This window comes from Rhipicephalus microplus, chromosome 2 (assembly GCF_043290135.1).
Source record: "Rhipicephalus microplus isolate Deutch F79 chromosome 2, USDA_Rmic, whole genome shotgun sequence".
NCBI classification, from domain to species: Eukaryota; Metazoa; Arthropoda; class Arachnida; order Ixodida; family Ixodidae; genus Rhipicephalus; species Rhipicephalus microplus.
The window spans coordinates 198233488-198521845 of record NC_134701.1 but is presented as its reverse complement, the minus strand read 5'-3'; the positions used below and the strand labels follow the sequence as shown (position 1 = coordinate 198521845).

General features: G+C 46.0%; 6 protein-coding genes across 11 annotated transcripts; 4 read left to right on the top strand and 2 right to left on the bottom strand.

Annotated features, from left to right (window-relative positions):
* The first annotated feature begins 26181 nt into the window (after positions 1 to 26181).
* Positions 26182 to 33082, top strand: LOC142796482 (zinc finger MYM-type protein 1-like). Its single transcript, XM_075887230.1, has one exon. The coding sequence runs from the start codon at positions 30324 to 30326 to the stop codon at positions 32994 to 32996; it is 2673 nt and encodes an 890-aa protein (XP_075743345.1). The 5' UTR covers positions 26182 to 30323; the 3' UTR covers positions 32997 to 33082.
* Positions 33083 to 40929: 7847 nt separating this feature from the next.
* On the top strand, positions 40930 to 41910 carry LOC142793265 (uncharacterized). Its single transcript, XM_075885769.1, has one exon. It carries the CDS (start codon positions 40930 to 40932, stop codon positions 41908 to 41910), a length of 981 nt encoding a protein of 326 aa, XP_075741884.1.
* A 14041-nt stretch (positions 41911 to 55951) lies between these two features.
* Positions 55952 to 74083, bottom strand: Pss (phosphatidylserine synthase 1 homolog l(3)77CDf). The gene is made up of 13 exons (XM_075887229.1): positions 73741 to 74083; positions 70726 to 70817; positions 69469 to 69513; positions 68956 to 69077; positions 68572 to 68730; positions 66424 to 66575; positions 65891 to 65950; positions 65038 to 65119; positions 64800 to 64912; positions 63955 to 64020; positions 59994 to 60093; positions 57509 to 57568; positions 55952 to 56581 (listed from the first exon to the last, which is right to left on the bottom strand). Exons 1-13 carry the CDS (start codon positions 73908 to 73910, stop codon positions 56411 to 56413), a joined length of 1392 nt encoding a protein of 463 aa, XP_075743344.1. The 5' UTR covers positions 73911 to 74083; the 3' UTR covers positions 55952 to 56410.
* Positions 74084 to 74377: 294 nt separating this feature from the next.
* On the top strand, positions 74378 to 87773 carry mTerf3 (mitochondrial transcription termination factor 3). The gene is made up of 5 exons (XM_037421691.2): positions 74378 to 74647; positions 75412 to 75940; positions 78597 to 78830; positions 82782 to 82872; positions 87382 to 87773. The coding sequence occupies exons 1-5, from the start codon at positions 74520 to 74522 to the stop codon at positions 87657 to 87659; spliced, it is 1260 nt and encodes a 419-aa protein (XP_037277588.2). The 5' UTR covers positions 74378 to 74519; the 3' UTR covers positions 87660 to 87773.
* A 2101-nt stretch (positions 87774 to 89874) lies between these two features.
* RpL7 (ribosomal protein L7) lies at positions 89875 to 96866 on the bottom strand. 2 transcript variants are annotated; one of them, XM_037421699.2, is made up of 6 exons: positions 96735 to 96866; positions 96381 to 96501; positions 96146 to 96312; positions 95799 to 95936; positions 91111 to 91220; positions 89875 to 90129 (listed from the first exon to the last, which is right to left on the bottom strand). In XM_037421699.2, the coding sequence occupies exons 1-6, from the start codon at positions 96743 to 96745 to the stop codon at positions 89921 to 89923; spliced, it is 756 nt and encodes a 251-aa protein (XP_037277596.1). In that variant the 5' UTR covers positions 96746 to 96866; the 3' UTR covers positions 89875 to 89920. The 2 variants fall into 2 exon arrangements, with proteins under 2 accessions (XP_037277596.1, XP_037277595.1); XM_037421698.2 differs by lacking the exon at positions 96735 to 96866 and adding an exon at positions 96659 to 96687.
* A 197-nt stretch (positions 96867 to 97063) lies between these two features.
* LOC119170503 (nuclear receptor coactivator 7-like) lies at positions 97064 to 275527 on the top strand. Of its 5 annotated transcripts, none has more exons than XM_037421692.2 (15): positions 97064 to 97622; positions 218938 to 219295; positions 241766 to 241873; positions 244766 to 244852; positions 245437 to 245607; positions 248315 to 248538; positions 250390 to 252005; positions 254078 to 254104; positions 256170 to 256326; positions 261499 to 261823; positions 263049 to 263165; positions 267538 to 267690; positions 267798 to 267893; positions 268685 to 268758; positions 272897 to 275527. In XM_037421692.2, exons 1-15 carry the CDS (start codon positions 97552 to 97554, stop codon positions 273030 to 273032), a joined length of 3720 nt encoding a protein of 1239 aa, XP_037277589.2. In that variant the 5' UTR covers positions 97064 to 97551; the 3' UTR covers positions 273033 to 275527. The 5 variants fall into 5 exon arrangements, with proteins under 5 accessions (XP_037277589.2, XP_075743339.1, XP_075743340.1 ...); XM_075887224.1 differs by lacking the exon at positions 97064 to 97622 and adding an exon at positions 171391 to 171826; XM_075887225.1 differs by lacking the exon at positions 97064 to 97622 and adding an exon at positions 192516 to 193334.
* The last annotated feature ends 12831 nt before the right edge of the window (positions 275528 to 288358 follow it).

Genomic DNA, 288358 nt, shown 5'->3' with positions numbered 1-288358 from the left:
AACGAGAGATATGGGTTAGGTTTCAGATTCAGTAAAGAAGAATCAGCAGTCATGTTTTTAATGATAATGAAGGTTGTGAGCTTAGGATACATGAAGACACGCTAGAGATAACAGATAAATACAATTATCTGGGCGTATGGATAAGCAATGTAATCGAGTACCTAAGCGAACAGAAAATATGCGTGAACACTAAAGGTAACAGAAATGCAGCAGTGATGAAAAATGGGGCACTGTGGAATTACAATATGTATGATCTTGTGAGAGGAATATGGAAAGGGGTCATGGTTACTGGTCTAACGTTCGGCAATGCGGTCTTGTGCATGAGATCAGAAGTTCAAGCAAGATTAGAAATTAAGCAATGTGGAATAGGTAGGCTTGCTTTAGGAGCTCACGGGAATACACCAAAGCAGAGAGTACAAGGTCATATGGGATGGAACTCATTTGAGGGCAGGAAAGCTAGCAGCAAGATAAAATTTGAGAAGCGATTGAGAGAAATGGGGGAGGAACGTTGGGCTAGGAAGGTTTTCAGCTACTTATACATGGAGAATGTCGATACAAAATGGAGGACGCGAACAAGGAAATTGACTGGTAAATACTTATAAAACAGCAGGTGGCCGAACCAAACAGAACTATCGGTTAAGAAGAAAGTGAAGAAAATAGAGACTGGCATGTAGAGAGTTGGCATGAATAAGCAGGAAATTGCCAAGGAAAGAATCTATGATAATCACTCGGGGTAGTTCTCTACTGTTTGAGGCCAGGACAGGAGTATTGCGAACCAAGACATATCGGGCCAAATACAAAGGGGTAGACACGGTATGCAGTGCATGTGGAGAGGAAGGAGAAACTGCCGAACACTTGATAATGTTCTGTAAAGGGCTTCACCCTATAGTTCAGGATGATGGCGCAGGGTTTTTCAAAGCACTGGGGTTTAGGGACGGGGAGGGCAAAATAGACTTTAAGTGGGTAGACTTAACTAGAAGGAGGTTATCTGATTGGTGGCTAAAGTCAAGGCACGAGTGAAAATAAACCCTTCACTGCAAAGTACGAATGCTCAACCTCACTATTTAAAGGAAAAAAAGAGATAAATCTAATGGTTAGTTCACTATGTATTACGGCTAGGTGGCGTTGGCCGCCGCCCGATCTAAAGGTTAGAGCCACATCCATCCATCCATCGGTTTCGCCAAATGGTAGTGTATAGCACGGAGGAGTGTAGGCACGGAGGAGTGTATAGGTGTTCTGTGCGTCGGCTGCGAAAGGCAAACAGTGCAAGATGGTAGTTGCCTGCGATGTGTGTTGGTGGTGAAAACTCCGGCAAAATCGTGGCCTGGGCCTAGGCTGCCCCCAAGGAGGACCGGAGACCCTGTGTCGTCGCTGCTTCATGTGATTGCTGGATGCCCAGTTAAACCTAGAGGTTGGAGCTAGCGCAGCCGTCCACCGCGCCGCAGCAATCCAATCTGAGTGTGTGCGCCATAAAGTTTCTCAATATGAAGTACGGACGTTCTGCATTTTCTTGATTGCAATGCCAAGCGTGGTGTTGTCAAAGGTGAAAGTGTCCTTGCTGCCGAGTTTTGCTTGTCGCGAAGGGCAGGTCGACGATGAAATAAATGATTTTGCACAGTTCTCGTGTGACTGACCGGACGCACGTGCATGAAACCACAGTGCGTCTGCGAAGTGTTCTTACGATAGATGGAAACAACTTTATTGTAGAGTTCTTACGAAGCTTGTGGTATTCGAAGGTCAAAACTACTGCATTGCCGGCTGTTTTGTTAAGTGCGAACACGTACGGCCGTTTTCATCCATTGCTACGTAAATGCTCCCGTGTTGTCACAACACGCACGGCCTTTGACAACACGGGAGCTGCCATTTGGTTTAGAGCAATTAACAAGCCGGTTTTGTATTGTTGTCACGCTGGACCTAACTAACATCGTTTTTTTTTACTTTCACGTTTAAAAATACTTTTATTGCTTCTATCGTTACGTCTAGACGCACCGCTAAACACTCCGACTATTCAAACAAAGCGCCTAACCAAAAAAAATTGCATGACGTCACTTCCGTGTGGCGCAGCAGCCGTTTCTGTGTGGGGGCACTTTAGTGGGGGTGGCTCGTGCGCCGCGCGACGCAGCAAAAATTCAATATACCTGGAACTGATGTTATTTTTATCAGTGGTTGCACACTCACTCATGTGTACTATCATGATCCTTTAATACTTTTTTCTGGTCATGAAACTCCCGCGTCGCTTAATGGGTGAGCTTCATACGCCGCCCACATGTTCCACGGCGCTGGCGTAGATAGAGGGGCGAGGAAGCCGGCTTCTGTGGCCACTCGGCCCGCTGCTGTATGTTACAGTGGCTAGAATTCTAGCCACTGTATGTAGGAGCTCTGTGGCTGGCCGCCATCAGCGGAGTTGTGGTGGTCGTGAGGATCGCCCTCATTTTTTTGTGTTTTTTGGTGTCGAATCGTGCTGACAGTGATGCCCAACACCTGCTGCGTGTCGGGTTGTCGCTCCAGATACAAGGGCACCGTCGAAAAAGTTTCTCTGTTCTGTTTCCCAGCCAACGCAAAACAACGCGACAGGTGGAAACGTGCGATCCCGCGACAAGAGACTGCCGGATTTTCGTTTGACTCACAGAACGCTCGCGTGTGTGAAAAACATTTCGACGCCATGACATTGTACGTGCGGACGTGTGCACAGTGAACGGAGTTATCGTTTCGCTGCCCCGAGAACGACCGAGACTGGTGCAAGGCGCCGTACCAAGGATTTTCGAAGGTTTGCCTTCTTACCTCTCCTAACTGAAACAGCGTTCATGTGCAACGAAGCGGCCACCTCTAAAAAGGCCGCGAGATGATGATGATGAAAAACATTTATTATAAAGGAGAGAGGTACGGGGCCAAAGCATGACCCCGCTACATGGTCGGCGTCCTTAGTCCGGGACACCGCATGACGAGGCCCCTACTCGCGCCCGTCTCACCAGAGCCCGTTGAGACTCTAGTGATGAGCAGTTGAGGAGGGCAGTCTCCCATGCATCTCGGGAAGGGGTAGGGGAAGGGGGTAGGTGGGGAGTTTTCGGACATGCCCATACCATGTGGAAGATATCACACGTCTCCCCACAGTGTGGGCACCGCCCATCTGTGTTCGCATCGAAATGTTTTAGGATTGCAGGACAGAGTAGAGTACCTGTCTGCAGGCGCCTTAGAGTTCGCTCTTCCGCCTTACTCAGCCCCTTTGCAGGAGCCGGGTAAAGGCGGTGAGTGTCGCGATGATAGGTCAGAATTTCTTTGAACCGCAGCAGCGGTGTATTGGCCTCCGAGTCATAAGAGCCAAGGTGAGGAGCCCGGTGGGTAAGCACTCGGGCGGCCGCGTCAGCGGCCTCATTACCTCGTAAGCCCTGATGGCCAGGAGCCCATACGATGCGTTTCAGTGCTGGATCAGCGAGAGCCCGTTTTAGAATTTGGCTGGCTAGGGGGGATATCTCTCCTACCAAGTAATGAGCACATGTTTTCCGGGAGTTCGTGATGATAACTTTCGAGTTGGGGTCCGCAGCAGCAAGCGCTATCGCGACTTCCTCAGCGCGCTCTGGATTTTGTGCTCGGAACGAGAGCCCATTGACATGCTTTTCCCGGTGAACTACAGAGGCCGTGTAAAATCCCGTGGGCGAAGGCCCTGCTATATTTACGTAGAATACACCAGGTCGGGAGCCGTGTTGCCTCTCAAGCGTCCGAGCCCGCACCTGTCTTCTGCTTTCGTGCGTGTGCTTATCCATGTTACTGGGGAGTGGAGCGACCGAGAACATATGCCGCCACAGTTCCGGAATACGCTCCGTCTCCTCTGCAGTGCAAGTGTGCTGTATATGTAAGCGGTTTAGCAGGCGGCGCCCGGGAGCCGTCTGCACGAGCCACGTATATTGATTCATAAGGTGGGCCTCCCGCAACTCCTGGTAGGAGTTGAGCACACCTAACGCCTTCAGTTTGGCGTTGGAAGTGGCCACCGGGAGATCCAGAGCTCGTTTAGTAGCCTTACGAATGATGGCATTTATTCTTTCGTCTTCTTGCTTGTTAGTGCGAAGGTATGGGACAGCGTAGAGGATCCGGCTAGTCACGAAGGCATGGGCGAGCCGAAGCGCGTCCCTGCCCCGCAGACCACCCCGCTTGTTGGAAACGCGGTGGATCATGCGCCCTACCTGTTCGCCTATTCTCTTGAGTTTCGCTATAGTGGAGTCCGGTCTGAGTCTGTGGTGAATGAACAGGCCCAGAATCCGGAGCTCCTCCACCTCTCTGATGGGAACCCCAGACAGGGAGATGTGTATGGCTGACTTATCTCTTGGCTTCGCTCTAACGTGCAGAAGCTCTGATTTGTTTGGAGCACATTGGAGTCCACAATCGTTGGCATACGCCTCGACTATGGATGCGGCCTGCTGAAGGCGTTCCTGCATTTCACCAAGGCTCCCTTCAGTGGTCCAGATTGTAATATCGTCGGCATATACTGCGTGTTGTGTGCCTTCCACCCTGGGCAATTCGCTTGGAAGGCGCATCATAGCAATGTTGAAAAGGAGCGGTGATAACACTGCTCCCTGTGGGGTACCCCGTGTTCCCATAATGTACGGGCCATATTCCTCGTCCTCGATCCGAAGAAGTGCGTGGCGTTTAGAGAGAAAATCTCTGACATATGCAAAGGCCTTAGCCCCGCAATCGGTGGAGCTCAAGTTAGCCAGGATGCTGCTGTGTTTAACATTGTCGAAAGCCCTCTTCAGATCAAGGGCGAGGATGGCTTTATCATTGTGTTGCATACTTATGGGCTGTATGACGGCCATATGGAGCTGGAGAAGGACGTCCTGTGCAGACATATGTGGGCGAAACCCAAACATGGTGTCTGCAAAGAAGCCCTTGCCCTCAAGGTATAGGGAGAGGCGATCCCGTATTATCGTCTCCATGAGCTTGCCCGCGCACGAAGTCAGTGATAAGGGCCTCAGATTTTCCGTATTCACGGCCTTGCCTGCTTTGGGGATAAAAGTCACAAGTGACGTTTTTCATTCGGAAGGGAGCGCACGGCCGTCCCAGATCTCGTTCATGTATTCCAATAAATGGAGGTAGGCTGTGTCAGAGAGGTTTGCCAACAGCTTTACTGTTATGCGGTCCAGCCCCGGAGCCGTACCCCTGCGCATTTTAGCTAAAGCCGCTTTAAGGTCATGCAACTCAAAACGGGCATCAAGTTGGTGGTTAGGCTTACCAGAGTACGTGTACGCCGGCCCAGGCGGGTCCTCCGTACGACAGAGATACCTATTGCACAGAGCATCCGTAAGCTGTGCCGGAGTGCCTTGGTACCCTTGCAGAGCTCGCCGGAGCTGCTTCTGCGCCTCCCCTCTCGTTCGAGAGGGGTCTATGAGACTGCGAAAGAGACGCCATGTCCCCTTCGAGCTCATCTGACGAGCTGCGGCGTCGCAGCGGGCTATCCAATTTGAATCTGAGAGTTGGGCAGCATACGCTGCAGCCTGTTCCGTGAGTTGGGCTATGCGGATACGTAATTTGCGATTAGTCTTCTGCCTTTTCCAACGTTATGTTAAGCTTCGGCACGCCTCCCACAAGTGTAGGAGGTGAGTGTCAACTGCGGGGATTTCTTCGTTGGTTTGGAGGGTAGTAGTAAGTCTTTTCTGAATGTTGTTTACGTGTTGAGCCCATTCTGCATAGCCTCCAGAAAATAGTACGGGAGGGATAGTCTGATTGCGAAATTGGGTCCAATCGGTCAACTTGGCTTGACCGCATTTTTTATGAGCTGACTTTTCCAGGAGTGTGACCCGGAGAAGGCAGTGATCACTGCCTAGAGAATCGCCCAAGTTCTCCCAGATAGCATCCTTAGCATTTTTTACGAGAGAGAGGTCCGGACACGTGTCACGGGTTACCGAGTTCCCCACTCGAGTGGGGTACGCCGGATCCGTGAGCAGCGTGAGGCGAAGGGTGGAGATAAGCTCCGCCAGCTTACGTCCTCTGGCCTTCTCGTAGTGATAGCCCCAGTGAAGGCTGGGAGCATTGAAGTCTCCCACGATCACTAAGGGGTCCTTGTCTGCCAACTTGATCGCCCGGAGGAAGATTTCGCTAAAAGTTACGCGGGGCTTATGCGGGGGGCTGTATATATTTAGGATGTGTATTAACTGGTCGCAACGTCTGAGAGGCAGTACTCTGACCATTGTGTATTCTTGTTCAGTACTTAAGTTTAAGTCGACCTGAATCGCGGTATATGCCTTGTTCACCAGGATGCATGACGAGGACCCCCCCTGGAAAGTGCTATAGCCAGAGAATTTAACGTCCAAACCGGGCACCTGCAAAGCAAGCAAGGCGGGCATGTTTCCGAGGGACTGCAAGAAGAGCTGGAGGTTGCGACCATTTTTTCCAGGCTCTAAAACTCCATCAGTTCCATTGTATAATCTCAAATTTTTGTAGATATTTAGCTTGTTTATTAGATCGGCTAGCCATCTTTTAGTATTTATTTACGGTGCAGAGGACCGGTCCGGACCTGGAGCCAGCCCCGAAAAGCCTTCTTCTGCTGCCTGACGGGAGGCCGGCTTGCGTTTAACCTGCGGGGAGTCGCTCTGAGTGGTGTTTTTAATTTGGGCGATAACGTAGGGCTGCACGGCTTTAAGGACTGAGTTAGAGACCTGCGCCACAATTTCGGGAAGTGCTTGCGTTAAGGCTGCCGTAAACATGTCCTGAAAGGACTCGCGGACTGCCGACATGATTTGAGTGGGGAGGGCTGCCACGCTCGCCTCTAATTGCTCGGTTTTATGCTCTGGGGACTCGATGCGACCGATGGATCCGGTAATGGAAGCTGGTCCAACTACCGTGTCCGCGTCCTGCCGCGAGACGCTAGTGAGGCGGGATGTGACGGAAGAGCCGTCATCCCCGTACTCTGCCTCGGCTTCCTGCACTGGCTCGGATGACCCAGCCTGCTTCGCTTCTAATTCCTGAATTTTGCGCGCAAGAATTTGGTTCTGGCACCTGAGCTCCCCTATCTGCTGCTGTAGGGCGGTTTCGGTAGGGGAGGGAGAAGAGGAAGGTCCAGAGACTGCCCCACCCCAACAGCTCACCTGTGCTTGGACGGGTGTCAAGGGTGGGAAGTCCTTGACCAAGGCAGGAGGCTCCGACGGGGTCCCAGGCTTTACATTGGTGGAGTGCCCGGTGTTGGTCTTCTTGGGTTCTGGCTTATTCGACTTGGCGGCTGGTGCTTTCTTGGGGCCAGTCTTGGGAGTCGGAGCCTGTTTGTTCCCCCCCTTCCCCCCCGTTGTCCTCGGCTTGGATCCGCGTGGAGATCCCGACTTGACCAGCTGCCGGAACCGTCCAGCACAACCGGGAGCTCCAGTCTTGTGGCCACCGCCGCAGAGGAGGCAGCTCGGAATGCACTGGTGTTCCGTGGGTCCGTCAGGAGTAGCAGCAGGTACCTGAACGCCGCAGCTTGTGCAGCGGCCGGGCTGCGGGTGCGGGCAAGTATCTGCTCGATGGCCCACTGTGCCACAAAGTGGGCATGCAGGCACTGTCTTCTTATACAAGCGAACAGGGAGCCGCTCCCAGTTGTATAACACCGTCCGTGGCACCTTGGTCCCCGCGAAGGTGATCACCGCAACCGGGGTGTCCCCAAGCTTGCACACGGACACTATATTTGGCTCAGCACTGAGCTTGCTTTTCACAGTTTCGGACGTTTCGTCTTGAGAGACATGCACGACGCCCCGACAGAACTCACCGGAGAGTTTGGGATGTCCCCGGAATGTTAGCTGGCGGCCCCCGACTGGCAGCTTAATGTCCCGGAGGAGTCTCTCGGCGGCGTCCACTGATTTGAGCGTTAACACAAGTACATTTTGATCCCAGAGGGGCCACACCGCAAGTCCCACACTTGCGTCGGCTCCGAGCATGCTGCGGACTGCAGCGCCGGCTTGTCCAGGACCAAACGTGGCCTTGAGGTCGAGCGTCTCACGCGGTTTCAGCACCACTATGATGTCGTCTTCTTCGATGCGCGGTGTGTTCTTCGGCCGCCACTGGAGTTGCTTGGCGCGCTGCGAGGCGACGCTCGGCGCGTTCTTGCCCTGTGCTTGCTGAGGGCGAGACGCTGCTTGTTGTTTGGCTGCAGGAGCCCTGGCGTCTATCGACGCCACTGCTGTGTTCTTCCTTCCGCGCCAGACGCGGACCATATCCTTGAGGTACTCTTCCTCGGTTGCTAGAGGTGTCTCGGTTTGAGCGGTATCCATCTGTATTATCTGTAGGGACTCCGGATCGTAGCCAGTGACTTGATTTGGAGACGCCATTACCGGGGAAACCCCGGGCAGGGCCAGCGCGGCCCTTACTGCGGTTAGGCTTAACTCCGCGGTGGTTTGGCGAAAGCTTCAAGTGACCAAAAAAGGGTCAGAAGACGGCCCACCTTGACAAGACGTGATGTCTTCGGTTGCGGCTGACGTTCTTGGAGACGGTGGTAGAGGCTTGCAGGAGAACGACTTGATGTGACGCAAATAATTGCGATATTTCACAGAGCCGACGTGGTATGCGACCGCTCCCGTGGATCGACGCCAGCGCCCAAAGGCCGTGAGAGCTTCCGCCGGGTTGTAATGTGACAGTTTATAAAATTCAGGTTTGAATAAACTATGTGCCTGTGCTCATGGCAGTTTGAAATTTCCGACGAGTGCCAGTAATTTCAGCAAAAAAAAAAAGAAAACGCGGACATGTTTGCTTACAATTCGCTTGCAAGGCATAGCGTAGTTGCCAAATTCTAAGTGTTACCTACTGCTAGGTAAGGGGTGTACAGATTTGTTTTTGTTAGGCAGAAATGTCTCGCGCATAAAAAGCTGAAGATGGATTGAAAAAGATATCTAAGTGCATAAAGAACATTTCTAGAAATATTCAAAAAGAGTAATGTAGTTTCTGTACAACTGATTTGTTTAAACTGAACAACTGGGTTTAAGGAAGATCCTGGTTGACTTCTGTGTGTGCGTAGGAGGAACAGAATGGCTAATTAGTACGCAGATTTAAAAGTCGTGGTCATTGGGAGAGTACGTGGGAATAGATAAAAAAGAACAGAAATAAAAGCAGCATATGTCAAAACTCTGCTGCATTATGAAATCTGCATGCGTAAAATCAAACGTTTTTGTTTCAAAATAGCTCTTAGTGCCTATATCTAGCAGCTGACAACAATTTCATCTGATTTTTTAATCTTGAAAATCAAGGGCGCAAATTATGACACCACATTAAAAAAAAAGAACACAACTTGAGCATCTCTCTCCGTCTTGCGGTGTCTCATTCTGAGCTTTTAATTTTCCGACTTTATCAGTAATGATATCCCTCAAGAGGTACTTCAAGGCTATTAATGCCAAGTGACACTGGTATACAGATTTCTTTATTGGCATGCGAACTTCTATTGGCTGCTTCGTGATGCCTTGTAGAATAAGGGTCAACTATTCCGAAAATGAACGTTACATACAGCCAGAGCACGGCTGCTCCGCAATCTCTAGTGCCTTAACACGACTATGCAGGAATTGAGAAATTTAGGAACGTTACGAATGCGCGTCACTTGACAGGCGAACTTTCTAGTAATCAAGGACTTACGCAATTTGTCAACGTGCATCATGGGCCACTTTGACAATACTAATAGCTGCTATAATTTGTTAGCTAGAACACTGAGAACGAAAATATTTGAAGAAATGTATTTGATGGGAAATGCTTCCGCGAATGCGCTACAGCCCTGCCAATCGTGGCCGATCGATGACCTCCTGCTTACGGTGGCGCCTATGGTGGCCACTTTTCTCCCCATATAAAAATTTCGTGGGAGTGTTATGAGCAGAAAAAAAGTATTTAAGGACTATGGTACTGTCATACTCATTCCAGAGGCATGATTGTGCACGAATCAGGTGGTAGAAACTGAAGCCTGGATGGATGGAGTCCTGAAGGATTCCTAGAAAAAAAAAAGTGTGCGAGCTATTACTTTGCATTGCCATCCTGTGATTTTAGTTAAAGAAATTGTGAAAACAGCTTTCATCTTTTTCGCAGGTATTTGGTAGAAATCTACTCAGGTTTGACTGTGCTGCTCCCTATATTTGTGTTCGTGGATTGCTTTGTTGTGACTGAGCCCTTCTGTATAAGCTATGAGTTGGCACTTTGTTAGTGTGTGAATGATTATATTATTAAAGATGTGTGGACGGTTCATTATCTACTGAGGGGGAGGGGGTCAAAAGTTCCCTGTCCACGCTGCCATAGGAATGCGTGGGATGGTGGCCTGGGAACTATTTACCCCTGCCTCTACTGTGAGACAGTTGGAACACCTAATTTTAGAGTGTACCACATTCGTTATGCAGAAAGCACTGCTCATCAAGAAATGTAGACTTATTATTCCTAAGTGCGTGACCCTTAAAGATTGTGTGCACTTAAGAGTTCGAACTGCTCGACGTGGCCACGCACATCAAGCCCTGCTAACTTTCTTCAACAAAGCCGATTCAGCCTCACGTTAGTAGCCATTTTTTTATGTGAATACTTATTTGGCATGTACTCATCTATGCAATCCTTTTTTTTCTTCCCTCCTGTCTTTCTTTTCCTGTATGTCTCCCCTTCCCAAAGGATCAGGTAGGTGTGGTGCCTCTATAGGTAGCAGCTGTTAGCCTGTTCCCTCCCTATTTCCTTTGTATATTCGTGGTTCTTGTGTAGCCAAACCAAGTAATAGTACTAATGTTACAAGCCAACACTTCCTATGTTATTATGTTTAAAAGTCATTTGAGTTTTCTGCACCGTTTTCTGTTTATAGATTCACAAGTTCCTTTCTACGGTGACAGTGTGATCACTGTGCACAAGGCAGCTTCCCCACAGCGCAGTGAAAAGCATGACGCCCAAACACAGTGTTTCGTGCAAGTATCCTCTAAAGACAACCAGACTTCAGCCACGGGTACGATGCAAAACCTTGGTGTCCAAACAGTAGAAACGAGAGCTGAATTTGGTATGTGTGTTCATAATTCATTCTTTGTCATGAGACAGCTGTTAGATTTGATTTACGCTGTCACCAAACTCCCTACTGACTCTTGCAGCATAAAAATGTTGTTCACAGTATGGTGAATCAATTCAAGTATAAACACGTCCACAGAGCTCACTTGGCTAGTGTTTCATGTCTCAGCGTGCAGTTTACAAAGGCTCTGATTCAACAACGCTCTCGGCATTTGATCAAGCTGCTACTAAAGAAGACTTCCAGCAAATATCATTATATGTTGGGATTAATCTGCATGTTGCTATTTTACAAGCTAAACGAAATGATGGGCCTAGATTTTCATCTCAGTGTACCTTTACACCCTACGAAAAGGGAGCTGTGGCTTCCGCAAAACAGAAAAATGTGCCATCTGCCGGCTTTAGCATCGGCACCACCGTGAATGGCAGGTATGGTGTTCGTATTAACAATTGCTGATATTTTGACCTTGAATGTTAGAAAAAGTAAGTCAATATGAAACCAAAGCAAAGGATAATGTGTAAGCTCTTCAAGGTCACACTTGCAGAAGATGAAGTATAATAATTTCACGGAAGTATGTTGCACAATTTGCTGAGCTTGGCAATGTGTAGAATCTTAGCACAATACTATGTGCCATTTTAAGTGACATTAAAACATGCTAAAAAAAGGGGGTGACAATAAATGCAGATATTAATTACGATTTCAATTTTCCTTTTTTTGGCAATGTGTAGAATCTTAGCACAACACTATGTGCCATTTTAAGTGACATTAAAACATGCTAAAAAAAGGGGGTGACAGTAAATGCAGATATTAATTACGATTTCAATTTTCCTTTTTTTTTAAACCCAAGGAAACCTTCTGGCAATTAGATTTCAGCATATCGTGGAATTTTCACTTTTTCTTGGTTCACTGAGCTGCACTTTTTTGTAGGCGTTTCTCAGACTGTGGTATTTCATAGTGTGCCAAATTCAAAGAATCTTAAACTTCCCAAGGCAACGTCAGTATTTTAAAGCTTGCAATCATCAGTACCCACCGCCAGGAATAATATTACAATTTTTCACATCACTATTTGTACATGTGAACATGTAGAATTTCTTTGTCTTTTATTTTTGCCATTGAAACTTCTGTGACATTGTTGCAGTATGTGAGAACAAAATGTGATAGAAAACGATAAGGAGTATTGCTAATGCCTTTTTTATCATGTTTATTGTGCCACGGCCTTGTCGTGTGTTACCAATTCATTGATGGTTGGGCGCTTGGTATTTCAAAGTATATCCTGAGATAAAAAGTATGCTTGCGGAGCATTTCACTTCCGAGTTATAATTCCATTGAAGTGCCCCGTCTTTTTATTGCCTGTTTATGTGCTACAATATTCCTTAGTAAACAGCTCAGATGTGCCACTTTTAACTCCGCATTGAATAAGTTCTAGGCAGGAAATCTCACTGAAGGCTGCTGCATTTTTTCACCCACGATATGCTGGCTCTGTTACAGTGGTAGTGCACTCAGACCTTGATATAATAACTTGTATATAATGAAATATTGGTTATATTGAAGTGAATAAGGGTCTCACAATAGATACAGTGTTGGGAAGATATTCTTATAATGGCTTTTTTAATATAACGAACTTATTTTCCTGTTAGATGCTAGCTTGTTATAATAAGGTTTGACAGTATTTGATTTCATTGACATTTCATTGACATTTCATTGGCTCAGTTCGGCAGCGGTGCTTCGAAGGACGCACACGTTAGGGAAATTCACTTTGTCTTACAGATATCGCAAGACGACTGGTGTGGTTTCCGCAGCATCTTGCAGCGGGAGGTGGGCTTCGTGTGGCCATTGCCGGACATCAAGGACGGTACCAGCCCAAGCGACTAGCGAACCTGCGTGACGGATCTGCGCAGACCCAACGGACACAAACGCCACCAGGGAACCGTCTGTGATATATACCTGCAGCAACTCGTCTATCGCTCAGTTCGGCAGCGGTGCTTCGAAGGACGCACACGTTAGGGAAATTCACTTTGTCTTACAGATATCGCAAGACGACTGGTGTGGTTTCCGCAGCATCTTGCAGCGGGAGGTGGGCTTCGTGTGGCCATTGCCGGACATCAAGGACGGTACCAGCCCAAGCGACTAGCGAACCTGCGTGACGGATCTGCGCAGACCCAACGGACACAAACGCCACCAGGGAACCGTCTGTGATATATACCTGCAGCAACTCGTCTATCGCTCAGTTCGGCAGCGGTGCTTCGAAGGACGCACACGTTAGGGAAATTCACTTTGTCTTACAGATATCGCAAGACGACTGGTGTGGTTTCCGCAGCATCTTGCAGCGGGAGGTGGGCTTCGTGTGGCCATTGCCGGACATCAAGGACGGTACCAGCCCAAGCGACTAGCGAACCTGCGTGACGGATCTGCGCAGACCCAACGGACACAAACGCCACCAGGGAACCGTCTGTGATATATACCTGCAGCAACTCGTCTATCGCTCAGTTCGGCAGCGGTGCTTCGAAGGACGCACACGTTAGGGAAATTCACTTTGTCTTACAGGTGAGACCTTTTGTATCACGGAGTTTTTTTTTTAGTGTTAGTTTTTTAGCACTGCTGCCGAACTCAGCGCAAAGTGTTTGTGATGCCAAAGGGGGCTGCAAAAGACACTGGTGGTGATGCTGATAAGGATATGTTGGATAGTAAAGACCTTCGGGAATTAATTAGAGCGTTCGACACTTTCAAGCGAGACTACCGATCGGACATGAGGGAACTAAAGGACAGCGTGTCGTTCTGTACGGACATTTGTAATGACGTAAAGGGAATAGCAGAAAACATAAAACAGCTCAGACAGGAAATGCATGGCATTGTAAACGAGAACAAAGCACTCAAAGCAGAAAATGAAAGGCTTGCGCAGAAGTGTGAAGAATTAGAGCAATACCAGCGCCTCAATAATGTAGAAATAAAGGGAGTGCCAGCTGAAGATGATCCAGTACTTACAATACAAAAAATTGGGAAAAGCGTGGGTGAGGCTGTAGAAGCAGCTGATCTCGACACGTGTCACTGGGTACGTAGCTCAAAGCAGAATGCGCAAAGCATTATCGCTCGTTTTGTGCGACGAAGCAAACGAAATGCGTTTCTGTCAAAATGCAGAAAACAAAAGATAGACAGTTCAGTGCTTGGAAGTGAGGCGAAGACGCCTATCTACGTAAACGAGAATCTCACACAGGCTAATAAAGCACTGCTTTCAGCCGCAATTCAAAAAAAGAAAGCTGCCAACTGGAAATTCGTCTGGACGAACAGCGGAAAAATTTTGGCCAGAAAGGATGAAGGCTCATCTGTAGTTCGTATCGCCACACAGGCCGATCTTATTCAGATATGCGCTGATACTGCTTTGAATGCCTAGTGACATACTTCCTAGCGCAACATCTTTTTTAACATCTTTGCCCTCATTTCACCATGCCTGAGCTAGAACATGGTACAAACTATTACACGACTGATGCCTTCAATTCTGAATTCTCACTTCCTGCAAAACGTTTTTCGCTTCTACATATCAATAGCAGAAGCCTTAAGAACAAAGTTGACGCAATTACCAATTTTCTTCACTCTTGTACCGTATCATTTGACGTGATAATGTTCTCAGAAACTTGGATTCACGGAAATGAAGTGCCCTATATATCTGGGTACCATTCTGAGCACCTGTGCCGCAGCGCTAAGAAGGGAGGGGGCGTTGCTATATACTTCAAAGACACGCTTACTTGTGAAAAGTTGCCTCACCTTTCCGTCATAAATGATGACGTCGAGTGCTTAGCTCTACGCATTGGCAAGGTGCTCGCAGTGGTTGTGTATAGGCCACCTCTTGGAAAGGAAGTAAACTTTCTTCATTTCTTCGAGGCGCTACTGTGTGATAATTCTTTCACTTTGGGTTCATTTGTTATTATGGGTGACATAAACATTGATCTGAAATCATCACACACGTACTCTAGGGAATTCACTACCATGTTGGACACGTATGCCTGTAAAAATTACGTAGATATACCCACTAGAATCACAACACACAGTGCCACGTTACTGGACGTCTGCATTACAAACCTTTGCACAGACTACATAAAAACGGGCGTTTTCTCTTCCGATATTAGTGACCACCTGCCGGTATTTTTACTGACCACCTTATATGAAAATAAGCCTCAAGAGCAAATGTGTTCTCGACGTAACCTAAATGACATCTCGCGCGAAGTATTTAGAAACTTAGTCCAAGGACTTGACTGGAGCATTATATTAGACCAGGCAGACGCCAACACTGCCTATGACATGTTTTTCGAGATGATCCATAAATGTTTTGACAATGCATTTCCGCTCAAGAAAATCATGGTGCAGCGAAACAAAAAATATAGGAAACCATGGATAAACAAAGGTCTATATCAACGCATAAAGGCTAAGAATAAATTATACCACGAATTCATTAGTTGTCGGGACCCTGAAGTGTTTTGTAGATACAAAAAAATTCGAAATACTCTGAATGCTGATTTAAGAAAATCCAAGAAAAATTACTACACAGCAAAGTTTGAGAGCATTTACGATAACCCAAAGAAGGTATGGCAAATGGTAAATGCTCTAACTAATAGAATGGAACAGTGCAGTGATATAAAAGAAATGACTATAAACGGTACAACTATATATGCTGAAGATTTGGCTAACTCAATAAATGCACATTTCATAAATGCCGGTTGTTATGAAGAGCCAAATGACATTGACCGTGATACTAATATCCCGGATACACCTATGATAGAACACACAATATTCTTACAACCAACATCTCCTGCTGAAGTGGAGGCATCAATAAGGCTACTGAAAAGTAATGTCGCACCAGGCATTGATGAGATTGGTGCGAAAGAATTAAAACAAGTATCCCACCTTATTTCGGAGGCAGTTGCTCATATTGTTAATCTCATGTTGTCAACTGGTGTTTTTCCACAAAAACTCAAAGTAGCACGGGTGACAGCTATATTTAAAGGTGGCCTTAGAAATAATTTATCAAATTACCGACCGATATCGGTCCTCCCCATTATGTCGAAAATATTTGAAAGTGTGATTAACCAAAGACTGGTTTCTTTCTTTGACAAACACAAAATTCTTTCTAATAGCCAATATGGTTTTCGGAAAAACAGATCAACTGAAAAAGCATTGTGCTACATCAAAGATAGTATACTTACGAACATAGATAGCAAAAATTTCACACTTGGTTTATTTCTAGATTTGAAGAAAGCTTTCGATTCCATAAAATATAATATTTTATACGACAAACTATCTAGGTATGGGGTGCGGGGAGTAGCATTAGAGCTCATTAAAAACTATCTGAGTCACCGTTCTCAAATTGTGCAAATACAAAACGCAAAATCATCGAAACTAAAGCTAACACAAGGAGTTCCTCAGGGGTCCATACTGGGGCCATTTTTATTTCTTGTTTATATTAACGATATTGTAACTATAGCAAACTCTCCTGAAATTATTATGTATGCCGATGACACTAATGTTTTTTTTAAATCCACAGACTTAACTGATTTGGAAACTAAGGCCAACGAGTACCTTGCGTTGCTCTCGACTTGGCTAGGCCAAAATAGACTGCAGCTTAATATAGCAAAGACAAACTATGTCATATTTCGTGCTCTGAACAAACAACTTAGCCGGGAAATAGTTCTAACTTTCCAAGGGCATGAGTTAACCAGGGTTAAAGAGCAAAAGTTTCTTGGTGTCTGGTTCCAAGAGCATCTTTCGTGGAACGTTCATGTTAATAATTTAGTCGTTGAACTCTCCCGAGCTGTTGGCTGCTTGTATAAAATTGCACCCTTGATACCTATCTGGTTGAAGCAAAACCTATATAATTCATTGTTCTACTCTAGACTATGCTACGGAATACTGGTCTGGGGTACCACTACAAAAACCAACTACAATAGGATTATTCGTCTACAAAAAATGATACTGCGCATTTATGAAAGTTATCAGGGGCCATGGTACCAATTAAGCACGTCACCGTTATTTTTAAAATATCAAATGCTTCAAGCAAACAAAGTTTATGACTTCAAACTACTGCAGTATATACATTCCAATGCACTATATCTAGACGACAGCAGCAGTAATGAAGTCCCATACGACATGAGACTGAAGAGAAGACGAACATTAAAAACCAGGACTAACTATGGTACACAAACAACCAGCCACCAAGTACTAATGATCCTGAATAAGCTAGAAGGTCATATTGAATTCTTCACGACTAGAAATGCATTTAAAAATAAGGTGAAGGAACTGTTACTTGCACAGGCTTTGAGAGAATGACTATTGCAACACATGTGTGTGTGGGTATATGTGTGTGTATGTGTGTATATATGTGTATGTGTATATATGTGTATGTATATGTGTGTATGTATATGTGTGTATGTATATGTGTGTATATATGTGTATGTAGGTGTATATATGTGTGTATATATGTGTGTGTATGTGTGTGTGTATGTATATATATGTGTGTATGTATATATGTGTGTATGTGTATATATATGTGTATGTATATATGTATGTATATATATATATGTATATATATATGGATGTATGTGTATGTATCTATGTATACTATTGCATTCCATGCGTTTGATTGAGCTTGATTGTGTGCTGATATCAATACTCCTTTTGTTATCTTATGCCTCTGTCTATTAAAAAAAAAAAAAAAAAAATAGCACAGTAACTATGTGGACGTACGAATGCGAAAGACTTTGTATTCCTAACGCATTGTATATCAAATGTGTAACGATTTTTTTATATTTTTGTTTACTGCCAATGAACTACTATTATGCCATGTAATATGATGTTGTAACATGTTACGGGTACCGGGGCCCCTGTCAGGCGTTGTTCGCCTTTAGCTCCTGTACCTTTCTTGAAGTTGTCAAGATCAAATAAATCTTATTCTTATTCTTATTCTTATTTCAGGCTGCCAAACTGACGTTACACTAGCAGACCTTGAGCTCCTGGAGGACACATATAAAAGAGTGTCCACACCAGTCTCGATCAGCACCTCTGAAAAATAATCGGCTCTTTCTAAAGATGACCCTGCAGTCCAAACGTATGCACCTTCTTGGATACCTTCTTTAATGTAAGCAGAATATAACTACCGTATTTACTCGCATAATAGGCACACTTTTTTTTCATAAAGTTTGGCTCTAAGTTAGGGTTGTGCATTATACGCGGGGTAAAATTTTCGAAAATTTTTTACTCGGTTCTTGAGCTTTAAATCTGCACATTTGTCAAGTAAAAGGCGACTTTCTCGTTTATCAATTGATTCAACATATCTTTTAATAAATAAGCGAGAGCCATCAAATAAACACACACACGTGTAAAATTTATTTACACAAAAGTCGTAGGTGTCCCTCCTTTTCCCTATTTGAAGTCCGAGTCGGAGAGCACACATTCATCCTCGCCAAGCGGGGATTCGTTTTGAATCATCCGCACCCTACAACATGTCATCCTCACTCGCATCCCGTGCATTCGAGATACCAGTCTTCTTGAAGCTTTTCCTGCCGACTTCGTTGGAGATCACCTGCCACGCTTCCATGATCCAAGCGCATAGCATTTCCACAGGCGGCCTCTTAATCTTATCACCTGGAGTCAGCTGATGTTGTCCTCCAGCCATCCAGGTGGCGCACAGCCTTTGAACATTGTCCTTGAAAGGCTTATTCAAGGACACGTCCAAAGGCTGCAGTATCGATGTGAAGCCGCCCAGAATCACTGTCATATCTGTGCGCAGCTCTTTTAGCTCATCTCGTACGTGGTCTACTAGGTGCCCACGAAAACTTTCCAGGACAAGCATGGATGGGAACAACAGACCACCCGGCCGCCGTCCCCAGACAGTTTTCACCCAGTCCACTATGAGTTCTGCGCTCATCCAGCCTTTTTCCTGGACTCTGACGTAAATGCCTTGAGGGAAATTTGCCTTTTGGAGCGTCTTACATTTAAAAATAACGTAAGTTGGTAGCTTGCACCCATCTCCTGTCACCACCAGCATTGCAGTGCATCGTTGTTTATCAGCGCCAGACGTTCTAACGGTGACGCTCCATGTATCTTTCTCCTCCACTGTTGTGTTCTGCGGCATACCAAAGCAAAGGGGGGTCTGATCAGCATTGCCGATCTGGGACAAAATGAAGTCTTTTTGCTGTCCGAGCTTTATAACGAAACTGTGGAAGTCCACCACTTTGTTCTCATATTCTGCGGGCAAGCGCTAGCACAAGGTTGTCCGCCTTCGGAGTGCAAGGCCATGGCGCCGCATGAAACGAGTTGTTCATCTGAAGTTGGGTTAGAAATCGTTTGCTTCGATGCGCTGCGTTTGGGCTATTCTGTGCGCCTCAGCCTGCGCAATATCTATCGACACAGCACAGCCGTCTTGTCGTAGCTCCTGTATATGCCGGACCAGTTGCTCTTCGACGTTCAGATACCTGCCGGTCTTGGCACCGCGGAAAGCCCATCGTGTCTTCGACGCTTTAGGTTTTTCTTCTTGATCCCTTCAGTGCCGAATACTGGTTTCTCCAACGCTGAAATGCCTACTTGCAGCCCGGTTGCTGTGCTCCAGTGCGTACTGCACTGCCTTCAATTTAAGCTTGCATACTTCCCCATAGTGGAACCAAGCCCCGCCGCAGTGGTCTAGTGGCTAAGGTACTCGGCTGCTGACCCGCAGGTCGCGGGTTCGAATCCCTGCTGTGGCGGCTGCATTTCCGATGGAGGCGGCAATGTTGTAGGCCCGTGTGCTCAGATTTGGGTGCACGTTAAAGAACCCCAGGTGGTCGAAATTTCCAGAGCCCTCCACTACGGCATCTCTCATAATCATATGGTGGTTTTGGGACGTTAAACCCCACAAATCAATCAATCAAATCAATAGTGGAACCAAAGTTGAATACATGACCATAAAATACGCACACCACTTGCAAAATGGCAAGTGGTTTCTTTTTTTTTCTTTGATGGTGGCGATGGCCCCCGGCGTTGTACACATTACTATAGTGTACTAGAATATGGCCCCATATTCTAGTACACTATAACATTACCTCTAAGGAGCACGGCGATTTCGAGGTATCAGTAATTGATGGAACAGCCGTTTTTTTTCCACTCATTACTCATTCTACAAACACGTTCGTTAGGCCGTTGCACTTCGATTTTTTTTTATTTGCTCGTTGATTTGCCTTCTTTTTTTCTTCGTGGTACGGGGACCGCATTCCAAAAATCGAATTTTCCGCAACCAAACTAGGGGTGCACCGATTATGCGAGTAAATACGGTACGTGTCTTTAATTTTTATTTCAATGCCAGCTCGAAGAGCGGCGAGGCTACATGGTGCGCATGAAGGCTCAGCTAATATTAGCGATTTACTATAGATGCCATGTGGGACTGGGCGGGATGGCTTGTGCTAAATAAAGCGCTAAAAATCTATGTTTTGATAGGTGAGAAAGAAACAGCAATAGCTGGTTCAAATACAGCATGGAGGTTTGTCATTTACGAGGGAAATATACTGAGACTGATGAAAATCTGCAGAACATGTAGCCTTGCTGTGGTCAACTGCTTGATTGATGACACTCACATTGATGAACTCTCTAACCTTCCCTTGACTACCCTTAATTTTCCTGCCTTTTTTTTCTGTGTACAGATGCTTATGACAATGTGCGCAGCATCTTATCTAGCAAGTGTCATTTCGACGATGTCAGAAAGATGTCGCCTACCTTTTAAACCTATGGCGTCGAATCACACCATGCCATTATGAACAGATTTTCTTCCAAGTGCTATGCATTCTTCTACTATGGCATCCTGGCCAGGTATGTGCAAGGATTTTGAGAATGTGGCAAACATATTACAAACCATAGTTTCATTCACACATTCAGCTAGTGACGAAAATGCATGAATGCTTTTGTGTAGTGTGTTGATTTTTCTTGATAACCTTTTCAGTTGCAGTAATAATTTATTGGAATTAATTATTGGATGGTAGGAATCACCTCACATCACCATGAAAGAGTATTGTCTGTGATGTTTTCGTGAAATGACCCTTACACCCATGTATCTCTGCTTGCCAGTGGTAGGTTGCTTGAAGAGAATTTTGCGATTTCACTTCCCTTGTTGCTGCTATGTCATTTTGCCAGCCACCGAAAACTATTTTTACATTTCAGGGGCTTACAGCATGCATATAAACCAGCATTGCAAAAAATATTTTTCAGGATTTTATGTGCTGGAACCACTAAGTTATTATGAAACACATTGGGCAGTGGAGAGCTCAGGATTAGAGCCAGATAGGGTACCCCAATGTGCATGATAACACAATTATGCAAAGGTTCTTGCTTTTCACCTCAATTCAAACTTTTCTGCCATAATTTGATCTTGTATTTATTCTACCAAGCCACAGCGGCAGGTGCACACCATGGTAGCAGAATGACATTACTGCTGGTCCTAATGCATATGATTTACGAGACATGTTTCTAATTATTTGACCTTTCGCCTAATTGGAAAGTCAGTCTACTCCCAGCCAACGCTTTCATAAACCATTCAAGATTGAGTATGCATTACGCCTGTAGTGCTACTTTATGTCATCACTGTTTTTAATGAGAGCCAGTAATTGAAGTTCGGCTTGTATTTTGGTAAATTGATGACACTATTTACTTAGTAAATGCCTTTTCTCTTGTAATGCTTGTGTGTGCATGGCAAGTTATGCCATCAGAATGGCATGTGACAAATACAATGCATGTATCTTCACCTCTTATTAGGTTCCTAGCTGTGCGGTTGAACAATATGGTATTTTCGTAATGTGAAGATGTTTCATAATGTAAAGATGGCTTCAGCTGATTGCTTGAAGTTCGAATGTACTGAATATTCAGTTGCACAATAAATTTCAGTAAGCTGCTTCTGCATATTTAGAGTTTTCCTCTCTGACAGCATACTTTCATTGTTAGAATATTCAGAATCAGGAAAATAAGGTTGTTTAAGAAAAAAAACACAGTTATGCCATAGATTGTTAGTTAGGAGGTTGTTGTAGTATAGTTTATTTGTACATTTTACTTTCTAGGGCTTCTTTGTACGTTTTACCTTGAAGGAAGCTTCACGAAAGAGTAAAAGAAGCAGTGTGTGAAGAAGTGCTGACAAACAACTGAGTGTGGTTCATTGCAGCAGACAGTTTATTAAAAGATTAAAAGGCGAAGAAAGAATAGGCATTTCTCATTGACAGCGCAACAATTGCAGACTGCAATATCACACCTGGCTCGCATCAAAATACATAGTGTCAGCTAGCACGACAAGTGCACAGACCCCCTTTTCAAGAAGTGATATCAAGGTTTTACTAATGCATGTGTTTGTATTATAGTTAATTGCAAGAGCTTCGTAAATGTCACTGTTAAAAGTCATGGTGTCTTAACAGAACCCCACCGTTTGTGAAGATTGGCGCACAATTGCAGAAAGAGCAATGCACCGACGCGCTGTTTGTCAAGAACCTGACATTACATGTGTGTTTTCTTGGACAGTTGGATACGAAAAAAAATATGAAAAAAAACTGAGCCGTCTGTGCAAGTGTAGTGATGCTTAGGATCCGGAGCACACTTTTGTTGAGTGAGAAGCACGTGACCTGTTATGTTGACAATATCGACAATAGTGTTGTTGATCTATTTTATTGTTATGTAGATGCTTTTAGACAGGACAGGATGGGGTGTTGTCTGGATGACCATACGAGGGAGCACACTTGTAAGGTCATGTTATCGATGACGAGTGCATTATAAGCACGTTGCTCTTTCAGCGGCTGTGCACCATTCTTCACATGCTGTGCAGTTCTTGCGAGGTATCTTCCTGGTGACGGCATGAAATTTCCGAAGTCTCCGCAACAAACAAGAAGGGAAACACTTGCGTCAATGCACCACTGACATCATATCTCGAAAGCATAACTGTTCACTTGTGCTAGTTTATGCTGTTTTCTTTCAAGATGAGGCAGATCTCGTGCCGCAGTCCTAACTTGTTGGTGTGCTGTGAATGAGTCACATCTATTCAATTTTCTGTCTTTTGTTTTATATATTTGGCCACCACAATTAACCGCACTCGGTCGTTCATTAATGCTGAATGCTGGTGTTTTAGAAGACCTTTTTGTTGGGCGAGTTAATGCATAACTATGATGGGAATCGTTGCGCATTCGATCAGACCAACACAGGGAAATGGACAGAGTTTCCGTTTTCTCTGTTCTTTTTCTCTGGCCGTCTGATCGAATGCGCAATGGTTCCCATCACAGTTATGCTGTTGTTGTCTAATAATTCATTTTATTTGTCTACGTTAATGGATGAATTGTCAGTCATACTTCTGTTTGCATTTTCCTTTATTCATCAATGCTGAATTTGTGTGTTTGAGGGCTGCACATTTAGTGCTGCTGCGCTGCTCCAAATTCCAAGTTGTTGCGATGTTCTACAGCTGCTTTTGTCGTAGATTGCTATGTCATATTGCGCCAGTGCCAAGGGTTATATTTGACTAATGTATTTAATCTTTGGAACGTGCATCTGGGCTTGCTGTGCAACAGTTTCAGTCAAGTGATACAGGCATGCCAATAATGGTGCAAATCATTTTCTGAAGGTGTCAGTTGACTCCTGTGCACTGTAATGAAGATGTGGACAGAATGCAGGTACAGACTCGCAGTCGCGAGCTACAGTGGCAGATCAAGCATCCTAAGGTGAGGAAAGGAAATGTTGTTGCTTGTGTCATCAAAGAACCACGTTCTTATGATATGTACACAACATTACTACAGTGCATCAAACACAACCATTTTCACACCAGAAGCTTATGCGATATTGGTGGCTGTGATACGTAACGCAGTATCAGTAATATGCCCACGGCAGTTGTACAGTCGAACTCCGCTGCAACGAACGCCGCTACAACGAAAAATTCACGATTTCAGGTCAGCAGTTCATAGAAGTCAATGCATAAATATTGTCGCGACAACGAACACTTCTTCTTCTGACGTCCCACTTCAACGAAATTTTACAATGCGTTAGCACCACCAGAAGCTGTCGTTGTTCAGCAAGCATGGGCGCCGTCATCGCTCGATAGCGATGGCAATGAGACTGCCCTGCTTTTGCCACTGGCTTGCTTTTGAGCTGCAGATGGTGCGAAGCTGAAGCTCAGTTCATGTATAGTGTACTAGAATATGGGGTATTGTGTTCAGGGAGGAGTCGTGGCTGATGCAGTTGGTATCCACAGCCGCGAGATGGGGCCACCTTAGACTGGGCTGTCACATCACGCTTTGCCTTTTATGCACTTCTGTGCTTTGAGTATTAGTAATAGCAGGGGTTTAACGTCCCAAAACCACCATACGATTCTGAGAGACGCTGTAGAGGAGTGCTCCGGAAATACGACCACCTTGGGTGCTTAACGTGGACCAGTGGCGTAACTAGGGGGGGGCAAGGGGGTACAAGTGCCCCGGGCGCCACTAGGGAGGGGGCGCCAAGCCGAGTCCTCGGGTTGGCGCCCCCTGGAAAGGTTGTCAATGTTTTTTTCCGTAAAACCGCCTGGAAGGGGGGAGGGGCGAGGTTGTAATGTACGACTGGAAGTGGGGATGGTGGTGAAGGAAAGGGTTGCCGCAATGGCTTTTGCATCGGGAAAAGGATCCTCTATTTTCATTTTGCTGCGCTACCTCCGTGCCTTCCCATGACCCTCGGCTAAGCTTTGTTTTGTGCTCCGCAGCACTGGGTTAGATGAGTTTCAGCGAACCCCACCAGCCTCCCAAACCACTTACTGAAAGCTTCCCTGAAACCAACCACGTACGTAAACAAAATAAAATAAAAAAGTTCGAATGCACCTTTTTTGAGTAAGAACAGAAAACTCCAACGAAATAGCCGATCGTCCAACGACTAATCGTCCACGCAGCGGCGGAAGGAAGGGCGAATATAATCCGTGACCTCGGCACCAAAGGCTAAACAAAGGCGTTTATTCGCAGAGTTCTCTGGAGGAAAGACGGAGAAAGCGTGACACGACGGCGACGTTTGTTGATTCCCTGCATCGCGGGCGCCAGCAAAGCAATAGAAGGGCGGGGGTCAACGTTTCCCACATGCCATCCACCGCCATGGGCAGGTTCATCCTTTGGCCCAAAGAACACGCACCTGCGAAAAAAGCGCAGAGCGTAGTGTACCCGACAGCATGTGCCGACTGCCCCGCTTCGTACGTTGGAGAAACCAAGAACTTCCCTGAAAGAATGCGGCCGCACAAGGATGACCTCCATCAATGGAACAGCGAACGGAGCGAAACGGCAGAACACTCCGACCAGTTTAACCCCCATACCAGACCCGAGGGCGCGGTGTCTAGCTGGTTGCTTTGTTTTGTACTCACCCTGCATTCCTTGGGATGCACAAATAGCGCGAAAGCTTAGGTACGAGAAACTTGGGCCTGGGAAGCGCCCGTGCCGTCAAGATTTTTGCAGTGTGGACTGGAAGAGAACAATGACGGGTAAGGGACTTCCGGAAGTTTGAATAAAAAAAGAAAAATACTATACAAAAACGCGGGCGTAGCTCATCGAAATCAGAACTGGTGGCCCTTGGCCTCCGAAATGGCCCGCCGCGCGCCAGTAGGCAATCACGGAAGCCTACATTAGCGCTTTTAATGGGGGGGGGGGGGGATTTTGCACGTTTGTAACACCAGATGTTCCTTGGTCCACACCTGTCGTCCCGTGTTGGCCACCAAAAATCATGGCGCGTGCCTCACCGACGCCAGCGTGCATGGGCAGACTATCTACGCGGAAAAGGCCCATTCTAACAGCGTGCTTCTTCTAGCAAAGTAGATGCGCAAATTGTGTAGTAGTAGTAAATTAATCAGCCTTGCTCGCTCAGGAGCGTGAAGGCCGCCCACAACGCTACATATAAAATTTTTGAAAATATTTTTTTTTTACTTTTTGACCTTCGCACAAATAGTTTTCACCACCATGAGGAACTCAATAACCAGAAACGCAGCTGCCGTTGCATAGAGAAAGAAGCAAAATTTGTTTTCAAGACAGAGTTGATGGGTCTTATCAACTTTGTAGCAACTGTTATGTAGCAACTATCATAAAATGTCGCATAGTGAGACATTTTGCGAAAGTACTTTGCTTCATTTTACAAGTTTCATAGAATGTTACTTTATTGTTATTCAGTAAATTTCTACATACACGAAATTCATGCTCGAAATTTCTTCTTTGTAACGGTAATATTTGTCTGTTACATCTTCATGAACATTCGAGAACGACGAGTTGTGAAACTAGTCCCTCCGTGTTGAATATGTTCTATATTTTTTGCCTCCTAAAGTTATATAGGCGCTTAAAAAGAAAACAAGGTTCCTTTTCGGGCTGCTTGGTGAGATGGGCATAAAATATAAAATATTCAATCAAATCGAAAATACTAATTTTCAGATCCGTGTCGATCTCTCATGGAATCACCCGTCTACGATAACAATGGTTAGGAGACAAACTGCGGACATGTCTGCCGTGTAGCTAGCATACCTGTAACCGTGGTTAGCCGTAGTGCTCGTGTGACAGAGGTATTAGTGGGCTTTAGTTGAAACTGGGGTATGCCAATCAAAGTACCAAGTAAAAAAACTTTTTTTGCGCTACAAGAAAAATTCGAAGTTTTGCATCTCGCATTCTCTTTAAGGCCCTTCTTCCTGCCATGTACTCGCACCTAATGTTGGATCGCGAGTCTGCGAAATTCCGCTGAGGCAGACTGTCGATCGGCAGCGCACCTGTAGGCCGGTTGAAGTTACCGGCTGTCTCCTCGATGGGCCAGGATTCCACAAAAAGCTGCTTATAGTAATCGACCTCTAAGTAGACCACGCGGGAATTGTCAAATTCGATGCGGTTGTCGTTCACCACGCTGTGCTCAGGCAGCTCAGCGAGTGTATTCCTTTTTCACTGAAACTTGCACATGTCGTTTTTATGTTGCCTCAGACTCTCGGGGAAGTTCCCCAGCTGCATCGCCCGCGAAGGGAGCGTAACTATGAGCACGTGCATACCTGCGAAGTTCAAGTATTCTGAAAAAGGTGGGGGGGAGGGATTGCGCCGATTTATCTCCCCCCCCTCTTTTTGCGCCCAAAAGAAAACTGCGGGATCAATTAAATGCAATCTTGCTTTCGTGGCGAGATGTCGCTTTAAGGTATAAAGTCTGCAACCCCCTCCATCGCGGCAATAGCTAAAGCCGCGGCGAAGCAGCGGCCATTTGCACGTGTGGTGAAGTATATGATGCCGCTTTCTAACTCGCCGAGAGCAATCACATGAATGTGTGATTAGAAAGAAAAGGAAAAGGCACGTAATTTCTGCAGCCCTATAGGGAGCACGGCGCAGTGCCCTTCGTGACGACACCGCTTCAACACCGACAGAGTAAGGGCGCGAGAAATTGACCATTTGCAGAAATCTGCAAGGCGGCTTTCCTGCAAGGTTGTTTTCTAACCAAAAAGGAAAAAAAAAGAAAACTATCGTGCCCAGTCTGCTTTTCTCGCCCACTGTGCTTTTACCACTCCTATTCTAGTGAAGGCACGCGAGTGCGACAAAACGACTTTTTCCCCCAACAATTACTGTGTGGTTGTCCCACCTCTAACGAACCCTCACATCGCATGGAGGGCGAGGCACCTGTCGTTCGTAAAGAAGGGAGTGGGGGAAGGCAAAAGCACAATGAGTGAGAAAAGCAGTTTGCGAACGAGACCTTTTGGTTGGAAAACAACTTTGCAGGAAAGCCAGCTTGCTGATTTCCGCAAATGGTCAATTGTGTCTGCTTTTGTTTTGATGAATACCGGAGAGTTCATAAGTCAGAGTGGATCACGTGATTGTGAACAAACATTTGGTTATCGTTGATGCAGCCAATCAGTTGCCCTGTGTGTGTTACTTAGTAGGCCCTCTCACAGGGTGCCGCCATAGTCCTCTTTTCGCTTCCGTGCAACAGCCCAGGAAGGAGGGATTCCTATTGGTACATGCCCTTGGAGGCGTGGTCTTGGTGTTATAAAACTACAATGTTAGGGGTTATGGGTCGATCCAGAGAAGCGAGAAACGAGGGTCAGTCAACCGAACGAGAGTGGTCAATGAGACGTACATTCGCGAGTTAAATTGTTTAGCTACCCCAGAAGCTCCACAGGCATTGAATATTGAGTCTCCGGACCGAACAAGATATCCTAGAGGCAGGCCACAACCAGTCGCTACATGACTCCATTCCTGCAAACCCCGAGTTGAAATCCCAGCTCACTTCTCCAGAGTTTGTCACCACGACGAGGGACGTCTTCGCAATAGAACTTCTGCCTAGGTGTGAGTATTTTTTACCTATGTTATTCTTTTGCACATGGATTATTACCACTACGTTGACACAAACTGCTGAGAGTATAAAGGTGTTATTCTCGGGAAAATATACAGGTTGTCCCAACTATCATAAAACCCGATTAAAAAAATGAGTAACTCCGTTACGCGAAGCAAACCTAGTGTACATTGTTCCTAGTAATTTGGAGCAACCACTTATAATTCATTCATGCATGAGAATAAATTAATGAGTAATCAAAGTATTTATAATTCCGCAAGTACTCACCTGATTATATTCATTGGAGGGCATGTTTAGTTCAATTACTGTACAGCTTGAAGCTTAGAATATACTTACACATTTAGTTTCTCATATATGTATGCATAAAGTGTTATATATGTAGCCATTGATGAGGCTATTCATGTACGATAGTTTGTATGTATGTTCCCCTATGGAACGCCGGTGTCTCCACTACTATTGCTCTTTTTTATTGTAAATGTGCTTGCAATGATTCGTATGCTATAAACACATTTTCAAATTAATTTTTTAATTTTTTTTTGTAGAAGCCATCGCCTAGTTCTTCGTAATGTTATGTTCTTGCATTTCTTATTCCAATGCAGTTGCGTTGTGTGACGAATGTACTGTGTGGTGCTAGAGGCCTAGTAAGGTGACTTATAACGTCGCCTTTAGTATCCTGCGCCACGACAATCATCTACTGTCAAACAAACGAATAAATAAATAAAGTAATTGAATGTTGAAATTACATCTAACTGCGCTATTTTCAACAACGTATTGCATCCACATTTTTTTTTTCCTGTTGATAAAGAAAGCCCACCAAATATGAAAAGTGACGCGTAACCAGACTGCTGCGTACATCAGGAAGCAGTACCCTCAAACAGGCTCAATGGGAGGTAGCCAGCGTCAAGAAATAGATGCAGAAAGAAAAAAAAAAAATGTGCATGGCCCTTTGTGCCAATCCCCGGTCAAAGAAACACGCCGCTTTGAACTTACAGAGTCAGGCCGTAATCAGAACAGTGCTCCGGTCGCGTTATCAGTGGAACGGTTGACCGCTAGATATGAATAATTATAGTGACATACAGTTGAGCGAAAGGAATTCCTGCAAACTTGCAACGCATGTTGGCGCGCCCTGAACACCCTTGTCAAAATGCGGAACGCTGCTGTTTTCAGCGGACAAGAGGCAAAGCGGTTGCTTGCTGCTCTTTTTTTTCTTCCTCAGGGGGGCGCGCAGTCATATGTTATTTTCTGATTTCGCAGGCTTTTTTTATTGGCCGCAAAAATGAGAGCGCAATCAATGCGTTGTTGAAAATGGCGCAGTTGGATGTCGTTCGAACTTGCTTACTTATGTCTAATTGTTATTTTGATAATTACGCGAGTACTTGTCGAGTTATGAATTGAATTGTGACAACTTACTTAAACTACTTGACGAAGAAATAGTGGTGCGTACTATAGTGCACTGTCCACTGGGAATAATATGTGCGAGGTTAGCTTTGCGTACTACCATTTCTCCTTTTTAAAATCATGCTTCATGATAGTTGAGGTTTTTCTACTTGAACAACGTTTTGAGCAGTTGGGTTAACCGCGAGTTAACATACATTTATGGATAGAAAACGGAGCTGTGAAATTGTAAATCCACCTTAATATCAGCAACAATTCTTATAACCAAGGCCGATGATGCCACCGCAGTGGATCATTTGCCGTCACCAACCTTAATCTGAGAATGTACGTATATTGCCGCGAACTATGCCTTCTCGTTTGTGAGACCAGCGTTATCTGTGTGAACGATGTTGGTGGAGAGGATACGGCAAGGTATAAGAACGCTTCCACTAAAAGCGCAGGGACATTCGTTTTCCGCCGTCGTCGACCGGTGGGCTGTTTCTTCACCACCTGTGTTCCTTATCATTTTTTTGCACTTTTGCCGAGCACAAGTTCGCTCTAATAGAACTAGCTTTCCGAAAAACTCTGAATCGTTCCTGGCTACATGACAATACACATACATTGTGTCTTCGGTGACAGCAAGTGTTCAGGCGACTGGCCGCATAGCTGCATTGCTTGATGGCTAAAAAGGCATCTGAATGTATAGTGAATGAACGGCTCAAGGATTTTTTATTTTTTTCAGCCAAGCAAAGCCATGGACCGGGTGACAAAAACAAAAAGAAAAGAGAGCGGAGCTGAAGGACGCAAGAGGAGAAGGCTACAGGCGCAGGAAGCTGAGAAGTCAAAAAAGTTTTTCGCGCCATTTTTTGAAAAACCTGGGGCAAGTACTTCATCATGTCCTTTGGAAGTAGCTCCATCTCCTGCCACTTCATTAATGTCCGTACAACTTGACGAAGGAGTCGTTCACGAAACTTCTAAACACAGTATGCTATGCGCAGACAATCCCGGGGATATTGCAGTAGAGGAGGAGGACAACGGAACCGACATTGGACTTCGGCTGGTTGAGCCTGTTGCTCTGAAGCTAAGCAAACTGGATTCCACGAAGCACCCTCAACCTATCATCTCAGAACTCGTTCAGAAGCATGACCTAGGTCTCTTAAAATTTGACACTGGTACTGGAAAAGCCGTTGTGTCTGACGCTGTACGAACGGAAATTGTTAAACTCGGGGCCATGTATTTCCAAAATCGGGAAGGACCTTTCTTGCCAACAAACAACCGATCAATGACTAAGAGTTGGTTTAAGAAGAAATTAGGTGATGGTCGTGGTGAAGAAGTCACCCGTTCGTGGCTGGCCTACTCTCCTGCCAAAAAGGCAGCATTTTGCATTTGTTGCCTCCTTTTTTCCCGCTCAGATCACCTATCATCTTTGGAACAAGAGGGGGGATTCACCAAATGGAAGGCACCCGAGAAGATCACCCTTCACGAGAATGCAAAGAATCACCGAATGTGTTTCTCACAGTGGAAAGAAATGGAAAGAAATTTGATGCATACTACGGGAATAATTGACGCTGACCTTCAGTCACAGATGGAGAAAGAAAAGCACAAGTGGCGTGAAATTTTGACGAGAGTCCTCCACTGCATAAAATTTCTTGCTACACAGAACTTGGCATTACGAGGGCATCGAGAGAGTTTTCAAACCAGCCGCGAGAACAATGTCGGAAATTTTCTTGGTCTTTTGAAGTTAATTGCCGTTTTTGACCCCGTTATGAAGCAACACCTCACATACGTTGAAAGTCATCCAGGGTCCACTTCGTACCTATCGCCTTCTGTACAGAATGAATTCATTCACATGATGGCTGTCACAGTTCGCGAGTCCTTGCTGCGAAAAATCCGTAAAGCCAAATATTATGGCATTATGTTTGACACCACTCCCGACCAGGCACACCGTGAGCAAATGTCAGAAGTTGTGCGATATGTGGAAGTTGACTTTGATAAAAAATCTGTTTATGTTCAGGAGTCCTTCCTCGGCTTTATCCATGTAAAGAACAAAGACGCCGAGAGCTTCGTTGACGTGATACTTGGCAAGCTGGAAGAGGACAGAATGAACTTACAGGACTGTCGGTCACAATGCTACGACAACGCTGCCGTGATGGCTGGACAAAAAAGTGGTGTCAGTCAAAGAATCGCGGAAAAAAACAAACTGGCAATCTTTGTAAACTGCGACAACCACTCACTGAACTTGGTTGGTGTACATGCTGCTAAGGAAGAAGCCATGATGATGACTTTTTTTGGGACCATCGAAGCACTTTACGTGTTTTTTTCTCGCTCAACGTACCGTTGGGAGAAATTAAAAAATGCAGTGCCTGTTGTTGTGAAATCAGAGTCTGAGACCAGATGGAGTGCAAGGGTCGAAGCAGTGAAGCCGGTCGGTAGATACCTTGAGAAGATACTTGAAGTTGTTCAGGAAATGTCAAATAATGACCAAGAAACGAGCGAGACGAAAAGTGATGCTGCACTACTGCAGAAGCGGATATTAAGTTATGATTTTTTGATTTTGCTGGGCTTTTGGAACAAGGTACTTGTTCGCATAGACCGTGTTCAAAAAAGACTGCAAGATCCTAAAATGAACTTTCACGATGCTGCCTTAGACATGAAAGCTCTCAGAGATCACTTTCATGAAGAAAGGGAAACTCTGGTAAGTGAGTCACTTGGTGAAGGGCTTCGTCTCTGTGAGACGTATGATGTCGACGTTGAAAGGCGTGCACGACGAAAAAAACAGATGCCTGGTGAAAAGTCGAAAGGAGAGGCGTTGACGGCTAAACAGGAAACAGAAAGGGTTATGAAATGCACACTCGATCGTCTTCATTCGGAAATCGACCAGAGGTTTACTCGCCTGCAGGACACCGACCTCAAGTTTGGCTTTCTGCTCGACATCAACAAGCTGTGCTACAGCGAAGACAAAAACGAACTAAAAACAAATTGCAACACATTTGGCAATTTCTACAGTTCCGACGTTAACGCGCAAGACCTCTATGAAGAGATTTTAGATTGTAGGCTGCTGCTTTCACGGCGTATTGACCAGACAGTATCAAGACCGGAGGAACTTCTTAAATTTATTGTGGAGTATGGTGATGATGGCGTATTCCCCAACCTTCGCGTCGCCCTTCAGATGATGTTAACCATTGGAGTTTCCATCGCTGGCTGTGAGAGGTCCTTCAGCAAGCTGAAGCTAATACTCTCCTATTTGCGTGCCACAATGGGCCAAGACAGACTTACTGACCTTGCGCTACTGAGTGTGGAAAGAGAAGAAACTGAAAAAACGAACTTTGACGTCATTATAGAACAGTTTGCTTCATCGAAAGCAAGGAAAGTGCAGCTCTAGTTTTTACGGAGTGTTCCAGTGTATAGTGCATTTTATATTTGTCTTAATATCCAAATGATGTAAATAAAGTGTTTTAAATAAAAAAACGGGTTTTTCTTGACAACAATTATTCACGATCAGCGTTACAGCACTGACGTCATAAAAGGCAACAATATGCGATAACAGGGAGACAACAGGGTTTGCCGGAACGAGTTTTTTAACGCATCATTAGCACTGATGAAAAAATGCAGGCATCATATGCAGATTTGGCGTACGCAATAATTAATTTTGAATGATACATTTCACGGTAATGTAGCGAGAAATGGTATGGACTATTTACATATGCCTAGTTCGTGATTCTATTTTCTGTGCTTATATGGATTTCATGAATTTCGCATATTTTAAGTAAAGCGAGATGACAAGAAGTGACCACCAAGGTCCATTTTTTGTTAAACTTTTTTTGCTACCATTGTGGACTTCTGGTGTGTTGTGTGATGCATGGACGTACAAGGCGGCTATAGTACACTGTAGTACAACAGCAAGAATAATAATAATAATAATAATAATAATAATAATAATAATAATAATAATAATAATAATAACAAACATTATCACGGGCATAATGAGGGGCGCGGAAATATATTTGCCCTGGGCGCCGTCCTATCTAGTTACGCCACTGACGTGGACCTAAATTTAGGTACACGCACCTCAGTATTTGCGCCTCCGCCAAACAAGCAGCCGCGGTGGCCGGCATTCGATCCCGTGATATGCGCTTGCATACGTCGCGCTTATAGTCTTGTGTTTAATTGCTGACACGTCCGCAAAAAGCCTTCTAATGGGTTTGTTCGTGCTTCATTAAAGAAAAACGAAATGTCAAAACTGCAACACACGGTCCAAATGCAAATATTAACAAACGACGGCGAAGCAGCCATCCCTAGGGAAACTGCCTGCAGTTTTTAAAGCTCGGTAGGGGAAAATAAAAAAAAAATTAAGAAAATTGAGGTATCGAAGGAGATTCTATGAACCCTAAAGTTTCTTGATATATTACTGCTATATCGAGTTGTAGTCTGCACACTGCGACAGCTTCGGCTTCCTTATTCGTTACGCATGCGGCACCGTTTTTGTCGATAGTTGCATCATGCAATTTTAATTATGTTGCTAAGGTGACAAAACTGCCGTTTGATTGAGAGGCACGTCGTACCTGAAGACTTGGGAATAATTTTGACAATATTGGGTCTTTAAACGATTACGCGTTCGCCGAAATACTGCTGCTATGGCCGGGATATTGCACTGTATTATCAAAAGGAAACATCACTTGGCACCACTGTCAGACTGTAAGAAGAAACCCTTTATTTACGAGCGCACATACTGCAGTGAGCAGTAACACCGATTAAATTCGTTGCCATTCCGTGGAATTATCATTTCACGATCACTTCATCACGGTGGCACCCTTGAACACCGACCAATTTTCGCGTGCAGCTTTTTTTTTTTTCGCTTTGCTTCTCGAGACTGGTTGATACCCTTCACGAAAAAATGAAATCGTGACAGCACGTAAATTACCGCTCACTATGACACGAGATCCGGTGCGATCGAGCTCATATGAATTCAAGGTGAACAAAGCCTGAGTTAGCATTCTAGCGAAGCTGCAGTCCCTGTAATGTTCGCCACCTCGGGTTCGTAGTCAGCAGGAAGGTCCATCGATGAACCTGAATCAGTGACCTCACCGTCAACACAGGGTGCTGCAGTTTTCTTGGAGATTGTAGATTCGACCGCAGAGTTCTTCCGCTTTCTCGGAGGTCTTGGATGTGGCACTTTCTTCGATAAGTAGCTTGGAGCGTTAGGCAGTAACATCGGCCGGCGTTAGCTCTGGTCTCCTACGGGGTACGCGAACTTCTTTGCCGTTTATAACGTACACGTAGTCTCTAAGAACACATGAAGACTCGAAGTGTAGCTCACACACAGGGCAACTTTCGTTCAAGGTCCCATTCTTTCGATGTAAATTCTGTTCCAGAACCTTCCTCCGTGCTTCGTCTTGGGTGCAGCGAAAAGCGACGGTTGCTCACCTTTTTTCCAAAACGTATACTCTGTGTCACACCTAGGTGCAAAGTCATTGCCGCTGATGACTCGGCATCACTTCACTGTCGCGTGGCCAGCAAAAACATTGCCAGAAAAACTTTCGTTAAGTGGGCCCGAACACAAGCAACGGGTCACTGAACAGCACCCGAGAAGGCAGAGCTGGCAGGGCGGCGCGGAGCTGACAATCCTGCCAGCCCATACTACGGCAGCGCCGCCTTGAGAACCAGCTTTTTGTCCACGTGCACCGCTTCACGCGATGCATGGCGAGAGAGGGTGCTTGAGCACACTACCCCATATTCTAATACCCTGTAGTTCTCGGTTCCCCTCAGAACACCTATGTTTCCTTCACGCAGCTTCTGGGTACAACCGCGGAACGATGCCTTTTCCGATTTTGATGTTTATGCTTATATGTTCGCGCTTGGCTAGTGTGGTAACTAATCAGGGCGGCTGCTCGTCCACATTAACAAAATCAGCTAGTTGAAAGTGATGAATGATACAAACGGCACAGAATAAGGCAAAAGTCACCGCTCCACGATACACAGCCTCCATGTCGGCGTTGTCGGATACACTTAGACAGCTGCTAGTAATGACTCCGTTTGGTTCGTTCACGAAGGTGGTTTTAGGCGTTGTTTCAGCGTGCTTTTCACCATGGCCTCTCTATGCATGGGTGAGAATTACGTCGTGACACTGCTGGAAAAGAATAGGAAGCAGCGGACACTTTTTGAATTTTGAGAGTAAGCATTCACTTGTTTTGCTTGCTCAGATCAGCTATATTTTTTTCGATTTCACTACAACCAGTGGTGGAAGTGCTGCGCCATTCGTGCCAAGCTGCGCCTAAACGGCAATTTGCGTGTGTAACGCTGAATTTAGTCGAGTCTTATCATCGAGCGAGCTACACGCGTTGGGTACACAAAGGACACAATCACGTTCATAACAAATTGGTTCGCTCACGTCGTATTTCGGTTCATGCATGAATCTTGTTAGGTTGACATTTGTGTGCATACCTAGTTTTGCAACTCTGTATATGTTTTAACAGCGAAGCTGTTAGCGGAACCATATAAACTGAAAAAAATAAAAATAAAAATCAGTTTCACCAGTGAAGCGATTACTGCAAGAGCACTTGCCGCACACCCTCCTTTACTTCTGTTTTTGTTATCTCACCATTACCCAAGTAAACTGCCTTTGCGCGAACCGCACTCGAATGGCTGAGAACAATCTAGATAGTCTTAAAACCTTCCAATGAGATTACACGCACAACGCGTATATTAGAGTTTGTCCTGCAACTTACTCAGCCGCTAGCGATAACGCTGGGAACTTCGATTGCACATGCATTATTGTCTAATTGTTAACACATTTTGCTGCTTCGCAGACTGTCCACGGCCGACGCTCTATGTTTGCTTCTGTCATCCTACAGCGTGTATTGCTTGTATAGTGACGTTTTGTTTTCCGGACACAACTTCGCCCAAATAAGTTCAGTCATGAAAACAGCAGCTGCTGCCTTTGTCAACATCACGACCTCGCGATAGTACGAAGGCTGCAGCTGACAGCTAACTCTTTTGGATATGACATTGCAAAACTCTTCGAAACGCTGGTGTAAAATAAGAAGTACGGCCGCTCCAGGGAGAAATGCTCTTATCGCACAATCTCTTCTTGTCGAAAGTGCACCACATAGAACGGTTTACGAGCCGTACGCTGATGCTTGCCAATAGCACGTGCACCGCTGCTGCTCGAGCGACCCCCCTCCTTTCCCCCGCATCTTTTCATGCTCGTTCAAGATGGACGGCATCTTTCCTCTCTGCTTGAGCATTTGACGGCAGGTCTATAACACACGGTGGGATGCTATCGCGTGCGCCCTCCGAGCGACTGATATCGGCCGCCTCGTTTAATCTCTGCTTGAGCAGTGCTCATCACCCTAGCTTGCGCAATTTTGCGCGCGGAGAATGTTGCTAACTTGTAGTTTATGTGGAATATGGCGGCGATGGCAAAAAGTCATTGAGTGTTCATGTAGTTCCTGTCATAATAAAGAAAATTTCACTTAATTGTTTAGCAGTAGCGCAGTGAGCCGATATTAATTTTTTGCGATTCTTTCTTTTTTGTTTTTTGCGATTTTCATGTTGGCTGTGGCTCTTCAATGACCAGAACACAGAACATAAGAGCAAAGAGAGTAAAGAGGAATGGAGCAACCTCATTCTCACATTCACCAGTAACATGCCAAATGTTAACAAGATCCTAAAAAAACATTTCCATGTCATAGAACAAAACAACCGCCTAAAAAGCTCTTCACTATTTTGCCATGGGTGGTATACAAGCGCCCGGAATATGTTAGGGACTACATCGTACACTCTAAGACGAACAGAATAGAACAAGTCAGTTGCCATACCTGCAGGAAAAGCAGATTTCAGGTGCGCAACCTCGTGCAAACAACCACGACGGCTGCAAGTACGCATAAGTAATTTTACACACATCATACATGGTGACCTTTACTGCGACTCCCCAAACATTGCCTACCTAGGAATGTATTGAAAACAATGCACTGGACAAACTGATGCCCCTTTTCGAATCAGATTCAACAACTACCCCTGGCATGTGAAGACAGAACCGAACCTTCCCATTTCCAAAGATACCAAGTCAAAAGGGCACAGCTTTGATTCCATTAAAACAACACTAATTCAAAGAAATTTTCGCTCGCAGAGAGAATGCGAACAGCGTAAATCATACCTAATATACAAGTTCAACACCGTTGAACATGGAATAAACGAACATCCGGGTGCTGTTCCTGTTTTATGAGCCTTGAAGCGCAAATAAACGACCCTAACATCAAGCCGGCAATACACGCAGCAAAGATGCATGTGCGAGCCTGTGTTTTTGGGTGATCGTATACCTACAGTGTTTTTCACCCTTTCTTGTGTGCTACCTTTTGCATTCCACTCACTGTGTTGTAGTATTGTTTTGCTGACTCTTGGGGAAAGTTGTTTCTAAGTGGATGCCGCTTCCCCCCACCACTCCCTTCCTTTTTTATGCAGCTCCCCTTAGTGACTTCTTGACCGGAAGTCGTTAATGCCACTCAATGCATGCTTTCTCGCTTTAGAAGTGGGCGTTTTGTATGAGACAAATGAGCACGATTAGCAAGTGAGGCAGTAGAAACAGTTCACTTTCCGCATTCGCCAAAAGGACAATACGCCTCGGCAACAGATCTCACCGACACCCACTTTCTTATGCTGCGTCGGCAGCTGCATCCGCTTTAACCCCTCTGTAGGGTTGAAGCTCCACCTGTCTGTCCATGCATATCTTCTTGTGACCGGTTCATAACCATAGTTGTATGACTCACTCAGCAGGTGACACTAGTGTGAGTGACAGATGGGTGGACCTTATTGCCAATGACTGCACCGTGCAGCACATGCTTCTCTAAAACGCACTAAGATGTGTCCATACGCAACCTACCACGATCCAAGGGATGTGCACAGACTTAGTGTTTGCGAACTTCCTACTGCAGCCAGTACAAGAACCTCTCTCGCTTCAGTTCACGGATTATAAAGACGTAATAATGAAGGAACCTTGCAATTCAGCTGTCATAACAATGAAGAAATGAAAACAACAAACGAAGAAACAAAGCAACAAACAAACAAGAACAAAATAAAAGTTGATTTGTATAATATATGCACAGTCTTACGTCATTCTAATGAATGTAATTAATTGCCCAACTTTTCACGGGACAGTTACGGTTTACCGATAATCTCCCCCTCTCGAGCTTTGCCCACTTATCATCATTCATTCCGTGGATATGGCGTGATTTTTTTCCAATCAGCCAGGCTAAATCGCCCAGTCCGCAACGGCTGATTTTCACTTTCGTTGGACCTTCGTACAGCCTTCCCTGGCGGAATACCATAGCGACGACGTTTAACAAGGTATTACTCGGATAATAGGCGCACTTTAAAACAAAAAATCAAGCTTGAAATAGACCTCTACCAAGGTACGTCACAGCGTGACATCACCGGTGCACATGCAAGGTGGCGGTTGGCAAAATGCTCCCGCCAGTGGCTGATAGGAGCGCAGTCGCTCGGTGCTTGGGGCAAATTTTTTTTATTTTTGAAAGCTTAATCTTCATCTCAAAGTGGCAACATTAACTGTGGTATGTGTCAGAGAACATCTAGGTGTGCAGTAAAGTGCGTGATGAAATATTTGCCACCCTGGCTGGCTCTTTATCTTGGAGAAGTGAACACACGCGATGGCCTGTGCGAGGAACAGCGGCATCGTCTTCAAAAATGTGCAGTGGTGACTGTGGCGTGTAGTGTGCGTTGAAAGGCATCGAGAATATTGATTCACCTTTATGGGCGGTGAAACTGGGAATATTGTGCGTAGTGTGTGCAGTGTCAATAACGTGATGCGTCCTGTTTGCGAAAACACTGGTATTCATCGTGGGCCGGTCGCAGTAACCGTTTGTCGATGGAACTTTACGATCTGACATTTTAGTCAAGGTAAAAATACATTTGACATGATCATCTGCGAGTGGGTACATGTCAGTGTATGCGCAGCGTGCAGAAAAATAGAAGTGCATGATCTCTGCGTAATATGTACGACTACGAATGAGCTGTAAGCATGTTGTAGCATTGGCGAATCTGCATATACGCTTCACCACGGCTATAACTCATATTATCGGATACCTGATATGTGTTATTGAAAACAGCACAGATTTTCTTTTCTTATCTACTTTGTACTTTAGGCTCGATCCTTAAGTGATTGCGCATTAGAATTTTGTGTATCAGGCCTAAAGAAGCAATATAGGTACGAAAACACGTTATACGTGTCAAATGAAGCAAGGTAACTGTGCCAGACAATATTCTATATTATTAAGTTGTCGGGTTTTACATCACATAAATTTTCACTGGGTTATTGAGAAATGCAGCGGCAGAATTTCACTTTAATTTTCACGAGGATATGTTAACCCCTCAGCCTAACGCACGACAAGAAGTGTTTTTTTTTTTCATTCATCTTCGATCAGACTTTTGCGCAATGAGTGAGAATCTTATCGGTGACGTCGCGCACAGCAGCTCAAAACCATGCTGCCGGCAATGCTGCTTCTCGTTTAAAACTGCATCGCACATGCCGCGATGGAAATTGAATAAGTTTACATCCATGCCATGCAAATATTTCTCAAAGTGCCAGTCACCGTGTACATTCAAAACATTCGCTTTTGAAAAATATCAGATTTTTTTATGGCTGCCATCTACGTGGGGAAAGCCCACTGCGTGCTATTCGCGTGTCTTAGTACTCTAAATGAAGTTTCTCCATCCATCCAACTACGACGAGCAAATTTCCACACTATGAGCAGTGACCCTTCCGCGACCCCCTTCTTTCATAAGCTGTGGCTTTAGAACATAGCAATTTAGAAATTTATGTCGAAGGAATGCAGGCACACAGCTCTACTACGCAGAAAGATGCCGCTGGCGGAACTTTCTTGCCGACCAGCTGTTAAAAACAGTGGACATAGGGTGCAGGAGAAAAAGAGAAGGACGAAGGATGGCGCGTGGCACGTAAGGTGATTCTTGGATCTGCGCTACAATAAACGGACGTCGAGATGCTCTGCTCTTCATCTCCAGGCGTATTAGTCCTTTGAAGCCGGTTTTCTACGAAATAAGCCTTCGGATTTTACATTGGTGCCGAAACCCGACCCGGTTTCAAGGAGGACCATGGAACGCCTGCGAAACACGAGAGCAGCCAGACGGCAGCACAGCTTCAGGATAATCAATGCCATTGATCTAGCCTCCAATGAATTCGACTTGCAGTGGGGTTCTGCAGCATTCTTCAGTGCCTAGAGAAAAGCACCGATGAGCTCACCAAGGCTAACGAAGCACTGCACGCCCACATGACGAATGACTAGATGCTGGTGGACATGGACTCGGTGCTAGAGTACGAGGACCGAACTGCAGGGAGCGTTGGCCTTCTTAAACATCACATACAGGAGCTGGCTCTCCGAACATTACGGCCAGCCAGGTACAACAGTGAGTTGCCAACTGACCCTTCTCTGCCACGTCAAGCAGCCTCGTCAGATATTTCCGCCGGCACAGGAGCAAGGCTTCCTAAGCTAGACCTAGTGAGATTCGATGGGCCCCCCACGAAATGGCTATCATTTTGGGACCTCTTTCGACACACCGTACACGAAAACCCGCGTCTCAATAACATCGATCGGTTTCACTACCTCCAATCTCTTCTCGACGGCCCTGCAGCAAAGGCTATTGTAGGCATACTCACAACCGACAACAGTTATGAGGACGCCGTTTCTATACTTAAGGAGCGGTTCGGAGACGTGTGCATGGTTGAGCAGAAGCATCTCGAAAATCTTTGCACTCTACGTTCCGTCACTACGTCGGCGAATGCTAGTGCCCTGAGAAGCCTTTACTACTATGTTCAAGTCAGCATAAGAGGGCTCAAAGGCCTCGGCGTCTCGGAATCCTGCTACTTTGCCATGTGCGAGGTACTAATGAAAGCGATTCCACAAGACATAATGGTGCAATATCACCGACGATGGCAACTTGCAGGGTCAAGTGCGAACGACCCGCCGAGCTCGGAAGAACTTCAACAGTTGCTCAAGTACCTACGCATCGAGGTCCAGTGCAGAAAGCTCACCAGCTACCAGCGACGAGTTACTTGTACCAGTGATCAGCAGACTTCCGGCAGCCATGAGAACCAGACGACAGCATCAGCTGCAGTCCTCTATAACAGTGCTGTTACGAAAGAGGAGGCTTGCCTTTTCTGCCAGAAGCCACACTCAATGCTGGACTGCGACGCATCGCTTCCTGACTCAGAAAAAAAGCGTCTTCTGTCGACGACTGGCTGCTGCTTCAGATGTACTACAAAATGACATCGAGCAAAAGACTGTCGACGGAAGGTGAGCTGCTCACATTGTCATGGAACACATGCTTCTTTGATGTTCTCTAGGCAGGCTAGTAAAGCTGTTCAAATAATGACGCCAGGTCAACACGCTACGAGCGGTACCTCCATGTACGCTGTGTCAGATAGCAATAGGAGCCTCGATACAATACTATTGTAAATATTCAGAGGATGGTTAAATGGCGCAAAGGGTTCCTGCTACATGAGAGGCATTCTGGATAACGGTAGCCAGCGCTCTTTTATCAGAGAAGACGTTTCCAGAAAATTGAACCTAAAGGTGCTGGGAGAAATCGACATTACCGTCGACGTGTTTGGCACCAAACATGGTGGTCGATGTACGCGTCGAAGACCAGTTCAAGTAACTTTGTAAAGCCAGTACGATGATGTTCAGCATGTCATTGAAGCCATTGAAATGGGACACATCTGTGAAGCTATTGTTGAGGTGCCCCAAAGTCATGAATTCATCAAACGGTTTCAGAATCGTGGTCAACGAGTGGCTGATGCACTTTGCTTTTCACACATAGCTCGAGAACAATGCATCAGCCTATTGATTGGCCCAGACCAAGTGTGGAAAGTCCTTGGAAGAGACGTGAGTTGGCATGGCGAGCAGAAAGGTCTCCTTTCCATTGAAACAGCCCTGGGTTGGCCATTCCAAGGACCATTAAGCGATGAAACCATCCATCCATGCACAAATCCAAACGTTTGTGTACTTTGGACGAATTGCCGTATGAAGGATAAACAGATGCAGGAACGTGCAGGCTCTAATCTGAGAAAGTTTTGGCAGCTAGGAAGCTTAGAGATCACTAATGCAGATGTACCATCCTCTCACAATGAAACGGTTTGCAATGCTTTCAATGGAACCATTGAGTTGCGTGATCAAAAATGCAAAGTGTGCACACCTTTAAAGGTTCTACCAACAGACCTGCACGATTATCGTACGGAAGCGTTCAAACAGCTATATGATTGGAAGGAAAACGCCGCAGGCATAGTTTTTCGAGACACGCCAATAAAGTCGCTTGCAGACAGGGAGAATTGGTGGCAAATACCAGTTTGGTTGGCAAAAGGCTAAGCATAGTTCAAACCCTTCACCCCCAATCCAAGGAATGTTAAAGGCGATGCCAAAGAAAATGCGGAAGTAGACATCGTTACCCGAAAACAACGATTCTGCCTTGAATTGGCAGCCCTCCAGGTTGGCCGAGGTCTACCTAAAGCGTCGACAATTCGGGATTTGCACCCATTTCTTGCGAAAGAGGATGTATTGCTGAGAAATCAAACAAGGCTTCGGAATGTCAAGTATTACGAGGGCATCAAACACTCGATTCTGCCTTTCAGTGACCACATCGCCACTGAACTCATCGCCACCGCCGCAGGAGTTGGAACAACCATCGTGGAACTCCGAGAGCGCTTCTGGGTGACGAAGGCGAAGTAGTGTGTGAAAATAGTGATCGGGTGGTGTACCTGGTGCACGCGATTAAGGGTGAAGCCTGTGACAGCTCCTATAGCAGCGCTACCTGCTGATTGAGTGAATGTGTCCAAACCGTTTGACGTTACTGGTGTAAATTTTATTGGACCAGTGTACTTGAAAAGTGAGCCAACACAGAAATCATACATCGTGCTATTCACTTGCGCGGTAATAGACGCTGTTCTTCTAGAGCTTGTTTTACGCTCCACAGCAGACAGTTTCTTGGAACCCTTTTGGCGTTACACTGCACGTCGTCGATTCCCTTCAGTGATCTACTCTGACAATGCTTTGTGCTTTAAACGTGCTTCTCGAGAAATTCGTGCTGTGTATGACACTACTAGGAGAAGTGAAGTCGGCAATTATCTTTCTGCTCATAGCATCACGTGGAAATTTTCTGCTCACCGTGCTCCTTGGTGGGGCGGATTTTGGGAACGTATGGTGAGGTCAGTGAAAGACAACTTAAGAAAAGCTCTAGAAAGGTCTCTTCTAGATTATGATCAAATGAGCACGGTCTTAGTAGAAACTGAAGCGATCATAAATTACAGACCGCTGACGTACTTGTATTCTGCACTAGAGGAACAAGAAGTCTTAACACGTGCCCATTTCTTACATGGCAAGCGATTGACGGCGCTCCCCGACTTGCAAACTGCAGACGTGGTGCCCAGCTCCCATACAGAGCGTCTTAAAACTTGGATACAGCGACAAAAGCTACAAAAAGACTTGTGGAATTGCTGGTATACAGAATATTTAATACTGCTTAGAAGCGCTCATAATAGGCCAGTGGTGGACATTACTAGTATGGCGGAAGTCAATATAGTGATAGTGCTCGACGATGCTCTGCCCAAGTTGTGTTGGAAACTCACACGTGTTCTGAAGAACATTACTGGCCACGACGGCATTGTTCGTGCATGTCGCCTAAAGCTAGCAGACGGCAAAATTGTAGCGCGGCCTATTCAACATTTGTGTTTCCTAGAAATGCGCCCGCAGCAATTTGTGGGCCGGGAGTGTTAAAAACAGTGGACATAGGGTGCAGGAGAGGAAGAGGAGGTCGAAATATGGCACGTGGGGTGGTTCTTGGAGCTACGCCGTAATAAACGGATATCGAGACGCTCTGCTCTTTATCTCCAGGCGTATTAGTCCTTTGAAGCCGGTTTTCTACGAAAGAAGTCTGGATTTTACACCAGCACATGCTCAGAGAGAGGGTATGGTGGGCGGTGTGCCCGCAGTGACGTCACACTGTTTACAAACAGGGAGAAGTCTATTCTGGTGCGCCTATTACGCCGGGTAAACAAATTTTATCTCCCGCTTTTATTTTAGACCGCAGATAATGTATATGTCAAGCATTGGACAACCCACTCGTTACGCTGTTCGCATTGTGTGACGCCTGTTGTCCTTTTGCTGTTATAAAATGCTTTATTACTCATATTAACGCAATTTCTTTGCCGACATCAAGCCTGCCTTAAGCAAGTTTGTGAAGAAGTCCCAAGCACTAGCGTTGCTTCAGTGGTATAATACCGGGCTGGCATGCAGCGGACCCGGGTTCGAGCCTCTGTGTTTATGGTACTAGTTTTTTTTCTTATTTCGTGCAATAGCGGTTACGGACACCGGCAGCGACGGACAACTATGGTGCCGCGTGTGGCCTGAGTTGTGATCTCATAACAGCTTTCGCTGTAAAAAACTACGAAAAAAAGCATCATCGCAGTAATTGTGGCTTCACGCGCTAATCCAAGAGCAGCGCGCGTGTTACAATGTTTAGGTTCGCAACCAGCAAATTGACGGCGACAAAAGTCTGCGAGCTTGTGCCCGCAGATTTCACGGCACTGTAACTACGACGAGGATTTGACAATTGAGAATAGCTTTCCACGTTGTCAGTGTAACTACCCTTTCTAATGCACTACTGTCGTCCATTTCTATCTCTCTTACTACCGATCAATGGTTGTAGGCCTGATATGTTGAAGAGCCACCACATACACAACTCGGAGCCCCCGAACGCGGATTCGCTGAAGAAAATAGAACGCCCATTCCCGTCTTTTGGTGACACTGCCTGGTACCTCTTCAAAGTGAGACAGCTCCTTAAGAAATTTTCTCTTCCGCGCCACCTCGCTGTGGCCTCGGGACGCCGTCTCATGCGGTAGAAGAAAGACGCCATCCGCCAGTATCACCACAGTCCAGGCCATCGATGCCATCTACAAAGGACTTCCACAATACAAGAGCCCTTGCCTTAGCTGGCCACCGTCTACACTAAAGGGACTGCCACACAAATTCGCTGAAATTAGTGCTTTTAAGAAAATCAGCACTCATGACGCCACTTGCATAGCATAGTAGTGACCTATGAAATATTTATCTTTTTTCCTCTGTTTTTTTTTTGTATTTGCCATTCTTTATTTCTCATATTTTTGGCGCAATATATTATAAATGTGAGGGCGAACAGCATGTACTCTCATTCCCGACTCTGACTGAAACTGCCGAAATAAATGCTTCCGTTGTTACTGTTCTCACGGAGGATCTACTTGACTATATATATATATATATATATATATATATATATATATATATATATATATATATATATATATATATATATATATATATATATATATATATATAGAAAGGCATGGTGGTTGAGTGGTTGTAGCGTTGTAAGTAAAGTAGATCCTCCGTGAGCAGTCACAACGTGGTTTATTTCGACGTTTCAGCCAGAGTCTGGCTGAAACATCGAAATAAACCACGTTGTGAGTGCTCACGGAGGATCTACTTGACTATATATATATATATATATATATATATATATATATATATATATATATATATATATATATATATATATATATATATATATATATATATAAGGGAAAGAAGTGTATACCTAAGGGCTCGTTTTTCCGTGTTTTAACACAATATTAATGAGATCTAACAGACAGTAATGCCAAGGAATGTACAGGGGTAACAGCTGGTTCATGGCTGGTTATTTTTTCATCCACTTTTCTTTCTTCTTATTTACATTCAATTGGTTCTAATAACTTCCCCTGTACATTCCTTGGCATTACTGTCTGTTAGATCTCATATATATATATATATATATATATATATATAAGGGATTATAGGAAGTATCACGCAGGCTCTGATAGTATAGAAAAAGGAGTAATTCACACACAACGAACGTTTCAGCACAGTTTAGTCCGACGTTTCGACCGTGGGACCGGCCTTCGTCTGGGAATACAGGGCATAAAAATCGCGCGCTTATATATGTCAATATATAAGCGCGCGCTTATATATTGACATATATAAGCGCGCGATTTTTATGCCCTGTATTCCCAGACGAAGGCCGGTCCCACGGTCGAAACGTCGGACTAAACTGTGCTGAAACGTTCGTTGTGTGTGAATTACTCCTTTTTCTATATATATATATATATATATATATATAGTATACAGTATATATATATATATATATAGTATACAGTATATATATATATATATATATATATATATATATATATATATATATATATATATATATATATATATAGGTATGGGATATGGCACAACGGGAGCGTTGTCAACAAGGATAAATATATTTATTTCCCAACAGTTTCGGGAGGGGCATGAATTTCCAAACTTCGTTGCTGCCGCGTTCCTCTCGCCTTGAAACATGTTTGCGAGAGTGAGAGGGAACTGAGAAAAAAGGGGGGGAGAGAAAAAAAAGAAAAAGAAAGAAAAGAAAGAAAGTAAAAAAGAGGAAGAACCACTGTCAACACTGAGAACGAAACCAACTGTCCGTGTACGTCCACCTACGTTTCTTATCACGTGCTGTTCAGTTCTCGACGTGTGTCGGGCCACCCAAGATTGTCGCCAAGATATATATATATATATATATATATATATATATATATATATATATATATATATATATATATATATATATAAATTCTAATTCATTTCTTTGAATAGGGACTGAGTTTGAGCTGAGCGGAGTGCATTGAACCCTTACAGGACCATTACCGTGAGGTGAGGTTACTTTGCGACATATGCTCGGGTTTTTGCATTTTAAATCTCATGGCATGACCAGGCTATGGTGGCTAGATGGGGAGGTGTGCGAAACGGCGCGCCGTGGAGAGAGCGGACCTTCAGGATGCTGCGGCGGCGCTGCTGTCGGCACGGAGATGCGATGGAGATGCAAAAGACACTCGACCGGTTGCCTCCGCTGCGAAACAGCGGACTTCGCACGCTCTATAATCGAGCTATCTGCCAGAAATTTGCAAGATTAATGGCAACGCGTATGTCGTACAGTTCATCTTCCACTAAATACACTTTCACGTCGACATCATGCGAGGTAAAAAACATACGGTCACCTCCTTTTCCGTGTGTTAGACAACGGCGGAACCAGGGTGGTTTGAAGCCTGCCGTAACTTTCAATTTTGCGTGAGTATATATACACGCACGGATCAGTGGTGTAGCCCACCGGGCCCGTGCCCCCCCCCCCCCCCCCCCGAATTTTTTTTCTGCATGGGATACGTAGCACAAAATGACGCTCGACCACATCTGCCTGCCCGGTACCCACATAAATCAAGGAGGTGCCCCCACCCCCCCTGGCACGGACATTCATTAAGGGCGCTTGAACACCCCTCCCCCCCCACCCCCCACCCCGGGAAAAGTGGCTAACACCAGTGGCTACGCCACTGGTGTTAGACAAGCTGGTTCTGTACACTAAGGCTGTTTCTTGAAAATATTGTTATAACAGGGCGAGAACGCCTTTTAGGCATTTAAGTGGTGAGTGCATGCAACAGGGCCGCAACTAATGGGGGGTTGAGGGGGTTCTGACACCCCCCGAAATTTTTTTATGCTCTAACTTTTCGGGTGATACTAGAATACTTGCACGCCTTCACAGCGACCACCGGTTTGCCAAAGTTAGCCGTTCTACACAGAAACACCCCCCGAAAAAAATTCCTGGGTACGGCCGTGGTTTATGAGAATTGCATGCCACATGCAATTCCCATAAACTTAAGTTTTGGCAAGGATTGGCTTCCTTGCCTTTCAAAGTAGACAACGAGCAACATGTTCACTTGGAAGAGCCCAGGACAGGGCCATGCTTAAAATGAACATTTATTCAAAAATCTATCAATCTTGAGCAAAGTACAAGTACATAACACGAAAAAAAATATTTACAAATTCACATAATGCACAAAATTGTAACTGATACAAATGGACCAATGTAGCAAAACATCACATGTATGAGGTAAGACTTCACAATCACAGTAAGGAATGTTGAATGCTTCTGAGCAGCAGAACTTCTTAATTATCAACTCTTCGAGTTCACATAAAATAAGGCAAAATGGAACTTCATATTTACACGAACATTGAAATGTTCACAAGATAAATGCATTCCATTATGTTGTTCGCCTCATCTTAAGGTGCTTCATCTTGTCTCTTTTAGCCTGTCTTGATGCATTCTCACCTGCCACTAGAAAATGAAGCCTAGTTATCGCATAAAATCTGATCACTTCATTTGTGACCTGTACATTGTGCTGTGTGCAGCCAACCGTGTTAAGCTTGTTAATAGAGAGGCAGGAGATGAGATCTCTTATGCTGTTGCTCTTCAGCTTGTTAAAGCTAAAGCAGTGTGTAAATGCATCTTCCATTTTCAAGACCAGCTCTGTCAGTGCTTGTGAAGGGTACATCAGTCCTCCTCTATCCATGTGATTTGTTAAACTCGACTCTTTTGGACGCGGGCCCTCGCTGTCCCCTCGTAGCAACAACTCTGCACAGTCACCACATTTGGTTTTCTTTAGCATTCTTCGAGCTACATACCCACAAACATAGTATGTTACACGGGAGTCACTTTTTGCCCCAACCAAATCACGGTGGTCTGGAAGGGCATCACATGCACTTAACATCTCATGGACCTCATTGAGCTGCCCTACATCTAAAAGATCATCAAGCTTATTTTGCACAAATTTTAGGTCGCAACTGTTGCTCGGATCCAAAAGGCTATTTAACAGGCCCTCTGAAACATTGCCACGAGAGGGAGACCGTGCCAAGCTCTGAAAACTGAGGCAATTAGTGGAGATGAGGAATTGTGTCGGTGTTGGATGGTCATTACATCCCGACATCTGTCTCAAGACACCGAACAAGTTTTCAATGGGATCTTGGCTCAAGCGCGCTGTCAGCAGGTACTTGAAGCCCAAAGTCCCTGTAACATACTCTAGAAGTGACAGGGTACTCTCAAGTGTTACACGCAAGCCTTGGGCTGTAGACGCACTCAGGAATCCCAGTTTGACTCCAGAGGATTCCCAGCCATCCAGAAATTCTCTAAACTTCATTATGTGCTTCACTTGCTCACTATCTGGCCTCAAACCCTCTCGGCAGTGCCTTGAGGTCATTGCAGCAATAAGGTCTCTTATCATTACAACAAAATCAGAAGTGGCTGCTGTGCTGCCAGAGCCATACTGCCTCTCTACTTCTTCCTTATAGAGATATAGCCCTCTCAGGACTTCATCACTGAAGAACCTGAAAGCTAGATTCACGCGCTGTTTCTCAAATCCGTTCGGGCAACAAACAGCCATTGACACATGAGGCATTGCTTTTAAAGTGACAGTGCTTCGGCTGTCACAGCGGAATGCCTCTTTCACAAACTCACTACCAACCCGCCCACCGGGTGTAAGGAGTCCTGTAGATGTGACAGCATTGCGAACACATTTGACAAGATGGGGAAAGTCGGAAATAAAATGTAAATAGCGACTTGAGTCTACTGGATGTTGCACTTTACACACTGTGTTTGACAGTTTTCCAGTGATGCCAAAGATTGTCCACATACTTCTGTTCCATGTGGCCCCATCGCATGTTATGAAGTCAACAAATAGCCCACAGTTTTCTGCACAAATCACTGCGTCCAGAATAATTTTTGACAACACGTCAGCTTTCACATTGCCCCGAGAACCGAACACTCCAAGAATCTGTTGCCACTTCCCAGTTAATGGCTGAAAAAGAAGCACAAGGCCATGATCACAAACGACTCCTTCTTGGTCCGCAGAAGTGTAGGATCCGAGGTCAACAAAACCATCAATTTGACCATTCTTGCTGACCGCCAAGCTTTCCGACAGCTTCAATTCATCTACAAGGATACCACCATGTCGGTGGCAAGGTTCAATGTCTTTGGCCTTCTCAGCAAGAGCAGCAAGCAGATTTTCATTAAACCCAAAGCCGCCTTTGTATTTTCTCACGTACTTCTGCAAGCACGAAGGACTCGGCACTACCATCAGTTTGTGTGCGCGAATGTGCTCGTAGAGCCGTGGACTCTTCATGTGCATGATAATGCATTCGAGAATCCAGCCCTTTTCAAATTTCATCCCGTTTGTTGCTTTTCTTTTGGAGGCTTCAAAACATGCGCGAACTTGCATTTGCTGCTTAGCCGTGAGGCTTTTCAGCTTTTCCTCAAACTGTACGGCACTCATGACTTCATTGTCATGTTTCATCTGTTGTAGCTTTTCCTCAAGTCTTATGATACTGCGCTTGTGCCGTCGAACTTGAGCATTCTTCGCAGCCAATTTACGTGACTTGACCACGACAACATTTCTAGCTCTTGTACGCTTGTAAGAAGCTTGGTTTAAGAGCAGCTTGCGGGCGTACTTGCATTGCACACATCGACTATTGTTCTGACAGGTACCGAAGCAGTTCTTACTGTATAGCTTGCTTCCGTGAACCTTGTGGTTCCTCGTGGTTAGCAGTTTGTCGTCGCTGATACCCATCCCAAGCCCCTCGCACGGTGTCATCGAATTCATATCAAACAAAATACCCTTTACAGCATCTGAGCTATTAACATTCACAGCTTTGATCACTGATCCCTGTACGTAAACAGTGCAGTGAACGCCAGTTTCGGACAATGTACATAAGAGTAGCTTCTGAAAGCAGAGTGAACTACCGTTCACCTCGCAAACTGAAAATGCCATGACATCGGGAGCATTGGGTACCAAATGCTTACACCAATACTTGCTAGGAAGGTCCTCGTCTCTGATGCTCTCGAGCCACTTTTCAACGGCAGAATGCGGCGTTGCCTCAGCGGTGGAGCACTCCGAGTCCACTCCTCCATCGGTAACACAAATTTCACCGACTTCAGTGACATCACATACGGAGTCATCTTTCCTACGCTTTCGCGGCACGCCACCATTCGACGCTGCTGTTTTCCTTTTCGGTGGGAGCTTCTTCGTAAGGTACGACGGAACATTCGGGAAAACAGTCGGTATGGCGTCGGGAGTCAGGCAGGGACGGTCTCGGGGAATTTCGACGGTTTCACCATTGATTACATGCTTGTACGTCCGAACGATAAATCGTTCATCAAAATGCGCTTCGCAAATGACACAGTTTTTCTCCAGTGGCTTGTCTGCACGCGGGATCAAGCGCTCCCAAGCCTTGCGTCGTTCGTCGTCCTCAGGAGCGGTGAAAAGGGACGCCTTTTTACCTTGCTTTCTGGCGGAAACATACCCAGCAGTGCATCCTGGAGCAAAGCAGTGTCTCTGTCTCTTTTCATTCACCATAGCTGTCGCGAGCACGGCGGCATTGCATAAAGAAATCACTGAAAGCAGCGGCAGCACGACAGCACTTCGCTAAAACACACGTGTTCCCCGATGCACCACGAGCAAGAAGGCATCTCCGTGGCGACAAGCGCGCCACCTAGCAGCGTCATGGAGCACTGGCGCGCCTCCTCTCGCAGCGCAGGCTGCCCGATGCTGACACCTCCCCATCTAGCCACCATAACCAGGCGCCGCTATAAGCCACCCATGAAGCTCGCTTGACATGCCAAGCCAGCTAGCGGAAGCCGGCTGAAGTTGCCATGCTCGGGAGCCACTTTAGATGCAGACATGTTGAATGGTGTTTTCGCGCATATTCTTGACACCGTAAACATTGTAAACACTGCTCGACCTGTCCCCACGAGATAAACCACGAAGACTTGATTGTTATTATGTAGGCTAAAATAAACTGTAGTATAAATTTCATGAAGTCATGCCTGTTTAAGGTTAAAGAAAGGAAAGTGAAATGTTGATACTTCGTGGGGTAACTTTATGACATGATGTAGAAGCGAGCAAGACTGGAAAATCGACAATCAGACAGAAGGGCAGCTCTTCCAGTATGAGAGCTAGACGACCTAGAAATAGGTCTCCTCTTTTGGACAGCAGTGCAGAAGAAAGCAGCAACAGCAAATCGTCTTCATATGGTCAGCACTGTGACAACAAAAGGTGGCCGGAAGGAGATACAAGTGATTCCGGAAGTCTTAGCAACCTATCCGAAATGGACACTCGTACCCCTTCCATGACACCAAATACTAGCAACGTCCTTAGTATCTGTGGTATAGGTTCCGGAGAACAAACTTTCAAGAAGGATGACTTCATCATAGTAAACTTCAGACAACTTTACCCGAGGAGAGTGATGGCAATCAGACATGAGGGGTACATACGAAAGAATTGGAAGTGGCCTTACCGCGAAGATGCAATTTTGTACACGAAGAAGATATTCTGTAAACAATTGAATCCCCTAGGCCAATAGGCACATGGCACATCTTTGAGGTAAAAGACGTTGATTGAGGAGGTACATGTGTGAATAAGTTTTCATACAATTGTAACATTTCCAGAGCATAAACCCATTGTAGATAACTCAAATAAACTTCTAGTCAGGTTAACTTTGTGCTAGCCTTTTCTTCCCAATCATTTTCAGGTGAAAACAACGTTGTCACAAACTTACCCCACACGATGGGGCAACATTGTGACAGCTGTTAACCTGAATATAGCCGTTTGCATTAAAAATACAGATTTGTGGAACATCGTGTGAGGGAAAGTTTTAGCAACCATACGCCAGTATTCAATCGCCTTTATGTTGATAATTCTTCAGCGAGGGAAGGAAAACATGCGAAATCTGTCAGAAAGTAACCCCATTTTATGGTACCTTTTTTATTTTAGTGCAAACGTGGAGCACCAGAACATCAAACATGGCATCCCATTATTGTGCATATTGAATCGGTAATTGTCCCAAACTTGCAGTGAGCTCCAATGATAATAACACACTCAACATCAGATAAATAACTTTTATTTGTTCTTTAAAAAGAAAGCATCTGCATCATTTTTCAATCTTGAACATATCAATGAAAAAAAAAAAACAAGGAAAAAAAAAGAACAAAACAACTAGTGATGAAAGCATGAACAGCTGTCAGATTCCTTGAGAACTCCACATAACTTCCAGAGAGCAGCACTGCTGTTCAGCTTTCTAAAATATGAAAGACACTACTACCACTGACCAGACATAAATAATCCAGCAGAACTTGAGAAAGTAAAGGTTTGATGACGAGTATGTCGCAAGTGACAGTGTGCACACGGGTTCACCAGCAAGATGTTATCATGGCCAGAACAGCTCTGTTGAGACATCAAGTGGTAATGATGTAAACATGACAAAGGCATTCTAGAAGGCCGTTGGTACTACATCGGGAGTCGAGAGTACCCGCAGTGCTTCATATTTGGGCAAATAAAGTTTACCCCATCTGACAATGCATTTAGTCACTGGTACAAAAGGTAATGAATTTTAAAATTGACATACCACCCCAGACATGATGTAGCATGGGAGGCAAAATATTCACCAAACGAGCTGCGCAAAAATCTAAATGAACAAATGGTGTCTGCTCACATGTCTGCGCTCAAAGGCAGAGGTTTTACATAAGAGGCATAAACAGAAAGGAAGCACAGGCCAAGCGACGATGAATTGTTATTTCTCACTTTTCTTCGATGTAGGCTGAAATGTGTGTACGAAAAATTGTCGAAGTTCAAATGGGACTGCTGCTCTGCCAAACTACTTTATGATCAGCTAGTCACCGACCACAGTGGTGGAACAGTCATATAAAAAACAAGGCAGGAACTCAAACACATTTCTTAATTCTTCTCAGGTTGGATGTTAAAGCTCCTGTGGACATCGGGGACCAGTGGTAATCATGCTTAATTTAGTAAAGGAGGCCTACAAGCCATTTCGGGCACGGAACTTCCCTTTTAGAACACGTTTCATGTTCCCATCATAATCAATACATCTAATGATTCAAGAATGGCACTTTTTTTTTCATTTTCTTTATCTGCAAATGCATCTGCACTCCAAAGACAGACAGTTACGAAGCAACAGCAGCCATGGACGAGCCACATCATGCAAAATTGTGTGTAAATCATTACTCACAGCGGTCTTGAAACGATATTCATGAGACAATATCAAAAGCAGCATGACGACACACCAACCTATCTTCCGACTTGTTTTTTTACATGGTACGCTTAAATCATTATTTGTATGCCCTACTTTGCCAACACACTTTTAAATAAGCTTTAGCATGTGGTTCAACTTAGCGTTCAGCATTTACTTACAGTGAGGCACACATTTTATTACCGTTTCTTACATAGCAGCATGAGGAAGCTGCAAATATCGGCTTGAAATCTTACATTTCAGAAAGAAAATAGTTAAATTACTTGATTACTATTGCTGATGCTTACTAATCACAGCCGTCCCAAATGTATGCCTACTTGTTAAGCTCTATATTTCAGGTAACATGTAATTAAAAGAAATACCTAAGCTTTGGCACAGGCCCTTGGGGACTTGGGCATGCTCGTGCTATAAAATGTCCCAAAATCACAGATTTGCCATCTTTCGGCAAGACGTATAGTGAACCATTTCCTGAGCAACATCATCATAGTGCTTCAATGAACATGGAGTCCTACCCCAGTGCCAGTTGTTTCAACCAAGCTTTTTTTTTGTACGTTTTCTGAAATCACTTTTTCTAGAAATGAAGATTTGTTGTTAGGTTTTCATGATGCAGAAACCAGGTTTGACTTCAAAGCAGCAAAGCACTAGCTGGATATTCTAGTATTATTTTTGTTGGGTGTGTGCAATTTAATTAGTGCACCTAAGCTAATCGACAATCCTTTACTATAGTGTAACATTTCATGAATGAAAGCAGACAGCTAAAATCCCATTCAAGTTAACTGCAGTCAATCAAGGACAGCTTTCTTTAGCAAGAAAGTCGAAGCCCCAGGGGGCTTAACGAAGACTACCCCATCATAGCACATGCAAGGTGTTGATGTATTCAGTGAATGGTTCATCTGAGTGAGCAGTTTACACCAGAAAATTCATCACGTCCAAACATAAGCTGGTCTCAACTGCTGAAGAAGTTTATGTGGCTCCCATGGCTACCCTCTTCTTTCCACCCCATATGCAACTGATATCCTCAATGGAATGTTACCATTTCTGGATGTTTCCTTTCTTCTTCAAGGCACCCCCCCCCCCCCCCCCAGACAGAATGTGATATGCGCTCTACTACATCACAAGCAGAAAACACATTTTGACAATTACACTAATCCCATCGCACAACAATACAACACACAAGAACACAGATTTTCTACACTGCCGATCTCAACCACTTTGTGGCGACTGACGAATGCAAAGCAGTTCAAGCTGTACATGGAGAGCCAAGTTAGTTGTTCACTCTCCTGCGTGTAACAACAGCAAAGCTGCAACAATAACAAAAAAGGACAGACTATACTACATCGGCAAAACTTTTATAGCTTGACCCATCACGCTATATTACAGGGCTGCCATACATGTTTTGCTTAGCTAAAGTGTGATAAGAACATTTTCATGCTTTCTGGCCCTTCAGCCCTCTCACAAAAGGCTTAGGCTCCTTTTCTCTTTTGTCTGAAGTGGGCATAGCCACGTCTAGCACTCACACACCAGTCCACCGCAGTCCTTGCGCCCTTAACTGCATACTCGCATACGGTCACCTCCCACTCTCAGTGTAAGCACGCCTGTCTCAACAGAAAAAAGTAAAGCCTATAACTGTCACAGTTCTCAAGCAAGTGTCCGAGGTTGAGTTGAGCAGTTCAAACAAATGTAGCTGATCAGCTGTCTCGGCAACGTGCGTTGTATGCACATTCTCTTTGGTTATGAAACGACAGAAGCCATAAAAGGCAACGTCAGGCTGGCCATTCAGAGGCCACTGGTTTCACAGGGATCCATTCACGTGCTTTTGCCTGCGCCGTTGCACGGTGTGGTCATTGGGCAATGCTGGTTTCAACACGCCATCGCCGGCATCGGGCGTGGCTGCATCAGTGGAACTGCTGTCGCACGGCTGTGTGAAAGTGTCCATTGCCGCAACCTCTTCACCGTCGTGGTACTAAATAAACATGGTAAAAGCCACAACTAATTAATAAAGCACACAAATGGGCTGTACACCACTGATTCAAGTGACCATGATTAAGTGCCACAGCGCCTTGGCAATGCTTATAGAACCTGATAATCTGCCGTTATTAAAACAGAAATATAAAATGTGCTAGTGAACACCTGTATACCACACAATGAACGACTAGAGCAGAACAACACCATTACAAAAGTTAAGAGACTGTCAAGCTGTCGGAAGCGGCAGTCCGTAACAGTAGCCTACAATACTAGTCTCTAACTGTCAATAATGCCTGTTAAAATCTTTAATAATGACCTTACAATGTTATGTACGGCTTCATGGGCCAAAAACATTTGGCACAACCTATGCAACCATTTAGTAATATAAAAAAACTGCTGTTCAAGCATTCGCACTGTCACAAAAGAGAGAGAGGAAGAAGTTTTCTACACATAGTATACCGCAAGCGGTGAATGCATCAGTGAAGCAGTGTATCATTACAGTGCGAAGTCACGGCCTACTTTTGTTAGCAGCAATGTCTATACGCTTTGAATTCAACTTAAAAACAAAAAGCAAAAACAAAGTAATGTTTTCAAGTTAATCACATAAGAAAGCCGTGCTGACATGTCTTGATCCACTATTTCGACGGTGCCCAGACCATTGATTCTATCTACCTTAGCATGGATGTTGAAGAGCACCGCTTCCTGTGATGAGTCACTAGCCACTAACTTAGGCAATCCAGCACACTTTTCTTGGTCCCAAAGATGCAGACAGCATAACCCTATATGCCAAAGCCAATTAATTTCTCTGCAATTTCTTATTCCGCACGAGAGACCTTCATATGCCCATCTAAACATAATTTAAAAAAGCTGAAAGTTTTCATGAGTATATTGTCACATAAAAAGTAAATTATAACTTTTGGCTTACCTTTCCTCGATAGTTTGCATAAAGAACACATCCGTACACACAAGCGACACTCATAACAAACTGAAAAGAAAAAGAATAGAAAGCATTGCACACTCGCAAAGTCACTTCTGAGCTTATTATGCTTACTGTGTGGTTTCTGAAAGCTAGATGCATCCACAATTTATTTACACTCAGTGTTATGAACTACTGCCACTGTGCCAACCGAATTTTACGGTTCGCCTTTCCAATACAGAGATACCTTTATTAATATTTTTTCTACCCGCCAAAAATGGAACGGTAGTTTTAGAGAAAAGTTTTTGACATGAAAAAATTGCACTTGGTTTATCTGAAACATCACTTTGGCCAAGCTGCTCTTGCACTCGGAGGCTGCAAGCAGACTTGACTGCATGCAAGGTCACAGTGTAACAAAGCCAACCCTTTCCTGAGCAAAGAAGTTCAAAAACTGTGACAGAAAACAGTAGCCTAATACATGTCTACAACTCTAAAATGGGGTGTAACTTGCAAATTGTTTTTTTAGACCCATTTAGTTTCAATGCCCTACTTACATGAACAAAGATGTGACTGAAATATTGTGCATAGTTTTGACACAATGACAAAACCGATGTGTCAATAAAAATTTAATAATAATTACTAGAACCAGAACCTTTCAATCGTGCCCTTTACATATCTTGTGTTTCTCGAGTACGCAACTCCTGTACTTCATGTGTGACTTCAATAACTACAAGAAATTTTCGCTAACACTGTCACTCGACATGTTCAACTGAGCAAATCACTGGCAGCAGTGAATGCGGGTGCAATAAACGCAGTTTTACTGTGGTTGAGTGAGAAACCTCTACAAGGTTATTTGCATCGAGTAGCAGCATAGTGTCAATGTTCACATGTACACCCAACATCAAAAGTTGAGGGAATGCTGGCTCAACAACAAATACGACTTTCTGATCTATCAGTGCATAATAAAGTGCTTATTTGGGCTGGCTAGTACATTTTCAACGAAGCGAAAAACAGCGCGAAACACGGGACAGTGAAAGAGACTGACGAAGCATTGAGTTACAACCAAGGTTTTATTCCACGCAACATGAAAAGAGGTAGAGAAGAACAGTGACGTGGAACTTTTGTTAATGAAATCTTTGTATGTGTTTGAAAAAACTATGAACAAGCATTTATCCAATTAACAAATACACTTTCACTATTCCATGTTTCACACTGTTTTTCGCTTCGTTGATCAGTGCATAATGCTTTGAATCTAGCTGGCGCTTTGTATAGGTTGCAATACCAACTATAAACAGGCTGGAACGTATATTTTGAGGTCACGTTCCCAGAGAAAGTGAGAACACATGTCTCGCGAATTTTCTTTGTTAGGTGCACCTTTTGGGGCTTGCTCAAATTATGTTGGTGGTGACAAGAGCGAATTTCACAAATTTGTAACTTGGCATGTTTGAACACTGCATTACAAAACATGATAACATGGGCGAACATCCTTGTATTTCTGCCAATTTATAGCACCACTTTCTCAGTGTTATTTGGCGTTGCGATTAAAAAACAAAAAATCCTGACGCCTTGCTGCCCACTTAAAGCAATTCAACTGTCTAGTAAAGTCACTTTGTGTTCTATGTTCAACAAACTATATACTCACGCATGTCAGTACTTCAGTTGGCTTAAGAGTATACAAATGAAACCCAGTTTGGCAAATTGCAATAAAAAAAAGCATGCACAGGCTCAGAGCAGAAATAACGGTGCAATGAGCGCCATAAAACACCATGCTGCACCTACACAATTTAGATGTGCTACTTTTTTGGTTTCTGGGCTTTGAGAACTGAAGTAGGCAGTCTCTCATTAAACAGAACCTGAAGGGACCGGAAAAATGTGTTCCATTTAACAGAAGTTCCGTTTACTGAGAGGCGAGCTGGGTTGCAGCATTCAAGTATGAAACTAATATCAGATGCAGTTACAGCGCTAATAAATTAACACAAAAGGGGTGGAAGAAACAGCGGGCACAGCATGAAAATTCATGCTGTATTCCATGTCCTAACATACATTTCATATTTCATTGTGCAAATCGTAAATGAGCAACACTGTTCAAGTGACAACAGGATCATCGCTGGAACACTACAGCACAGTAAAAATGTCTCAATCAGCCAATATTCCACAGGCACTTAAATGAAAGCATGTACGTATTTCCAACCAGACTACAAGCACTTGTGAGAATACACCATATGGCACACCACATACTATATGGAACACTATAGCAAACGCACTTTGCAGGGCTGCATCTAGGGAAGAATCCCCATCAGAGCAACCATTTAAATTCCTGAACAGCGAATAATAGATGTGAGTGAATGCACCATTACTTTCAATCATCCCATGCCAAAATCCCAAACATTCACAGTTTCTCACACAAAAATAGTGAAAACCACAACCAAGCAATCCTGTCTACAAGGTGTAATGCTGGTGACATTCCAAGTATAGCAACAACCAATAAGCTCACCTGAAGAAACACCCAGAGGAGTATGTTCACTATCTGTGTTTGAGCAAAAAGCTCCAGACCAAACTTTATGCAGATTATGGCCTCCGTTAGCATGATTGCGCTGAAAAGATTGACAGATTACCAGAATTAACAGTGCAGCAGTGCCATTGTTTATCTCCAAATAAATAGCTAGGCATAAAATTCAATTCCATCTTAAATATGCAGTGCATAACATCCATGCAATCTTGGATACCAGCTAGCTCTGCTATATACTGTAAAATGGGCCCCTACACGAGAAGCGCCCCCTCCCCTCTGGCCACTTTTTTTTTCAAGATGAGCATCGCTAGCGTAAAAAGTACCAGAAGAAAGAGCACACCGACTGTGTACCTAATGCTTTTAATGAAATGCTTTATAAATAACGCATTTTGTCAGAAACATGGTTGGGTATTTTTTTTTAACAGCTCTCTCACCAACACCTTGAATTTAGGCCTAGGATCGAGCAAGCGCCCCCCTCCAAAATCTGGTAGGATCATACTTCACCGTAGGGGGGGGCTTGTTCGGCACTTTAATATAGTATTAAGAATGCCTTGACATATATGCCATCGCTAACTGTTTCATACAGGGTGTCAAGCAATACAAATTTTTCCTTAAAAAAAAAAAAACTATAGTAAGTAGGCACTTGTCATCACAGCCAATTGCTAGGCCAAGGTGGAATGATTTCGCCACTATTTAGATCACTCAGGAATGATAATTCAACAAAAATAATTGAATTAGCCTTTTTGTTATCAATTTTAGGGTGGCCGTTCATATGGCAAAGTTATTCTACATCACAAATTATGGTGATCCTAGTTTTTAAAAATTGAAAATATCACATGTTGTTTCAGAGGTTCACCATTGAATTTCAAGTTCGCGGTGCTAGAGAAACCAAAACTAACGCACTGAGTGCGCCAGAAGGGTAGTCCCTGTGCTACATCACGCATGATTTTCCCATTACGTAATTCCAATGACGGCGAGTCGCGCAAGAGGCTTTGTGTCATGCTACTAAAAGCATGTCGAAAAATGGTCCTTCACGCATGGTGTGTGGTGGTTCTCCGATTTTTTTGTCATTTTAACTTCGGAAAGGAGCAAGACTCGCATATTGAGGTGAAAGCCTTTGATGTTATATACTTGCGATGGCCGGTGTTCGGTCCCCTGGCACAGTACCAGCCGTGGCGCTTCCCCTTCACACAGGAGGATAAATGAGCTTTATGAGCGCTGGAACGCAGAGGGCATCTGCACAATGTGCAAAGTATGAGAATACGAACGCACACAAAACCGGGGCAGATTAGTCTTGCGCCTCGCTGCCATTACGTAAAGGGAAGTTCACATATGATGGAGCACATGGACCACCCTTCCGGCGCACTCGGTGCATTAGTTTCGATTTATCCGGCAGCGAGGTCTGGAAATTCGATGATGAACCTCTGAAACAACGCGAGATATTTTAAATTTTTAATAACTAGGGTCGCCATAATCTGAGATGCAGAATAACTTCGCCATATAAACAACCACGTTAAAATTGATTTAGGAAAGTCAATTCAATTATTTTTCTTAATTCCTGAGCAATTATTTGTGGCAAAATCTTCCTGCCTCGGCCTAGAAATTGGCTGCGAAGAAGACAAAGGCCTACCTGTTTTCTAAAAAAAAATACGTATCGCATTAAAAAAACTGTGTATATGAGCTAACCACACATAAACTGTACAATGTCTGCTAGTCAAGTATGGGGCACCAACAAGTTTTAGACAGTGAAAGTAACCCGAGAATCTTTCTAACAACAAAATACTACAGTCGACTCCTCTTAAACGGAACTCAAAGGGGTTCCATAAAACTGCTCCATTTATCAGAAGTTTCATTTAAGCAAAGTACACTTACTTAGTGAACCAAGACCTTTATTCAAATCGCACAAATCTCACCGTACTCATGAGGATCAGTAGGACAAAAAAAGGAGTGAAGAGGAAGAGTGGTTCATTTGGCAAGCTTGAGTTGTTTTTTCACAAGGTACGCACCCATGCCTGACAAACTAGCTAGAAATTATGGACAAGCCTCATGCTCAAAATAGTGCTGCAAAAGTTCAACAGCCTCTTTAGCTGATCGGTCTGGTGGCACCACTGCACTGGCAGTATTTTCATCACATTCATCGCTGGAAGGTTGAGCCTCATCTTGCACTTTGGCAATCATTTCCTCGTCAGTCTCTTTACAACAGCTACGAACATTTTCATCAATTGATTCATACTCCTGCAGTGCGAAAGGGGCAGAGGGCACGACCTGACTGAATACTGTCTCAATGTCGGGATCAGCAGGGCTTTCTTCTTCATCAGGTACAGCTTTCTTGCACCTGAAAGCCAGCATGGTGAAAGCATCTGTGTATTGTTGTTGCCTTCACTTACTCCCAGGCACAAGCCAAAATGTGGATGGCTGCCAATAAATCTATGCTGTAGCATTTCCCGCTGCCTGCTCTAGGCAGCATTTGATGAAGCAATTGTCTGTGGTAATGAACTTTAATGTTCTGAATAACACCTTGATCCATTGGCTGGATCGCTGCTGTTGCATTGGCTGGCAAGAACTCTAGAGTGATGGCTTGGAGTCCTTGAACATGACCGTGAGCTGGGCAATTATCCACGATGAAGACAACCTTCCTGCCTTGCCTCGTAAATCCTGCATCTTCCTCCCGAAGCCAGTTTTCGAAAATGGCCATGCTCATTTACGCTCTTCCGTTCCCATGATACGCAACGAGAAGGCGTCGAACGCCTTTTAAACAACGTGGGTGCCTTTATTTTTCTATTACCAACAGCTTCAATTTCTCATCTCCTGCCAAGTTTGCACCCACCAGCACAGTGATGCGATCTTTACTGTATTTTCCTCCACTACAGGCTTCGCCTTTAAATGTGAGAGTCCTTGATTGAAGTGCCTTATAAAAAAGACCCATCTCGTCGACGGTGAAGACGTCTCGTGGTTCAAAGCTTATCAAAATTTCCTTAAGCTGCCCCTGTTGCCAGTAGGTGCAAATAACCCTGTTGACTGCACCACTCTCACCTGCGACTGCATTGAAGACTAGGCCATGGTGTGTTTTGAAGCGGCTGAGCCATCCGTCACTTAGGACAAAGTTCTTACACCCATTTGCATGGCGATCTCGCAAGCTTTCTGCTCGAGAATTAGTCCGCTTATGGGCAAATTGGAACTCCGTGCACGCTTGAACCATAGAAAAGGAACTTTTTTTAGGTGTTTATAAGGCATCGTCCACATCCATTTAGATGTAAATGTCCCGTTCTTAACAGTGCCTTCAATCTTTTCTCTGTCTTTTCAGATTCGCGACAGCGTCGATTTTGGGATGTATTTTTTTTCGCCACCTCCGTCTTGGGCAAGCCATTTCAATCGAGCTCCTGAAGAATTTGCAGCTTTTTTTCAAGCAAGAGTGCATGGTGCGGCCGCTCCCTTTTTATCGGACTGAAATAACACCGTGATCCACCGCACTTAGCCGCACGAATAGGGCTAACGCACAATTGACTCGCCGACTCGGTTCCTACAGCTGCCCACAGCCACAAGCGAGAATGGCTACTGGATTGGCTTGTCTCGATCTCGAGATGTTGCCATGGTTATGAGACTACCTTTGGCATGAACGAGTCTATGCTGTGTTTAGAGTTTGTGCCATTTAACCGTAGGTGACCAATAAGCACTGTTTCGTTTAACTGATGAATTTTACTGTGCAACACATAGAAATCCAGCCATATGAGCCCGTTTAGTTCCGTTAATAAGACATTTTTGTTTAAGCGAGTTTCGTTTATTGGGAATCTACTGTAAAAAGAAAGGCACATGGTTCACGTATTACCAAAGTGTGCAGCCAATATTTAAGCACCAGAGCGCTATGATATCACCTATGTGCACTGAAGCTATGCACACAGGTCGCAAGTAGTTGACAAATGCCATTGCAAGTATAACAACTACTCACCCAAATACCCAGCATTGTGTTCCCACTCGTCGGCACCTTGTGTCCGTCACATAGCTGTAGTACTGCCTGAAAGCACATCAAGCATTCAAGTTTAGAAAAGCACTGGTTTGTGGACTCATATGAAGAATGCACAACTTTACACCGCAATGCCTCGTGTGAAATGAAAGTAACGTAGACGACATAAAAACAGTGTTATGCACGAATACTGGTGAACCCAACACATATATCACTATGTTTGCATTAATGTTAATATACTGCAAATAAAATTTCTGAGAACTCGATTTTCCACACCAAGCTAATGCCCCTATCAAACTATCACGTATGAGCAGATGAGATTTCAAATGCTGTAGGGTCCCTTGCTCAAATTATCAGGTACCACTGATATGGCAATACTGCTGACAAGTTTTAATCGCTAAGGTTACTTTGTATATCCTTGTTTTTCGTGCCGCTTCAAATTAGCTGCTGTCAAAATAGAAAAACGTTTGAGATAAATATTTCTGAGCAAATATTTGAAATGGCAAACACTGATGAACTCTACAATGTCATTCACGCTTATGCACATTAAAAGCGAATAAGGCTCCCCCCCAAGCTGACAGAGCCACATTGCACATTCAGAGAGAACCACAAGTGATCACTGCAATGCGTTCGAAGGTGATCAACCACAGTTTATAGCCTATAACGACCACTCAAGACTGCAGTGGCTAAAATGACGTGCCACATTTATGTTCGATCGAAATGACAAATTCTCGGCTGATAAATTGGGCATGTTCAAGAGCATGAAATTGTACACTATAAAAATATGTAAAAATGATTCATGCAAAGAAAAATATAAATCAGGTACAGACCTCAGTGTCGGAGCCACAATGATGCCGATGAGCATTAACCTTGCAACACTGAGTGGGTGGTCTGGGGGCACCTCAAAAATGTGCTTTAAGAAGAATGTGTTCAACTCTGTTACCTGCAGTCATGAATTACAATTAGATATCTTAGTTCCCATTGCTGACATCATAAACACAAGTAGCGCAGACACGAGATGGGCACAAACACATCTTTCAGTAAACAATGAAAAAAGAAGGGACACACCTGCCAGAAAATGACTAGCTCTGTGACGGCCAAGAACCGCATATAGGTGCAGGCAGGGTCCATCCAGCGCACGTGTGTCCAGCTGCGCGATTATTTAGAAACATGAGAGAGTGCTCAATGCAACATACTACGACAGTAACAGCCTGTTATTAAAAATAAAAATTGGACTATTCAAACTCTTCTTCTGGTCCCATCAAGAGTATGCATCATCTAATGGCATTAAACTCTCGTTAATACTAATGTTGTTTCCATGCAACAGTTATTTCATAAGGTGCTCAAAAAACATCTGGCGTCGAAAGTGTGCAATGAAAAAGAGGAAAAGTGGCGCTAGCTGTTAGTGAAAACCAAGTAGCAGTGTAGCTTCGCACTGTAGTGGGATGTGCAATTGTACAAGAATGCTAGATATCAAGAATGCTAGATATTTACATAGCAATAATACACATAGTAAGCTGTACAAGGATCTGTTCCAGCAGTTGATGATCTTTACGTAGCACTACAGGCAAGTGGTACATAACAAAGCGAGTATAATAATATTGTGTGGGGTTTAACATCCTAAAAACATAATACGATTATGAGGGGCCCTAATGAAGGGCTCCTGAAATTTTAACCATCTACTATTACGCCTCCATCGAAACGCGGCCGAGGCCGAACGCACGACCTTGGGTGAGCAGCCGAGCACCCAACCAATTGCCATACATTTTATTTACAAAAGTGCAGAATAGGAAAGTTTCTTAATGAAAGAAGGACGTGTAACTGAGAGCAACAGTCCAATTCTTTCAAAAGTCACTATTTTTCGTATGAGCATATGCATAATAGGAATACCTATACAGTAATTATTCAGCTAGAAACAAACCTTGCAGGAGTAAACTGCAGCAGTGCTCTTCGAATCTTTCCTGTTGTCGTTTGTATGTCCCTGTAATGAGAAATAACACACATTAGTGCTAGGCATAACGTTGCACATGTCGAACAACATCATTTAATAAATGCAGAGATAGAGCAGGCTAGCAAAAGGAAAACTATAAATTGATGGACAGAGGAACTAGAATACCACCTACATTGGCAGCAGATTATAGGTCACACGCACAAATGGATCACATAAAAATAAAGTTCTATGGTTACATAAAATTAAGACGAGTATGCTCATTTTTCTACTTGTACAACACTGCTCACAAGTCAGATAAAAAGCTTCTAGCCGATTTGACTTTGATATTTTTCAATTGCAAACATCAATTAAATTTAACATTATCGTGACTGGTCACATTAAATTAGCACAAATCTTGAACACAGAAGGGTCGCATCCTGATGTTTTTGCTATGAAAAAGTTAGCTTATTATACAAGGTAAAACGCACACACACAGCAAGAAATCGCTGCACTCAAGAACTCACTTAATGCTTTCCCACTTGTAGCTGCGCATCTCAAGCTTTTCACAGATGCGCATGCCGAACCAGATGCCCAAACCATTGCACAAAAGCACATCCAGCACAATGGCATCCCACCAGCACTCCTTGAAGTTGGGGAGCAGGTGCGCAAAAGCCATCTGTCAACCAAAAGAACAAAAACAATGGTTTCGTTCGCGTATCCTTACTGTGAGGCGTATGAAAGAAGGTGACAGACAATCGGCATGCATGCACAGTTAAACTTCTTACCCTCGTCTCCACTTAAGTTTCAACAATAAATTCACATTGCCAACATGTGGTGTTTTCTGTGTAAAGCTACACATAGAGCATGCCCCCGCAGTACAAAGTACCTGTTTGCAATGAATTTTGTTGAAAAGGCACTAAAGTGCCAAGAAATTGACACCTTAAATTCTAAATCAAATGCCAAACAGTAAAGCTAAAGTCAAACTAAAAAAAAAAAAAAAACTCAAGTACTTTTCTATTCGGGCATGTTCTATCGTGTCACATTTTTTAATGCTAAAGCTTTCAGAAAGCGTCTGTTTATTTTCATACATACGTTGAAGACATAAAACTGTTCTAAACTTCCTTTGAAAATGAAACAATTGCTGCATTACAAGAAAGTTAGCCTTTCACTTTGTCATGGGGTAGACCTGCTACACTTTGACCCCATCATTAGAAAATCAAATGTTCGGGGTCATCGAGGAGGTCCATAATTTACAGTGACTCGATATCGGCGGTCCGAGCATTTGCCAAGGAAACAATATTGGAACCAGCTTTGCGAATTCTTCGGAACAAAGACATCGAGCCACACACTCGTTTGGTTCCCAGCTCATATGGGACGCGTTGAGGGAGCCCCACCCAACCTCAACAAGTCAGCCCACATAGCTGCGCGAGGACTAGTAAACCGTGTAGCTATCGGGGGGCACGGCGCTGATGTCTTGGAAAACCGTGACCCTCCCATTTTGTATAATGAGCTGGCAACAGGAATAATTTTCAGACCACCTGCATCGTTATTTTTGGCTCACAAGTAACCTTTTTGCAAAGCTTTTTCTTCTCCTTCTACGCAGCAATACTAGTGGGGACACACTCCAGAGAAGCAAACTGACAAATGCGGCATTTAAGCCAGACATGAAAAGCAACTGACATGGTTTAGTGCCTGTGAATTATCGAAATGTTCCTATTGCTAAGTGTCAATTGGCAGTATTGAACTACTTCCATAAGTACTCTGTGACATATAACTAGAATGTCCATAAAGTATTGCTAGTATCTCACAGTGGTGCTCATGCATTACAAACATGTGTCAGAACTTTCCACCTAAAGTTATGATGCTACATTTAAAGCCAAACAATGTTCACCTCTTAAAATCCACATAAAGTGCTCACCTGAAGGCAACACGAGATTTCAGCATTGATCCAGCTGTTTCACCTTCGCACTCCTTCGACACATTTAGTACTGAAGGTATTCAGTTAAAAAGCTTGTGCTTTTAAAGGGGCCCTGCAACACTTTTTGAGCATGGTCAGAAAACGCTGTTAATCGATAGTAGAAGCTCCCGACAACATGCGAGCCAAATACTACAGCGGAGCACGAGGCCTGGAATTCACAATAAATTATCAAAGTCAGTTAAAAATTGCTTTTTTTTTTCTCTTGACAAATTACGGAATAAGGCCAAAAATCACTCATAGTAAGCCCATTTATTAGCCATTGGCTGATTTGAACATGGCACGCTCGGTCGTTACAGAGATTACCGCAAAAGGCCGTGACTTGTCCACTCGTACGCGCGCGATCACACTGAAAAAGTAATGCATTCAAAGAAAAAAAGAAAGGAAAAAGTGCTCAAGGTCATGAGGCGCGCGTGACGTTCTTCTTCGCACTGACATTCCTCCTTGCCTAGCTTCCAGCGCTTTTGTCGGGACGAGAGAAGAGAGAATGCAATTGCAGCATGCAACGAATCTTTGTAACTCCACTCGCACTGGATGGATTTTGAAAATTTTTGCGTCGTTTAATTCATGAGGCAGTAAGCTCTTCCAGAGCGCTCATTCCATGGTTACTTAAAAAAGTGTTTCAGGGCCCCTTTAAGAATTAATTAAAAGTAAGAATATGTAGGCAAGAAAGCGTCGGAGCCGCCGGAGCTCTTACCTCAGTGATCTCCCAAGTGACGCTTATCGTCCAGCAAATGCCGTAATGCCTAACCAGCATAGCTTTCATAGCCCACCCAAAGAAGTGTCCAAAGGCAAACACATCCATGTGGGCCCACAACTTCTCCAGGGTAATGTCTGAGCAGTTGACACCATACTCCTGTACACGCAGCACAACACACAAAAACGAATGAGGCCACTGCTGCCTGACAGAATGAGAGTGTTTATGTTTCAGAGCCGAACATTTGCCATGAACACAACAAATTAGTTTTGACTATTCAGACCAATGCCATGCAAGTTTTCCGACAAAGTGGTGCCCAAACACTGCCACATTTGGGTACCGAGTATTGCAAATACACATACAAGAGTGGTATTACAATCCCACCTTTTCCAAGTCTATGGAGAAGTTTTGTAGCTTTGGGTAGAACCAGTACATGACATTCTTGATTGTGGTGTAGTTTTGGAAAAGCAGAAATAGGAGACCCATAAGGTAGAGCACACTTAGGCCTGAAAAATATGAAGAGGGCTCACGTTATTAATTCAAACAATTTCGGTTGCTGCAAATCTGCCGAGTCAGCACGCAAACAAGCCTAGCCCTAGAAGCTTTTCTATGCTTGCAGACATCAAGCCTACATTTTATTTCAATGCAGATGGGGAGGCCATTTTTGACACTCGTCCCCTTGCCTATTTGCATGCATGAGTATACTGCATGAAACTGTAAATGTTTCAGAGACGTGGGGTTGAACTTTTCTCCTCAGTTTCCCTGCCGCTTTCTACTCCCCTTTTGTTACCTTTACAAGTGACTGGTTATTAGTTCAGTGCTCACATGACCTGCCCAGTCTAATGAAATGAGTACTAACAGAAAAGAAAACAGAGGATAATATTAAAAGTGTCTTACCAAAGACTATCCTCCACACAGCTGGGTGTGGTCGAGTGAAGGGACCTGAAAGAAAAAGCAAGGACATCTTATAAATAACATTGTGCACATTCTTTTTAAAGGAATGAACTCACAGCGTATATTTTACAAGCTGGGAATACGAGAAACACAAACTAAATGCAGAAAAAAATCAATTTTGTTTTTAACGTCCAACAACAGCACTTCTCATATGGAAAAGAAGCAACCTTGTACTTAGCCCTGTCACACCACTTTTTTCATTTCACGAATGTGACATCGTCATATAAAACAATTTATTAAAAGCTCTCCATCTTTCTTTGTACATAGGATTTGTTTGTTCTTCACTCAGTACTGAACTTCATGCAACTAAACTCCACTCTTGTCATGCTCTACATGTAAGATGACCTTCCGCTAACTCAAGGAAACCAGGAGATGTGGCTATGTAAAGCCAGAGCTTGCAAAAATGTAGCAAACCATCGTGTGGCAAGGGCCGGAGGTTCAATTATTGCAGCTTTCTGTTTGCACAGCACTTGATTCAGCCATTTTTTTTACTCTCGGTTCTGATCCCTATGCTATCACTGTTCAAGCTGGAAGTGATTTTTAAAGCTTTACAATGTGTTCGCGGCACCCGTCATAATCAAGCGCTGTTTCTTGCATACTGCATCAAGAGTTGCACGTTTAGCAATGACGACTAACATTTATGAAAAAAATGTCAGTTCTGCGTGGAACACACAGCACAGCCATAATGAAAGTTGGAAGAGCAGCCTTTCTAGAGACTATTGTAAACTTTCTTCTTGGGGGACAACTACTACAAAAACACTAGCGAGGTACCAACTGCACCACCTCATCATAATTGTCATGAACCCGTTTCATGAACCAAGAGCAAGGTACCCGTTGCTCACCCGCATTATGTGCACTTCGTTGATGCTGTGGCTTATAACGAATAATTATGGCTGAGCTTCTTGTAATGCATAGGAAGATTAAAACAACCCATTTGTTATGCACTTCACATTGTGTGACACCTGGTTGTTATTTCACACTTATCCCACACTGTGTTGCATATGTTAATGCGATTCCCTGCCCAACATGATGCCTGTATAGGGTAATTTTGTGAAGGATTTATGTGGCAGCAAGCAGCTGCAACTGCAAAATCCTTCTTTTTTTCATTTTACGTTCCCACTGTAAAACTATAAATGATCAACAATTCCCATTCAGGTAGCTCCAAAAGCTTTCTAGAGTATATTGGCCATCCTTCCTTACCATTTGGGAAGGCGAGGACGCTGATAATGAGAAAGAAAAATGCAACGCAGCAGATGCCGCTCCACATATTCTGTTCGAGATTCGCATCATCTCTGCAAAGCATAAAAAAAAAAGAGAACAAAGGCAAGTAAAGTGTTTCAATTTCGCATCTCTTTGCGACAACACCATGAGAGAGGAAAAAAAGAAGGGTAGGCCACGTAACATACAACCACATCTTAACAGGAGAGTTGCTTTTATATAGGCACACTGTTTCCCTTGCAAAGAACAATGTCTGCAAGAAAATTTATATGGTTCTCACTAAATACTTGTTCTGTCTGTATGTTTGAAATGCAGAAAAGTGCCGAAAAAGTACATTGGAAACTGCTTCGATACAACTGCATGCTAAAATGCATTATGTATAAAATGCCTACTTCACCGATGCTTCTCAATTATGCATCACTGACAATCATTGCCACCACCATACTGTTTAAAATGAGCTGGCGACTAATAGCCACCTGTTTTAATTCACTGTGGTCTGGCCTTCTGGCTACCCCTTTCCAGTTATTTTGCTTCCTTCATAACCTATTTTTGTAACGGAATGTTACCTACACCTGCCACAACTCCGGCTCTATCACTCTCTCCCACCCCACCCCCCTCTTTTCCACATAAGTACTCTCTTGCTTATCTTGACCACTCAACGCTTTCCATCAGCTTTGAACGCCTTTCACAGCTCTTGCTTGGTATTCGGGATTTCCCTTCAATGCAGCAAAAACATACCTTATCCTATTAGAGATATTTTCAGTGGCACGTTTTTGTCCTCAGGCAGCCAGCTAAATCTTCAAACAGCAAATTGCAGCAACCCTTGTACTTATTTTGTTACTTCATTTTTTTGGCACACTTGTGTAAAACTTTTTTTTTTTTCACTTCCATCCTCCGCATATCCACATTTTGCCATTTCTGTTTCTCAAACTTTCCTGTTTATGAAACCTCACTCTCTATTTAGTCTCAATGACTGTTCTTAGCAGCCAACTTCCTTGCTTTTTTTCCTCAATTCTGTGTCCACACCCTTTAGGCATGGGCATTTCCATATTCTGGTAGTTATGTCTTTTCGTTCATATTTACAAGTTTTCCTACAAACTCAATTTTTGGTTTGTACTTCTCTCAGTTCAAATGAAGCCTAACATCTATGCCCTTGCACTGCCTTCTAATTTGTGACTTTTCTGTGGGCCCCCAATGCCCATCAGCCAACTGGCTTTTGGTTAAGTTCGAACCAAAACCTTAGAATTCAATTGCAGAATTGCATTCACAAATGTTAACACTATTATCATTGTTCCATTCTGCTGCCTCATATTTATCATGTTCGCTCCTGCTACACTTCACACTGTTTTTATTCTTACATTATCTTGGTGGATGCTAACAAATATATCTTGAATAACACCTGGGTACTTTCTTGCTTGACATTGAAAATGACCTCCTGTTGGATTGGTATTACAATAGTACTTGCAGAGCTACATATCCCTCTTTGCTAAAATTGAGGTCTACATATTTCTGATGTGGTGCTATGAAAACTTTGGTCAAATGGGCTTTCTGTCCCTAGGTGTTTGACACAGCATGAAACTGTACATGCGCAGAAATTACATAGATCCATGGTGTATCTGTGGCTTTCAGCTGTGTTGCTGTGTAGAGCTCAAGTTTCTTGCACAGTAAGTGCTGTCATGTTCTCCACATTTTATGATGGAAGTACACTGCTTCACAGCACATTTTAATACTGATAGGCGAGGTCCAAGAGCAAGCAAATTGAATTAATTTTTTAACTAAATGAATGAACAGTCACACCCGATGAATGCAGTCGATAAACTACTGGGGATAATAATGCACAATACAAATGCAGTTGTTTAGGAAGATCAAGCAGCCTAAAAACGGTACAGTACTCCCAGTCTATGATGCTCAACAGAGAGAAGTCAAACATTTGAAACAAAATGTTAGTAGAGCTCGGATAAAAGAACAATGTGCCGGCGGCCCACACATGTGAATACAACGAATAATTGTCAAGTGATTGAAATGATCAAAAACTGCATGCAGTCAGGGAAAAGGAATAGAGTGATGACACACTACTGTTATTTGTTGTTAAGGCTGTTGCGAACCAGACTTGCAGGGCAACATATATTTCTGTTCCGTGTTAGAACATGCAAGCGTCCCAATTCTGTTCTGTTAGGCCCCGTGTAAATAAATTGTGTCGAGCATGCCGCGGTGCTGCCGATGCTGGCTACTAAATCTGCTTGACTAGTAATTCGGTGCTTCGCAAGAAGAATCTGCGCATTGTTTAGCTTTCGAAGAAACTCGGGATCAATTTCAAGAACGAATGCCTGACCTTTGGCTTTGGCGGCGTTCGTACGGAGAGGGCTACACGCAGTAGCCCTCTCCGTACGAACGCCGCCAAAGCCGCTAATTACTTTAATTTCTTTTTTGCTCTCTCTCTCCTCACACGGATGGACCTTGGGCTCTATTCAATCAGAGTACGTGAGAGGTACCGTGATATCAGCAACTGACATCACTGGGGGGTGTATAGGAAAGCGAGGTATCGGACGATCAAATGGTCCGCGTAAGCGCAGCTAATAGACACAGCGCGCCTTCGATTTATATATATATATATATACGCAGTACGCTCTGTCAATAGAACGTTTCCAAGCGAATTCAAGGCCAACATTTACAGTTGATCATTTTTTTTTCCAAGTCTGTAGCTTTTTTATTCGCTTCCGTGCCACCACGGATAGCAAGTTTATGCGCACTAGTTTTTTTTTTGTTTTTTTTTTCAATGGAAATACATGTTAGCGCCGTTCATGAAGTCGCAACCCTCAGCTGCCTTGAAGAGCACCGCCTAACAACAGAGCCAGATGCTAAACGATACGCTTTTGGCAGCATCTGTAAGAGCTCACAGTCGCCGCAAAAGAAGCACATTTGCGATCGCGTTGCTCGCCGACTTAAAAAGGGACGCAACACGCTTCTCTCCGAGAAAGATGGTAAGAAAGAACTCACCGTGTGAAGGCGAAGTACAACAGCACAACGATAGACACGGTTAGCAGCGTAATTGTGTGAGGTTTGTAGAAGAAATCCAAGGAAATATCGTCCACCGTTCTCTCGTTGATAGAGCCGAAGGAGTCGGGCTTCTGACTAGGCTTTGCGACACCACCTTTCGATGTGGTCATCGCGAATGTTCATCCCAAAGGTAGTACGTCTCCGAGATGAGCTTAACCGGTAGCAGGCTCAACATTGACTACGCAGGTGTACAACCGAACACGCCATGATGCAAGATAAACAGAAAGAAAAAAAGGAACCTTCAGCAAGTGATCAGACCGAACTGGTGAACGCTGAATCGACTCACGCCATGCCTGAGACTGGAGAAGAGAGAGGAGAGACGGGCAGCATGCTCCTCTCGGCGTACGCAGCAGAGACAAGGCTGAAGTTCGAAAATGAAGCACGGTGATTTTGAAATACAAGCAACCAAAGTGCTTCTCAGCAAGCTTAAAAAAGGCATCGGCACTGTGTGTAATTGTGCAGGCAGTTTTGGGCGTTAAGCTTTGCGCAATCCATGAATCTGCGCCAAAACGCCAGCGCTACGGCGCGTTCGCTATGTATAACCGACCTAATTTATTTTTTTTAGCGTGTTTTTAAACATGGCGGCGCCCAGCGTAAGCGTGGTTTTTCTTTGGCACACTTAACTGCGCCAGGGTCACTGATCTTGCCCCGACTGTGGTGTTATAACGCGTCTGAAGTCGGTCTGACGTGTTCGAGGAATTTTATTTATCAAGTAACCGATGGCGTCTGGGGCCTTCCGCACGTGGCTCGCATCTGCGGGATGCCTGCGCTGTAGCCGAGTCGTAGCGAAACGGGCGCATCTTTTCGCTTTTGGAACGCCCGAAGGAGCTCTGAAGTTTTGCTCTACGTATGTAGACTTCTCTATTGATGTTCGCGTGTTATTTATACCCAGGTGGTCGAATCACTGACATAAAAGTTAGGTGATAGTAGGGGATTTTCGAATAGGGGCCCCAAAAGTTTGGGGGGCTTTGGGACCCCAAAGCCCCTTACGTATGCACGCAGGAGCGAAGAGTTTTCGAATAGTGTCTGCGGCGCTTTGGATACTCTCCCAATTCTTGGCCATGCCACCGAATTGGTCATGTCACTTCGGTGAATGCCGTCACGCTTGCCTGACGCAAAGCTTTGGGGGCAGGATTTGGAGCTCCCGCTGAATTCGAGAAGTAGCGTCCACAACGCAAACGCGGTTTCGGTTTTGCGCATGCGTAGTGGCTTTGACGCTATTTCTTTGGGGCCCCTACCGAAACCTCCCTAGTAATCAACTTGGACACCGTGACTCGTTTTCAAAAAAATCTACAGACGCCCGTAAAAGCTGTAAAATCACTTTATGTGAACTCTATATGCCAGGAACGTCGCAATTGATGATAGCATTGAGTTTTGTCGTGTTGCCTTGTAGCATTTATTGACTAGCGCATCCATTGTCCAATGTGTCAAGCTTTACTGCAGAAAGTAGCCTTTATTCGACTATCGTCGTTCAGAACTTCTTTAAATTAGATACATCTTGTCTAATTTTTCCCATTGAAGCATCATGTTAATTCAAAAGCGGATGTTTCGTTATGGGTCCGGTTGGTACTTAACCATGCAAAATGACTGTGTTCATCTCTTTCGTTTCAGTCCCATCTTCAAAAAAGATGCAGCAGTTCCAAAAGAATCAGCGCACAGTATTGGCGGGCCCCAATACTTCAAGTCGCTTTACTATTCATCACACGAAACAACGGAACACCAAACAGAATCTCTAGTGGCACCTGCTTCGGAGGGGAACTCAGAAGCTGCTGTCTTTCAGTTACCCAACATTGCTGGACTGGAGAGCGATGACCTTAGCACCTTGCAAAATGAGCTTGCCTGTGAAGTCAAGTTAGATGCTCTGTCTGAAGACGTGGACGCCGAGTTTCTTGACGGCATGGGGCCCGCTCTTCCGAAGGCTTTCAACCTAGCCGCGTATGCCAACAAGTCTATCACAGTGCAGCGATTTGTGCAACTCGGTGTCGACTTGTCAGTGTTGGAGAAGAAAGGACTTGGCCAAGAGATTATCACACTTGACTTTGAGAAGGAGGTTGAGCCAGTGATTCGGTTTCTGACGTCACAAGGTGTGCCAGCCGAGCGGCTTGGATGGTGGTTCACGAAAAACCCGCACCTGTTCAGGGTAATGTCTGCACTCTCGTTAAGTTCAACCTTCTATAGTTTGGTACAACTTCAGGATTCTGCGGCACTGCCTCCTCAAATCAAAGGCGGATGTATACAAGCATGCTCCAATCGGCGTGAACTCCGGACGGACGTCATGAGCTGGGCGGCCAGTAAACTCGCCTTTGGAGAACATTGCCGAGCGCATGATTTGGACTGCTTCTTTAGTTGCAAAGGCAATTGGCTGGCGTGCATTGGTCATCTGGGCAAGGCCTCTCCGGAATCTTTTAAGTTGTATCCTACCCTAGAAAACTGCATGCCCCAAGTTGACGAAGTAAATAAGCGCTTTGCTTGGTAAGACAGCTCTAGCAGGATGGCACATGTTAATATTTTCTGGAAACCTATTTTGCACTGCATACCTATGGTCAAGCTTTGCTTGTTTTGAATTGTCTCACAGGACCTAAGGGTGGTTTTATCAACGTATTATACAAATTTGGAGTATACAGAATATTTTGAAAAGACAACTTGCCACTGAATTTTATATGGGCCTTGGACTTCCCTTGGATTCCTCAGAAATATATGTCTGTGTTTTAACTTTTAAGCAGTGTGTGAAAAATTAGAGCCCAGTTTGGGGCCAGTTCACTTTGTTTTGGACTAGTTCTATTCCAGTTTGGAGAAATAAAAATCTATTACAATTTGCTGACTAGTTCACAACTCTGAACTGTAATTGGAGCAGTAAACTTTATTTTCAGCTCATTGCAAAGTACTATTCGCTTAAATGCGATAATCTGAAATGCTCAAAGCAGCACTGCTTTATTGTACTTGCAAGTGCGCCTGGACCTTATGTGGCAGGTATCAGTTCGATTTCCTTGTCGTTTTTATCACAATCATGTCATGTGCTAAGTGCGTGGCACATTCACAAGATTTGGAGATAAGAGAAATTAGCCATTTGGAAACACAAATTGAAAATTATAAAGTTTTAGTGAAAATATTAAGAATTAGTCAAAATAGCTATAGCTAGCTTGCTCATAATGAGGGACATCATTGTAGTATTGCATGGCAAGTATGTGGGTCTATTTGACGTGTCAGGCCTGAGCTCTCTCTTTGTTTCTACTACTAATCACATTGAGTATTAATCGTATTCTGCTATATTCACCTGTCATAAAAACATTCCCACACAAGAAAATGTTTTTTAAGTAAACCTATTTTGACATATAAAGTTCCTCTATGGAGGGTCGCTGATCTTCCATTATCGGCACCATGGGGCTCAGGGTAGGCTTAAAAGGCAGTGCCAGCTTCTTTCACTTCTGCTTTGTTTCCTTTTCGAAGCTATATCCATCGCATTGAGAGCGCTGACGGAGATGTGCAGGGAAGAACATTTGCAGAATTGTGCATAGCCTTGAAAGGGCCCGTCAGCAGGCTCCAACTTTTTTATACACCCAATAAGGAAGCTCAGTAATTAAAAGAGTAGACGGCGATCACGTTTTCTGAATATTCCATTACTGTGCGCAGCGCAGAACCTCCATTTTGAAAAGCGATTCCCGTGCTCCTTTTCTACGCCTGACCAATCCTCCTTTCACATGCAGTGACGCAAAGTTGCTGATCGAGTACTTGACAGAGCACGTAGCTTGTCGATTGGTCTGAAACATTCACGATGATGGGCTACGCCTTCCCCTCCCTGTGAAAGAGAAGAGCGGCAAGGCCACGCAAGAATTTGAAACCAGCTGAAACCGGTGTTCTAACCCCTGTAACTTCGTTAAACCTATTCGCAAAATTCTTGTGTCAGCATGTTTACAAAAGCAAAAGTGCACATATTTCCTTTTATAGCAATTTTTGGACCCTGGGGTTGTTTACTGGCCCTTTAACCATCATTTTTAACAGTGAAGCCGTTTAAGTTCGAGGGTCGGCACTGGATTGTTTGCAGAAGTTGCGCCTAGCTCTGATATTACCACCGACCACTTGGCAAGGTTCTGCCTGGCTTCGCTGAATGCGTCACCTAGCTAATTGGAGAAACAAAAGGAGGGGGAAAAGAGAAGAGGAAAGAATCAGGGTAGTAGGAAGGATGAAGCGCAACATTTTAATAAAACAAAGTAATATTTTATGGCAAGGCGGGGTTCAAACTTAGGTATTCATGGTCTGAAAGCAAGCATCGTAACTGGCTATCAACGAGCATTTAAACTGGCTATAAACAAGCATTTATGGGAACCATATGATCCCGTTGCTGTGGGTAAAATCATGAGAAAAATATAGAGACAAAGAAAAATAAAAACACTAGTAGAAACACTGGGAGAGAAAGAAAACGAAGAAAGTAAGCTTTGTTCAGTGCAGTGAGCCAATGGCACAGTCGTTCAAAATGGGCAGTGCCCTCGTCCAAGGTGCCATCTTAAAAGAGAGAAAGAAACAGTGAGAAAGTATAGCATAGCCATATGGAGTATAGTATAGCAATGAGGTTGGGAAGGGAAATGAGAAAAGGAAGTAGGGAAAGGAGGAGGGGAGAGAGTAAAGCATAGCATAGGCATGTATACTACAAAATAGCAAGGAGAAGTGAGGGTGAAAAGGAGGGAATGGGGAGGTGGTGGTAACGCTACCAGCTTCGCTGTTTCTGTAGTTTTCGCTCCAGTAGTGCATAGCTGCCCTAATATTTTATCTTATTCTTGCTTCTTGTTGTTGATTCCTAGGAACCTCTGGAGAACCTCCAGGTGAGAGTCGATTACCTGCTGTCAAAACGCTTCTCACCGGAGGCCGTGACAAGGATTCTGAGCAATGCACCACTGTTTCTGGCCTACCGTGTGAACAGCATGGATTATCGCCTGGGCTTTCTGCAACGCGTTCTCTCCCTGTCTGGTGCTGAAGTGCGCCATATTGTTACACGTTATCCCAAGCTGCCAACGGGCAAGTTACATTCTATTGAGGTAAGAATACACCGTATCTACGCGACTGTAGGTAGACCCATTTAATCTAAATTTAAAATCTGAATTTTCAATTTTGACTAACATTTGAAAGAGAAACTGGTAAGGCCAGTTTCGGCAGAACGTATGAGAAAACAGGTGCATTTTGCCATGGTTACGGCATTGCATTTGCATTCCAGCTTTGTCTGTAATGTATACAATATTTTATTGTGTGTAGCCCGCACTCTGAGTCATGGCTTGTGGATAATTTTCCAGCAATGATCCCAGTCTATTGCCACGAAGCCAGCTTCTTTGCTGAGATCTGAAGCACTGCCATGAAGTCACATTTGCTCATTGGAATTCGAGTTTTTTTTTTTTTGTCTTTAAGGCTACCAAACATGCTGCGGGTTAATTGGTGATACAGTCTTAAAAATATTCAAACACTATCTACAAGAGCTTAATTTGGGCCAGTTGGTTCATCGTGGTTGTATTGTGTAACAGCACCCACAGGTGGCCGGATCGAATCCCGGCTGTGGCGGCTGCATTTCCGATGAAGGCGGAAATGTTGTAGGCCCGTGTGCTCAGATTTGGGTGCACGTTAAAAAACCCCAGGTGGTCGAAATTTCCAGAGTCCTCCACTACGGCGTCTCTCATAATCATATGGTGGTTTTGGGACATTAAACTCCACAAATCAATCAATTAACCATGTAGTAACGGCACGCCAACTGTAGGAAGAGACAAAGTGAACAGGAAGACAGCACTCTTTCCTGTTCATTTTGTCTCTTCCTACAGTTGTCACACTGTTACTACAATACAATCAAACACTATATTTTGCGAGGACAGAAACGAGGAGTGAGCATCAGGACAAGCGCTACTCCAACTATAGAGTCAGCTTGTAGTCATTACGGTAACTATGCGAACAAATTTGCTTTGCGAAATGCATTCATGCGTTCCCCTCCCTCCCCATAGCCATGCTTTTCAAGGGTTGCAGGGAGTAAACCTAGATTTGAGTCGGCTCTCACTTGTGTGTGTATGATATATATTTTTTTAAAGGTAGAGAATAAGATTTGGCTTCATCAATTTAATTACACACCAAATATTGCTTTCTTGAAGTGGTCAAGAAATAAATTGAAGTGAGAAGTAGTGAGTTGCGAATGGCTTGCAAAACCATTGTTTCAAATTGAATATCATAGGATGCTGTGTAGTTACTGAATTTATTTGTCACTTCTTGAAAGCAGTTATGGAAAACAGTTCCCAAGCCATGCTGCATGCCAATTCAGTAGGGTTGAGAGCTGGGCTAGTTGGTGAGATATCATTTTAACTGGTGAAATAGCGCAAATTTGACGGGGACACAGAGGACAAGAAGCGAGTGTCGTGTTTCTTCTTGTCCTCTGTGTCCCCGTCGAATTTGCGCTACTACACCAGTTAAAATTGCATGCTAATACTGCCCAGTTAGAAGCTTCACCTCAGTGCTCACCATCCGTTCTGCTGACACATTCATGTCCTAACGAATTGCTCATTAATGCTGCCAATGCACTGATGCTAAATACCAGCAGAATAAAGTGAAAGCATCTTGTGCTTTTCTACTTAACGGATTGAATGGCAGGCAATAGTATCTTTGTCTTGCACAAAATATGACCATGCTTCAAATATCTTTGGAGCATGTATCAAATATGCAAATTCGTTACATCAATGTACTGTTTTCTTGCGCATAAAATATGAGAGGCGCAGATTGTGAAGCTGCCTCTCCTCTGTGTAACCAAACTTTTGTACTGTGCTGCAGCTCTAGCTGCAGCACAATACATTTATGCTTTTTTTTATGCTTGTATGATATGTCCACTGCTATATACATGTTCGGAAAATTTTACAGCATGGTATCTGTTGAACTTTTATTTGTGACAACAAGTCTTCTTTAGGGCTAGGGGCAACATATTGAAGCCAAAGAAAGCATTGAAGATGTTATTCGTAGTCTTTGAAGTGACACAAAAGTCAACTATTAAGTCGATGTTGATTGTTGAAATAGCAGTCCAGAAACCTCGTAGTGTTACTTTTGTGCGAAGTGCTTATTTTGAAATAAAATCACATTTTAGTGGTCCGCATCGGGTTCGTACACTACAAATTACCCACCTCAAGCAGAATGTCTCACGTCTTTGTTGCCATACACAACATTGCCCGGCTTTATTGCGCAGCCGCCCACACTATAGCAGCAGAACGAAACCACGAGGAGCCATAGCAACAACAATGGCCATTGAATAATTTCCTGCCATTGGCTCCGAAATGGCAGACGTGCTTGGCTCAGCTGGGCTTTGCTATGGCACTACTTGTCCAGTTTAACTTGGCTAAAATTGAAATTTGTAACCACTCGCGCCATTACCCATGGTAACATCCGATTGTTCTTTTTTTTTTTTTTTCATGATTCACACAGAAACAAACAAGCAGCATTTTATTACGTCTCTTGATGCATGAAAGGCTTTTTATATAGGGCAGCTAGGGCAATTACTAGTGATTGATTGTAGGCTGTAACTCTGACGTCATTGGGATCATTTCGCGAATGTGCTATTGCAGTACATATGTTCTCGTGCATTTACCTTAACTTCTCGGTATGTAGGGCACTGCTGTTGATACTAGTATTGTCGTTTTAGACGTTGTCATACATTGAGCTTTCACTCTCACTTAAATTGTTATTTGACTTTAGTTTCCCTTTAACTGTAGTCGAGTAAATAGGTACAGCATAACAAAAGAACAACTTGCCATCAATGTGAACTGAACCCATGACTTTCAAATTCGAAAGTTGTAAATTCAGTCCTCATCGGCGTCAAGTTGTTTCTTTGTCAACTTTAATTCATTTTCATTTATGTTATAATTACTACAATGCAGGTAATTATTACAAATGATACCCCATATATTTTCTTTGGCATCATTGTCTGTTGGCTTCATTAGGTTTGACATTTGATCATTCAATAACGTTAACAGAACACATAAGGGGCTAGTTGATGATACATTCTTACTTAAAATATAGTAGCGCTACATTTGACTAGGACAAGATGGAGACGTCCTGTTATATAGCGTTGCAATATTTTAAGTAAGAACCAAGAGAGTTGTATCAGGCAATTATTAGGTTTGCGTAGCCAAGAAACTAGCCTCTCAAGCCATCCCAGCTGCGCTGGTCTAGTGGCTAAAGTACTCGGCTCCTGACATGCAGGTTGCGGGATCGAATCCCGGCTGCGGCGGCTGCATTTTTGGTGGAGGCGAAAATGTTGTAGGCTCATGTGCACAGATTTGGGCACTCGTTAAAGAACGCAGGACAAAGGCATCTCTCATGTTCCGCCAGTTAACCCGGTCCTGTGCTTGCTGCTGCCAATTTATACCCGCAAACTTCCTAATCTCATCTGCCCACCTAACCTTCTGTCCCCCCCTAGCTAACCCACTTGCTTTCTCTGGGAATCCAGTTAGTTACCCTCAATGACCAGCGGTTATCCTGTCTACGCGCTACATGCCCGGCCCATGTCCATTTCCTCTTCTTTATTTCAACTATGATATCCTTAACCCCCGTTTGTTCCCTAATTCACTCTGCTCTCTTCTTGTCATGGGAGAGGCCTTTGTCCTGCAGTGGACGTAGCCAGGTTGATAATGATGATGATAAAGGAACGCCAGGAGGTCAAAATTTCCGGAGCCATCCACTACGGCGTCTCTCATAATCATACGATGGTTTTGGAATGTTAAACCCCACATATCAATCAATCAAGCCTCTCAAGCCACTTCTTGTTTTATTAGAAATATTTAGTGCCAGGGACCCCCAGCTGCTTGCGTGCGCATGCTCTTGCGTTCCTTTGTAATCTCAGCTGCACCTGTGAAGAATGCAAGTGAATGCAACAGTGTGTGCACGCAGGCAACTTGGAGTACCCAGCACTAAAACTCTCTATTCTTTCATTAGTGTTATGTATTACTTTTGTTCTCTTTTTATATGTCTGGCAGTGCAATGCCTTTTCAATAAAAGAGGAGATGGGCTTCAGCGTGGATGAAATGAAGCAGCTGATCATGGTTTGCCCGAAGCTCCTCATATCCAGTAAGTTGCCGTAATAGTTCAGTGAATTCTTATGTTGAGTGATGCAGAAAAAGAAAAAAAAAACGAGGATTGATTCGACAAAGAAGAAAAGACAGTGGTTGGAGAGACGCTCAGCATGCACTAACTATAACATGCTGCACAGTTTATGCGATGTACTTCTCGAGTGCTGTTTTGCAATATTATTGTTAGCTGTGGATAAGTGTATGGACTGGGCAAACAGGCCACTATCTCTACGACAGGTTATGGAAACATAATCATCCTTGTAGGCTTTAAAGGGACACTAAAAGCAACCGTTAAGTCAATGTTGATTGTTGAAATTGCAGTCCAGAAACCTCATAGTGTTACTTTTGTGCCAAGGAAGTGCTTATTCTGAAATAAAATCACGTTTTAGTGGCCCGCGTCGGGTTAGCCCACTTCAAATTACCCACCTCAATCGGAACGTGCCAAGTCACTGTTGCCGTGCACAATGTTGCCCGGCCTCGCACCTCCGCCTGACACACGAACCCTACAGCATTTTTGTGGGCGCCGCCACGTTGGCTGACGAAATCACACAAGAACCAATGAGTCCGCAGTTTTCAAGCAGGGGCGTAGCCAGGAGGTGGCACACAAGCACGTACCCCCCCCCCCCCCCCCCACAAATAATATCTGGCTACGCACCTGCTTCCAAGAGCCTCGTAAGGGCACCTGGCACAGTGCACTGTGTGTGTGTGCGGGGGGGGGGGGGGGGGGTCTATTTCATTGAACAATTTTCTGCCATTGAACAATTTTCTGCCATGGCCTGCGAGATGGCAGCTGTGCTTGGTTCAACTGGGCCCTGCTAGATGGCATGACCTGTCCAGTGCAACCAGGTGAAAATTAAACTTTTGAACCACTCGCATTATTCCCCCATAGTAACGTCCAGCGGTTCTTTTTTCTGTGAATCAAACAGAAACAAACAAGCAGTATTTTGTTATGTATCTTGATGCACGTAAGGTTCTTTGTTTAGTGCAGGTAGTTTGATTACTAGTGATTAATTGTAGGCGGTACCATTTACGATATCGGGATCACTTTGCGAATATCCTACGCGTAGTGCTCGTGTTCTCTTGCGTTTACCTTAATTTCTCAGTAAATAAGACACTGTTGTTAATAATATTGTCATTTTAGACGTCATGCATGGAGCTTTCGCTATGACGAAAATCGTTATTTGGCTTTAGTGTCCCTTTAAATGCTGAGCTAAATTTTTGCCCCCAAGGTTTTCAGTCAAATTGAAAGATTGCGTGCTGAAATCGATAGACACAACCTTTATTCCAGGCAGATACTATTAGAAAAAAACAAAAAACAAATTTAATTCATTTTTTACAGACCGCCGCATTTAGCGGCTGTGCCTTAAACTAGAGGACGTGGCGTTACAAGACGCCGTATGCGGGCATGCCAATAATTCCAGCTGTCAGTCGCATCTCTCCATTTGCTCGGCTCCCACTAAGGTCCCCAGAACCACTACGACAGCACTGGCTACAAACAATGCGCCCTGCTGGGGTAAAGCACAAGCACTTTTGTGGGAGAGGAAGAGCGAGATGAAAAGAGAGGAATTGCGGGATGAAAGGAGAGGGAGAGAAAGAAAAGAGGGGTAATTACATGTGCACTCTGCATGTGTCAAGGAAAATGCGACGTTGTGGCTCACACGTGGCCAGCGCACGCTGACGTGCCACCAAAAATACAGCCAACTATTCAGAAATGTCTGAAATACATTCTATTGATCGAAACAGTGTTGTATCGTGATAGAATTTAGATGTTTTCGTCAGCTTTTCCAGTTTTTGTTCGGCATTGCTTTTAAGTACATAATGGCATAGACCTTGAATCAAACTTCAGGGATTGTGTCTGCTCTGCACTTTTTGGAGACTTTGAGGTAACCAGTAGACAGAAGCATGTGGCGAAGGGAAATTCTTAAGGCTGGTTGATGGGGACATTTGCCGAACCATGTTTTCAGTGCATCTGAATAGAGAAAAGTTAGCACTTAACTCAAGCCATGCTCCTGTCCACAACTTTTTTTTTTATTTAAAGCCATCCACTGTTGTTGCCATTTACAAACGTAGCTGTTATGAAAATACTATTGCCCTTGTTCGGTTAGCTTTTACATGACTCTCTCATCTTGTTTTATCCTACAATTGTTGGCAATAAATCTAATCGAACACAGCACACATGGTGAAAGAAATACGCCCATGGGAATGTTCTACTTCAGTAAAGGTTACCTTTATAAACCAGTAAAGGTTGGCTGCAAAAACATGTCTTTCCTGTCCACGTCATTTCTTCTTTCCAATCCAGTTCAGAATTTATATTCCATTAGGGTCACAACAACTAGCCTGGCACTTATAGTTGGCAAAATAGTTGTTTAGCATTTGTATAGGATGTTCTGGGATCTTTGGCTTGTGTTACACAATATAATTTTCACAAAGGCCTGCTTGTTTTCTTTTGCATATCAATGAAGGGCCTACTAGGTGTCCACAGGCAATATGCTGTGGGTTCTCGATGTGAAGAGGAGCGCCACGATCTTGCAGTAAATGGACACAGCAGACGCGGTTAAAGCGAACCAAACAACACACATTTAATTAACTGCTTTTAGAACGACAATATTGTCAGTCGAATTAATATGACATCAGTCGTGTGATCAACACTCTAAAACAACCTTACACAAAATCACGTAACACTCAACAACATGACAAGCACAAGGACACACACAAGGCGACTTCGCCAATCCCTGACTCACCACTAGGGCCCCCGGCAGGCGGCCTGCGGTGCCGTCCACCGAGGACTGCCACAAGAGCCAACCGTTCGGGCCAACAGCCACCCGCCAAAGAGACCCGCTCATCTCTCGTGCGCCGCCACCTAGGCTCGCAGCTAGGCGTCACCGCCGGCGCTACCTATCTAACCATGATGATGATGGTGGTGATAAACGCTCGCGAGCACGTCACCTTCCACTGGATAGTTGCGACCCGAGCATGCGACTGCGAGACACTTTGCGCCACGAGGCGCAACCAACTTTACAAGCGTGTTAGCACTTCCACAATGCGAATTCTACGTAGCTATTCACGTTGTTGATGGTTCTGCTGCTGACGATAATTGAATATGTCTCTGTGCTTTGTAATGGGTGGGTCTTTAAAACACCCACTTGCCCAATTGAACGAACTTTTATGCAAATTATTTTTTTTTCATACTGGTAGAGAGCAGAATCAATGGTCTTGTGATCAAGTGCGCTGCTATAACGAAGAGTAGTTTTTCTTTTCAAAGCTGTAACGCCCCTGCTTGCATGACTTCAGGCAAAGCAGGGCATTTCTGTATAAAGAAAAAAGAATGCACATGTTTTGATGCCTGGCGCGATTCCATGCTTCTGCCGCACAATGTATGATGTGCTAAGGTGACTCCTTAACCTACATGACATTCATAAACTGTTTTTTGCCAAAGCAGTTTCAACAAATCTCATGGATCCGTGGTAGAACACTTGCTTACCACACTGAGGGCGTGCGTTCGATTCTCACACAGATCCGGGAATTTATATGATTTTGTTTGCGTCTTTCTCGATTTTTCTATCACAGAGAAGATGATCATTTTTTGCTCACAACAAATGACACCCACACCGAAATTTCTGTGAAACGAGCTTCTGAGTGCTATTGCATCAAGACACAGGGCAATGCAAGCACATGGCGTAACTACAGAACGCCACTGCATGCTAACATCCAGCAACCTAGCCTCCAAATTGCTCATAAATAGCGAATGAAGGTTGCCTTGTATTCCTTTGTAGCCAGGAAGGAAATTGCTTCACAGCACTGTTTTGAGCACGATGCTTGTGTTTTAATTAAGAGGTGCTAAATGGACCACGAAACTAGGATGTTACTATCCTGTTGAACTAGTAGCACAAGTTTGTATCATTCACAAACATACTGAAGTAATATGCACAAAGAAGAAAGGCAAAATAGGAAATTTTTCGATTTGTATGTGACACACAAATGTTATTGTTTTCATCAACACCTTTACATTTAATCTAACATCTCAACGTGCACAATTTCCCACACATTGCTTGGAGGAGTTTATTTCATTTCTTGTATGCCGTCACTTTTGAGTCAGATTTACATAGAAGCTCGGAAGGTTTATTCAGTCTAACACAGGGTAGTTGACAAAAGCCAGTATTCAAGAGAGAAATTGGCCTCCTAATAGGCTTGTTCGTGTTATGAAAAATATTTTTTCACAGCTGTCATGCTCCAATACTTTATAGTACAAAGTCATTCAAAATGTTCATTCTCATAACATTTATAAATACAATGCAAACACATGCTTACAGAGTACTAAAATATACTTGCAAGCTACATTCTCCCCCCCTTTTAGCTGTAGCATCTACGAATACATTCTTGTTTTTTTTTTTAAATCTTATTGAATCAATTCATCTGCACATTAACTGGTCAGGAGTAAGCTGTACTCACTTGCAAGAAAACTGAATAATGATGCTGAATTTATTGAAATGTTGTCATGTTCTCCCAGGCCGTGACAATATCGTCAAAGCTTTCACCTACCTTCACAAGGAAGCTGGCCTGAGCCATGCGCAGCTGATGCAATTTCCCGCCATATTGCGTACACGCGAATGCATCTACAAGCCTCGTCACCAATTTCTCGTCAAGCTGGGTCGGGCACAATATGACCCAAAGGAGCCCAACTACGTTTCTCCAAAAGCATTGGTAACTGGTGTTGATGCTGTTTTCTGCGAAAATGTTGCCAAGACTTCCGTGGACAAGTACAATGAGTTTCTAAGGACCCTGTGATGTGTGCAGCTTTGAAAATTGTACAGAAAAATAAATAGCGGCTCGAGATGTAGCCGAGTACAATGAGGATGAGCTCTTCAAGTCTTCTGCTTTAAATAAATGCTTTTAAATCAACTTTGATATTTCAAGGACATATATTTTTTTATTCTTCTGGGCTTTTGCAATTATTACACCGATAGAAAAATTAAGGTCTTTCTATATGCTTGCAGCTACATGAAGAAGATGCATTCTTTGATCTGGTATAACCCAATGGTACACTTAGACGTTCATTTTAGTGTGCTACTGCAGATAACTTCAAGGAGTGCTGATGCAACAATTTTACATATTGTTTTTTCCTGTGCTGTGGGTAGCTAACAAACCACTTATCACGGGTGGTATGCCTGTTTGTTTGAGCGTGTGATGTTTGATTATTTAAGGGCGCTTTCGTTTACAGAGCACCAAGTCAGGTTGGACACAGGGTAGTTTTAATGTCAACACATCTAACCACATGACTGCACAAAACTGCGTGCACATCGCCTCGTTGCTAAATCTTTTTATTGAAGGCTTCCCAGCTGCTGCTATAATCTCCTGTGGGATGTTGCAAATATGCAAGGCCGCCCAAAACCAGCACTGCGGAGGCAAGGACGACAGCCTTGGTACTGCCATGTAAGTCCACGAAAGAGGTACCTCCTCTTTTCATTGCTAAAGTCTGCTAGGAATGTTCGCAGAGATTACAGCAGCGGACACAATTTGTGATGCAGGTGTCTGGTGGTTTACGTTAAAACAGTTAATGTAGATGTCACGAATTTGGTTGTTTCACATACAGTTGCGCAACAGGTTAGAATTGATCTTACCTTGTTCTAAGCTATATTAGCCGTTAAAATTTCGTAAGTCCACGTGTGTCCTCACAAATATATCCCACAGGTTACCCGACGTTAGAAATTCTGAGCCAGTGAATTAGTGTTAACTGTGGCTTATTACCGTCATTTGGTCCTTTCAGACTTTCAGCTAAGTTTGTTTAAAAAAGTTTTAGAGAACGACGACGCAGGACTGATAGTTGAGAGTCGGTGCTTGTTTGCGTCTCTTCTTTTTGTCCCGTGAGTTAGTGCGCTGTTACTGCCCATAAAGAACAATGTTTTTATCTTAAACTTTTCCATTCACCTTGGACTAGTGCATGGCTAGTAGAGCCAAAAACACAAGCCAACATTCGAAAACAAAAAAATGAAAAGATCCTTGGGCGAGCAAGTTGCTGAACCTTTCATATGTTTTCTCGTGCTTCATGTAAAGTCAAGCATATTACAGAAGCTTCTTTTAAGTTACTGCTTCTTCGAAGGCAGGTAAAGCAACAAATAATACCCATGCCACACGGGCAGAGAAAATGGCATTTACCTCCGAATGCCTTCAGATTGAAGGTGATTCGCGCGGTGCCACACGAATGAATGAAGTGGCATTCGCCCAAATGCCATTCGTCACCTAATGCCATCGCCAGTAAGCCATACTGAGCACCTTGAGAGAACCACCGCCATCATCTTTTGCAAACGTCAAAAAAAAAAAAAAAATCCTTTATAGAGAAATGAAGAGTGAGAGTGTGGCGATGAACGTTGTAATGAACTCGTGCCTATTCAAAAATGAATTTGTTGGCATGCTATAAAGAAAACGTTTAGGTTCACGTGGACAAACCTGCACAATTTTCAACAAAATGAATTCATCACATTGAGATATAAGAGCTTTCTTTCATTTGGCAATGTTAAGTATGCACGTGCAGCTTTGGAGGTGCAGTTCACATGAAGGTTGCCTTGCATGCCTTTGTAGTCGGGAAGGAAATTGCTTCACAGCACTGTTTTGATCAGGATGCTGGTGTTTTAATTGAGGTGCTAAATGGACCACGAAACTAGGATGTTACTATCCTGTTGAACTAGTAGCACAAGTTTGTATCATTCACAAACATACTGAAGTAATATGCACAAAGTGATTAATTGTAAGCTTTGAAGTATGTACATGTGCCCCTACTTATTGCAGCACCCTGCCATTCAAACTTTGTGTGGTCACAAACTGTTCAAGAATAAAGATCATTGAATTGGTTGGGATGTAAATTTATTAAACAGCCATGTTTAATAAATTTACATCCCAACCAATTCTATTCACTCGTTTAAGGGGCGAGGCCACTGGCTCCGTTTATTCCAGTCTTCACACCATTAGTAATGGCCCGAATTATTTTGCTCAAGAAGTGCACACATTTTGTGGAGTCCTCTCTCTTTTATTACACCAACCACTAGCAAGCTTTAGATCATCCTACGGAGAAGCCGGTTGACGAGGTCCTCTCGGTTTCCAAAGTCGCCACCCTCGCTGTAGTGGTTAGTCTTCTTGCGCCATCCACCGCGGGGTGTGTTCAGCTTGAAGTGCCACAGGAAGTTGTTGGCTTTTTTGAAGTTGGGACCTACTGTGTAGATCTCGTGGATGAGGTCCTCAATACAGATGATGCCCAGCTTGCCTGCATGAACAAGATAATAAGTTAGCTCCACACTTCTGATAAATTGATATGTGGGATTTAACATCCCACTCCACACTTCTGGTGGTTCTTATTAGTATCACACAATGGGTGAGCTTTGGAGACAACGTGCAAGTATTAGGCCATTATGGGGTTACCATTTCAGTACTCTGCCAAATGGCGTACGATTGATACCTGCTGCCCTCCGGCCCAGTTTTACACAGGAAGGTTCGAAATTAGGCATAATATGCCAAATCAGACTGATAGAAATGTCCAGCCATGTGCAAGTTTTCCTCTAGTTCATGAGTGAGGAACGAGGAAAATGCTCAGGCGCCGATTTAGTTTGTGCACATTTTTCTGACCAAGCCAGCTTCTTTTAGCTACTGACTGGTTAAGGGACATACTGTGCACTGATATGCAATAGAGGCCACACATTGTTGCAAAAGGCAACAAAATACACAGCATGCTGCAGCAGCAGTGACATTCACATTCAAAGGCCAACTTTGAAAGTTTGAACACCCTACAACACCTTCAAAGGCATACATAACAGTACTACACAGTTTCACTTGTGAGTGCATATTAAAAAAGGAATAACTTTGAAAACTTCACCAAACTGACCACTCTGCACAGTCATCCCCTTAGCTGTCTCAACATTGCAACGTCACCATAGTAACTGTAGAAAGTGAAGCATTACGTGCCCTAACAACATGTGCTGTAAAGCTTTCTACCCTGTCATGCATCCCCATCCCACTGTCACAGTAGATTCATAATCACGAACTGTCTCAACAGAAAAAGCAACCTATTTTGAGATTTGCTACCGTTCCCAGTAAGTCACGTAAAAAGTTGTTCCATATATCTAAGCTGTTTCGATCATGTCACTAGGTAGGGTATCATAAAATGTGGACTCTGGGTGGTGAAATATAAAACAAATACTTAAAAAATTAAAGCAGGGGCAAGACTTGGAATTTGAAGATCTCGACTGACCAAGGCGCTTCTCGATGACAGAGTTGTCAGACAGGGCCACCCTGCGGTCATCCAAGCGGCCAAACCCTCGCTTGTAAATCATTTCACGAACGGTCTTGAGATTGGGATAGCTGCAAAGATGATGTACACAAATGTCACATATGACACAACAGTTGTGTTTCAACAAGAATTGCAAAATTCCATACACATAACCAGCTGATGTTATGAAAATAAGTTAATATATTTTTTTCCTACCTAGGAATGCCACCACTTCTAGAAAGACATAACTAAGTTATTTCATACAGTATTACACGGGATACTTTGATTTCAATCCGGCCAATTTCACCCTATCTAGAGGTCCCAGTCAGTGCCCCACACACTTCCCGTGGGGGGGGGGGGGGGGGAATTTTTATCACAGTAAAACCTCTGCGATACAACTATTAACTCTTGCAAATTTTGGAGTGGTAAGATTTTTTGGCCGGGTATGGTTTCCGCCAAAGCCCTCTGGCTATCAATATAATGGAGAACAGTTGTTGCCAACAAATTTCCACCATGCAACATTTATTACAAACGTATGTTACCATGCAGGTACAAACTGCCTATGCTTTTGCAGAAGACATGAAGCCCTAGTTGACAGATGGCGTTCACATGCACTGGCGTGTTCTGCTATCGCACCGTTTTTCAAGTGCCTGTCGCATCAACGCAAACCATGTCCTTGCAATGCAACATTCTATGAAAGGTGGACAATGACCGAAAGGGGAAGCGGACAGTCTTGGCAAGGGAGCTAGGCCTCGCAATGTCAACACGCACACCTGCCACTCTCCTGCTTGCACAGGAGACTGAAATTTTAGGCAAACCTCCCGAGTGTGCGGGATGGCCATTAATCTCCGGGAAAATATCCCCAATATCACCACACCATGGAATTAGTAACAAAGGACAGCAGTTATAAATTTTCTGCCCTTAATCTATCGTGTGCAAGGCCACTTTTGCCGCAATATTATGGTGTTATGTGGAAACTCATAACAAGATTAGAAAGGTGCTGCAAGCTGTCAGGGCTTGCAACACACCTGGCTTATCAATTTCACATGCACTGTTTGTTTACAAGGACAAATATGATTGTCGACGCCTAAAAATTTGAATATTTATGCGCCCCAGAGAGACATAAAAAGTGTATGCTAGCTTTCTTTTGTCACATATGAATTATCCATGTCTTCTGGTGAGGCAAATTTCGGATGACGCAAATACTTTTTTCGAGACCCCGCGTGATTTGCATCACCAAGGCTGTACTGTACTTCAATTTTGAAACTAGCCTTCGGTCAATAATTTAACTTTGCTAATTATATTACACTCATTCTAACCCAATGGTAACAGCAGTATAAAATAAGCACCAGACTTTCGCAGTATTCGGGAAACAGTGAATGTGCCAAACATGCGGCACAGCTGAGGTGTCTGCCGCAAAGCAATGCCAGGCTATCACTGAAAAAACTGTTACTTAGGCTCGATTATGACATTGCATTCCACTCTCAAAGGAGAAGCTCAAGCGCACTCCAAATTTGTTTTCCTTACCTCTTGTTTAAATTAGTTGAACATTTATAAATTAACTAATGGCCACTTTAGTATCAAACAAGATTTGGCTGTACCTAAGTAGGAACAATTTATACCACAGTTAAACCCTTTTATAAGACACACCAGAGAACAGTTCATGGTCCTTATATGCAGGGTATCATTTTCTGATCAACCCGTTTCAATGCAGTCACACTGGTGTCTCATACCCATTTGTCTCATATTCAGATGAAGGGGTTTAACTGTATTACATTTAGAAATGGTTATAGCAACCAACTTAGTGAGAAGTGTCTGGCAATGCGCGACTTTCCCCCAAGTCCATGGAAGGGGAACGGGGGAGTTCTCGTGCGCCAACATGATTTATGCACATTTTTCTGACCAAGCCAGTTTTCTGTTAATCACAGGCTGGTTAAGGGACAGTGCATCTCGAATGCAAACAGCAGTGTCAAGTACACGTGTCACGCATGCAGTCATACGCTCCACCTGAAGCCACACCATAACTCCTCCTATTAGAGTGTACCAAACTTTTGAGAAGCGATTGTTTGCCCTGGCATCAGTAAGATTTTAGGGGCTTTTACCTCAAGAGCAATTACAAACGCAAATGTGCTGGTGAAAGGAATTACACGAAACCATTTCTGAATGAAGATCCATCACTAAGGTATATTAAAGGAAATGTGTATACGTGTTCCCACTGCACGTGTTCTGTGGACACGAAGCACGGAAAATTAGACTGCAATGTCAAGTAGTAGGCGTGACAAACATTTTGGCAGTACGCACGCAGTTATAAATGAAAATTCCTTCAACTACATGCCATGCAACTCTTCAAATGAGCTACCAGCAGCATTCCTGGAACAGACGACGTCCGCCTATGAATCTGCCACAATTCCGCGCCACTGATTGGACTAGATGCCACAAGCCTTGGCTGAGACCACATTTAGTTGTTAAACGGACTTACAACAGAAGTTGTGATGGCACCAAACATAGCATCGTAAGTTACTTAGGTCGCATGCACAACCGCTGTTTATTCAACTGAACAATTCCAGGTTCGCGATTGTGACACTGGTGGCCCAGAGAACAAGATGCACATGCTTTGACGCGCCGGCGTGGCTGTTCACAACTCGGCTACAGTGGCGCTCCCACACGGCAACTGGTGAAAGCGGTGATGTGGTGATAGAACGAAAACTTACTTTGCGACAACATGCGAACCGTGCCACGTTATCGTCGTGTCCCACAACTTCTTGCGCGTGCGGAAACTGAAGTTCGATAAATTTTGTTGGTTCAAGGCTGTGCAATTTTTCTGCTTCAATAATGGCCGAATAAAAAAGAAATCGCGTGTACTGCGGGCTGTAATGCTCAAACTTCACTGTGAAAATCGTAATTAGCGTGCTTGGTTTTCTTTTAGACTGGCAACGAAAAAAGCAACGGGCTATCAAACTGCACACCGTGAAACTTTTCAAAATTGTTCTTACCAGCATTAATTCGAAATCGACTAATTCCTGATACGAAAATGTATTTCTTGTATATTTACTAAAACCACGACATGAGGAGACACGCTGTACGAGGACCTTGGGATTCATGTTCACCACTTGGGGTTCCTTAAAGTGCTCATCAATTTAAGCCATGGTTGTTTCTTTGCATTCAGCCCTATCGAAATTCTGCCGCAGTGGCCGGCAATCTAGCCCACCGATCTCAGCAGCACGGCACTTAGCGTACTGTGCTACCCACGGTGAGTAATGCCGAGTTAAACACACCCGCCACAGGGGTCCAATGGCAGAGGCACTCGGCTGCAGATCTGTATGTCGTGGAATCGAAGTCCGGCCGCATTTTCGATGGAGGTGAAAATGCTTGAGGCAATGTGTGTTAAGATTTAGGTGCACATTAAGGAACTCCAGGTAGTCGAAATTTCCGGAGTCCTCTGCTACGGGGTCTCTAATAATGATATGGTGGCTCTGGGATGTTGAACCCTAACTGTCAATATTAATCATGAGAAACAGTCGAGTGCTCTTATTTTTTGTTTGGTCTACAATAATTAACGCGGTTAATACAACTACGCTTTTGTGAGCGAAAAAGACGACAATCTCGTCGCAATCGACACATGCTAGCAGCAGCTGGGCAGACGTTACTGCCGTTCGGGATCGAGTGCAAGCATGTCTAGGCCACTCAAATTTTAGCAACATGATTGATTTTTGTAGTGTTATGCCAGCGTCCACATACGCAAGGAGCTTTCTGTACAACATTGATACGAAGAGCGAAGATGGAAGCAATTTAGTAAACCGGTTGGGCAAAATGGCCTGCAGTGCCACATGGTTACCTGCGAAATGCCCTAGCATTGTGGTTCCCAATCTCGCTGTTTTGAATATGTGGCACATGGGAGCACGGCTTATTTAATTAGAAACTTTGCACGGTGAAACAATTTTACCCGATCTTTTTCATGCCAGCAATAACGCCACTACCGCTAAATGCCTTGGCATTCTCAGTCAAAATGATCGAAGTGGTAAAGAAACAACCGACAGCACAGGCGGTTCCACGTTACCTGTCTGGAGTGCTGGTTACCGTTGTGGATATATTCGGCCGCATAATAGCCGGACCGAGCGGACGACAAATATATGCAGTTTGACGCACGCTGGATGCCCGATCCAGTGGCTCAGTACGACGAAACATCACCAAATCGGCTCCTGCGCCAGCGCGTCATACGTCGAATACGGCGCAAGATCATACCGCATGTCCCGCACTTTATGCACTTAATCATGAGCTGCTTCATTCAGGGGAATTCCAGTGCCATGGAAAATTATCCTAGCTGCAAGTGGCGGCGACGGTGCAGTGACATCTGTGACGAACGCTCTGGGCCATTTTGATTTTCTACAACAGCCATTTTGATTTTCTTGAGGCGCCCCGTATAGTCACTGAATGTTGCGAATGGCCGGTGATAGACGCTCCTAAATCTGACTTTGGCAATATTTTTCAATGTTATCAGCATGGTGCAGTACACCTGATTTGGCGCAGGAGTGAAATCACTGAGTAGGGCTCTTCGACATTACTGAGCATGGCTTTGGAAACTCGTCTCCCTTTATGGTGATGACGAATCGAGCAGGAGCTGGGATTAAACAAGGAACAAGTACGAGAAAGAAAATGTCGTGCACGCTCACCCCCAGGTGATGTAGGGCTCGGCAATCCTCAGCATGTTGATGGTGGCCTTGTTGAGCTTGACGAAAGTGGCATTGTTGATCTGTCGCAAGCGCAGCAACTGCAGCACTTTCCTCGGCTTGGGGCTCACACCGTTCACACTGCACAGACATGGGGCAATGTAGTGGCGAGTCTAGTAGCCGCCCACGTAGTCTCTTAAAGATCACAGGTGCCACAGGCCAGTCTACTAAACACCTACTCCGAGTTATGCCACTACACGGGTATGGGGTGTTGAAATTACGCCCACTTAAGTAAACACCGGAAATTCTAAACAGGCAACCGCATATAATGACAAATAGGATGTGCTTACCCCCTAATACGGATGACGACCGCAAGCTTGGGCTCCGCAGGAACGTAGAAATTTCCCTTGTTCCTGGCCACACGCTTCAGACGAATCGTGTCACGCTCCTGTCTTCTGTATTCCTTGACATACTGCTCGGCCCTCTTAAAGATCTCGAGGCGCTTGGCACGCTTGGCCTGCACGAGAGAACAGGGAAGAGGATGTCAAAACCACGGCAGGGCACACACGACGCGGCCTCTCTCACCTTCCTCTGCTTAATAGCATTCTCTAGCTGTTTAACTTTAGAGATGGCACGCTGCTTGCGGCGCTTAAGGAGGGTCTCGGGAACCTCCGGAAGCTTCTGTTTTTCGGGCTTGGCTGCTGTCCTGTGCAGAGAAAAAGAACACTCGTAGCAACTATCACTCAATGCGTGCCCGACGACACTGAAGCGGTTGTGTTTTTTTTTTTTTCAAGAACGTTTTATACAAACGCGGCAACAAATAATTACGGCAACTGACTCAGTAGTTATTTACGTTCACGTACTGTGCGGATGACATTTCGAGAGCAAGTTTAGAGCACGATGTAGATGGATTTTTCTAATACAAGCGACGGCACTTACGTCGGCGCCATGGCTCCCTTGGGAAAGAACACATACGGGGATCAATGGCGCCCACCGGAAATTGGGTGTCCTAGTGGCCGCAGAGAGAAGTAACGTTAAGCGAAAACTGCAAATGTACGGCTTCCGAGATTTTCAACGTAATTTTTTTTCTTTGAGAAACGTTTGAACAAATGCTCAGAGGCAATGTTTGTGCTGAAGCTATTGCAACTAAACGTGGAGAGATGGCGTCGTCGTCAAAGACGTCGCGGATATGGCGATTTCGATGGCGGTTGCGAGCGCTGTTGCTGGAGGTGTGCAACCCGTGCGATTGTAAACATTCGGAGTAGCACAGCAGTAGCGTTGACTGCTCTCTAGCGCCTCCGTTCCGCCACATCTCCATCGTCAGTTCGCGCAGTGCGGACTTCAGTGCCGGTGCGTTGCGCACACCTGAGCGTTCGCTCACGTAAAAAAAGAAAAGAAACAAGCGCATCGGCAGTATTTCGGCGTGCATCGAGCGCCTTGCCTCGGAGAGCGTCGTCGGCGCGGCGCCGCTAGAGCTCCTCGCCCGCCGCTCTCCATGCTGCGTGCGCCGACGCGACCTTGACGGCTTCGCCCCCGAATCGGAGAGACAGCGAAGAGGTACCTGGCTGAGTGCGTGCGCTTGATCGCCGACGTAGCGAAAAGTCAACGATATATTATGGTGGTAACTGTGGCTCCCGCAGACAAAACTATGGTGCTGCAGCGGCTGATCTCTGTGCGTCGTCGTGAGCGGCTCGAGGGATAGACATCCCGGAAAAGAAACATTGTCTCGCGGATCTGCGACGGAGTTTCGACAACCATGTCTTCGTCGGGACCGACCCGTCAGAGGTCGTTCCGAGACCGGTTGCACGGCATCGGTCTCTCCTGGCAGTAAGTACGACTACGCTGTTACACTTTCGCTCCGGCGGCACTGTTCCTATGCGCGGGTCGGCGTCGCCGTAAGCCTAATGAGCTAGGTGGGTCCTGCGCGGGCACCCGGGCAATGTCGGCGCGTAATTTTACGACAGGACGTTGACGCCAGTTGCCGTCGCGTGACTGAATCGAGCATTCTCGCGCTCTCTCCCTCGCTCGTGTCCAATCGCTGCGTTGACGTTTACGGACATCGCGTCAGTGGAGAATTCCCGTGTCGGGACACCCGAGAGCGTCGCGAAGCCTGGGAGGCGGCGAAAACGAAACTTGGGGGGGAAAAGGCTGCGAAGTGTCATTCCAAAGTGTCGCGAGCCATCTTGCCCATTTTTTGGTGGCGTCGTGCCTTAGCTGGTGCTGCGACATGGAAGCGATGAACATGACGCCACACCGTCGCTGCACCGCTGGGCCTGGGCCTATGTGTTTCTGTTTCATCAGGGACGGTGTCTTCCCCTGCTGATCGGTGAGCGTTGCGGCGAAGCTTTCTGCAGGGGCGAGGTAGTACGCACCTTGCTCAGCAAGCGTGGTTTTGTGGGCGTTCTTGTGGCGGGAACTTTGGCTTTCCGTGACCGTGTTTATTTTCTTCCCGTGAATATATGTCGGTAATAAAAATATACCATTCTGTCTTTATTTTATTTATTTAATCTAGATGTGGGCGTGCACTTTCTGATTTACACACTTACACTCAAGTTTTGTTCTTAACTTTTAACGACACATATCTGTTGGACATATGGTACATGCGCAGAAACGCGAATCTCTTATCAGTCTTGCCCACGTGTTAATTGCTTGTGACCAGCAACAGCTGTGTAACGAACACCAAGTCAATATCTGGGCATCATTCGTGCTGCGCATGCATATATTCTGAACTTGCGCAGCTTATGTATATTTGTGCGTGGAGGACCCTTTCGTAACAAATGATTTCCTTGCGGCACAATATCCAGTAACTAGAAGTAAACAAATGAATACTCGGTGGTCTCGGTGATATACACGGTGGTCTCGTCTATTAAGGCTAAATCAGTCGCTCGTAGTAATTTCCAGTTATAAGAACATCGGTTGGCGGTGACAAGCGTGTGCTGACATAACATTGGCGTGAATCTAAATTATTCGTTCAAACGATGGGTATAATATCAACACCCGCCACGGTGGTCTAGTGGCTAAGGTACTCGGCTGCTGACCCGCAGGTCGCGGGATCAAATCCCGGCTGTGGCGGCTGCATTTCCGATGGAGGCGGAAATGTTGTAGGCCCGTGTACTCAGATTTGGGTGCACGTTAAAGAACCCCAGGTGGTCAAAATTTCCGGAGCCCTCCACTACGGCGTCTCTCATAATCATATGGTGGTCTTGGGACGTTAATCCCCACAAATCAATCAATAATATCAACACAAAGCACGACAGTTTTTCTCAAAATACTTTCACGCTAAAAAACATCCAGCCATATCTGCAGCGCCCACCAATAAGGCTTTGGTTTCTGCGTTCATACTTGTGCGTAGTATCGAGTAAAAAGCGAATGTTGCGCATACCTCGGGCAAAACATCAACACGTCAATGTACGGTGGCGTGTTTCTTTATACTATAAAATTCACACATGAACAATTGTAAGGAACGTAGCATTTATTACACTAAGCTGACAATGCAACGCTAAGCACGAAAAGGCGGGTGTTTTTTTGGCACTTAAACGCAGCGCCCCCAGAATCCAATTCACCGATTTTATCGCGCAGAACATCAAATAAATTCACTCTCTCCAGACGGAAGACTGATATGTGGGGTTTAACGTCCCAAAACCACCATACGATTATGATAGATGTCGTAGTTGAGGGCTCCGGAAATTTCGACCACCTGGGGTTCTTTAACGCGCACCCAAATCTGACCACACGGGCCTACTACAGCATTGTCGCCTCCATTGAAAATGGAGCAGCCGCAGCAGAGATTCGATCCCGTGACCTGCGGGTCAGCAGCCGAGTGCCTTAGACCGCCGCGGCGGGGCAGACAGACGGAATACTATCGTCATTCGACGTTTGCAGTAATTCATATACGGGGCCAATATTTTTAAAAGGTGCACCGTCTCACATTACTCAAGTATTCGATTAATATGCGTGTCGCATTGAATTTTCTGTTCGGTTCGTTAAATTAACGCCGTGCGCACGCACCTTTTTGCCAGTTAAACATATTCACTGCGGACACTTTGTTGATTGATTGATTGATTTGTGGGGTTTAACGTCCCAAAACCACCATATGATTATGAGAGACGCCGTAGTGGAGGACTCCGGAAATTTCGACCACCTGGGGTTGTTTAACGTGCACCCAAATCTGAGCACACGGGCCTACGACATTTCCGCCTCCATCGGAAATGCAGCCGCCGCAGCCGGGATTTGAACCCGCGACCTGCGGGTCAGCAGCCGAGTACCTTAGCCACTAGACCACCGCGGCGGGGCCGCGGACACTTTGTCGGGTGCTTTTTAACTCAATATATGGAATGCAATGCATCGTCGCTTTATTTTATTTTTTAATTTGCCAGTTTTTTGTCATTTTCGTGTTGCTACGTCGTTCTAAAGGGAGCATGCTGTTTGGCTCATGTAGGAGTTCTTTTGGTCTCTGCAAACCGAAGGGAGGCACAAACTATGGAAACGACAACAAATAAGTTGATTTTTTTTTTTTGATAGCGGTAGCGTCTTTCATAACCATATCGCAGTTTTAGGACGTAAAACCACAGATATAATTATTGATAGCGGTATTGGCCCCGCTCTCATGTCATCAGCTGTTTTAATCAAGAGCTGAATGATGGATTAGGCAACAATGCTTAGCACGTTTCCTGGCGCTCAGCGACCTGACCTGTAGTCCGCGTATAGACCAAAGCTTTTAGGTAGTCGATGCTGTTGTTTTGTTACGTGCTCAGATTATTCGCGGAAAGCGACATCCGCCATCATCATTATACCTGTGTGCGTGTTCTTACACTGTGTGTGCGTATAGGAGTGGCCATGTCTGGTGTAGCCAACGTGTCGGCGGTGAAATCTATGCCACGGCGCTATAGCTTATTTCGGATAGGGGGTGGGGGGGGGGGTCCTCGCCAATATTTACTTATGGTCTTGAGCTCGCCTCTTACACGTAATGACACGTACGAAACTCTGCTCAATCGATTAAAATAGAAGTCTAAATTGGGAACTTTATTTTGTGTTGCATCGAATGTAAACATTCACTGATATATCTTGATGCGCGTCCTATTGACCGTTCATCCTGAACACTGAGGATGACCGTACAATCAACTTTCCGAATCGAATAATAGCCTTCAGTTGTAGAGTATAATACTGGGTGTTTCACTTTCAACCCCGTTGAGATAAAAAAAAAGTTTGTGTCTACGCATTCGTATTATTTTATACGGCTTATTTACAAGTACTCAAAATAGATAGATAGATATGTGGGGCTTGACGTCCCAAAACCACCATATGATTATGAGAGACGCCGTAGTGGAGGGCTCCGAAAATTTCGACCACCTGGGGTTCTTTACCGTGCTCCCAAATCTGAGCACACGGGCCTACGACATTTCCGCCTCCATCGGAAATGCAGCCGCCGCAGCCGGGATTTGAACCCGCGACCTGTGAGTCAGCAGCCGAGTACCTTAGCCACTAGACCACCGCGGCGGGGGCAAGTACTCAAAATTCGTGCAGTGCCGTTCGAGAAAGTACGTCCAGTCGTACTGAAGAACTTGTAAACATGTAGCCATTGATTTCAGTTGTCTAGTCTGCATCAACCGTTACATTCACAATAACGAAAAAAAATAAGGAAAAAAAAACGCAACGTTACGTTGGTGTAGATGGTCGTGGGGTGTTGAGTTCGGTGGGCGAAGAACGTGCGATGCGGCAAAGTAAAACCGTGTGGTAGAAGGTACGCTGAAATGATTGAGGATGACGTTTGACTGGTTTTGCTCTAATTCAGCAAGACATTTAAACGGTTCCGTGTTCATGTAACACCCACTGGCGCATACCCAAAGAGGCACTGATGTAGCGGGAGGATGGGGGGTGGTGGTCAGATTTTTCACGAAAATCGTCAATTTTGCATGTGTACATTATATAAACAGGCACGCATCGAATCGCGATCGCACCGACACACACAAAGTATGGTCGAACCTCCCACCCTCTACTAAAATGTCTGGCTACCCGACTGCTGAGAGGATCCATCTTGCTAGGAAGCGCAGCCACTATTACAAAGAACACACAACACAAGCGCTTAGAGAGAAGTTCGGAATGGTAAGCCCCCCCTACCCGCCCGCACCCCCCCCCCCCCCCAAATTTTCGCGGAAATAAATTGCTGCACCCCCTGCTAACAGCCATTACTCCCGTTTCGTGACGTCAAAACGTAGGAGGCTGTCACGTGGGAACTGGACAAAGCGACGTTTATTGCTCACTCCGGCTCGCTCGGCACAGTCTGTAAGCAGATGACCGAGCTGATCTAAGCTATAGTGCTGGACCGTCGCGGTGTTCCTTTACAATGCGACCGTCGTGAGCGTCATGACGTCATGAAGGGTATCACACCCATGAAACGAAAACTGAAAAGGGGTTCGTGGATGCATGCTTCTGAACTTGGTAGTGTATATTTATATTTCCTGGATATCCAACGTACGGAACCGTTATTTATTTATTTGTTTATTTCTTTATAATACCCAGAGCGCCCGTGTGGGATATTAGTGTAGGGAGGAGGGGAAAAACGAATACATAATAGGGTGTTTTTGAATAGGGGCCCCAAATACCTTTGTGTATGCACGCTTTGGGTCAAGCAGGAGCGATGTGTTTTCGAATAGGGTCTGCGGCGCTTTGGATACTCTCCCGATTTTTGGTCACGTCACTTCAGTGGGTGCCATCACGTTTGTCTAACGCAAAGCTTTTGGGGCAGGCTTTGGAGCTCCCGCTAAATTCGAGAAGTAGCGTCCCCAACGCGAAATCCTAACGCGGTTTAGGTTTCGCGCATGCGCGGTAGCCTCGACGCTATTTCCTTAGGGCTCAAAACTTTTGGGGCCCCTATTCGAAAACTCCCTGTTAGCGTCGACGTCTCACAAGCAGCACTTTTTAAAGAAAGAAAAAAAAATTAAGCATGTTTGAAATTGCTACGTGCGTTCGGAACTATTCTTCACACAGATTCCAACGCGCGCCCTCCATCTGCGGAATTTTCGCGGAGTAACTCGGGTGGTGGCAGCTCGCGTCGCAACAGCGAGCTGTCTTCGCGCCAGTGTCGATGAAGCCAGGCCGTTTCGACACCGCCTGCTGCAAAATGGTTGCACGCCTTGGCCGCCGAAGTGGCTCAATGAAGTGGGGAGACCGCCGAGGGTCGTCGTACGGGGCGACGTGTAGTGGTTTTCGCTTTTATTTTGTCGACGAGGAAGAAAGGGCGCTCGTGTCAAGGCTGACTCGGAGCCCTGAGAAGCGTGCCGGCTAATGGGAGCGGGGCTACCGTGCCTTCCGCTGCTGCTGCGGCTGAGTGTGCACTGGTTGGCGGCCGACGGTGCGTGGCGGCCATGATGTCCGACGTTCACAAAGTCGTTGGGCGGGGCCATTGAGGGGTCTTCTAATGTTTGAATAAATCAATCGATCATTCAATGATAACCTGCCCAGAAATGAATCATCGCACAAAGTGATCACTACTACTACTACTACTACTACTACTACTACTACTACTACTACTACTACTACTACTACTACTACTACTACTACTACTGCTACTACTACTAATACTCTGTGGCGTACCAACTCTTTCGCGAGTGGCGAAGCAAACACCACTCACTCGTCCGCCGGAATATATATATAATATAGGCAGGCATGGTGGTTGAGTGGCCGTAGCGTTGCATATAGTCCAGTAGATCCTCCGTGACCTAGAGTCTGGCCTTCATCAGGATCTGGCCTTCATCATCCTGATGAAGGCCAGACTCTAGGCCGAAACGTCGAAATAAACCACGTTGTGACCACTCACGGAGGATCTAGATCACTGGACAAATATATATATATATATATGTGTGTGTGTGTGTGTGTGTGTGTGTTGTGACAGTGCCTCTTAAAACTTTCATTCTTTCGTAAGAACATAATTGAGTGACTACTGTTAAGGCGGAAAACTTCACACTTGTTGGTTTTCTCAGCGTGCAGCCGAGTGACCACTGTCGAACCCCCCTCACCTTCCCAACTTTTCTCAGTAGGGGGGGGGGGGGGCTCGCGCCTTCCTGTTGATACGCATATGCTGCTACTACTACTACTACTCTTACTACCACTACTACCACTACTACTCCTGCTACTGAGAATAATAATAATAACGCGAAGGGAGCAGAACACGGTAACTACTGCTTTCCGATTGTAACATACGAAGCACAAAAAAAAAAAAGTTATTCTGACAATTGAGCCGCCTCCGTCTTTTAGATGCATATGACTTGGATACACATGACATGCAATCACGTCACTGAAACCGCCCCGTTGAAGCACCAGCATGAGAAGACGCAAATTTGTCATTTCACATTAATGTTATCAATATTTTATATCTGGGGTTTAACGTCCCAAAACCACCAAATGATTATGAGAGACGCTGTAGTGGAGGACTCCGGAAATTCTGACCACCTGGGATTCTTTAATATTAATGTTATCAAAACATCCTATGCGGGTTCTTCCGCTACACACGCATGCAGGCGTTCTGGACACGTCCTTTTCACACTGACGCCACTCGTTATCAGAGCCACCATCGTGGAGTGCCGCATTTCAGAAGCGGCGTCGATGACTTCACGTGCAACCTATCTATATAGTGATTTTCAGGCCCATTGCCTTTCGGTGATCTGTCCTGAAATTACCGGCCGTGCGTGAAAAGGTGCGAACTTTTTGAAACGCGTAAGAAAGGTCCATCGCACCAACAAAAAAAAAGTTGACAATATTATTTCACTTTCCTTCGTGTTTCACTAGCTACGTAGGTGTTTCTAATCCCGGCGAAATTTTTCGGAAGATCTGTAAATGCAATGGTTGTCTTCTCTCTCTCAGATACATACATATGCATGCATGCATGCATGCATGCATGCATATGTACATTCATTCATTCATACATACATACATACATACATACATACATACATACATACATACATACATACATACATACATACATACATACATACATACATACATGTACATGTTGTATGTATACTGTACACACTGGCGCATATGGTGCGCATACACCGAAATTTAGTCCACCCAAAACTTTACTGAAGGCTTGCACCGGATAACACAATACAAGCGTCTGCCTACATGCGAGGAGGAACGTAGCCAGAATTTTTTTTCTAGGGGGCCCCATACTTTATGTATGTTCGTGCGTGTGTTTATACCCATGCAAAATTGAAATATTTAAGGGGGGGGGGCAAGCAAACGGAAAAAAATTCACTCCCTTAATTCTCCGGGCTACTCGCGTGCTTGCGAAGTCAAAATGCTTTCAAGTGTATATGGAGGTGGATACACACGCGCGAAGAACGCATCCTCGACGAGAAGCGCTTGCCGCTGTAGGTCGATGTTGCTATAAATGAGGCCCGCGCTTGGAAGACGAATTCGCGCGGGGTTCGCCGCGTATACGCGGATATTTTGCGCAGCTGCGCTCGGCCGTGCCGGTTTTCTGCTTGGTCGATGCTTATTAGCATCGACGCATCCGTGCATGATAGAACAGTCACGTAGGTGCCGGTCGCGTTGTTATCAGTGTGCCTTTGTATTACACGCACGATCGAATTTGGGAGAACGCCGATCGAAGAATCTGCTGCGACCGCGGCGCCATATCTGTTGTTTACATCCAGGAAGAAGCGTATACAGCTTGATTGTCACTGTTTGTCCGTAACGCTCGCTGTAATTTCTTCGTCGCCGCATCTCGTCACTACCATTTAATTTCTCTTTTTAATTCGCGTTAATATCTCTCTTCCAACCCGTCGCACACGTCCCACGCACAGTTTTATTGATTGTGTTTTTGGGCACCTGTAGCACACATAATTTTAGGCCCTTATGCGGCCATTTCGCATTATCGTGGATCAAACCCAAGCTTTGTCGTGACTTGGCGCGTTGTTCATCACTGTCCGTTGTTGCCATTGTTGTCGTCGCAAAAATTTATTTTCTCTTAAACATCTCAATGCAATAAATGGCGGTCACTACTGCGTAAAACTTGAATAATTTTGGGCGTTGTACTTTTGGTAAGAGTCGCTTTTCATTTGCACTACGATTTGTATGGTCTGTGTGGTGTAGTTTCGTTTAAAGCTGCCAGATGCATTGTCTTGATTTCGCGGCAGTGTAGTGCTTGTGTCTTTGAACAATGTGTGAAGAGTATTTCAGTACGCCACCCTGTTTCAGCCATTTGCTAACAGTATAAATAAATAAATAAATAAATAAATAAATAAATAAATAAATAAATAAATAAATAAATAAATAAATAAATAAATAAAGGTCGGGAGCAGTGTAATGATACATTCGACTGGTGGTGTTTGAGAGCTCTGGAGGCTCTGAAGTTTTTATGTAAAATGGGAAGCAAACATGACTACTAAAATGTGAGGGCCAATACGTGAGTATAGGATGGAGGAAAACGACTTTCATACGCGCTTGGTCTCGTCTTAGAGCTTTGAAGCTGTTGAATTGACCACTTTTTAAGGCATTCGGAGTGGTCTCCAACGACCACCCGGGTGTGCCGTAAAATATTGCCCTGCCGCAATACGCGAGTGACCTATACGGGTGAGTAACGTACAAAAGAAGAGCACTGTAACGATAGAACACTGCCGAATATGCTTGATCATGGGCGTCAGCTGCAGGGTACGAAAGGGGCACTCACCAGCACTTGCCCTCAGCCAAGCTACGCCGGTGCTTTCCCTCTCTCCCAGCCGCGATGGAACTCTGGTTTGCATCCCCCACTAAAAAAAAAAATTCCTGCCGACGACCATGTGCTTGATTGTGTTGACATGCTGCTACATATACTGCTTTCTCGAAGGCTAATTGATTGATATGTGGGGTTTAACGTCCCAAAACCACCATATGATTATGAGAGACGCCGTAGTGGAGAGCTCCGGAAATTTCGACCACCTGGGGTTCTCTAACGTGCACCCAAATCTGAGCACACGGGCCGACAGCATTTCCGCCTCCATCGAAAATGCAGCCGCCGCAGCCGGGATTCGATCCCGCGACGTGCGGGTCAGCAGCCGAGTACCTTAGTCACTAGACCACCACGGCGGGGCTGCTCGAAAGCTAGCAGCGCGTGTTGTATACGTTGAGCGCATCTGTCTTTGCGCGACTGTTCTTCCTTTTCAATTCTCTGTCTCCCTTCTCTCTCTTCCATTACGTATAACCTGTTGACGCTATTCCGACAAGTTTCCATTATGTGCGAGCACTCGTTCGCGTGGTCGTGTATTGTAGTATACCCGTATGCTGTGACTGTATACGCGACACTACGGCTTTCCGGGGCATTGACTTGCCTTCGTGCGTGCGTGAGTTAATAGAGCGCCTCCCAGTGGCAAGAGCTTGCGCTCCAGCCCGCTGCATTGTGCTCTGGGTGCAGCTCAGCCTTCCGGTCACCCAGTTGTCGCAGCTGCGGCGCAGTGCATAACTCTACGGGCCTCTTCATCAGGGCGGGGGACAAGGCAGCGCGTGGCCACACAATGGGCCGAGCGCGCGGTTTAGTCCGTTTTTTTTTTTTTTTTTGCTGCCGCCGGGCTGTTATACATCGCTGTTGGCGGCTGTGCGAGCTTCGTTTGCACGCTAAACCCTGATATCCAGTTTTTGTACGACCCTCAGTCTGAGGTTACACACCTGTGTCATCATGCTGCGGCGGCCGATCGTTATCATATTTGCATGTTAATTGATGTCGTCGGATCGTTGTCATTGTTATCATTTCGTTGCTATTGGAGAACCGAGAGTACCGCACAAAAGCTTCTTTGATTTTCTTTTTTTTGGCGGTAGTGGTGCTTGTGACTTGTATATTTATGCCACGATGCACGAAGTCGCGCTAGGGATGCCGTATCGTCTGCGTATTAATTTTTACCGTGCGAGGCTCTTTGGCGCCCACCCAAAGCTCGATCGCGACCGTTTCGAGTGGAATCCGCGACACTCCGAGCAGCACAACGCCGCAGCCACTGAGCCATCGTGGCGGGCCACTGCCGAATGTCGCGCACTTTCTTCTTATCAATCTGTTAATGGCTATAACTGGCGCAGAAAGCGTGAATGCACACACTTGGAAAGTGTAAAATTTAAGAACTCGCTTTCTTTGTTAGAGACAATAATAATAAGAACAAACAGACAACAATGCCAGGAAAAAAATTAGAAACTGCGCTACGCGCTAAGCGCGTCCTGCAGGACTGAAATAAAGTTTCATTGAAGTAATTGAAATTCCATTGAAGTAATTGTAGTGTAAATGTGAAGAACTATAATGAGATGTGAAGACATGTGTGAAAAAGTTGCTTAGCGTTACATTATATAGTCTGTGAGCAACCCTGCGCACCCGCAGATTTGGGACCTAGGCAGGGCGCTTTCGTATGCAGGCGCTTAAACGTCCGCTGTGAGCAGAACTATAGTACTGTATCGGTGATGTCAAGTTCCATGCACTGATTAACTCCTCCGCACGTTCCCGCGCTCTGCAGTGAAGTCTACTAATTGCATCCTCAACCACTGTAGCTATGCGAGTTCAGACTGAAATGTGTCAGTGAAGGCTATAGGTCCCATTGTTCGCTGCTAACTCATCCGTTCAATGGGAAATGCGTCATTCGTGGCAGGAATTGGCGGCCAACAATGGAGCGAAACGCGCAGCTGTTTCTCGCGTTGCTATAGCAGGTCGGCCGGCAGCTTCATCCCCATTAGACGCAATGCAACACGAATGGACGCCTGTATACCTGTCCGACAGGTAAAGGAGTCCATTCATATTGTATTACTTGCGTTATTGAATGGAACAGCTAGTGCATAAACGCGCGTGGTCAGTGCAATAGTGGGCTTATATAGCCTATACGGCCCAAGTTTTACAATTGACCGCGCGCGTTTATATACAGATGTACCATAGCGCTACCATGACTTACAGGTTCTTAGACGTAACACGTCGTCTGCATTGCATTGTATAGTCGTCATAGGACGCGCGCCACGGTGCACAAGACGATGTATGTTTTCAAGCCTATGTATAGAGACTCTATTATTGAAAATTGTCTGTCAAAACCATGATGTATTAAGAGAAACGACGTGCTTTCATTCTGTCCACCTTGGGGTATTTAATGCTCTCCCGAATTTAAGTACACGTGTGCTTTGCGTGTCGCGTTCATCTATAAATCAAAGTCTGTTTCGATCAAGCTATGTCTCTTTGGGCTGCAACGCACTCGGTGAGGTGGCGCGGTCTTTTATTCCCATGAGGCACGCTATACATACACATGATTCGCTTTTGCCTGCCCTTAGTACAGTATTGTGGGGCTATTATAGGACAGATAATTAACTGAAGAGAACACGTATAGTTCATCATGTTCAACGATGTGCATTTTAGGGGCGAAGCTTTTTAGGGTGTGGTTAAGTCCCGCGGCGTCGTCCATCGTAGCCACCCCTAGTACTCGGAGTGTTCACTGAGTGACGCTGCGGCGCTCGCTCCACTAGTACTAGAATTGCTCATTAGATGGCGCTGGGGGCGCTCGCTCCACACGGATGCGTTTGAGGCTGCGGCGCTTAGACAGACAGGCAGACAGACGGACGGACAGACAGACAAACGGATGGATTCATGGTTTACCGATTATTCACTCCGTGGATATGCTGTGACTTTTTTAAATGAGCGAGTTTTTTTTTTCATGAACTGGACAATGAACGCTTCTTCTGCGCGTGTCTTTGTGCGCACAACCGAGGAATTTATCCGTTCCTCTTTGTCTATCGGTTCCCCTTTCTGCATGTGCAGGGTGGCCATCTTGCTCGGCCTGGATAACTTCGCTGTTTTTCCCTTGCATGCACTTTCTCTTGCGCACTTCATTCAGAAAGGAAAAAAAAATTCGATATTCGAACGTCATTATTCATTCATGTTTGCTTTCGCATATAGTGATTTCTCCCGCTCTTGTGAATCAAATATCTTCGAAATAAAGATTAAAAAATACGTACACTCCCCGAGTATTAGTGAAATGAATTAACTGCTCGGAAATAGATGGTGAGGAGGATGCAATTTATCTTTACGACAAGAGGAATACCGCGGAGAGAACTTCCGCTGCACTTTCCCGAATCGAAAGTTCGCCGTTTCGTCAAAGCGGACTTTGCGCGAGCGTGTTTGCGCGCAAGTATTAAGTGCACAGTCGAAATTAAGCGCAGAGCAGAGAGAGTCCGGTGCACCGACCGTTTCGCTTTTCGTTCTTGTTTGCTTGCGGCGAAAGCTTTGCACGAGAGAATAGTCCCGCGTTGTTGGCGCTGCAGAGCAGCTTCAACGACAAAGAAGAATCGATCGGTCAGAGCGCAGATATCGCTCGCATCAGAAAAAAAAAAAAAAGAGCGCGCTCCACCAGCCGAGCTTTGGGCTTTGCTCGCCGGGAGCAACGACTCTTCGATTCGCCCCCGCCTTGTAGAGGTTCCGCGTCGCTATACGGGGGTATACACCCCTTTGTGAACGGGACAGCTATACTTGACTCCCGTTTTTGTTGCGATTGGCGGGAGGTGCATTGTGACCCAATTGCACCTTCGAATGACTTATTCGCCCGCGGATTGCCGTGCGTATATGCTCATTAGGCGTAAAACGGTTGTTATATACCTCTCGGGGTAACATTTCAACATTTATTTTATATGTAGTGTGATAAGTATTTAAGCCTGCCAAGCTATGCGTTTGTAGAACACATATGCTTGCTTCTTTAACCTCTACACAGTTTTGGTTGTCGTGCCCAAACGCAAAAAGATGGGTAAGTAAAGTAATAGTTCATGATGAGACAAGCGCAAAAAATACACACACTCAGAGAGGACACAGACAAGCGCTTTGTGTGTGACACAGACACAGACAAAGACAAGCGCTTTGTGGACACAGACAAGCGCTTTGTGGACACAGACAAGCGCTCTATCGCGGGCGATGCCTCTTTGGTTGGTTTTGTCTGCGCCGAGTGTGCGCAGTACGTGTAGAGCTCTGCAGGCTTCGACTATGTCAGCAGCGTGACAGCAGGCAGCACAGTCCACAGTGACGATGACAAGGCAACAGACAGTAAGCCACCGAGTGCATCCGAATATATATCTATATATATATATATATATATATATATATATATATATATATATATATATATATATATATATATATATATATATATATATATATATATATATATATATATATATATATATATATATATATATATATATATATATATATATATATATATATATACACTATCTAACAGACAATTATGACAAGGAGTGTACAGGGGAAGTTATTAGAACCAATGTAATATGTAAATAAGAAGAAAGAAAAGTGGGTGAAAAATAACTTGCCGTGGGCAGGAATCGAACCTACGACCTTCGAATAACGCGTTATATATATATACTTGAAGAATTAAGTTATTTTCTGCGACCTTTGCCTTTGCGAGAGCACGGTTGGATCGGTGCCGTTCGGTGGATTGGATTGGATTCCTTCGCGGAAAGAGGACGAGGAGTATGGCACGTGCAGACAAAGTGTGGAGCTTTCTTGTGCTTCCTGCAAGCGAATCAGAAGTGGTCATACTTACCGATTCTCTGTCAGTATGCACTGCACTATCTACAGCAAAAAATTTGACATTATTGAGTATGATTAGCAGTTTATTACCAGAAAACCTGAAAAAATTTCACTTGCTATTGATACCCGGCCACTGCGGGATTTATCCAAATGAGATGGCAGACTCGTTAGCCAAAGCATCGTTAAGCGGACCACTCTTACCTATGTTACCTGATTTCGCCTACGTAACAGCACTCAGATATAGAAAGGCTTGTTTGCACAAAGAAATAGAAAAATTATCATTGGATAAAGTCAGAGACTTCGTACATCTAAGATATTGCTGGAACAGACAGTGGTGTGTATCTCGGCAGTTAGAAATTACAATAACCAGATTACGATGCAGAATTCCGCATCTGAATTACTACCTACATAAAGCTGGACTAACAGCATCTCCGTTGCGTCTCTTTTGCAAGGAATCGGAATCAATAGATCATTTCTTTTTATCCTGTCAACGTTATGCTTATCAAAGGAAAAGATACCTGGTCGAACCAATTGAGAAGCTAGGTTTAAAAATAAACGTGGAACTAATTTTATCCTTCGGAGGGATTACATTAGGTTATAGCCACAGGGAGGTTTTCTCTGCTGTGTGCGAGTACGTAAGGGCAACAAAGAGATTACCCTGTTAGCCTATTGTCATTAGCTACGGCTACGAGACTACCTGAATGCCTGACTTAGCACACTTGATGATCCTGCCGCCCGGTTCTTGGCCGATCCCCCTTTGTGGGCGAGTGCCAGCAAAGCTGAAGGTTCATCATCATCATCATCATCATCTTGTGCTAGCCTGCGGTCGTTAAATGTGTTCCTGGCCCATTCTTCGCGCCTTTCCGTCTCGTCGCGGTTGCATCCAGGAAGAAGGGAAGGGGAATTCCCCTTCCCTTCAAACACAAAGGCGCGGATCGTGCCCTGCGGAAGCTCGTCTCCTTCATCGTCGCTCCGTTTGTTCACCGGTGGTCTGTGTGTACCGAGTCCTTTCATGAGGGTGAGGTGCGCGAGCACTCATTCTGCGCTGCGTGACCACACGAGACGTTGGCGGCGACACGTTGTGCCTTTTGTGTACTTTTGTGACTGCGCGGGACGACGTGGCGCTTTCTAGGCGGCTGCTTCCGTGACAGAAATAGTGCGTGCATCCGGTTGCGCACGGCGTTGTCTCTGTGCGAGTACACACCCCTAGCGTTGTAGTGTAACGAGTCCGAGGTATATAATACATTACATTCTGACTCGGGCGTTATTGCGTCACACAAAATGGGGCCGGCGACTGGTGCGAATTTTCGCGACGAAGCCACTTGTGGACGTGTTGGTGAAACGTTGAGAGGAACACCGTGCAATGTAAGACAAGGAAGGGAGACGCGCGCTGAGCGCTGACCAGCAGCACTAAGTGTTGAACGCTAACGCTGTGTGTGCGTTCGCCCTTCGTTGTCTCTATCTTGTAGTGTTGCGCTGTGCTCATTGAATTCGAGAATACACGATTGATACATAACTTACATAACGGTACTTAATGATACGAAGGATGTCTTATGTGATTCTTAAAGGGAAAGGAAGAGAAAAGTGATCCCCGTAACTGTCTGCACCAGAGTGCGACACCTCAACAGTAGCTCACAAGGGATGGGGGTAAGGAGGGATTAAAAGGATAGGATTTCAAGGTATATATAGATAAGGGAAGGAGAGAGCGAGGCGCAGGGACAGCGAGCGTTGGAATCAAAGAGAAGATAGGAAAGATGGACACAGTCGCAGGAGTGCGAGGACGGGGCACCACTCGGCGAGAGCTCTTGTCGGCGTCAGGAGATGTCGTAAGGGGAGTCCAGTCGGCCAGAGCTGCGCCGTCGTTGGAGATCGCGGGGCACAACCGGTCGGCACGAAATCCAGCGATGATACATACATGTTCATTCTCTGTGGCATTCCAGAAGCTGTTGGGCGTCCCTGAGATATGTACAGAGTCTTCGCATTCTCTATGGTCTCCATTTCGAGGGGAGATGACCTGCATGAGGTATGGCCGAGCAACAGGCTTGTAGACGTCTCTACCCATCCGAAAAAAAAACGGGTTGCTTCCTTGGCCGCAAGTGAAAGAAAGGCAAGAAAAGAAAACCATCAACAAAGCAACACAGAAACACACTTCCAGCTTCGTTGTGTCATTTGTTGTGCTGCAAGTGTATATAACCGTTATCGGTGCTTCTGCTCCGTGTACACAAAAGAGGCCGTGAATTCTCAGAGCCGTGACGACGTGATGACGTTGCGTTGATGCTTCTTCCCCCGGCCGTGCGCTCTTTCATACAGCGGCTGTGCTTCTTCCACTGCGGCGCGGTGAGGAAAGCGTAGTGCGTGGGCGCGCTGAGCGTTTCGTCCCTCGTTGCCGCTGCAGCCGTTCGAATGCATGGCTTGTCAGCTCGCTGCGGCGGCACGTCACGGTCGCGAGATTTCGCTGGCATTTTACGATAAGCCGCAGAGCGCGACATTACCGAGTGGGCAACGGTGCGTTAGCCACATTAAATAAATGCAAGATAACCTTTATACTGCTCGACTACTATACATGAATACCGAATGTGTATTTATTTGTGGGCGAGTTTTTTTCCTTTCCGAATGGGTTTTAGCAGAGCGGTGAATGTATTTGTGCAAGTCGAATGTACATACGTGCACGCTGTAGAAACTCCGATTAGGACCTACAGGGGGCGCCTTCAAAGCCGCGCGGAGCGCCACTTGTGGTGCGGCGCTCCACAAGTGGCAGACAGCAGCGCCTCATTGTTTCGATAGTTATGGTGGCACAAGCGCCCGTGGCCGGCGGTTTCCGCGCTTCGAGCAGGATTTAAAGGTTTCGTATAGGGAGACATTCTTCTGCAATGTCACCGTAAATAAATGGGAAATAATACACGAAAGCGGCCACGTTTTCTGCGTGATAGTGAGCGCCTTACTGTCTTTTGTCAATACTGACGGCTAAATGCGTGCGTGATGCTGGATGCTTACTTCATAACTGTCGCGGTATGCTGCCATTTTTCACACGTGGAATATTATTGGCGCGTGCCCACTACCGCGTACTTTTGAAATACTCAGAGCATTTAGAAATATCGATGGCTCCACGGCCATTGCACTCGCCGTGGAAATCATGGTGAGTGGCTGGACAGCGCTCTTGTTTGTAGCGCAGCTTCGTGCTACGGTCAGCCACCGAGTCTCGCGAAGTGCTTTTTGCTTGAAATTGTCGCGGCATCGTCGTCGTTCATCATGATCCTTACCCCTCCACTGGCGCAGCTTATGATGCCAAGAGCTTGAGGCGTTACCGAGAAAGGGAGCGCGCTACGACTTCAGAGGACGCTGCAGTCCCGTTTCGTCTTCCGCTTCGCCTTCTATGAAACGGCTGTGTTTGGCGCTCTTTGGCCGGAGTTGCCCTTGCGCCACTAAAATCTACCACCACCACCAACATCATCATCATCATCATCATCATCATCATCATCTAAAGTGGCGACGACGACAACAGCACGCTCACTTCGGCCACCGTCACGTCTCTCTCTTGCGTCTGTTAATGTTGGTTTCCGAAACAAACTCTGACATGCATGCACATACATCGCTACAGCACTCGCAAGGCTTCATTTTTACCCTGCACAGCCCTGCCACTCTATACGTCCTGCATCATTTCTTCCTAATATGAAGATTGTTTACCTATCAAAAAAAAAATTCCTGGACAAACCACTGCGATGGATGAGGTTCAATATATATATATATTTCCGGTGGTTATTCTTTCCTTTGGGGCTACAACACTGGGTTTTATCCACAGGAGCGTTTCCGATGGCGTACGTGGTTTACTTCGTCAGGCGAAACGAATTCAAGGCTAAGGTTATCTAAATCAAGCATATTCTTCAACAGCATCAGTTTTTTTTCTTGAATTAGGCTAATTAGTCATTTCTAAAACAATCTCTTGCTAAACGATGTGAAATTATAAACAAATTCATTTGTTTAGTACGGTGGCAGAACGCGAGACGGCAGAGAGAGCGGGAACCAAACAATTTTTACGTCGAACAGCCGTGATCCACTTATTTCTTCGCCAAGAAGAACGAGTCGGAAACTAAAACGTCGCTCTCGCAGGACACGATGTGTACCTGTTAGTTCAATCGACTACGCAAAAGTTCATGATTTCCGTAAACTACGTGCTATAGCGGGCGTTTGGTCTTGCTCGAGCTCTCAGCGACTGTCTGCTCTGACGGCCGCGACGCGGCACGCCAGTCGCAGCGCATGAAGGTTCCTGTAGATGAAACTAGTTGTTTCATATAGGGACCTTAAATGCATGGAGTGTATAGGGTGGCCCGCGCCACTTCGATTACAAATACGAAACTCGGATCAACAGTTCGCAGGCCGCCCCTCCAGGCATTAGAGCGGTATAAAAACTTCCGACCGCCCCTGCATTTTATCCCCGCAGGCATTGGCGGTATATACGTCGTCTATGCAGTTTAGCCCTTCATCTTCTAATTCGTTTCTTCATACTTTACATCATCAATAACTGGTCGTTGTTTCTGTACGCATGGTTGATTGAGGGGGGGGGGGGTACCCAAAACCACCATATGATTATGAGAGACGCCCTATAGTGGAGGGCTCCGGAAATGTTGACCACCTGCAGGGTTCTTTAACGTGCACCCAAATCTGAGCACACGGGCCTACAGCAGTTTCGCCTCCATCGAAAATGCAGCCACCGCAGCCGGGATTTGATCCCGCGACTTGCGGGTCAGCAGCCGAGTACCTTAGCCACTAGACCACTGCGGCGGGGCGCTGTATGCATGATGGTTTAGCGTATACGATCACTGTTGCAGATATGCTAGTTGCCGGACATGCAGTGAAGCCTGATAGGCATTGAAAACAATAATGTCGCCTTTGGAGATCCTGATTGCATAGAATTCAATGTGTCCCAAGTTAAAGTGTGTAATTTTCCTATCCCATATGCTGAAATAATTGACGCAGCAGATAGCATACAATTGAATGCGGCAGAGTATGTAGATAAGACCGATAACACGTAACAGACGGAGAAAAGTGCCAGCGCGATAACGACCGGATTGGCAGAACATGCATATCGTGCTGATTGTGCGTGCCCTATATGCAAATGCTGGCGCGTGCGATTTTTGGTTAGGCTATTAACGCAGTAACGAAAGAATTAAAATAGAAAAAGCTCTTATTGTGTTTTCATAAGGCCCCGCGTGAATGTGCGTCCAGACGCGTCTAATACCTATCGGATATTTTTTTTTAACGCAGGACGTTATTTGTGCTTCTATTAAAGCCCACGCAAAAACAATGTTTTACTGACTTAAGGGGACACTGCATTTACCGATCGGAGCTTCCTCGCCGAATCTCAAGAGTTTACGTGATGATGCCACGAGCTCCTCGTTCGGCGACGTTGACGCACATGCACAGACGCATCGGTTACGTAAATCGTGACGATTTAGGATCGGAGGCAGCTCTAGGTTGGAGTGTAAATAACCATGTTCTGATGTAACACAGGCGATATATATACTGACATGACATGTCGATACGTGCTTCGGAATTCGCAGTGTTGGTGTACAGCAGAACGTGCATAACTTGGTGTTAGGGTTTTCGTTTTGCGCAACCGACAGTTGTAGTCGTCATCATCATGGGCTTGCGTCCACTGCTGGGTGGAGGCTAGCTTCTACTAATGATTTGCGAGTGTTATACCGCTGTATCACATCAGTTGACTCCATCTAATGCCCTGAAACCTTACAATCTTTTATCACATCACCTGTTCAATCCTGTTTGCCGGCACCTCTTTGGTTTGACACACTTACACAACTCTATTTAAAACATTTGACCGACCTTATATACATTTCAACCCGTCTTGATCGTAGTGTTTCAACGACTTTCGATAACCTCATTCGCGCCTTCATTCCGGCTTCTATCTCTCTTGATATAATGCATAAATATTTATTTCTCATTCTGATCAAGTCCAGGTTTCATCGCTATCTTTTTTCAGCCGTATATTATATATGAGAGCACACAGTATCGATAGCAATTGAGGAGTGTGTGTCTGTGCGTGTAGGAGAGAGAGAAATAAAAGAAAACCTTATTGAGAATGATCACGCGAAGCCAGAAATGTCGCTTAAGGACGGAGTTAATTACAACTCAAGCATGAGAGGAAACTCTGATTCGTGCATCTCTAACACTCTTGACGATATTTTAACGCGATGTGGCTTAAAGGGGCCCCCCATATTTGGATCGGGGGTTGTGTAGACTGAAGTACACACAGACTAATGCGGCAATAACGGCAGTCATAGCGGCGCGCAGTCCGAAGTTATTTCACTTGGAAAATTCAAAATACAAGAAGAAAAGTGCTTGCCCTCAACTCGATTTTCGCGGGGTCACTTGATCACATTTCATGCGCCCATGACGTCGGAAGGCTGTCTTAATGAAATAAGCTGAAAGCGTCTACCTAGGGGATGCTCGCACCCCCATTGTTGCTTGTTTTTAATTTTTGTGAGAAGGGACAAAAGTTAATCCCCTCTTCCCCACCTCACCCGGTAAAACTGCCGGAGTTTAAATAAAGTTAATTAATTAATTCATTTAAAGTCAAATTGACCTTGTTGCCACAGTGACAAGCGTAATGCCTGACATCTGGCTTGCCAGAACGTGAGCGGGAGCTAATGTGTCGATGGTAGGTATTTTCTGCTATTTATTTACAACATTCCGAGTCAACCCCTCCTCTTATTCTGAGAAAGAAACTTGTGGAAGTACCAGGACAGTGAAGTGTTGTTGACCCTTCACGCGTTGTTCGGTGAGCCGCACAACGAACAACAATGGTGCACTGCACCCCTTTAACAGCGCACGTGCGGAAAGAGGCAGCTCGCTATTTCCCAAAAGCAAGAAGAGGGAAGGAAAAAAAAAAAAGAGAGGTGTTTCGTACGGACATCCGACCCGCGCAAGCTGAAAACCCACTGGGGAAATGGCAGCCAGCGCCCTCTGTCGTGATCTGTAGTCGCAGTGATCTTTTCTTGTTGTGGCCGCGTCTGTTCAGGGTTCGATGAAAAAGCACAGAGAAGAAAAATGAAACAGATTAGTAACCTCAGTTTCGATCCTACACCATGCGCGATCCCTTCTAACGTTACAATTATTCAATGATATGGCGGCCATCTTCCGGCGTCATTTCCGCCTGCAAAGTTCTGGCGAGCGCCACTACGTGGTAATGTGGTCGGCAGCGATGTAGTGGTTTCGTTGCGTGATTTAAATACTAAATCATTTGATATCGGCGCGTAGACACACGCTAAAATTATCTCCAGCTATCGGTCTACGCAAACCATCTGCAGATGAAAAATAGGTGCTTCAATAGTGCTCAAGGGCCCCTTTAAGACCTCGTTTTGCTTAAATCCCGGCATGATGTCGCCATCGTTGGCTGTGGGCGAAAAAATCGAGAAGTAAGCAAATTGAATAAATGATAAAAATGTTCGTGAGAATTGAATCCATGCAGGTATCCTACCGGATAGCTACGCGATTGTTTGAAACTATTTGGGGAAAACACTATTAATGTCACTTGGATGGTGGGATGGTGATGATGATGATGATTGTGATGATGTGTGGGAGGATTCATTTCCATAACGCGTGTAATATTTCGGGGCAGAAGCGTAAATAATGGCGTTGTAGGCGTCCGTATATGCAAAGTGCCCACCAAGTAGATGTTTTAAAGGTCCACCCATGACAAATCGCTCACCCATATTTAATTATCAGCCGCAGCGCAAGCGAGCGGCTGCGTATAGTTTCGCGTGTTGACGAACGCGTATATATGAATTGGGCACTTCGCCGATTCACAAGAGCAATTATGCATGGCGTAGTGGGCACTGTGCAACTGTACTTGCAGTAGGAATTCCAGGATCGTTTGGAAAGTGTATAGACGTTCGTTGTTTTTGGTTGAGGCCTGCACCGAAAAACCCAAGGGAGGCTATAGTAGTTCAGAAAACGATGCTCGTGGTGTCCGATTACGCTATCGCGTTCTAATCTTGAAGGCGTAGGTAGCTTAAGGGTGCTCTAAGTTTACTCAATATTTTTTTTTTCGTTTCGCTCAGTTCATTTGCATGTATAAATATGTACATTACCTGGACAGACTCGTTGTTATCGAAATAGTTGAAACATGCTTGGCGGCGCGTTTTAACAGTGCGTGTCTATACGTTGCTTTCTTTTCTGTATCTGCCTCTCTTTTTAACGGTCATCGTCCTTGTTATACAGCGCAGTTCAAACCATTGCAAAAAGCCACATCAACCAACTATAGCTCAACGTGGTTGTCTTCTGCAACTGTCCATCTGTTTCTGAAGACGTTGAACCACGGTATACGACTAGTGAACGGCGATTCGTTTGCTATTCATGCAAGTCGCTCATTATACACTGCGACTGCGCTTCGGGCCGCGGATGTGTCCCGTGAGAAGGGTCGTACGATCGAGTGCGCGTAACGGAGACCCGTGCTATACGTGCACGCTTTTCTCGTTCTCTTGGCTCATCGAGAGGTTTACTCGCTTGGATGCTGGCCAGCTGTGTAGATAAGGTGCGAACGCTATACTGTCATGGCTGCTGCAGGGGCTCCTCTTCACATGGAGTGCCCCTGTTGTAGTCCCTATTGTTGTAGCATGCTCGACGTCGAAACTCCCGCCTTCGTTCGGTCGGCTTATCGACGGATTTAGAGGCACGCAACACGCCGCGCACAGCTGACTTGCGCAACTGCTATATGCATATACACGCAGCTGAAGCTGACGTATGTGTATACATCTATACATTCACGTGGATATATATGTATACGAGTTGGGGCTGGAATCTATATTATGCGTGGATGACGTTGTTTCAAACCGGGATGTAGATTTATACTCTAACTGGTTGCAATATATGATATGCGAATGATATGCTCACGTCTCGTCCGTCAGGGCTACACGGACGTTTTCAGCCATGGACTCTTCATTTCAGGGCACACGGAGGCATGCGGGGAAAAGAAGAAGAACGAAACAGTACAAAACAAATATAAAGACAACCCGAATCATGAAAAGGGGTGATGACAGCTGCTATACAAATGTGGCATCAAGGTTACGAAATGGTGGTGAGTTTATACATAAACGTTTCCTTTAAAACGGAACGATGGTGCCGCGCCACTATAAAAAAAAAAAGCTCTTTCTTAAAAAAAAAACCCTTCTCGTGCATCGCTGGGCGGGCAATTGGCCATCTGGCAACGGATTTTCGTAGAAAGATGTTCACCGAGCTTTATAGCTCTAATAACCCGCATGCAGCCGACAGTTATCGTTGCGGTGACCGCGCTTGACGTCAGTATCGGTTTTTATGGGTTATACAGCCCGCAATGCCGCTCGCGTGGCCAAGGTTAGAACGAAATGCCAAGGTGTTCCCCATGGTGTGCGCGCATGAAACGGTTTCTTTTTTTCGCGTATATACATCGGCACGATGCGAGCCCGGCGCCTGGGAAATGAACGAGGCAATACGTGTGCGCTTCGTGCGCTTCGAGGATATAAGCAAGGGAGAAACGATTGGCGCTTCCATCAAGCTTCGCCCTATAATATAAGCGCTCGCGCGTAAATGACCGCTGTGACGATTGGCGTCGGTGGCGGATATTTGAGGCCATTTCGCACGACGGCCGAGAATCGCAGCTGCATGCTTCCATCCATATCCTTCCTCCGTGTGTATCTATTGGTCAGCGATGATGCGCTATCTAGCCCTGATACACACACACACACACAAACGCACCGATGACATGTGGCCGCGTCGAAGGTTGGAGGAGGAGGAGAAAAACTTTATTCATCCCAAGAGGGAAAGGTGCGGTGGTGGAGTGTCAGAGGAGCCTGCCCAGCGTAGGTCTCCGCCACCCTCTTCGCCCAATCCAAGATCTGGTCCTGCACCTCGGGCGCCGAGCTGCACATAGCAGCCTCCCACTGCTCCTTACTATTAATGTGTAGAGAATTGGGAGGTGGGTTTCGAGTACACCCCCACATGATATGGTCTAGGTTAGCTCTTTGTTGACAGAAAATGCACAAAGGGGAGGGGTATATCGCAGGGTGTATAAGATGGCGAAATGATGGGGTAGGAAACGTATACAGGTCTGTAACTGGCGCCATAGTATTTCATGGTAGCGCGAAGCTTGGTTGGATGCGTCGTTGTGTCTGTGCGTGCGAGACCTGAAAGAACACGCATGCACGCCCATATCTCAGTGCGCTCGTGAGAGGAGCCACCGACTGACCAATTTTCTCTCGTGTGATGTTGTGTGCGCAGTCAGCCGGCCGAGCAATGGGCGCGGCATGCGAGCCGTGGGGCGTGAAGTCGTTGGCGCTTGTTCAATTAGGAGCTGCACGCTTCGTTGGTTTTCGATCATTAAATCGCTTCGCTGCATCGTTCTGCCGCTCGTTCCATTCATTTACCGTGCCCAAGAAATCTCAATAGTTGCGTGTTTTTCTCTTTCTGCCAGCTATTTATGAATGGTAAAACTTGCTTGCGAAGAGAGATGTAGGGACGCCGTTTCTTGCGCTGCGCGCTACACGATAAACAAAGTGAAAGTTCATTTATTCACCTTGTTAAGGAACTATTGTTATGAAACGAAGCAAGAAGATAGACGGGGAAGGGACTGGTGCTCGAATATGTTTATCAATCATATTGGCTTTTCTCTACACACCGTTAATACATCACGTACTTTTGACATGTGTGCATGTAGTAATGTTAAAGATGCGCAATAATTAAATTTAGTCAACGTAGGTCGTGTTTCAAGTTTTCCGTTTACATTGACTGAGCTGACCCGCAGGTCGTGCGATCGATTCCCGGCCGCAGCGGCTGCATTTTCGACGGATGCGGAAATGCGTAAATGCCATGCGCTTAGATTTAGGTGCATGTTAGAAAACAGAGAGTCGAAATTTCCTGATCGTATTGTGGTTGCGAGGCGTCTAACCTTCAACAATTATTATGGACTTCAGTAGTCAGACAGCACCCGTACTGTGTCCTTGTGTCTCCGTCGTGTTCGCGCTTTCCGAGACCCTTCGAAGCCTGTTGAAGCGAGGATCGACATCGGGCTGTTGGCTACTGCGCACGAGGAGAGAGTTACAGATGTTCGAGAAAGCTTGATTAATGTCGTCTACACATGTCGACGACACACGTGAACTTCATGTAGATCTTCATGCCACGCGCAGGCGGAAGATTGCTCGAATGATAACGCCCAGTGGTGAACTACAGCGTCCATCTGTGGAATACTATATGCATACACCCAAAAGGTGACACACATTCTCGTGTATTCTTCTTTGTTTGCTTACTGCTGCATGCCCTCTCTTTCTCAACCGAGCCTTAGTATCAGTGTTCGCTGTTGGCACTTCGTAATGCGTGAAAGCGATAATTCGGCTTATAGTAAGTGGCGTTCATGAAGTCAGAGGGGCAGTCAGCTGAAGGAATGGATGTAAATCAAAGGACTGTGGGACGCCTTGCGTTGGCGCTCACGAGAAGACGACGAATGAGGCTGTAAAGGGGGTTATGGGATGGACAGGCTTTCAAGTAAGGGAAGCTCAGAGCAAAATGAGATTTGAAGAGAGGCTTAGGAAAATGACGGAGAGTAGATGGGCCGGGAAAGTGTTCTGGTATTTGTATAGGAAGAGCGTGGACACAAAGTGGAGGAAAAGAACTATGAGGTTCACCAGTAATTATACGGCTGTGCAATGTGGTGTATATGGCAACAAGGAGCATTTAGCGAAAAGTCGGAGTGGCGGAGAAGATTTATTGGATGACAGCGATGGAAAAGAAGCCGGCTCTCAGTAACTACCGAAAGGGCAAGAACGAAATAAGGCGGGAATGGTTTCATGATAATTGAAGGGGAAACACTTTACTGCTCGAAGCGAGGTCGGATTGCCTTAGAACAGGTAGTCATAAAGCGAGATTCAATAAAGAGGAAGAACAATGTACGTGCTCTGGGGTAGCTAAGGAAACAATGGAACATGTTCAGATTGAATGCGGCGATATCCGCCCAGGTAGCCGCGCGGGTACAAGCCAACATGAGGCCTCGGGTTTCAGGGACAAACATGGAAAGCTGAACACGTCCGCGATAGAAGCAAGGAAGAGACGGTTAGAGTAGTGATGGCAGAAAAGTAGAGATAAAAGACAGAAATGGGGGGGAAAATGAGGTCACTCTGCCTGAAGAGGCAGACATGGAACATAAATTTTTTGTTATAATAAGATATCGGTTTAATCGAATTTGATAAAGTTAGGCCAACATAAAAATAAAGTTCTCTTTTCGCTTTTTCTTGCGAGTCCGGTGGCACACATGTCACCGCCTCACTATAAAAGGGATGCTTATACCATCCATCCATCCATCCAACATGCAGGCTGAAATACAGTGTAGTTCCAAAAGTAAACAAAGATGATGTCAGGCGTCTGCTCGTTTCGGAAGAGAGTAAAGAAGTAATGCGCAATGTGACAAATTTCTCACAGACACACACACACACACACACACACACACACATATATATATATATATATATATATATATATATATATATATATATATATATATATATATATATATGAGATCTAACAGACAGTAATGCCAAGTATTGTACAGGGGAAGTTATTAGAACGAATGGAATGTAAATAAGAAGAAAGAAGAAAGAAAAGTGGATGAAAAAATAACCAGCCGTGAGCAGGAATCGAACCTATGACCGTCGAATAACGCGTTCGATGCTCTAACCACTGAGCTACTACAGCGGCCTTCCCTCCATTCACTTTTTTGGCTTTATTTTTAACTCCCCCTGTACAATCCTTGGCATTACTGTCTGTTAGATCTCATTAATATTGTGTTAAAACAAGGAAAAACGTATACACTTCTTTCCCTTATTTCATTGAACGAGGGTCTCGTACTGGCAGACTTGGTGTGTTTAGGTTGTATAAGAGGGGCAATTAATCAGCTGCCCGCTCATAATAAGTTCACGTGCTACGTGACGCCAAACATGCGCATAAGAGTGTTTTCACACTCGTTGTTTGGCTTATAGATGGCGCTGACTGTCACTCCTACTTTTAAATTCACATATAACGCCAAAAAAGTGGATGGAGGGAAGGCCGCTGTCGTAGCTCAGTGGCTAGAGCATCGAACGCGTTATTCGAAGGTCGTAGGTTCGATTCCTGCTCACAGTTGGTAATTTTTTCATCCACTTTTCTTTCTTCTTTCTTCTTATTTACATTCCATTGATTTTAATAACTTCCCCTGTACCTTCCTTGGCATTACTGTCTGTTATATCTCATTATATATATATATATATATATATATACATATATATATATATATATATATATATATATATATATATATATATATATATATATATATATATATATATATATATATATCTGTGTGTGTGTGTGTGTGTGTGTGTGTGTGTGTGTTTCCCTCTCGTATAGTCGCGTCGCTCGGTTCATTAGTTTCCTCGTGGAGAGCGACCGCCGGCCATCGCTTGCAGATGGTCCGCCAAAGCCCGAGGGACGACGCAGCACGGCTCGGACGCGTGGGACGAGAGAGGGCGGCCTGACTGCGTACGTATCCCCCCTCCGGGCACCGTCCGAGCGTGTCGCGCGGAGCAAACTCGGCTTGCTAACGTGGCGACAGGAGGCCACCCAAATTGGTTCCGACGACGCCAACTACGCCGCCGCTGGCTCCGAGCTGCACAGTCCCTTCTTTTGCGCGTTCGCCGCGAAGGTTGCTTTATTAAATTGTAGCCGAGGACGCGGCCTTTCTCGTATTCTTCCACGTCTCTCTACTACTCGCTTTTCCCCTCTGATTGACTTCCCGGTTCCATTTTTTTTTATTTCACCTTCTTTTCTATACACTCTAAGGTCACATTTTTTTTCCCCCGAGGTGCTGCTTGATTCCTCGTACGTCACTCTCTTCGATGATTTTTTTTGCTCTTTTTTTTTCTCCGAAACGCTCTTTTTTTTTTTCCCCTTAAATGTTGTCACTTGAAGTTCTCGCTCCCCACAATGGCGCGATGAAATGACGGTTGCTTGCTTCACATAAAAGTAGTTTTTTTTTTTTGCTTTTTTGCCCAATGCCGAGGAGTGGACGCTGTTGCGAATGGCCGGGCGCTCATCTCGTTCCCGCTTTGGAACTTCAACCCAGAACTCGCTTTTCTCAAGCATAATCGCTCGGGAAGTTTTTGAAAGTGCGAACAGTCATCTTTTCGCTCTCTTCGTATACGTTCTTTCACTTCTTGTTCTCTCTTTCTTCTGCTTTGCAAAAAAAAAAAAAAAGAAAGAGCGAGGTACAGACACTTTGCGAAGGGCCTTTATTTCTAGCTTAAAAACTCGTAGACATAGGGGTCGCCTTTTTTCGTACACAACAGGGATTCGATTGAAGGAGCATAGCATGCGCGGCGTTGGAAGGAAAAGGTAGAATTTTGCAGTTCGTGTGCGACGAATGTGTCGTTCGAACTGTTTGCTTTGCTCACAGGTGTCGGGCATCCAGCGATGTGTAAACAAAGCGCGGTGGATGAGAAAACTTCGCGCTTCTCCAGTCGCGCTTCTTTTCCGTGTGCACGTTTAATGCAGCAAGCTGGTGTTGCGGTACTCGCCTGCTGACCTGGAGGTTGCGGGATCGAATCCCAGCCCTGGTGACCGCATTTCGATTGAAGCGGAGAGGGAGACCCGTGTATTTAGTTTTAGGTGCAGGTTGAGGAACGCCAGGCGGTCGAAATATTTGGAGCCCACCACTACGGCGTCCATCATATCGTGGTTCTGAACTATAGTTATTATTACGTTAATGCAGGGAACGTCCAATTAGTGCCGGAATACTCTCTGACAAACACACCATTCACCCGATCGGCTCCCTCAGTCGGTTCAGCTGCCCGCCACGGTGGTCTACATTGGCTAAGCCACTCGACTGTTGATCCCGCAGGTCGCGGGATCGAATCCCGGCAGCGGCCGGTCGTATTTTAGATGGATACGAAAATACTTGAGGCCTGCGTGTGCTTTAGATTTAGGTGCACGTTAAAAAACCAGGTGGATTTATTTCCGGAGATCTCCACTACGACCTCTCTCATAGGGTGGTTTTGGGACGTTAAGTCGACAACCAACTCCTGGCCATCCAGAGGCCCCGGTACATCGCCGAGAGACTCCACCTCCCGGCACCATCCTGGGTGGAGCCACCTGGCTACGCTAGCGGGGCCTCCGGTCCCGTTTAGTCTCTGCCGCCTTTGGACCCAAATAAAGTTATCACTCACTCACTCACTCCCAACAATTATTATTATTACCGGTCAGTTCAGCTAGTAACGGGAGAATATAATGACTAACATTGAAACCAGAAGTATTGATAAGCGTATATGCGTACCTACAGGGTTAATCATTAAAGGGATGAATGAAGTCGTACAACGGGACTGTACAATATAACGCGGCGAGTGCTACAGCTTCGAGGCGTGCAAGTCGAGGAATTGTGCAAGGCGTGCTACTGTCGGCGCAAGCCTTTGGGCGAGCGTTGTGGTATGCTTGCAGTGATCATGCCGGTAATGACGCTGCTGCGGCTATACTGCCGCCGGAGCCACTTACCGCACCTGTCGTCGTTTTCTTCCTTCCCGCCTGGAACGCTCGCGGCAAGCGATGAGAATCGGCACACATGCCACCTCGATCGTTGGTTTGCCACGTCCGTTAGTTTTTTGTTTTGTTTTTTTGTTGCGGTACAATCGCTCCCGTTGTAAGACCTTGTTGGGCACTTCTCTGCTGCACGCGTATAACTGCACGAACTTTGTTGTAAGACGTAGAGCATTTTTTTTAAAATGCTTACACAATGTAGTTAAACAAGTACGGTGGTTTTGTTTTCAGCGCCACGTCTGCCAGTAACCATTAGATAAAGATGACAGCTCCAAGTGGGACGAGCATGGCTGCACCGTGTGTGTGCGCGTGTGTTCATATACAGGCTTTTTTTTTTCAAAGCAATACAGATTTTTACGTTAAGAAACTGATAGCTAAGCACTTGCCGTCATAACAGACAATTTCCAGGCTGAGGTGGAAAGATTTTGCAAATAATTAGATCACTTAGTATTTATTAATTAACAAAATATTTCAGTTTACTTCTTATTAAGTTGAGGTGGTTGTTCATGTTGCGAATTTGTTCTGCTTGACAAATTACGGCGACTATAGCCTTTTTTTAATTGAAAATATTGTGCGTACAGTTTCGCGGATGTGTCGTTGAATTTCTGGACCGCGATGCTGCAGAAACCGAAACTGAATGCACCGTGTGCGTTCCGTACGTGGCTCATCGTCATTTATGTTTATTTCAATTCACTTCTCCCTTCTCGGTTATACTGTTGTAGCGCCATGCGTCGAACACACACACACACACACACACACGCACACACGCACGCACACACGCACACACACACACACACACACACACGCACACACACACACACACACACACGCACACACACACACACACACACACACACGCACACACCAACACACACACACACACACACACCAACACACACACACCAACACACCAACACACACACACCAACACACACACACACACACACCAACACACACGCACACACACACACACACCAACACACACGCACACACACACACCAACACACACACACACACCAACACACACACCAACACACACACCAACACACACACACACACACCGACACACACACACACACCAACACACACACACCAACACACACACACCAACACACACACACCACACACACACACCAACACACACACACACACCAACAAACACACACACACACACACCAACACACACACACACCAACACACACACACCAACACACACACACACACACCGACACACACACACACCAACACACACCACACACACACACACACCAACACACACACACACCAACACACACACACACCAACACACACACACACACACACACACACACACACACACACACACACACACACCAACACACACACACACACACACACCGAAGGGGCGCTTTATGTTCATCGTACGAAGATAGCCCAATGCAATTCTATTTCCTTTGCCTCCTGCACCCCCTTCTTGAATCCCGATTCCCCCACCGCTCCCAATTACCCCGTTTAATTTACAACCTTCATCTATCGCAGAGAAAATCAAATCGGGAAAGTAGAGGAGACGACACCCGGTTTCACTTACTACTGGAAAAAATGTGGGAGGCCATAAATTGTCGCTAAAGATTCAATAATGATCCCTCTTCTGTTTCGTGCCCACGCCTTTGTAATTTTTTTTGAGACACGAACCGTGACGCCTTGTTCGATGTCTTTTTTTTCTCTTTATAGTCGACACAATTCACTTCGGAAAAGAAAGTTCGAACGAAAATATATTGCACCGATATGTAGTAGACCTCGCTTCATGGCCTCCGGCCGGCCCGTCCTCCTGATCTTAGCGATTTGTTCAGCGTGGGCGTGATCTTTTCTTCTCAAGAAGATTCGATCCGGACTGTCGCACCTAATTTGTTCTTTTCTCCCCCCTTCCTCCTCTCTGTGCACGACTTTTAGATTTCGTGAATGAATTTTTCACTTGGCGCATATCATTGGCCCCGTGTCAGTACGCTATTCAATCAAGCTTTGTCCTGGCATATTAAGTTTTTTTTTATTATCGCTATATGTGTCACGAGGGCGGGACGATTTACGGGACGGCTCCGCTATCAATTTCCGCCATCGCTGAAAAATTAGTCGACCTATAAATGAGCTCGAAGAAACGACTTTGCCTGAGAGTGCGCGGGTAGTCTAATCAGTGAAATCTTTCACGGGTGACATGCCCGGTCGCGTGTCTATATAGCATTGTGCTGAATAACTGCGGTAGATATTTATATATATTGCGTTGTAATTACGTGAGTGGCACTCTGTATACCGGCCAGTGGACAGTGTCAGCCGTCACATGCGCACGCATGATTGACGTTCTAAACATTAGTGATAATAAATACTCTTCTTCGGAAAACATCACAGATCATTATACAACCACGAAGTATCGCTCTTCTCTCTCTTTTATGACACATCAATTAAGACTTTGTTGAAAGAGACGGTCTGTGTTTTATACCTTGCCTTTGTTTAAACATGACATTTTCTTTACGTTTCAGATCACACCTCCTCCGATGATGTGGCCCTTATCATAACTATACTTAATACGATGTCGGCTCGGCTTGGTTCATATAGGCTAGCTCTGCCTAGCGTCGAAAGGGCAGGTAATTGTAGGTAATAAAAAGTATGTGCACAGTTGGCAACACTGTCTTCACTCAGTCTCACACATGTACATGAAAGTGCTTGCATCTATATATAGAACTCATGCAACTTTTTGGCGGAACACAAGGCGTCGTTTTTTTTAGCTGACTCCGTGATTCCGATGGTTCGCAGACCACTGCGCCGTCTCCTTGATCTATAATATCGAAGAACCCTTTCACAGATCGCAAGCTCTCTTACAAGATCGATTATCCGATTTCGACCCGTCAACCTTGGGTAAATTTAACGGACCACTGTTCCGTTTTCCCGCCTAGTTTGTTTGTTTCACGTATGTATAAAAATTATTCGTGTGGGTGTGTGTGTTTGATCGAAAACGTTATTGGTCCTATAGAAACATTACGTCCATGCGCCGACCAATATCAAATCGAACGAGGCGCTGTGGAACGATGCGTGAAGTCTGCGGCGTGCTCATCCTGTCCCCGATCTTTCGCGCGTCTATTTGTGTAGCTCCGACGATGTCCACGCTGTGCAATAATTATCTGTTTGCGAAGTCTTCGAACACGGTGAGCGCGGTAATCGATGAATTGATGGTGGTTGAGCTGAATTTAAACAAAATATAGTTTGAAGCTTCACATTATATAAGCGCCTGAGATTTGCTGTTGGCTTCAATAAAATTTCTGCATGCAGCATCTTGGAGGGCTGGCCAAGGAGTTTCGATCGATGATCGATCAACCAACCAATAAATTAGCTAATCAATAAGCTTTATTATCATGATGAAAGGGATGTTACTTTTAATGCATGAAACATATATAGACGAGGAAGTACAAGACTGCGATGGGACTCTCAATTGTAAAAACACTCAGTGAAAAAAAAAAAGGAACAGGCGTTTTTACTTTTTGCGGTAGTCACTCCTGTGACACAACAAGGTTGCAGTCACGTGACACCAGATGAGCCACAGTGAGCTTTGCACGTGTTTGCCAATGAAGTGAACCCTTGTGAGGGCCTTGTGTGAGCCCCTTAATTTTCGCGTTGTGTATGTGCTTGTAATCCACTCTTCTTGCCCGTTTTTCTCACGCTGTAAGAACAATTATTTTTCTTACACCGTGGTTGCCCCACTTCTGGCTTTCGCAGTTCGTGATCTTGTGTTCGGCATCGTGCTCGCACAGACGCAAATGTGAGAGCAGCGACGCGCGCTTCTTTTGTAGTAGCATACTTGCGCTGCCGTTCCCTCGAGCACAATGCAGCGCTCCATCGCCCGTCTTCTGGCCGCCGACTAGCGCCGCCGCTATCAGCCGACACCGCAGTAACCGCGTCTAGCCGATTATACGTAAATATGTTGTCGTCGTAAAGCATTTGGTCGTCTAAGTGGAAGTTGTTACCGAACCACGAAGAAGGACTTTTCTCTTTTGTTTTTGTCGCTGTGAATTTTGCGTGTTTCACGTTGAGTATGTGGTTTGTTATACTGTACGTCAACAATGACGCCATCATACTCCTGTTAACCAGGCGGCAACCTTTCAAATAAACAGCAACTGGCGTGTTTATGTGATGTTGCATAGATATACACTTGTTGCCTGGTTGTGGCCCCCCGGGCCTCGTAAAGCTGTATGCTTACAGCTATAGGGGCTTTCAACAGTTTACTTGTGCATGTTGTAAATAGAACTACACTTGACTTGTACCACACAACCCTCACGAGCAGAGCCTCATTGTTGGTTTACTGGTTTCTAAAATGAGCCAGTACCGTCACGAGAGCACGAGAATAGAAGAAAACACTAAATTCATTTTTAAAAAAGAATGTTTGCTCCGACATTTAGAAATGATGACCCGCCGGGATTCTGAAGTATACGTGTTGCTCAAGGAATAACGGGGACAAGCACCGACGAACTGCGTGGTGAATTTAATAACGAAACGTTTCAGTGACCACGCGTTCACGACTAACTGAACACGACGGATGAGTTTACCGTAAACACGTAATTAATTAGAGCTGTCGTGTACCGTGAAGTGGTGCAACGTATAAATACGCAGTGCTCTGCAGATGACGCTAACGTAGAAGAAAAAAAAAAAGAAATCGCACCTTGGGCAGACAGGTAACCATAGCAACGGACAGGCATACGCATCTCGGTCACTTCCTGCACGTCCGAGATTGATTGTTCGTCGTGTTCACAACACCGGCGACGGCCAGGACGCCGGGGAAGCGAACCAGTCGTGGCGCGAGTGCGTCCTTCTATGCCGGCCACTTGGATGCAGTTAGCGAAGCGCGCCCTCGAAAGGCTTTCCTGTAACTCTCGAGATTGGGCGTATTGATTGATTGATTGATATGTGGGGTTTAACGTCCCAAAACCACTATATGATTATGAGAGACGCCGTAGTGGAGGGCTCCGGAAAGTTCGACCACCTGGGGTTCTTTAACGTGCACCCAAATCTGAGCACACGGGCCTACAACATTTCCGCCTCCATCGGAAATGCAGCCGCCGCAGGTTGGGCTGTATTGTACCACTCGGGAAGAAAAAGAAAGGAACGAGAGGCGGCATGACGTGTGCACGTACTTTTCATCGTCAGACTTCATTAGGTCAGCAGCTGCAGTGTGTGCCAAGGCCTTGTTCCAAGGGTATTGGTTCTCCGAGCTGCAACCGTTCCTGCTTTTGCAATGAACCCTCGCTGATCTCGCGGATTAACCTAATCTCATCTCTGCCGCTCTCTGCAGTGGCATCTGTGTATACCTAATCCTTGGTGCCCTATACCATAGCTTGTAGATAAGTGGATCACCAATTAATTTCGCTGTGCATTGCATGATTATCCCGCTCCCTAAGCTCCACTTTCGTCATCTCAATCTCAGTGTCGTCTACACTCGTTCTATTCTTAATTAATGCAACGTTCGATATTGATCTTTCATTTGACCGTCCTGCGGTCTCCCGTCTAGTTACTTGTTGGTTAGGGAACCCATATTATCATTACGCGCATTCGCCTATGTGTATAATTTGTACTTGTGTCATACAAGGTCGCGGTGGCGACATCTTGCGTAGTTGCTTCTCTGAGCTGAAATGTAATTTTGGTGCGCGGCTTTGGCTCGTGCACCTCCTTGTCCGCGAAGTCTTCCTCATACTAATACTAGTAGACCTGGCATTAATAAGTATGTATTGCAGCACATAGGTTCCGAATGGGTGCAGAAGGATGGGAAGGCGCTTGCCGCCGCAGCCGAGATTCGATCCCGCGACCTGCGGGTCAGCGGCCGAGTACCTTAGCCACTAGACCACCGCGGCGGGGCATGTTAGGCAGGTCGACGCTCACGCTGTGACCTTCATATCGCGCGCGACTACATGCGTTCGCACTGAGCAATCGTCCAATAATTTTAGGGCCACCCGGCAGTGTGATTTCCTCTCGACTTTGGGCTGAGTAAAAAAAAGAAGGTGCTTTGTGTCTCAGGTATGCAGCATGTGACCATTGCGGCAGTGACGAAACAACTTGGCATATTCTGTGCGAATGGCCACAGTACTGCTTACAGAAACAGTCACTCTGCAATGCACTAGACGAACTGGACAAGCAGACTCTTTCGGAAGAAAAAAATTCTGTGCTATCGACAGGACTTTTTTGTCACAGAAGAAGGCTGTGAAGGCTCTCCTGCGCTTCCTGCGTTCAACCGGTCTCTCCAAACGACTCTGATCGGAACGCCCTGTATGTGTGTGCATGTGTATTTTTTCCCTAATTTATTTTATCTCTCTCTATCTCTATCCTCCTTTCGACCCTTATTTCCCCATCCCTGTAGTACACGGTAGCAAACCAGTTCTAGGTTAACCCGCCTGTCCCTTCCTTTCATATATTTCTACATATCTCTCTCTTATTGTGTCTCAGGTATAGACAATCCCCGTTATACGGTTGCCAAAAAGTTGTTCTGAAGCGCCGATAGCTTGTTTTCGATATTTGATGTTTCATGTGCTCCCGTCGCGACCATGCGACGCATCAGGCTTGGGCTCGCGCGAGCATTTGAAACTTCTTGCATAGCTTCCGCAGCATTTCCGCTGTTGAAAATGGAGTATATACCAAAAGCATGGTAAAGAAAATAATGATGTCGGTTATATGTAAACTATATATGTCGTTGCAAGAACTACGTTGTTTTCAAACAACTTCAATGCAGCGATGCTTTTGCGCACACGTCGACAAAGATCCAGGTTTGTTTCTCCAGAATTCACTATTATTTTTTGCACCTTGTATACGTTGTTCGATATTCCGTTCAGCCCAACGTGCCAGCGCAGCGACTGGAACGCTTGGCTCGCTTTGTATCTCCCACGCACCATGACCTCGCCAAGGCAGTGGAACAGTGCGCGTGGTCGTTGCACGAGCCCCCCTCCCCCCTTCCTTGGCCTAGGGCCTCTTTTTTGACTTTTAACTTCTGAAAGCGAGTCCCAGTCACGTTATTTTCCTTGAGGTAGCGGGAACTGACTTCTAGCCATGGGGTGCGCCCCCCACAAAAGTCACGTTTCGCGTTTCGATCTCGCCTGCATGCCACTTCGCACCGTGCCCACTCCGCGCGGGCAGAGATCGGACGTGATCTTGCGACGCCGCTCGGCAGCTGCTCGCTCTAATTCATTACACCTGCATCGAAGAGAGCGAGAGACACGAAAAAAGCGTAATATAAGAACGGGAAACGTTTCGGGACAATACAATGGACAGCGCCCTATAGAATGCACTACACACTATGTGACTCCTTTGTTCGAGGATAGGTCATGCTTGCGAGAACGTACAATAGTCGCATGTGAAGTGCGAATGAGACATTTAGCGCGTTTACCTGAATGTCGCGACGTTCATTCAGGCGTGAAAACGAGTGTGGTTTGTCTCTATGTGTTTCGTACTTAAAGGCAGATGAAGGAATGTGTAAAGTTGTGGCTAATGAGAGGGCCTTAGAAAGGTAAGGGATGCGCATTGTAGGGAACGCAATGTGTGTATGCGATAACTTAGCCTCTATAGTATAATGCGGAAACGTATAGCGACACCTTCGAAAAGAGGCTGTCGCTGCGTTAGCTACATTACAAAAAGCATCTGCCTTTGGCCTCAAAGTCCTTGAGGAGGCATTCGTGCTATGTTCCCATCTCTCACTTGCAGATATCATGGTCACTTGTAATTAGTTCCACACCGATAGATCACATCGCATAACGCTGTCACTCTATATACTCTATACACTCCTTTTTCGCTCCTATAGAACATTTAGGGATAAGTTTGAGTGCCGCCAAATTGGGTTTAACGTTTGTGTTTTCTATTTTTGACATCTGAAATTTGAGGCCTCTATGAAACCATGATACAGCCTGTCATCGCAATCGTTGGACATCGCTTACATAGAATAAAAGACACGGCGCTGTTTGGCCATAAATGGCCATTGCACCAGAAAATCCCAATAATTATCATCATCATCCGGTGTGGATACGAAGCGTGAGGTAACGTATATACTAATGAATATGTTGAGTTTGGCTACTTCTTAGCGTTCTTTGTTCGGCGCATGAGATTCCAGTGATCACATTCATTCATCAACCTGTGCTGTGTTGTCATAAACACGGAAATACAGATGGCTATCGCTATTTAGGGAAACGCTGTCACTATTCGTGGAGACGCAGCGAAACAAGATTTTTCTTTTTCGACGTGTGCGGCGTGTGTGTGTGAGTGTGTGTGTGTGTGCGCGCGTGTGTGTGTGTGTACACGCATCTGGTCGCTTCCTGAAAGCTCTAAAACGAAGGTCCGTGTCTTCTCTGCTTTAACTTGTACACGTGGTGTGAGGGCTATCTGTAGGCAACGGTATAACATGAGCAAGTATACAGGTGTGCACATTTTGAGAGTGGTATGTATGTATGTATGTATGTATGTATGTATGTATGTATGTATGTATGTATGTATGTATGTATGTATGTATGTATGTATGTATGTATGTATGTATGTATGTATGTATGTATGTATGTATGTATGTATGTATGTATGTATGTATGTATGTATGTATGTATGTATGTATGTATGTATGTATGTATGTATAAAACTTTGAATAAAAATTTTTGGTCGACAGCTGCATCATTGGAGTGAGGTTGAATGAAGATATCTCATGCTAAGTTTTCTGTTGTACATTTTGTTCAAATATTGGCCGCCGCCTTGTAAAATTAGTAGGTAGAGGAAAGTTTGAGATGAATTTCTATAAAGTGAAGTGATAGTCTGTGGTGCATTCACTGGATTGAGTCAGTTGGACGGTAGAGTGGACTTGTTAATTCGTTACATTGCTGTAATGAGTTGATAGCCAGCATCAATCAGCGCTTGTAATATGCTAGTAAGTATGGTACACCGCCGGGCTTTGTAAATTGCCTGTGTACAGCAATGTGAGGGAGGCACCAACTCGAGGCAAGTTGAATCTCGTCGTGTATATAGTTGTTATACCACGTTGCACAAAGGTGTGAAAGAGGCCGAGGTATACAATGTCGTAAATATAAAACTGCAGCTGCATAAGCTGTAGTTTGAGGGGGCGTATATATTCCAGCCTGCTCTCGGTTATACGTTCCCGTGCGCGTATTAATGCGCAACATCGTTTCTTCTCTCTCTATCCCTCTTGGTTACCTTTAAAGAAAAGGAAGCGGGAAAGGATAACGCAGAGCGTACGCAGCTGCAACAGTGTGACGTCACCGAAACCCGTCGTCAGTGTGACGTCACCGAAACCTGTCGCCAGAGTGAGGTGGCCGGAAACCCGACGGAAGAATACACGAATGCGCGCAGCGTATAAAACGCGCAGTTGCCTACGCGTGCGCAGAGAATAGAAGGAACGCTGATCCCCAATTCACAGTGCTGCGTCGCCCGAGTTCTGCAGCGCACGGGTCGACGTGTCCCGTCTTGACGTGTGGCGGTCTGTCGCTGCGGGCGCATCAGATGGAGAAGTGCCTTTTGATGGAAGGAAGACGGGTTGACGCCCTTTTGCCGAGAAAAGCGAGTTGCTTCGTCGTCTTTTTCTTTTTGCATTGCCACCACCGTCATCACTGTCGACTATAGATGGGCGCGATATCGTATACATCATCGCGCCGCCTTATAACTTCTGCGGCAGTGGTCCGCGGAAGGGCCGAATATGGCACTGGTCTTTTTCTGTATTATGATCATTTTTATTTCGTCAACCCCGGACTCTTGCCTCGTCCTTGCGACCTCTGCGCTGACCCTCACGACCGCTTGACCTAGATGCGCTATAGATGCGCTCACGCGCCTGCACCATCTTGTGGCACATTTCACGGTTCGGTCATAATGAGTTCAGAACCTTCCGTTAGATGACTGTTCCGAACGAGGAATAAATAAATAAATAAATAAATAAATAAAGAGTCAAAGAAAGAAAGACAGAAAGAAGGTGTTGTAAGACAGTTGAAGTATATTAGCAGTGCCCATACCTTTCTACGAGCTATGAGATTACGGAAGGCAGCCGGTGAAGTTACCATTGTTTTACGATATCGCATTGAGCTTGTGTACATAAATGCCAACATTGTCAGGTATATTATTTATTTATTTATTTATTCAAAATACCTTACAGACCCAACAGGACATTGTGTAAGGGGAGCATAAAAGGAATCGATACACGAATTGGTACAATTTCCATACAAACAATACAAACAATTAGAGCAAATGTCTTCACTGAAACGTAGTGATGTTAGTCGTGATAAATATATGTGCCGAAGTGTATGTGCCCTCTTACTGGAATGTTATGAAGCATTGGTGTTCTCTACATATTGTAAATAACTTTTTTTTCTAAACAGAACTTCCTCTATAATTTGCCGTCCTTTGGCATTACCGCTGTTACACTGATGCAACAAGATATGACGATTGTCGCGTTCATATGAAGCGGTGTTCAAGTGTGTACCAGCAATGGGTGCGTCTAGTGAGGTCACGAGTTCGAACCTGGGCATACGACAGTGCTCTTTTTCTTCTTCTGATACGCGGGTTTTCCGTCAAGATAAAAAAAAAAATCGTCAATTGACGGAAGCCAATTCATAACGATTCGTAATAAGACTGTATATGCGATCAAACATGCTTACACGAGAGGAGGTCTAATTTCTTTTACCCTTGATTGCGCAGTGACTGGGAACCCATTGAAATGCGATGATTAGATTTGGTGACTTCTTAGCTTCGTAGAACTGATGACCACGTGGTCCTCACTTCTACGAGGTGAGGACCACGCGTGCAATATCGTCAGCATGTTCATGCGGCCACGACGACGAGGACATCTATCACCTCTTGCTCGACTGTCCGAAACACGACACTCACCGAAGGTGACTCGAACAGGAGCTCCATACGTCGAACAGGAGCTCTCGAGCGGCCGTTTGAGTTGGATAAAATACTAGGCACATGGCCGTATAAAACAAATGACAAAACAATGAAGGTGCTGCAACACGTCTTCGAAGAAACGAAGATTTGTGACCACTACTGAGCGGACTATAGTTAAAAGTGAGCGTGGCGTCTACGTGTTTGTTCTGCCCATATAGGATAACGTTTTCACTCACCTCTGTTGGACTGCATATATGTATATATGCTATTTTGTTTTTTTAATTCTTTGTTTGTAACAATAAAGTGGTAAAGGGTAGCCGTCGCCAAGTAACGGTGACAAAACGTCCTTCGTTTATTTTCTATTTCAAAAAAAAAACACGTGGTCAGGACAACACAAACACGTTTTGTGTCGCGTATACTGTCTTTTATCGTGAATAAAAAATCATTTACGTGCAAATCCTGGTTCGCTGTTTGCTAAAACGTCTGTCGCCCTTTGAAAACGCGCACTTTCTACAACTGCATATCGCGTAAAGTGTATAACCCTCACTTCACGCGTGTCACGTGCGAAATAATAATATCTTCACCCCCAAACAGACACAGAACCAAATAAGACGACATCATCATCCCAATTTGCTAACCCCATTTTTTGCGAGAACCGATGCCTTTATGTATTCTTTTTTTCCGCGAACAGTGTCGGACTGGAACAAGTTATGCGAACCTCATTCATTGTAACGTATGTGTAACGTATTGTAAAGTATGAGGTATGCAATGTATTGTCGTTGTTTGGCGTAAGTTACTACTTGTGTTGTGGAACATAGTGTAATGTAGTGTTGTAGAACCGGGTGTGTTGTTGCTTTGCATATTGAAGTTTATTGTAAGTGTATAGAGCGAAGCGTGATGTTGTTACATAACGAAGTGTATTGAAGCGTGTAAAACAAAGTGTGTTTTCGTATGATGTACGTCATTACGTCTGTGGTATGCGTGACGTGCCCTTCCTGCTTGGACCACTTAGTGTCCGCAGTATGTATTAAATAAATAAAAAATAAAAGAGAGCCTTGATTATGCGGCCATCCGGACATCCATGCTATACCGTCGTCCCGACGACGCTTGTGTGAACCATAGTGTGGCACCAATCGACGCCAGAGGCGGCGCTGACATCGCCGGAAGCCCGAACGCGGTCCCGTGCTAAACAATGGACGAGACGCTTTTCTTCCCTACTCTCTTTTCTCTCTGCGAGAACAGTCGGGGACCGTCTTTATGATCGTCACCGTGCGGCAGCCACGCGAGCAGCAGCAGCCCTGCGCGACTGGCGCTGAAGATAAGAACAATGCCGCGAAAAATCTGACAACGGCACCAAAGCGAGCGAAAGTGCCGACGCCGCGGTGGCGTGCCGTCGTCATTCGGGCGCGATGCATCGCTGCCACAGCTATAGAAAAAGGGGCTTATTTCATTTTTGCCCTTGGTCCCACTTTTGTTTCTCGCTCTCGATTCTTTCGGTATCGCCCCCCCCCCTCCCCCCTTGATGCTCTTCGCTTTCGATCCCATCCTTTCGTTCGCTTAGTCGTTAGCTTGTTTTCGCGCACATTCGGCTCCATGGAGAGTATAAGTTATGGAGGTGTTGTTATTACGCTCTCTCTCTCTCTCTTACTATCTGGACCTGCTTTCGGTGGTTCTCTAATGGCCCATCGTTTCTGTACACTTGTGTTCGTTTATCGCTGGTTTAATTGTTTTCTGACTGTATCTTCTTATATAGTTCCCTCTTCCACGTACAACCCATGCACGGTCACGCGTTTTGGTTCCGCATTGTTTATTTACGTGCACTATACCCATAAACTGCCGTGCCACCTTCGCCTTCTGTGCAGCTTTATTTCGCGCTTCCTTGGTTACCTCGATTACGCTCGCGTCAAGCGGGCACTTGACCGTGTGAGTAATCTCGGAAGGCCGAAACACAGTCGTATACTGCATGATACGTGCGTTTTTTTTCTTCTGTGCTGCTTCCGTATGCGTCTTCTTCAGTCCATAATTTAATAACGCGAGGAGTAAGTATACCTGTATACCTGCATTACATTTCGTGCAAGCCTTATGGACGGTGTTTCGCCAATCTATTACGGTGCACGTATCCGTTTTTTCCCCTCCTCGCTACAAGAGGGTTAACGGTGCACCGCTAAGCAGCCATATTTTAAATACAGACCTCGTTTATCGTGGGGCATTCTTTATTTATGTTGCGCACTACGCATTAACGAGAAAAAAAAAGGTATCGCTGGGGCAAGACAGTGAAGTAGCGCTGTTGCGTAAGAACGCCGCCTTTCTGTTCATACAAGCGGATCCACTCTTGCAGAATAGCTTTCATATATATAGTTGCCGCGCCGCGGTGGTCTATAGTGGATATAAGGTACTCGACTGTTGACCCGCACGTCGCTGGATTGAATCCCGGCTGCAGCTGGTGCATTTTCGATGGAGGCGAAAATGGCCGTGCTCTCAGATTTGGGTGCACGTTAAAAGAACCCAGGGGGTTGAAATTTCCGAAGCCCTGCGCTACGGCGTCTCTCGTAACCGTATGGTGGTATTGGGACGTTAAACCCGAAATATATATCGATTTCATATATAGTTCTGCCACCATTCGTACACTGTGACTCGGATGATTTGGCAGGGAAGGACGTTCGTGGTTGGTGTGAAAGAAGCGCCGTGGATTGTGTGTTATACAGCGTGCTATGCGTGATTTTTTTTGTTCCTGAACGTTACGCGACACTACACAGCGTGGGTTGTCTTGTTTCATATCTGTTTGTGTCATCAGACGTCGTCTTATTTCCAGTCGAGCAGAATCCATGGCATTCCAACACGCGTATGCCTGCACGCCTGCGTGTGCATGTGCGAGGCGTATACAGAGCTATGATAAAAAACAATGACAGCATATCCAGGGGGTGAGTGATGGAGAGTGGAGCGAAGCTGGGTCCGCATGCTGCGCCGCTTCGGCCTCCCGTTCTCGAATGCCGGAATCTTGTCGGCGCCGCCACGCAGCTTCACGGCGCGCTTCTGCCTCGCGCGCTCGCACATCGGGGTTCCTTCTTCGAGCGCGAGCCGCCGCCGCCTTGCGCGTGTCATACTATTTATCGGCAAACCGTGAATCATCCACTGGCCGCGTCTGTCCGTCTTCTGTCTGTCTGATCTGTTTGACGCACGGACGGGTGGACGCATGAACGAACACTGGGACGGACGCACGAACGGACGGACGGACGCATGGACGGATGCACGAATGGACGGACGCATAGATGGACGGATGGACGCACGGGCGGACGGACAGATAGACAGATGGACGCATGGATGAACGCAGGGACGGACGCATGGATGAACGCAGGGATGAGGATGAACGCATGGACGGACGGAAGGACGCTTGCACGGGCAGACGCATGGACGAAAGCAAGAACGAATGGACGGCCGGAAGCACAGGCGGACTGACGGACACTTCGCCCCACTCATCATCATTCGCTCCATGGATATGCTGTGATTTTTAGTATTTATCATACTATAAGTAACGTCCTCTAGTATCGTTTCATTTGCATTTTTCAGCGTACGTGCATTTCGTTATGTACAAGTATCGCTACTTTCTACGGCCGGTTCATGAACTAACGTGAGGGGGCTACATACGATTACGACGGGACGCTCACCCCACGCCTTAAAAAGCTTCGCCCCTGAAAAAGAAAAAAAAAACTCGCAGGGTCCGTTGCGCGTTCACATATATGCAACGATTCCAGTGTGAAAGCCACATTCTCCTTGGTCGGTGTTTAATAAAGGAGCAGGGAATGCGAGCTTCCCGCGCCAAGCGCAGTCTTCGTTTTATTACCTTGCGGTCGCGCGCTCTCCCGTCTTGTTTTCTGAATTGAAATGAACACGTCCCCAGAGAAAAGAAACGACACGCACGAGCGCCCGACTGTCAACTGCTTTATTCCTTCGTTTGTCAATGCATATTCATGAGCCTTACCCGCATGCGTATGCAACAAAAGATTTCCACAAGTGAAACATGAAACAGACAAGTGAAACAGGTCGAATCAGATACGCGAGTACAAGAAACGCTACTCGGGTGAATGCACGGACAAGCAACAAGGATTTTTTCGCCGTCATTAGGAGGGTGCTACAACAGCCTCGTGTGGCGTTGCGTCGTCATGGCATCGAGAGAGACTGTGTCGTGCTATGATGACGTCACAAATTTTCGCGATCTGTGAAGTATTGGTAACGTCATACGATGACGTCATCCCGTGATGATGACTTTATAGCATTACCCGTCCGCGACGCCGCGGGACGGTCGTCGCCAACGATCAAATATCCCGCCTGATGAGGCGCTTCCGCCTTAAAAATCGGAGCCCGTCCACTGTTGCGAAGATACTGCAGCAAAGCTAGCGGCTGCGCCTGCAGGTTCTTCGGTGGCAGCTTCACGTCGTTTGCGCGCCCGTTTGGGCTTCTGTGCGCGTGGGCTGTCCTTCAGTTCTTGCTCTCCTTCCTCCTAGCGAACGACGCGCGTCTGTCTCATAGCGAGTCCGATGGGCAATTGCTGATAACGGCGCTATATCTCTACGTCACAAGAAGGGCACAACAGGGGAGGGGGGGGGGCGGTGTTGTGAGTGCCACGTACTGCCGAGCGTGGCGATACCCGGGCAGTAGCGAGTGGGTGGAGGGCGCCGAAAATTGTTATAGGCGTCGTCCTGACCGATCCGCCTGAACATAGTCATATATACGCCTTCACTGTAATAGTATGTCGTTAATGGCTTGCGTTCCGATGGCGTTGCGTAATGCAGACCGAGGTCGTAACAGTGGGAACTGTGGCAGTGAACGCCCGTCTCCCGTTATGCTGTTCGTATGCTGAGCATGACCGAGCGAGAAAAAAAGGCTTGCAAGGAAATTTGAGAGCCTCGCCGGGGGGCCCGTCGCTGGAAGGTTCAATTAAAGATTGCGCAATGCGAAAAAGGGGTCGGGGCATGGCGTGTACTGGACGGCGCGGTCGAACGTTTAATAACCTCGCTCCGTTTGTCCTCTCACCAACGGACCTTTCTCTGCTTTTTTTGTAATATTCGTTTCTCGCGGTTTAATCGTGCCGGACCCCGAAAGCAATTTCGAAGTCACATCGGAAAGAATCAGAGAACCACACGAAAAGAGACGGTCAAAAGGAAAGGTTACATTGAGTTGGGGGACATATATATCCGTGCTTGACTCCGTATTTGTCACGTGCTTGTATCGTTGCAGGATCGCAAAAAATAATAAACAAAACGATATAAATAAAATTGGACTACAAAGAAACAAAAGCGGTGGGTGCCAGGTTGCTTGACGATCGAAGTTGAAACTCATTTGCGTGTGGTTGCAACAGCGGGTGGGAGTAGCGATAGTTGTACATTTTGCATGGGCGTCGTTGGAAGCGTTTCACAAATCGACGCTCCACGTGTAGAAAGAAAAGCTGCTGAAAAAAAAAAAGAACTTTGAAGAGGTTAACTGCTCGACACCCACGACGTCTGCTGTGTGAGAAAGGCAGTGGTGCAGTAATGTAGACAACGTAAATTATAGTTATTTTTGAAAAAAATGCCAAATGGTATCTATCAACATTAGTATGTGCGATTTTAAGAGAATATGCCAGTATTATATGGGGTCCACACAGTGAAAAGCTTGTTGATGAGCTAGAAAGTATCCAATGATTGGCAGCCAGGTTTATTTATTCGCGCCACCATGAGAACGCAATCAGTGACCGTGCTACCTCACAGGGCTAACCTTCAGAATCTGTCCACGTGCAGGCAAATAACACACTTGAAGTTTCTATATCAAATCTACAATAAAACGTTAAGCATAAATCCAACTTCGTACTTGCCCCCCCCCCTCCCGCCCCCCTCAGCCAGAGTGTCATCGCGTATGAGTAATCATTGTGCAAAATATTTTACGCCATGCCACGAGAGTTGATGTGTTCAAGTTTTCCTTTCTGCCTAGTACAATTATTGACTGGAACGAGCTCGATGCCAGTGTGTTTGTTTATTGGGAGTCAGCTGAAGTTTTTCAGCGTCGTTTTTAACTGATTTGTACATAACATTGCATTTGAATAGCGCATACATCGTGCTTTCCCACTCGTGTAACAGTCCGCGAGGGCTTACAGTATAGCAAATAAATAAATAAATAAATAAATAAATAAATAAATAAATAAATAAATACACATTGAAGAGAAAAATAAGTTGAGCAGTGTTAATATATTGCGCTCTTAAAGGGGTCTTGCAATACCTCCCAGCATGGTTAGAAAACTCGCACAAGGGTGGCGCCTGGGGCTTGTGGGAAATTCATGACCGTATACTATACCAGCCCGAGAACGCAAGGGCAAAAAACAGGAGCAGTGTGTCCTCCTCTTTCTTGCCCTTGTGTCAATGCGGCCGCTTGGAGGTCGGGGATCCGGAGAACATGCGAGCCATGCATCAGCACGCGAGCTGAAATTTACACTTAATTATGGAAGCCAGCTAGTAATTGCTGGATCTTCTCTCGGCAAATGGTGCCATAAAACCAAATGACAGCGCTGTAAAACCAAAGTCTACGGCCAATGGCTGATAGGAGAGCATTGCGAGCTGCTTATACAGTTACCAAAGCCTTCCGTCGCGGGATGCAGCGAGGCGTGCGCGATCACTCTGAAGGTAAGCAGCCGCTCATGCGAAGAAGAAAAAGAAATCACGGTGCATCTACGAAGTGAATGGTGATGAGTGGGCGAAGCATTGTGATGTTTATGCGTTACCGTAAATCACCCGTCACATTGACCACTCACGAGTGTAAATGAGTGACGAAGTGGTGTACAGCTATATACAATGTTTATTGCTCATAAACGGTGTGTTGTGTTGAGTTGTGAATGTCGTTTTGTTTTCATTGTGACTGCTTTGTAGTATCGGATCCAGCCTGATGTTGGCGAATACGATGTCCGGGCCCGTTCCCCTGGTGGTTGTTGGTTATTTCCAGTCATTCGAAATACGTCGTTGAGCATAACGAGACGGCATTTACTGCACAAGCCAGTCTTTGTTCGTGATCATCTTCATCGTCATCATCGTCATGGCGTATTATGGGTTCCTTGCATGTGCTGTGCCGTGATGGCAGAAAGAGAACTTGTGATGTGGAACGCGCTTGTTCTTCGTCGTCATAAGCGTCATCGTCAGCGTCGGCTACGGCGCACTACGCCAACGCCGACAACGAACAAGCAATGACCTTAAAGCGACACTAAACGCAGCTATTGAGTCGACGTCGATTGTTGGAATAGCGGTTCAGAAACATCGCAGTGTTACTTTTGTGCCAAGGAAGGGCTTATTTTGAAATAAAATCACGTTTTAGTGGCCTGCATTGTGTTAGCGCTCTTCAATTTACCCGAATCAAAAAGCGGACCGACTAACGTCACTGTTATATCACAGTTGCCGGGCACAACGTTGCCCAGCTTTACTGCGCGGTCGCTGTCGCTAGTAGACGGAACGAAAGCAGCGCGAGTCACAGCAGCAACAACGGCCATTGATCGATTTCTTGCCCATTGGCTCCGAGATGATCGACGTGTTTTGGTTCAACTGCGCCCCGCTAGGTGGCACGACCTGTCCAGTTTAACCATGCGAAAATTGGATTTTTGAACTACTCGCGCCACTCCCCTTCGGCAGTTCTTTTTTCCGTGATTAAAACAGAAACGAACAACCAGCATTTTATTGCGTTCCTTGATGCACGCAAGATTTTTTTTTATTTAGCGCAGCTAGATCGATTACTAGTGATCAATTGTAAGCGATTCGTCTGAAGTCATCGGTATCATTTTGAGAATGTCCTACTGTGGCGCATGTGTTCTCGTGCATTCGCCTTAATTTCCCGGTAAGTATAGAGCACTGCTGGTGACAATATTGTTTTAGATGTTGTCATACATTGAGCTTTCACTCTGACGTAAATTGTTATTTAACTTTAGTGTTCCTTTAAGGAGCTTCGCCCCTAAAAAATATCCTCAAAGTCGTAACGCGAACTAGTCAATGCTCGTAGCTTTCTTTGTCATCCCTTCCCCCTCGTGCCCCACGCTGGCACTCGCTGCTAATCCGCTCATGCCGAACGGATTATGAGAAAGTTTTGCAGCAGGCCATTCATGAGGCAATGAGCTCTTTCAATGAAGTTATTTGATGACTTTTTGGAAAAGTGTTGCAAGGTCTCTTTAAACTACGTCGAAAAAAAAAAAAGTTGGCGGCCAGTTGATCGCCCTAAGCGGACATTTGAGCAGCAGTGCAGAGGTGCACTAGTTCTAATGTATTGTTCATGCAATACTATACTATAGTATGTCGACAGTAAAGTCAACATTAAGAATGTGACAGTACTGTGCGAATATATATCCCTTTTTTAAAAAAAAAAGTTGATGTTTTACATTACGTTTCTTACTGATTATGCTTCTGTGTGGTGATACCACCTGCTTTATCTCATTAAAAGGAAAAAAATAGCGCTAAAGCAGAAATTGTTTCCGAAAGTCTGGTCTACATTTCATTAAATTATTCGCATTAAATGAATTTTTCTCCAGAGGAGCAGTGGAGACGGATTTACACTGTGCCCTGTGTGTTTGTGTGTGTGAAGGGGGCTAGGGGAACAGGTGCGGCAGGAATCGATAATTTAGTAAGAAACATTTTTCCTTGTTATCTAGTTGCGTGCAAGACTAGCGGTGGAGATAAAGAAGTTTACGTGTGCTTAGTGCACATCATCCGTTATATATAGCACCATGCAGTCTTCCAAAATACCATACCCTTAAAAAAAAACAAAAAGCGGGATTTATGTTTTGTTTTAGACACGTGACTTAGCGTTGCTCTCATAAATGATGTGTCTATGAGTCCGTTCACAAATACATGTTGCGTAATTCTGACTATTATATAGCAGTATATTTTAGTTCGCACATTTCCTAGGCAGCTTGCCGTTTGGTGTTCGTTTTTTTCATTATTTTTACACACTTGTCAGGATAACGAGTATAACTATTTGAGATCCGAAAAATCTGGGTGCCGCTCATTCGTGAATTAGTTATGGAAGCATGCTGCAGCATGCCCGTAACCTTTGTGCACGCTTTTGGCGAATCAAAGTACAATCAGTTCAGGGTGGCAGTTTGGGGTAGAAGTGGACAGACGTGTTGCAGGCTACATTTAGTTCGGTACGAGTATGCGCATGCGCACATACATTGCGTAGGCACTTTCTCTCTTTCTCTCCCTCGAGCCTTCACGATCCGTTCGATTTCGAAAGTATGCCTCGCCCTGCGGTCCGCGGTGATTTAGGCTGCGTAATCGGTTAAGTCTGGTATTTGGGAGGGAAGGCGCGGGGGGGGGGGGAGGCAGACGAGAACTTCGCGGCTAATGCGTTTCACACGTTGCCAGCTCGTGCGTAGGACGGCGCTCCGAAGAAAGCTGATGGCGAACAGCTGCCGCCGCTGCAAAGTTGGGAGAACACCAGCCATCGGGCGCCCGCTAACGAGAACTGTAGTATGCGAGTCCCACCGTTATGTTCTCTGTTTTCTTTCTTACCACAGGACTAAATTTGGCTACTCGCGCAATCGATCGATCGTAACGCTGAGGTAGATAGTGTGCGAGTAAGTACAGTATATAAGATTATTTAAAACCGCAGTGTACACTCTAACATGAATTATTGTTGCAATGTAGTTTTTGTGTTGATTTAATTTTGTGAGGATTGGTGTGATCTCGAGATGTTTTTTTTTCTTCATAACTTAGGTGACACCCACACCCACGTAGGTGCTCCATTCCACACCTCTCACTCACTCCTTCACTCACTCACTCACTGTTCTCGCATTACAAATATTGACGCCTTCCGGTTCGTCTAATTGCCTTTTTATGCGCTTGTTACTCCTGTGTGTCAAGTGCCCTTAGTATTTTGTCTTCGTGCTTATCTGACGTCGTTGTAATATCTCGGCGTGCAGGCCAACATTAGCGCGTGTTTACACACACACACGGCTTCACTATAGGCGCGCCACCAGCGCAATTGGCGTATATTGCGACGCCAACGTCGAGTGTGTGTACATAGCCCGGCAGGTTATACGTCACTGCGAGCTTCGAGTGCAACGTCGCCAAACTTCAACGCGTCTTTAAGTGCGTGACACGTGCATGTTGTCGCAAATGATTTTGATGCTGCGAATAGTCAATAATGTAATGTAGTTGTCGGCTTTCAACGTATACCAAAACTGTCACGATTATGAGAGACGGCGGATTGGTGGGCCCAGAAGTCTCGTCCACCTATATAGGGTTCTTTAACGTGCTCCCAAATCTAAGCAGTTGTCGCCTCGGTCGAAACGGCGGCCACCGTGGCAGGGATTCGGTACCACGACGAATCAGCAGTCGAACAACATAACCACTGGATAATTATAGCGGGTATGCGTATAGCTAAATGAAGGGGGAAAAAAAGAAAGACGGAAGAAAAGCTCTGATTACACTGAACTGTCATCTTAGGGCGGCTACGTGCACAGGCTTTGCACTACGAAGATCGAAGTCCTGGATTGAAAGTCGCTCGTCAAATAAAAAAAAAGGCGTCAAATGATTAAAATTAATGTAGACTCCCTCTGTATATATATATATATATATATATATATATATATATATATATATATATATATATATATATATATATATATATATATATATATATATATATATATGGTGGCATGGGGACATGGGAGATAAAGAGAAAGTACATCAGTGAGGACACACATAGGGAAGGAAACTGTGATCTCACATGTACAACTAAGGCCTGACGTAGGTAAAATGAGTGACTTGGGACATATGGGATAAAGAGAAAGGGAGTATATCAGTGTGGACACATAGGGAAGAATACTGTAATCTCACATGAACAACTGAGACCTCACGTAGGTGAAATGAGTGACTGGGCAAAGGAGCGAACGCACAAGTCCGATTTCCGATGCAATTTTCGGTGCGTGGCGAGTCGTCATTCGTGTCCGTTCACCGCTGCAATATACGTACACGGTCATAATTACAATTGGCAGTGATTGTGATGTATTCGCGGCCGATATGCTTCTCATGGCTGCCGCGGTGAAGGCTGACATTTTCGCGCCGTGGGCTCGAGTGCTTTGTATGTATGTATGTATGTATGTATGTATGTATGTATGTATGTATGTATGTATGTATGTATGTATGTATGCATGCATGTATGTATGTGTGTATGTATGTATGTATGTATGTATGTATGTATGTATGTATGTATGTATGCGTGTGTGTGTGTATGTATGTATGTATGTATGTATGTATGTATGTATGTATGTATGCGTGTGTGTGTGTATGTATGCGTGTGTGTGTGTATGTATGTATGTATGTATGTATGTATGTATGTATTGTCGCACCTTGCTTTTGCACGCACACAAACACGCACGCGTTAATGCAGTCAGGAAAGTAAAAAAAAACACAGCATTTTCCGCAAAAAAAAAGATAAAGATAGCGAAAGTTACCCTGCTCTGACGAACGTTCATCTTCGCCGCAATGCATGCGCCTGCACGTGGCGCAAGGCCGCGTTTCCCGAAAACGTAGCGCTTGTGTCCCCCCCTTTTTCCCGCACCTTCGTACAATTTTTCTCTCGTTCTCCGTTTTCCCGTAATCTCAGCCAACCCTTCACACCCCGGCTTGGCAATCGTGGCGCGTGCGTTCATTTTTCTCCCCATTCCCGGCGCTCCCTCTTCTGCTGCGTGCGTGTTTCGCCCCATAAATGATCCCGCGGATTCCCGGGAAACAAGGGCGGCAGTTAGGGAGCAGAGGGGAACGAGGCCGCGTTGCGGATATATGTGGTGGGTGCGACGAGCGCCCTGCCTTCGCGATGCTTCTACGGCGCAGTGGACATTTGTTTCGATAGTCTGCGTCTGTCCTTTTCTCCGGAGTCGTGGGAGCGCCTACTCCGAAGAGGGACCTGGTTTCCAGGAACAGGGTCGCGGTAGCGTTTAGTCAACGTATAGAAGCGAACGCCGCATAACTTTACGTTGAGTTCGCAGAAGCTGGTGATGCTCAGCGCGCGCTCTTTTTTTTTTCTTATAACTAGTGGCCTATTATCTGTTTCCTTGTTTAGTTTTCTGCTGGAAAGAGGATTGAGCACGCAATTTGACTCTCGCTCCGATTTGGTTGTTTTGTAACTGTCTACGATTGATCGGTAGACACTCTTGACAGTTTCAAGTGCAATCCTCGAATAGATTATCGATCACAATAAGGTATTTGGTTTCAATAATCAAGAAAAATAGGTTATTACAGATATGTACTCCCCCTGATCCATATATTCAGATCAATACATAAATTATATATAGCAGCAGCAGTTTGTGTACCCTCGGTATAAAGACTGCGCAGTGCTATCCCAATAGCTGAAAGAATTCGATACAGCACGCACTATTATCAGCGTTTGTAGGGCTTGCCTCCGGGGGCGACATTGTGGGGTGTTTTATGAGACCCCATTAAAAAATTCACGTGTTACACATACCTCATACAGTGCACTTGAGGCTGACATGTAATTCATTGCCTATTCAATGACAGCAAAACGTATCTTTGAATCACTTACCGATGCGTATCATATATCCCAGCGGGCGTGATGCCGATAGCTCCCCATGACTCTTTGGGCTGGGTAAAGCCACACATACGCGTTACGTCGCGTCAGAGCGCGGCATACCCTCCCCCAGGCGCATCTTATCCTTCGGAGGGAAAGAGTACGTAGCTTCGTGTAGTTGCGCGCCCTTTCTCCGTATATAGGCAGAAGGCGCGGCGCCGAGTCTACAGGCCACGTGCTGACGCGTTGTAACGCGTACGTGTGGTTAAGGCTGTAGCGCGTCTCTCTAAAGCAGTTCCTCCCCACCCCCCCCCTCCAAGCCGCACAGAATCTTGTGCGATCGCCGGGGCTTTTGTTATCTGTTATCGCGTTTTAACGCTACTGTTTTGTGAGTTGAACGTTTTCTTTCGTCCGATTCGTACCCTCTTACATGCTCGTAGATCACTTTCATCGCGTTGATCTCGTCGCTATTTGCGTGCCGCCGGATGGTTTCCGAAGAACACGTGTATTTGTCGTCCCATTAATGGACGAGCACTTAGGCTTCCCTGGTTTTGCGTGTTCTGCAGTTGTGTGTGTGGGAGGGCCATCTGACGTTCCGGATGTAGACGAACGACGTCGGCAGCGTAGAAAAAGTACGAAGACAGAAACACACGACAGAAGAAATACATAAATGTGGGGGATATTGCCATGAGTTTTACGAGTACCTTGCTGAGAGCCGGAATTTTTTATTGAACCGTTGAGTGGCCGCGCGCGCGTTTTTGCCAGCACTGCTCAATGGTTCATGGAAGAGTGATTTATTTACACACTAGCTAATTGTCTTCAAAATAAAGAAAAAAAAACGTGACTGAGCCCTCTTTTCAGGAAACTGTATAACACGAAAGTGAAACGCTTCTTTACAGAAGTATAGTTGAGCGTTTATTGTGCGTTGTTTCGTCTGAAGGGGAAGGAATACATGCTGCAGCAACAAATCGCAATGCCACGCGAAGGACGGCAAGCAGCCGAAACTTCCAGCGCGCACCTCAAGCAACACGCACAAAATGAGCGTACTCGGGACGAGCGCGGACAAACAACTCTTACAGCTACACACTTGAACCACTCTGCTCAAACAGAAAGACGCACGAAACGAACACAAGTATACACCTGGACGAGCGAGAACAACTGTCGTGTGTGAGCAGCGCCTTCCTCTCGTAAACGCGGCCGAGGCAGCGAGCGAAGTGACTTTCGTGCTCTCTTTAACCACTGTAACTTCAAAGCAGTTGCAGTCGGAGCACAAGAGGTATACGAAACGCCAGAATCCCGAGATAAGCGTGTGCGTGCGAGTGAGCGACCCCGCCTGAGATCGTTTATACCATGATTGGACTTCGACCACGCCATGTGGAGGCGCGCACGCATCGCAACAAGTGGGGTGGCGCGGGACTTCGACCTTTAGCGCACGCGCCCAACGCGCGATGGTCGCGCCATCTCGCTACTGATGATGAAAACGCACTGACGTTGCTGAGCACTGAGGACCGCAAATAGTGCATAGTGTATATATAGCTTGCCGTTAACATGCTAAGCAACGTGAGCATTGTGGTCTAGTGGCTTGCGTCGCGCGCTCAGAAGCGTGAGGTCCCTCGTTCGATATAATGCTAAGAAACTTTCTTTTTCTCGCTTTCTTCTTTCCCGTTTGTTTGTATACACTTACAATGTCATATACGTGACGGAAATACGTCAGCGGAGCCGTGGTGAACCGCGGCGTAAAACACTTTAGTGTTAGAAACTCGATGCTTAACCACATGTCTGTAAGCGCACGTCCATCGAAGCGCCATCTTTTGCCTCTTTCTTCAATAACAGCGCGTTGGGGATGCTTTTGTGTCGTACTATTTGTTTTACCGAAAAGAGGGGAAAAGGAGGCGGTAGAATTAGCACCAGTGGGGCTTAAATAATGGTCATTAAGGAATAATATTCCGCAATCAGTGCCCAGACCAAAGCACGGAGGACAAAGCACACGAGGGGAGATGGGGAGTAGGGGATAATGATGGTTATGTACAAATCAGATAAATGAAGTGTCTCAAATGTAATTGGAGTGTATACAGTTTGGTGGTTTCGGTTTGGTAAGAGTGTTACAGTATAGCGACACCACAGATGCTGCTATATACGCCACAGTCCAGCTGATCTGCGAGTGATAGCGGTGGCCAACCATATAATTATACTTCGCGAATATTTTCCGATGCGAACTCCGGTTTCAAGCATTATTTTTGACAAAAAGACTTGTGCGATGTTGCCCTTGCCGGCGTTACTGCTTGCTCATGCTCATGGCTAGGTGTTCAGGTATTCTATAAAATGCAACACCATGGCAGAGCTAACATATAGCGAAGGCTATATTTGATAGATGTGAAAGAAACGGACATAGGGAGTGTTTATTTGTGCGCAGCAGTTGTACTAGTGAACCCTGCGCACTCAAACAACGAAAATTAATTTCCATCGTTGAAAAACCAGGGCGTATCGCGTACAAGCTGATTTTGGATCAGCTATAGCTTTTCCCGTAGTCGATAGAATAAGTTTTGTTCGCCCGTTGCTTGTGCTTCCCCTTGTCCCACATCGGTTCCCGAGCCTTCCCTTTATTCCTCACGCAGCCTTCGGTTAAGGGAAATGGGGGTTCACTACCCTCCCTGAAATTTCTCGACTTTGCTTGCGTATAAATACGCGCACACACGAATGCACGCACGAACATACATAAAGTGTGGCTGAACCCCCCTCCCCCGGAAAGACTTTCTGGCTACGACCTTGCCTCATATAAACTATCTTGAGACAACTATACGTCTCTGTATACAGCTTCTACTATACGTCTATGTATACAGCTTCGGCACTAACAAGCTGGTAGCGGCTTAGCGAGCTCAAAGCCGCTCGCACTCTGCGCCTTGCCCTTTGTACCGTGCACGGAGTTTGAGCGCAAGGAGAGAGAGAGAGAGAATGAAAGATGCGGTCGATACAGCGTTTTGAAGTTCGCGCACCCGCTGCCTCGGGGTGTGCGGAATAAGACGGTCGCGAAGAAAACGGGAAGCAAAATAAGTAAGGGCGTGCTGCTTCTTGGAAAACGCCCTGAGCGCCACCTTTTTTTCCCGTCTCATTTCGCTGTGTCTAACTTGATTTCGTTTCGTCACGCTTTTGTTATTTTTTCTTCGTTCGTCGCCGCCCGGTTTTTCCAGGGAATGCGCGCTCCTCCTTCCCCTCTTTGCTTCCTCATTTATACTTTCTGTTTTCGTCTATATCGTTACTGTATGGTTCTGTGGGCGTCACCTCCTATTGGTCGCGGTCCGGGCACCTTGTCAGAGAAGAATCGGCTTCTCGTTCGCTCTGTTTTGTTTGTGGTTTATCGAAAATTGCTTGAGGCATTCGGGAACGGATGAGGGTTCGGGGGAGGGGTTGTTGTAGTATAAGGAACGCATGACCGGAGCTGCTTACTTCTTGTACCTTTGGACTCGTACACATCCCACCAGAAGTCTCTAGAGAGGGGCTACATGGTGCGAGGCAGCGCAGTGCGCGGGAAACGGGGAGGTTCAGGGAGTGAATCAAAAGGGATATATTTGTAGCTGCTCCGGGAAGAGAGATGTGTTCCGAGCCTGAAAAAGCCACGAAACTTCGAAAGAGAAAGATGGCATGTCTCGTTTCTTCGAAGTTTTGCGAAGTGAAGCGAAGAAGCAGTGAAGATGTTCATTTTACCTGCCCGTCTGCCCAATGAAGAGTCCACGTGTGTTTGTACGCACGTGCGTGAGTGAGTGAGTGAGTGAGTGAGTGAGTGAGTGAGTGAGTGAGTGAGTGCGCGTGTGTTCTTCAGAAGGCCGTTGCCCCTGTTTCTCTGACTTGTGCGATTCTATTTTTGGCCGTTCCCCACAGGCCGGTGGTACGTCACTCTGTTTCTCGGGAACCGTGTTCGCAGAATCGAGCGGAGATGCTTGTACATGTTTCTTTTCACCCGTCTGAAATAAATGAGAGCCTATTATTGTGTTCGTGTTCGTGAAACGGTGATTTAATCTGTTCGGAAACGTACACGCTCTCTTTGTAACGATCAAATGATCAGTTATTCCGGGTAAACAGCGCAGTAAAGCGAACGGTATCCTGTGCTTTACGCGTGTACGCCGTATGCAATGAGCAGCTGTGGTAGGTGCATATGAACAGCGTTCTGCAGCTGTTGGCTAATGAATTAGCCATCTTTAGGTAACCCTTTAACATACAGACATGTGCAGGCTTCTGCGTTAAGGGGGAGAAATAAATATTGCCAGGAGCGCCACTTGGGCTTCCTTTTCCTCGGAAAATCGACAGAACCAGCCTTCAAAGGCACGTACTTCTAGAAGGGAAGCTTTGACGCCGAGAACACTTCTCCGTGCGCAACACTTCTCTTCTTGTGTACGTGTCTTTGAAGGCTGGAATTGCGTTTCCTCGCTGGCGAGCAAGGTCAGCCACTGCTCCGCCCAGAATTAATCTTTTTGCTCCCAACGCCGTTTTGCAGTGCCTCCGGAGTCGGCCCAACTTTGACCAAGCGACGATGTCCTGCGATGACGTCATCGTGTGACTTCACGGATGTGACGTCATGATGGTGTCCGATTCTGGAGATCTTTGACGTGATGGCGTCATAGGGTGACGATATCCACAGTTATTTAATGATACTAGTTGCTAATCAGCGTGCCAAAACCCGGACACGCAGTTGTCTCGATTTTTCAGGAGCTAGCAGACTATTGCGCCATCTGGGAGCGGCAACACAAAACACAAACAATGCGTTTAATAGCGGAGGTGCTGATCAACGGGTGGCGTGACCATCTGCTCACCCCCGACACCTGGGGCAGTGACGTGTCTGGATTTCGATACGTGGAGCCTACGGAGAGTTTCGCAACTCGCATGATTGAATAACTCTGCCGATATCATATGATGCTTTTTTTTTAAATCTCGTGTTTATGCTGACAATGAGTTTTGGCTAACTGCGACGACAAAGCTCGCGTGACACAACCTCTGCGAACTCTGGATCGTGTAGCGTGGTTCTGTCTCAGTCCTCTGTGTTTGACAAGGGCGGGGCATCTTCGCGTTTGTGTCCTTGCGCGCAGAGCTCGAGCTGCAGGGTGTATCTCTTGGCCTTGTGTGCACGCTGCAGGGCCACTGTGTCTCGCAAATCGCGTGCGTTCTGCCAATGGGAGACCGGATCTGCGATGCAGTTCCTCATCTGCCTGCCGTGTGCGTAAGTCATTCGCCTTCCGCGATGATCCATGGCTGCTCACGCATGTGACCTTGCCCCACAATGCGGCGATGGAAAAAAAAGAAAGGTTAACCTGAAGATACAAGGAAAGCTAACCATGGTCGTTAGGTGAAACGGGTCTCTGAGCAGTTTTTCCTTTCGTGGGGAGTCCCTAACGTGTTGTCACCTGTGATGGTGGTGCCTGATATGGTGGGGCTGAAGTGAATGAATGAATGAATTCGTTTGCACATGATAAGTTCTTGTCCGCCATGGTGGTACTATGGTTACGGAGCTCGGCTGCTGACTCAAAGGTCGCGGGTTCGACTGTGACCGCGGAAGTCGCATTTTGATAAAGTCGAAATTTTATAGAGGCCCGCATTCTGTGCAATCTCAGTGCACGCTAAGGAGCCCCAAATGGCCGAAATTTTTCCGTAGCGTTCCCCTGTACGGCGTGCCTCAAATTATAATCATATATCGTGCACGTAAAACGCCAGATATAATCACACATCGAGAGTAAGAGAGATGTGCAAATATCCAATGCACGTCTTTCTCGTATTCTTATATACATATAGCTGCACCGACAAATCGTGTATAGGCCTTCCATCTCGCTCATACGCCTTAATTCGCTCATCGCCTCGCGCGGCTGCAGTTTGAGGCTGTTGCATGAGGCTTCGGACGCACCGGCCGCCGTGGACTCCTCCAACGGGCTCAGAAGATCGCTTCATGTACCTGCTGTATTCCGTTATACGAAAGAGAAGTGCGAGAAGGAAACCGCTGCATAGCCTTCATGAAAGAAAACGATGAGCGCGGCTATAAAAGGCGAGAGGCCCTATAACTCGTCGACATAATCTGGCCCGTTATAGGAGAAGGAGCTTCGCTGTAGGTATCGCGCGTCTGTAGATGTATACGAGAAAGAAATAAATTTTTGTGCAGCGTCCTGCCTTCCGGCGCGAGCGTACTGCAGGTTGCTATGCGTGGTCCAGCCGATGTGCTGCATTCCGCGAACGTCCCGTGATGGACTTGTTAGCCGCTGCCGCTGTTTCTTTCTTTCTTTCTTTCTTCCTTTCTTTCTTTCTTTCTTTCTTTCTTTCTTTCTTTCTTTCTTTCTTTCTTTCTTTCTTTCTTTCTTTCTTGTCGAGGCCTTCAGCAGGAGACAGGAATGAAGTGCTTCTTCGCGTCCTGTCAACTCGTCTTTTTTTCCTTAACGTTATTTCCCGTGAAGACCCGTGGCTCTGAATAATGCAGAAGTGTATGGTGGTGCGGCGCTGTCGTCGGGTTTTCCTTCGGCAAGTGGGTGGCCACTGCTGTATAATACATCCGCAGCCTTCTCAGATTTGCGCTGCTGCTGCATGTTTAATTTGTTTCCGTGCAGTAGAGATTACGGTCTACGCAAAAGCCTTCGCGGCAAGGTCTCTCTCTATGTACCCATTTTCTTTTTTTTTCTTTTCTTTTTCGTATGGAGGGCACGTGCCAGTGTATCCCGCGCGTTCCGGAGAATATTTTCTGCATTGCAGCAGCGCTGCAGTTCTTTCATAACATTTATGATCGTTCGTCAACGAGCAAAGCACGAGTGGTCACACTGAAAACAATTACAGACTCAGTCTTATTACACAGCGGCACAGGCAAAAATCATGGTAAGACATAAATACATGAATGCTGTTTGCAAGACATGCTAGATACAAATAAAAATGCTTGAGCATATTCTCTGAGTGTGGGTCGCTTGGCCCTATAGGTATACAGGCTTGCAGGGATGATCAACTTGCAAGGCCGTATCTCAAAAGTCCTGGCTGCCCAGTACGTCCATGACAGAGCCAGGAAGCTTCACCTTCCGGTCCTGACGCCGGATTAGCCAAGCAGTTCGCAACGCCCTATAGATTAACCGTTAGATGAACATATTATTCGGGCCAGTTTGTCGTGCATGGCTGGCTGAGGCATCGCAAGGATTTAATTCCTTGCACGGATCTTCCTCAGCCAGTTGTGAATCAGTCGCGACTCTCTGGCCTACCGTATACCAGATGTCAGCCTCGGTGGTACAGTGGCACAGTGGCTATGCGTGGCTGGTGACCCGAAGGCACCGTGTTTGATCCAGGCTACGGTGATCGCATTTTTATGGAGGGGAAATGCCAGATCTTAATTGGGCGATGTCGTTGCACGTTAATTAAAGAACAAAAGACGGTCGAAATTTCCGAACCTTCTACTGCGGCGTTCCTGAGAATCATTATAGCAGTTTTGGGGCGCAGCACCCCGGATCTAATAATAATAATAATAATAATAATAATAATAATAATAATAATAATAATAATAATAATAATAATAATAATAATAATAATAATAATTTTATTATTATTATTGTTTACATGGAAAGCTTTTCAATATATATATATCATCTCTCGTTTGCCGATGTGCCGGGCCAAGTCCTCCAAGCCACCGTCTGGCTTTGACAGGCCTGTTATTTGTTTTGTACAACTCTAGATGACAATAAAGATTATTATTATTATTATTATTATTATTATTATTATTATTATTATTATTATTATTATTATTATTATTATGGAGGGTCCCGCTACGGTCCTTTGACCTTGTGACCATCTTTTGTATATCCTTCACGCTGTAGCAACGCTATGCAAAAAAAAAAACTTTGATTCGATTTGATTTGATACTATTATTATTCGATAGCAGATAAGATAGTCCAAGTCAAGAGCTTTGGAAGAAGGGTGTTATGCACTTCCGCCAACTCGGGTTAGATGACAAGGCACAATTAGACGAGTATTTTCATCGTTTGTGGCTTACGCAGTAGTGATGTGAACCTAACAATTGGAACTATTTACTATGTACAGATGCCAAGATTATGCTTGAAACGCTCCTATATACTATTCCGCATGTAACCGAGTTTAATGATCTTTGCAACACTTTTCCAAGTAATCGTCGAATGGTTTCGTTCAGGGAGCTTATTGCCTCACGAATCGTCGACTGCAAGAAATTTTAGAATCCGTCAAGTACGGGTGTAGTTGCAGGTATCTGTCGCAATGTTTCAAGCGCTTTGTTTCTCCTTTCGTGCCAGCCAAAGCGCTGAAAGCTACGCAGGGAAGGGGATGACTAGGGGGGGGGGGGGCAAGTAGATGCGTCTCCCTCGAACGATTGAAAGTTGACCGAGTTGGTTCGCCATGCGGGTTGGCCATGCACTGCAAGGACTGCATTGAGAGCGGATATAGGCCCATGTTTGAAAGGACCAGAGTGGTTCAAAAGTACGAAGCGATAACTTGGAGGGAAATTACTGATGCCTTTCACATTAGCCGAGAAGGTTCGTGGCTCATAAGTGATCTCTCTATCAGTTTACATGGAAAAGAGATAGGGTTCGTGCAACCATAGAATTTACTAAAACTAACTGGAGGGGATTCTAACGCTGCGATCGTTCAGCGACCACAGGAATAATGGTTAGTACATTGATTTACCACAGTCTTCGTACTCGCGAGTGGCAAATCTCACTTGTGGCTTACCCTTTGGAACTTCGGGACCTGATTTGAAGTGGTAAGCCTAAAAGATTATGGTGGTGAAGTGCAACTGCTGAACATTTGCCGATTGTTTCGTGACAGAGCAGCTTCAAACCACGCGAAGCCAAAAAGAACCTAAAGTACGAAGGCTAGGCAAATCCGCGTACTACCCTTAATTCCTATGCTCCCTGAAGCGGCATGCGTCGCAGCTCTTATAGACACTAGCGCCAGAATTCCATCTATATTTATATTTAGGAAACGTATGCATGCAACGACACGTGCCAGCGGATGATGTGATGATGCTCTACGTTACTGTCTGTTGTCGGTCGTCATGGCCAGGGATTACTGTGATGGCGCTCTATAAATGTGCGTTATTGATGAGATATTGTCGTTGCTAGTAGCGCGTCGTCTGGTGTTTATCTTCTTCTTCTCGTGAACGTCTTTCGGCGCAGTTTAAAAGCGACGAATGCCCCGGTGGCGTCGGGGCAAGCCCTTGACGTCCCCTCATGGGAGGCTTAGACCCGGCCACCTAAACCTGCTGGTCTTTTATAGTAAAGTTTATTCCTCCTCCTCCTCCTCCTCCTCATCCTCCTCCTCCTCCTCCTCCTCCTCATCCCCAGCGCTCGTCATGACTTCAACGCTTTTTTTTTCTCACTTGAACGCGCAGCTTATAGTTCAGTGGGATCGCGAGCGCGCGCGGATGCTCGTGGCGGCATCCCGCGGCGGCCCTTGTAACTATGCAGATCGCGATGCTTAAACAAGTCACTGATCGTGGACTTAACGGCTCATGACATGGTTGTTTGGGTTAATTACATCATTTGTAGAGCGAAGAGGGAACGATTTTTTGCTGAATTTGAGAATTGCTTGCAAATTACACTGCGTGTGCTGCGCTATATATAACGTTTGGTTCGCGTGTTCGTAAGAAACTCGACTGCTGGTCGGCAGCATTTTGTAACCACGCTGAAGGAGTATTGCAGGATTCCTTTAATATAATATAAATAGTGTGTTACGCAATCGTGTCATCGTAACATCAGGGACACGACAAAGCCGCACTTCGACATGGAATGCTTCCTCGTGCTGGCGTCTTTTATAAAACCTTAATTCACATCGGTATGCAGCTGTATAGTGCAACGTACCAGCTTTGAGAGCGCCGTATCTTTCTGAACTTTGCTCGAACGAGACCTGTGCCGGCGACATCGCAGAGTAGAGATGTAGTTTGTCAACATTTGAAATATGAAAGCGCGGAGGGAAACGTTCGCGACGAAAATGTCAATTGACAAGAAAGTGTGTTGGGAAGGGGAGTGGTGTTATAAAGCTGCGGCCAGACATGGCGATCGTTTGTAAGGAACGGCCGAGGCTTGAAGACGGATGATAAATTGTTGCCGGAGGTTGCCGCTACAACAACGACCTTTGTGCGCGGACGGTAGAAGGCGAGTCTAGAGTACCACGTTTCCTTGTGTGGAAGAACGCCTGCATGTGACGGGAAAACAATCTTCTTTCATATCATTGGATCCGACAGTGACACTGATCGTAATATTTCGATGTCTTTTACAGGTCAGTGCTGGGTCGTGATTGTTTTTGATCCTGACAATGACACTGTTTTGTTTGTAATGCTCACCTTCCTCGACTTTACGAACACTTTCATACACAGACGTACACACACAAACAGACGGGGCAAACAGTGGAGCGCTGGCTATACGCGTCTTCAATCATCCGGTTTGTCCTTGTTTTGTTTTGTTTTCTTCCTGCCTTGTTATCACGCATTCTGCTCCGTTCGCATTTAATTCGTTTTGACGCTCTTCCTTGCTTTCGCCGCTTGTTTGTGTTTTCTGGACGCCTTTTCTTCACCCTTTCAGCGGGCTCATCGGAGTCTTGCTGTTTCCAACATATATCTTTCGCCTGAAATAGCGCTCTTTATTAGGGACAGCAGCTGCAGAAAGCAGTTTGCGAAATTGGAAAGTGCTCAGTATGGATTTAAAACTCGATTAAAAATTACGGGAATGTTTTTTTTTAAGTGCTCGGCTTTTATGGGGAGTAAAAAATTCAGCTTGTTCGTTTTTTTTTTAAATTTTTGGCGGTATACCCTATATAGCTGGATGCGTCGTCTGAATAATGTAGAAAGTAGCAATCTAGCGCTCCCTGTTTTAATTGCGAGCCATAATAGTAACTGCGGCGTGAAGACTTTGAAAGCGAGTGCATGGATGTCTGAGGTACAAAACGGGCTCTCCACACATAAACAAAACAACTCTCTTTCTCTCTCTCTCTCTCTCGAGAGAGAGAGAGGGTTGTTTTGTTTATGTGTATCTCTCTCTCACGAGAGAAAGAAAGAGAGAAAGAAAGAGAGAAAGGGGTTGTTTTGTTTATGTGTATCTCTCTCTCTCACGAGAGAGAGAGAGAGAGAGAGAGAGAGAGAGAGAGAGAGAGAGAGAGAGAGAGAGAGAGAGAGAGAGAGAGAGAGAGAGAGAGATGAGCTCGCGCTGTGCTGCCGGCTCGTGATGTGCAGCAGCTGCAGGCGTTCGGGCTCTTTAAAAAATGCGGACCGGGATCGTTCATTTGTTTCCTTGTCTGCTCGTTGCGCAGCTGCACATGCGGTACGGGCTCACCGTGCGCGCTTCCTCGTTCAGCTTGCTGTTGTGAGCTGGTTGCAACCCCGCTCAAAGCATGCGATCATTGCAGCTTTGCATGGACGAGGTTATACTGCTTCACGAGACTTTCACTTTCACTTTATTTCCTTAAAGGCCCCGAGTGGGGCATTACATAAGGGGTGGGTGTGCAGTAAGGATACATGACCATTCAGGATGAGAGGTGCACTTTTACAGCATCAATGAAAGCATCTGGGTTGGTGGTGGCAATGACGGTGTAGGGAAGGCCGTTCCAGTCTACAATGGTGCGTGGGAAAAAAGAAAAAAAGAGAGGCCCTCGTACATGTAGTCCTCCTCGGTGGAACAGTGGTCATACGGTGCTCGGCTGCTGATCCGAAGGTCGCTGGTTCGACTCCAGCCGCGGCGTGGTCGCATTTCGATGAAGGCGGTATGGGAGAGGCCCGTGTACACTGTGCGATCTCAGTGCACGCTCAAGAGCACCAGGTGGTCGAAATTTTCCGGAGCCCTCGACTACGACGTCTCTCACAATCACATGATTTTTTTTTTGACGTAAGACCCCAGATATTATTATTAACTTAAAACGCGGTACATCTCGTCGAATTTTGACTAAGGTAACGATTTTCCAACGAGGCTTTAATGATTCTTTCCAATGCTCGAAAACTCGATGCTGCTGCTGCTGATGATTTGAGTGCACCCTTTTTCAAAACGAGCTGCCGAGAATATATGTGCACCTAGCCGCAATAAGCGTGCTCTAACAAAGCCCCCTTCCCGCTCTCTGGTCACCTGAAAGATTGAGGACGCAACGTCTGCCCCATTCATTGGCTTGACAAGGGGGGGGGGGGGGTAGGGGGGCGGTGATAAATCTTCGCCTACCCTCCTCCCCCTCTTGAATTTAAGTGGAACACTGCGCGCGCTTGTCGAAGTACATCATTTCGCTTAAATACAGGATGTTCTTTTTTTGTTTTTCAAAGAACATATGTGCGTTACTGTATTGTACAGTTGTGTTGAAGTACATTAATAGTGCTAACCACGTAACCGCGTTAGTTCTATGGGTACGCTCCCAGATGTTTTCCCATGTACTGTGGGGGAAATGCATCTCCTGAACAATAGCGTATCCAGATTGTATGTATTTATTTATTTTGAGGGTGGGGAGAGTTGCACAACCATACTTTATGTATCTTCTTGCGTGCGCTTGCGTGTTGGCGTATGTGCATATACGTATGCAGAATTGAAAATTTTGGAGAAAGCGAGGGGGTGAAATCTCCTAACCTCATCCTGGCTACGCCAGTGATGCCCTGATGCATCGACGTGCTTCCTGGTGGTTCTTGGGTAGTTGGAACTTCGATACTGCGCTTTCGAAATGCTCGATGAAGACCAGGACCCGGGGAGTCACTCCAGTTCGTGCACTTCACTGCACCACTCAATCGTCTTGAAGCGATCGCCAGTGAACACTGGTTTGTGAAGTGAAGAATCATATGCTAAATAAGTTATGTCTTCTTCTGTAACTATACTCTAGAACGGTCATTTTGTAATCACCTGAATGCGGAATGTTCGTAGTCTTGACATGTGGGGTTCAACGTCTCAAAACCACCATATGATTATGAGAGACGCCGTAGTGGAGGGCTCCGGAAATTTCGACCGCCTGGGGTTCTTTAACGTGCACCCAAATCTGAGCACACGGGCCTACAACATTTCCGCCTCCATGGGAAATGCAGCCGCCGCAGCCGGGATTCGAACCCGCGACATGCGGATCAGCAGCCGAGTACCTTAGCCACTAGACCACCGCGGCGGGGCAATGTTCGTAGTCTTGCGGTACATTTTGTGTATAAACGTATTTTAGCGCCGATAACTCCGCTGCTGCTGCGAGGTGTTTCGGGAAAGCTCAGCTCAGCTAAATCACACACGCAGGGAATTGACATCCGAGTGACGTTGACACAGGTCGTCGTATACATTCCCGTTACATTCCAGCGTTTTTAGCGCAAGCCTGTCGGCGGGCGTCCTGCGGCCACTGACACTTCTTGCGTCTGCCGCTGGAGGCGTTTTACTCCGTCATTTTTCATTACTATATAGTTTTAATATGTGTAGTTTTTATATAGGGTTGGATGCATACTGGTGCCGTTTTACGCTGTAAGGAAAGAGATCGAGAGATTATTTCACGTACGACTTTGGCGCGCGTTCCTGCTCCCGCCGTGTGCAGCGGTAAGGCAGCGGTAGAGAAGGAGAGAGAGAGAAAAAAAAAACTGTTTTACCTACTGCCACCATCAACAGATGTCACTGGCGTACAGTGGAGCGACAACTGTCCGCATCACGCGTGCGCTCGGCGTAGGCTGCAGCGATCGGCGTCTGGCTACGCGCTCGACGCTATATTCATATCGCGATTCTCACGTGACTGACCGCAGGATGCTCCTCGAAAAGCAACCCAATCTCTCTTTCTTTACTTTATTCGTTCCAGTCGTATTCTTCTCGCTCTCGATTCTTGCTTGGCATATTTCGTTACACATTGTAATTCTTGCCAAGCTTTACCTGCCATTTCTTCTTTACTTAGCCTTGACTGTCGGGCATTCCAATTGAAATGTTTTCAAATCCAGCCTAATCAGAATCGGGCAGCGTGGGCGGCCAGCCTCTAGTCGCCTGAAAGAGGGAAGTGCGCCAAGCCAGCGCCATACACTGACATAATACGGATGGGGGTGAAGCCAGCTCCGAACAATGATAGGGAGGAAAGGCGCATCGATGAACCTTCGCCCCCCCCTCCCCCGCCCCGTCGGAAGGAAGTCTGCTCACGTAAAGGTGCCTAATTATCCGGATCCATTACGCATACAAGTTAGTGAATGCATACGTTGGTTCATATTTTTTTTCTTTCAAAATCGCAAGCTTTCGACGCCTCACCAAATGCAAAATAAAAAGTCCATTGGCGGCGTCATCATGAGCGATGCACAATGTAATTATCGCGCAATGCCATCGCCCCAGATCATCAAAATCTGTGACGTCAGTACTAAGTCACTATGACATCATGATAACGTGACGCCACGTGATGACGTCACTACATGACGTCGCTTGGTAAAAGGTCAGCTCATCACGGAGGCTGTGCTGAACCACGTAAGGTGCAGAAAGCTTTCTGAAGTGGGTGTAGAAGGATCAGTACATCAAGAGTTACTGCAATTGATACCTTTAGGTAGCATATATCCAGCAAATCTTAAGTACATCGACTAGTGAGGAAAAGAGAACTATCGCCTTCGGCTCGTATTCGGAGAATGCATACAAGGACCCTTTAGGCTTTTGAATGAGCGTATACGCTCTCTTGGGTAGCGTACAGCTATATAGGGTCATTATGGTAGCGTAGCGGTGAATGTCGCCGTTTGTACAGGCTCAGACACATGTGGACCGAAGCGTTCTATATATGGTGCGCCGCAATTCTCTGGTTTTTCTTCTTTTTTTTTGTACGTACGTGACCTGCGTCGACGATGCTCTAGGACAGAAGACGCGGTGTTGTTTTCAAGAGACATATCAGCCACGTATCGGTTCCTCGCGTGTGCCTTCGGCCAAATATACATACGAGAGAGTCCCCTTGCAAGCAAACAAGCAGGGCTGTATGTACGCTATGGTTTGGTGTTTGCTGTCGCTTTTCCGAAGACAAGTCTGAGGACGTAGACGAGGAACAGAACGCGTATTTAGGTATATTCCATGCTTCGAAAAACCAAAAGTGAAATTGTGTGCGACTCGTATTACAGCTCTTTTACATTCACCGATCATAGGTAAGTCCACATTTGTCACTATATCAACGCCGTCTTGTACACTGTCGGAAAGAAAGAAAGAAAGAAAGAAAGAAAGAAAGAAAGAAAGAAAGAAAGAAAGAAAGAAAGAAAGAAAGAAAGAAAGAAAGAAAGAGAAATCATTAGTATACTTGTGTACATGTGGGTATAACTATATGAACGTCAGAAGCGAATAAATAATCTTCGCTTGATTCTCGCTTCCGATGACCCGTTTCTCGCAGTCAGGGATTGCACCAGTGGTTTTTGTGGGTGACGTCATCGCTAAATGATCTCTTCCAACCAAAAGAGAAAAAAAATACATCGCTAAATTTACACAAGGACAAGGGAACATTACAGGAGGACCGGCGCTGTTTCTTTAGACGAATCCTTAACCCGCGAGCTCGCATCCGAACACTGTTCCAAGCTTGCTGCGATAGCGTACCCTGACAGGGTTTTTTTGCGTACACGTGTTATATAATAATAATAATAATAATAATAATAATAATAATAATAATAATAATAATAATAATAATAATAATAATAATAATAAATGGATTCCGTTTCGTTCGCATTCTGCGCGCACCGCAGCCTTTGTCAAAAAGATTGGCTCTCGCCCTGGCGCGCCAATAAACCTTGTAGCTAAAAAAAAAAAAGTGCATTCACCGAAATCTCCTTGGCGCCTCTATTGGCACCCTTCTAGTCTCGCTCCCGGTCGTCGTCTTTTTCTTTTTTGAGATGGTGCTGCCATGTATTTATGTATTTATTTATTTTTTTTCCTTTTCTCGCCACTGTAATTGACCCTCGAGTGAAGATCACTCGCTTTTATCGTTTTCCTACCTCTGCGTCTTCTCCTATACATCTCATGTTGGCATTGCTTCCCGCCTTTTCAATCTCGTATTTATTCGCTTTGCCGTTGTTCGTTTCTTTTTCTTATCCCCGTTGCCGGGTGTTCTTAACGAAGTCACGTGCCTGAAATCTTTTCCCGTCCAGATATCCGCGCATCGGTATTCTGCGTTTGCTTCTATAGTGGCTTGGAAGGGACTTATCTGCACCTCATCGCATGCATACTGTATTCCCTTCGCCATTCAGCGCTCCATTGTGTGCGGTGCCAAAGAGCGATTTGCCGCGCCAAACCGCGATGTTATATATGCGGTGCTTTTCTCTCTCTTTCGGCTACTCGGTCTTCCTCCGAGCTGCGTTGTATTCTCCTTATTCGTTGTAAGTCTCTTTACCTGGCGAGATTGTAGCAGGAATGAAGTCACGAGCTTCGGAAAAATTGAAAATAAAGAGCAAAAAATAAAAAAAAGCGACACCCTTTGCTTCAAGGGCGTAACGAGAAATTTTTCCGGGGGGGGGGGGGTTCAACTACATTGATTGATTGATTGATTGATTGATTGATATGTGTGGTTTAACGTCCCAAAACCACCATATGGTTATGAGAGACGCCGTATACTGGAGGGCTCCGGAAATTTCGTCCACCTGGGGTTCTTTAACGTGCACCCAAATCTGAGCACACGGGCCTACAACATTTCCGCCTCCATCGGAAATGCAGCCGCCGCAGCCGGGATTCGAACCCGCGCCAAGTACCTTAGCCTCTAGACCACCGCGGCGGGGCCTTGATGTATGTTTGTGTGCGTGTTTGTATAACAATATAGAATTTTCGGAGAGGTTTGAACCCCCTTTACGCCCCCCCCCCCCCCCATTCGGCTACGCCCCTGCTTTACCTATCACTGTATCGGGGTGTGTCGAACAAACGTGCGCAGGACTTTGGCGAGCTCTTCTGCGAGGTAGCTCGTGCTGCGACTTATATAATTTGCTTAATCAGTGGTCTGCTGTGCAGAAAAAAAAAATGGGTTGCTGCTGCCGTTTGGTAGGTGACCGTGGCTTGAGGCGCAGCCGAGAACAAGCTGGGATCGAGACTCGCGAGCACTCGTTAAAACTTCTTTATTAATGATGATAGTCGGCTACGTATAAGCGATTATTATCATATCAGTTTTGGGGCACTATAGTGTCCCAAAAAACTGATATGTTCACGAGAGACGCTGTAGTGGGATCCTCCGGAAATTTCTACCACGCGTGTTTCCTTAGAACGCACTTAAATACATGTAAGCAGAGGGACTTATAGCGTTTCGCTTCCATGAATATATGGCCGTTGTGGCAGGGATTGCATCGCGGAACATTCCAGGTAAAATTCAAGCACTTTGATTGATTGGTTGATTCATATGTGGGGTTTAACGTCCCAAAAGCACCATATGATTATGAGAGACGCCGTAGTGGAGGGCTCCGGAAATTTCGACCACCTGGGGTTCTTTAACGTGCACCCAAATCTGAGCGCACGGGCCTACAACATTCCCGCCTCTATCGGAAATGCAGCCGCCGCAGCCGGGATTCGATCCCGCGACCTGTGGGTCAGCAGCCGAGTACCTTAGCCGCGGCGGGGCATCACTTTAACCACTATAGACCCCCGTTGTGGGTATATCACAGAGAGCAGGAAAAAAAGCAAAAAGAAAAAAGAAGAGAAATAAAGGAAGAGAAAGAAAGAGCCACTCTGCCGTGCAACCTGAGAAAGTTCGTAGGACAAGAAACACAGTGATTTCCTTGGCAATCGCGCACTTGACACCAACTCGGCGGCCGTGCGCTTGCCGAGGCGGTGGCGCCCTCTCTCGCGCGGCGCAGGCCTTTGCCGAATATTTCGGAAGCGTTTCTCGCAACTTTAGGTGGATTATTGCGATTAATTTATTTGCGTTGTTGATTTTATTTTATACCTTGTTAATTTATTTCTCTCTGGCTTTGAGCGTTGTTAGCTTCGTTTATTGACAACTTTATTGACAACTGCGTGAGCACGCGAGATGAGGCAATATTTATTTATTTATTCAGGTTACCCCTAAAGACCCTCTAGAAGAGGGTATTACATAGGGGGAGGGGGGGCGGTACAACATGGTTTACAGCAAGATACAGTGCAACCTGACAACCGCAATAAAGCGCAAACCATGAATACGGGCAGCAATTGCATGGCGTTATACAATAGTTAAAAACGAAAGAAAACAAAACAACAAAAGCAAAAAATATTTAGTCACCGTAGTGCGCATGAGCTCTGAAAACTTTACCGAGTCTTTCTCGGTGGCAATATGTGCAGGCAAACTGTTCCACTCAGTAATAGTGCGCGGGATGAATGACTGAGCGAAACGAAGTGTGCGAGATAGCGGGCGTTTGACTTTGTTAGGATGATCACGGCGGGGAAAGATGGAACAGGCGGGTTCAAAGAAACTGTCATGTAATGATGGGTGATTGTAAAGTTTGTGGAAAAGTGATAGGCGTGCACATTTCCGACGAATGGCCAAATCCTCTAGCAATATGAGAAGCCATGGACCCTTGGGAGGGTTACGCCCTTTAAAAAATCAGTCAAAATGTGGGTAGGTTATCGTGGCGCGGCGAGACACTGCGTGAACATTTAAAGAAAAATACGCAGCTATACAGGTCATAAGTGGTGGGACCCGTGAGCTCATGGCGGAATCGTTCACTGGGTAGAGCAAATGGAAGTTATTCTCGCCGTTACATTTCCTAGCTAGGGAAAAACAGTTCAAGAAAGACGGGTACGAGCGCTCGTATGTGCTCTGTGTTTCTGCGTCCTCGTCCTCTTTCAACTCCTTTTTTTTTTCAGCTAAGAATGGTACCAACTTGCCCAAAGCAAAGTCCTTCTTTTCTCTCGCCTGTGGTTTTGTCTTATCGCTTAAGGTGACGTGTGTTTCTCGCGTCCCGGAAATGAGTTCATAGAGGTGATTGTAAGAGTACGTTGATATCACAGAGACAGTATTATGCTGCACCTTACGACTAACAAGAGATCGATCAAGCAAGCACGCCAAGTAACATGCCTTAATGGCAAAGCTTAAAATGAAATAGACTTCATTATGTGCTCACCCAGGCATTGTACGAGATGTAGGAGTAGTTAGCAAGATCCGGTGCTGTGACCATAGAGAATGGTATGAGCTCGTATTCGCCTGGAGTTAAAAAAAAGCGGAGACAAAAACTGATACGTAAAAAGCCAATTAACGAACTAGCGGTGAGAGGGAAAGTACACGAATTCCGAGTTTGACTTCAGAATAGATTCGACGCATTAAACGAGGTAACCCACGTTAGCGTCGACACAATGAACGACGCACAATCTTACTGCTATCATGAAAGAGTGCAAAGGAACTTAAGATACAGTCAGTAGACAGGACACTGGCAAACTATCTCAGAAGGCGAACAATCTTATTAGGAGCTCCACAAACCATAAAAGCCTCAATTGCAACCGACAAAGTAGAGCTAGTGGAGCTTTCGAAGATAATTAATAGGCGCAAGGTAGCCGCCATCAGAAGGTATAACATAGAGAAAGTTGAGCAGTCTGTAAAATTCTGCAGAAGCCTAAAAGCTGCGAAGGCAAACTTGTGCATAGGCGGAAGTCGGATGTATCCATTAAGGAACAAGGACGGCTATGTAATAACCAATATGTATAGGATAATCGAGGTGGCGGAGAAGTTTTGCAGAGAGTTATACAGAAGTTAGGACAACCAGGATGATATCGTGAGAAACAATAATAGTCCCGAGGAATTCGACATATTACCTGTAACGACAGGGGAAGTGAGGAAAGCCCTAGAAGGAATGCAAAAAGGCAAAGCCGCTGGTGAGGATAAGGTAACCGCGGACATCCCGAAAGACGACGGAGAAATTGTGTTCTAAAAACTGGCCACCTTATATACGAAGTGTCTCTTGACGGGAAGGATACTAGAATCTTGGATGAACGCCAACATCATCGTAATCCATGGATAAAGAAAGGAGACGTCAAGGACTTGAAAAATTGCAGGCCGATCAGGAAAACAGGCGTATGTCTACTTTATTACATACTCTTGTTGCGCATCAGAATGCCTTACTTGATTTACTGTGATACTTCACCGTATAATTGTGGAAAGAACAGACACGGCAGCCTGAGAAACTGCATGTGATTCAGATTAGGCTACATTAACTGTATAGAATTTTATTTGCAATGTAATTTAGTAACTGATGCGTGTGTACTAATATATTTCCTGGCTTCTAATGATGATGTTCAATGTATTTATACGTAAATGGGAAGACTGAAGATCTCTGTTGATGGGATAAGGCGACAATATGAGCTGTAAATATAAAAAAAAAGAAAACTAAAAGCTTTGGGAGTAATTGGAAGGACCTGACGAATAGCGACATCTCGCGTTACGTCGAAAAACAAAATATGCAAGGCTTTGTTGTGTCGTGGTGTAATATTCTGTCTGTGTTCGCCGTTTTGTTCAACACTAAGTAATACTACTTTGCCAAAATCACCGAATGGTGATTATAGGCGGGCCTAAGTAAAATATGAATAAATAAGTGCATAATCTGCTAAGCCGCTCTCGATTGTGTCCGAAATTATACATTGTAGTGAATTATATCCCGCTACTAAAAATAGAACATCAACAGTTTTACGGCATTTTCAAATAATGGGATGTCTGTCTACGAGTATGCTAGAAAATGAAAGCAAAATAAAAGAATATTCTTATATGTCCTGTTAGCTTGACTGTATGAGGGGCCTCCATTCTAAACCTAAGCATGATGGACACCAGCTATTTTTTTATCAGCCAGGGTTAATAATTTGTTGTTCTAAAAATTTTACGTGGTAAAGTGAGTCAATATCTCGTTCCCTTGCAGGTGCATATGTCGTGCCTTTAGGCCATAGCCTTGTTAAGAAAAGAAAAAAAAATAAGATCACGAATACTCATATTCGGGTCAATGCATCAAACTACGCATCATTACTTTACGTTGGTGAATGAGTGCAGTCAATTTTTTGAACATACATGGATCGTTTTGTATGTCCTCTAACTTGCCATTGAACAACTTTAGAAGGCACTGAAAAAGAACAAAGTTGTGAGAGACACCGTTCCTTACATAGGCGAATGGTGTTTGTTTTGTTGCCTCCCAGCGCGGTCGTATTTGAATACGTGCAATTTGCACACGCCGTGGCAGCCCGTCCAGAAACCCTCCTCTTTGCTAAACCGCAGCCGCCACCTCTCGAAATAAAAACCACAAAAAACAAAAGTGGCCGTCAAGTACCGCCACCTTTCGCGAACAAGTGAAACTATCAACAAAAACACGCGACCTTTGTGATTTGTTACGGCGGCAAAACCGGTCTCGGAGGGTTATTCTATCACGAAGCCTCCGAGACGTTTGTCGCGTAGACAGGAAAATAACAAACAAGTGAAAAGAGCGCAGACAGCTGGCTGCACGTTGTGAAGAGGCGCGCCGTCTCTTCGTATCTCGTCAAACATGGATGCCTCCTGTTAGCCGAGAGGGGCTGGTCAAGCTGCCAAAGTGAAGGAATGCGCGGTGCTTTCCGGCCGCTGCGACGCTGACAATGTCGTTCGCCTCCAAACGAAGTACCCAGCCATGCTACGCCGTTTATTACAAGTGAGTTCAGAGGCAGGTTTCTCTTTCGCGCGCTGCTAAACTCGGGCGGGCCGGCTGGACTGTGTGTGTTCGGACGCCGCATCTTGTGACGGCAAGCTCGCTTGGTTTCGCCGGCTTGCCCTGCCGCTTCTCTCTGCCGGGCGTGCGGAGCTGCTGCTACTACCGCTTTCCGAGCTGATCATATTTGGCGTGTTTGTCTCTCTCCGCGATGTGTGCGCAGAATGATATCGACACCGACGGGCGATAAGCGGCGGTGTTTTGTCGACGGGCGAACCCAATCTCCGCAACAGCGCCGCGGCTCGTGCCCACCCTAGTTGCATTGTTGTCCCCGCCACCGTAATCTCTCGGACGGCTAGTCTGACGGCTCTCGTTATCTCATTCGGCGCGATTATTTATAAGTGACTGTAAGTGGGCAAAAAAAAAAAAAGAAAGAAATGAGACGGCATTAGCACGCTGTACTGAGCCAGGGAGACAGTACCGTTTGCAGGGGGTAAGCGAAACACGCGTGGTTTAGGATTACATATACAAAAGGCGTAGAGCTGGTTTCTAGGCTGATTCGCTTGTGCGAGTACTTTATTTTACTGTAATACTTTTGCACCATAACTTTGAGTCTTCTACGCGGCACGTTCTCGATGACCGTCACCTCCAATGTTGAACTGTATTGCAACATGTTTAATCTCTGATTGAATTCGCACAGGCGTGACACCGTGCCTGCATTTTTTTGTTTTTTTAAATGAGGCGAATACTTGTGCGTAGAAACGACACGTTGATGCGAGTTGCCTCACCCTACTGTATTTTTTCGCCCATAATAAAGTGATTAGCTTTTAGTAGCTCCGACCTAATCAGCGTGAGTAGTTGAGTTTATTTTAAATAGTAAAAAAATTATATTTATCGCTGCGAAGTTGGTAAACTTCACAGGTGCATTCTGTATTCTATCTCGTGGCTGCATAACCACAGAGCCGACCACCGAAATACTTCAGTTTTTAAATAGTATACTCACTCTCTTGGAAGGTTGATAGACAAGTAATTTATTTTTTATTAGGCAAAGGGAGGACCGAAAGTGAGCGATGAGAATATTGAGAGAGGTGGGTGTTCCTAGTTATCATACATTACTCTTACTTGTCCACTATAGCTCTAAATGAAGTGCATCAGGAAAAAAAGAGACCCTCGAATACAAGCCGACATGTCGGGCTTCCAAGCAAAATATATTGAGGTGTTGTGGAGTTCGCTTGGCAACAAAATCGGAGCTTGCGATGTTCTGACACAACTAGGGCCCTTTAAGAGACGCGTATGTTAGGTAAATCGAGAAGCATATGTACACATTTAACAAAAAGAAGTACGATCTATCTAATCTCTACAAAAGGAAGAGCACGTCACCACCAATCGGTGAACGTGTACAGTACATTGCAGTATTTGAGTGAGCTAATAGCGGTATTGTGGCAGCACTGCACGTGTATTCCTCGAAAAATCGAAGCCGCCACGTAACGGCGTTGCACTGTAGGATAAAATGACGTGGGTCTCCACTACAGCATCGATCTTTGCCACTGTAATAAATACTGCCATTTGTCATATGGGGGTGGGGAGGGGGGTGGGGGGTTACACGACAACATTTGAATTATGGGAATGTGTGAGCACTGCTGTACTAATAATCGGGAGTGATCCGTTGACGTTCACTTAGCTGCGTTCGCATATGCAGTGACGTTCGAAATTAATCGGTGCTTTTTTTCGCCCCGGATTTTTGAGACCTGCACTTCACTTGAAACAAACTCTATCGTTTCCTGAGTCCTTCTCTAAATTGGCGTTACTCGTGTAAGATATTTGCCAAACGAGTAACTTTTAATTAGTTCACACATCGGTGTAATTTGTGCTGAATGTAGTGTATACGCTTCTTAAGCAACCTAGCTAACGCGACCAAAGTACGACGTGCAGGTTTGCTTAAGCGAAGCGAATTGATTTTCGAGAGTTCGCCGATCACGAAGCATTGCCAGAGCGTGCAGCGGAACTTTTTATAGCTCTTTATCTACCGCAGCAGATGTTTCCAGTAAGCAGCACGTTTTCACGCGAAGCAGCGATAACACGCTGCGATAACCGCGGACCTCTGGGATACTCGACAGATTCCATTGGCGTTGTGCTGGAAGGACCGACCTCGGTCAGGCTCAGGGCCATCTGTAAAAACGAGCCGAAGATCGGCGGAGGGTGACACGTATACTGTTAGCAGCGCGCTGGTGTAGTACAAGCATGTCTATTAAGGAAACGGAGTTGGGGCGTCGCTTTGTACCCGTCGTTTCAAATATCCTGTGCAGCAAGTATCTAACTGTCACACTGTCTCTCGGCGTTTTACCCGGCCAGCTTTCCGGTCGTCGTAGGAGGACGTATACGGAAGCCTCCAGAACGGAAGGAATGGCTCACGGAAACCGAGGCTGTAAGATTGTGATAAGAGCATGGTGGCTTAACTGATTGCGCAGTAGTTGCACTCAGCAATAGTAATAGCTGGTGCTTCATTTGGGCGAGTAGTGCTGAATGTATGGCTATAGTAAAAGCTCGTTAATTAAAATTTCACGGGGGGGGGGGACTAGATTATTCTAATGCCGACTTATCGAAGATAAGAAAAAAATTATAAAAAACGCCTATTACATTAATGCGTTTTATTCACTTATTTTTTGACGAATACTTGAATTCAGCACTTGCTTTGTAAAATAGCAGTGTAAGCCGCAATTTTCGCCATTCGCGACTTTTTAAAGGGATCGCAGCTCAATACCCGCGTGTATTAAGCCGAAACGAGCTCTCAACCCATACCTTATCAACTGCCAACAACGCGATTGTGGATGGCGACCACCCATTTCATGAAGCCCGCGCAGGGTTCATGTGGGTCCTTGAAATCCTTGAGAACCCTTCAATTTCGAAAAGTTCGTTTTTAAGGCCTTGAAAGGGCTGGAATTTAGCAAATTCTTGAATATCCTTGAATCCCCCTCCCCCTTTTTTTTAAAAAATAAACATTGTTGCACCTTTCACAGCACTATATTTGCGATGCCGTAAATGTAGCAGGTGGCATATGTAATGTGCCCCTCACAAAAGAATTGAGGACATCGTATACCTTCTGCACGCAACCAACACCGTGCATTTATGGAAGCTCAGAAAAGGCAGGAGCAGGAGGATGAGAAAGAGAAAAATGTTGCATTAAGGAGGACGTTTAAATTCCTACAAAAAAGGAAACAAAACTAGAAACTCGGATTTACTGCTACAGGAGACTAATACGCTGAAAAGGCTGAGGTAATTAGCGACTTGACGAGCATCATCCAGTCGAACAGCCTTAAGAAGACTGCCTAGACCAAGCAGGAGATAGTGGAAATCGATTGTTGAGTTATTACACAACGCCTTGTTGAGTTATTGCGCAACACCTATAGTCACCTAAAAAAAAGGGGGGGTGATGGGGGGGCGCAAAGTATTCCCCATAAGTTGTATTAACATCGAAAAAGTGGTTGTGATGATCGTTCGCTTCCCTGAAGGGGACTCTGTGCAGCTGGAAACTGTCTGTCAACCAGTAGAGGGCGGGGAGGATGCGGAAGCAGAGAGAGAGAGAGAATACGAGAGAAAATTGAACTAATAATCATTACTGTCCGAGTTTAACGTCCCGAAACGGTGATATCAGAGACGCCGTAGTGAAGGGCTCCGCAAATTTTGACTGCCCGAGCTAAAAATTGAACTAGGTGGTGTATTTAGTTACATGTAGTACCCATGGAATCCTTCGTGTTGTGCGTTAAGCCTCGTTCTTCTTCACCAAATTGTTATCCCTAAAAACTTGCTCGGGGCCAGGTCGCTGTGTACATTCGCACGTTCAGCTTCGCTGGTTGGTATTATTGAACAATCTATGCCGTCCCCATTTCCTCCCGATCTTATCTCGTTCCCAGCGCATTTTCCGTAATTGAAGTTCTGTAATTGCTTGCGTTTTTCATGTTGTGTCCCTGTATCGTTATGAATCACCCTTGTTTTCTATTACTTATGAGATTATTATAGTTTACAATTAAATCGAGTCTACTCTTCTGTTCTCGCCCCTATACTGAAGCTTTAGTTAATAATGGACTTAGTTCTCAATCTTCGCCATTGTGCCTTTGGGCTAAGCACCCCATTTTTTTGTTTACCCGAGGACTGTATGCTTATTGATAGACTCGTCTGCGACCTGATCAGTGCTGCGGTATTTTTCCATGACTGATATACACGTGCGACGCATACGTGACTACCGTTTGCTACAGGTCGGCTTTGACGCCGACCTCTTGATGTGATTGCCTTTTATCTTGCCGTCGGTTTCCAATCGACAACAATACCTCGTCTGGTACGCCTGTTGCAATGCGAGCTGTGATTTTGCTATATCTTTTTTTTTTCGCCTACTCCCCTTTTCTTGCTGCATTATTATTTCCATGCTTCTCTCTTCTTTCCCCTCGGCGTTCATTTCAATCGATGCAATATCGTGCCGACCTCTCGTCCTTTTCTGTTCGTTTCTGTCCTCGTCTTTCGCGAAAGCTTTTTTTTGTCCTAATCGATTATCGTCGGATCGCGCATTAGATGTTACAGTATACCCGGTTTTTTCTCGCTTATCGCTTCCTTCTTCTGCGTTCGTTTCCGCATGTATTCAGCCGCGTACATATGGTGTTCGCAGTTTTCACACAGCTGCAGCTAGTATGCATGTATGTAGCATGAATGGCGGATGTATACAGAAACCTTGCAACGGGTTGGAAGGGCACTAGCTCGTGAGCAGTACAGCGATTCATTGTCGCGAGAAGCGTGAATGGGAAATTGTCATGCCCCAGCGCGTTCGTGAACTATAATAGACCGAGGGCAATAATCAAAGGCCAGTCATCGCTAACGTTTCTAAGTGCACGAGGGTGAACGCCATGCAATCCTGCTCACGTGCTTGCCACTTTTGCTTCCACCACCTTCAGAAGGTCGTTCTACGCGGCTCTGCAATGCGTGGGACGAAGGTTTATTAATTGGCAATGAATCAGTGAACGCCATCCCCATGGCTCAGCGGCTGTGGCGTTTCGCTCCGACCGTGTACGATGACGACCCTTCGGGAAATGTTCCGCGCTTTCAAGGCACATTCTGGAAACCATGTGACGCGAAGGTTTTGTTAAGGGATGGCTCAACTGCTATAAAACTGATCATTATCTGCACGTCGTTTTAGAACACTGTCTACTTGACTCGTGCCCACACGCTCCTTCAGCTAAACGCGAAGCCGTGTATTGTCACGTGACCAGCACTATATCGGGTTCGGTCAAACTTTTGGATACCGTGGGAGCGTATGACCAAACGGAAGTCCATAGAAAAAATGGACGCTCCCTGGATTTCGTGCCGACCGGTTGTGCGCCCGCGCGCTCGCGACCTTCGGCGTCATCGTAGCGCTGGCCGACTGGGCTCGCCCTACGTCATCTCCTGTCGCCGACGACCTTCGACGACAGCGCAGCTCTGATTTACTGGTCCTGCTCTACGCCATCTACAGACGCCGACAACATCTCTCGCAAGTGTACCCCGTCCTCGGACTCCAGTGACCGTTCTTCCATCTTTCCTGTCTCTCCTATCTTTTCAGTTTGTTGTTGCTTCTTCTTCCTCTTTCCTATACCTTTACTTCTACCCTTTTATCCCTCCTCACCCCCATCCCTTGTGAGCTCTGTGGCGGTGTCGCTCACTGAAGCAGACAATAACGGGGCTCACTATTCTCTTCCTTTCTCTTCAGAACCACTCCATAGAGAAAATCTTGACAAAAAGTACCGTGGCGCCTTCTGACGGCCACCAGAGAAGCTCGAAAGCAGGCACTGTGCAAGCGCTTTTTTTTTTTTTACCTGCCAGCTTGACTCTTCTACAGGAATAAAATCACTCTGTTTCTGCAACATTACATATCCGGAATAGAGTGAACTTTTTTTTTATTAGTGTACTAGTTCCCTAGTGTCCGCTCACCTTACTCCAGAACTAGACGACAACCGTGCAGGCGCAACGATGAAGTCGGGAAAAGCTTTCAACGAGTGAATTGGGAACTCTCTGGTGTCACTGAGAATGATGAGAGGGTGTCATTGGTCATCCTTCACATCGTATTCTAGAAGAGTCGTTCATATATGGTTTTATGTGTAAGGACATATCGGGGGCGTCGCCAGAATTTTTTCGTGGGGTTGGGGGTTCCAATCCTCCTCTATGCAAATGCTAATGTTCGTGCACGTGTCTGTATGTGTATGCATATACCGGGTGTTCAAAATTAAGCTTTATGATTTTTTTAAAATTAGGCGCTCGAAGGCACGTGAGAACCACTTGTGCAAATAAGTTAAGCGGCCAGGGGGACAGAAAGTTAGATGATAATTATCGCTGTCAGCAGCCCAATTAACTAAAATTTAATAATTAACTTTTTACTGGCTGCGGTAAGTTGGCATGTTTATATTGAAAAAATGTAGGCAGTGGTGTTTGTACACAGTTTCAGTTGGAAGATTTTTTCTAGCACGCCTGTGTTCCGAGATATCCGGCTCCAAAGTTTAATTGTCTTTCGCACGATTACGCATGCAAGAGGGTGAGGGTCCGCGCAAAGCTCCTCCCTAAAGTGACGCATCTGTTGCGTGTGGTGTTTAGTGTGTGAAGAGGGTGGAAGCGTAGGCATAGGTGATAGCAATTACCCTTGCCCTCTTCGGCCGTCGAAATCAAAAATCGAAGAACGCTTGCAACCAGTGTCGTAACACGCAACTGCAGAGCCTCTAACGATAGTGGCAGATACCATGCCGAGATAATGGTGCGAGCGGAGAATCTGGATGCCAGTGCGCGTGCGTAATAATCACTAGAGAAGCATGCGTGGTCGTTGCCTGGGCTACGCGAATAGCGTGACTGCTGATGTCCGAGTACTGTAACTTTTATTGAAACAAGAGCAACAACTCCACCAATAATAACTGAAACAGTTTTATCCTTGCTAACGCATATTTCCTGCTGCTACATAAGCATATTTCGGTCATGCACAAATCTCATCGAAACTCTTCACCTCTCAAGACGTCAATGCCCCAAAAAGTGTTCAAAATGCCTGCCTTCGGCAGCAACGCAAAGCATGAACCGCTGTCGCGTCGACTCGATGACTCGGCGCAGTACTTCTGCAGGAATACTCGCACAGGCAGATGTTATCCTGTCCTTCATGTCATTAACATCGCTGGGCTCTGTTACGTAAACTCGATCTTTAACGTAGCCCCAAAGGAAAAAGTCGAGCGGAGAAAGGTCAGGTGATCTTGGTGGCCAAAACATCGCTCCTGCGCGCCCAATCCACTGTTGTGGAAAACGTCTGTCCAACCAGTTCTTCGCCCTGGTAGAAAAATGTGGTGGTGCTCCATCGTGCTGAAACCATACTTGGCGCAGGTCATTCAGGGAAAGACTGCAGACAAGATCATCAATGACAACACCTAATATTTCTTCTGTGTACATCTTTCCGTTCAAGTTGTCCTCAAAAAAGTGAGGTCCGATGATCCTGTCCCCGAGTATGCCGCACCACACATTCACACTCCAGCGAACTTGATGCTTGTGCTGCCTCAGCCAGTGTGGGTTTTCTTGTGCCCAATAATGGGCGTTGTGAAGATTAACACTTCCATTTCGGCAAAACCGAGCTTCATCAGTCCAAATTATTCTGTGCAAAAAGTCATTTTCTTGATCAGTTTTGATGAGGCCCCAATTGCAGAAGTCAACTCGCCTTTCAAAGTCCGCCTCATTTAGGTCCTGATGAAGGTAAACGTGATATGGATGGAACTTGTGCTTTCTTAAAACATTTGTGACTGTTCCGATGCTGCGACCGCACTGATCGGCAATCTGTCGGATGCTGAGCTCTGGCATCGAGGTTACGCACGCGACAACGTCGATTTCAAAGTCTTCATCGACGATTGCCTTCCTGGTCCGTCTCGGAAGGTGGACAGAGCCTGTTGTGCAGAAGCGTCGAAACAGGTTTGTGAAAGTGGGCCTTGTTGGAAGGGGACGGTGTGGGTGGCGAGACGCGTAAAGCTCCATTGCTAACGAAGCGTTGCCATTCATTTCAGCCATTGCAAGCACCACGTCTACTTTTACTTTGGTAGAATACCTCACGCCAGAAGCAGCCATATTAGCTCGAAAGGACTCCACGTGGATTTCCTTGGTAGACCTTCAATGCAGAGACGCTGTGCTCTAACCGGAGGCACCCTAGTGCAGGACGGTCCTGCTAACGCGTTCACAAGAAGATGTCTCAGTGTGATCTAAAGTCACGAAAAAACGTCGCGAAAAATGGTCTCCTGTTATCGCGTTCATCAGGATCATGCGTAAGGCTCATGGCGCACCGCGCTGTCACATTTTGATTTCGCCGGCCGAAGAGGGCAAGGGTAATTGCTATCACCTATGCCTACGCTTCCACCCTCTTCACACACTAAACACCACACGCAACAGATGCGTCACTTTAGGGAGGAGCTTTGCGCGGACCCTCAACCTCTTGCATGCGTAATCGTGCGAAAGACAATTAAACTTTGGAGCCGGATATCTCGGAACACAGGCGTGCTAGAAAAAATCTTCCAACTGAAACTGTGTACAAACACCACTGCCTACATTTTTTCAATATAAACATGCCAACTTACCGCAGCCAGTAAAAAGTTAATTATTAAATTTTAGTTAATTGGGCTGCTGACAGCGATAATTATCATCTAACTTTCTGTCCCCCTGGCCGCTTAACTTATTTGCACAAGTGGTTCTCACGTGCCTTCGAGCGCCTAATTTTAAAAAAATCATAAAGCTTAATTTTGAACACCCGGTATGTACATAAACAAAGTGTGAAAATTTGTTAGGTAGTTGGGGGGGGGGGGGGGGCGAGAGAGGTGGGATCCCTAAAACACGCCGTGGCATGTAATCACGCGTATGCAGGATTTTGTCGTGGGGAGTGTAAAACCGTGTTTCATCGCGGCTGGGGGAGCGGGAGGGCGCTGGGGTATAGCTTGCGGGGGGGGGGGGGAGGGGAGGGCAAGCGCTGGTGTGGCTTCAGGGGGAAATGCCCCTTTGGCACCCCCCAGCCGGAGCTCATGGATACAGTATACAGATGGTGGGATACGCAATCCCACTCAGGTGTTGTCCTGCATGTGAGCTACTCGGCAAGGCGATAGTCGAAGCAGCCACACTCGATCGGCAAGTTCAGGAGGTGGGTGCCGCGACCTGTATAGCGTAGAAACACGATTTTCTGTGTCTTCACTGACTGCAGAACAGGCCATTAAGCAATTTAGTAAGCACATACGGACGCTGCAGGATCCATACAGGTTCCCAATTCACAAAGAGCAGATCGTAAAAAAATAAATAAAACACAGTTTTTTTGTTGTGTGCACATCCTGTACAGTTGAACCGTTAAGGCGGTATATGTGTGTTTGTTTGGTAATTACCGCCATATTGGGAACGACAGATTTACAAACCGAGACGTAAATTTGCGTTTTCGTTGCTGTTCAACGGTCAACGACCTTTCCTATATATGAATCACTCCGCTGCTTGATCATGATCAAATGGTGTTTCGTCGGAACTATAGCCTGCATTCTATGTACGCTAAACTATACAAGATAAACTATTCCATAGTGCTTTCAATTGATTGGTCACTTGTCTGTTCCGGGTAGTGTCGCGGCGTCACGGTTTTGATAAGCGATCCCATCATTTATGTATGCCGTACTGTAGCTTTGCCCGTTTCCTTATCTGCCTGGTCTAATTAGTGCGCAGAAGACGTTTCAGTATGTACCGGGTGTTTTAAGAATTATGCCCGCAAATTTTATTCTTCCCAATTGATTTTTCTGTGGTTCTGCGAAATGGCTGGAAACGCTTTAGCCATGCTAGAAATTACACAAATTAAGTGAACATTTATATGAGGACGTGTTCCGTTGCGTTTGGAGAAATGAAGTCCCTCGTGCGAAGAATCCGTTACCGCTCTGACATTAGTAAAACATGGCCAGTGCAATATTTTCAAATGAAGAATCCGGACCGGTTTAGCTGGCAATATTGAAACCATTGCTGCTGCAGCCATAGCTGTACGCATCGGGATGTGGGGGGGGGGGAGGAGAGGGCAGAAGGGGCGCACTCCCTTATTCACCGAAGTATGGGGCGGGGCATGTGGTGTCTAATAATAATAATAATAATAATAATAATAATAGCCGTGTTTTTTTAAAGGGACACTAAAGGTAAACAATGACTTAGTCTGACGGCGACTTGTGACGGTGCCCCTGCGCAGGTTGTTCATGTGTAAACGTGCGGATCTTCCTCCAATTAAGCCAGCCGGTAGTGTGCGTCTGTCCTCGTCTGTTTCTTCTCGTGTGTCGTGTTTTGTTGCGCTCTCACGATGGTTTCGCTGACTTAGTTTTAGATTGACAGACTGCTCTCCGAGAACTCTAACGCCATGTGTTTCACTATCTGAAGTAGTTCATTATTGGCGGAAAAAAGTCAAGGAAGAAGTATCATTTTTAAATTTCGCTTCCAAATCTCCTCGTGTGAGGTCAGAAGTTTTAAATATTTTTTTTGTATTTTCCTGATATTGGTTTGATGAAAATTTTCTGAACTTCGTATGCTAGGCTAACGGTACCCACAGATATCAATGTAATTCATTTTTAATCCGTCAGAAGCTACGCAGGAACGTCTTCAAAATCTTCTACGTCATGGTGTTTGGTGCAGAAACCTCAAGGTGGTGTCTCCAACCGCATTTTCTTTTCGCGCGCGTTTTTTCACTTACCGAGTGCCGTGGTAAGAGTGGCCTTGTCGGTATTGTGAAATTGTACTATAATAATACGCGAGAAAAAAATTTTTTTTGCTCCAAAGTGTTCCTTAACGTCCCGAAACCACGATATGACTGCGAGGGACGCCGTGGTGGAGGCCCCCGGAAATTTTGACCAACTGGAGTGGGAGGGTGTGCAGTCTGCCCCGTACAGTTACTCAGGCGGTAACCTGTCCTTTCGATCATTCTTTAATAATGAGCAGGGTTGCGACCAAGCAGGTTTCCGACAAAGGTGGTGGCCGGAGGACTGTGAAATTTGAAGATTCAAAGAACTGTTTGTCGTATTATAACCACCTGAAAGCTAGGGGCCTGTAGCATGATTTCATTGTTTCATTCATCATATGTCGTTTAGACTCTTGACCAGAGGGGGGAGGGTGTTACTGTGATGCAAGTGCCCCCCCCCCTCCCTGCCTAATAGGGTGAATCTCTGTTGTAACGTCAGTACGCGTGCCAGGTTCTGCATATTTTAAAACATTTATTCCCGTGTTAGAACCTTTTCTTGTACTCGTTGCTCGTGCGCGCGCGATTATCACGGCGCGATAATGCGTCCTGTGCCGTCTGATGCTTATCGCTTGACTTCCGTCGCGGATTTCCTCCTCGCAGCGATGTTTTGCTCTCCCGAGAAGAGGAGGAAACAGCCAAGGATAAGGGTTAAAAAAAAAAAAAAGAGGAATTTGCTTTCCGGACACGTCACTAAGGGCGAATCAGAATGCGTGTACGCTTGTATAGATATGTATATGAGCGACAAAACGAAGGCGTCCGAGTCTCGAGACCCCCATTAAATATCAATCGATGCCGCTTGCGTCGTCGCCGGGTGCGAAACAATGGCGAGTGCATTGTCCTCCGACGGGCGACGCGAGCGCCTCGCCGTGGCGGCGTCGTAATGAATATGCATGCGCCGGCTGTCTTCTTGGTTTGCTTTCCGCTCTCACGTGTATATACACATCCGGTCCTATACTGACGGAAATCGGGATATGCGCGCCTCATATCGGCGGTATTGGTTAATCCCGATGCGTATATTAGTCGACTGCGTATAGTCGCGACTATATACGCAAACACACGCACGGCCCACGTCTGTATGCTCGGGCCGAATGTTTGTCGGCGCGCAGGGGAACCTTTGTATGTGCGGATTTGTGTGCAACGTGTTGTTGCGCTAGTATATATATATCCTCAAACCTAGTGCGGCGTTTATGCCTTGTTTGCTTGTGTTTTTGGGAAAGCGCACACACGCACGCCGTTTCGCACGTCCGTGCACACACACATGTCGACGCCTGTGGCAAGCCGATGTATTTCTTCTTTGCTGTACATAACGTGCCCTCACCCAAATTAGGCCGCACGAGTGAAAGATGAGGAGCGGCGAGTGTCACCTTTTTTTGTGCGTATTTGATGCGCGGCGTTTTGAGTGCGTTCACGCATGCGGTATGCACTTTGCTCTCACAGCGCGCGGGGAAATCAATTCTTGCTTTCGCGGTTTGTCGTTTCCTGCGAGTTCGCCTGACTCGCCGAAAGAGGTCGCTTCTCACGTCTGCGTCGTGTTTGTGACATCGACAGCAATTATGGCGCGTTGGTGGCGGGAAGCCTAATGGAAAGATTAAGTCTATAGATTTAGCCGTTGCGCCACTGACGAACAAGGCTTTTTTTGTGTAGATGCGTGCAAGCTTCTATAAATGGTGCACTGTTGCGGGAATTCACGACGGGCGCGATTTTGTGATGAAAATAAAGAAGAGTTTCCAAGTTTGCTCTCGGTTTGTCTTGAAAGCGTAGCTCAAGTGCGTCTTCCAAGTCTGCCACATGACTGCGCTGTATTCTGCTTGTGAGCAATTTTAAGAATAATGCAGAACGATCGATCGTCCGAACGTGTGTATTTTGACGACGTGGTTTGTCTTGTTGAGTCGGCCTGCTGTTAATTAATTGGTGATTGATATGTGGGGTTTAACGTCCCAAAACCACCGTATGATTATGAGAGACGCCTGAATGGAGGGCTCCGGAAATTTCTCCGCCTGCTGTTAATTACCATGGTTGCTATTTGGGCCTATTGATTTGTCCATTAGTTATAACGTTTCGCATGAAGGATGCAGACACGAGAAGAGACGACGTAACACACAGGGCGCGAACTTTAAACTATTTATTTCAAAGCATACTGACCCTTTACATACTTGATATTCGTTTGCGCGTGCCCCAAGGAACACCGTCGAACACGTGCACAATCACTCAAAAAGGCAATTTGAAGAAAGCTAGCTGCGTGGTCTCTTCTTGTGTCTGTATTCTTTATGCGCAACGTTATACCTGTCAGTGTGTGTGATCGCTGTCTGTGTAACGTGCGAGCCAGTCGTACCGCTAAATACAGGACGCGGTCGCCTATTTTCGGTTCGACGGCGAATACACCCCCCTTTGCGTCAGCGTGATCTTCCGCGGCTGTACCGACCGACGGGCCAACTGTGAACGCGGTGTGACACTCGACACTGCGTCTCGCTTTGCAGGAGCGCCACGTGCGTCAGTGTAGAATCGAACTGTCAGCACGTTTTACGTTCTGTGCTCATCGAATGCCGATGGCTTTCTGAACGACTGCTTCACTTGTCGCGCCCGAAGCTCGCGAGGTTTCCCTTTATATAGTTGTCTATCTCTCGTGCGGCTGAGTTGCACGTGAGTTCTGCCATTCTGGGAACATTCAACAGCTTCTCAGTCGTTCAATCAATCAATCAATCAATCAATCAATCAATCAAATGAATCTCAGATGAAGAGCTGGGTCACAAGTATATGTATTTACTGCTTATATTATACAGATGAGACACAATAACGTTGGTCGGTGTGGCTGAGGCACCTCGCTCGATGCGCCAGCGATGGTTGTACTTCTTTCTTTGTTCCCTTCGCCTATATGCTCGTGAGCGCTGCTCAGAATTTTTCGTCATGAAATACTAGATGACTTCGAATAAGGAACCGACTCAGACGGTGATTATAGTGTCCGGGCGTGCGATTCAGCCTTGTACCCCACCATATGTGCGGCTGTGGCGGATATGTGCGAGTCTCACCGAGCAACGCGACCGTATATAGACGTCCTCCTCTGTTGTCGCGACTCTGTTATAGTGGAGCGTGGCTCGCTGCGTACAGCGGTATTGCAGCAATGCAGCTGTGCGCGAGTCGCGTCGAGGGGCCCGACGAAGGCGTACGCACATGCTCGTGAGTGAGTCATGGTGGCGGCCCGAACCGCTGTTCAAACGCGCGAGCCCAGACAGGTGGTATAAAAAATGAATACCCGACTTTTCTCCTTTCTTTCTTTTTTCTTTGTATTTACTCCGCGCTGCGTGTTATTCGGTGGAAGGACCCGTTTCTGGCCGAGGCACGCTCACGCGATATATGCACGAAACGGCGCGTTGACGTCTCCCTTCGTCGTAACGCTGGTTAACGCGCGCCGGCGTGACAGATTATTTAACAAACCCCGCTGGCTTGCAGGGTCCAGTGGTGTGCGGGTCGAAAGCGGACGTGTGTGTTTAGCTATAGAGAGCTGTGCGCAGCTCCGATGGGACGGTCCGCCTCGGGGCTATATACGGTAACTGTACGGTGCTCGGCTGCTGATTCGAAGGTCGCGGGCCCCATCCTGGCCCCGGCGGTCATTTCGGCGGAGCCGGCCGGAATAAGACAGAAGCTCAATGTCAGCACGCGCTAAGGAACCTTAGGTGGTCGAAATTTCTGGAGCCCTCCACTACAGCGTATCTCATTATTATGTCGTGGTTCTGGGACGTATAACCTATTATTATTATTATTATTATTATTATTATTATTATTATTATTATTATTATTATTATTCGAGGGGATGCAGAGTGGCGTTGGCGTTTGGGAATGGACAGTCACATACCGTTGGGAAGAACGGTTTGAAGCGATACGAAATGATGATTAAAAATTGTGCGATAGCGATGTACTTTCCTATGCGCGCACCTTTATGAAGATCACATTGTCGAGTGTCGCAGCCAATGCTCTCTCCCCCCCCCCCCCCCCAATTACTATTAAAAAAACGAGGGAGCACCTGATGAGGCATGTTCGTGTATTCGTTGCATGTGAATATCGCCTTTACAGTTTTGTTAAGCGAACGTGTAGTTTATCGATCTTACAACAGTGTGGGAACATGTACACATTACACGTGAGTCGTATACGGGAAGCACGTCTCCTCCTTCGGAAATACGTCGGGAACAGTTAATTCGAAGGCACCATTCACTGAAGCAGGACGTTGCGATTGTAGGCGAAAAAAAAAAAAAGAGGTGACGGGACGCTTTTTTGAAGTGGTCGTTGTACTCCGTCATGCGCGAAACTGCGTTATTTAGGAGTTCTGATCTGAAACATGACTGGCGCAATTTTTTTTAATTTTTTGCATGCTCATAATATGTTTGGGGTAGCAGCCTACGCGTTGTCTTAACCTCCAGTCCACTTTGTCGCTTCGCACTCATTGTGTTCTGTCCGGCCCCGCCGTGGTGGTCTAGTGGCTAAAGTACTCGGCTGCTGACCCGCAGGTCGCGGGATCGAATCCCGGCTACGGCGGCTGCATTTTTGATGGAGGCGGAAATGTTATAGGCCCGTGCGCTCAGATTTGGGTACACGTCAAAGAACCCCAGGTAGTCTAAATTTCCGGAGCCCTCCACTACGGCGTCTCTTATCATATGGTGGTTTTGGGACGTTAAACTCCACATATCAATCAATGTGTTCTGTCGTGCGCATTGTGATAGACTGAGCGCACCGTTAGATGTGTACATGCATACAACGTCGTAATTCTACGTTCGTATTTACACACATTTTCCTCGCAATGTTTTGTTGTGTTTCATTTCGTCCAGCTTGCGAAAGCCATACGTGTGCTTTAACTTGCTTGTACATCATCTTTGTGGTATACGTTACGCGTTACCGCGCAGAATTGCGCTTCGAAGTATTTAGTGTTCTCTTTTTCTTTTCTTTTTGTCCGTGTCATTATCCCGTCTTCTCTGTCTTTGTTCGTGGTCGATGCTGCTGCTGCTGTTTGTAACAAACATGCGCCACTGCAAAGTATAGTCGTATGTGCACAACGAATTTGCGAGCGAGTTCCACTTAATTGATGGCCTTGTTTATGACGAAACGGTGTTTATGAATAAGACGTGAGCCGATGTGAAATTCGTGGCTGCTGACCTGGATACTGTCCAATTCTGTCGAACTCGTCATCTTGTCGGCGCTGATTGTTTCGCAGATTGCACAGAAGTCTCGGCTTCGATCCATAACGCGGCGGTCGCATATCGATGGAGTCGCAAAACTATATACAGAGGCCGCTGTATTGTATACGTTGTCAGTTTACGTTGAAGAACTCCAGCTGGTCGAAACTTTCGAAGCCCTCCGCTGCGGCGTGTTCATAAGCGTATCGTAATACTGATGCGCAAAACCGCAGAATTTGTTGGTTGGTTCACAGGCACGCTGTGTTTTCTCTTGGTGAGAAATGTCGCAATAGTTGCAGGGCAGAAAAAAAAAAGGTGGACACAAAATATAGGTCTCCACAGACGACAGCGCTTCGCCTACATGTCCTCTTTGTCTGCGCTTTTTATCAGATGGAACTATTTCGACGTGAAAGACCAAATCACAGGGTTACATCTCTGATGAATGTTGATACTATATGGATTGATTGATTGATTGATTGATATGTGGAATTTAACGTGCGAAAACCAGCATATAATTATGAGAGACGCCGTAGTGGTGGGCTATGCAAAGTTCCCCCACCTGGGATTTTTTAACGTGCACTTACATCTGAGCACACGGGCCTACAGCATTCCCGCCTCCATCGGAAATGCAGCCGCCGCAGCCGGGATTCGATTCCGTGACCCGCGGTTCAGCAGCCGAGTATACCTTATAGCCACTAGATTACCGCGGCAGGGCTTGATACCATACGAATAGCATTGCGTTATATCTCTGATGCATGTTGATACTATACAGAATCTTTCAGAGTGGATGATCACTAACACGAGTGAAGCCTTTGGTCTGCTACTAATTATCACAAAACTAGTAACATTGTCACCGACTGAGTCGCTTCCTTCGAGCCGCTGCCTGGCGTCGCGTCGTATACATCGAATATCGTCCCGTGGCACGTGCCTCAACTCACGATACATGTGGACTAGCACGTCATTATTGACGCTTAGACGCGCCACGCCTGGGTCGGTCGGTCCGATAGCACGGCACGTGTGCATAGTCCGTGCGTATGGACGGGACGCTTTCGGAGAATTCCGCAGACATGTTACGTCGTGAGCCTCCCCCATTGGTTTTGTCGGGCTCTGGTTGATCAACATCCGCCGCATGCAGCGTGATGCGGCCTCATATGGAACGGTTGGCGCGGTTATTCGACTTTGTGTCTATAGCAACTGGTACAATGTACCGAGTTGGAAAAAAAATTGAAGGGGTGTATATAGAAATGTTTGCGCCGAGAGTTTTGAGACACGTGTGATTTCACATATGTTCGAAAGAGCTGTGCGTGCTAATCCACGCTGCCAGCATGATCTACTGGTGGTGGCAATGGTTAGGCGCGTCCGGACGATTTCTATCCTAATAGGAGAGGAGGCGCTGAGTGAGATTCAGGCTAGCTGAAAAAAAAGTAAAAAAAAGTAACTAGCTTTCCTGGAAGCCACGCAGAGTGAAATGTAGTTCCTCTAAGGAAAGCCCTCCTAGTTCTTTATACACGAATTTCGGAGTGTCGCTGCGTTGAGTCGAAGCGTGGACTGCAGCAGTTATAATAACCACCGCGCCTCTATAGATTAGTCTGGTCGTGGTCCTCTCTTCCCACATCCCCGCGGGACTTGTGGCTCTGTCTGCTACTTTGAGCAGTGCGATGCCCAGGCAAAAGGAGACAACAACAACAACAACTCTCGTACTGCGATTTGAATAAACATCCCTACAGGAACACGAACTTTGTCAGAATTAATCCTGAACTCTTCAGAATTCCACACACACTTTCTCCTATACCGACGCCCATTTTTTAAAATTTATGTTGGGAGAACTCCGCATCCAAAACATTGCTGTGCTCTCTCTCTCCGAGCACTTTTCTCTCCCTTCAGAGCCGCACGACCTCTGTTGGCGACGCGGTGTTACCTTCCTGGCGGACGCGTGCCGCCGCCGTCGCCTCGTTATCGCGTGCTCTTTGCCCCTTGACTAATTGACCGGCGTCTCCTTTGTTTCCTTCCGGCAGGCACGCACACCTCCGTCGCGGCCCGACACGTCGCTCACGAGGCGCGCTCGCTACAGCAAACACCGGAGGCACGGCCGTATACCTATGGCGTGCGGTTACTGCGAGGCGGCAGATGTGTGCAGATGGATACTGGCCCAAAGGCATCTACTGTGCATATGCGAGGCCGCGGTACACGGTAAACCAGGTGTCTCGAACACGTGGCTTGCGGACCTTTCGCTTGTCACCGTGTGTTTGAAGCATGACCGATGAACAAAGCACCGTATTTCAGGATCAGTGTCCAGAACTTAGCTATAGGATCGGTGCTGTTTTCCGAAACCTGACTTCGAATCCCCTTCAGAAATGAAGCATGCATGGGAAAGGCCGCATTTCAATTGACGTTTGCTAATATTTTCTATAAACTATGTAATTATAATTATTAAAATGAAGTACAGATATAATTAAGTGCTGGAGAGCGCCGGTTTAGCTTAACGCTTTAAAGCCCCTTAATCTAAATCCTTCACTTGAGCGCTTTAGTTAAGTGCATTGCAACTAGCAGAGATACATAGAGCGACATGCATCGTGCGGCTGCTCACGTCTTCCCCGCACTCGCGACACTCTTCCCTCCCCGCACACTCCTGAGGATGTACGGCGACCCAGGAATGCGACTCTACATACACGTATCCAGTAGGAAACAGCTTTCTTCCGTTTCCGTCGTTACGGCCGTTCCAATCGACGCACGCGTTGGCATGCAGAGTGCACAGGCTGTCCGTTGAACGCGCCTTGTGCGTGTCATCCTATCTGCGCCTTCGCACTCTCTAACGCTTACTATGCTCCTAAGGCCAAAGCCTATAGATGCCTCGTCAAACGCGAGGATTGACCGTTGTGGGTGAATTCTCGCGAGTGAGAAGAAAAAGAAGATGAAAATATGATTTCTTTCGCCATCGAGTCTTCTTAGGCGAATGTGTGAGGGATCGTGTGAATTACTTCATTGAAGACAGTGCCTACCGCTTTTACTGCGCACTCTGTTACCTGGTATGACGGGTGATGCCGGAATTGTGGCCGGAATAGTGATAAGTAAACAAACAAAATGTGAACAAGTGCGACAAAAAGAAAACCTTTGAACGTAAGAAACACATGTAAAGAATTACATATACCACGCCGAGGCAAATTTTAATAATGCTACCAAAGCAGCAATGTTATTTTCATTCTGTCTCAATTCAGTGATTTAATTGTCTGCTTTTTTTTTTTTGATCACAGGTCTCCTTTCACGTCGCTCTATAATGAAGTTCAGGCGCTACGTTGCGTATAGCACCATATAGCACCAGCGCCTCGTTGAGAGAGCTTGCTACAAAATATATGCTGTGCGTGAACTTTAGTTCCTTGCGCGCTTTTTTCTAGTTTTATATTTGTTGCGTCTTCGCTCCACTATAGCCCCGACGTGGTAGTCTAGTGGCTAAGGTACTCGGCTGCTGACCCGCAGGTCGCGGGTTCGAATCCCGGCTGCGGCGGCTGCATTTCCGATGGAGGCGGAAATGTTGTAGGCCCGTGTGCTTAGATTTGGGTGCACCTTAAAGAACCCCAGGTGGTCTAAATTTCCGGAGCCCTCCACTACGGCGTCTCTCATAATCATATGGTGGTTTTGGGACATTAAACCCCACATATCAGTCAATTTGCTCCAGTATATATGTTCAGTACCTCATTAGAGCACAGTTTGTGACTCAACTCCGTGGCGTAGCCAGTGGGTGCCACACTGGGGACGTGCCCCTTCCGAAATGGGACACAGGGCGCAATATTACACTTGAACCCTGTTTTCCGCCTGGCCCCCCTCTTCGTATTGAGCGCGCACCCACAGAAACAAATTTGTGCTTACGGCTTCGACGTCGCTCCAGAGCAGGGAGGTGTAAACGAACCTCAGACTTAGTTTCGAGAGCGCATATATACAACCGTTGATTTCATTGGTTTCCCGCGTGTATTAAAGAAGGGGGGGGGGGGCTATTGTTTATTTTAAGTGGGGTTTACTAGTTCAAAATAATTAAGATCTTCACGTTAGAATGGGTATAACGCAAACACTGTTACACGCACACGGGCGAAAAAAAAAAAAACACCTCTTCTTTGCTCAAGTTCAATGTTCAGACTGCCGCACGCAACCAAATTCTTTCCTTGGGAAGAAGGCAGCGCATCCTCTCCTGTCTGTGTTTGCACTCCGCTGTGAGCATAAGGCTCTCATATGTCAACGGTTCGCGGTCTCGGGTTCTGGGATGCTTCTTGTTGCGTCTGGCTTGCGGGTGTTCTACCATTTTATTGCAGGGGGCGCCGAGTGAACGTGCATACGTATCCAACTGGGCCGCCTTCCTACCGTTTCCCGCATTTGTATCAGACCCGCATGTCATGCTTGCCCCACGCCGTCGCCTCTCAGCTGTTTTCTATCCTTCGTTCTTCTCTATCAGTTTGTTTCCGTTCCCTTCTGGCGTCATCGAGGTGCGTCGCTTCCCGCGTTTCTCTTTCACCCTCTCCTTCCGTGACTTTTACCGTACAACCCTTTCCACCCCTCTTTGTGGCCTTCGATACGAGAGCGTTTGTCGCCAACGTTACATGTATATTTTGTTTCTTTCTCGCGCTCATCCTCGTCGCACATCCTCTCGCTGGCGAGAGCACTTTCTCTCTCGACAGAGGCCGCCGCTGTTCCCGAGTGTTGACCGAGCATTGCTCTTTTCCGCTCGCATCAGTAAGGGAACGCTAGAGAGCGAGAGAGAGGTGCTGTGTCGTTTAAAGAAGGCGTTCTGCTGTCACGTCGATGGGTGTGCGCTCAGTGCAGCGGCGAGGCGATAAGATAGGGTCCTCTATTAACCGCCCGCTGCCGCCGCCAGCCCTCGATACGACACGCGACCCCCCCGATCCGAAACATCGATCTCGTGCGACTTCGCCCCATTTCCGACTACGCTCTCGCGGAGGGAGCCCCGCGCCGAACGTCCCCCACCCGTGGCCCGCTGTTTATGGACTTTGCCACCGAGCAACTTCCCAATCGGCCGAGTCGACCCAGCCAACGCCGAAGCCGACGGGACTCTTCTGTTGCCCCTTACGTGCCCGTGCGGCGACAGATGTGCCTTCTACGCAGCCGATCGTCCATGTGCCCCATCCGCCGGTCGTCCCTGCGCCGCCGGCTTAGTGTCAGCGCCGACTGCTCGTTCATCGCCGTAGAAGCATCGGAATAGACTCGTTAAAAAAAAAAAAAGTGACAGGTGTGTGTTTTTGGACTTCGCCGTATCGCTCGGTTTGAAGCTGACGCAAGTCATTGCAAGCGGAGCTGGTTGATTTATTAACCCTCTTTTTTGTTTTTCACTTAGTTACTTTGTACCCTGTGCGCGGTGTACCGACATGCGGCGGACCGTAGGTGGTGACTGTAAACGCGCCTTTTGTGCGTCGCCTGGCAGTACGTAGCTCCGTTGGGCCATTGGTCTGGTGGACCTATTCACCACTGCGTCTGGTGCGCCCGTGATCGTTTGTGTTTGTGCGTGCAAACGCGGGACCAAAGGAAAAAAAATGCCAGCGTTTACCAGAGCCCTCGCCGTACTTCTCTACAACAAAATCCGGTAAACAATTTTTATTTTATTTTTCTGTCTGGTCATTCGTCCTCACGCGGCTTGCCTTGTCATATGCAACAAATGTGCATACATAAAGAAAGTGCTATGTTTTTGGTGGCTCCTCACATGTTACGTATATGGCTCTTTGAAGAGTCAAAGTACTTTTTTTTTTCTAGAACGAAACTTGTTAAAGACGGAAGTATATGTGTTGCGTATTTGTAATTGGGGTTGTCTTAATTTTAATTTATTAGGGAGTGCTCTAGGTGCATAAAACTAGACATGCGGTCTTACTAGAAATTACTCGACCCAACTGTATACCAAAACCAGTGACAATCAAGACGCGAACGAAAAAGGTTGAGGAGACAACGCCCCGTGAGGTGTTGCCTCGTCCCTCTTTCGCGTTTGTGTCTAGCTGCTCGCTGTGTCTATTCAAGTATCAGTGGCCCAGCGATAATGCATGATAATGCACCCACAAATCAATGCACGATGTACGCGGGCACGCACGACCGCGTCGAACGGCGCGCATTTACTCGGTTTAGAAGCCGGACGTTGAATCCTACGATACGTCTTATCTGATCTGATATGGCGTGTTATCACACACACACGAAAGAAACTTGCGTACGGGTTGCATGAGATCTCTTACGGAGGTACGTAGAGTGTATAAATGCGGTAGCCTTCCCTGGAGTTCCTATTTGAAGCCGACTCCTGGGGATAATTCAGAATAGGATGCTCAGATAAAATGCTCGTTTCCTTCGAAACGCCTTAACTTTCCTTGCCGCCTTTGCTTTTGTATACGCCGCTTTTAAAGCATGATCCGAACTATTTTTTTATTTATTTTCAACATGGTCAACTCCAGTTTTGGAGTCATTACAGGGGGCATAATGTACATTTTTGGTAGCATGTATCAATGTATCACACCTGCTATAGTCTCTGCTTGAGACTGCAGTATCAATAAATAAATAATATACAAGAAACAGTAATAACATTCAAAATGACATGTCAATTTACTTACACTATTGGTATACAACAACAAAATACAAGGAGCAGGGACTTCGTCATACAGTGCAAATGAACAAGGAAGTATTCGTATCAAAATTTTTACACAGTATACAAGAATATGTCTGTATTTAGCGCATCTTCAAATTCAGCCGAACAATCATGCGTCAGGCAATTTGCACCACAATTTGTACGAAGGAAAAGCGACTGAAATTAAAAGCGCAAATTTCAAAAGCATCAGATTAATCTGTGTGTGTGTGTGTGTGTGTGTGTGTGAGAGAGAGAGAGAGAGAGAGAGAGAGTGTGTGTGTGTGTGTGTGTGTGTGTGTGTGTGTGTGTGTGTGTGTGTGTGTGTGTGTGTGTGTGTGTGTGTGTGTGTGTGTGTGTGATGTCATAAGAAGATCCGGACAAGCGTCTGTGACCCAATAAAGAATACGCGCAGTTTTCTAGTAGCACACGCAGGAATCGGCTGACTCACAACAATCTAGGTCTTAGAAACCATCATCACAGCAATCTAAGCGCACAGCAATCTAGGTCTTAGAAACCATCGCGAGGGCGCAACAGAACACGACACGCAGAAAGAGCCAGACAAAAGGACAGGCGCACACTACCAACTGGTTTTATTCAAGGAAGATCCACACATTTATACATCAACACCCTGCGCAGGGGCACCGCCACAACAACCACGAAAATTTAAACCAGACGAGAAAGAGTGACAATATGGCCTCGTACAGCGCAATACGAGGCCGAGTTGCAATTTCATTCACGCCTGGTTAAATTTTTCGTGATTGTTGTGCCAGTGCCCCTGCGCAGGGTGTTGATGTATAAATGTGTGGATCTTCCTTGAATAAAACCAGTTGGTTGGTAGTGTGCGCCTGTCCTTTTGTCTGGCTCTTTCTGCTTGTCGTGTTCTGTTGCCCTCTCGCGATAATTTCTATGTCAAAGCACCAACTCGCCCAACAGTAAACTCTTTTGAAGCAAGCCAGGTATTTCAGCTATACGTTGAAGAAACAGTGGAAAGTATCTTTATTTTACCGGACGCAAGTGGAAGGGAAGGCCTGAGCAGGTACTCTCTGGCCCTACTACAGAGCCATGAGCAAAAATGAAAAGGGATAACAACGAAAAGTACGCATAGCATTCACGTACTATACCGTATTACGCGTATTGCACTGAATGTGGACAGTGGGTCGACATTAGAAACACTTGCGTTTAGTTTATTCCATTCGCGTATTGAAAGTGGGAAAAACGATTTCCCAAAGACGTTGCTGTTTGAGGAATATTCTTTCAAGCTGTACTTGTACTTGTGGCGAGTAGGGCGCGACTGTGAAAATGTAACGTACTACACACATCCACCTTGTAATGGCCATGTAGCAACATGGTACAATAAATATAAAGACAAGGCGCTTCTCCGACGACTTAAACATGACAGACGTCAGCTGTAAGAACGAGCGTCAGCAGAGTTTTCGAAACATCCACAGTACACAAACCAGAACTATATAAAGACTCGCCGCCTTGTGAATCCAAAAATGAGTTGCTCAATGTGTGTTCATTCAAAGATTGATGCAGACTGTGCGTGTCGATAATAGTGAACGAGTCATTGCATAGAAGAGAGTGGGTGAAATTGAAGATGATGTGTGCCCTGTGCCATGCATGGATAAGAGCAGGCACCGCTAACTTGCAGCTGGTTTATTATTCGATTGAAACGCATGTAACTACTCCACGAACTGTGAAAGAAACCTGGTGGTGGCATGTGTAAATTTTGATATAAAGTGCTCTTGCGCCCTTTCAGAGTGCCATTTGTGAGTCAGGGCCAACTCGCGCAGCTTCCAGTATAATTTTACCGCTGTACACGTTTGTGAATCGCTGCATAATCGAAGAACGTTTTGACCATTGACCGACCAGTCTTTACAAGGATCCCGTATAGATAGCGCCTTGTTCTTCGCAGTAATGTTTGCGAAAACTTGCACCGCGGTATCAGGATAATGGTATTCTTGCAGGGCTGGCCACTTCTATTTGTTAACGCGAGAGCGTTAATTAGCTTGTTTCGCAGACATTCCGGCGTCGGTGTCGGCGTCGTTGGCTGTGTGCGAAAAATCTTGTGCGTGACCGAAAAATCGAGAAAGATGCAAATAAAATAATAAACAACGTGGCTGATCCCCCTATATAGAAATCAGTATAACACGAAAATGAAACGTGTCTTCACAGAACTAGTAGAGCGTTTATTGTGCATTGTTTCAGCAACAACAAATTGCAAAGTCACGTTAAGAATGGTGAGCAGCTTGAAAAATGCAGCGGACACCTTAAACAGAAAGCAGACACGAAATTAGCATGCACAGGACGAACGCAGACTAGAAACTATCACAGCTCGACACTTAAAGCGCGCTGTTCAAACAGAAAGACACATGAAACGAGCGCACAAGTATACACGACAAGCGCGAACAACTGCCACAATTATTATTTCGTCGTATTTCAGCAGCGCGATCCTTTCGTAAACGCGGCCGCGGCAGCGAGCGAAGTGATCGTCCTCTCTCTAATCACGAGCCTTATAAGCGCGCGCGCAGGAGAGACCACGCTCCGTGGAGGCGACGACCGCGCCCAACGCGAGCCCGTTGCGCCATCTCGCTACTGATAAACGGAATGCGCTAAATTTCCGGTGCTCTGAGGACTGCCGAATGGTGTATGGTATATATATATAATCGGCTTGCCGTTAGCAATCCCGACAACGTACGCTCCGTGGCAAAGTTGCGAATCGAGAGGTTGCTGGTTCGACTCCGTGCAACAGATTCTTGCCTTATCTTTTTTTTTCTTTGCAACCTGTGTGCATACATTTTACAACGTCATATCCGTGCCGGAAATACGTCAGTTGAGCCATGGTGGACCCCGGCATAAAAAAAAATCCGTGTCCGAGTGAAGATCGAACCCGGGTCGTTTGCGTGGCAAGCAGGCGTTCTACCGCACAGCCACGTGTCTGCTTGGAAATGTTGTGAAATTAACTTCCGTGCTTCACAAACACACGCTTCCTGTATACATGCTTTACAACACACGTAAGATCGCAGTGATAATGCGTAGTACAAGCGTACGTTGTCATACTGACTTCATAGTTTAAGGCCGGCCACCCACTACGAAAGGCACACACGTTACTGCGCCTATTCCCTTAAGGACACGTAGTGGGTTCATAGCAACTTCGAACAGATTTTACGCGAATAATTGCTCACTATTTAAGACATATATGGTACCTGACACACAATGCACTACGGACAGGATATCGCTATCGCGTTCAACTCTTAAAGGTAAAGCTTAAGGGCCTTTTTTTTTTTTGCTCAGGCTTGAAGGTGCTTTAAAAAAAAAATGGGTATTCGTGGATGACCTCCCTCTCTGAGTGTGTCGCTGCTGACCCGCAGGTCGCGGGTTCGAATCCCGGCTGCGGCGGCGGCTGCATTTCCGATGGAGGCGGAAATGTTGTAGGCCCGTGTGCTCAGATTTGGGCGCACGTTAAAGAACCCCAGGTGGTCAAAATTTCCGGAGCCCTCCACTACGGCGTCTCTCATAATCATATGGTGGTCTTGGGACGTTAAACCCCACAAATCAACCAATCATCTCTGAGTGTGTCCTGAGTAATATGCGTGCTCGGGCGAGGTCATCTCGGCATGGTATTCTTGCGTGCAGTCGCTCGCTATCTTTCAAATCGTGTATCGCCTTGTATGCAGCTTTCGCACCGCTGAACGGAATCAACATAACGACAACCATCGTCTTCACACGTGCATATCTATCGTGGTTGATAGTGCGCGGAGCAAACGCAGGTTTATGCGAATCTTTCACGAGACACAAGAAGGACGCGGACGCGCAGCTTTCTGTAGCGAGACGAGGTGTGACAAACAAGCAACTGTCTCGGAATGATGTCTCCCGCAAGAATAAAAAAAGAGAGATAAATGGCCGTAAATATTCATTTGTTTTAGCGATACCATAGCGTGGAAAAATTCTGGGAACACTACCGACGCCACATCTCATCCGTATACAGTCGTCGTGCCTGTGTTCCTCTATTTTGTTGCTGTGCCTTTCTTGCTTGTTTCCTTCTATAGGCGCATTGCATCAGTTCATATATACGCTCATGTACCGCATGCTGACGATGGAGACGGCTAATTCTGCTATACGTGACCGTTCGCCAGACGTGTTATGCAACTCTCGTGCCGTTGACAGTGACGGACGGCGGCTGCTATAGATTGGTGACGTAAACGCTCTACGAAGAATGAATAGTCGGCGTCGGGCTCCAGCCCCTTCACAATAGTACAGTGCTTGTGGGCATTCGGGCCGATGTTAAGTGATTCTAGGGTGGAAGCATGCGTGTTCGGAATGCATGCAATGGAATGGAAGCCGTAGTTCACAGATTTTAATAAATACGCGCCTGCATTTAGGTTCGTTATACTTATCTATACTATACATTGCTACTGTATATGTGCGGGGCTCTTTAGCGATTCAAATACACGCGCAAGCGTGATATGAAGTCTTCTCGTCTTCTTTTTTTTTTCCAGTTTTTGCGAAGGACTTTTTACAGGTCTTATACACACGTGTGACGTCTTGGCATTCCGTGCAGTATATACCACCCGCTTTTTGCGTTTGTCTTGTTATTGTTCAGCGCTTGTATACGTGAGGTCAGTCAACCCACAGGCCTTGCATTCTGACAGTCTTAGTATCGACACGTTCGCGCGAAGGTTTTAGCCGTTTTTTGTTTTCACCGATATATCTCTAGACATGCAATTTCGAGCCTGTAGTTATGTAGGGCTTCTAGCGATAACATTTTATGAAACGCAGTAGTTGTGCCGTATCACTCGGCATATGCCGAAAACGCGAAGAGGAACGAACGCGTGGTGCACGTAAAAATTACCTGGAAGTGCGCCGTGTCATCGCATTGTCGCAGATTTGTAGATAAGAAGTGCATATGTAGCGCAAATAGTGCGCTTTCTGTGTATTTTCTAATAAACTGCGTGATGGACATAGATTTACTAAGAGCTCAACTCGGGCGAACAATATAGAAAGGGCCGCTGTTACGTGCGTCAGGTTAACGTAAAAATCAAATAACGCATGAAAGTATAGTTTCGGAATCGCTCCCGCTTGAGCTGTATTTTACGCTGATAGTAGTCGGCGGAGGGCGGCGGGAGGGGGCAGATCTCTCTCTCTCTATCTCTCTCTCTCTCTCTCTGTGTGTAACTTAAACGGTTTGTGGTCCGCGGAACCCCGGGAAATGTTCAATGCCCAAGCTTCCTCTCGCAGCTGTAGCCAGTAAAAAAGCACACGAAAATTCTGCAAGCTTGTTCTAATACAAAGCCGAAGCGCGAATACCAGGCCGCGTTGTGAGATGCGAAAACATTCGGCTTTCGCGCTCTGATTAATTTTTGTTTTTGTGCTCGACTGTGCGAGAAGAAAAGGTTGTTGACTGTTGCCCCGTCCCCAATAATCTTCCCTTACGTAGCCTATATGCCTGTTCGCTTGCGTATAGCTCGCTTTATCTCGTGAACATTTCTGTGGACAGTAATGTTTTGCCGTCCGTATAAATACCTGCCGTGCCGACCTGTGTGTTTCCTGTTTACGATGTAGCTGTACATATGGGAGCGCCTAATGCGGCCACGGGCCCATGGCTGCGTCCCCGATATATATGTCGCGCAGCTGTCCGCAGCTAACGCACGCGAGCCAGTGTGAAGCACATATACATGCACGTGCGCGACGTTATTGTTGTTATGTGGGTCGTGCGTCCGTTGGCACCGGATGTTTGTGTGTCTATACCTGTATAATACTTGCATGCGCCTATATATCTCGGGCTGAGACACCACTTCGCCTAACTTGCAATCCATCTTATTTCTTTTCCCGTAATTTCGGGGGATTTAAACCACTTCTCAGTTTAGTCTGTAGTTTTTAACCGCTTGAACGCCAGAGCAAGATGTACATGCAGCTGGCGGCTGTGTTTGCGAAGGTGTTTTCAGAGTGTCAGTTTTTACCAATGACACGATTATCATAGGGACACGTACCGCTGTACAGCCGCTTATGGTGTGTGCCTGTGGCACTCTCCTAAAACTTGCAGCGGTATTTTTTTTTCTTTGCCCAAGAGCACCGGCAACTTTCATGACATTTCCTTTCTTGCATGTATGGAACGTTAACCCACGTGAATCCCCACAATGAATTACGTCGACTCTCCGCGGTAGTCTAGAGTGCGGACCTGGTGGTCTGGTGCTTGTCTATAGTGGTCTAATGCTTGAATGCTGGTTCGAAGGTCGTGCGTTTGAATCAAGGTCGCGGTGGCCGCATTTAGATTGAGACAACGTGCTAGAGGCCTGGGCGTGCTTACATTTCGGTGCAAGTTAAAAAAAAAACAAACACCGGTGGTCGAAATTTCCGTAGCGCTCACTCTACAGCGTCGATCATATTCCGGCTTCGGGACGTTCAATCTCAACATTCTAATTGCATTAGCCAACACAGCATGTGTGCATTGCTCTCAGAAGGTCGCCCTCGGTTGGCCAGAACGCACGATGTGGCGGAGAAACACGAACGACGCCGTGTCATCAATCATCCTTCTCCTGAAGGTAACGGAAGCTCTACGAGCTTTGACCAGTGACGTGACGTAGCGAGGATAACGACCGATACGGCGCATAGCGTCATCATAATTTCCTCGAGGATGAGTGCAAACCGATCTGTACAATCGACATCACGCATCTCAATCAAAGGATTATCTGCCCGTTCCGTCACAAGGGCTCTGCAAGTTATTCAGTCAGTCTCTTGTCTACTCACCGATCAGCATCAGCCGAAGTGTTTTTCTATATCAATATGACATATCCCTCGATTACATTATGGACGAATAAATGAAAAGTCGGCTTCGATTTAGCGCTATAAGTTCGAGAGAAGTGCATAAGAGAGATGGAAGGATAAGACGAATGGGCTAATAAAATAAGATGCCTTTCGCCTTCGAGCTGTCTTAGTTTATTTATTTATTTATTTATTTATCGCAAACGCCACTCCACCGCCGTCTCTCGATCCGTCCAGCGGACTTCCTCCTACCCGTCTTCCCTCCGTCGCAGTTGCGCTAGAGAGACTCGATAGCTGCACACATGCCACGGTCTTCCGATAGACTCAACGGATGACTTTCCCTCGCTAATGGTCATATTGCTAACGCAGTAACGCCGAAGTGTGCGACAGCGATTGCACCCTTCTTGGCCGTCGGCTGTCTATGGGATGCTAAGACTGGAATGCGACAAACAATTGAGCCGTTTGTTTTCTCTCGCATGCGCCGGTGATAACGCACTGTTTTCGGCGCCGTCTCGACCCACACGGTCGGCAAACATCGATGCGGGCGGAACAGACCGGTTTTCGCGTGTACACCCACCGCCCGCTTCCGTCCATGTTACCGACAAGCGCGGCAAGTTGGGTGGGCTGGTACAGTATAGCATGCTGGCGGTGAAGTGCAGGAAAGGACGAAAATGAAACGTCTTCCCCTTTCGTTCTTCGTCCTTTAGCATTTTTTTTTTGTGCTGCGCTGTGATCATCACCCATTTTTCAGTATTTATTTTACTATCCTTACGTTTATCTTTAACATGAATCCATTAGGATAACGTCCTCGTACAACAGATGACGCATGTGAGCCGCGAGCCGTGCCGAACCAGACTATATAGTTGAGGCGTTCCACTATTCTTAAACCTCACTCACTCACTCGCTCAAATCAATCAATCAATCAATCAATCCTGTGTTCATATGTTGCTGGGTGGCGAAGATCATGGAACATGGTAATTTACTCATTATGTTAATTACCAGCACACACACACACACACTCTCGGCTCATAGAACTTGAGCTGACCGTCGCTGCTGATAGCTTTATCGTGGCGCGATATTCCTTTTGCGACATCGTCAAGGAGAGCACTCATCGTTCACCATGACCTCCCTCGCGCTTTCATGCGCACTCGGCGATTCGTGTTTTCGGGCAGATGAACGCTACGATCGATGCGATATAAGGTTGAGTTACGCGTTGGAGGGGATCGATATGTGTTGGAAGTAATTTAGAGCACCGTCGAAGAGCGTTAAAAAAGAACTATGCTACACATTGGCCATGTTGCAATGAGCAGTTCGTCCTGGTTATGAACGTGACATGCGCCATTCTATTTTTTCATTTTTTTTGGGAGAAAGTCCTATTATACTCGACCTAAAGGTTGAAACGTAATCTTATATGTTGCATTAATTAGTGAATGCTATTTTTTCATTGCTCAACATGCGATTAGGCTGCAGCGTGATAGAAGCTCAGGATTGCAACCTTCCTAGAGGGTTAATACATGCCCGCGTAGTATAAGCGCATTATCGTTATGTTTTTGTATGATTCTGCATACAACCTAGATATGCTGTCTTGCTGTCGATTAATTGTGTTGTGATGTAAAAGTCATACGCTCCCTAACGCATAACGCGATATGTTACAACTAGACCCGAATGAATTTTTATTGAACTCGAAAGCAATCTGCTTTTAGCTTCTCAGTCGATTGCGTTGATCTCTCCCGCCACCCCCCCCCCCGCTCTTTTTTTTTTTCTCCGGGAAGCTTTCTGCATAACCAACGTGGTTTTCACTGCCTCCTAGATCGGCTCACTGATCTATCAACAATTACATACAATGGCGTCACAAAGAGACGCCATAATGACGTCATGCGACGACGTTATGACGTGATGAAAATGATTGTTTGCAACACTTGTGTCGACGCCGGCAGCATTCACTTTTCGTGTTTGATCAGCCATATAAGGTTTACTTCGCCGTAATAAACATCATAAAATATCATAAACCTCATCAGCTGGCTTCCCCGCACTACTTAACGGTGTGCAGAAAAGCGAGCTTGCGGTTAGTTCGAGTTGTCCCGTCAACGTTCGTTGCGTTGGGACTCGCGACGGCCACATCGTGTGTCCGCCCTGTTGCATCAAAGTAGGGAGGTACGCTGCCCCTGGTAGCTTCGTATCGAGTCGACACTGTTCTTTAGCGTTTCCCTTGGACGGAAGCGTCTCGCACCGCCGACCCCAACGACAACTCGTGCGGATTTCTGCCGCCAGTCGAGCGCTTTCCCGGTCCTCTGTTTACTCTATTGCTCGCTCACATTTCCATGTGGTAGCTGTCGAGCTTTGCGTCAGTGCCAACGTATTGTGACTTGCACTCTTGTAACTTTGCGGTCAATATGAATTTCAACTAGCTCATCATAAGGTCCTACTTACATCGAGCAGGTTTGGGTAGTCCGTCGAGTAGTGGTTTGTGAATGGTTATTTGAATGATTACTTGAATTAGTTTTTTTTTTCGAGTGAGCAAATAATTTCTCTTGGTACCTTTATTTCTTTCTTTCTTTCTTTTTTTCTTCCCTTCTTTCTTTCTTTCTTCCTTTCTTTCTTTCTGTGTGTACTTTGAACCTCTCGATTTATTAAGTTTCGCGTCGCCAGAGCACCGTGAGCTGTCCGAGCGCGAACTCGGAAACGAAAGCCCGAATTGATGCCCGTAAGTGTGGCAAGTATACGCTTCATACAGCCAGCTTGTCCAGTCAGAATGTGACAGACCGTTTTTTTTTTCAAGTCCTTGTACCTTCGTAAAGGAGGCGTTGACCTCCGAAAATCAAGGGCCGCGTAAGAGCCCGTATTGTCGCTCTCTCTTCGTCGTCACATTTCTCGCTGCCCCTCTGCCGCCTCGTGGGTGTCGTCGCCGTCACAGCTGCTGGATAACGCACGTCGCGCGGAAGCTGTATCGACGTCGTGCCTCCCTATAGAGTCACGGAGCGCCACCAAATGAACGCTTGAGCGCGGCGTGGTCGTGCGGGAGCCCGGGAGCCTGCGTGCTCCAAATTCCTCTGTTTAAGCAATGGTTTTAGGGGCGAAGCTCCTTATAGCGGCACCCGTTCGTCCCTCGTAGCCGTTGTAGTGTGTGACAAGTATAACATTTTGACCCCCAAGGTGGCGCCGGTGAGAGATTTCTTCTGTGCGTTCTTGAACAATAAAAGATAGTGCTCAATGTACATGCCAAGGGCTGCTAAGGGGAAATGAGATACAGGAGCATTCGGCTTTTAGTTAACGCGCACGCTGGGATCCACATTAGCAGCCATTGGCATGTACATTGAGCACTATCTAACAAAAAAAAAAGCTTGCTACGTTATACTCGCTAGGTGTAACCTCCTCAGTTTTAGAAAGGTTTAGCGAGCGTTGAGCCGCAGTGCCATGAATACAATGAACTAGTATATACCATGAATTAACTCGAGGTGGTTAAAGGTGGGAAGTAGACACGAAGCGCAAGCCGTAAGAAAGTGTGCGTGTGCCTCCTCTCGTTCAGTCCTTGGAATGTCCGCTGGATGGTGGTGCTTCTATATACGGAATATATGATGAAAAGATGCGAGATGGTGGTAGTTGGAGTGTTGACTAGATGGACGAACGGACACACAGACAGATACATGGACGGACGCACGGATGGCTGCACAGACGGATGGACGCATGGACGGACGCAGGAGTGGTTGCATGGACGAAAGCAGGGACGGACGCACAGATGAACGTGCGGACGCACAAACAGACGCACGCACGGACGGGCGGATGGACGCACGGGCGGCCACTCAGGCTCACGCATAAATGGACGGAAGCAAGAACGAATGGACGGACGAATGCATCGCCCCACTATCCATCATTCACTCCGTGGATATGCTGCCATTTTTTCTCCTCGATGCTCCTTCACACCCTCGAAATTCGTAGCTGCCGGTCACAAGCGGTCACCACTGGGTGGCGCAACCGCATGTCCCGTCGCTTATTTCTTATCGAAGCAGCTGTACGTAGCGTCTCCTGACGTGTCTGTAGAAGCTGCGTGACGTCATCAGGACGAGAACTTTCCCGGCGAATCAAGCTCGTTATCGCCTTCCGGTTCTGTCGTCGTGAGTGAGTGTATATTGGTATGAAGCGTGAGATGGCGAGTACGTAAACTACTACTGACCGTCTAAACAACTCGCGTTTATATTTTCATTCATCTTTTTCTTTTGCTTTACTGGCGCTTATTCATGCGTAGCAAGTCACTCATGGATCATCTGGAAGGTGATATCATTTGTTCAATCGAGTACATGCCCTACCGAAGGACGGCTACTTATGTTGAGTGCGACTGGAGAGCAAACAAGAGACCATCGCTGCTCACCGCCCCAAAGCGGTTCTTCCAGCCGGCTGTTGCACGGACATGGCTGACGTCTCGTTTTTTTTTTTTTAATCCACGATTCGTATATTTGCCCCGCTCGCGAGAGCATTGTTTTCGCCGGGAAAATGTTTGCGATGAAATGGAGGCCTTGCTTGGTACCTGCGCGACTATCTAGTGTAAATATGCCGGGATTTCGCGTGCGTGCTAGAAAACGGGCGCTGCGTAATGTGCTTTGTTCAGTCTGTGTGCTTAGGCATGCACTAATTTTTCGGCTTCAGTTCAGTTTAGATTCGGTTATGGGCATGCATGGCTTAGTGTGATCGCTTGACAGAATAATTTGGTTCGTTTACTGTATTATGAGATCTTTATTGCGGTATCAATTATATGGATGCCCCGCCGGGGCGGTCTAGTGGCTGAGGTACTCGGCTGCTGACCCGCAGGTCGCGGGGTCGAATCCCGGCTGCGGCGGCTGCATTTCCGATGGAGGCGGGAATGTTGTAGGCCCGTGTGCTCCGATTCGGGTGCACGTTAAAGAGAACCCCAGGGGGTCGAAATTTCCGGAGACCTCCACTACGGCGTCTCTCATACGGTGGTTTAGGGACGTTGAACCCCACATATCAATTAATCAATTGTATGGGCACTCTAAGTGGGTTTTTGCCGTTGGCGTCATGCTCCTTGTATATATATATATATATATATATATATATATATATATATATATATATATATATATACATACTTTGCTCGCTGCGATGGCCGCGTTTGCCAAATGGGTGAGCTGTTTTGCCTTTCTTCGTATCTCATTGAATTTGGTTGCTATCGTAATCGTTGTGTCGGCCTTGCTGCGAAATTGTGACTTTTCTTTTTTTTTCAATGAGAATCGCCGCACTGTTGGTAGACCTGGACGGTTATATGCTTGTCAAACTGGATTCCATAAAACGACTTGCGAAACGACGTTATTTTTATCTCCAATAATTATAATAGTAATAAAGATATGTAATATGCACTGAACATGGACTGTGGAAAGGAAGATGGCAGATAAGCGCTTCGTCCGCCTTTTTTCCGTGTGTGGTCCTTGTTTTTATTTGATTTAACCAATTTAGAATTCAGACACAACAGTCTGCTCGAATAAAAATGCCAATTTATGAAAAAAAGATGTTATTCATTATATTTGATGATATATAAGCACCATGCATGTAATCTGACATCATTGGTGACATGTAGGCTACGAAACTGTGAAACGAACATATATAGTAAATAATGTTAGCACTTCAGTGTGAAAAGTGCACAGCTGACAAAGAAACGATGAGGACGTTCCTTTGTGTGCTGTGTACTTTCTGCTCCGAAGTTTTAAAGACGTTATGGAATACCAGCTATAGCACGATACCACACCTTGCCTTATATAGTACAATGCTGCGCCAAATAATTGTCATAAACTGATGGCTAACGGAACGGGATCTATCGGGCCTTTGTCACAGCTGCAGCTTAAACGGAGCACCTACGCAACGCATTGGAATGCGTCTCGCACTGTGCGCGCCAGCTGGGCGGCAAATAGATGGGAGCGGAGCATTGCTGCAGCTGCCGCACATTCGGAGCTGCACTGTTCCCTCGTATCCCACGAACGGCCAACGAATGTGACGAGTATGAGGTCTGTGTTGAACGCGTGCACGGTTCGAGGAAGCAGACGCATATATTTTGAGGTTTGCGAATGTTTCTCGGAAGTTATTTGACAAGGGGTGGATTGTCGCTGTTCGTCTGGCAAGCTGTAACGTGTCGTGCCCAAAAAGAGGGCCGACACAGCGTGTGTTCCATTGGTTGCGCCTCTTGAAATGAAAGTTGGGAATAGTGTGATTTAAAAAAAAACGCCCACAAACGAAATAAAAAAGTATAATCTGTTAATGATGACATTGCGCTCAGTACAGCACAGGCGGGACAGCGAAAAAAACTGACAAGAAATAAACACGCGTGGTGCAATTGTTTTGTCGTTGTTTGTCTGGCTCTTCCATTCCTGTTATCTTAACCCACCACGTGGTCTATTGGCCGAGGTACTCGGCTGCTGACCGGCAAGTTGCGGGATCGAAATGCCGGCCGCATTTTCCATGGAGGCGAAGATGCCCGAGATACGTGTGCTTAGACTTAGGTGCACGTTAAAGAGCCAAATGGCCGATATTTCCGGAGCCCTTTACTATATACGGCGTTCCTCACGATTACGTGGTGGTTTTGGGACGTTAAACACTCACAGCTATAAACTACATCCTTGTCATCTTACATAAAGCGCAATGCAATCATGACTGTTTAGAAATCAGCATCGTCAAGTGGCTCGACATTTGTGCTCTTGCGTTGCGAGATATACCGTATATGCCGCTGTTGTAGTCCATGCATGTCAGCGTCTGGGCTTATTGATAACGAGTGCGTAGCCGCTGTGAATGTGCTTGTTTGGGTTGTGTTTAACCTCTGCTGCGTTCATATGTACCAGTCAATAAACAAAACTCATTAGAAAAGGCCGTGAATTCCGGTTGAACTTTTGTCTGAGCTACATACTGCACTAGCCAAATTGACAAATTGCAAAAAAAAATGAATACCGAACTTTCCCCGAATCAATCAATGAATCAATCACTCAATCAATTTGACATTCGTTGCAGAAAGATAATTCCTACGTATCAGAAAGACCTGCGCGTTTTCCGCGGTTACGTCTGACGTCATCATGACACAGACGAGCACAGGAAGCTAGCGCTTGATACTTATTATTATTGTTTGTCCATCAGCCCAGCTTGTTACGGTATCGCCTATAACTGACGCCACGTGGCGCAGCTGTGGCACTGCGACGCATTCAGCGCATGCTCGCAGTTGTATATCCCAACATGCGCCTGCTTCGATCGACAGCCGGCGTTTTCAGTTTTGGTAATTATGCCTGTCGTTCTTCACGGGTAGCTCGACTGGTCATTCCGTGCCCTTCATTCATTTTACAGTCGTTTTCTTTGCCCCCACTCTCCTCCTCTATATTCTATCATTTTCTTTTTTTTTTTTAAATATCGCCATTAAATCTTCCCGCTTTGTAGTCGCTGTATATTTGTCCATAGGGTGCGCCGCCTTTCGTGTGCCCGGTGAATTGAGCGTGCGCGAGCGATTCCTCCGCAAAACTCGCCCCGTTGTCGTCGATGTTGACCGAGTTCAACGGGAAGCCCGTCGGCGTTCGAGGTGTGGCGTACGCAGTGCTAGCGGTGTGTCTGTTGTCGTCGTCGTAGTTTGGAGCTTCTTCGTCCGTGCTGGCGTCTAGCCCCGTAGCCGACTCCCACCGCGCCCCACGGCGTTGCGGGTTCGAATGGCTTCGCCGTCGCCGCGCAGCCTGTGGCGCTCCGCCACCCGCCGTGTCCTCGTGCTTCTCGCCTCAACGTGGCGTCGATCGCGGTCCAGGCTCAAGTCGATACGTCGAACGAACAGGTAATCGGCCGCCCCAGGTATAAACCGCACGTATGGCTCGCATCACGAAGCTTCCCGTTGACTTGTCCGTCGTGTGCCTATAGGTTGTTCCGGTGAAATGTATTGGACAGACATCATAGGAATTCGGGCTGTAGTTGGTACAAATGCACCGTCGAAGCAGCCCGAAAAGACGTAGACGAGGAAGGCGTGAACGCACAGGACATCAGCGCTCGTCATGTCTATTCGGATCGTCCTCGCCCACGTCTGGTCGCGCTGTTTCGACGCTGGATTGTTTAGGCGACCCGAACGACACTGGCTCGATTTCGACCGGTGGTGGTCACATTCGCGATGGAGGCGCAAACGCTTCAGGCCCGTGTGGAGAGGTCAACACCCTTGTTACGATCGTTAGAACGGTATACGCTCCTGCCGGCACGTTCTAGCCTGCTCCGGCGTATTGTATACCGGTAATAAGCAGTTTGAGACTGCGCAGGCTTCAGCATTCATCCTTAACAGTCATGCATACTGTAATATGGACAGTCGTGTGCAGTCGATTTTCAGCTGCCGGTCGCGAATACTTCTGTGACCGGTGCTGGCGCATGAAGGTGTGAATGAGCCTTTATAATGCAAGCGCAGAAAAGCACCGCAAGTTACCCACCTGCAATGCGCCTCCATAGCTCGTCTTTGCGGTCTCCCCTCTCTCTTGTTCAGGCAGTGCATGCTTACGAATAACAAACGTGCTATGTCACGGTGCCTTTATTTTTTTTAGTGTATGCGTGTATACATGGGTGACAAGGCGTAATATACATTGCTAGTCGACTGTAGTAAATTGTGTTATGGTGTTTTCGGTGCTATATTGGTCATTTTATGGATGGCTTTGCGCACCGCCGTATTGGGATGTTAACCTTTGTGTTTAGTATTTAAGCAGTGTTAGCTAAGCAGTGTTACTGCAGATGCAAGCCCATCAAAAACGGTTTGGTTGGTGCATACGATGCTTCATTGCCCCTTATTCATTCACATCTGGATATACAAAAAAAAAAAAAACAAGAAAATATCAGCCCGATATGGCGGCACCCTGATGTCTTACGGAAGATATACATGAATGCCGTGTAACAGCTCGCACGCGCGTGCGCGCGCACACACACACACACGCATACATACATACATACATACACACACACACGCATACATACATACATACACACACACACACGCATACATACATACATACATGCATGGATGCATGGATGCATGCATACATACATACATGCATACATACAAGCATACATACATACATGCATACATACATACATACATACATACATACATACATACATACATACATACATACATACATACATACATACACATACATGGCGTGGCGTCCGCACTTGTGTATTGCTATAATCAGTGGTATTTTCTGGAGTGGCACATGCGGACAGTTATATTTTCACATTTGGGCGCAAGAGCAGTTTTCTGCTCGCATGTTTGCGCATGGACAGACATATAGATACATACACATAACTCGTATACATATACTCCACTCATGTTCTGTGAAACTAGTTACTAATTTTTGCATTACGCTTAAAATCGCACCACTGTTTCTCAATTACGCTTCGTACTTATCCACGCGACAGTGGTGTTTCATGTGTACTGTAAATGCAGATGCGCCATTCTGCGCATCTGTGCTGAGTAAGTTCCATAACCATACGGTTTTCTGTCGCACACATGCGGCATGCATGCATGCAGTCACAGCTGTCATGCAGCGTCCCGTTGTTATAACTGCGGCTTTCTGCGTTTCTACAGTTTGTGGCATATACTTATTCCGACGTGTCTCTCTAGACGGTGCTCACAGAACCGTTTTTGAAAGTTGCGCGATGCAAGTCGACGAATAACGAATGTGGACGGTCGGTATGGATACAAACATTGATTTGTACATTAATTGTACCATTAGCTGCTGGAACTTTTTGTTGGTGCATTAGAATGAGGGTGTTGCTCCGGCAGAGGGGAAAAAAAAAGTAGGGAATAGCACGTACTGTGTTTACCCGCGAAGTACCAGCGCTGCTGGCGCTTCTGTGCTTACTGTATACATATAAACTGAGCTGTGTAACTAAATGTGCGTTTTGGTTGAGTCACGGGAGTCTTAATTCAACCCGCTCGCGCTTATGGCTTTCTCGCGTTACGCCGCCTTCTGACTTTGCTGCAGCTCGACTTGTATACACGTGCCTCGGCGGCAAATCGTGGTTGCACGGTGAATATATAGCTTACAAGTCGCGAAAAAAAAAAGTTTTAGAAGCAACTTCAAGTCACTGACGGCTGAGAAAAATAAGTTTCGGTGTCTTTTTTTTTTTCTTTTTTTGGCTGGGCTGTATGAAAAACGATCCGCAGACCGGGCTGCTTGAAGAAACGAACGTTCTATCGATCGCCGCCCCTGCTTCCATATATTCCGACCGCTTCTGTGCAAGAACATGTGTATTCACTCCCGAACATTCCGTTCTCTTCGTGCTGTACAGGCTGTTGGTCCTTGGCTTGCTTGCTGTGTCTGTTCTTATTTCGACAAATAATAAGGCAGTGTATGGAGTCTCAGCCGAGGCGCGCCCGCGGTGCCCGATTGAGCCGCTAGGTGGCGGAACGAACATCCCGACGCCTTCCGGAGTTTGCAATTCGTCGTTGTTGGTGCCACGTGCGATCGAAGAAAGGACAAAAAAAAAAAACGAATCCAGGCATGAAGAATTGTAACGGCGATCGACAGTGCGCCTTCGCTTGCCGCGGTGGCTTGGACACGCGCGCTCCGCGTCTGTAATCAAACAAGTGTTATGTATACGAGTGAAACTCCAAAATACGATGCGTGCTGTGTTCCCCGCACGTGCGTGTCTGACGTTTTTAGGGCGGCGTTGTTTCTGCGTTACAAATGTCGTGATGTATATGTGCTATAGCGTATGCACTATGCGCGTTACGTGCGCCACGATAAAACTTGTTTGTCGGCGCTTGCATTCCTGGAAATACTATGCTCGCGACTGTCTGTGTTTGCAGGTGATGCCGCGCTTTAGGCATGCTGAAGGTCCTGATTTGATTGATTGATTGATTGATTTGTGGGTTTTAACGTCCCAAAACCACCATATGATTATGAGAAACGCCGTAGTGGAGGGCTCCGGAAATTTCGACCACCTGGGGTTCTTTAACGTGCACCCAAATCTGAGCAATGCTGAAGGTCCTAGCGTTTGATATCGGTTTAATTAATGTTCTTGACGCGGGTGTACAAATGCTCGCTACTTTACGCAAAAAGCAGGAAAACTGTAAGGTAGCGAACATTTAGGCACGTTAATAGCTCCGACAACTACCACGCAGCTGAGTTAATAGCTTTAGCTAACAACTGTATTAAATGTGGTGAAATACGTAATGCCGAAAAATTGCCGCCCCCATCTTCTCACGGGGAGAACTCGAGTATAAATGCGTCGTAGAGTTGTGGTGGGGGTATCCCGTAAATGTTCCGTGATTGGGTATGGTTTGGGAATGCTTAATTGTTATTTCGTCTTAATTATTATTATTTATTGAATGAAAGAGAATCGTTGCCTTCAACGTCAAGCAAGAGCAAAGACGTTCTTGACTGTTTTGCGAACGCGTGATCCAGTGCTTACATATTCGCGATGCCCACGGCCTATAGGTGGCGCGCCGTGCAATCCAAGATGGCTGCGGAAAAATGATCGACCCGTGAACTCGCATAAGAAAAGATGGGAAGCACGAACGTACTCCCCGTGCCGCTCTCACCGGATGAACTCTTGATCGTCAAATGAATGTATATCGGGGCAAAGTACTTTCGCAACTGATAGGAACTGCTGAATGTTTGTTACCTCATTTCTTGCCGCAGTGCAAAGGGTGTTGGTGTCAGCTGATCGACCGTGTATCAACGATGCTTTGCTTAATCCTGTGCGTGTTCGAGAAAACTGCGCAAAGTAGATATCACGTATGAACTGAACGGCACTCCGAGATAATTTGTGCCGAGCCTGATTGGTGAATCTGCCGCAGTATAGTAGGGCATATAGCGAGTAGCGCGCCGTCGTGGCTGCACAAGAACGAATTTTCCACGTAGCGGTGGTTTGCAAACATATTGCGCCGTCGTCATTACTTGCACTGTAACCATCATGCAGCTGCTTCTTCAACGGAACACAAGCATTCAACTTCCCATTAAGTAGCGCTTTTGTCCCAGCCATGATCACACAAACAGTGCGATATTCCTTGCACTCGGATGCTGCAGGTTCCATCAGCGGGACCGGAACGAGGATATCTACACGCGTATGCTTTTCGCAACGTCAGCATTTCGAAAAATTTCACTGATGCACGAAACATGAAAAGTGGTTTGTGTTCGTTTCTTGCAGACGCGTCAACACTGCGGCTAGCACTGCCGAACAAAGGAGCATTGGGAGCGTCTGCCTATACTGATCATCTTTGAGAGGACGCTCCTGCATTTCACTAGGCGGCGCGACAGTCTATGAACATTACGAATATGCGGGGTGGCCAGTGAACGATTGTGCAGCGAAATCAGTCGCTTTTTTTTCCCCTAGAAGGCGCTGCCTGCGTCGGCCTTGCGAGGCGAGAGAGGGGGAGGGGAGCTACAGTTTTGCGGGTGTCTTCCTGGCCCGACACGAGACGCGTGTACAATGCGAGCGTGCGAGCATGCGCAGTGGGGATGTGGATGGCGCCGAAGCGCGGCATCGTGCGACTTACCTCCGTATTCACAAACGCTCCTCGACTCGACTTTCACCCTTCACTCGGCAGAGTTGAGCACTGCGCCACAGCTCGGCTCAAAAATGACGCTGCGCTACTCAAGAATCGCAGCATATTATCGCTGATATGCAGTGACTTGCCGCGCCTAGAGACGGCGCTCCAATCGGCTTTCTCAAGTGAAGGTGAAGCTTTGAGTGAAGGGACGTTCTAGAATACGGGGTGTAAGGAATCATTTAAAATTAAGGAGCTCGCAAGTCTCCTTGTCGAAACGCTCAGCAATGCATGGCTATGCTACATTTATTCAACAACATCGATGGCATACTTGCATAGATGCACATTCTGGTTTTATGCAACGTAGTTGCACCAACTGCATCGCTAGTTGCGCCGACCGCTACGTATATAGGCGTTCCGTGCTCGTGTCGAGTTCGTTTTGCTTCTCCGTGTTGGCCGAGTGTACACGTATACTACACCGTGACAAACCATAACCTCTGGCCCGCGGTTTGCTCTCGAAGCCTCGCATTCACGGGCTTGCGTGTATTCGCGGGTTTCGAGAGTGTGCGCTCGCAATTATCTCGGACCATTAAGCGCTCGCTATTGTGTTGCTTGCACCGAGCTCGGCGAGCGTGCCGCTATTGCGTCGGCGCTCGCTGGCGCGTGTATGTGGTGAACCGTGCGTGTGCCCGCCCCGCTCGGCTGTGCGCGGGAGCGTGTGTGTGTGGGCGTGTACACGCGCGTGTTCTGCGTGGTGTAACTATAAGTACGCCTTGTCTATTCATTTCCATCCCCGCTCTTTTATTTTAGGCTGTGTTTGTCCCGTGTCGTCAATTCATTCACCCTTAGAGTATTCTTTACATTTAGAATGACTGTCAGTTGGGCGTGTTGGTAAAGGTTCATGATGAGACAAGCGCAAAAATACACACACACTCAGAGAGGACACAGACAAGCGCTTAATCGCACGCATGTACGTCATTCCCGGCTTCCCCTGTCATCATCAACAACGTGATGTAACAAAATATGCACGCGCCCTCAACCGGAAACAAACACGTGTCAAGAACTAAGAAAAGAAAAGAACTAAGAAAGAAACGTTGACGCGCAGACAGTTTCTTACGAAACTGTCTGCGCGTCAACGTTCTTTTTTTGGGGGGGGGAGGGGAAGGGGGGGGAGAGATGGGGTTACGCCGCTGCTTCCTTGCGGGCTAACCGCTTATGCAGTATGCACGGAGGGACACGCTTTCAGAGCATCCATTTCATGCTGCAGCTCTGGTAGCACCAACTCGCATAGCCGTTGGAGATGTTTGTGCTCATGGTCCCTAGCATGTATAGTTATAATTTGTGCGGCTTTTCTGGCGTGCGTTGTGCGAAAAGGTGATGCATGTATACACTCAGCGTCAAAGGTTTAGGGACCACGCGATACGCGAGAAAAAATCTGAACATGTCCGCCGATTCGGCCGACAGCCTTGGATTGACCTTACGGTCTTGTTCTCAAACGGGCTCTTAACATGTCAGCAGTTCGACCAAACACAGCACTTACAAATGCGGGGGGACGTTCTCAGACCTATCGTGGTCCGTAAACTTTTTGACGCACCGCTGACCCCAGGTCGCAGGTTCGAATCCCGGCCGCGGTGACCGCATTTTTGATAGAGGCGTAAAATGCTTGAGGCCCGTCTGCTTAAACAGCGCCTCCTCTATAATAGAGGAGGTGCTCGTTAAAAAACCCTAGGTGGTCGAAATTTCCGGAGCCCGCCACCACTATATACGGCGTCTCCCATAATCCTACGGTGGTTTTGGGGCGTTAAACCACAACAGTCGTTGAACTTCATGACGTCGATTTTGCATATCGGCGGGCCTGAATGTTGCGGGTATAGAGAGTGATTTGCCGTGTGAATCGCGAATGACTTGTCTTTTGCATGGGCAAGTAAGCCGTTGGAAATGGGGGGGGGGGGGGCCAAGGAGGCACCTCCTCCCCTCCCCCCTCTCAAGACAACCAGCACTTGCAGCACCCAAGTTACACCAACGCCCTCCCACTCCCCTCGTCGCGATGAAGCACAAGTTTGCGCTCCCCCCTCCGAAGATCAAATCCAGCCGACGCCTATGGACCCGTATGCGCGTAGGAGTGCGAAGTAATGGATTTGCTTTCGTTAGTGCTATACCGTAAATATCATGGCTGCCCGCACGCAACTGAAAAACTACTCGATGATCCACACATTTTGTGTTGTGAAGTATTCAGTATAGTGAAACTCTTGGAAGTGTGAAAACGCGATAGAGCCATCACCGGGCGAATTTGTCCCGGGCGAAACAAAGCGAGACGAAAGGCCGGAAAACGGAAGGCACGGCAGTATCGTGCCATGGCATTTCGTTTCGTCAAGACAACATCCTCGGCGAAAACGAGTGATGCGATGTTGCGCCTGTTCCATCGGGTCATCTATATGTAAGACGATGGTAACTTGTCGCATTTGACGCAAAGGGCAGATATGACCGAACAACGCTGAGGAAGAGTATAAACCTGATGAATGTGTCGGACCCTTCGCTCCAGTGCATACAGTTTGACTAGTCCCATACTGCGGAGTCGCTCGCTGGATTTCGTGCCGACCGGTTGTGCGCCCGCGCGCTTGCGACCTTCGGCGTCACCGTAGCTCTGGCCGACTGGGCTCGCCCTACGTCACCTCCTGCCGCCGACGGACTTCGACGACAATGAAGCTCTGACTTACTGGACCTGCTCTACGCCATCTACAGACGCCGACAACATCTCTCGCAAGTGTACCCCGTCCTCGCACTCCAGTGACCGTTCTTCCATCTTTCCTGTCTCTCCTATCCCCTCAGTTTGTTGTTGCTTCTTCTTCCTCTTTCCTATACCTTTACTTCTACCCTTTTTATCCCTCCTCACCCCATCCCTTGTGAGCCCTGTGACGGTGTCGCTCACTGAAGCAGACAATAACGGGGCTCACTTTTCTCTTCCTTTCTCTATCTTAAGAACCACTCACAGTCCCATACTGCTCGGCACAACGCTCTCGAACGGCGTGTTTCTATGGCGCAACGCCTGCGAAATAATCCACTCGGTTCTTCTGGCTCTCGCTAACCGTGCGCCGTGTTTTCCTTCATATAGATAGCTATCGCCCTTTCTCTGTGGCGGCAAGAGATAAGAGACTGACTCATTCAGAACCGACGCTGTGTGTTTCTCAATGACACGCTGCTGCAACTTAGAAGTGTGGCAGCTTGGGCTAGTTGGTATGGCAGGACGATAGTTATAGCGCGAGAACAAAACGACGACACAGAGTCTTTCGTGTCCTTCTTGTCTCTGTGTCGTCGTTTTGTTATCGCGCCATAACTATCGTCATACTCTGCTGCAATAGGGACAGAGCCTAAGCAGTGAACGGGAAGTCTCTCGGCCCCAGCACTAATCAGTCGTTATTCGTTTCACTTGTTGCTCACGCGGTGGTCTGCGAAACTGCGTGAGCTGTTCAGCTGTCCTTCTTTATCACGGCTCCAAGGAGGGTGCACATACAGGGGCGTCTGACGTATCCCCGCTCGTAAATGGTGTCGCTCCGAAAGCCGTTAAACGAAGTCTTAAAGCGATCGGACGTCTTGTTGCGACGCTGTACGCTGGAGGCACTTGTAGAGTAAATGTATATACTCCGCACGGGGGAACATACACGTACAGTGGCTCTAGGGACGCTTACGAGTAATGTGCAATACAGCGTCTTAAACGTGTTGTATCTGTTCTATATATCTATATAACTTCATCAGAGAAACTTAAGCCTAGTGACTTCAGTCTCGCCGTCTTGATGGCAGTGCTAGCCGGCCGATTTCAGAGGCCGCGAAGTTCGGCGATGAGGGACACGATGTGAACTTGCGTGAAATGATCATTCACACTCGCTTCTCTATATACGTATAGACACCGAAAAGAAAGTTCACGAAGAAGTTTGGAACACTAAGGACTGCTAACAACAACGAGCGATGGTAGGCGTATTGTTAAAGAGACGGAAAGACGGTGGTATTGATTAGGCCGAATGGAAGTAGCCAACGGCGTAGTTATATAAACACGAAATGAAGACTATTTCGGCATATCACGCTACTGGGGATCGTTTGTTCTATAAAGAATTTCCTATAGGGTAGGGAAGCACAATCGAAGGCTTAAATGCATTCAAAGAACGAGATTGTATGACGTATTAAACATATTTCGCTGGCTCTCGCATGTACGATGGAGCCGACGTGAAGGAGTACTCGCACGAATTTTGAATGTTTTAGGGTTGTTGCTCTAAACAAAAAACGCTGGTTTTGAGAAACCAAAAGAGTATATTGTGGTGCCTGGGAATGCATCGCATATATTTTTAATACCGCAATCTCAGTGGAACTGTGTTGGCTGGTTGGGATAATGTCTGTTGCGGTGTGGCTGGTTTGCTGATGCTCAGTGACGAAAATTTTAATGTCAATGAAACTATTTTATTCGTATTGGCTCATTCTGATGTGTGGAGAGCGTTAACACGGCATACCAAGGAAACAAAAAAAAAATTCACAGCATATCCACGGAGTGAATGATGATGAGTGGGGTGGAGCGTCCGTCCGTCTATGTTTCGTACAGAGAGACAGACGGACGGACGGACGGACAGACAGACAGACAGACGTACGTACGCTTCACCCCATTCATCATTCTCTCCGTGGATATACGATGAATTCATTACTATATTAGCGCCGCCTTATCTCGTCAGCTACACGAAAACATTAACGCCATCGCCCCGCCGCGATGGTCTAGTGACTAAGGTACTCGGCTGCTGACCCGCAGGTCGCGGGATCGAATCCCGGCTGTGGCGGCTGCATTTTAGATGGAAGCGAAAATGCTGTAGGTTCGTGTGCTCAAATTTGGGTGCACAATAAAGAAAGCCAAGTGGTCGAAATTTCCGGAGCCCTCTACTACGGCGTCTGTCATGTGGTGGTTTTGGAACGTTAAACCCCACATATCATTCAGTCATCAATCAAACCGCCAACGTCATCTAGTGAGTTATTCTGAAAAATAACTAGATGTGGCACGGCCGGGCTAGACTGCACGTGAGCGCACAGGTGCAGTCTAGCCCGGCCGTGGAAGTGGCTACTGCTACGACATACTACTACTCTGAGAGAATGACCCACACCATAAAAAGCTTCGCCCCTAAAATGTCCCTTTCGCGATGTCTCAGAATCGTGTCAGTACACCTTTAAGTGAAGCATAAATGCAGAAAGGGCTCTGTGAGTCTTGTTATTTTTTTCCCCCGGTGTGCATTTGCGTACTGTGCACGCGGTATCAACGATTGTTTCTGACTGGCGCCCCACTCTTCTCCTGCGCAGCAACAAGACCCAGTCTGTGGACTGCAGCCACGGCTACGTGAACCCCTTGGAGCTTGTGCTGGACACGAGCAAGAAGGAGGACGCCGGGGGCCGGTCCTCCGGGGGTCCGCTCGAGCCGCTCCTGGGACCGCTGGCCGCGGCTGCAGCGACGCACCACCACCATTCTGCTTCCTTCCATGGGGGTCCTTCTTCGGCGGCTGGTCGCCGGACGGCAGCCACGTCACCCGGTGGCCGCGCGATGCCTCCGCTGCCGCCGGCGCCTCAGTCTGCGCCGCCCACCACCACATCGTCCGACGCCGGCAGGAAGCAGCTGAGCAGGACACCCACCCAGCCGCCGTCAGGCGCCATCGAATACGTGGTGAGTGCTTGCCTCCGCTCGGTAGAATGACGGCATTGCCCTTGAAGGTGGCCCCCGCCGCGTTGGTCTAGTGGCTAAGGTACTCGGCTGCTGACCCGCAAGTCGCGGGTTCGTATCCCGGCTGCAGCGGCTGCATTTCCGATGGAGGCGGAAATGTTGTAGGCCCGTGTGCTCAGATTTGGGTGCACGTTGAAGAACCCCAGGTGGTCGAAATTTCCGGAGCCCTCCACTACGGCGTCTCTCATAATCATATCGTGGTTTTGGGACGTTAAACCCCACATATCAATCAAAACCTTGAAGGTGGGGGGGAGGACACCGGTGCATTTTCATCCATACTGAGATAATGCTGTTTTCTAATGGTATTGGCAATCCTGAAAAAGCTAGCGTGGGTCATTTTGGCCAGGCACTCAATAATTTTAATTAAGCAAAAAATGACGAGTCAAAACAGAAACCGAAACAGGGAGTGCTTCTGTCGTCCATGCTGGGTATCTGATGACGTCACGAGATCCGCTTCATCCGTCCACGGCTAAAGCCCGTATACTTCGTAAAAGTACTGCCATCTGCTCTCCCCCTCGCCGCCTCCTATCCGGTGCGTTGCTTTCTTTTTTTTTTTTTTCCCTTTCGCTTGCGACAGTGGCGCCCCCTGTAACGTGCCACGAGTTTGCAGTCTGCTTTCGAGCCGGTGAGAGGAGGAAGCGGCGCAGAGCAAAAGAATGCTGTACTTTTCCGAAGGTATAGGGGCGTTAGCGACGGCTGGCCAGGGTGTAAACATAGCTGACGTGCCTCGGTCTTCTGACGCGCGAAAAGCCAGTTGGCGATGTCGTCGACGCGGAATCAAGGTGCGCCGCTCGTCTGAACTTACCGGTGACAAGTTCAGGGATGATTGCAGCTACTATCTGAGCGCGGAAGCATCGATTTCGACCCTCCGGCGCCTGAAGCATGTGGAGTGCCACGAATCGATTTCCTCGTTGCTCACTATTGTAAGACCCGACGTCAACGACTACTAACACGCTATATGGAGCTGACAAAACTGAACTATGCTCGCGTTTTCGTCACCTCGTAGGAGAAAGCGTGTGCTGCATCCGTCTGCGGGGAAAGGTGGTTTTTTTTTTTTTTTTTTTTTGAAAGAGTAGGCCCTGACGTTATATACACACTGTGGCCCGCATTTACAAGTACGATTCCAGAATCACCTACCACTTTTAAAATTCATTTTCTAAAAAAAACTAATTGACTTATGGTTTTATAATTTGGCACGTATAACCATGGTACTAATGCGAACACATGTTGAAAGTTTTATTGAAATCGGTGAATATCGAAAAAAACGCCGGAGTTCCATTTAAGTGACTTATATGCGAGGTGCCTGGAATGAGACCTCTTTTAAGCCGGAAGAAGACAGAACCTTACGTAGGATGCGCCGTGGAGAGACTGTTTCTATGTGTTTCGCGCTATACGTTTTTTTTTTCGTCAAAAAGCCGTGAACCAAGAGCCCCCAGAAATGTTCTTCTTAAGCCTCAGATGACCCGCAGGTCGCGGGTTCGAATCGCGGCTGCGGCGGCTGCATTTCCGATGGAGGCGGAAATGTTGTAGGCCCGTGTGCTCAGATTTTGGTGCACGTTAAAGAACCCCAGGTGGTCGAAATTTCCGGAGCCCTCCACTACGGCGTCTCTCATAATCATATGTTGGTTTTGGGACGTTAAACCCTACATATCAATCAATCAATCAATCATTTAAGCCTCAGATGCCCCCATGAATCGTGAAAAGCGACCGTCGGCTGCGTCGGCGTCGCATGACTTGTGTTAAAAAAAAGCTACGTCATCACCACTTGGTGTCGTCACTGACTGCCCTATTTTTGTGTCGTAATAATGACGTCATGAGATGACGTCATACGACGTCGTCGCTTGGTCAGCGGCCGATCGTGGAGGCGGAGGCACTACGAAAAGCAATGAGGTAAGCCTCTATTTCCTCTGACAGCGGAGGCAGTGCAAAGCGAAGCCACGTTTGGGTTAGCGTAAGGGGGAAAAGGGTGAATACAATCGACTTGGAAGGAAAAGATTCGGCTTCGACTTATTCTTAAGGACAGTGCGTCTTTAAGAATACATTTTTCTTGGGTCCCAGTGTCCGTGTTTGCACGTCGTGTCTAACTAGCCGAGCTTTTTTATTATTCGCCTTCCAGTCGTCGTAGGCAAATGCGCATAGTACTGTGTGCCCTATTGCTACATTTTTAAAGACGATAGTCTTTCTTGGGGACCTTCGACGCAAAAATTTTGGTCTGTCTGTCTGTACTATTGTCTGTTTGTCCGCCCTAACGGTGGATGTGTGAGTGCTTGTGTGAGTGTTTGCGAGAGTCAAAGTTGCGCTAAATTCTTACAATATAACAAATAACCAACTAGCCCGACAACCAGTTTTATTAGGTACCCTAAGCAACACCCCAAACAGCGGACATCATCCGCAGTATTATTGCTCAAGCTTCAGCGTTCATACTTGTGTGATTGTCAATTCGAAAGCAATTATTGCGCATATCTGAGGCACCATAACACGTCGATATTTTCTATGTGTGGCCTTATAAGTAACACACATAAGTACACATAAGTAACTCTAACGGCCGTATCGTTTATCACGCTGCGCTGACAGTGCAACACGATGCTCAAAAAGGCAAGTGTCTCCAACGGTTTGCTAAGAGGACGCGGTGACGGCACCTACCCGTCGCCTTGCGTTCTACATCTTATCACCTCCGAGACGGCCGTGCCCGCCGCCCGCTTCCCAAGATAACAGCTAAGTATTGCTCATGTCTCGCGTGTGACGTGACTCGATGCGCTCGTTCGCCTCCGCTGCACGCTCGAGGCACTGTAACGCAGCGCCTCCAGAATACCGTTCACAGATTTTCTTGCGCAGAACATCAAATAAACGTTCTGTTTTCTCTCTCCAGACGCAAGACTATCGTCTTTCGACGACATTTGCAGTGTAACATGCAGATATGGGGCCAATTTTTTTTTTTTTTTTGCCCTCATGTCAGGACGTTGATCCGCAAGCCAATCTGATGCGCGACAAGTGGGGACTGTTGTCCGAGCTGCCGCTAAAATTCGACCGGCCATCAAACACTAATACAAGAGAAGGACGCTGTCGGGCGGTCGTGTGCGCATCTGCTGGTCGATCAGCAAGGCCGTGTGGCGCGCGCTGCCTTCAGCACGCGCCGGCTCCCTTCAGCGCCGCCGGCGCAAACGCAAGCCGCGTTGCGTGCGAGGCCGCACAGGTGTGTGCACCTGTGACGGTTCGCATGGCACGGCCACGTTCCTGCCCGGCGCGTGCAGCTCGGCCGCCTTTGCGCATGCGCGGTTTAGAAGCGCGTGTCAACTGTGCCTGTTCATGAGCTTGTTCCGTTTGTGCATTTTCGAAAAAAAAAAAAAACAAGACGTACCTGCAACGATGGGAATTATTTTTCTCGGCGTCGCCAGATGCACCTCTTGATAACCGCGTTCCGCGTTCCAGTTTTGTTAACGAGAACTTATTACTTGATTCCTTTTGAAGCGATGCCTTTTCTATGCCTTATTGTTAAACGCAGAAAGCTACCGTTGGCTTAGCGGCGTCAGCATAACTGATGCAACACCTTCTGAAGTTCCACAAGTGCATGGTGCAAAAAAAAAAACATTTATGACGTGAACACATGACGTCCCAGGTCGCCAAAGTTTACTACGTCATAATGACGTGAAATAATGGGATATCACGTCAGCGCTGGGTCAGGTGTGTCCCGATACTGGAGGCACCGCAAGACCACGTGATGTACTGCAAAACAGTTTACTATTGCCTCCGATCCCGGAGGCAGCATACGACTACGTTGGGTGCAGAAGACTTTATCGAAAAAGGGGGGGGGGGGGGGGGGTCAGGGGATCATACCTCTTAAGGTTTCGAATTTCTCACACACAGGTGACCTCTTTATAAGACACAACGTCGTCCCGGTAAAGTCTATTTTCAACTGTAACCTATGTCGTCGGTGCAAATTTAGCGTAATGAAAAAAAAAAACAGTACTCTATAAATGCTAGTAGTATTACAGGCCACTCAAGCAAAGTTACAGGCTACGCAAGTGAACCATAATAATGGCAAATTAAAAAATGTTACACTAACTATGGTAAACAAATGCTTCGGCTCATGCTACCAGCTTTGCTTAATAGATTTGGTAAAAAGGAGCTGTTTACCATTCCAGAAACATCACTTTAAAGAATAACGTAGACTTTTCACCACAATATCCCTGCCATGAACTTGCCTCCAAACATTTCCGTCTATTTGTTTTTCGTTTTCGTTGTCTCTCACGGGAAATGTGTTTTAATGTTTATTTATAATGTTTATGCAAGCACGTTTTTTCTTTTCTTGCATGGATGATAGCCACGTGCAATATGTGTGTTTCTTTTTTCTGTTCGTTACCACGAATTCACCCTCAAGCTGATCGATCAGCTTTCTTTTTCTCTGGTCTGCCACAACGTTATTGTTGTAGATAAATCAATAAATAAAATAAAGACAAGATCTACTGACCGTGTGGCTTTCAAATACGGGACAGGTAGTAACGGAACGCTGTCGCAAAGTCGGTACAATTCCCGTTGTGGGGGACACCTGCGTTGGAGACTGGAGTGACAGCCACAGAGTTCGGTTCCCGCGATCACCACGGCCGCATTTAGACGGATACGAAATGCGAGAACGCCGATTTACTTACTTTTTTTATTTAGGTAAACATTTAAAAACCCAGGGAGTCGAAATTTAATACCTATACTCTCCCCGATACGGTGTGTCTCATCATGTCGTGGTTTGGCACGCACAGCCGCTGAAGTCTTCTTCCATATGGTTTAATGTTCTGGATGGGTGATTTTTGTCAGACCTTATGCGCATCCGGCGGGCGCCAAATGAGCCTATATGCTGTCTCTCTTGAGTCTACATGCATTGAGCCTCTGCGCGCGCGGTATACGGTTCTGTCCGCAAACACAGCAGTGTTCTCACTTCCAACTTGTTTGTATCCTCCTGTGAATAGGCCAATACCATCGGGGATTCGCGTGGCCGCTGAGCTCTTGCTTGCTGTCTGCTGTGAATGCCTAATTTGTCTCGGTCTCTAGCACATGCGGTATAGGCTTCTCTCGGCGTCTTCATCGCGGCTGGTGCATACATTACACAGGCTAAGAACGAGTGCAAGGAAGCGGCTTACATCACCGCTGACGATGCTGTTGTATATAGCGTGCGTTGCAATGCAGGCATAATGCTGCAGCTTCGTAGTAGTTGCTGCGTCTTTATACACTTCGAGGAAAAAGAAAAGAAGAGTATTGGTTTCTCGTTTCGGGGGACCCGTCAATTGCCACGCGTATGACTCTCTTCGAAAAGACGCTTTGACTCACTTTTGGGTGTCTCACGACTCTTCGAAGAGAGTGCAATCAATCTCCAAAGAGACTTCACGCGTTTCTTTAAAAGGAGTCATATGCATGCCTAGCCAGGACTCGGAAAAAAGGAGTCGTGACTTTTTTTTTTTTAAGTGAATATACGTTATTCAGCTTCTTCGTAATGCCTCCATTAGTCAAGCTCATCTTAGTATGATGTGTCGCGCAGCCAGCTTCCTGTCTCCCTATTGTTATTTTTAACGACGAAGATGTCTAGCAAATAGCTTCTTGTGCTCCAACACCGCCAGAAATGCTCCAACACCGCCAGAAAAGCCTCGGGCATAATTCTTCGTCTTCAGCGTCAACAGAGTGCGCATAATGGCTTACAAGTGTGCAGCGGGTACCACGTCTGTCACAAGAACGACGAATAATGGCGTAGTGGACGCCTCTCCGCCACACAGAATCATGATTTATATCGTAGTGGCTACCATGCAAGTGCGCTTGTAGTATAGTTGGCCCAATAAAAAAGGCCATATATATATATATATATATATATATATATATATATATATATATATATATATATATATATATATATATATATATATATATATATATATATATATATATATATATAGAAGGGCCGCTCTTCCAGCTTTGGCTGTGACTGTGCTGCGTGTTCCGGAAAGTCCTGATGGTATTTTTTTTTCTTCCTCGATGACTATTTATGTAGAAGCTTACCGGAATCGTCTCGCCGTTCCGTTCGTCGTTTTATACCTTTATTACATTCACAATTAATTTGCTTCGGATAGTAGTAATTGTAGATTTACTACAACCGATATCACTGGCCAATAATTGCGACCGCGTTGGGCTTTTTGAAGTGCGCATAAGTATATAGGCATACGGCGGCCATAGTTGGGAATCGAACCCGATCCCTTGTGCTTGGGAGTATTAAGCATTCCGTGCCGGCTATAGTGTCTCGCTTTCAATGTATCTCGATGCAGGCAGATTCAACCTTACTAGTTTATTCTGGTAATCTTGGACGCATCGTCACCCTCTATAGAGCCTAAGAAAAAAAAAATTCACAGCATATCCACGGAGTGAATGATGATGAGCGGGGCCAAGCGTCCGCCCGTGCGTCCATCTGTTCGTACATCCGTCCGTCCATCTAGCGAACACTCCAATTAACGCCATCCAGCGGACATTTCAAGGACTAAAGGAGAGGTGGCTACTATGACGACGACGCGGGACATACGACCCACGGCGTAAGGAGCTTCGCCCCTAAAGGAAAATGTTTTGCGAGTCCTCACCAACATCAACGAGGCCTCCCACTCCGTTGCACTAGGCCCATAGTCAACCATGCTGGAGAGAGCGCAGATGTATACCGCGGAACGCGATCACATCACCAGCCATAACTACATAAGGAAAGCATTTTATCGCGAAAAAAGAATTTTACCCATACCTTATCACGAGCTAAACAGAGTATAGGCAACCACCTTCCGCCTGTTACAAACAAGGACCTCCTCGCTGTATCGATACTACCAAAGTGTACCCCAAACATTTGTCCTAAGCACACTTGTAAGATCGGCAAGACCCAGGTAACTTCACTCCCGTGTATACTGTTGGATTGTAAGCCCCAATACCCGTCCATTCACACCGAGACCCTCTCGTCGAGATGGCACCGCAGCCCTGCACAGCTCCCACCTTGACGACCGATTACCCTAGGAAAAACTTCAACGTCCCCAGGTGGAAGGCTCAGCCAACACACTCGCTAGCTAGACTTCGTGCCGACCGGGCCCAGCCAACACACTCGCTCGCTGGACTTCGTGCCGACCGGTTGTGCCCCCGCGATCTCCGACGACAGCGCATCTCTGGCCGACTGGGCTCCCCCTACGCCATCTCCTGACGCCGACAAGAGCTCTCGCCGAGTGTTGCCCCATCCTCGGACTCCTGTGACCGTGTCCATCTTTCCTATCCTCTCCTTACGAGGCTCCTTATGGCGTGGCTCGTGCGTCCTGTGGCACAAGCCGCGCCCTCGGGCACATATCCGTATGTCCACATGATATGGAAAACGTAGTACGGTGTCGTTATCATGCTCTCGGTGTTGACAAAGCGCTGACAGCAGAAATGTGGTACATACTCTCGTTTAGTGCTCGGATTGTCCGCTGGATGGCGGTGCTTGTATATGATGAATATATGATAAAAGGAAGCGAGATGGCGGTACTTGAAGTGCTCAGTAGATGGACGGACGGGCGCACAGACAGACGGACGCACGAACGGGCGCACGTACGGACGGATGGACGCATGAACGGATGCACGGACGCATTGACGAACGCTTCGCCCCACTCATCATCATTCATTCCGCGGATATGCTATGATTTATTTCTCGATACTCTCGTTGACGTCGCCTATGCGGGACGGCGCCAGTCAATTTTTGCATCTGATGAAGCGTCTAAGGCTTAATACTCTTTACGTTAATTAATATTTTTTTTGTAAAAGCGCGGGACCCAAGGAGATTAACGGGTCCCTTTTAATTAGTCGTGGACTTGGCAAGCCGGGATACTTGGTGCACGAGGTCTTTTGACGATAAGACCGAATCCGAAATCGTGTGCTCTGTAACAATGTTACTTAGCCTCGCGCGGGATCACGCGGGATTGTCGTTTGTGAAGAAGTGCCAGCTCCTGGTGGGAGAAGACTGCCTGCAGTTGACGTTTTATATAATCGAAAACACGGAGCGGGAAACAGTAAACCGCCGAGGCTGTTTTCGTTTGACGCTTCGTTTTTTTTTTTTTTAAATTTTGTTTATGGGAATTATGTACGAAACGGTTTGGGCTGCTATTCACTCGCCTGTATAGTACATCCTCTCCTGCACGCACAACTAAGTTTGCTGCTCAGGGCGGCTGTTAATTAAGCTGCGCTAAGTCCATAGTATACTTACGTGATGCAAGTTCGTGACCTCGAAGCGTTATTTCCCAATTGATCCCAGTTGCACGTCAGTCAGCAGATTTGAATAACAACGCTTACCTTACGAACTATGTTGTCGTTTGACGGGTCCAAGCGATAACTATTTTGTTTATTTCTTGCTGTCACAATGGTGAAGTAAGACACGCGATTGAAGCGGACAGCCTGGCTGCTGGCATGCGGTTGCGCAATAAGGGTATGGCAAGCGCTAAAATTTGTTTCTGTGGAGATCCGATTATCTTTGTGTATGTCCATGCGTATGTTTGTGCATGTGTGTGTGCGCGAAATTGCGGAATTCGGGGGGGGGGGGGGAGGGTTATCCCTTCCTCTCCCCACGTGCTCTCCTACGCCAGTATTTACGGTGTGCACTCCATGCATGTGCAGTCGTGGGAATTGGTGACTCTCGGTTTAAAACACCGTGGTAGTGCATGCCGGCTTGTGGGCCTGGATGCAGGCGGCTTTTATAGCTAACTTCCATGCAAACCGAAGTAACAACGTGAACAGTCTTGCTCATGCGTGGAATCCAACCTCGTCTTGGTCATTTGGTAATACGTTATAGCAGATATAACGTCAACTCAACCTCCTGCCATAGCTGTTAAAACACGCTGTTTCTTCTATACGTTATGCGCCTTGACTATGGTCACGCGGACCACTCATGCATGCGCTGCCAACCTTGTTGGCTAACTGTATATATTATATACGCGCTTTTGCGACATCTCTTGAGAGTTATACAAAGAAAAAAAAGAAGATTAATAGAAACAACAGTAAAGGGTAGCACTGGCCGCGGCAAACTGCCATGCCGACGTGTCCCGGATTGCATTGTGCGTCCCCGGTCGCTCAAATACGTGATGTTGATGTCCACAAGAGTTTGTAACGGAAACTGCAGTTGCGCGACAACATGTGCGATATCGACTTGCACGCCTTTTCTCAGAAGGCGGACACGGGAAATGCTATAGACAAACATCGTGCTACCGAGAAAATGATTACACAAGTCCATTGTCGATGCGAAATGGGCGCGCGTGGCTGGGCAAGAAGAATTCGGCAGCGGTGTTAACCTTACGTGCGCGGTCGTTCGTGCATCAGCGCAACGTGTGGCTTCGCCTCGTTTACAGCGCTTCCGCTTTGTACGTGTGCAGCGATCGTGCCTGAGCGGCTTGCTGCGCATTGGCTTCATTGATTTCTTCCGATTTCGGGTCGTGTGCGGATTGCTTATAGGTGGCGTGCGCGTCGCGACTATTTTCGGATGGTATACGCCTCGAACATGCGCTCTCTCCTTTGTCCTGTATCCAGGGCATGATGACACAAGTCACGTGGGAAATGCGGGGCACGTGCCCAGTGCCTCGCAGAATTTCTTTCTTCTTCGTGGTGTTTAGTGTTATTCAGCATTGAAGAAGAATGGCGATTTGGGCTGGTAGGTTTGAATTCATGATAATAAGGGTTGCAGCGCGAGCACAAATGTGCTAGAAGAAACAGACGAAAGTCCAGGTACGGAAGGCAAAGAGGTCAGCGCTCGTGTTGTTGTCCTCTTTGCCTTCCGTACCTCGACTTTCGTCTGTTTCTTCTAGCACATTTGTGCTCGCGCTGCAACCCTTATTATCATGTTATTCAGCCTTTACGGCCATTGACTGGTAACGCTCCTGGCAAGAATGCGAGGCAGTGTCCTTGTGCTGACCAAATAACGAAAAAAAAAAGTTGTATGGTGTAAAGTTTGTTGAAGGAAATTTGGCGCATCCGTCCGTATACTTCACGTATGTACGTCCTTATTTTTGCGTGTGCGTACGCACACACAAACACACGTGTACACGCGCGCGAAGCTATAGCGACCGTTTTACTACGTCAGACCAGAGCCACCCGTCGCATGAAACTGGCACCCTATCTATAATCATCGTCAGCATTACTATCAGGCTTGCCTGGATTCATGTTTATACTCACGTGTTGTCACGGATATTTCAAATCAGTGTCGTTCATAAACAATTTCAATATTTATTGATCATAGGCGTGAAATACGTACAGGGGGTTGCCTTGACCTCTCTTTAATTTACGGTGTTAGGTGGTTAAGTCAAATGGGAGTCCTTCATGCGAAGAATCCGTTGCAGCTTTGAGATTACGAAAAAAAAGCGGCGTCTAGTAATAATTGCGGAGTAATGAAATTCTCCCGAATTCACTGGTGAGACTAATTGCGAAACGCGGAAGAGCGGAACTGCCATATATTTTTACGATACGTGGAGAATCAGTGAGCGTCGTTTTATCAACTGACTTCGTTGTGTGGGTGTGCGATTGATTGATTGATATGTGGGGTTTAACGTCGCAAAACCACCATATGATTATGAGAGACGCCGTAGTGGAGGGCTCCGGAAATTTCGACCACCTGGGGTTCCTTAACGTGCACCCAAATCTGAGCACACGGGCCTACAACATTTCCGCCTCCATCGGAAATGCAGCCGCCGCAGCCGGGATTTGAACCCGCGACCTGCGGGTCAGCAGCCGAGTACCTTAGCCACTAGACCACCACGGCGGAACTGTGTGGGTGTGCGAGTTTCTCCTGCAGTTATAGGGAGTTTTAGTACACCGGAAAAAAACATCAAACGCAAGGAGTTAGCGTTGCGTTGCGCGCTCCATGCTGAGCATGTGCAGTAGCCCGAACTCTTACGTATGAACGCTATTTCCGCCAAATAGCTTTCAACGCTAACGCACGCAAGAGATCCCGTACGTATAGGGCAAGATGGCCGTGCCTGTTGAAGCGAGAGCCGTCCAATTCGAATCTTTGTAGTCGTCAGTCTGCATTGTTCAACTCCTTCACTCCCCAAGACTGGTCGTACACTGTAAACAGAAATAAGCCGAAATGGGAGTAAATGACCTTGTCCTCTAGCGCACACCCAGATGGGAGTTTTAAAAAACCCGTCTCTGGGAGTAAAAAATTTACTCCCCATCAGAAGGGGGTTTTCGCATGGTGTCAGGGGGGTTTTTATTTACATCCATAGGGGAACTTTTTCAGGTCAGTATGGGAGTAAATTTTTTGCATCGACCGAGAAAAAAAATTACGTCAGCAGCCGTACCATGCGCAAGCGTAACTTTAATTACATTACATTTAATACGCACAACAATGATTACAGTAAACAAACATTATCACAACGTTCACGTAATATCACAACACTCGCACTCACCACAGCTTGCCACACGCAGTACACACCTACCATATAGTCACCGAGTATATATAGGCACCACATTCTGACCTCCTGTAGCCCAGGTGAAAGCCTTTTTTTTTCTAATAATTAAGCAATAAATACGCACGGCGTAAGTATGAACTTGCGGTGGTCTGATGTAAGCACTTCAACACACATGCCTTTTATCCTAATCCTGCCTAATATTTAATATTTTTTTACTATAACGAAAAAGTTTTATCAGTTGACGCTCTGTCGTACAGGCTGAATTCGCATCAGCAGTGCTGTTTGTGGACCCGTAAAATGCACTGAATCATACACAAAGTGCGCGCGGCCTTGAATGAACACATTAACGAGGCACATTCAGCAGCTCCAGCGATGAACCGAGGTAGACCGCCGCTACCGCGTTCGACGACTAGGCCTCACTCACGAGTACGGCACGGTGATTCGATGAATGACAGCTGGCGATCACAAAATGCTTGCTGATGTGCAGTTTACGTCTCGTTTTTCCCATGCACAGAAATAGGTGTCCGCTATCCACGCAGTTTAAGCTACGGAGCGATAGACTTAAACGAATGAGACGGTTCGCAGTCGCTGTTCCCGTTGCTCGCATGCATTGCATGTATAGCTCGCAGAGCTCGCCACGGCGGCCGGTGCGCAGTGCGAGCTCGATACGATGCCGGCTTGATACCGACGCCATAGCGAGGCCTTCCTACCGCTTAGATGTTGCAGCCGGTGAAATACCGGTGACACTCCGAGAAGCCACTATCGGAGGAGACGGGGCGAGCGCGTCGCCGGCGCAACTCTCAGACCGGTTGCCGGCCAGCCTGCCGTAGTCGAGCGAAGCCTACTTCGAACCGCTTCGAAGTTTTACGGTGCAATCGCTGACGATCGTACTACGCCTCGTTCGGCGCTCGCCTTGTAGTTATTCATTGACAGCTGCGGTGGCAAGGCGCAGAAGACCGTTATACATCCCAGCAGCCTTCATTTTTTGTGAAACACATTCTTTGCATCGCCGGTGGTCGGTGCTAGCTCGTAGCGCTTGCCGCGGTGGCCAGCGCACAGTGCGAGTTCGATACGATGCCGGCTTGATACCGACGGCATAGCGAGGCCTTCTTACCACTTAGATGTTACAGCCGGTGAAATACCGGTGACACTCCGAGAAGCCACTATTGGCAGAGACAGGGCGAGCGCGTCGCCGGCGCAACTCTCAGACCGGTTGCCGGCCAGCCTGCCGTAGTCGAGCGAAGCCTACTTCAGACCACTTCGAAGTTTCTGATGGTGAAACTCCAGGAGCAGCCGCTGACGATCGTAACAGCTTACTTTTGCTACCATTAATTTATTCTTCGAAGTTTTTTGTTACTCGGCCCTTTGAAGCGTGGCATTCAGGACGTTTCGTTGAGGAATCGGACCGATGTGCAGCGTGGTTTAAGGTGCGAAATATATTGAAATGTTCCCAGTAAATACCAACCGGTCGTTGCTATTCTTCGCTGCACTTATAATTTCGTTGCCTGTTGACAGATGCTTACACGGTTAGCCACACAAATCACATGTGTTTCACACCGACGTGCAAACATATGCCCGTACAGACACATATACACACACACACACACACACACACACACACGTCACGCCCAAAGAGGGTTTTTAAAGCTCCTATAGGGAGTTTGTAACCACGTGACCTGAAACTCCCTGGGGAGTTTAACAAGGTCATGTCGTTCATAAACTCTGTGATTAAGGAGGGGGCGTTTTACGATGACATGTGCCGAGTTCACTCCCTACCAGGGAGTAAATAATTGGGGCAGGGGAGTTTCGTGGGCTCATGTGCTGGAGAAACTCCCATCTCGGCTAACTTTTATTTACAATAATTGATTCGGATTTGAGTAATGAGGCTTCTCCAGCTGTATACTTCCGATAATAGAACTACGTTTTTGATATACACGCTTGATTTGGGGTGCAGAAGGCTTAAAACAAAATTGTCTACAAGGTTCGTTCATGTTTTCGCTATAAACGCAGAGATGGCGACGCTGTTCTCATTACCTAAGTTGTTTCCAAAGATAAGCCGCAATTCAAGCTGAGCCAGGTAATAGGGGTGTCGAGGAGTGAGTGCTCAATTGCGGCATATGTCGAAAGAAAACGATGCGTTTCGGACCGTCACACACAACTATACAACCAAACGCGGCACGGAGACGCAGCAATTGTGACTTCGGGTCAACTCGATTTATGGCGCACTTGAGGTTTATACAGCTCATATAGTGTTCTTATAGCTAAAAGGCGCCGGAGGCGTTTGCGTTAGCGGGAATGCCCTCTGGTGGGCTGAAAGACTACCAGTTGGCAGGCAGCGCGTTTCGTTTTTGCGTTAGCGCCGAGACGCGCGCTAACGTAAGCGTATTCCGATATACTAAAACCAGAGTCCTTCTAAAACTCTCAAATCGCCCGCACGACGCACATATTGTACGCTAGCGGGAAGAACTGCACCTCTGCAAAAAAACCTGTATGGTAGCGTTGCCTCCGGGACATCCATCGCACGACCCGCTCTCGACGGGAGACTGAGAGAGAAGGCGGGCGCGCGAGTGAGAGGGGTGCGCGCGCAGCTGCAGCGAGCGAGGAGAGCGGAGGAGCGAGCGAAGGGGGAGGGGGACTATCAGCGTCGCGTCCGTGGCTTATTCGGTAGAGCGTCACGCTGCGGCCCGCCAAGTCCTCTTTCTTTTAAAGATAGAGAGAAGACTGCGGACGCCGCCGACGGCGGTGGATGGTTTGGGCTCGCTTATAAAGTGTATTCACACTTAAAATCGTTGACTTAAACGGTGACGCCATTTTTATCATCTGCTTCTTGCGCTCGATGGCGCTGATGTAGTCGGGGGTTTGCCCAGAGAACCGGAGCCAGCCAGAGTCTCGGGGAGATGTCGAGAAGAAGAGCCCGGAGCTGTTACCGGGAACTTTTATTTACATTATTCACAGGTAGCGTGATTACACGATGGCGGCAGCATCACGGAAGCTCTCGATAGAAGCATGATGGGAGCTTGCGAGAGCGTGTCGGCGCTCGCATTTTATGTTCTGGCCTACCCAGGATTCCCTGCAGGAAAAAAAAAACGAAAACAATGGAGACCAGGAGAGTCCAATGAATTTCGCAATCTTCACCTCTGCCCCCGAAAGGTGAAACGCTGCCTCCTTCCCAACCCACGAAAGGGGGAAGAGGCACGGCCAGTTCAGCCCAGTGCGAGGGAGAAAACACTGCACACCGCGCACGACACAGCGCAGCACGAAGACGGTGAGTCCTACGTGGAAGTCAACTCTGAAGCTCGTCGCAGTGATCAGTGTGCTGTTCCAAGCAGGCCGCGGTTTGTGGAAACGGTGGCATGGCGCCACCACGGAGAATGCACTCGAACACGGATCTCAGTCGCTTGGCGTATTAGGGAGTTTTAGTGCTGGGTACCCAAGCGGCTTGCATACGCAAGACGTTGGGGCGGCGGTATTGCGCATGCGCGAAGCCCCAAACAGATGCGTCGCAAGATTGCCGGAGCGATGGGGCGATGCGTTTGTGCGCCCATAAACAACGCTGCCACCACTGGCCTCCTCGCGGAGATAAGCTGCCCCGGCGCTCATGCTGGCGCATCATGTACTGAGACGTACAGAGATAACCACCCTTTTTAAGCCGTTTTGACTGTAGTCGGTCGGGTAAGTTGAAAGGGTTCGACAAGGGGAGACGGCTGCGCCGCAAATTCCAAGTACCTCTTGCGTCTCGTCGTCGCTGGGAGCGCTGTCCCGCAACAAGCGGCGCCCTGCCAGGAAGGCCGATCATAACAGCGCTTCGGTTTCGCTGTTGGATTTGTCTGAATTTCATTACACCACAATAACTAAGGGGCTGTCTTTTCACTATCTAAAGCTGCAATGGATTTTGCGGATGAAAATCGAATTTAGGTTCTCCCGTCAAACATAACAGCGCAAGTCCACCAATAAAAAAGTTAATTTAACTTCCTTAATCACTGTCCCTAATGATATCTTCATTAAGCCGGCGCAGAAAAAGCAATTTTGAAGACGGCGAGCGAATAGCGCATTTCGTTTATTTTTCGGGGGGATTTTGAACACATTCCTTGGAAAATATTCTGTTCCAAGAAATATGTGTGTGTGTGTGTGTGTGTGTGTGTGTGTGTGTGTGTGTGTGTGTGTGTGTGTGTGTGTGTGTGTGTGTGTGTGTGTGTGTGTGTGTGTGTGTGTGTGTGTGTGTGTGTGTGTGTGTGTGTGCGTGCGCGCGAGTGAGAGGGAGAACTTTGTGGGCTTGGGGTGAGGAAGCATAAACCTCTTCCTAAATAACGAGATGGTAAATTCGAAACAATCCGGCCGGATGTCGCCGTTTCGAGAATGTATATCTAGATCGTGACCACGCACAAAAGCGGCTTGTTTTTAGACGCTGCGTTATATCTTGGGCGCGATTAATTGCGCTCATGTAAAATGGCAGTTCGATTGCTGTGAAGTCGCTACTGCGTGGTGCTTGCGTGCAATGACAACATCCTGGCCCGCCATCTCCGAGGTGTACTGCTTTCTGATGGCCAAGGCAAACTTATCCCACGTACGTGATGTTAGGTCAGGTTCTGCCTCGCAGAGCTGAGAGAGAAAGCCATTGGCGAAATATTCCTTTGAGCCTTGGGTTTGGCAGCTCATACTCCAAGGCTAGAGTAGTCTTCACCAGTAGCCGTGTTGGAGGCCAGTGAATCGATGGGTGACAGCCCCTGCTGACCGAGAGCATACTGGATCTCCTGCTCAGTATCCACATACGTCCTCATTCGGCGATTACGTATATTTGTGCCTTGGGATGGTACAAAGGGGCACCTTCCCCGCCGCCTTCCTGTCACCGCCACTGATTTGGCCTCGTAGTTGCTGGAACTATTCGCGTTCAGCAAAGTAGAGCTCCCTACTTTGGTAGACGTTTAGGTCGTAGTAGCTCAATGTCCGCGTTTGCTCGAACACATACAGGATCGAGTCATGACTCATAAGTGCATAATGCTTGCCCGTGGTAGCGTCACCTTAGTGAACACTGCACCGTAAGCGTTCGAAGTCCTTCGACCGGGTCAGGCTTTGCTGCGATACATCCCCCCGCCCGTCGTATCCGCGGCCTTGTGGGGGAAGACTGTTTGCCATCGTGCATGTGAAGCTTGCCGTAGCGGGAAGCGAGGGCTGGTCGACAGGAGGCGTTGCCCATTGTCCATTGTTCAACGCTGGCGCGCGACCGCTGTCGTCGGCGCTAGACTTGTTTGGGTGCTGCTTCGTAAGTGCAGCGAGCGTCGTGCGCGTATCCAGTTCAAGGACGGCGGTTTCGCACGCGGAGCACGCGCGCCCCTGCTCGTGTAAGAGGGGCGACGGGATGCGCATCGGTTGTGTCGGAAGCATTGCTTGTGCGAGGAGCCGCTGCACGCAAGGATCTCGGAAGAATTACAAAAAAAAAAAGCTCGGGTGGTTTGCGTTAGTTGGTTAGATAGCGTTTCCATTCGCGAACACATGTGGTTTCTGGCCCACGGTTTTTAGCTGTGAGAGAGCACATGTGAGCTAGTTCGAAAATTCGATTATCTCTCTCTCTCTTTTGCTACGAGATAACTCGCATATGTAACACTCTTTGAAAGGACGCGCAAACACCTTTTGGAGAGTCTTGCGTCCCATGAATCGCCAAGAGGTTCGTGTCTCTTTATAAAGTCGTGGTGGTAGCAGTTAAAAAAGGAAATAGGCACCTAATTTCTGCAGCCCGGTAGGGAGCACAGCGCTGTGCCTATTTATAAGGGTTGCGTGTACATCAGGCGAAGAAGGAGGAAGTGGGGACAGGTTCGTTTTCGTTGCAGCGCCCTCACTCCTATTATGTCTATGCGTGGGGCTGACTTTGCGCCCCCCCCCTCCCACTAGGGGACATGGGGTGGGTGGCGCCTCCCCCCCTCATCCGCTCGCCTATGGTCAGTGGCGGATCCAGAGGGGGGGGGGGGGTGGTAGGGGCGATCGCCCCCCTCCAAAGCAGCACCCCTCCCCCTCTCTTCAGTGCTTGCCCTTCCACCTGCTGTCACCAATCAGGACTAATGAGCGGTTACCCCTTCGAGCACACATTTACAGTATTTATGCTATGATAGAGTTTTTGTGCTAGTTAAAATAAAAAAAAGTAATGATAATGCCACCTTCTCCGGTGTTTCATTAAGCGACCCCCCCCCCTGAAATTAGTGGCTGGATCTGCCCCTGCCCGTGGTTGTATGTCAGTTATACATGTGCTAAAGAAAAAGTCGAAGGACTTCATTCTTTGGTGTTGAGGTCACCTCCTACTCGTGTATGTCACATAGTTTAATGATTGTCATGTTTTTTTATGATAAAAGTGGAGCTTAAAAGGACAAGGGATGTTCATATTCGTTTGTGCAACAAGGCACAATTTTGTCATTCTTGGATTATCGCAGGAATTGACGGCCGCTCTCGAAAATCTGAAGCGGCTCTCATTCAGGAGGCGTCTTTGTTTGTCATCTCTCCCAACACTCAAAGGAGGTGGCGCTCTGTGCATATACATAGCTGACTCGTAGTCCTTGGCCACATACACAACTGCAGTGCCAACACAGAGGACAAAAAAAAAAAAAGCGAACTCTACTGATAAACCGTAGAAGTCGCGCAGGTCAAGTGCGTCTTTCACTCTCGCTACTAGTTATCGTAGCTCGAAGTAGAAGTTGCCGTTGATTTGAGCTACTGTATCTGGAGACATTCTGTACACTCTTGTTCAGGGGATAGTGATACTCTTGGACCCAAACATGTCTTTCTGCTCACTCTGTCATTTGTTTTCAGATTCTTATCCCACAATTTGACATGTTATTTACTTGGACGAGCATTGAGCTTAATGTCACGACACTTGGTTATGCCGTGCCAAATATCTGTCAATATATGTCGAAAAAACTTTATAAACAGAAGGTATGTGCTGGAGCCCGCAGCACACATCCTCTGGTTACAAATTTCTCATTCCAAGCATTCATTTTCCCCTTGCTGCCTTTTTAATGTACGTCAAAGTGGCTTGTAGCTTTAATGGAGGCATACACTTGTGGTGATGTGTTCACCCAGCTGGACTGGGGTTCGTTTTGCACTGCTCTTTTTCGCCAGGCTGTTGAGGTCTGTGCACATGATTGGTACGTATGCGCTGAAGTTACTAATATGCTATTATCTGGTGTTGTACATGCACATAATGTTTCATACATGAAGGTAGTCATGGTGCAAATTACGTGTGAGAACAAGCAGCAAGAACAACAGGAGAGGCGACAAACAAAGCATTATTTGTCATTGTGTCATTTGCAATACAAATTCCTTCTTACATAGCCGCTCACGGTATACATAGCCGCTCACGGTATACATAGCCGCAATCCACATTCTGCATTCTTATTACTTACGGGAGCTGTACTTGGGCTTATAAACCATTTTGGTTCAATTGATTTTCACATTCTGATAGCAGAGACATCAAGCTATAGATCCATGATTGCACTAGTGTGTTTTATATACAAATGCGTGTTTTTTTTTACAATAAATCTTTTTAATTTAAATTGCTGTGACAGTAGCGCACGAATTCCATGTCAAAGATGAGTTACCTCGCCGAAGATGTAGTAACCTTGAAAAAATGAACAAAAACCTAAATTGACTTTTTATAATCTTGAGGGTGTCTGTTCTTATGGAAGTATTGGTGGAGTATTGCACTCCTTTCCCCCCTCTTTTTCTTTTAGGATCAAGGTTTTTGCATGAAATTTGAGATTTGAATCATGGAATTTCAATGGCAGTATCGAAACGAAGCGCACCAGTTTCAAAGATTGGGCAAGAAAGGCCACTCGTTCCTGTGCAAATTCCTAAAAGCAATTTACACTATGCGCAAAGAAAGTGAACCAGCTCTCATTTGCTGACTGCAAGAATGTACTATTGATTGTTGCATAAACCATATTTCTGTGAGACAGATGTGTATGTATTGTGGCACAGACAGTGCACACAGTTTGTCTCGATTAGGTGCACAAAAGATGAACATTTTTGTTCGATTTTCTGCTTGTACATAGCACTGGCTGTGCCTCGTCAATGCCAAATGCCTATGGCAATTCTGTATAGCTTCACACAACAACGGTTAGACAAGGAGAGCAGAAAGGTGGGTCTTAAAATTAATCTGCGGAAAACGAAAGTAATGAACAACAACCTCGGAAGAGAGCAGCGCTTCGAGATAGGTAATAGTGCACTTGAAGTTGTAAAAGACTATGTCTGCTTAGGACAGGTAATAACCGGGAATCGAACCACGAGACTGAAGTAACTAGAAGAATAAGAATGGGGTGGAGCACATTTGCCAAGCACTCTCAAATCATGACAGGTAAATTGCCACTATCCCTCAAGAGGAAGGTATATAACAGCTGCATCTTGCCAGTACTTAGCTACGGAACAGAAACCTGGAGACTTATAAAGAGGGTTCAGCTTAAATTGAGAACGATGCAGGGAGCAATGGAAAGAGAAACTGTAGGTGTAACCATAAGAGACAACAAGAGAACAGAGTGGATTAGGGAACAAACCGGGGTCAAGGATATCAGAGTTGAAATCAAGAAGGAGAAAGAGACATGGGCCGGGCATGTAGCACGTAGACAGGATGACCGCTGGTCATTAAGGGTAACTAACTGGATTCCTAGAGAAGGCAAGTGGGTTAGGGGGAGACAAAATTAGGTGGGCAGATGAGATTAAGAAGTTTGCGGGTATAAATTGGCAATAGCAAGTACAGGATCGAGTTGACTGACGTAACATGGGAGAGGCCTTTGTTCTGAAGTGGACATAGTTAGGCTGATGGTGATGATGATGATAATAATATACTTAAAACAGTACTATTAACATCTACCTTGCCTTTCTTCGTTATTTGTTGGTCTTGATTAAGGTTGTGTCAAAACAAAGATACAAGCTCTCAACGAAAATTCTGTCTTAGCACATAGAGAGTCGTTCTTCTCTTTGATGTCCTCTTTAATTGTTTTGGAAGGGTTGGCAGTCTTACATCACTGCAATTTAAAAAAGTGATTGTCGAGTGCACTGGTTATTTGTGCTATATTGTTACACTGTATGCATATAAATATATGCCGGCTCATTGTGCTATGATGTTCAAAGAGCTACAACATGATTAATCAGCAGAGGCACCATCCAGATGACTGAAGTTTCACTGCGGTTGGCTCTGTGACAAAATAAATATTTCTGCTCTTGAGCTGCATGTAGGAGTTGTGGGCCGTCTGCCTTACGATGCACAGTCTAGAGTGTGCTACCATTGGTTTAGACTCGTAGTCATTCACCTTTGAGGAGGAAACGGCACTGCCTTCTAACGGTACCCGAGGATAGATTCTGGTGTTTTACCTCAAGTCACTTGTGAAAACTTATATGGCCTGTATGCGCTTCCGTTTTTCTTCATACGTTATTTATACCGGTGTTACACGGGAAATTTAAGTCGCAATTAGGGCCGATCTGCATGTTAGATCGCAGTTTGACTGACGTCTGTACCTAACTCGACTTGGCTTAGTTTGGGCTGTATAGCAGCTACAATTCTTCAATGTGATCAATAAATTTGATCCGTATTCACCCTAATCCCTAAACTCGATCTGGATTAGTTTGGACTCTACAGCAGTTACAACTCTTGATCATGATCAAGAAATTCAATCTGCATTGGCACTAATCTCCTATCAGGAGTAGAAGTACCCGTGTGACAAATGTATTATGTAAGTATCAAGCTTGTTGTAGTGTTGCAGTGAAAGCTGTGCTTTTGAGACTGTGGTGGCAGCACCTTCCGTGCTTAGCAGCATGTTTAAGGCAAGACAATTGTGCACCCTGTGGTCATGAGTGTTGTGCCACTGTTACATTTTTTTCCTGGGCACATAGGACACTCGCTGATAATGTATGCGTTGCATCAGCATACGTGATGTGGCAAGACTGACACTCTAGGGAGCTGTGCGCTCTGGTTTTGTTCTGGTTCACTGCATTATCCAGGAAGCATGCAAGACAACGAATAATGATGAGGCCACTAAGAGCGCTTGAGCTGTATTGCGTTTATGCCACACTGCTTTAGCCACGGTTCTTCGCATGAGCTATTTGGGCCAGCCTGTGCTTTTTATATCGATAGACAGCTGTGGAGACAGGTGAAGTAGAATATCGAAAACATGTTTGTGTAGGAAGTAGGCATAACCTGAATTGCACTGCATGCAATCGGGCAACTGAAAAATGAAAAGGTAAACAACTAACAAATGAATGAGCTAAATATTGCTATGTAGCTGACATATCAGCGATCAGACATTCTGCACACAGAAGACGATGGAGAAGAGGGCTGGTCTGTCTGCTGTGCATGTTGTCCTCCATCTTGGTGGATGCTATACACATCAATGTAAATATGGCCTGTAAATAGCCACGCCTCGTGTCATTTTTACTTACCATTTTTGTGGTGGAGGTGCGGGGACTTGATATGTCAAGAGCTTAGTGCATTCTTGATGCAGCTGCAGTTAATGCACAATAGATGCAGTGCAAAAAAAAAATGGACATGGCACATTTCGTTCTTGCTTTGGCAGTTCTAATTTTGTTTGCCCAATGGTGCTGTGTAAAAGGGGTATACTTCATGTTTTTTCTGTGACTTTCTTTTTGGAGTGGTGCACTGTCCTGTTTTTTTTTTTTAATTTTACTCTTATCCTTAGTGTTATTTATTGTTCATGTTATCACATCAACTTGCCCAGCTATCCCTACCTTTCTTATGAGACAAGTGCATGTTTTCATCCATAACTGAACTGACTGCTGTCTGTTGACCATTAAGCCATCAAGTTTTAAGATATTTAATATCAGCTTTGTTTCATATTCTATTCTAACAGTGGCACTTCAAAAGTATTTTATTGCTTATGATTGTCCTCCATGTACAGCTAACACTTACTACTCTGCCTCCAGTCAAGATTATAAGAATGCCACAACTTGTGGAAGCTGTGTCTTTGCATTCTGATCGTTTTGTATATGCATGCAGGTCAAGGCTTCTGACACGTTGGCTGGCATTGCTGCAAGGTTTGAGTGCACACCAGGAGAGCTGACAAAGATGAATCGTCTGACGAGCAGACTGATATTTCCTGGTCAGGTCAGTAGCAAGCACTTTTCCGGGGGAGAATAGTGAAGCCCTACTTTGCCAAATTCAAGCTGAGTACAGTCGAGCCCCGCTACAATGAACGTTGTCTCAACGAAATTTCGACTACAACGGTTCCTCGTCAGCAGTCCATAGGAGTCAATGCATAAATATTGTCGCCACTACGAACACTTTTTTTTTTCTGCCGTCCCGCTTCAACGAAATTTCACAGTGCAACTCCAGGCTCAAATATTTATTGCTATACAGGAAACCCATTTTTTTGCAGTTTCAGAACCCGAAAATACGTCGACGAAGTCTAAAACATGCATTGGCATTACCAGAAACCGCCGCTGTTCAGGAAGCATGGGCGCCGCCATTGCTCGATAGCGATGGCAGTGAGACTGCCCTGCGAGGCCTTGCTTTTGCCACTGGCTTGCTTTCGAGCCGCAGACAATCCGAAGCTGAAGCTTAGTCGCTCTGTTCATAGTTTCCTTCACGCAGCTGCCGCAACTGCTGGGTGCAACCGTGGAGCGATGCCTTTTCTGATTCCAATGCTTATCATTTTATTCTTGCTTGGCCAGTGTAGTACGTATTCAGAGTGGATTTTCATTCGTATTGTCAACCATATTAGCTAGCCGCGAGTGATGGATAATAGGAATGGCATAGAATAAGGCAAAAGTCACCACTCCACGATATTCTGCCTCCATCTCGGCGTTATCCGATACACTTTGACAGGGGACAGCTTCTGGTGTTAACGTGTTAATGCAACTGTTTCACGAAAGCGGTTGTAGACGTTGTTTCAGCGTGGTTTTCACCATGGCCTCGCTATGCATGACTCTGAATCGCATTGTGACGCTGCTGGGAAAGAATAGGAAGTAGCAAACACTTCTTTAATTTTAAGAATGAACATTCCTTTCTTTTACTAGCTCAGATCAGCTATATTTTTTCTATTTCGCTACAACGAAATTCTTGCTTCAAGAAAGTATTTTCCGTGCCCCGTGAGTTTCGTTGTAGCGGGGTTTGACTGTAATGCAATAAGTCAAACATTGTTTGCTAAAATTATTCACATCAGAACTATGGCCTAATGGTTGACCAATTTAGGTTAACGACTGTGCACCATGGGAATAGAGAAAAGAGGACCGAGGTTCATATGATCTGTTGTGCTGTGCGTGTTGCTCTAAATTATTACTGTAATAAAACAGCTTGCAGTGTGTAAAAATAAGTGAAATAGATAGATTTAGTTGTGCGGACGCAGCAGTCGTACGGACGCGCAACTAAATCTGTCTAAAGATAGCCAGTTTGATCCGTCTTTCACCGTACTGTCTGCAAGGTTATTTTTGTACTCTTGCTGCATTTTTGATGGACGCGAAAATTCTGTTGGCCCGTGTGCTCAGATTTGGGTGCACGTTAGAGAACCCCAGGTGGTCGAAATTTCTGGAGCCCTCCATTACCACGTCTCTCATAATCATATGGTGGTTTTGGGGTCTTAAACGCCACATATCACCAAATCAAATTATTCTTGTATTGTGACAGTACTTGATCAGGCTCATGTTAATGGACCCGGCTGAATGTTATGTTATGGCATTGGGATTTACGCAGCAAGCTTTGATGGTTACATTGCTGAAATGGCATAGATTCATATCTAAGTGGCGTTGATGAGCAAAGTTTTTCTTTTAAGAGTGCATCCTGCATGGAGACCCTGCTAGGGTATTACTTTCGTTGGCATAACACACCTTATGTGTTTAAGTAATTAAATGATTGCATAACTGTGGCCAGTGCAGTAAATTATGAAGCGGTAAGGGGGAGGGGGATCAGGGGCTCTTGATCTCCCTTGAGCTCAGGCTACGAGAGGGGAGGGACACAGCCCTTGCAAGTGTTCCCCCCTTGGAAATTTCTGTTTCAAACATCGTATACCTCAATGTTTTGAGAGTCGAGAGTAGTATTTCAACTTTTTTTTTTCATCTTTTTAGCGGGTACCGGTGTTCAATGCCCCTCAGCTGTGTGAGGCTACTGAAATTGCAACTGCTGCCCCATCGGTTTCAGAAAAGACTTTAAGAACAATGCAAGCTGTGTGAGGCTACTGAAATTGCAACTGCTGCTTCATCGGTTTCAGAAAAGACTTTAAGAACAATGCAAGCCAAGTTACCTTTTTACTTTAATTTCAAGGCATGATTTGAATTTTTTATAATAATAATAAAACCAGTACTAATGTAAGCCAAATGGCTGCCCCCCCTTCTCATTTTTCTGAATTCATGCCACTCTCTCAGACTATATTCCATTTGAAAATCTGCATTCATCAGAACTGTATATGTATGTACTCTGAAACTTCATTATAACAAACTTGCATCTTACACGAAAATAAGTGTTATATCTAAAAATTCATTATAAAGGTTTAATTTCTAATACTATATTTATTGCAACTTTTTTTATTTCATTATAACCAATATTTTCTTATATCCAGTTTTGTTATAACGAGGTTTGAGTGTACACATATTTATCTGGCTTCATCTTATTGCTCAGGAAACCATTCTATATAAGTCAGTTTGTAGTGGGACCAATTCAGTAGCTTTTTTGAGCTATGGCAAGGTAAAAGGAGGGATTTAAAGGGCTTCCTGTTCACTTGGCACTGTCAGTTATGATTGCCATAGTAACTCCTGTGATGAGAGGGGCATACACAGCAGGGCGAGTTTTGATGCTCCGATCATTCCTGCAGTCGAAAATAAAGAGAAGAGTGTTTACTTCTTGGTTATTTTTGAGTGGTTGAAAATATTTCAACTTTTCGTTACATGCATTAGATTCCCTGTTGTCGATTTATTCACTTTTTCACTTGTTCATTTTATTTCTTCGGTTGACAACACGTGATTGACTTTCATGCTGAGTGTACCTGTGGCTGCATTTTGTTCGCAGACACTGTACATTCCGATTAAAGAACAAGAATCTCAAGCTGCAGATGTGGCTGACTTGCCCGAGCATGGTAGATTGGAGGATGCCAAGGTAAGATTTCATTGTCGCTTAGTATTTGTTTGCGTGCTTATCTGTGTCTGGACTACAGTTGAACCCCTTTGTAAGAGACACGCACCGGTGAGAAGTTCCTGTTATTCATGTGGTGTCTCTTATAAGCAGGGCACCACATACGCATTTTCTTATCAACTCCTATTTTAATGCTGGCACACTGGTGTCTCTTATACCCATTTGTCTGTTACAGCCCATAGTGTCTCTTATAATGAGGTTCAATAGAGCCTTTTCACAATTGTGAAGTTAGAGCTTTTTTTGCTATGCAGTTTAAACAACTAATGGCAGCTTGTCATTTAGTGCAAATAGCCTGTTCAAGCTCGGTTTGTTTATGCAGTAACGTGGAAAATGTTGAGTTGCGTTTCTATATAAACACTCATAAGAGACAAGCCCCAGCAAGTTCAACTAAGACTGCATCTCCGATTGAAGCACAACAGGTGCCGCCAATACTTTTTCAAACGTGCAGTGCAGAGAAGTGCACTTGTGAATTATGAAAAGAGTCCATTTTACCTTGGTAACATAAGTAGCTTATGTGTTTGGCCGTGCTCTTTTTTGTCCAATTGCAGGCCTCGGTGGCCCATCATGGTACCGGGGCTGGACCACCTTTGCCTGGTGAGCGACCTGGTTCTCCAAAAGCCGCGGCGTCACCACCGGACTCTCCTGTTGCCTTCATCGAACAGCACCGACACGGTGGCACGTCCACTGAGCACATCGAATCAGCTGAACCAGAGAACAAGGCATGCTCTGTTATGTTACACATTCAGTCAAATTACCTAGCACGTTTGCTCAAAATTGAGCTCCATACATTTTGCTACTGTGTTGTCCATAAATGGTGCTGTATAAGTGAATATGGGCTGGAAATTAGTTTTGTGTACATTGACCATACAGTGGACTCGCATTAAATGAAACTCAATTAAACAGAAAGGCGGCATAAACGAAACTATCGTGGCACATTTAGTTCGTCTCCTATATATTTAACAATAAAAAGTTTCGGGTAATCGGAACATTTTTTTAGCTTGCATTGGTTACATGAAACTAAAACGGGCAAAATTTATGAACGGCGGATGTGGCCACGGCAGTCTAGCAACCATGAAACAAATGCCAAAGCTAGCGTAGCCAAGCCAATTTAGTGATTGCACATGTCTGCGCTCGCCGAGCAGCAATCAACGTCTCGTCGTGAACTTGAGAACAGCCTCGATACTCTAGGCTTGAGGAACCTTAGCTGAAATTCAAGATGAGGACCCATGCTGAAGTGGTAATGAGATGGTGTGTGATCCCGAGCCCATTTCAGTGGCTGACAGTTCGTTCAGCAAGAGATGCTGTCATCCTGTTGCAGCGCTACTTTGAACACGATGGTGGCACAGAGTTCTTGCCCAGCCTTTCGGCAATGCTCTCCTACTATGTGAGAAAGGGGTTGAACAAGGCCAAGCAAATTGTTCTCACCTTCTTTTTTTCGAGTCAGCAATATTAGAAACATTTTTCTTTCTAATCAACTAAAGTCGCATCGCGTACTTCAAAATGTTTTTGTTCAGTCAGCCACAGTTGGTGCTTTTGAAATAAATTCATATTTCATTCATTTTGTGGGCTTTGCCTAAATGAAACTTCTCATAAATGAAACAAATTTTCTTGCCCCTTTGAGTTTCATTTAAGAGGAGTCCACTGTAGATATATTGTTAGAAAAAATGTACTTGTGATATGTTATTTCAAAGCGGATCTTTCTATTTCCTTTAGCAAATGTTCAAGGCACCCCAGTTTTTAAGTGATTTTCTTCATCTCCACCCACCTCTAATTTTCAGTTTGTTCTTTACCTGGTAGTGAAGACGACCTTGAAAAATGCACTTATATGTACACACATACATTTGATGAATCCTTTAGAATGGGGCCAACGCTGTAATAATTAAGCCATGGGCACCTGCCTAAACAGACGCGATATAACATTTCAGTTTTAGAATTACTCTAAACATTTTCTAATGCCATGTTTAACCGTCCCTCATTCTTTTTTATGACAGTGTGCTTTATTTGTTTTGTTTTTTTCAAGGAAAACCGCTGTCAAGTGGGCAGTTAACTCTACTTATGGACGTGCCGTTCCGTTTTGGTGCACTTAGCAAAATCTGAAGTCTTATGTCTTACTCAAAATTTAAATTTAATATAAATATAAGTCGAATCTTAATCTATATCTAATCTTAGGCAAAATTTAAATCTAAAGTCTTAGTGAGGGTTCCGAAGGGCGCTTTCGGGAAGTGCATTAGATTGCCGCTTGATAGGTTATAATATACATAGGTAACACAAATACATGATTCGTAATGGGACTGACCACCAATTTTTGTGGCCCCTGTTTTTATTTATTTTCTTTTTTTGTGTGCAACAAAGCTTATCGTACTAAGCATCTGATCATAGTGGTAATGCAGAAAACAATGTGAAAAATTTCTCAATAAAATTTTTTGATCTTTAGTGCTGGTGCTGAACAGGTCGTACACCTTACGTATGCTGCGAAGAGTGTTGCAAAGACGCCTGCTTGGTCTAAAGCATCGGCCTACAGTGTCAGTTAAAAAAAATGTTGGTGGGCACAACAGCAGTTTGTGTTCATGTGCTGCACACATCGCAGGCATGTGCCGTGGCTCGACATTCACCACTATTCGACACAAAGACAGCACTGCTTAGCAGCATCAGCTCTTTTTACTTTGTGATCAGCACAGAATAAAGCAAGGATGCCTTACCATATGCAGACCAGATTTAATCATGAATTGTGGTGCACTTGATTTACAGCAGGCTATCTACAGCTATCTAAATGACTCATTCATGCTGTACCAAACCTTGTTTGTTGCATGGGGATATGATCTGCTCATTTATGTGACTTTCAAACACAATGTAAGAATATGAATTCAATTCAAATCACGAAAATAATGCTCAATTTTGTCACTATTAATCAAACTTTCTACTTCTATGAGTGTCTTGTGACACGTTATGATAGCTAATTGGTCCTTTTAATGGAGTCAAACCATGTGTGCAGTGTTGTATGTAAGTTGTTAGTTATGAAGCACGTGAACGAAATTTAAGTTCATTATTGTCAAGAGCCACATGCGGAATAAAATTATCTTTGTTATATTCAATGTTTGTTGATGATATCTATCACAAACCTTACAGGTTCATTTTGTCGAGTAATCTTTGATACATATTACTAACATTCAGCATATGTGGAGATTCTCATGTTCTCAAGGAACTCCGACATACTGATGCTGTGCAGGCCAGTGTTTTATTTGGAGGATCCCCAGGAAATACTTGTGAACTTGTGATTGTGGTTCCGACTTTCTGCATTATCATTATTGCTAGAGCTGGAAACTTGGCATCGCAATTGCTTAGTTTGTATCGATACCTTGTTTCCAATGTCGGAATTTGTCATGGACAGCTTCTGACTTCTTGTTTGTTCATGTCGCGACCTTGCAGGAGAACATGGACATGTTCCTGAAGATTTCATCTCGGCACATAACGGACGGTCAGGGGGTGGTCTCGGGAACGCTTCTGGTGACCCCCAACAATGTGATGTTCATACCCAACGTTTCCGATGCGCTCGTCATGGAGCATGGGTCGGAATGGTACGAAGTCACTGCCCCCATGGACATGGTAGTGGCCGCAGCCCTCTACAACGACATCACACACATGCGCCTTCGGTCAGTGATAGTTCATTGTACTTTTCGCTCCCCACTATCTGTGTTTTGCAGCTAAAGCCGTTGCCAGATCGCTACGAGGGTTGTGTGGGTCCTAGTTGTCTGCCGCCACCGGTGTCCCTAACCACTATCGCACAAAGTAAGAAAAGAGCTAAGTAAACAGAAACCACCAAGGACACAGTGGGATTCGAACCCGGGTCCCCTGGGTTTCAGCCCAGTTTTCTACCACAGAGTCATGCTGGTGCTTGAAACTTCATTGCAAAGTGGCCTTAGACAGACTTGATGTCAGGAAAGGAATCGCGTTAATATGAGTGATGAAGCCCTCTATAACAGCAAAGGAACAACCAGACGTCACACAATGCGAATAGCATAAGGAGTGAATCATTGAATGCTCCAACCCATTACAAAAGCTTCAGGCATAATTCCTCATCATCGTCAGCTACAGCATCAAAAAGTTGCTCAAAACTCCTTGCAAATGGGTGGCATGCATCACGCTTCTGCAAAGGATGGCATAGGGAATGCCTCCGTACTACACAAAAATTATGATCATTAGTAGGCACTCTGCATGTGTGCTTGTAGCAGTGTTCCAAATAGGCTCTGAAAGGCGCTTTCCTCCAGGTTTCACCGTGACTGTGCTGCACGTTTCGCGCAGGCCTGGCAGTTTTTTTGTGGTCTGCATAGCAGGACGTCATGCCAAGAAATTATCCATGGTAAACAGCAAAACTATTGAGCAAGCTAGCAGGATTTCCAAGTTGAGCTATTTAAGGCACAATCCAGCGGTGTCTCACTATTGGGATTATCGGCTGTTTAATTGATGCAAACTGATTTGCCACAGAACGTTGCAGGCCCTAATGCTGCAAAGATAAAAGTGATGCGACACTGTTAACGTTCCTATGGAACGTGCATAGAATACAGAATGCTGTCTGAGCCATAGACTGACAAAACGTGCAGGCAGTGTTAATGCAACAGCGAGAAAGACCTAATTCCATAGAAATTTTAGCACTGGTGTCAGTGTCATTGGTGTTGAGCAAAAAATTAGCATTGTTCATGAGCGTGAATTTTGTATGCAAATAAAGAAATAATTTTAAAAATTTATAGTGCGAGTTCGAATTGAACCCAGGATGTCTGCATGGCAAGCAAGTATTCTACCACAGAGCCACGCTGGTGCTTCAAATTTCTTCAGAAGAAAACACCGCATGAATGTTATGTATTGTGAGGAGTGTACGGGATAAATGTAATTATTATATTGTGTTGCTGAAGCGTTAAATCGTGCTAGGCATCAAAAGATGTGAATTGTGCAACAATTGGTTTGTTTAAAAGCCTGCCAATTACAAAGCACGCAGGCATATTTAATTATCATTTTCAATAACACATTCATCTGCAAAGGTGCACGTGTTGTCTTATGGCCGCGTGGTGGGTTTCTCGCAAACTTGCAAAAGGAAGAATTATGCCACAGTGAGCACTTCACAGCTCTGCTTGCAGCAAACATTGACACTTTACAGGCGCCCAGACATTCCTTTTATTGCAGGAAGGTTTGGGTGTCCACTCAGAAGCAAAGCCATGCTAATGTGAAAAGTGATGCACACAGTGTTCAATTACCCTATTGCATTATACTCCTGAAGGCAAGCCTTCTGTCCTCCCACATTTTTTGAAGCTGACGTAGGCATGATATAATGCATGGAGCTACAAGCGTAGATCATGTATCTCAATGATATATCGTTGTATATGAAAGAGCAGAACTAGTATTTTCAAATTTGATAGATATCATGGCTACAATGACCCTATGCCAAATAATTTATAGTGCATGTGTTTCTAAGCATGTTGTGTAAATGCTGTTATTTGGGGGCTGCGCAGTGACACGGTGGACCCTGCTTCCGGTGTTCAGCTGGAGGAACCATACCGGCCTGCAGACTACCAGCCACCCGCCAAAGACCAGGACAGTCGGAGCTCGTTGGAGCCAGCCAAGTCTTTGCAAGAATGTGGTGCAGAAGTATCGCCAGTTCCTTCAATGCAAGATGCAAGTGAAAAGCCTTGCTCTGAGTTGTCCCACAGTGCGGTAGCCCTAGAATCTGCACCTGATCAAGTAGCCAGCACCGAGGGTAAAGTAATCATCACTTCACCGCCCAAGACCCCAGAGGAAGGCACGCCCTCTATTGGCCATGCCAACGATAAAATTCCAGAGCCAGAAGCTGAGACTGAGAACAAAGCTGCTGCATCGGTGCTGTCAGATGTGTCTATTTCAGAGTGTAAGCCTTCAAAAGATGTGCAAAATATGGCGAGCCCAAACGCTGTCGTGAAGTCAAACAATTTGGAACAAATTCAAGAACAGGTCATGAATCAAAATGTACATTTGGGAAGTGACATGCAGAAGCCAGAGTCTACTGAACAGAGTAAAGCACAATTCGAAAGCAAAGAGAAACACACATCGGAAAAGCCAGTTCATTGTGAGGCTCAAAAGGAAGTCTGTACTGTACAAGCCAAAGAAAATTCTGGTTTGGAAGCAATGAGCACCTTACCTGGTGAAGCACAATCCGGTGTTGGAAGAGCTGCATCAAAACAACTCTCTGCAGACGCGCCAGCTTCAGAGGCCCATGATGAAACTGGAAAGGAGTTGGAAAAAGTCTGCAAGCAGCTAGAAGCTGCTGCTGGGGAAGGGGGCATCAGGGAGCCTAACAATGTGGTGCCTCGTGGTACTCGGCTTGAAGTCGGACTGTCTTCTGCAACTGCCCAGGTGGTGAAAGACGATTGGGCTGGCGACAAGTCTGTGACCAAGGACATTGCAGCTGTGACGAACACTCAGGATAAGCTGCCGACAGATGTAGCAACACCACAAAATAAGATTCTAGGTATGGAAGAGAGTGCGGCAGCCCGAAAGAAAGAGAGGCAGACTGCTGAGCAGTACTTGTTCAAGCCCATCGACAAGGCGTCAGAGTCTCCGCCAACACTGCGTAGGGAGCCAGAAAACGGAGGTCGCCGGGAAAAAGCATTCACACCACCACCACCGTCAAGCGCGAAGAGCTTACCTGAGCCAGGACGCTGGGCTCGCATGCTGAGTCCAACGCTGAAGCTAGACTCGGCAAGTGACGTGCCAGCACCAGAGCCACGCAGTGCTGCCTCAACTGAGAGCATCACTCTACGCATGAGGGAGTGGGCTTCTGCGGAAGGCGGCATTTCTTCTGATAGGTCCCAGGAGTCTGCACACGAGCGGGTACTCAAGCGACTCTCGAACCCAATGGAGTCAATCTCATCATACACACACTCCATCTCCAAGATGCTTGTATCATCGCCCAAATCGCTGGCCGACTTTGTGCGCGGTGCTGACGATCCAGTGCCCTCAACACCTCCACCGCAGTTGCCAACGCAGCAGCCAACAGCGGATGAAAAGAGGCCTTCTTCGCGAGCGGAGAATGCCAATGTCTGGCTCAAGAACATGGTTGAAGAAAAGCCCGAGCTGTTTGCAGCGTTTGAGAGTGAGTGTCACTCTTTCGTTCATTTCACTTTATTGTATGCATATGTATGAGATAAGCATACATGCATTCAATCGTGGAGTGCTGTACTTGTCAAGGGCTAAAAACAGCATCAGCCTTGCTGATTTGTCTATCTGATTGTTTTCCAGCAACTAAGTCGGAGATAATAAACTTTTAATCGGTGTGTCCTTATATGCATAACAGTTTTATCACTATAATATTCAGTTAGGTACAAAGACTAATTATAACATTTATAGGGACTAGTTGGTGCATTTCAAATAGCAGAATTGAACTGTATGAAATTGGGATACAGACAACATGAAAGCAAGAAAAAAAAAAGATTGCACCATTTTTGTATCATTTTTTATGTGTTCCTTTTTCTAGTCTTGTGCAGTTAACAATCGTTTACTAAATTCAAAGGCCCTTAAAAGTAACCTTCATAATGTCTGAGCTTGTCTTTATTAGAATCCAATAATACTGTAAATTTTCTTCCCTCTTTCAGAAGGCGTGAAATTTGGTTGCTTGAAGGTTTTAACATAGTCATTTTTAGACTGACTATTTTTCTACCCTCAGATTACCAATATCGCCAATGATGAGAGGTGACATAATTTTCTATTAATATGGCAAAAAATGAGGTCAAAAATCAGACATTGTTATTAGTTTTCAATAATGAAAGAAATGAAACATTGTCAAAATCGCCATTTCAAAACCTCTCTGGGTGTACCATTCCCTCAAGAGACTTTCTTGTGATAGCTTCCAAGTAGAAGTCAAGTTTATAATGCCCTATCGCATTATCCTTACCTTCCTTGTTTTGCAAAAAGCCTTTCATGCAGAATTGTCACAATACATGCACAATCTTTATAATATGAAGTGGTACAGATATGTTCATGATGCTTGAAGGGTATTATTTGATTGGAACTGTTCTGGTTGTATGGTGCTTCAGGTTAGGCTAGTCACCCATAGTCACCAGCCAAATGTTTTACAATCAGTAGCTCACTATTTCATTGTTAATAGTCACCAGCCAAATGTTTTACAATCAGTAGCTCACTATTTTATTGTTATTCTAACTTCAAAAGGACTGGCTTCAGGAAATTGTAGCTGTAGTTTATGAGCAGTGGCTTTAATATGGCATGAATCTAGGTAGCACTGATCATAAAGGCTACATGAGAACCACTTTCATTGTCCTTGAGACTTGGAGGAACCTATTGAAATGGCTTCACCCTAAATATTGAAGGATGCAAATCACTGCTGAAGTTACAAACCACCCTTTGTGTGTTTTGCCACTTATCTAAAAGCGAGGACTATGAGGAGACACCCTGTGAAAGATCAGCTGTCAGCATTGCAGGCCAAAAAGACTGCTGCAGCTCACTGAAGGAACCGTTCAAAGAAAACAAAAAAAAGTTGTACGTGTGTAGTAGCATTGAAATGTTTGAGGGTAGTCTACAGATAGTCCAGGTTGAAACCATGAATGAGCTGTGAATATGCATATCATTCTCTCAGATATGGCTGTTATTAGGTTCTTTGTGCCCCTATTTTCTTTCTGACACTTTTAAACTAAGATGTCAGGATATCCTTTAAATTACAAGAGTGGAAGCTTGGGTAGTTGGTGTGTAGTCATGCTAGTTAGTGGAAGTCAGTCATAGTAAAGTTAATTGGAAGGCAGCACTCTTTTTGTCTGCTCTGTCCTTTTTTACTATGTTCACACACTGAACATGGTAAAAATGCCAGTATGACTTTAGTTTGCATTTGTGTTACTGTTGTGTACAGATTGTGTTATGGCAAGCAGAACTAATTTAAAAGCTATGCCCATGCAGCATATTTCTTGTGTGTAACCCTGAACAAGTAATCAGCTTATCAACACTGTGACAGCACAACCTAATGATTAACTTCTAAGTTATGCCTAGTTTAATCACACACACTTTGTAATTTCAATTCTACATGCTACTGCAGCTGTGTCGGACTGTATTGTCACTGGGAAAGCATTTTGAGAAGTGCTGTGCGCAAAGTGTTCACAACACATGTTTCACACTTAACAACACTTTACTTGTTTTTGCTCTCTACCCCGGACTGCACAGAACTGGGATTCTTTTTTGACGACAACGGTTAGTACTGAAACTGAGCTTCAGCGAGGCTTGTCCCTGAAAACCCTACACCATATTATGCATTTCCCTTGGAAGTACCTTGCTTGGATATTGCTTTTGGTGTTGGGTATCTTTATTTTGCAACGTATTTTTCATTAAATCCAAGTTGCTGGTTGATGGCTTTGCCATGAGGTTCTGGATGCATTGGTTGTGGGATGCAACAGCTTAGTTTCTGTACCCCTGCTGCAGCCTTTTATGCAACAGTTTATGCTTTGCTTTGGTGTTCTGTTTCAGTTTTCTTTTCTTTTTTTTAGAAATGCGAGCTTCTTTTTCCATACTTTTTTTGCAATGTTACAATGCTCATGTGCTACCAGTAGGCTTTGATTTTTTATGTTATGCATGGTTTCTGTGTTGGCTGTCATGCTTGAAGAAAGCATGCTGTGATATTCATTGTCTTAAATCTCTAGCAAACAAGATGTACTTGTACGCGTATGATGTACATGTATAATTGGCTTCCTTTACTTTCGTGCCCATTGTACTAACTCGTTACATTTGCTATCAGAAAGCTGTCTTCTATTTAACCGAAGCTGAAATCTTCTGAATGGTTTTTTTCAGGAGCGAGTTAGCACTTTTCTCACTGGTGAAACGGGGGTTCTTTCATTAAGAATTATTATTCAGGGAAGGGTAAAACATGTCATACCCATGGAAGGCACATGTCCTTGAATATAAATTCGCCATTCATACATACTGTTGCTAATGTGCCTTAGCAACTTTCTCGTATTTTTAGCTTTCTTTTTATATGCTCAACATTGTTTAGGTGGAAAGAATTCTCACTTTTGAAATACTTTCTTTCATGGTAGCAGGCCTGTTGCATTGCAATAACAATCATATGGACACTCTAAGTCGGTTTTTGCCATTGCCGTCACATTCTGTAAGTCCGCGTTAACATCCCCGTGTGCATCATATGTTGAGCCCGCGAGCGAAGGCACATAAGCTTGGGCGATGAACGTGGCCAAAGCAGAGATCAAACGAGTCGGCCCTTCTCCGTCGCTCGGAGGGCATATGCCATGACAGCACCCCGTGTATGATTCCTGCCCTTGGAATGCTGCTCAAGCAGAGAGGAAATTCCCCGCCCGCCTTAAAGGAGCATGAAAGGATGTGGCGGGGATGCGGGGGGGGGGGGGGGGAAGAGTCATTCATATAGCAACTGTGAGCTTTGATGGGCGGGGCACAATCGATATTGTGTGCTATTTCCGCAGCAATTAGCGGACGGCACGTGTACCCTTCCACCCGCTGCGCGGTCAAGGTAAAGAGAATGTTAAATCCGCATTTCTCCCTGGAGTAGCCATATTCTCTTGCACCAGCACTTTGTAGAGTTACGGAAGACTGTATCTAAAAGAGATAGCTGCCAGCCCTACATTGTACAACTTTACAACTTCTTAATGTCGCATTCATTGCTCCATCCTTGTGATGAAATCAAGTTTTTTAGTAGGTTGCCACAGTGTTCATAACTCGGTCAAAAATTTTGGTAATTTTTTGGTGAAGTTTGTAATGTAGTAAAATAAAAATGCACTCATTGTGGGCTCTAAGTGGGGCTTTACTTTGGGACTCTACAAACATTTTACAGAAAATATAAGCACAGCATATGCCATGACTATAGTAACATAACATACATTCACACTAAGTGCAAGTGTACTTTTGTATGTGCTAAAACAAAACAACAAACTGTGCCAACTATCCAATAGTATTTCAATATTGGTTTAATGGCTTAAAATAAAATACAGGTGACTCTCAGTAAACAAAAATTTGTTAAACAGAACTACTGCTTAAATGGAACGATTGCATTTGCTACGTTTGGTTGCGGCATTATATTCTGCCCCTACGTTTATCTATCTACTGGTAAACGGAACTCCTGTTAAACGAAACATATTTTCCTGGTCCCTACAGGTTCCATTTACTAACAGTCTACTGTAATAGGTAGCTTTATTACATACAGGAGGTATGCATCCCTTTTTTTTGTTTATGAAGAGGTAAAAGTTGACAAGTGCTCCTTTCTATCTTCTCTTCGTGTTGCGGACCATTGTAGAGCTGGTTCCTCGGCCAGCACAGTCATCAGAAGCCACACTGCTATACTTGTGCCTACGGATGGGAAGGCCCTTGCACAAGAAAGTTCAGTGCTCTGCCACCGCCTCCTCCAAGCGGCGCATACGCCCCCAGTACTGGTTTGGCATCCCACGAAACAGGTTGGTGACGCTTCCCTTTTTCTTAGTTGTTGGAAAACTTGCCTTAGGCAGGCTTTATGTCGGGAAAGCGATCACGTTAATACGATTTATGAAGTGCTTTAAAACAGCGAAAGAACAACCAGTTATCGCACAATGCGAATAGCGTAACAAGTGGGCCGTCCAATGATGCAACCCATTACAAAAGCTTGTTCTTGTTCCCCTATTAACTGTGGTGCATACCCACTTCAGCCATAATTCCTCATCGTCATTAGCCACTGCATGAACAATTGGCACAAAATTCCTTCCAAGTGTTTAGCGGAAACCATGCTTCTCAGAAGAATGACAGAAAATAGAATAGCGAATGCCGGCCTACTACCAAAGAGTTTATTATTAATGCCCTAGTGGGTATCAAGCAAGTGTGCTTGCAGTAGTTACCCAATGAGGGTTTTGAAAAGGCCCTGAAAGGCCGCTCTTCTAGCTTTCGCTGTGACTGTGCTGCGCCTTCCGTGCAGGCCTGGCGTCACAAAACCACCATATGATGTTTACAGTGTGTATTTTGAACAAAGGGCACATGCATAAATTTTTTGAAGGGGGGGGGGGGCACCATTTTGATCTCAAGTAAAACTGGGCAGGCAGATGTGGTCGAAGGTTAAGAGAAGAAGAAGAAGGTGTTTAATGAAAAGGAGAAAATGCGGCCTGGAAATCTGTTTTCTAGCCTGCTGCTCCTCACGGGGTAAGGGACAGAAAGAGGAGGGTATGATGAGGGGTGATTGTGTTATAGCACAATGAGTCATTGCACACATTGTCTCATTTGGTGTAGGACACGCACAAAAGTCTCTCTACATTAGTAGATGCTCTAAAGACGGGAATCTAAACCTGTCTTGCTTAGAAATGCGAGCAGGCCCCTTAAGCTGCGTTGGGCGTGATCAACACGTTCCCAAGCACTCGAGAAGTTTCTCTTCCAAAAAATTTCGGCAGTCTAGGTCATCTGTGAGGCGCTTAAGAGATTGTCTTTCAACTGCGTATAAAGGGTACACACACTGGATGTGATTAATAGTCTCTGGCGTGTTACACAAGTTGCAGTTAAGATTTTGCTTTTGTCCAATCTTGCATAAGTATCGTCGCACGTATGCAACACCCAGCCGCAGTTTATGTAGTAGCATTTCCTGGTCTCTCCTTAGTCTGACAGAAGGGGAAAAGCACGACAAGAGTCAAGCCTACAACTTTGCTTGTGGCGATAATCCAGATCGTTCGATAGTTGTCGCATAGATGCCTTCATATCTTTAGACAGCAAGGGAAAAGTGAATTGATATCGCTTCGCCGCTAGTGTGCGCGATTTTCACTTCTGCATCAGCTTGTTCATTCTCAGCTATGCCACAATGACTGGGAATCCATTGCAACGCAACGGTATGTTCGGATTGAAATGCCTCATTCAACGTATTCATTATGTCACACACCAGAGGACTGTATGCAGTGTCTTGTTTCATGTAGTTTCTAATTAGCTGAAGAGCCGGGTTGGAGTCGCAAAATAATGTCCATTTCGCTGGACTCTGCTGTAAAATGTAGCACGCAGCTTGTCGTGCGCCAGTCAGCTCAGCGGCAGTAGATGATGTCCGGTGTGCTATTTTGAAGCGTTGGGTTATTCCCATTTGAGGCACAGTAAAAGCTGCTTCTGTTGAGGTCTGGGTGACAGATCTATCTGCAAAAATGTGCACTTTATATGAGTACATAATGGACAATATATGACAAAACGAAATACCTAAGACCAGCAGTTGGTATCTTTTATTTCTTTGTTATCCCTGGGATCAGAAGTCGCACAATATTTTAGGCATCATCCAGAATGGTATGTTGGAGACCACATGTGGTGCATAATTTGAAGGCAGCAGACCTCTGTGCCACATAACAGCTTTTGAGTATGCAGCATTGGGTCGTGTGTTAAAAGTGTCTGCCAGTGGACGGTCTCGATGCCTTGTCTGTAGCCTCAGATGTACTCGTAGTGGTTCGTGTTGAAGATAAATACGAAAAGATAAATACGAGCTGGACAAGCACATGCTTCTGCGATAGTGCCCCATTGTAGAAGCACATCGAGGTACTCCTAGGCAAATTCCTAGGGCACACGCCTGAGCTTTCTCGAATGTACGTACAGCCGATGTACAAGCACAGGAGAGAACAGGAGCACTGTAGCGAAGGTATCCAACAAAAAGTGCCTGGTATAGCTGCAGTAGATGATCCCCATGATTTTCCAGACATATGGCGAATGACCTGGACAAAGCTGTCTAGTTTTTTTGTTAGCGATGAGATGTGCTTCGACCAAGACAAATCACGATCTATGATAACTCTGAGAAACTTGTGATGAGTTACCAAAGGTATTATGTTCCCATCGATCACTATGGGGTAGCAAGCCATGGGCTTTCTCGTGAATGGCAGCATTGTTCTTTTAATTGGTGACAGTTGCAGTCCGCAGGCATTGAGGTATGCAGATGTTGTCGATACCACACGTTGTAGTTTCTTTTGTACTTGCAAACGTGTTAGACTTGTGGTCTAAATGCAAATGTCATCTGCATACACAGACACCGAGATTTTGTCTCCTAGCTTGACGAGCTTTTTAACAAGGCCGACAAGCACGATATTAAATAATGTTTGGCTCAGGACTCCACCTTGAGGCAGGCCATGATAGACGGGATGCTTATTTGTGTCACCGTCAGCAGTAGGCATGAATATAGTTCGTTCTTGAAGATAGCTGGCTATTCATTGATGCATGCGGCCGTCAATAGGCGGCACCATTTCTGATGTTCAACGGTTGTTAACTAAATCAATCACGCTGTCAATGGAAGCCCTTTCATTCCGGAAGCCAGTCATGGCGTCCGGATATACTCTTTGCCTCTGTAAGAACCATTCCAAGCGCATCAGAACCATTTGTTCTATGAGTTTTCCTATAGAACTTGCTAGCGCCATAGGTCTGTATAATAGCATATAATGGGGAGACTTGCCTGGTTTCAGCAATGCCATGATCTTGCTAGTTTTCCAGTGTGTTGGTGCAGTTCCAGGTGCCCAAGAAAGGTTGTACAAAGACGGCAGTTCCGGTAGGCGAGGAAGGTTGCATGAAGGTGTGTCACCCCCTGGTTCAGCCAACGTTTTGTACATAGAACTGTCCTTCAGAGAATGGCTGGGGACTGATTTAGTGTGCCATTCAGAGTAATGCCTTGCATACTTTGTTGCAATATTCAGTTTGGTTTGTTGTCCTTGTAAACCTGCGAGGGGGCATTACCTAAATCGTAGACTTTATGTGGATTGATCATCTCTATATGCACCATTAGCTACATCTAAAGTGATCTGTTGATTCTTGAAGTGACGACAGGCAAGTGATGGCAGCAATGTCATAGGAAAGGCTATTCCAGTCTTTAGCTGCTTGAGAGAAACGAGTAGTTTTGTGATCATCTGACTTGCACTGGGTTGATGATGAAGCGGGGGTGTGTGTCAGCCATTTATGGTGATGGGGGCTGTCATGTCAGGTGAAGAGTCACAGATGTAATACTGAGGGAAGAAGTGTAGAATCCCAACAGTTGTCTCACCATATAATAAGTGAGTGGTTTAAAGCTGCCAGCCCATTGCACAAGGCTCAGCTTTAATTCATACTTATAATCAGCCATAGCATCAATGAAGTGTGTGGCTAGAATGGTGTGACAGTGTATTGTCTTACAGGTGTGTAGTGGTTACACTCAAACCTCATCATAACGAACACAGATATAATGAAATATCAGTTACAACCAAGGAACTGAAAGATTGTCTTGAAATAGTGTTAGGAATAACCTTTATAACAAATTTTTTTGATATAACAAACTTATTTTCTAGTAAGATGCACTTTCGTTATAATTAGGTTGAGTGTACTTCGCAACTGCTTTTGTAGTAGGCACAAACCAAAGTGGTCTAGTACTTGGTTATTATGCTTGACTGCTGACCCGAAGTTTGCGGTTTCGAATCCCAGCTGCAGTGGCTGCTTTTTCGATGGAAGTGAAAATGCTCGGGCTTGTGTATTTATTTTTAGGTGCATGTCAAAGAATGCCTGGTGGTTAAAATTCTGGAACCCACCACTATGGCATCTCTTAATCATATCGTGGTTTTGGGACACTAAATCCCCGACACTTATTTTTATTATTAAGCAACCTAAGAGCTTAAGACGACCAATGTAACGCACGCAGGCGTTCCTTCCTTCGTGGCATGGCTGAGTTGTTGTGTGAAGCTTGGTAAATAAAGAAGGCTATGAAAATGGGGCCTAATAACACTAACGTTCTACTCTTAATAGGGAAGCTTTAAGGGTCCACCAACTTTCTATCTCATGCACTCTTTTGCATTGTTGTCTCCTGTGGTTACAAGCATTTGTGGCACACTTTGCCGACGAGAGCTGTTGCAGTATACGAGTAAGCATTCAAAAGTCATGAGCGTACGACTAGTAGAACACATACATTACTTTAGTACAGTGTCATTAGAGCTGATTGTCGATGTTATACATTCATCAAACATCAGAGAATGCTGGTATTTTGGAATGCTGCATGCAAGGTATTGATCTCAATATTTCAGAAATTGATCAATTGAATTATCTGAATACATTCTGAGTACTGAATTCAACACCCTGAATGTACAATTTTAAAATACACTTCAATTTTTAAAATCTTATTAATGTTTAGTGTATGCTACACTTGGATTATAGCTTTATATGATTTATACTATACATGATTTATGTACTTTGACTTGAAAAATTGTTTTCATTTATGCTGACCGTAGAACTGCTTTTAAAAATCTAATTAACATATTGTAGAATGCGTCATGATAAAGTGCTTTTACAACCTGCCACGGTGGTCTAGTGGCTAAGGCACTCGGCTGCTGACCACCAGGTTGTGGGATCGAATCCCAGTCACCGCGGCCACATTTTCAATGGAGGCGAAAATGCTTGAAGCCCATGTTCTTAGATTTAGGTGCAAGTTACAGAACTCTAGGTGGTCGAAATTTCGGGAGCCCTCCATTATAATCATGTGGTGGTTTTGGGACGCTAAACCGCAACAGTTCTTAAAGTGCCTTTACTGCATCGGGACTGTGCTACCTTCACTTCCTGTTGTAGAGAGGAAACAAGCTGACTAACAGAGGAGCTGCATCTTTCTCATGTGGTTCTTTGCTGTGCTGTGTGATCTCTTACAGAGCGGACGAGCTGTACCACTTCCTTGAAAAGTGGGCGCCTTCGGTGTACGGTGACGTGCATCGGGTCGACATGGCCAGTCGTGGATTCGAGCTGTTGCCCGAGCCTTCGGAGGACGAGGAGCTCGAGATGCTCACTGCCCTCGGCCTTATTGCGGGGACGACCAGCAGCGGTGAAGAAGGACGCGACACTCCTGACATGAGCGGCAGCAATAAGGGTCACCATGGCTCCAAAAAGGGCCACGGTGGCGCTCTGCGCTTCTTCAAGCTTTTTGACAGTGGCACGACACAGCTCGAAGCTGCTGCAGTCTCCCCCGGCGACTGGGAGGTAAGTGTTATTCTACATGCTTGAAGTGGCAATATTGAAGTCGGTTGAAGCTGGTCATTTGGTATGTTATTCGAATGTGAAGTAGCAGTGGAGAGGTCAGGTGTAAGTGAGCAGTAATATTTGAATGCCTGTTTAAGCAGATCTCTTATAATGAGATTATACTGTAGTTGGGACATTGTTCTCTGAGAACTTTAATCTCATTTATTTCACAGTCGTATATTTATTAATAGGTAAGAAAATCAAAATCGGTGCAATTTATAAATCTCACCCTGAAATCTTCAGACGTTACGTCTTAGATTTCAAATTCTATTTTTCCTATCGGGGCGATATCGGCTCAATGAAATTTCAATGAAAATGCTTTTTTTTTGTTGTTGTCGTTTTCCCCCTCCTATTGATGTATGAAACTACACCTGTCACAGTTCTTCATGCATTGTCTCTCTTACTTTTTTCTTTTCAAATACCAGAAACCCCACAGTATGCATTTGTCGCCTCGCTCTAAAGCACCACTGTATAAAAATGCTTACACCATAGTCTCACAATGCTTTTTCTTTTTCTCTTTTTCTCCTTTTTTTTTCTTCCCTTGCCTACGGTTTTATTATGCGAGCTTGTTTTCTTTATATTATTGTACCACTAATCGCTCTTGTGTTGCACTTTTTTTTTATAATTAGTTGGTGTTTCCATTGTATCACAATTTGTGTTATGTTGTATTCAACTACTGTATATGCCCTCCTGCTATGATCCCTTTGGGATTGGCAGTATTTATAAATAAATAAATAAATAATAAATAAATTTCCTGAAATTTGGTATGTTATGTATGTGGCCCCTCAGAGGATGATGTACGTCATTTTCACAATAAGGAATTATTACAACCTAGTAGATGTCATCAAAATCTGGAACGTCGTGGCGTTTGGCGAGGAAATTTCAATTACTTTTTGGTGCGCTCGCTTTGGTGCAGGAATTTCAGTTACTTTTTCACCCACATTTTCTTTTTGCATGCTTTCTCATTTACCAAGCGTCTTCTTGAGATAAGAGTGGTGCTTTCGATATAGTGAAATTGTCATTTACTACACTCAAACGTTAGATTAAAACAAAGTTTGAGTGTAATAAGCAATAATTTTCCTCTAAAGAGTCCTAGAATTATTTTAGGGTCTCTTTAAGAGTTTTAGGAACCATCTCTTTATCTTTATCTGTCATTTATTATATTTCTTTGCATTGTTGTCTGCAGGTGGTGTCGATGAGTGAAACAGAAGCACGCCGGCAGTCTTCAATAGACCTGACTGACCTTCCTTTGCCCGAGTTGCTCGATTCCACGGAAATATTTACCGAGGAGCACCGTCGGGAGGTGTGTACAAAATCTTGCTTAAGCTAACCGAGAGTCGCTCACGCATTGCTATGCACAGCACACTTGATGCTTAAAAAAAATCAATAACCTATAATCTCCAAGTACCGTAATTACTCGGATCTAACGCGCACCTTTTTTCTGGTATAGCGAGTTCATAAATCGCATGCGCGTTAGAATCGAGCACGAACAAAAAAATTTTGGTCAATCTATTGCCATCGGCAAATCCAAAATGGCCGCCCCCTACGTGCGTCGGCATGGCGCGTCTGCTATTTCTGCCTATGTGTTTCCCATGTACGGCACTTCGTACGTGTGCTGAGGAGTTCGTCATCTAGTAGTGCATTAGCATCGACGGCGTGGAAGGGCAGACTCCAAAAACTCGAGTGCTCCACGATGCCGCTTTTAAAAGAAAAGTCATCGCGTGTGCAGAAACGGACGGAAATCGGGCCGCATCGCGGTCGTTCGGAGTTCCCGAAACGTGCGTGCGGGACCGGCGGAAACAAAAGCAGAAGATTGTCGACAGCAAAGCTTCTCGCAAAGGCTTCAGTGGACCACAACAGGGTCGGTTTCCGCAAATTAAAGAGCTGCTCGGCGAGTATGTGCTTGAGCAGCGAGCGGCACAGCGGCCCGTGACGACAGAACTGCTCCAAGTGCAGGCTATGCAATTAGTCTTAGAAAAAGGTCTAATGCGGAGCCAGTTTTAAGCGAGCAGGTGCTGGCTAACTAACTTTATGAAGAGGAAAGGCTTTTCCCTCCGAAGGGCAACATGCATATGCGAAAAGTTTTGCGGAGGAGTACGATGAAAAGCTTCACAGTTTTCAGAGGTTCGTCCTAAACTTGCGGCGCAACAACGGCTACCTGCTTGGGCAAATCGGGAATGCCGATCAGACGCCTCTTTATTTCAACATGCCTGGCACCACAACTGTCGAGAAGAAGGGGGTGAAGCAAGTTCGAGTGCTGACATCGGTCCACGGTAAAACTACAGTGACGGCAATGCTCTGTTACACGTCAGATGGGCACAAGCTTCGCCCGTACCTCATATTTATATGGAAGACGCTCCCGAAAGGAGTCGTTTTTTCGAGTGGTGTGATCATGCGGGCCAGCGAGAAAAATGGGTGCGCGTTGCAATCGATGTCTTACATTTTTTTTTTTTTTTTCGCGGTGGAAATCGGGTGCGCGTTGCAATCGAGGGCGCGGTAGAATCGAGTAAATACGGTAACAGATTCACCTGAGTATGGGCTGCACACCCTCTTTTTCGACCGGAATGATTTGGAGAAAAGTTATTCATGCAATAGCTGCACTCACGTTATCAAAGCACTTGCAGAACACAGCTCCGCTGTGATGTTTGCACTACAAATCGTGGTTTCTAGCAGTAATCTTTTTTAGAATCTGCTATGCCATAACTTCATCTCAAAGCAGCTGAAGGTGGCATGAAGGGGAGACTGGAGTTGTACAGTCACGTTTATTGTTTTTTTTTTTGTCGACATACGAACACTCATATGCTCACCAATGGAAAAGAATTCCAATTCATTTCAATTTACATTACAATTAGTGCATTACAGTTAAAGACGATCTGTGCTTTTTCTTGCCTAACGGTCTGTTCAATTCATTTGGTTCTGTCTAATACTAGTTTATGGGTGTTTTTTGGGGCAGTCATTTCTGTGGAATAAGTAGTGAGAACTCGTCACCTACAACCTTTTATTATTTCCATCTTCATTATTATTAATTTAGGTAATTGCAATATCTCTTATGCAATCTTGGGTAGTAACTAGTTACTAGTAATGTGTTATTGGTGACTAGTTACTTTTTTCAGTAACTGTAACTAGTAGTTCCTTTTGAGTTAAAGGAACTTGTAACTGTACCATTAGTTTTACTTTTGTTTTTAAAAGTTATCCAACATCAATATTAGTTAAAAGCCAATATTAAATAGTTTTCGCGTATTCTTTCTTCTTTATTATAACCTCTCCACCTTTGAACTTTCCACAGTAGGGCTCCCCTCGCACTTTAGGGAAAGATGTTGCTAAGAGGGATATCTTCCATGCAGAAGACTGTATTCGGGGTTCACTTGTAAACTGCATGTCGTAAATCAATCAGGCTGCAACTGAAGAGCTTCCTAAATTCTTGAGCCTTTTTTTGGCAAGTGAAGGGGGAAGGGGGGCACCTATATCCTTTTTGTGACTTGAGCTTATAGCTCTATTTTTAGTGTGCCTTTAAAGCATTTTTTTGCCCGAGGCTCCGAGCTCATCGTGTTTAACATGTGGCTAGAAAAAGCAGCAAAAAATGGCTCAAAGTCAGAAGGCTTTGCACTAGTGAAGCAATTTTTGAAAACTTCTTTGTAACTGATTTTCATAGGTCCACTTTAACTAAACACAACAATTATTAACAAAATGAAAAACGTTGCACCTCCTATGCAGGTGGCATGCTCGGTATACATAGGCAAAAAGAAAAAGAAAAAAAAGTGCATGTCGATCAGACCATTAGTCACACATGTCCATGTAAGCATTTCCGGACCCTCCCTCCCCCCCTTTTGCTTCTGTTCACAAGGCAGTGTCATCGCATTGTTTAGGTGAACGCTACGCCCCGAACAGTGTTCAACAACCTCCATCTAAGAAAGTGCTGCATAGTTGACTTTAGCAACATTTTTTTTCCTGGTCATTTCTTGATACTTTTTTGCCCGTTTCACCAACGTGTTATGTTGCTTCGCCATCCCCGCATCGTACTTGTGAATGATTCTGCACTGATCATTTGCAAGTGTGTGGTTTTTCGGTTACGCAAACACATATTTCAATCAGTTTGTACACTCAGCGGATGCAAAACTCTCCATACAGGGTCTGGTAACCTTGAAAACATAGGGGATGGACGTCGATGATGAATGAAATCGGTTTCACTAGTTACGCACTTCCCGTGCCTTGTTATATATTTTTATAAATTAATTCTATCATTTGGTATGTAATTCATTATTTGTTTTATGCGGTAATGGCAAAGTAACAACATTACTTTTTCACAGTAACTGTAACTTTGTGGTCTAGACCACTGCAGGTCTAAGCTTAGCGAGCCACAGAGCCACATATACTGTTCCCTGCTCAGGTATACTCCACCACTTCGCACGCGCTCAATTAGCAGTGATTAGTGTGGTGCAACAAAAAAGACGGCATTTGATCTAACAAACACAACAAATACTTTATTGCCTTTGGCCGCACCCCAAACAAAGCACTACATCCACTCCTGTGACGTGGGGAGCAAAGGGCTACCACATATGCACGGTACACAAAGAGGGAAAAATCATGCGTACATCGCTGGAAGCAGTGGCAAGCTTTGACACACCACTTGGGAAAAGGCTCTGCGCAGCTATCCTGTGTGCTCTTGTGATGACCACTGCGCCTGGTCGCGAGAGCTAGGGCAAATCGTCATACACGAGGGCCTCCGGCCAGTGTGAATAAGTGTAGAATGGCCATGCATGAAAACTAGGCACAGCTCTTGGGCTTGTCGTATGAAACCACAGCTGACACATAGGTAAACATGCCCGCCGTGGATGCCGAGGCACCCTGGCAGACTACAATCCGCCGATTTCCAAAGGGTGCGTCAGACAGGGAGAAAAACACGTGCTTGCCATATGCTGCTTGAGGAGAGAGAAAGAGAGTCCCGGCGCGCAGCACAGCTCTTGGGCTTATCGTATGGAACCAGAGCTGACACATAGGTAAACATGCCCGCCGTGGATGTTAAGGCACCCTGGCAGGCTATAATTTGGCGATTTCCAAAGGGTGCGTCAGACGGGGAGAAGAACACGTGCTTGCCATGTGCTGCTTGAGGAGAGAGAAAGAGAGAGTCCTGGCGCACACGTGACTGTCTCGCTAAATCTTGCGTACCGACAACGCGCTGTGCCCCCACGAGAACCGCTGCTTGGTGCCATCTATCACCACTTGTCGTCGCGGGAGCATTGAAGAGGGAAGGGACTGGCAGAATGGTGAAATGCATGTGCAGTGGCTTCGGACACCCCTCAAATCCACATAAACTGTAATAGGTTGGTTTTGGAAACTCTGCAACTGTAACAGAAATACTTTTTTATTGGTAACGTGCCCATGACTGCTAATATGTGGCTATAATGACACTACTTTAGGAAACCAAGGCGTGAGGTGCAATTTCTGATGTGTGGTTGAGATTGCAACCACAAGGATAAAGTTGCATTGACTACTGTGGATAAATACAACAAAGACAACACAACACGTGGATAAATAGTTTGAGTTGCATTGTACAAGTTCTGTAAGAAGTGTAGTGTTCCGTACTTTGCTCTCAGATGCGTTCATCCGCAAGTGCTACTACTTTTCTTGTGTACAATTGTAAGTTTACGTTGGTGCATGTTTTTTCCCTTCTACAGCTGTGCAAGCATCTTCCAGCACGTGCGGAGAGTTACTCCTGGGCACTCGTGTACAGTACGCTGAAACATGGCTTCAGCCTCAAGACTCTTTACCGTGAGATGCTCAAGATTGAATCGCCGATCCTGCTTGCGGTGTTGGACACTGAAGGCGCTGTAAGTTGACCTGCTCCCACCCCCCCACTCTTGTGAGCAAAGACAAGCGTGTTCTCTGATGTATTGACAAGCTACTAAAATGTACTTCATCTTGCTCTGTTGCACAGGTTTTCGGTGTTCTGACATCGTGTTCTCTGAGGATGAGCGACTACTTCTATGGCACTGGAGAATCATTTCTGTTTACCTTCCACCCAGAGTTCAAGGTAAGTCTCTCCAATGAGTGTGCAGTTTCCAGTTATCTTTCTTGCCTTTGTAACAACACTCAAACTCGACAACAAAGAAAGAAATGGTGCTAGCGCTCAGTTTTGCCACGCGAGGGCGCGAAGATAACAAAGCTAAGCCGTAGCCAAGCGGCAGTTACGAAACGAAAACTTCAAGCACAACTTCGTTTTTGAGCAAGTTTTCGTTCAGATCCGCACATAGTACGAAGTGGAAATTTGGAACACTAATATTAGAAAAAAAAAACTCAAATTATACGCGGCTATTTACAGTAAGCGCTCACCGCTGGGCAGCACGGTTAGCGAACTCCGCCTGAGCAAATTCTAAGAAAAAAAAGCGGACGAATTGGAAAGAAAACAGTGCTTACTCAACACTGTCTAGAGAAAGAGTCTCTTCCCGTCGTGCACAAAAAGTCTCGCAATATTTGCGCACGTGGCACCACTGAGAAGATCCGACTCAAGGTGAGAGATACTAACGTCACCGCTGCTCGCCCAGCACCGTAGGACCTCAAAAAAGGTAGAGTCATGATCGCACATGTGGACAACAGAATTAGGTGAAAAATCCGCAGTGGCGATGGGCAAGCCTCAATCAAATCAAAGACTCTAATACAACTGAATGTTCTGTGTCATCTTTAAGTTCATCTACATGGCATTGGTTGGTGTTTATGTACCGGCCTTGTTGCATTTCCAATGAGAATTACCCAGGTTTCATGAAGTTGTTCTGTTATTCTCAAATATTTCGTGCATTGACTTGTCTTGCTGTGTGATTTGTGCAGTTGTACAAATGGACTGGTGAAAATGGCTACTTCATCAAGGGCAATGCTGATTCCCTGGCTTTCGGTGCTGGAGAGTGAGTATTATATGTACTCTGTTTTCCGACTTGGCTACGTTCTTAAAGGGTCCTTGCGACACAATTTGATCATGTCTTCTTCATCGATTCTTCTGGTACTGTGGAAAGCGCCGATATCAATGTACAAGTGGCAATGCCGAAATTCAAGCTGCTAAATTTTAACTTAAGAGATAAACTACTTTGATTTCAGACTAAGGCGACACCCTATCAGCTATTTTTGTTATAGGGTCACTTCATGTGACAGTGACAACAAAGGCTGGTCGTTTTTGATTGGCTTGACAAGTAGTGTGCAATATTTATATTGGAGTAGCTAAGCCATACAGGTGGATGCTAAAAACAGTAGGAACCCTTTTTATTCTTTCTTGGAAAGAAATAATTTCTGCTTCTATATGATGTATTTTCGAAACAACGAACACGACACTTAGTCTGGGAACGCGGCTATGGTATATGCCACCTATGTCATGCCAGGTTTTTAGCGAGCCAGAAATGCTAAGTGAGGCGGACGCTGCCGTTGCCGTAGAAAGCATGCAAGCCAGGAACTGTCTTTGTCTAAAGAGTATGCATCTTACACAGTGTGACGGTGGAAGCTTCTGCTACCCAATGCACGTGGTTCGTCGTAACCATGCTAACGACATTGTCACAAAGAGCGGTAGCGAGGTACTCTGTGAAGGCCACCATGAGGTGGCATTTTCGGTATGTTCTTATGAGACGCGTGGTGTGATTGGAAGCGGTCTTTGATGTCTGCAGGTGAGTGAAATGCAAAAAGAAACATTCCTCGTCATCTGCACAAGTTTTGAACTTAGAAGACTCGTAAATCCACTTTTCGTGCACCAATTTTCATCATTTTTGTTGCATTCATCTCAGTGATCATTACTACATACGTTCCGGGGCTAAATAAGGCAGTTTCAAAAGTGTTGCAGGGCCCTTTTCAACAGTGTGTTCAGCTGTTGACCGCTTGATTGAAAGTTACATTTCATTGCGAGTAGTGTATGTGAAGGCACACCTGCATTCATATTTCATTTCATAATAAAGAACATTGCATGGCTAAAGGTATTGCAGAGAAGCATCTCTTGATGTTCAAGCTCAAAATGTAAGCCTAAGCATGACAAGAGGTCCACATTTTTGAAACTGTGCATAGTGTAGTCTGTCATGGCAAATCCACAACCTACAGCTTATCACTAATGGCTTCACTCAATGCATCAGCGGTTGTTGGCCAGGAAAGCTTGTTCAGTAAATAACATAAAAACTGTTGTATAAAGGGGTTGGTGTTTAAGGTACCTGCTACCGCACCAGCATCAGCCCCAATTTAGCTACAGTGGACTCCTCTTAAACGGAACTTGAAGGGGCAAGAAAATTTGTTCCATTTATGAGAAGTTTCGTTTAAGAAAAGCCCATAAAATGAATGAAATAGGACTTTATTTCAAAAGCACCAACTGTAGCTGACAGAACATAAACATTTTGAAGTATACAATACTACTATAGTCGATTAGAATGAAAAATGTTGGTAATATTGCTTACAAATATCTATGTTTACAGCCGCACTTTCTCCAGAAACTATCCTGAAGACAACACCATGCCGCTTTTTAAAATGGCTCAGACACCCATCGCTCACCCGCAAGTGCTCGATCCCCATGCGAGTAGCAATCTCTTTGGCTTTCTCTTAGAAAATGGGCCTGCTGATCAGGAAGTTCGCACTGCGCACATACTTGAATCACAGAAAAAGAGTATCTTCAATTTCTTTGCACGCTGCCATTCTCATCCGCATTCTGTCTGTGGCGAAGTTCCCAATCTTTGCAGCTTCTTCAATCTTCCCTTTGTTCTTGAGTATCATCAACAGTGTGGACTTAAGAATATCGAACTTCTTCACCGTTTCTGTCTTTGATAGGTCGTTGCCGTCAAGTTCTTGAATGATTTTTACTTTTGTTGCAAGCAAAAGGGCATTTTGGCTGCTGTTTTTTGTTTCCATTTAAAGTTCACGACGAGATGGACACAAGAAAAAATAGAAACAAGATGGATTGTTTGCTACTCGGTGTGCGCGGACATGTGCAATCGCTGGATTGGCTTAGCTAGGCTAGCTTCGGCATTTGTTTCATGGTTGCTAGACTGCCGTGGCCACTTCCGCCATTCATAGATTTTGCCTGTTTCAGTTTTATTTAACCGATGTAAGCGAAAAAAAATGTTCCGATTACCCGAAACTTTTAATCATTAAATATATAGGAGACCAACCAGATATGCCCTGACAGTTTCGTTAATGGAGCTTTTCCATTTAAGCGAGTTTCGTTTAATGGGAATCCACTGTATTGTTGTTTGCAAGGCTGACATGTGATATTATTATATTTTAAATATGTGAGCATTTCTATGCCAAATCAACTGAAGGACTGTTCATTCGTCATCCCTCTGTTATGTAAGACAAAATTCTATAAAAATATAAATTTATAAAATAAAATGATTTCTCTTGGCTTTTTTGGGCTGCAAAACCAGGTGACCCTCTAACGACGAGTGTCTTAAAATCGCTGGGCTAAAGATCCACGCTTGCAGAATGCCAACGTATCTGAACCATGGAAACATATTTCACTTGCGGTGCAGAACAATTGTAAAAAGGGGGCGCCTTCTTTGAAGGCTTTATGGAATTTCGTAGTGGTTGAATGAGAACACTCTCTGGGACAAAACGTAAGGCCAATGTGGAAGTTTTTAAACGGGGATAGCCCAACAATTAGAATATAGGTCAATTTCTTTTTTTTTCGAAAACATGCAATGAAAAGTCAACCCTCGTCTCATATACCGGTCATTGGCAGAAAAAAAAAAAAAATTAAAAGTCTCGCAACAGGGGTGCCTGAAGTCAAAAGCCTTCATTGCCATCCTGAGCATCAGCGGTGCCTTTTGGCAAGGCTAGGCAAGGCCCACAGTGTTCTAACAATGCCATTTTGTCTCGGTTATCTGCTACAAGTCTGCTGTTTCTTCTATTTCCTTCAGAAATTAGTGGTAGTCGACGCCAGTTTACGATAGGCTTTAAGAAAAAAGTCACCGAGTATGTCAAAGCGCACGGCAACCTGGCACCACAATGGGAATTCGGTGCTTCGGAGAAAGGCATCCGATACCAGAGGAGCCAAAAGCAGCTCACCACATCCTGCAGAAGAAAAAAAAACATCATCTTGTGGACAGACCGAAGTGTACCCCGTACTGGAAACGCTACTCGTCGAATTCGTCTGGGAGCTGCGTGCAAGGTCGCTAGCCATAACAGTGCAGTGCATCCGCATGAAAGCTCTCGAGATAGCGTGTGCCTCTAGGCTCATGAGGGCGCAATTCAAGGGATTGCCATCGTGGGTGCGCCCATTTATGAAGTGGAACGGGTTTGCACTGAGGCAGCGTACTTGTCTTTCCGCAAATGCTACATCACTAACGCATTGGATGGAATGGAAGACGATGCACTCTGGGATGTTACTAGTGAAAAACGGACGTCATCGGCCTTGAGTTCGGATGAGTCTGAGTGACAGCACTTGGTGGCCTTCTGGCATTTAACTACATAGAATTAGTGTCCATATAAAAAGAAATGCCACCACAGTGCAGCTGGTTGTGTCGTGTATTCACCTAGGTAAGGGTGCGTCGCGATACTTTGCGATTTTTAAACATTTCTTTTTAGGAAATTCAAAGTTCAGGGGGTTGACCTATATTTTGGTCTGACCTATACTCCAGGTTTTACGGTGTCTCATTGTGTCCTATTGCATTGTTGCATTATCCAACTTCAAGTGTGCTATACCAACATGCTCAGTTTCTACTTTAGCAGGTTTTGACATGGAGGGCTGTAATTAAAAGAATTTAGACCTTGTGAAAATGTAGTGCATAGCTCTCCTTTTGGTTGTTGTAGCTTACCTGAATCGCATGAATATATCCTGAATCGCATGAATATAAGCACTATTCGTGCACATGCTGAATGTTTATTGGCACGAGTAAAGTAACCTGACTTGTCTCATGAATATCCAGAGAGAGAGAGCGTGCTATGCAACTCCCACAACTGGCAAGTTGGCATGTTTAGCCAAAATTAATCCACAGCCCTCCTGTGCAGAGTATGACAGTTCCAGCACTGTTAAGGATGTGAACCTCTATTGGTATTGACATTTGCGATTGTGTGAAATTGCAGTGGCCAGTTTGGGCTGTGGCTGGACGGCGACCTGTTCCACGGGCGCAGTCGTCGGTGCAAGACTTACGAGAATGACGTGCTCTCTACAAAGGAAGACTTTGTAGTTAAAGCGATCGAGGCTTGGGGCTTTGTCTGAACCACAGGTCGGCAACAAGGTGCATGCCACCGGAGCATGCGGATGGCACGCTGTCACCTCTCTTTTGACATCATTGAGAGGAACTGGACAAGAACAGCAGAACAAGTGGCCTCCACCTCCATTTGGCGTCTTCTCAGCTTCTGCCCTGCGCGGCTGGCATTTTGACACGATGGCTTTTCTCTGGGCCGTGCGGACCAAACCGCCAAGTTCACGACGCGTCAGAGGAGCAGTGTGCCCTCTTGTCTCGGCGCACTGTCTGCCACCATTTGTCAACGTTCGCTTATTATTATTTTGTGGTTGAGCATCGCCGCCTTGCTTACACATTCCCCACTCCCCTCTCCTCTCTTTTTTCTTTTGCGAGACTGGCATTTCGCATTATTTTCATTTTGTGACACCCTGACTTTGTAATTTAAAACACGGCCACTTCTATATTCTCTTAAGGGTCAGTGACAAGTGGACTCCTATTTATTTCGGTTTGTGGTTGGGGAGCCGCATGGGCGTTTGCAGAGTGATTGGCAACGATTTCAGACACCGCACTGTGTGCCGCATGGTGTTTCATCTGCTAGAGAAGCAATCCACCAGAACCTAAAAGTATGGGGCAACTCGCTGGCAGAGAGGTTGCTTAGGTCTGTGCTTGGGAACAACTCTTTCCTTCATTTAACTAGTGTCTGAACACCTGTTTAGTTGGTTGTTGGAGCATTTTCAAAAGGTACATTCCTGTACATTATTTCTTTTTTTCCTGTTCCTTTGAAATGCAAGAAGCTTTCAAGGCAACATAAAAAAAAGTGGAGCACCGGTGTGGTTGCCAGGAAAACCGTTTATTTTTTCTGTGATATGAAACATGCTGACACACATACATCAGTGTGCAACCTTTGTAGAGACAATCCCCTTGGTGAGACCAAAAAGACCAGGGCGACTGCGTTTAAAAACTTTCCCGGACAGTGTTATGAAGAGGACAATCACGGGAATTAAGTGTAAAGGATGGTTACTGGTGCCCTGGTTTTGTTTGTTTGTTGTCGCAGTTGGGTTTTCCTGCAATGTTAACGTATAATATAGCTCAGCAAGATATCCTGGCTGTCCAGGCTTATTTTTCTTCGCATGGTGGCCTTGCAGAGTTTGGGCAGTTAATTTGATGAGATTCTGTTCAAGTGGGGCCCGGGAAGCTGTAGTTTTTTTTTATATGTGGGAACAAAATTATTTATTTCTTAGGGCCTTCTAGTGGGAGAATATTGGCCTGTCACTTGACTCCTTGCATTCACAATGCATACTGCTCATTTCTTATGGCCTTGACGCTTGATGCAGAGCTACTCTAATCCTAGGGGGCGCTGCTACTGCCCACTCATCATTCTGAGTCAGCAAAAATGTTCAGAGGTAGCGGCCTCACTGTTGTAGGTTAAAGGTTTCAGGGAGATAAGTGAACGAACTTGTTTAGAGTTGCGAAGACATGTAAACAGTAGACGTGAGCAACACATCTTAGTTGCTCCCACATCTACCATTCCTCTTAGCGATGGGGATGCGGGAAAGTGTCTGTATTTGTGTGTGTTTTGTAGCTGGCACCGAATGCTGCCCTTGTAGGAGAGAAAAAAAAAAAAGTGCTTATAACCACATATTTTAAGCAACAACCGGTGTACTGTGGAACAACTCTCGCAAAGTAAACACATTTTTCCCCACTCGGAGGAAATGACGCGATGTGGCAGTGCACTCTACGCACGCGCTATCACAAAAACTTGTCTCAGCCAAAAAAAGTGACACATCCTACTACAAAGTGAATGTATACATAAAGCTATTTGTCTAGAGCCACTTGAGAGGCTGTTAGTTACTGACACAAGGCTGTTTCTAGAGAGTAGGATTGTTCTTCGGACCACTTGATGGCGGTGCGCCGTGCTTGACCAACATCTTTTGAACAAAAAGAAATTTTTCTCACCCCCACACAACGTATTTGTGGCCATTGGCTTTTCCCAGCTTTTTGGATCACCTTTTAAGGCTGCCTGCCCTGTGCACCATCGCAAGCGGTTCGGAGCGGTAGCTCGTGTGTACATGACACTTAGAGAACAACACTGTGGAATTGCACGCACATTTAGGTTTGTTTGTATATACTGTACAGTATTTGTTTGTGGTTTTTCTTTTTCAGAGTTCTTGCGTTGCGTTTTATGTGTATAGAACTGTAAAATCGCGCGGAGGTCCCTCGCTCTTGGAGGGAGGGGAGGAACTGGCGCCCCTGCCGGAGGTGGAAAGTGTCTTCAGGTGAAAAAGTGCCCTGCCACAGTGATGGGGGATCTATTTTTGTTGGCTTGACTCCGGAATGAGCGGAAGTTCCTTTCCTTCGGTGAAGTTTAAAAGCCTGCATTGCTGCTCCTGATGACCTCAAGGCAACTAAATGGTGCGCGAGCTAGGGTCAGGGTTTGGCCTAGGAACTACTGCTTGTGTACTTGTTGGTATTGTAAAGAAATGTTGGAAGAAAAAAAAGAAGTTTAAAATAAAAGCATTACACGACACTCTGCGTTGTCTTGTGTCCGGATATAGTTTTTCTTGAGGTTTTATTGCTGCAGTTAGGCATTCAGGGCTCTCAAAAGTGCTTGCCAACATGGAGGGACAACTTGGCATGCTTTGCATGTCCAAATATATATATATATATATAATGAGATATAACAGACAGTAATGCCAAGGAATGTACAGGGGAAGTTATTAACATTAATGGAATGTAAATAAGAAGAAAGAAAAGTGGATGAAAAAATTACCAACTGTAAGCAGGAATCGAACCTACGACCTTCGAATTACGCGTTCGATGCTCAGTGATGCTCAGAGCATCGAACGCGTAATTCGAAGGTCGTAGGTTCGATTCCTGCTTACAGTTGGTAATTTTTTCATCCACTTTTCTTTCTTCTTATTTACATTCCATTAATGTTAATAACTTCCCCTGTACATTCCTTGGCATTACTGTCTGTTATATCTCATTATTATTGTGTTAAAAACACGGAAAAACGAGCCCTTAGGTATACACTTCTTTCCCTTATTTTATATATATATATATATATATATATATACATACATACGGCAAGTTATCCTTTCACCCACTTCTCTTTCTTCACGTTTACAATTGTTTACAATTGGTTTAACATCTTCCCCTATACATTCCTTGGTATTATTGTCTGTTAGATCTCATTAATATTGTGTCAAAATACAGAAAAACAAGCCCTTAGGTATACACTTCTTTTCTATATATGTGTGTGTGTGTGTGTATATATATATATATATTATAATGAATCTGAATAACGGACGCTCTGCTGGTAATGAAGAAGACGATGATGATTGGTGGCTGTAGTAGTAGCTCACGCACGCCGCTCGCCATTAGCCGGACCTGCCTGATAAAGCACATTTTGCCAAGCTGCGTCTGAACCTTTCTCGACCTACAACACCTCTTATTTTAAGTGGTGGAGGAGCCGGGGTTCCCATCAACCTGGAACTTAGCAATCGGACGCTACCCTCACTGTTCACCATGACTGCTCCTGGCCCTTCTCAAGCTGACTTACCAACGACAGTTTACTGTACTGGCGTGCCTCGGCAACGCGACCCACCAATTTTTCACGGCAACGATGAACAAGACGTCGAGGACTGGCTCGTCGAGTACGAAATCGTAAGCGCTTCTAACAAGTGGAACGCCTGCGACCAGCTCACAAACGTGCGCTTTTACCTCGCTGATGTAGCCAGCCTCTGGTTTAAGAACCACGAAGGCGAAATCACCAACTGGTCCGCCTTCAAGACCACCATCGCCGCGGTCTTCGGTCGTCCCGCCATGAGCCGGCTTCGCGCGGAACAGCGTCTCCGTAGTCGAGTCCAGCGCAGGGACGAGACCTTTGCAATTTACATTGAAGATGTCCTGTCTCTTTGCAAGTGCGTCGATGAATCTCTAACCGAACGCGACAAAATCAAGCACATCATAAAAGGAGTTGACGACGATACCTTCCAGATGCTCGTCGCTAGGAATCCACAGACTGTCACTGATGTTGTCCAGCTCTGTCAAGAGTACGACGAGTTGCGTAAGCAGCGTGTCTCGACGCGCAGGGCCGCTGAAGATACGGCTGAAGTTTCCGCCCTCGTGCACGACGTCGCTGCTGATCACACCGTCTTACTGCCCCACATCAAACAATTCATTCGTGAAGAAGTTGCGCGTCAGCTTTCTCTTGTGGCCGAAGCATCCACGCCTGTGACCTCGTTAGACCCACGTCTACGCCAGGTCATTGGACACAGGTCACGCAGGCACTGCCTCCATTGCCATCTGTTCCTACGCCGCTGACCTACGCTGCCGTCATTGCTAGACCCCCAGCCCCACCTGTCTGTGGCGCATACCGGGGCACCGGGTCCTCCTACCCTACGACGCTGCCTACATACACGGCACCCCATCCCGTTTCGCCCCCTGCACCTTCTGTCGTTAACCCATGGCGCACCTTGGATAATCGACCCATCTGTTTCGCATGCGGTTTCATGGGACATATAGCACGCTGCTGTCGCCGTCGCAACTTCCAGCCTCCAAACCATGGGATTTCTACAAATTACCAGGCTGCCCAGAATCCCCAGCGACCATCTTCTCCAATCACCGACTCATTGTCCCCATGACGCCCTGTGGATTCTCGCTGGTCATTACCACCCCGTCGCCGATCTTCTCCCCAATGCTCCGGCGCACGAGCCCCGCTCGAGAGGAAAACTGACAGCCGCAGTTCCGAAGGCAAGAACTGCGTCGTCGTCAAACTTTCTAAGACCTCCTTTTTGTCCGACCAATGAAATTTATGTGCTAGTAAAAGGTGTTGCTGTACGTGCACTTGTCGACACAGGCACCGTCGTTTCTGTAGTTAGTGAAAAACTGTGTCGCGATTCGAGAAAAGTTACAACGCCGCTTACGAATCTTGCTCTGCGTACAGCCACCTCCAATTTCATCGCCCCGACAGCTCAGTGCACAGCACGCGTTCTTATTCAAGATGTTTGGTACGCCGTCAACTTTGTTGTTTTCCCACGTTCATCTTACGACGTCATACTAAAATGAGATTTCCTTTCTACCCATCAGGCCCTCATCGACTGCGCTTGTGCTGAACTCACGTTGACGAATCCGTGCCTTGATATCGACCACCACAGTCCCTCGAAAGTGTTTGCCGCAGCTGACGTCCGCATCGCGCGGTTGTCCGCCGTCCTAGTGCCTGTGTTTTCCCCTGCTGCCACTAACTCGACGTGCCTTTTCCAACCAACTATAGGTAGTGTGCAACACCGAACCATCGTCCTCCCGTTTGCCGTCATCAACTTTTCCAATGGTTCGGCGGTACTTTATGCGTGCAACGTTTCTGCTCTTCCGTACATCCTGCTACGCGGCGAGTGTCTGGGAAGCCTCGAGACCTTTAATTGTATTTTCGAAAACCCGATCTATCCAGACATGCCATTTTTACCGACTTGTGCCATTACACCCGCAACTGACGCTAATGAATCTATGGATGTATTCCGCAAGTCCATTGATTGCAACCTCACGCCTGGGCAGCAGGAACAGCTGATCAAGCTCCTACAGCGATTTCGAGCCTCGTTTGACCGCAATCAGCCTTCCTTAGGCCGAGCGTCATCTGTTGTTCACCGTACAGATACCGGTCAAGAGACGCCATTACGGCAGCGTCCATATCGTGTGTCAACTACCGAACGCCGTGCCATCAATGAACAGGTTGACGACATGCTGACACGTGGCATGATTGAACCGTCAAGCAGTCCCTGGGCCTCTCCAGTTGTGTTGGTGAAGAAGAAGGACGGATCCGTCAGGTTTTGCGTGGACTACCGACGTCTCAACCGAATCACGCGCAAGGATGTCTATCCGCTGCCACGCATTGATGGTGCCTTGGACTGCCTACAGGGAGCTGAATTTTTCTCTTCTTTAGATCTGCGCTCTGGATACTGGCAGGTACCCATGGCAGAGGCCGATCGCGAAAAAACAGCTTTCATCACGCCCAACGGGCTTTACGAATTCACAGTCATGCCCTTCGGCCTCTGCATCGCGCCAGCTACTTTCGAGCGAATGATGGACTCTATACTTCGAGGCCTCAAATGGAACGTTTGCCTTTGTTATTTACATGACATTGTCGTCTTTTCAACTGATTTCGCAACCCATTTAACCCGCCTCGAGAAAGTCCTCGCGTGTATTTCTGCCGCGGGGCTGCAACTGAATCTGAAGAAGTGCCATTTCGCCGCTCGAAAGCTTACGATCCTTGGCCACGTGGTTTCAAAAGACGGCATTCTTTCTGACCCTGCCAAACTTACAGCCGTTTCAGCGTTTCCCAAACCGACCACCATGAAAGAGCTCCGAAGCTTCATAGGCCTTTGCTCTTACTTCTGGCGCTTCGTCCGCAATTTCGCGACGATCATCGCTCCTTTGACCAAGCTCCTCGCCGGCTCTAGAGACCTTTCAGCCTGGTCTGCCACCTGTGACGATTCTTTCAATGAACTGCGCCGCCTCCTCACGTCGCCACCTATTCTGCGACATTACGCCCCGCCACGGTGGTCTAGTGGCTAAGGTACTCGGCTGCTGACCCGCAGGGAGCGGGTTCGAATCCCGGCTGCGGCGGCTGTATTTCCGATGGAGGCGGAAATGTTGTAAGCCCGTGTGCTCAGATTTGGGTGCACGTTAAAGAACCCCAGGTGGTCGAAATTTCCGGAGCTCTCCACTACGGCGTCTCTCATAATCATATAGTGGTTTTGGGATGTTAAACCCCACATATAATCATCATCTGCGACATTACGACCCATCCGCACCCACAGAGATACACACACCGACGCTAGTGGTGTCGGGCTAGGCGCTATTCTTGCACAGAAGAAAGACGGCTTCCCAGAGTACGTGGTTGCCTACGCAAGCCGAACTCTTAGCAAAGCAGAAATCAATTATTCCGTCACTGAAAAGGAATGCCTCGCCATTATTTGGGCGATAGAGAAATTTCGACTTTACGTGTACGGGCGCTCTTTTGACGTCGTGACTAACCACCATGCCCTCTGCTGGTTGTCGTCACTCAAGGATCCAAGCGGTCGCCTCGCCCGATGGGCATTACGCCTTCAAGAATATAATATTCGCGTGGTCTATCGCTCCGGCCGGAAACATTCGGACGCAGACGCCCTATCTCGTTCGCGCCTACCCACTGACACGGACTGCTGCGAAAGTCTAACCTGTGATGCCACTGCCGTCACCATCGCCGACATGCCATATGAGCAACGCAAGGACCCTTGGGTTGCTTCGATTCTAGACATCCTGGCTGGACGGACGGCTTCCCCCCCTTCTCGCACGTTGCGTCGGCAAGCATGTCGTCGCCACTCGTGACGACGTGCTTTACCGACGCAACTACGCACCCGGTGGACGTTAGTGGCTACTGGTGATTCCACGTCATCTGCGATCCGAAATTTGTTCCACGTTTCATGACGACCCCCAATGTGGCCACGCAGGTTTCCTGAAGACTTATTCTCGCATACGTCTCCGATATTACTGGCGTGGCATGTACCGTTTTATACGACAATACGTTCGGGCCTGCTCGACGTGCCAGAGACGAAAAACTCCCCCTTATAACGCCAGCGGTACCTTGTTACCCGTACCATGCCCATCCCGACCATTCGACCGCGTCGGCATCGATATCTATGGTCCCCTTCCCAACACTGCTGACAGTAACCGCTGGATCATAGTTGCCGTCGACCATCTCACGCGGTATGCCGAAACTTCATCCCTTCCCTCGTCTACAGCAAAAGACATTGCGACTTTCGTTCTTCACAACATCGTATTACGTCATGGAGCACCTCGGGAGTTACTGAGCGATCGTGGTCGCGTATTCTTGTCAGACGTCATCACAGCATTGCTGCGTGAGTGCCACGTCGTTCACCGCACTACAAGCGCCTATCATCCCCAGACCAATGGAATGGCAGAGTTCTTCAACCGCACCCTTGGTGACATGCTGTCTATGTATATGTCGTCAGACCACTCCAATTGGGACCGAGTGCTCCCGTTTATCACGTTCGCCTATAATACCGCCATTCAAAGCACTACTGGGTTCTCTCCTTTTTTCCTCCTTTGTGGACGCGAACCTTCTTGCACTAAGGACACCATTCTTCCGTACAAACCTGACTCCTCAGAGTCCACGACTTTGTCTCAAGCCGCTGCATACGCTGAAGAATGCCGCCAACTGGCAAGATCATTCACAACCCAAGACCAAGGACGCCAAAAGCACCACCATGACGCATCAAATAACACTACTTCCTACGATCCAGGTTCACTCGTCTGGCTGCATGTCCCTTCTGCTACATTTGGCCTTTCTACCAAGTTGGTCCCCAAGTATCACGGCCGATATCGTGTGCTACAAAAAACGTCACCAGGGAATTTCCTCATTGATCCACTGGAACCATCTTTTGACCAACGTCGTCGTGGCCAGGAAATGGCCCACGTCTCGAGACTTAAGCCCTGCTACGACCCTCCCGTGTTTACTTGTCCATAGGTATAGCATGGCTCCTTATTTCGCGGGGAGTAATTGTAATGAATCTGAATAACGGACGCTCTGTTGGTAATGAAGAAGACGATGATGATCGGTGGCTGTAGTAGTAGCTCGCGCACGCTGCTCGCCATTTGCCGGACCTGCCTGATAAAGCACATTTTGACCTACAACACACACACACACACACACACACACACACACACACACACACACACACACACACACACACACACACACACATATATATATATATATATATATATATATATATATATATATATATATATATATATATATATATATATATATATATATATTATGACGACTCGGTTGTAACGAGGTTTATTGGCCGTTAACTCGGGAACGAACAAGCGCAACGGACCCGAAGATGAAGCGCACGTTCAAAAGAGGATGATGATTGTCAGCCACATATGATGATGATTGACTGCTGTTCAGATGAGGATGAAGCGCATAATAGATGCCTACACTGATTCCCCCCCCCCCGTGGAAGCGGCCAGCCTGGCCGCTGCGGGCGGGTAGTCAAGGTGACGAGGAACGTCGTGTGAAAAGCTTCATGCGGGAAACGTGTACAATTTCGGTGCTGCGGTAACGGCGGTCAGTTGGCACGACAAGAGGCGTCACACGATAGTTGACAGGTGAAGTCTGCTCTAAAACAACATGTGGGCCGATGAATCGAGGCTGGAACTTGTCGCACAGACCAGGTGTGCGAATTGGTGTCAATAGCAGCACCTCGTCACCCGGTCGGAATGATACCACACGATGAGAGGTGTCGTAGACGGCCTTCCTTGCTTGTTGCGTAGCTTCCGTGTTCATACGAGCGCGCTGGCGGCACTGGGCAAGGCGAGAAATATATTCTTCGCAAGAAGATGGTGATGGAGGGTCATTGCTGGTGAAGAAGGAAACATCGATAAAGAAAGTAGGTGAACGTCCGCAAACGAGATAAAACGGCGAGTAGCCGGTTGTGCGCTGAACAGCGGTGTTGTAGGCGAAAGTGAGGAACGGTAGAAGTTTATCCCAGTTTCTGTGATCCGGTTGAATGTATACGGTGATCATGTCGGCAAGGGTTCGATGAAATCTCTCGGTCAGACCGTTTGTTTGAGGATGGTAGCTAGACGCCATCTTGCGTGTAGTACCAGAAATGCGAAGAACTTCACCTAAAAGCTGTGATAAGAACACCTTTCCACGGTCACTTAGAAGTACACGAGGAGCACCATGACGTAGTATTATGGCCTGAAGGACGAAGTCGGCAACTTCTGATGCTGAACCAGTAGCTAGTGAAGTTGTCTCGGCGTAGCGTGTCATATGGTCTACGGCGGTGACTATCCATCTATTTCCAGCACCAGTAACAGGAAGGGGCCCATAAAGATCGACACCGACGACCTCGAAAGGTGTTGTAGGGCACGTCATTGGCTGTAACTGACCAGCTGGGGGAGATGTTGGAAGTTTGCGAAGTTGGCACGGAGAGCAGGAACCCACGTACTTTGCTACGCTGGTAGAAATCCCAGGCCAATAAAAGCGGCTTCGAATGCGGTCGTAGGTTTTGTGAAAGCCGAGGTGGCCAGCAGTCAAATCGTCATGAAAGGCGTTAAGTACATGATGTTGAGCGCGTGGGAGAACAGGTACCCAGCGTTGGCCGTCAGGATGATATATGTGACGATACAGCACACCGTCCTGAAACTTGAAGTGCTCGAGTTGTCGACGAAGGCGTGCATTGGGTGGACGCGTAGCTCCTGAGAGTTGGTCTATAATGCGCCGACAATACGGGTCAGCCTGCTGGCGAGAACTGAAGGGTTGTTCATCGTCGATTGGCGGTTGGTACAGCGAGGCGAGCAAGGCAACAGAAGTGGGAGTCACGTCCGCACTGGTGTCGTTGGAGGTGGCAGCTGGAGTGTCGAACGAAGCCGTAGGTAGTGGGCAACGAGAAAGAGCGTCGGCGTCTTGATGTTTTTGCCCGATTTATAAATAATCTCAAACTGATACTTCTGTAGGCGTAAAATCCAACGACCCAAGCGTCCGGACAAGTTCTTCATTGTAGAAAGCCAGCATAAGGCGGGGTGGTCCGTTACGATGGTGAATTGACGGCCGTACAGATAAGGATGGAACTTTTGTATGGACCAAACCACAGCGAGGCACTCCTGCTCAGTGATGGTATAGTTCTTTTCGGTAGAAGTAAGCACTCGGCTAGCATATGCGACGACCCTTTCCCGTCCAGAGTTATCGCGTTGGAGGAGAACAGCCCCTATACCGCAACCGCTGGCGTCGGTATGCTGGAGTGTTGGGGCGGTGTCATCAAAATGGCAGAGTACAGGCTCTGACGTCAAAGCTTCCTTCAATAGGTCAAACGCCGACTGACATTCCTCGGACCACACAAAGGGTGCATTAGAAGCAAGTAGTTTGTGAAGTGGCGCAGCTATTGAAGCGAAATTTCGTATGAAGCGACGAAAATAGGATGCGAGGCCAAGAAAACTTCGCAAATCCTTAAGTCTTGGGGGGCGTGGAAATCGAAGGACGGCAGCGATCTTGTCGGGGTCAGGGCGAATACCGTCCTTGCTTACGACATGACCGAGAACCTTGATGGATTTGGTGGCGAAACGGCATTTCTTAGTGTTGAGCTGCAGACCCGCACCGGCGAGGCATGTTAGGACGTCATCCAAGCGCCTCAGGTGCTGAGAAAACGTTGATAAAAAGATGATAATGTCATCAAGGTAGCAGAGACACGTCTTCCATTTGAGACTACGCAGGATGGTGTCGATCATGCGTTCAAACGTCGCGGGCGCATTGCAGAGCCCGAAAGGCATCACGTTAAATTCGTATAGGCCATCGGGGGTTGCAAATGCCATTTTTTCTTTGTCGTCATCGTGCATGGGAATTTGCCAATATCCCGAACACAAATCAAGGAATGGAATGGAATGAAAAAACTTTATTTCGGTCCTGCAGGACGCGCTTAGCGCGTAGCGGGCGTCTCCCACGTAGGGACCGACAGGGAGTACCTGGCGGCCGCTTCGTGGGCCTGCTGGACGGCCCATCGCTGGTCGGCGAGAAGTGAGCTCCTGAGGGACCTCTCCCACTTGCTTGAGGTAGAGTCGGGAGGAGTTGTTCTACACTCCCAGAGCATGTGTTCGAGTGTCGCTGTGTGTCCACATGATGGGCATGTGTCGCTGGGGTATGCATCGGGATAATAAACGTGAAGCGTGGCAAGGTTTGGGTACGTGTGTGTCTGTAATAGGCGTAGGGTTAATGCCTGCGGTCGGTTAAGTTTCGGATGTGGGGGTGGAAAAATGCGGCGTTCCAAGTAAAAGTGCTTTGTAATTTCATTGTACGTAATTGGTGCATCCCGATTGGTATCTAACCCAGCAAGATGAGGTTGCCCTGTGGCAGTGCGGTCGGTAAGTGCGCGCGCTGCATCATGGGCGATCTCGTTGAGGTTGGATAGGGCACCCGGCACCTGGCCGAGATGGGCGGGGAACCAGATGACAGTGTGGTGCTTCAGGGCGCTCGGGTCCGCATTGCGCAGGATACGTAACGCCTGGTCGGAGATGACTCCGCGTTCGAAGGCTTTGATGGCCGGCCTGGAGTCGCTGTAGATGAATTCCCGTTTGCTGTCGAGCATAGCTATAGCTATAGCTACTTGCTCCGCTACTTCGGGGTTTCGGGTGAGGATTGTGACTGAGTTAAGAGTCTGCTGCGCGGATGATACCGCGACCGCGGCGATAGGCAGCGGCGTTGTTGCGATAGGCAGCGGCGTCCACGAACGAGACGTTGTCTGCTTCCATGTCTATGCGCTTGAGAATGGCGGTCGCCCGCGCAAGGCGTCTGCCTCTGTTGTATTCGGGGTGTACATTTCGTGGTATGGGAGCGATCGTAATAAGGTCGCGGATTTCACGGGGAATTAGAGTCAACTCTGGGGGGTCCCTGGCCCTCGAGGAGAAGAAGCCGAGCTCGCGCAGAATATGGCGGCCCGCCTTGGTTGTAGTGAGTCGGGTCAATTGCACACGTTCCTGAGCTTCGGCGATCTCTTCTAGCGTGTTATGTACGCCAAGCTCGAGGAGTTTGTACGTTGGAGTGGTGATAGGGAGGCCAAGGGCTCGTTTGACCACCTTGCGAATAAGCGCATTGAGTTGATCGCGCTCAGCACGTAGCCACTTGTGTATAGCGGCAACGTACGTAAAATGGCACAAAACAAACGCGTGTACGAGACGCAGCAGGTTGTCTTCTTTGAGGCCATGGCGCCTGTTGGCTACTCTACGTACGAGTCGTATGGCATTCTCAGTCTTAGTCCTGAGCTTGTGTACTGTTTGGGTGTTGGTTCCGCGGGACTCGATGATCATGCCGAGGACCTTGATGGTGTCTACCCTGGGTATAGTACGACCATCTTTGGTGTGGAGGGTGATATTGCGTTCCGCCGGAGGTTTCCACCCTTTGGGCTTGGCACCCCGGCGTTTGGGCAAATATATCAACAGCTCCAACTTCGCAGGTGAGCACCTGAGACCGGTGTGGTCGAGGTAAGACTCGGTGGTGTCGATAGCCTCTTGCAGGGCGGACTCAATGAAGCCATCCGACCCTGTGGAGCACCATATGGTTACATCATCCGCATAGATAGTGTGATTTAGCCCGTCTATTTTTGAAAGTCGTTCGGAAAGCCCGATCATCACGAGGTTGAAGAGCGTGGGTGAGAGGACGGATCCCTGAGGAGTGCCCCGCTGTCCGAGCTCCACTTCTTCCGACACTAGGTCTCCTACGCGGAGGACGGCTCTGCGCCGAGTGAGAAAAGAGCGGATAAAGTAGTAAAATCAATGACCTAGGCCGAGGGCTGCGATCGCTTTCAAGATTGACGAGTGCGTTATGGTATCGAAGGCCTTTTCTAAATCGAGACCGAGTATTGCACGAGTGTCCCGAGTGTTTCCGCCATCTAGAATTTGATGCTTTAGGAGTAACATGGCGTCTTGAGTGGATAACCCTGGTCGGAAGCCAATGATGTGGTGCGGGATGTAGTCGTTATCTTCGAGGTATCGACCAACCCTGTTGAGGACGACGTGCTCAGCCACTTTGCCCACGCACGACGTGAGAGATATGGGGCGTAGGTTATCTAGGCTCGGCGCCTTTCCCGGTTTGGGTATGAGAACCGTGTGAGCTAGTTTCCAAGCATCGGGTATCTCACCCTTTTTCCATATCTCGTTGATAGTGTCAGTGAGGTAAGTGACGGAAGAATCGTCCAGGTTGCGTAGGAGCTTGTTGGTGATGCCATCGGGGCCAGGGGCTGAGCGGCCATTGAGCTCATGGAGAGCTCGGCGCACATCTTCAATAGAGAACTCGGCGTCTAAGTTAGTGTTGTCGCTGCCAGAGTAATCAGGGTGAGGGGTCACAGGGCCCGTGGGGAGCGGGAGATATTTTTCCACGAGGTTCTTGACAACATCTTCCGGTGACACTGTTCGTTTAGCCTGATGAAGTATCTTCACGATCGAATGACGCTGATTTGTGCGGGTGTTGGTTTCATTGAGGAGGTGTTTGAGTAAGTTCCAGGTTTTGCCATTTCGAACCTGACCATCAATCGAATTACAAATTTCGTCCCACTGCTGTTTTGAAAGGATGCGGCAGTGATCCATCATGGTCTTGTTCAGCTGAGATATGCGTTTGCGTAACCTCCGATTAAGGCGCTGGCCCTTCCACCGGGCCAATAGAGACTGTTTGGCCTCTAGTAGGTGGGCGAGACGACTGTCCATCCTTTCGGTTGGAAGGCCTGTGCTGATAGTTTTCGTTGCCTTGTTTACATCAGCTTTGAGCTGGGCCGTCCACGTCTCGAGGCTCGGTGGGGTATCGGGAGGAGGTCGTTCTGCGTGGGTCTTACGAAGGAGGTCCCAGTCGACCCACGTGTACGACTTGGTCTTCCTGCTTACTGTGGGGAGGTGTACAGCCAATATGATGTGGTCACTACCGAGATCTACCGCGAGGTTGGACCAGTGGGCGTCGGAGATATTCTTGACGAAGCATAGATCCGGCGTAGTATCTCTTTGCGTGGACGTACCAGTGCGAGTGGGGAAGGCCTTGTCCGTAATGAGAATAAGGCCCATGTCATTCGCACTTTTCCAAAGCTCGTTACCTTTGGGTGTGTCGTACGTGTAGCCCCAGGCGCTATGCGCAGCGTTAAAATCGCCTGCAATCACTAGCGGGTTAGGCCCCGCGAGGCGGACAGCTTTCTGGAACAAGCGTGTGAATCTTTGTCTATGGTGGCTGGGACTACTGTATACATTGAGCATGTATACGCTTTGTTGTGATATGTTTCCAGGGAGAATTTCGACCATAACGTGCTCAATTTCGGGCACATTGAGACTGTGCGCTGTGCAGGCAATCTTGTTAGCGACCAAGGTGGCGATACCGCGTCCTCCCGAGGGGCTGGGCAACCACTGGTATCCGGAAAACGTGGCGGTTGGTACTACAGTCTCTTGTAATAGCATGATGTGAGGTTTGGCTTCGTGGCTACGGAGGTATTGCTGCAGGAAAGCTTTCTTGTGGGTGAAGCTCCTGCAGTTCCATTGCCAGATTCGCAACTCGTCAATTGACCTGGCCATCTTGAAGCATTTAGGAGTTGGCCTGAGCACCCGGCGGGTGCATAAGGGCCGCGTGATGCGGTGGACTGGGCACGGCTGTACGTTGCGACAACGGCTTATCCGCGGCAACGGCAGGGGCGACGACGTGATCAAGATATTGCTCCACTTGGCCCAAACGATTACCGTGTACCGCGAGAGTAGACTGCACGAGAGCCATGCTTTCGCCAAGAAAGCGAAGGCTTTCCTGAATCGCCGATAGCGTGCTCTTAAT

Coding starts and splice junctions, on each gene's coding strand:
- LOC142796482 (XM_075887230.1), top strand. CDS start 30,324: ATGAACGGCTCAAGGATTTTTTATTTTTTTCAGCCAAGCAAAGCCATG.
- LOC142793265 (XM_075885769.1), top strand. CDS start 40,930: ATGCTGGTGGACATGGACTCGGTGCTAGAGTACGAGGACCGAACTGCA.
- Pss (XM_075887229.1), bottom strand. CDS start 73,910: ATGACCACATCGAAAGGTGGTGTCGCAAAGCCTAGTCAGAAGCCCGAC. Junction 60,094..63,954: donor ACACAATGCTGGGTATTTGG/GTGAGTAGTTGT, acceptor CAATCTTTTCAG/CGCAATCATGCTAACGGAGG. Junction 56,582..57,508: donor ATGCAAACTATCGAGGAAAG/GTAAGCCAAAAG, acceptor ATGTTTATTTAG/TACCACGACGGTGAAGAGGT.
- mTerf3 (XM_037421691.2), top strand. CDS start 74,520: ATGGCGTCTGGGGCCTTCCGCACGTGGCTCGCATCTGCGGGATGCCTG. Junction 75,941..78,596: donor AAAACCCGCACCTGTTCAGG/GTAATGTCTGCA, acceptor GTTGATTCCTAG/GAACCTCTGGAGAACCTCCA. Junction 82,873..87,381: donor CCCGAAGCTCCTCATATCCA/GTAAGTTGCCGT, acceptor ATGTTCTCCCAG/GCCGTGACAATATCGTCAAA.
- RpL7 (XM_037421698.2), bottom strand. Junction 96,313..96,380: donor ATGCTATTAAGCAGAGGAAG/GTGAGAGAGGCC, acceptor TCTCTCGTGCAG/GCCAAGCGTGCCAAGCGCCT. Junction 90,130..91,110: donor TGTCATCGAGAAGCGCCTTG/GTCAGTCGAGAT, acceptor TTGTTCATGCAG/GCAAGCTGGGCATCATCTGT.
- LOC119170503 (XM_075887222.1), top strand. CDS start 208,799: ATGGCTTCGCCGTCGCCGCGCAGCCTGTGGCGCTCCGCCACCCGCCGT. Junction 245,608..248,314: donor CAGCTGAACCAGAGAACAAG/GCATGCTCTGTT, acceptor GCGACCTTGCAG/GAGAACATGGACATGTTCCT. Junction 263,166..267,537: donor CCGAGGAGCACCGTCGGGAG/GTGTGTACAAAA, acceptor TCCCTTCTACAG/CTGTGCAAGCATCTTCCAGC.